The following is a 243793-nucleotide window of genomic DNA, read 5'->3' as shown; positions in this document are numbered from 1 at the left end:
GAGCAGATCAGAACACACCTTCTGAGTTCGGTTGCAAAAGGAAAAAACTGAAGAGGGAGCTATTCTCTACTCAGAAGGGGAAGAGTTCAAGATCTTAAAGTGACATCTTTCTGCAGATTCGCAGTTAGTGGGCATCAACATCTAAAGTATGAACTCCTGTGTATATGCAACAGAACTTCAGGTTGGTAAATGTTTTGATTTCATTATATTTCCAGACTGCCTTAAGGAATTGTCATATTAAGATTAAACCAGAAGAATGAACCTTTCTGTAGAAAACCATGACTTAAGTCAAAACTTTCTGACTAGTGATTTAAATTGTGATTTTAATCAATTTGATTTAAATCAAATTCACCTTGATGTAAACTGCTTTTTAAAATTCAAACGGCTTTTATCCATAAACCTACAATTTTTCTCTCATCCCAATCAAAAGAATGAAATATGGAGAAATTAGGTTCTTACCTGCTAATTTAATTTCTTTTAGCTTCTCCAGACCAGTAGAGGTTAATCTTTAGGAATGGGTATATATCCAATCATGACCAGCAGGTGGAGACTGAAAACAAAACTGTAGAATAGTATATAATATATTCCCTTCTCTATTCTCATCAGTCTGCTTAATAGCCAAGCAGAACTAAGAACTGGAAACAGAAATAAACAAGACTGAACAGGAGTAACAACTAACATACCCAAATGCTGTTGGAAAATGCAGAGGAAAAATACAAGAAGGAAAATATCCCCACAGCTCACCAGCTAAGCCAGCCGAGCCACAGCCGCTGTTCATCAATTCTCCCCGGCCCTAGAAAAATACCTGAACCCGCAGCAAAAAACAAAACTGCCCGCGCAACAGCCCCAACACAACAATAACAGACAGGTTGGGGACCTCTACTGGTCTGGAGAAGCTAAAAGAAAGTAAATTAGCAGGTAAGAACCTAATTTCTCCTTTTTTAGCACTCTCCAGACCAGTAGAGGTTAATCTTTACGAATGGGACGTACCAAAGCAGTCCCTCACATGGGCAGGACCCCCAAAGGGCCGACACCAGAACACGCTCACCAAACACCGCGTCCCGACACGTCTGAACATCTACCTGATAGTGTCTGACAAAGGAATGCAAGGAAGACCAAACCGCAGCCTTACAAATGTCCACTGGAGGCACGAGCGATAACTCAGCCCAAGAAGCTGCCTGACCCGAGTGGAATGAGCCTTGAGAAACTCCGGAATGGGCTTATGCCTCAGATGATAAGCGGAAGCAAAAGTCTCCTTGATCCAGTGCGTAATAGTAGCCTTAGAAGCGCCAACCCACCTACGAGGACCCGTCAGAAGGACAAAGAGATGATCTGATTTCCTGATCTCCTGGGTCCGCTGCACATAAGAGTGAAGGACTCGACCAACATCTAACTTGCGCAGCTGTCTTTGCTCAGAAGAGCCCTCCCGACTACCCAAGACCGGGAGGACCACAGATTGATTGACATGAAAAGAAGAAACTACTTTCGGCAGAAAAGAAGGAACAGGCTTCAAGACAACCCGCTCCCTAGAAAACTCCAAGAAGGGAGCCCTACAACAGAAAGCCTGTAGCTCAGAAACACGCCTAGTGGAAGTAATGTCCACCAAAAAGACCGCCTTCAGAGTAAGGTCCTTCAAAGAGCAGCTGCCCAACGGTTCGAAGGGCGGGTGCACCAGAACAGATAGAACCAGATTGAGATCCCAAGATGGAACAGAGGGCCGCACGGGAGGCCTGAGCAACTTGGCCACCCGCAAAAAGAGAATCACATCAGGAATGGCTGTCAAACGTTGACCTGTCACTAAACCCCGAAAGGCTGACAAGGCCGCAAGCTGAACCTGGAGAGAAGACCAAGCCAGGCCTCTATCCAGGCCATCTTGCAAGAACTCTAGGATGTTAGGCAGGGAAGCGCGAAAGGAGACCACTTTCCACGCCTGGCACCACCCCTCAATGAGACGCCAAACCCACACATAAGCCCAAGAGGTAAAAAGCCTCTGGGACCCCAAGAGTGTAGAGATCACCTTATCTGAATACCCCTTCTTACCAAGGCGACCCCTTTCAAGAGCCAAGCTGTAAGACAAAAGGGAGACGGGTCGAACATGGGAATGGGACCCTGTGTCAAGTCATCCAAGAGAGGCAGAGGAAGAGGATCCGCCACCAGATGCGTCACCAGATCTGCGTACCACGGATGTCAAGGCCAATCTGGAGCCACCAGAACCACCAGACCTGGATGGTAAACAATGCGGAGAAGAACTCTGCCCACTAATGACCACGGAGGGAACACGGACAACAGCCCCTCTGTTGGCTATAGTTGAACCAGAGCATCCAGACCCTCGCCCAGTATGTCCCTGCGACGACTGAAGAAGCAGGACACCTTGGCGTTGCCACTCGTGGCCATCAGGGGCTGACCCCAAGCCTGCACTATCAACTGAAAAGCTACGGGGCTGAGACACCACTCTCCAGGATCTAAGATTTGATGACTGAGGAAGTCCGCCTGAACATTCTCCACCCCGGCTATGTGAGAGGCCAAGAGGTCCAGAAGGTGTGATTCTGCCCAAAGCATGAGCCGAGCCACTTCCTGCGCCACCTGAGCGCTCTTGATGCCCCAATGATTGACATAAGCCACCGCTGTGGCATTGTCTGACAAGACTCTGACCGACTTGCCCATCAAAAGGGAGTGGAATGCTAACAGCGGCAAACAGACGGCTCTGGTCTCCAACACGTTGATCGACCAGGACGCCTCCTCCATGGACAAGGTGCCCTGAGCTGAGTGACCTAGACACTGAGCCCCCCAACTAAGGAGACTGGCATCCGTGAGAAGCACTGTCCACTGCAGTAGATCCAGACACACCCCCTCAACCAGATGAGAGGTCTGGAGCCAACGAAGACTGCAGTGTGCCAAGCTTCGCAGAGGGTCAGGGACATCCAAACTGTGCCTCTGGGGCAACAACCTCCGCAGCAGAGCATACTGAAGAGGACGCATGTGGGCCCACACCCACCTCACCACTTCCAGGGACGCTGCCATCGACCCCAAGACTTGGAGGAAATCCTGCGCCCGAGGACACCGGGACGCCAAAAGAAGGCAAATCTGAGATTGCAATTTGCTTACCCGGGCATCTGGAAGAAGACCTTCCCCAAGGAGGTGTCGAACAGATCCCCAAGGTACTCCAGACGCTGAGCTGGGACTAACCGACTCTTGGAAAGGTTGACCTCCCAGCCCAGCGACCGCAGACACTCCACCACCCGAGCCGTAATCCGGGTGCTCTCCTGCAACGACTTCGCCCCAATCAACCAGTCATCCAGGTAGGGGTGCACCAGAATGCCCTCCGACTGCAATGCCGCCGTGACGACCACCAACACCTTGGTGAACGTCCGGGGAGTTGTGGCCAGGCCCAAGGGAAGCGCACAGAACTGATAGTGTTGACTCAATATCGCAAAGAAAGCGCTGATGAGAGGCCCGAATGGAAACATGCAAGTAGGCTTCCGCCAGAGTGAGAGAAGTCAGGAACTCCCCCGGCTGAACCGCCACAAGGACAGACTGCAGTGTGTCCATGCAAAAAAAAGGGAATTCTGAGAGCTCTGTTGACCCCTGTTTAAACTGAGGATGGGCCCCACAAAGGAAATGGCATACCAGCCGGTGCCGCACTCCTGAGGGGACACTGGACAACCATTTTGAGATCTAGCAAGCGCTGAAGGGTCTGGCGAAAGGCTAGTGTCTCCCATGCCGCCTCACATGGAGAGGCTAGATATGATCTGGTAGAGAGTGGGCAAAATTCCAGAGCATAACGTCCCGCACCACCACCAGGACCCACCGATTGGATGTGATCTCGGCCCACTTGGGAACAAGTTGCGCAGCCGGGCACCCACTGAACCATTGTGCAGGACGGGCAGCAGGAGAACCGTGGGAGGGAGGACTCCCAGCACCCTGAAAGGACTGCATGCGCTGAGCCAACTGACTCTGGGGAAAAACCAGAAGCCTGGAAAGAAGCAGCCTCACGCTCCGGGCGAAACTTGCGAAATTCCCGCAGATGCCCCCGGGCAGTGCCACCCCGAGACGCCGGGCGGGCAGTCCTCAGGCAAATGGGCACCTTAGAGTCTGTCAGAGTCTGAACCAACTTATCTAAGTCCTCTCCAAACAAAAACGACCCCTGATAGGGAAATTTTTGGAAGATCAGTTTTGGACGTGGCAACCGCCGACCAAGCGCAAAATCACAAGGTACGGTGTGCAGCCACCAAAAGCCCCAGACTTAGCCGCACCAAGTCACAAAGAGCATCCGAGAGGAACGAGGCAGTCATCTCAATCTTCGCCACCTGCTGATCCACTAAGGACCAGTCATCAGACTCCCGATCCAGGACACGCTCAGACTAACAAAACGCGGTGCGAGCCACCAGCCCCACACAAATAGCCGCCTGGACCCCCAAGGCAGAGACATCAAAATTCTACTTAAGAAATGTCTCTAACGTACGCTCCTTAGAGATCCTAAGGGCAGAACCGCCTGCAAAAGGCACGGTATGCCACTTAGCAATCGCCGAGATCACCGCGTCCACCACTGGCGAAATTAAGGTAGCCATATCCCCCTCCAGGATGGGATACCAACGAGCCAAGGCGTGTACCAACTGAAACAGCACCCCCGGTGTATTCCACTGTGCCAGCACGAAAACCTGAAAATCCTGACGCATAGGAAGAGTGGGAAACAGGACAGACCCCCCTGAAGCAGAGAGGCCCCCATATGCGGGGTCTCCGGTGGTACAACTTCAAAAATGCAGCACCGAGACCTGCTAAATAAGATCTAAAAGCGCATCTCTCTGAATAAAAGGCGCACCACGGATGCATCTGCGCCGGAAGATGGGAAACCTGACACGCCGCTGCCAGCAGCCGTCCACTCTAGAGGATCCTGGAAGCCCGCCAAAGCGGCCAGGTCCTCATCCATGACAATATGCTCCTTCGACCACCAATTCGCAATCTAAACCCCCCGCGGGCGCTTGGATGAGGGAGAAGGAAGAGGGGACGCCAAATGAAAAGAGGGAGGCAAGCCACAGGGGGCGCGGAGAAAAACCACCCCTGAAACCCCCCAGGTGCACGTGGGACCCCCAAATGTCTGCACAAAGAAAGAAAAATTGGGGGCAAAACCCCCACTCAGGGGTCCCCAGGGATTCCCTGCCCCAGCAGAGGTCCCTGCTGAAACCTACCCCTGTGTTTGCAATACAGGGGGAAGGTCACCTGAGGTTGCAGACAAAATGGAGGGAACTGTCTGTCAAAATGGTGAAGATCCCGCCAAAAATAACCCCTCCAGGGCCTGTAACGGCTGGGAAACCTAAACTGTCCCAGACGCTAAAGCAAGCAAGCCGGCATCAGCTGTTGAAAAATCAGCTGAGAGGGAATCATTTTTCTCCTACCGTCGGCAGTTCGGGGAATCCCTCCAGAGGTAGTGAGAGCAGACCGGGCTGCCTCATTGCCTTAAGCCGGCTCATGAGGCACTAAGGCCGGGGAGCTCTGGATGCCTGCAGCCGCTGCCGACAGAGCTCCATGACAATACCGGTCCAAACTGCCGAGTTCAGGACGGCCACGAGTGCCTCGCGGCTGGACCAAAATGTGTCACACTCCCCCGGAGAAGGGCACAATTGCTCCATACGCGACCTAGCTAGAAGAAAAAGTGCCGGTTAGTGCAAAAATACAGTAAATTGACAGGGAAGCAACCCTGCAGACCGGCACTACCTCAGGATTTTTTTTTTTTACTGAACAGACTCCACAGGCTCTCAAAGCAGTAGGCCTTGCTTGATTTAGGGGGCAAAGCTGACTGCTGAGGCTCCTCTAAAAAAATGTGGGGAGGTGGAGGAAATGGGGGGGACCCCGCTCGAGACCCACCGAGTTTTACACCCCCGAGGTCAGATGGACCCCCAAACAGGGCCCACCCAAGCTCTGTCCGGCCAAAAACAGGGACTAGAAACCCCCTAAACAAATTCCAACAGTCCTACCAAGGGAGATGGGTACAGCTCACTCAACACCTGCTGGAGACTGAAAGAAGACTGATGAGAATAGAGAAGGGAATATATTATATACTATTTCAAAGTTTTGTTTTCAGTCTCCACCTGCTGGTCATGATTGGATATATACCCATTCGTAAAGATTAACCTCTACTGGTCTGGACAGTGGTAAAGAATGTTCACTTACTGAGAGAGGTCTTCTTTTCCCAGAACTCCCTCAAAAAAGATACAGCAGAATTAGAAAAGATTGAAAGGTGACCAAAATAATTAAGAGGCTGAAACTCCTCTCTTATAAAAAGCTTAAGAGGTTAGGACTCTTCAGCTTGGAAAAGAAGCTGCTGAGGCGAGACATGATAGAGGTCTACAAAATTCTGAATTAAGTAGAATATGTGAATCAATTGTTTGCTCTTTCAGAAAATACAAAGACTAGGGAACACTCAATGGAATTAGATGGTAATACTTTTTAAAAAATTGGACAAAATATTATTTTCACTTAAATAGTTACACTCAGAAACTCTTTGCTAGAGAATGTGGTAACAGCAATTAGCATATATGGTTTTAAAAAAAATATCTGGACAAGTTGCTGGAGGAAAAGTCCATAATCTGCTATTAAGATAGACATGGGGAAAGCTACTACTCATCTCTGTGATTTGATAAAATTACCAAATCATTAATCTCAGCTCTAACTTAAATTTATGCCTCTGCTGACAGTCTCTCACCAGTAGTCCCTTGTTCTTCTGTGATCTTCTCCCATCAACTCTGTTTCTACTATATATGCCATCTTCGAACAATCTTGTATTGCAAGGACAATTGTGTAGTGGTATTATTTGGAGGATGTCACTAACTTATTAACCATGTTTCTGCGACCATTCAGAGAAGGGAAGGTAGACTTCAAGACCTGTGACTAAGGGAGATGCTCTTTTATTTCTGGCCAATTCTACTATGATTAGTTATGGGGCTGGATAATCATTGTATACACATTAATTTATACCCTCTGACAATCTTCTATTTTTTTGAGCAAAATAAAATAGCTCGATATACAGTATTTACATTAACCAACTCATATAATGTTATTTTATTGTAATTTAGAGAAATAAGACTAAAAGAAAAAAAAATGTGGATATTATTATTTCTTGATCTGTACATAGTGGCATGCAAAACCTAAGACAATATCAGTTACTTAATATTGTACTATCCCCAATATAGACTTATTGGCTTGCAAATCAAGTTATCAAACAAACTGCAAAATCTCAATAATTTAACAGTGAAATGTACAGACCTATGGGAAAGTGATATTTTAAGATTCTTTTAGATTACCAGTTTGAGCAGTTCTAGACTGTCTTGAAGTTTATAAGAAACACAAGTTTCTTACCTACAAATGTAAAACAAACATGTCTTACCTGTTTTATTCAGTAAAATCTGGAGCGGCTCAAACTGTTATGTACAGAAATTTTAAACACCAATTATATCCATATTCATGTTAAATTATGAATTGTTCAGATACCAAAAACAGAGCGTAATGCTTTTTTTTCTGCCATTGACAGCATATGAACTAAACCAAGTATTTCTATATAACTACATGGCATATATAAATATGTACACAAGTCATTATTAAAATTTCTAAAAAATTAAAGTAGTTTACTATGAATACACGAATAAATCAAAGAAACTGTCATAAAAGGTCAATGCTTTTCTGGCACCTTACTTTCATTTTCTCTGATGTTTTCTAGTTACAACTTTAATAAGAACAAACAAAAATGACGACAAAAGAACTTTCATAATGTCAGGTAATTCATGTTTCTTTCCAGCTGCTTAAGGATTCCTTTAATTCCTGTCCAAGTCCATTCCTCTTGGTCTTTGGTGTCATCCACACCAATACACAAACTTGAGCTCAGTAACCTAGTTACTCAAAATTTACACTGAAAGGTAAACTAATATTTTCATAAAGTAAATATCTAGAACTAAAGATTACCATTTGCTCTTTTGGGGGTCCCCAAAATGCCAAGAAATTTATTTTAAGCTATTTGAAACATAATCCTTAATGTAATGAAATAGTCAAGTAATTTTGTGACTTCATCTGGTTGTTTAAAATCTAGGGCTCCTTTTACAAAGCAACAATAGTAATGCTGCCATGGTAAACACCAAAGCCCACAGGAATTGAATAAGCTTTGGTGCATTTACCGTGGCAGCAATGCTACCACGGCTTTGTAAAAGGGGCCCTTAGTTGGCTACTTTCACATGGATCAGTAATGGCTATTAGAAATACTCATGTACTACAGGAAACCAATGACACACTGATCTTCCATTCATAATTAAAGTAAGTTAGCAGGGCTGGTAACATAAATCAGCTATAGTGATTCAGCCCAAGAGTCTCAGGTTTAAATCTCCTTTCCAATGGAACCAATAGGTTTAAGTCCATTACAGAGATTCTTTAATATGAGCACTGGGGGGTGGAGAGAAGAGTGAAGCTAAAGGATTTGGTCAGCAAGGCAGTCAATCTGAGAAGGGTGGAAAGAGGGAGTAAATAATTTCAGTAAATAATGAACTCTCATATGGAAATAGCACGGTCCTTGTTATTACAATTGTGCTTGCACATCCTTCTCATTACTAAGAAAAATTGCAGCTTTAATAAAACTAAACCACTATAAAATCTGGCAATGCCTCTACAGCTGAAATAAAATGACAACATAAATTAAACAGTGTGTTAAATATATTCACATAATTATGATGGCTTTCAAAGTGTCCATTAAGGAAATCAAATATCAATATATGTACATGATGTATTGGCAGTAAACATTTGCACATTTTAAGTTTTCAAAAACTAGTCAATTCTTACTAACACAAATAAACTTGTACCAATCTTTAGGTGTTTTGACAGAAATCATATGCTCCACATTCATTATAATAAGGTAGTGTTTTTTTTAAAGGAGAAAACCATGAAAATATCAGTGCAAACTGCATACAGTTCTACCTTTTCAATCAAACTTGTTCACAGAAATAAATTTCCTATTAGGCAGAGGAAAAACAAAGCATTAACATTAACAAAGGAAACTTGTACACTGTTAAGTGTACTTTGCAGAGGTCAGAGATGATTTAAGAATCTGAAGTCTTAGTTTTTATAGTAGTGCCTTCTGGGAATATACTTCTTGTTGTTGACTGCCTGTTGCCTGTGGTAGGCTTGAAGAGGCTACATTATAGTTTGGCACCTGGGATACATTCGTGACAGCATTCTGATAGGCAGCTATGTCAGCGGTGTCAGCGCTGGGTGGAGGACTGTACACTGCATTCTGGTTGGTATATGTGCTTCCTGGAACAGAAATGACCACTGTACTGCTAGAAAGGAAAATGAGAATTATATTACCTTCTTGTAAAAAATGAAACTAAAACTTATCACAAGCACACCACATAGACACGATTATAAGACTTTCTTTCAATATAAGCCAACACCAAAAATAAGGCAGTTACTAACAAATAAGTACAAATCTATTAAAAAAATAATCTTTTTTCACAAACATCAGTTTCATCCTAATTAGAAAATATATTCTTAATACCACTGATTTCAGGTTCACTTTTTTCATAATGTGATCTTGCACCTTGACAAGTGGCATTTTTTGAAGCGCTTCAGAAGGTTTTCAGACAAAATTATAGCTCATAACTGAGACCCATATATCTAGCACACCCATGCAGTTAGGATGTGACTGAACAACAGGCTGAAATTCATTTGTGTACAGTTTTTGCAGATAAGAACATAAGACTAGCCTTACTGGGTCAGACAAATAGTCTATCTAGCCCAGTAGACCTTCTTCACAGTGGCCAATCCAAGTCACTAGGTACCTGGCAAAAAACCAAAAAGTATTAACATTCCATGTTACCGATCCAGGCAAGTAGTGGCTTCTCCCATGTCTGTCTCAATAACAGACTATGGACTTTTCCTCCATGAAATTATCCAAACCTTTCTTAACACCAGCTATGTTAGCTCTTACCACAACCTCTGACAAAGCGCTCCAGAGCTTAACTATTCTCCGAGTGAAAAAATATTTGCTCCTACTGATTTAAAAGTATTACTCTGTAACTTCATCAACAGTCCCCTAGTCTTTGTAATTTCTGACGGAGTAAAAAAAAAATCAATCCACCTGAACCCATTCTACACCACTCAGGATTTTGTAGACTTCAATCATATCTCACCTCAGCTATCTCTTTTCCAAGCTGAAGAGCCCTAACCTTTTTAGTCTTTCTGCACACGAGAGGAGTTCAATCTCCTTTATCATCTTGGTTGCTATTCTTTGAACCTTTTCTAGTTCTGCTATACCTTTCTTGATATAAGGCGACCTTAATACTCAAGCTGAGGTCGCACCATGAAGTGATACAAAGGCATTATAACATTCTTAGTCTTGTTAACCATCCCTTTTTTAAATAATTCCTAGCATCTTGTTTACTTTTTTGGCCGCTGCCACACATTGGGTGGAAAGTTTCATCATATTGTATACAATGATACCAGATCTTTTTTTTCTGTGCTATCCCCCAAGATGGACCCTAGCATCTGGTAACTATGATTTGTGTTATTCTTCCCAATGTGCATCACTTTGTATTCAATTTCATCTGCCATTTGAATGACCAGTCTTCCAATTTCCTATGGTCTGCCTGCAATTTTTCAAAATCTACATGCATTTTAACAACTTTGAACAGTTGGGTGTGTTAATATTCAAGTACCCTTCCCTACCCGCCTCCCCTGCATACCTTTAACAATCCCTGGTGGTCCAGCGATGAACTGGAGGTAAGGCAGAAAAAAGTAGAAGTTTTTGGCACTATCTTCCAAAAAATACAACTTCTTAGCTCTGTGGAATACTAAGAACTGATGATCCAACACTGGATGGAAAGGCACCGCACATGTGCAGTCTGGGCAGTCAAGACTTAATTTTTTTTTAAAGTGACAATACACTTTAGCACTGTCCGTAACACACTTCGTAGATGATATCACCCCCACAGGTGAGAATATACTGCCTGCTTATCCTGGGATAAAGGGGTTCTTGGAGAGCTGAAAGGATGAATGTTCAAGTGGATGGATGACAGTGTGATTGAATGGGATTATGGGGAGGGGTAGAAGGCAGGGAATATTGAGAACACTAAGCCTTCTGGGGAAGACAACATTTCCCTTAGGGCTGGCTGATCATGGTTTGGGAGGGTCAGCATGTATTTCAGGGTATGTGGGAGGGTGGAGATGGCAGGGTATTAGAAGGATGGTGAGAAGAGCTAAGCCAGGCACCGGGGGTGGGGGGGTTGAGAAAGTCCTAACCATTGACTCTTGGAATGTGAATGGATTAAGTAACTTGGGTAAATGCTAAATGGCATATAAGGCGTTGCTGAATTTTATGAAAAATCTGTAGTGGACTGATGGAGGTTAATATAAGGACTCCAGAAAAACTATACATATTTTTCTCATGCTAGTCAAACTTATACAAGGATAGATGAGTGTAGGTTCATTGAAATATGTGGGAAATAATTGGACGGGCAGAAATAGAGCATATTCAGATTATGCTCCTATGTGGATTACCTACACAAGAGGAAGGGACAAAGGGTAGGAAATAATGGAAATTGAATAAATCATTGTTGGGGGACTCTTGTATAGTTGGAGAGATTAGGTCCACAATTGCATCCTTTATGGCTTCTAATGACACCGGGGAGGTTAGTGATAGAATTTTTGGAGATGCTCTAAAAGTGGTGGTACAGGAAATCCTAGTTAAATTGGGAGCTTGTAAGAAAAGAGATAAAGTACATTTATTACTGTTATGTGAAAAACTGTTAGCTCTTGAACTTCAGCACAAAGAAATTTTAGATCCACAGATTAGAAGACAACTTCAGCAGGTATGCTCTGAATTTTATGCATTCCAATTAGAGGAAATAGATTACATGAAGTCTAAATTAAAATACTTATTTGAATATGGGAATAAGTCCAGTGCAATATTAGCTAGATTTCTTAGAGCTCAACAGATCTAGACCACTATACAAAGAATTAGGGATGCTAAAGGAAATAAATCCTACACAGACCGAGAAATACAACAATAATTTGTACATTATTATTGAGCAGCTTTATCAAAAGGGTATAGTGGGCTCCAGATTAAATATTGAAAACTTTTTACATACACTGCAACTTCCTAGGTTGATGCAAGAGGTAACTAAATGACCCAATATCATTGAGGGAGGATAAGGGAGTTATTAAAGTGTTGAAGAAGGGGAAGTCCCTGGGATTAGATGGGTACATGGGGAAATTTTATAAGGAGTTCGAGGTTGAGTTGGACCTTTCATTGGTAAGAGTGGCGAATGGAGTGAGGAAGGATGGATCCTTTCTGGTGTCCAAGGGGTGAGCAAGAATTTCAATACTTCTGAAGCCAGGAAAGGACCCCTTAGAGCAGGGGTCCCTAAGTCCCTCCTTGAGGGCCGAATCCAGTCGGGTTTTCAGGATTTCCCCAATGAATATGCATGAGATCTATGTGCATGCACTGCTTTCAATGCATATTCATTGGGGAAGTCCTGAAAACCCGACTGGATTCGGCCCTGAAAGAGGAACTTTGGGGACCCCTGCCTTAAAGTGTGAGGCCTATAGACCCATCTCACTACTAAATGTAGATGCAAAGATTATAGCCAAAGTCTTAGCTTTGCGGTTGGGAAAGGTGTTGCCGGGATTTATTCAAGGTGACCAATCTGGATTTATAAAAAGGAGGCAAATGGGGAACAATATCCATAGGACACTTCATTTACTTTGGAGCTCTCAGCAAGCCCGAGATAAGATTGTGTTGTTTGTCACTGATACTGAAAAGACATTTGACAGTGTGAGCTGGGAGTTCTTATGGGCAATTATGGATCAGATGGGACTGGGGGGAGGTTTTGTTCCTGGGTGAAAGCCTTCTATGCCTTGTTCAGAGCTTGCCTGAAGGTTAATGAATCCTATGCAGATTTTTTTCCCAATTGAGCGGTGAACTAGATAAGGGTGTCCCCTTTCACCCCTACTTTTTGCTATTTATATAGAGCCTTTGGCAACATATATTAGAGAACATCCAGATAGTCTGGGAATTCGATTGGGGGTTATGGAGAATAAGATAGCACTTTTTGCAGATGATATTTTGTTATATATGCGAGACCCAGATATGTCCATGTCGGTGTTATTGGGTTTGTTTTTTTAGTGATTCAAGGGGTTCTGACAGGATTTAAGGTTAACATGGATAAGTCCAAGCTTTTGGGAGTTACTCTTACTGAGAAGGAAAAACAGAGATTGTCTCACTCTTTTACATTTAAATAGGGTATATGATATTTGGGTATCCAACTTACTGGGGAAATGAATCATCGTATGAGTTTAATTACTCCCGTATGTCTATATCTTCAAAAATAGAATGGGCTTTGGCTTTTCTGGTAGGGGCGGATAGCAGCTTTAAAAATTAATGTCTTGCCATGCTTATTGTTTTTGTTCCAAACTTTGCCTATAAAGGTTCCTAGGAAAGTATCACAACTCTTACATGGTGAATTCCTCTGGTTTATTTGGCGGGGGAGTTCTCAGAGGTTGGCCCTGAGACTTTTGTGAAGTGTGGGGGATGAGGGAAGGAGAGTGGTTCCTAACCTGATTTGGTACTATCAAGCTGCTCCTGTCCATCTGATGTTAGGAATTCAGATAGAACAGTTTTTTACTGGCCCTTTAGCATTGAAATATTGGTTACAGGCTTCCACTTCATTGAAAGATAAAGAGGAATTATCAATCCTTTCATAAGGCATCTAGTAAAGCACTGGCACACTGTTTGGAAGAAAGGGCAGCAGATGGACGGATATCTACTTTAGCATCTATTAGAGGGAAGCTAAGATTCGAAGTGGGGTGAGCAAGATAACATTTGTAAGATGTGAACTAGGAATTAAAATGTTTCAGGATTTAATACAGGGAAATCAGATTGCAGTACTCCCACGATATTCGTGGGGGTTCCGTTCCAGGAACTCCTGTGAATTTAAAAAAAACGTGAATACAGTTTTTCACCTGTCAAAAGGCAGGAGAGGGCAACTGGAGCCCCAGCGAGTGAAGAAAATCACTTGCAGTATGCTCTGACCGCCTCTTCCTGTTACTAAAGTAAGGCTACACCAATCAGGAGCTGCTTTGCTCCTGAATGGTGTAGCCCGACTTTAGTACAGGAAGAGGCGGTTGGAGAATACTGCGAATTAGTGAGTCTGCGAACCACAAATTCACGGGGGAACACTATTCTTTTAGGGAGTTGAGGGACGTAATTTTTCTGAGGAAGAATGGAGTAAAATAATGATGATTCAGCGAGTGTATACCTGTGTACTGGTACATGAAAATGCTTACAAAGTGTTATCTACATGTTCCCTACTGTTTTGAATGTTTGCTAGAGATGTGGGATTGAGGAGGGGATGTTCTTACATATTTGATAGGACTGTTTGAAACTTCACTCGTTTTGGAGTGCAGTGACAACTTGACTTTCAACACTATTGCAAACACCAGTGCCTACCACACTACAATGCTGCCTTTTAGTCCTTTATAATAAAATAAAATTTAAATGGCAAAGTTGGCTGCTAAGGACGGGCCTGGTGGCAGCAGAGTGTCTAATCGCTGAGCACTGGAAAAGTAAGTTGTTACCTACATTGGAAGCTTGGAAAGCTAGATTACAGAAGTTATTCATTTTGGAAATTGGGGCAGCAAAACACAAGAGATGTTTTGAGAAACAACAATGGACCGTAGCTATTATCATTGACAAGCTTAAGATGAAGGCCTGAATGGGGTTATAGCAGAAAAGAAGGTATTGGGGGGGGGGGGGGGAGGGTCTAACTGTGGTAAGTAGAGTTTCCTGAAGAAATAACGGAGCATCCTGTAGGACTGACATTCATTAGCTGGGGAGTTTAATGGTGGAGGGGGAGGGGGTGGATTGGGAAGGAAGGAGGAGGCTGGGGCTCGATATGTTGGGGAGTCTGAACTTAATGCCATGTTTGGCAGCTGTGTTAACTTGGAAGCTTCAGAAATGTGTTTCATGTATTGGAATTATATATTCTACTGGTTAATTCAAACTTTAATAACAATTTAATGGGGAGAAAAAATATCTAAAAAAACATACAAACCTCTCCCCACCCCCACAAAAATAAAATTGTGAAGAAGAAAAATAGCTCTGAAAGGTAAGACAGCAAAACACATTGAAAATGGAATGAGGCATGCCACATAATTGTGGAAGCAGGAAAGCCATCACATATGAAGAAGGATATAACACTGCTGGAGAGGGTGCAGAGACGAGCGACAAAGCTAGTAAAAGGTATGGAGAACCTGAGCTACAAAGATCGCCTCAGAAAATTGGGATTATTCACCCTTGAAAAGAGAAGACTGAGAGGGGATCTGATAGAGACTTTTAAATTGCTAAAAGGGATCGACAAAATGGAGCAAGCTCACTCACCAGCAGGGGGAAAGGATGGAGAACAAGAAACAGCGTTATTCACATTGGCAAATGTAACCCAGACTCGGACCAGAGGTCATGGCCTGAAGCTGAGAGGGGACACGGCCAGGACAAACGTCAGAAAGTTCTGTTTCACACAGCGAGTGGTGAACGCCTGGAACTTTCTCCCGAAAGAGCTGGTGGAGGAAACCACCATTCTAGGATTTAAGGGAAAATTGGACGCACATCTTCTTGCAGGAGACATTGAGGGATACGAGTGACTAGTGTATTCGCCAGGGTACACCTGGCTGAGCCTCCACGTGTGCGGATCACCGGACTGGATGGACCCCAGGTCTGATCCGGTGCAGGCATTTCTTATGTTCTTATGATCAGGAGTGCTATGAAATTTCTAGAAAGCTCTGAAAAATGTTTGTGCCGCTGAAATAAGGTCATTAATATCTATGACTGATGAATTGTTGTTTTTAAGAATGAGGAGATAGGTAGAGATACATGGGGAGAGAAGGATGAGAAGAGAAATGTTGGATATGGTAGTGGAGAGGGAACAGAGGGACAGATTGAAGAAGATGCAAGGGGGAGGAATGTTGGACATAGTGATGGAGGGAGAAATGTTGGATGTGGCAGTAGAGGAGGTGGGAGAGATACCTGGATCTCTCAAGACAGATGGACAGTGTGAGAGAGGGAGACATATTGCCAATAGGGGTGGAGGAGAGAGGAAGAAAAGTTGTACTCATGGAGGGACAGAGAGAGATATTGGTTGGGGGAGGGAATGGGGAAATACAACCAGAGACTCATGAAATCACCAGACAACAAAGGTAGGAAAAATAATTTTATTTTCAATTTAGTGATCAAAATGTGTCAGTTTTATGAATTTATATCTGCTGTCTATATTTTGTTCTATATTTGTCTATTTTTCTATAGTTCTCACCGATTACATATTTTAAAGTCATTTGCTGAATATAACATTTTCTCTGTGTACAGTATGCTTTGTTTTTCAAATTTTGTGGTTACCATTATGTATTAATAAGATTATATCGTGTGTATATGAAAAAGGAAGAAATTGTGTTACAAATAGTACTATTATTATGGGGGTGGGGGTCAGGGGTGGAGCTTGGGCGGGGGTACTCGGTTGGTATCGGTTAGGCTTAGGGGAAGTTGTGAAACACTGAGCTATACCTCCCTTTGCCTTCTAATATTTCCTTTTTTTAAAGATTATCTCCTATGCTCTTTTCATTTGTAACATCTTGCTCTCTTATTTTGGACTCAAACAAGCATTGATACTTAATTGCCTATATAATTATTTTCCTGTTAAAGTTTTTATTGATGCAATTGTCTTATAAATCAGGTGTATACCTGTGTTTTTTCTTTTGGAAATTTACAAAATAAATAAAATAAAAGAATTTTCTTCATGAAGAGAAATTCTTAACTAGGTTCCTGTAGTTATGTGCCCCCCCCAACTGTGCACGTTAAGTACCAAGGAAATTAGCATTTATGCATATAAACACCCTAACAGCTATTCTATACAGACACCTGTAAGTGCAAGGGGGCATACATGTGGGCAGGTCTCCCACTTACACCAGATTTATGGCTAGTATAATTGTGGGTGAACCAAGATGTCGTTATAAAATAGGCTGTCACCACATATCATTAGACTATCTAAAAGGAGGTGCCTACTTAGAAAACTGCCCCCACAATGTACAAATTTAGTAGCTAAATATTGCCACTAAGTTACAAACATAAGAATAGTCATACTGGGTCAGACCAATGGTCAATCTAGCCCAGTATCCTCTTTCCAAGAGTGGCCAATTCAAGTCACAAGTTGTATCGCTCTTTACAGGGCAATAGTTTTGTGATTAAATATCCAAAATAATCCATTCAAATGCCAGACTTTTTTTTTTCAGAAGCACATAAACGGTTGGCACTGCCTACATAAGTGTTTTTGAATATCAAGCTAATACTATGTGAAAAGTGACTTGCTGAAAAATTATTCTTAATACCATGGACAGAGCTTAATATATAGAAGTATTTATATTACTTATTATATGAGGTTTGTGCTGGCTGTGTGGCCAGTACTGAATTTGCAGATGGTGGGACTGTTCCTTGGCTGACAGGAGGAAGTTGTTCTGGAGGAACGGAGTAATTCTGGATGTGACTCATCTGTGCATTCCCTGTAGTAACATATGTACCGCTAGCAGGCTGTCCTGGGTATACCTAAAGAACAGAAAAGATTAAAATTTAAAAAACGACTAACTAAAAAAGCTAAGCAATGTCTACCACAATGCTGACACTGTAATTCCTATTTGAAGAACAACATTACTGCAGCCTACAAATCTATCTCTAAGGATAGTTTCTCTGAACTAGCATTACAAGTATCACAAAACATTTAGCAAAGAATCACCTATGTCACTGGTTCCCAAAACATGGTATACAAATTCCAAGGGGTAAAGGAGTCATCAGCAGGGGATAATCGGCACCATTCAAAAATCCCAACGCTGAGGCTGAAAAACAGTGAGATATGTAGTGTGCACTGCTCACAGGTTCCCCATAGTAGAGGCATGGATAGGCTAAGCCTTCACAGCCTCGAATGTTGAGTGTGGCTATCTTTACTTTTGGCTGTGGCGGCCAACAGCATCCTTTTCTACTGTGTGCACAGCTACAGCAGCGGGACATCTGCATCTTGGTCAAGAGCTCATCTATGGCAGGATTGGCTGCCCATTCTGATATAAATTTACTGTTATGAAGTGGGCCAAGACACAGCAGGCCTCCAGTACAGACACCGAGTGAAAGGTACTTTCAGCAGATGAGCTCTGGGCATGGGTAAAGTTGTCCCACAATTTTTTGTGGCAAACAGAGCAGGAAAGGATGCTGTTGACTACCATAGTACAGGGGAACTGGGAAGGAGAAAAGAGAGCAGGGTAACGCTGGATGGAGGAGAAGAGAGAGAGAGGCGGGATATCTCTGGACAGAGGAGGAGAAGAGATAGAGGCAGGATAATGTTGGACAGAGGAGAAGAGCTAGAGACAGAGGCAGGATAACGCTGGATGGAGGAGAAGAGCTAGTGATAGATGTGGGATAACACTGGACGAAGAAGAGATAGAGGGGATAATGCTGGACGGAGAAGAGACAGAGAGAGGCAGAATAACGCTTGACGGAGGAGGAGACGAGAGGCGGAATAACACTGGATGGAGGAGAAAAGAGAGGCGGGATAATGCTGGACAGAGGAGGAGAAAAGAGGTGGAATAATGCTGGTCAGAGGAGGAGAAGAGAGAGAGGTGGGATTAACTGATGTGAACCGCCTAGAATTCCCTGGGTATGGTGGTATATAAAATAAAGTTATTATTTATTATTATTATAACGCTGGACAAAGAGAGAGGCAGGATAACACTAAATGGGAGAGATGAGACACAGTGAGGCAGGGTAATAGTGGGTGGGGAGAAGAGAGAGACCGAAAGAAGCAGGGTAATGCTTGATGGGGCAGAAGAGAGTAGATGCTGTACAGCAGGTGGACAGAGGGAGGGATCCTGCAAGAAAGGGGGAAAGGTACAGAGAGGAAGATACTGCAGGGTAGGGGAAAGAGAAATGGAGAGACAGAGAGGAAAATGCTATAGGGCAAGGGAATGTGAGGGCCTGGGTGAGGGTAAGATATTAAAAGCTGTAGGGAAATACAGTTTAAAAAAAAAAAAAGGGGATATTGAAAACTGGATAGTAAGAATAAATGAAATCAGAATGGATAAAAAGACAGAAAAATAGAAACAAGCTGAAAGAAAAAGATCAATGACAGAGAAGGTTATAGTAGAAATGGAGAGAAAAGAATAACCAACGGAGATCCTGAAAAGAGAACCAAGATAACACAGGAAAACAGTAACCACAGAATGGGACCAACACAATTAGAAATATTAAATGGCCAGACAACAAAAGTAGAGAAAAGAATATTAATTTTAATATAGGGTGAAATAGTGTTGTAGTATTTAGTCCAGTTTAAAGGTTAATAAATTACAATTAAAGAAAAAATAAGGTGATACTATTTCATTGGACTAATGCAATACATTTTTGGCTATTTTTCAGAGGATAAAATATCACCTTATCTTCCATTTTTAATTTGTAATGTAATGATTGGAATATTATATATGTTGTCTTTATACGAGGGGGTGCTGAAAAATTCTCAGCCCAACCAACTTCCTAAATTCTGAGTGTTATTTTGCCACTGTAGCTGAAAAGAGTGTTGTTATATTTTGTAAAGTGCCAATTTGCAGAATCGTAATGCTATGTTTTGACATTGTTTCAGATCACTGATTGAACCTTGTCAAAGAAAAGTGTGGAATTTTCAAGTGTGGAACTCCGAGCCATCATGAAGTTCCTATTCCTGCAGAAGAAAACTCCAAAGGAAATCCATGAATGTATGATGTAAACAGAGTGACAAATGCCAATCATACTCCACAGAGAAGTGGTGTGCAAACTTTCAAGGTGGAGATTTCAAGATTGAAGATGCAGCAATGTCTGGGAGACCTCAAACAATGTCAACTCCTGAAATTGTTGTCCATGTCCATGATCTGATTTTGGTAGATCGGCGAATATTGGCTAAAATAATTGCTGAGACACTACAGATATCCAGGGAACATGATGGGTGTATAATTTACGTGCAGCTGGGTATGCAGAAGCCCAGTGGGTGCCCAAATATTTGAATGCTGACAAGAAACAACGTCAAGTGGACACTTCCAAACTGATTTTGCAGCATCTTCACTAATCTGGTACCAACATTTTAGAACTATGTTACTGCTGATGAAACATGGTTATACCACTATGATCCTGAGACAAAACCATGCCATTCAATGGTGGCACTCAAGTTCTCCAAGGCTAAGGAAATTCAAGACCCAAAAGTCAGCAGAAAAGGTCATGGCCACAGTGTTTTGGGAAGGTGTTGTAATGACAGTCTGACTATCTTCAAAGGGGCCAAACAGTTAATGCAGAATACTACTGTAACTTGCTTTGTCGATTAAAGGAGGCATCGAAAGAAAAAAAGGAAGGGAAGCTGCGGAAAGGAGACGATGCACCTGCTCACAAGGCTGGCAAAATAATGAATATATTGATGCAGTTGGAGTTTCAGTGCATCCATACACCTATAACCCATTATGAGCTCATTTGGAAGAACAGAATAGAAAACAAATTAAATAACTAAATAAATACTCACCAGATCTTGCCACATCTGATTATTTTCTGTTTCCAAACCTTAAAAAGAGTTTTTAAAAAGGGTGACAATTTTTGAGTGATTCAGAGGTGATTGCAGCAGCGGAGCAGTATTTCAGTGATCAGAGTATTTTTTGGAAGGGTTAGAGAAACTTCAGACACAATGTGCCAAGTGTGTTGAACTTAGGGGTGAATGTGTGGAATAATTTAAGTTTCATGGCTCCACATTATTCCCTTCTTGGTTGGGCTGAGATCTTTTTAGCAGCCCCTGATATCTTGCACAGTAAAGGGAAGATGCATCAGTGTTTCATAGACACATTATTAATTTACTGCTGTTAAAGGTATCACCCTCCCCATCTCAAGGAGTTTAAATTGTCCCACCACGCCCCATTCCAGCCTCACCCCACATCACCCTAGCTCTGCCCCAGCTTCTCCCATCTTTAGCTTCATCAAATATCTAAGTTCCAAACCACCTATGCCATGAATTAAGGACAGCAAGAAACAAAGTGGCGAGATCCAGGGTCATGTCCTCATATGCCATTTTGAATTATATGAGACACAGCAATTCTAAAGTATAAGCTTCACTAGCAGAGGAGGACAGTGTGACCTAAAGCATGGCTACTGTTCACCTCTGCATATCTGAAATAACAAGGAAGAGAAGGAAGATCGATGGCAACAAATGTGTGCCCATCCTTGACTCAGTTCCTGGATTTTTTCAATTCTTTGAAGCCCAGGCAATTCTGGAAAACAGCAGAATTTTGTTGGTTTTACCAGAGCATCACAGGAGACCAAGAGCCCTGCTTATCAATAAACAGTTGACTCCGCTTAAGTACCTCAAGTGAATTTTAACTAAATTAAATATATATCCAATAAGCTCCAACCTAATTTCTCAAAAACAAAATAAAAAACCAGTATCAAAATGTGGTACTTAGCTCAAAATATGCCCCCTTAGTTCATCACAGAGGTTTTTCAATGTATAATCTTTTCTTGAAGAGACGCTCAGGTAAGTCCCAACTGTAGTAGATTTCTTCAGGCTCCACTAAGCCTAGTTTCAGGAAAATGTCCCTTCCTCGGGACACTTCCACCTGTCGCCAAAACCGACCTTGGGCATATTTTGAGGTAAGTACCACTTTCTGATACTGATTTTTGATTCCGTTTTTGAGAAATTAGGTTGGAGCTTATTGGATATATATTAATTTAATTTAATTAAAATTCACTTGAGGCACTTTTGTGTTAAATTTCACTACACACACGTGTATACCTATGATGGTGTGGGCGTGGCTTGGAATATAGCCTGCCGATTGGATAAATGTAAGGTGATGCATGTCGGTAACAAAAATCTTATACACGAATACAGGATGTCCGGGGCGTTACTTGGAGAGACCACCCAGGAAAGAGACAGCTGAACCTACTTGATTTTTCAGAAATGAATCTTTCCACCTCTTTCGCTAGATAAGCTCCTAGACAACTATGATTTCTTGACCCCCCTCTTACCCTTCCCCCCCTTTTCAAGGCCCCTTTTAATCCCTTCTCCTGATCCCCTTTCAACCCCTCTCTGAATGTCACCTAGAGCCTGAATAGGTATGTGCGATACATAAATAGAAGATTAAATTAGATTAGAGACTTGGGAGTGATGGTTAACAGGTCACTGAAGCCATCTGTGCAATGCACGGAAGCGGCGAAAAGAGTGAATAGGATGCTAGAAATGATTAAGAAGGGTATCACAAACAGATCGGAAAAGGTTATAATGCTGCTGCCGGGTCATGGTACGCCCTCACCTGGATTACTGCGTCTAGCACAGGTCACCGACAATGAAGAAGGACACAGTACTACTCAAAAGGGTCCAGAGAAGAGCAACTAAAATGGTTAAGGGGCTGGAGAAATTGCCATATAGTGAGAGATTAGAGAAACTGGGCCTCTTCTCCCTTGAAAAGAGAAGACTGAGAAGGGACATGATAGAAACATTCAAGATACTGAAGGGAATAGACTTAGTAGATAAAGATAGGTTGTTCACCCTGTCCAACGTAGGGAGAACGAGAGGGCTCTCTGAAGTTAAAAGGGGATAGATTCCGTACAAATATAAGGAAATTCTTCTTCACCCAGAGAGTGGTAGAAAACTGGAATGCTCTTCCGGAGACTGTTATAGGGGAAAACACTCTCCAGGGATTCAAAGTTAAACAAGTTCCTGCTGAACCGGAACGTACGCAGGTAGGGCAGGTCTCAGTTAGGGCACAGGTCTTTGACCTAAGGGCCGCCTCAGGAGTGGACTACTTCGCACAATGGACCACTGGTCTGACCCAGCAGCGGCAATTCTTATGTTCTTATGCCTAGACTTTAGCCTTGTGTGGTCATCTTTATAGCTTAACAATCACACTGAAGAATACACAACACTATTATAAATTAAGTAGTTTATATTGCTACATATTTTATTATTGCTTTTTATATATCTCCTATTTGCTCCAAACTTCTTCAGGTACAAAGATAGTAGGCACATTTATCACACAACATTACAATTTGCCTCCTATGCCTTCTCATCAGACTGTCAAGCTTCTGCAACCATTCAATCCACAGTGACGCCGTCATCCATGCGTTTTTGTTGCTTTCATATTCAACAGGCAGGTGTTTAATGTTTTTGAAGCACCGAGGATTTCGATTTTTCCCAATCACCAGTGGCTTGAGCTTTTCACTACCGTCCATATTGCAACTGAGCAGCAATGTCAATCGTTGTTTTGGCACCTTGAAGCCAACAGTTTTGCTGCATTTGAAAGCCAATGTTCCGTCAGGGATGGCACGCCAGTACAGCCCCATCTCATTGGCATTGAAAACGTCACATGGTTCATTATCCACCAATGGCCGACGACAACACTTCCATGATCCATCTTTCTACACCAAACTCATCCGTGTCTTGTTTTTCACCATGCCGTTATTAACTTTCCACCTCTCTAACTATCCGTTTGTTGCTTTGAAGTCTTTTACTTCTAGTTCTTCAGATAACTGTGCTTTCTCCATCAGCAGAGGTCCACTGATTGGCAGTTGTCAACTTCTAGCTTTAGCAAACCATCGCAGCAACAGGAAAGTGTTTTCTTTCATCTCTCCTAACTGCTGCTCTTCTTGGGATTCTATCAGACGGTTCAACACAGCAACAGAGAGAGGCCACTTTAAGACCCACCCACTGGTGCAGTCATTTGTGATAAGGAGAAAAAGTGTGCCAGGTTCTGAAGGAACTGTGTTTTCTTTCCTAACTGCTATTGTTCCTGGGGATTCAATCAGTTGATTCAACAAAGTAGCACGGAGGGACTCAGATGAGTGATGTACAATCCAAAAAGGAGTCATCTAACAAACCATGTAAAATGAACCAGCATTTATGGCTGGTGCTGCCCTAATGGTATGGAGAATGCCTCTTATGCCCAGCTTTCAGCACAGAGCCTCCACTTGTATCCAGCTCCCAGCCCACGACATCTTCTGGGAGGGCGGTCTACCTCTCTTCATTCTGCCATCTCAGAACGGGCTGGCGGAGCTGTAGCGTTTGTTTCCAGCTTTTCAGAAGAGGGAAATTGAAGCAGAGGAGTTGCTTGTGATACTGGCCCAGGCTGGCCTGGCACAATTGGGGACACGGAATTAGAAGCGGACTGAGACTGAGGTAGTGAGAATGACTGAGGTTTATTTTTTATTTCCTCTTTGCTTGTTTAATTTTGCTATTTTTTTTCCTGCTTTTCCTTTTAGGATTTTTCTTTGGGGTTCCTTGATATTGAAGTTTTCCCTACAGTTGTGCCTTTTAAGCACCTATAGATTGAACTTATTGTATTATCTTTTCCCTCTTCCTTCTCTTTATATAGGTAAATGTAAGTAATTATTTCCTTCATTGGTACTATAGTTAGATTGTGAGCCTGTTAGGACAGAAAGGAAAATTCAAAGTACCTGATTAGATTTTTGGTCATTACTTAAGTCAATTTAATTGTTTTGTAACCTGCTTTGAATCTTTTGGGAGATTTAGCGATATATAAGATACCACATTAAATTAAATTAAATTAAATGGTGGAAATGCCCCTTGATGCCAGCAATGATGGATAAATCTGTTGCAGTAACAGTAAGATGCCTGAATAACTGGGCACATGATGGAAGGATGTTGCAGGTGGTAGGAATCTGATCAGCAGACAAAACTCCTGTTGCCACATCAAAAGCAAGCAAAACACAAATGATATCATTTAATAGTACAGTAGTTCATTTAAATCCAAAAGCAGCTTCTAGAATTTTTTAAATAATTGAATTTAGTTGCCAGTTGATCTAAAGTTTTTTACATATTGATACTAGCATTTTATAGATCCTGTTCTATCTAGTTGGAATAGCTTGTTTAAGGTTAGTCTCAAGCTTTTAGAAAATGACAAGTGGACAATGTCCCTGTTCCCATCCTCACAGGTTCTGCCCTTGCCCCTGCGAGTCTCTAATAAGAAACTTATTTTGAATAAATATTAACAACAAACAATTGTGATTCTGCAAAACGTGTTTAAAAATATTATAAAAGTGGCTGATTTTTTAAAACACAGTACATGTTATTAGATGCAGTAATACAGTGAGAGAGTGAGACAACTGATTCTAATGTCAATGAGGAACAAGCAGCTGGGTACATCACTTAAGAAGAACCTTGGCATATTACCTCAAAAGTCAGCATTAAAAAAAGCTGTAACAAGCATTAGTTTTAAAAATACCCTTTCATATCATCTCTTAAATAAACATTTGGAAGAAATGTCTCCATAGTGTTAAAAAAGTCAAGAACCCTGACACCAATCATATGGTATCCACTTTGAAAGACAATGTCCTATTCAGATACTTACCGGAGAGGCAGGAACACCAGATGACTGCACATAATACTGCTGATTCTGCAGTTTTGCATACATAGAGTACATTGGGTCTTCATTCATCAACTTGGTATATAATGAAAGTGCTTCCATCAACTTAACATTCAGTTCTGAGAGTTCAGAATGCTTCCTAAAATGTTACAAAGACATTTAAATGTAAGTAAGCAATCTGTTTTAGTAACCCATTAGGTGCACAATTTCTAATCAGAAAGTGGCCAATGGGATTCAAAGTTGACACCAGGGCTCAGTCTTAGGGTTATATAACAGCATGTTTTGCAACTGAATTCTATCCTTTGCAGTGGAGTAGCAGAAACTGGTGTGGCTAGGCAGAACCCATTTCAATAGATGTTACCTCTACTCACCCTCTCCACCCAGCAGTTTAAGTTTCAAGTTTCTTTATTTTTGATATACCGTTTATCATACAGGTATCTAAATTGTTAACAATAAAATAGAATATAAACATAAAAAAAATAAAAACATATCTAAGCTAAAAGGAGGGAAACACTTCCGCATTGATGTACATGATACGAAAGGGGAAAAAAAAGGGGGAGAGGAAAATTATTAAATACATTGAGATGGAAAATAAAAATAAAGGGAGGAAAATGGAAAAAGGAAGTAGTAAATATGGGTGGGGGTTGCTTCAAAAGAAGCATTTTGATTGTCAAAGAAGTTCTGCAATAGAGGAATAATTGTCATTGAAGTCGGAGTTTACAGGGTGTAGGTGTCTTTAAAAAGGAAGGTTTTTGAGTTTAATTTTAAATTTATCTAAAGAGTTTTCTAATCGAAGATCGGCAGGAAGGGAGCTGTAACAGAGAAGATGGACTTGCGGGTAGTGTCGTAGAAGAGTTCTCGTACTGAAGGGATGTGAACAGATTGTGAACGGAATTTGAAGTTTATCAATGAAAGCTGGTTGGTGGGTGTGTTTTGTTTTGAAGGCAATAAGTAGTATTTTATAGATGAGGCGATGTGTGATGGGCAGCCAGTGTGCTTTGTGGAGAAGTGACATGATCGTATATTTTTGCATGGTAGATTAGTTTTACCGCAGTGTTTTATATTAATTGGATGCGACAAATTTCTTTCTGGGTTATGCCTTAGAAGAGAGCGTTACAGTAGTCTAGGGTCAAAATGACAAGGGAATGGATCAGTATATTAATTGAGGGAGAATTGAGAAGAGAGGAGATAGAGCGGATTAGTCGTAGTTTGTGAAAGCATTTTTTGTGTTTCAATTGTGTTTTGTGTTTAAGCAGCATCAGTATAAGCAGCAACTGTATGCCAGCTTGACAAGACAACATGCACTACCTTGCCTGCCACTGGTCCTTCATGTTTAGAAAGTGCCCACTGGTGGGAAGCTGCTACCACAGGGACCAAGAATATGCTTTCATTTTAGGCTATTGCTATGGGCCTACTTCGGGCCATTGCATGGAGAACCATCTCAAAAAGGAGGAAAGTAAAGAAAAAGGGAGCCTGAAAACAAATAAATCAATAAAGAGCAGTTGAATCTATAATTTCATACCTTGCTAAATCCTAGTGAATATCACAGCTGATAAGGCACAAAGCTCAACATCGCAAGGAAATGTGCTCAAAAATTATATGTACCCCCCCAAATGAAACATTATGCAGTATAGGGGTTAGTGTTCTTGCCAAACTTATTTTGATTGGTCATATAGTCAATCAGTGTTTACTTATGATCCCTTAATCCCTCATTAACCATGCTCATTTCTAGCCAATTCACACCCACATTTGGCCATTTTTAATATCACATCACCACAAGAAATGGTCATAGCTACACCCCCAAACATCACAGAAATGTCCCTAAGCACACCTATTGCTTTTGCATTTCAAATTGCTTATGGTGTCAACAGTAAAGCCAGTGGATTCAGACAAGTAGAACAGCAGGAGCGAAGGAACAAGTTTCTGCTGCTCCAATAGCTGGAAATTTGATCAGACCAAGGCCCATGTGTCTCACCCCATTTTGCCATTAACCTCCCTCCTATCCTGGGGGTTAGCTGCAATCTTGGTGTCATAATTGCTTTCTGGGGGCCCCTGAAACATGGGCTCCAGAAGATTGGGAAGTTTGCAGGAAATCACAAATTAAATTTCATGAACATTTTTATTTTGTTGCTGCTGCTTCAGCTACACAAACTTGTACATTACACAATTTCAACAATCCCACCAACATGAAGTTTAGCTCCCTCAAATCTCTGCCTCGGGCTCAGGAAGGATCTCTAGGTTGAAGATCTCGCTACATACTGATGAAACGCCTACAGCCATGAAAATTACCCAAGCAGATCCTCTAGGAGCTTTTGGTCTGCTATCTGATAGAGACTTGGGTTTGCAATCCTGTACACTAGCCATTAGATTGACTAGCCCTTCAACAAATAGCAATTGACAATTGAAAGGCAAATTGCTCACAGTTGCTCTAGATGCAGAATCTCCTGCCCACTGTCTAATCCACAGCATTCTATGGGCAGAGATCGCATAAACAGAGACCTTACTAAGTACTCTGAATAGATCACAGAGTGCGTCTGCCACTTAATCCACTCCCTCCAACAGAAATTGAGTGTTGACATTGTTCTCCCCTGCTGGGGCCTTCCGTAACTTTGAGTGGCATGATCGCGTATCGTAGGATGCTGCTGCTGTCTTTAATCCCAACACTGCAGTTTCAAATTGTCTCTTATGAACAAAATCCAGCCTGTGATCCTGCATGACCTTTAACATGACTCCCCTTTCAATGGGGAGGGAAGTTCGCTTGGTAACTTGCATCAGGGAATCCACCTTAGGCAAGATGAAAAGCTGTTTGGATTCGGCATCCATGGGATACAGCTTTGTCATGGCCTTCATTACCCAGAGGGGACCCCTCTGGAGTAGTCCAATAGTCCGTTGGCATCTTAGTGATGTCCGGATGCAAGGGAAAGCACTTAGTCTGAGCTTTTGTGCTGTTCATCAATGAGCACTGAGCTATAGTAGACTGGGCCTGTTCCATCTTTAATTCTGAGACTCAGTGATTACCTCACATTGCATTAAGCTTGCACACTGTCGGGCCCTCTCCCAGAACCAGGGCCGCTATCTGGTCAGTCCGCTATCTCCAAGTGGGAGGCCATATCGCCTGCAAGTGAGGACCCCGACAGAGAGTAACAGCATAGAAACCAAATTTTCTTCATCAGACTGGACCCCATCACTGGAGCATAGTTTTGCTGCAGAGCACAGGTGCTCTAAGGGGAAGAAAACCCAAGCACTACAGCTACAAAGACCCCAGAGGGGTTAAAGCAACTGCTGTAATTCAAGTACGCGTCAAATATTATATTGATAACTTCTGGGGCAAAACCCTGACCAGGATGCCTCAAGGGCTCCTGCATGTGCCCCCATGTCTCCTCCTGGGGTTTCCTGATAGTGGCATGAATGGCACAGTCGGCATTTCCCAGCTCTGACCCAGATTTCTGACCAGGGACATGAACTGTCTGGGAACCCAAACCACCAGAGGGACTAGGGGAGTCTAAGCCCATGGCTCCCACCACGCATCATGTGCTGCACTGCACATGGAACACAGACAGTCCTTGGCTAGCCATTAACTGCAAATTTGGAATAAATCCAGAATATCCTGACCTGAGGAGTCCATCTAACCCAAGGGTGTCAAAGTCCCTCCTCAACGGCCACAATCCAATTGGGTTTTCAGGATTTCCCCAATGAATATGCATGAGATCTATTAGCATAAAATGAAAGCAGTGTATGCAAATAGATCTCATGCATATTCATTGTGGAAATCCTGAAAACCCGACTGGATTATGGCCCTCGAGGAGGGACTTTGACACACCTGATCTAACCTGATTTTGAGCAAAATCGAGGTGTTTTGAGACAAAGGCTTTTATTCAAAAATTGGTAAACCCAAGATGGTCACTGTGGCAGCAATTTTGGTGCTATAAATGGACCGAGGGAGCTACCCTGGAGGTAAAAAAAAATCAGCAATTATAGGATTTTAATGGTGGAGGACCCTGGCTCTAACCCTAGGACCCCACAAAAACACTTTTGGAGACACTCCCCCTCATTTTCTTTTTTGGGCTGTCAATCCTGTACTCATTGTGCCATACTTTGTGCTGGGAGCTGCCGAGGCTGGCACTACAGCCAGCTGAAGGGGAGAACCTCTGCCTCAGGCAAATTGGAAAACTGAATTGCTTGCTTCTTCTGACTGACTCTTAGTCCCTCCAGCAGGACTGAGACCTCTCACTGTATGCGCTGAGGGAAGGAAACAGTAAGCCCTGATCCTGGAGAATAGCCACGGAGTTGTCCACCTGCGATCAAGCCCACTGCAGACAGAACCTGGGTGAGCCTACCAAGGGGACTGGTGCCCGAGCTCCCAAACTATTAGTAGAGGCTGGTCAAGTGGGTGCTCTGCAACATAGGCGTCCCCTTGACTACAGACTGTCTGTGTTCTCTTGCAGCCAGAGATGTCCTGAGACTGAGAGCCTCTGCAGCACTGAAAAGTTTCTTGACCAGTTGATAAAAACCCCGAAAAATAAAGAAATAAACATGAGCAGAACAGACAGGCTCTTACTACCTCACATGTAGACAGAATGAGTGAGGAATATAGGACAGCCCAGGGAGAAAGGAGGCTGAGTATAAAATTGCAAATTAGGCTCTCTATACACACCCTGTTGGTGAAGGTGCATAAACCCAGTGGTTCAAGACTGACGTTCCTATTGAACTAGAACAAACAAATAAAAAGAGATTACTGTATTTTTCGCTCCATAAGACGCACCCCAGATTTAGAGAAGGAAAACAAGAAAAAACCCATTCTGAACCAAATTGCATATTACTATATATCCGACACCTTTAAATTCCATCCCAGCCCACCAATCAATCATCACTTTTACATACCCCCCAGCACCTTTAAATTCCATCCCAGCTCTCCAGCACCTTTAAATTTCGTCCCAGCCCTCCAGCACCTTTAAATTCCATCCCAGCTCTCCAGCACCTTTAAATTTCGTCCCAGCCCCCCCCAATCAATCATCACCCAGCACCTTTAAATTCCATCCCAGCCCTCCAGAACCTTTAAATTTTGTCCCAGCCCCCCCCCCCCCCGGCAGTACCTTTAAATTGTGGAGGTCAGACGGCTACTTGCTGCTTGTCGGGGCCCGCGGCGCACTAATGCCTGGGCTTGCGACATGTCCTAATTGTGGCGGTCGCTGGACTGCTGTTTACCGGCACGTCAGGTCGAGCGGCGCACAAGTGCACTGCTGCATGGGCCACTTCTGAATGGCTGCCTCAGTTCTCGTGAGGACCTAGCGAGAACTGAGGCAGCCATTCAGAAGTGGTGTGCGCCCCGCAGCAGTGCACTTGTGTACCGCTGGCCCTGACATGCCGGTAAACAGTAGTCAGAAATCCAGCAACTGGCACAATTAGGACGTGTTGTGGGCCCAGGCATTACCGCGCTTGTGCGCCGCAGGCCCCGACAAGCAGCAGGCAGCCGTCCACTGACCTCCAAAATTTAAAGGTACCGCCGGGGGTAAGGGTGGCATATTCACTTCATAAGACGCACCCTTATTTCCACCCACATTTTGGGTCTTATGGAGCGAAAAATATGGTAGGTTTTTACCTTGATATCTTTTCCAGTAAATATAGATGGTATGCTGAACCAAGGGTCTTGCTCCCTCTCCTGAGAGTCCACTGCAGGAGATTCTGATTACTATTTTCAGCACCTCCACCTTCTCCCAACTTTCTGCTGCCCCCAATCAGTTAGTTAGTTTCAAAGCCAGACAGCCTTACAGGAGAGAATAAGAACAGGGAGAAGACACCCCCCCTCTGCAAAACTTTGATCTGCTCATATAAAAACATTCAGCTAACAAACGTGCCACGGAGAGGGGTAGGCATGTGACTACAAAACTGGTGGTTGTCATTGGGGATTGTAGAGAGGACAGCAGCACCAGTGGTTGGGTGGTGGCTCGAATATAAACAGAGATTCTTATTTTGGGGCAATTTTGCTTATGGGGGGGGGGTACCTTTTATTTAAGATAACCTTATAAATGTGTAATTAAAATATAAATCCCTGAAATATGTATTTTTTGAACCTTCACATTTAACTACATTTATGTCCCTAAAGAGTCTCGAAGGGGTTTGACGTTTTTGAACTCTTAGAACTTAAATTCTGGCTCAGATGCTGGAACTTAGTTTTCCTAAGATTCTTGCAAGTTTTTGTTTTTCTTCGTTCTAGCAATCCAGGATCTCAATTATTATGTGGACTTGAGTTGGATTAGCTTATGTATTTTCTTTCTTGATATAGATTGTATTATTAGTTCTTAGCTAATACTTTCTTTTCTGTACAAGATTAATTCTTGAATTTGTATGTTTAAAATTGATAAATAATAAAACAAACAAATTCAGACCCTTTCGAATTGCCCTATGGGCTTTTATAGCCCTACTCATAGACAAGATGTTGGGAAGATGTGCTGCAGCTTGTCACAGCTCCTCTCAGGGTAGCTGGAAATGGGAGAGGACCTCTGCCACCAAGAACACTGCCTCTTTTGCTACTGGTCATAGCCTCAACCTCCGGGACCAGACTCCAAATGCCATGAAGAGGGGGGAGGGGGGGTTGGATGAAAGTGCAGTCACCCTGTGTGCATGCCGAAGAAAAGCAACTGGTGCCCATACAGCCTGTGCTACCACTCCTGATCAAATCAAGGAGTGAACAAACAAAGGGGAAAACACCCGAGCTCTACATTTCAAGCAGGCTGGCTGAGCAGGTCCCCGCAGGATCCACCTGTCAGCTGCAGACCGGTCTGCTCCTCTCATGCAGGCTAGTCAGTCATTGGAGCTGAACAGGAACACAAAATCCTGCAAAAAAAAAAATCGCAAAAAACACTTGAACAACAACAAAGACAACCAAGCAGATCAAAGTTGCTCCTGCAGGCTCGCTTGCACAAGAAATAACTGACTGGGGGGCAGCAGAAGAGTAGGGAGAAGGTGATGGTGAAAACAGTAATCAGTAGCTCCTGCAATGGACTCGCGGGAGCAAGATCCTTGGTTCAGGATATCATCACTATTACACTAGAAATACCTAAATACCACTGAGTAAGATTAAAAACTGCTGGGTTTCTAGGAAACTAAGCAATCCATGTGAACATGGACAGAAGCTCGTTTATTTGTATACCTGTCAATTTCTTCCAGTTTTTCATCAATGAGTGGTCCCATTTGGTGGCAGACAGCTAGGAGAAGACAAGATTACTTATCAGTGTTTTCACAAGACAGACATTGCTCAAAATATTTATATGATTGATTTTTATGCTGCCAAAGAGCACTATTCATTTAAACCAACCAACCAACTGGAGAAAGAAAATAATTTAAAGCATGCATTTTATATATTTTGAACAATGATGTTCTTTGCATTATCTTTCTTTAATGACAGTCAATAGAGAAACACAATACAATATTCACATTAATTTTATAATCATTTTTATATTGAAACATAAGTGTGAACTATTCTGTGGTATGATTTCATATCCTTTAGGATGCCAAGTACTATTAGTTGAAAAGTATTCTGTCAGCTGCTAATTCATTTTATGTCAAATTGCAGGAAATCGCAAATTAAATGCAAGAACATTTTATTTTGTTGCTGCTTCAGCTACGCAAACTCACACATTACATAATTTCAACAATTCCACCAACATGAATTGCAGATTTAAAGATAAATAATGCACTAAGTCAATGAAACAATGAACTAACCATGCAACTACAACAGCCATATGGTACAAATGGGGAAAACATTTCTGATGTTATGATGGGCGATCATTTGGCATCTAGTGATCACCGAATGGTGTGGTTCAATATTAAGATGTGGGACGAGAGGACTTTACTCAAGTTTGAAGGCTCTAGACTTAACCTTTTCCTATCATAATAAATTTTACGTTACGCTGGTTCCAATCGTAATTAGTTTAGCAAAGTTTTGTATTATTCACCGTTATCATTTACGGCTATTGTAAACATAATGTAAATAAGTCATAAGTCTGTAAATTCAAATATTTTGTGTTCCTGGCTCTATTAGTCCATACAGACTGTTTATCCACTGTCTATGTCATTTTTGGAATGTCCCGTCATCCAGGACACACGATAGGAAAAGGTTAAAAGAACTGTCAAGATGTGGGAATACTTCATGGAGGAATTAGCTGGATGGGAACAGCTAAACAAAGTAGAACAACAGTGGGCAAAACTGAAAGGAACTATTTTAAAGGCAACAAACTTTTATGTTAGAAAAGTACATAAAGGTAAAAAGAAAAGAAAGCTGCTTTGGTTCTCAAATGTAGTAGGTGAAAAAGTAAGAGAAAAAAGGTTAGCCTTTATAAATTACAAGATGTCACAGAAATATGAGGATAGGAAAAATATGAGGAAAAGCTACAAAAAGCTGGAAAAGCTGTCAGAAAAGCAAAGATGAAAATGGAAGAAAAGCGCTGATATGGTAAAATTAGGGTGCAAAACGCTTTTTAGTAATAGGAAAAAGTGTCAAAATGGCATAGTGAGGCTCAAGGGTGATGGAGACAAATATGTAGAAATTGATAAGGATAAGACTTGAATTGCTTAACAAATATTTCTGTTCTGTGTTCATGGATAAAAGACCAGGGGTAGGACTGCACAAAGTAAACACAAATAGGACTGGATGTATGATAGAGCAAGAGAAATTCTCAGAATACTGTGTTTGTGAGGAGTTAGCTATCCTATCACCATAGGCATGTCACTACAGCACTGGTGGGGCACTCATGGAGAGCAACAGTGTGGATCATTTTGGGGGTGGTAGGATAGCAGTACCGTGTTCTTAGGTGAGGGTTAAGCGTGTGACTACAGCACTGGTGGTGGTCATTAGGGATTGAAGAGAGGACATCAGCACCGATGGTTGGGTGGTGGCTCGAATATAAATCGAGATCCTCATTTTTGGGCAATTTTGCTGGCCCAAAAATCTTGGTTTATATTTGAGTATACAGTATACTGTACTCATTTTTTGCAATGGCTGACTATTGTTGATATGGTCCAATTTAAATTGTTGATGACAGTGCCTAAATGTCTATATTAACAATCTTGTCAATATCTGAAGGACTGTATTCATTAGTATGTACCAAGGAGGTCTGTCCTCTCTGAAATTGCATGTCACTTGGTGATTCCGATGATTCAGGAGACACATCTTGAACATACTCACAGATGAAGTTACTCTGTGGCAGGCCTTGCAGCTTGAAATAGGTTGCCAACAGGACTTTGATGTCAACTAAATTTGAGTCAGTTGAAACAGTTATTGAAGCGACATTTGTTTATTTTAGACAGATGATGTAAGGCAGGGGTGTCCAACCTGCGGGCCAAGGGCCACATGTGGCCCCGTGAAGTATTTTGTGCGGCCCCGGTCAAGGGCGATGCGGTGTTTTCCTCTGCTGCTCCCGGGTGTTTACCGTCTTGCCGGCTCCCTGCTCTGTCTTGCTGCAGCATTTGCGCGGCCCTAGAAACATTTTTTTCAGCCAACGCGGCCCAGGGAAGCCAAAAAGGTTGGACACCCCTGATGTAAGGCATTATGACCTGAACTCTCTATTGTTATCTTCATTGGTTTGTTGTTTTAAAATTATGTATGTATTTTTTAGATCGCTTTGGAATAAGGCAGTTTATATATTTTTAAAAAATGAAATGAAAACAAAATAGTTAGTAGAGTGCTAAAGAGAGCTATCCTTGGGCTGACTCTTTGCGGAAGAACTGTTTGGCAAAGTTTGTCTTTTTGCAGATGATACCAAGCTCTGTAACAGGGTAGACACCCTGGACGGTGTGGATAACGTGGTGAGATCTAACTAAGCTTGAACAATGGTCTGATAATTGGCAATTAAAATTTAATTTTAAAAAATGAAGGGTCATGCACTTGGGCTGCAAAACTCCAGGAGAACGGTAAAGTATAGGAGGTGTACGAACAAAGAGCAAGGCTTGGGGGTAATTGTGTCTGAAGATCTCAGGATGGCAAAACAGGTAGAAAAAGTGATAGTCAAAGCCAGGAAGATGCTTGGAAGTATAAAGAAAGGCATGATCAGTAGGAAAAAGGAGATGCTAGTACTACTGTATAAGTCTCTGGTGAGGCCCCCATTTGGAATACTGTGTAAAATTCTGCAGACCACATCTTTTTTTTTTATTATTATAATTTTGAATACTTACAATATCCAATAACTCAAAGGAAAAAAAGGAATCTCATAAACAACACATAATCAATTATACATGTATGACAGACCACATTTTAAAAAATAAATAGGATGGAGTTGGTCTAGAAAACTGTTCCAAAACTGGTTGGTGGTCTTTGACATAAAGCATATTGGGACAGTCTTCAAGACCTTAATACGCATACTCTGGAAGAAAGATGGGAGAAAGGGGATATGATAGAGATATAACTTGAAACTTGAAATATCTCCATGAATGAAATCTTCAGAAGAGGGCATAGGATGAAGTTAAGAGGTGAAAGGCTCAGGAATAATCTAAGGAAATACTTCTTTACAGAAAGGGTGGTAGATACATGGAACAGTCTCCTGGTAGAGGTGGTTGAGACAAAGACTGTCTGAATCCAAGAAAGCATGTGGGATCTCTTAGGGCAGGGGTGTCCAATGTCGGTCCTCGAGGGCCGCAGTCCAGTCGGGTTTTCAGGATTTCCCCAATGAATATGCATGAGATCTCTTTGTATGCACTGCTTTCAATGCATATTCATTGGGGAAATCCTGAAAACCCGACTGGACTGCGGCCCTCGAGGACCGACATTGGACACCCCTGTCTTAGGGAGATAAGGAGATCATGCATGCTGTGGATGGGCAGACTGGATAGGCCATTTGCCCTTTATCTGCCATCATGTTTTTATTTAGAAACGTTACCATCATGTGTCCTGATGTGAAATGTATGCAGTCAATACTGAGATAATTGAGATCACGCCTTATTGTTTTGACAATTTTATTAGCTTTCCTAATTTCTATCATCATTTAATTGCCTGTCCTTTTTGGCCAGATGAATAGTAGTTCATCCCACTGCTATTTTTAGCACATTCTCATAAAGAATTTCTTTCCATAGAGATTCTATAGCACCTTTTGTTTCCTGCAGAACTTTTATTTTGTCTGACTCAATGCCTCACATTCACCAAAGAGCATCTGGATAAACAATAAGGCTTCAGAAATAATATTCTCTAGATAAATCAAAAATTTTGGTCACAACAACTAAATATTTTCACTGGCAAAAAGCTTTCCAAATTAAAAACCTCACCATGACTGTCAAAAGTGATGGTGGAGGTAACAGTGTGGAGCTGTTTTGTTGCATAAGGATATGGATGACCAAAATATCATTGACAAGATCATAAATTCAACTTTATATCATAACATTCTAGAGAATATTAGTTGATCTGTGAGCTGAAGCCAGCTAAAAGTGGGTTATGTAGCAAGATATGTCCAAACGAAAGTCCCAATTTAAGTCCTATTAAAGTGTGGCAAGACCAGAAGCAAGCAAACAGGCTGTCAGAGCGTTGAAGGGTGCTGTGAGAGACTACCCAAAGAAAAAGGGGCCAAATATCAAAGAAATCATAAAACAAAGTGGGATAAAGCCATCATAAGAGGTCATCATAATTGACACTGCGAAGCATAAAGCCAACACTTCTAAATCAGTCTCACATGCCTTGAGATGTGAACACACAGTTTCAGTATGTTGGATATCATAATGGATCAACTGGACTCCTGAGGAAGGCATCTTCTGCCGAAACACAGTGTTGGGTCCTTTTTTTTTTTTACATCTTTGATTATCATCCATACTTGCAAATTGTCTCACAATCGCTTCTGTAATCCACAATCAAGAATTGTTTTATAATAAACCTATGTGTGTTCACCCAGAAACAGTGGTGACATTCTGTGAGAGACTGAACAACAGTTATAGGCAACATTTAGTTGAAGTTATTGCTCTTCAAGATGATGCTAATTACTGAATGAAACGTTCATATGCTATATTTATACAAGCTTTATTACCATTAAATCTTTTCATTAATAATCAAAACATATCCTTGCACCAAGTTATTTGTCCAATAAAATCATTTCTTTCTCATATCGTGGTCTAGATTAGGATCTATTATAAATGATACAAAAATACAGACCACCCAAAGGATATCAGACTTTTTCTCTTCAATCTATATTTACTGACAAAGAGACAGCTGCATTAGATTTTATTGAACAGTACATGCTGGCCATATTAGCTGTTCCTTTTTCTCCATCATTTGTGCAACCTCCTTTTTTCACTTTTTCTCTTCAATCTAGGAGGTCAATTCTGATACATTTCTCTAAAACTAAATATATTTTTCTTTATTGCGAATAGACTATCAATCCATTAAGCCCAGTATCTTAGTCTCCAACAGCGACCCAGGTCACATGCAGGCATACCTCTTCAACTGCATTGTTCCAATCCTGAAAATAAATTTTAATACTTCAAGACAGCACTGGCCTTTCACTTCAAAAAAAAAGAAAACATATGCTCTTCAGCACAATATGTAAAAGATATGTACCTTCAAGATGAAGCAGCTCCACTGGATCTGGCTGCTCATCAGTTGGGTCTGCATTTTGTAAACTCTGTAGCAATTGATCCATTTTATCCTGAAAACAATAATGACATTAACACTTAACAATTTTAAAATAATGAGGATGCATTTGTGCTATTCAACGCAAATAAAAATACTTCATAGATAAGCATTAGAGAATGACACGGTGACGGTTTACCCGCGGCCACCGCATTTAAGCCGCGGGTCACCGCCGAAAACGGGGAAGAAAACTAGCAGTCGCTGCGGTGACGGGGACAAGGCCATTCACCGACCGCGGAAACGGTGAACAGGTTTGTCCCCGCGGGCCAATGTACCCCCTTCTAGGAACCGCTATTTACCTGTGTTTCACCGTGCTCCTCATTTGTCAGATCAACCCTTCCTGCCAATCGCAGCAGAAGGGTACCCAACCCCTCCTGCCGGTCCTCCCAATGGCCTCCCCTAAGATCGCCGGCAGGAGGGTACCCAACCCCTCCTGCTGGACCCCCCCCCCAACGAACCCTCCCACCCCGGAACCCCCTTAGTCTTACTTTCCAAGTTGGACCGGACAGCTCCTCGCTCGTCTGGCCAGCAGGCCTGCCTCCGTCCAAATGAGGCGGGCCCGCCCCTCCCCTCCCCTGCCTAACCCACAGGATCCTAGGGCCTGATTGGCCCAAGCACCTAAGGCCCCTCCTATAGCGGGAGTGGCTTTAGGTGCCTAGACCAATCAGGCCCTAGGATCCTGTGGGTTGGGCAGGGTAGGGGTGGGCCCGCCTCATTTGGACGGAGGCAAGCCTGCTGGCCATACGTGTGAGGAGCCGTCCGGTCCAACTTGGAAAGTAAGACTAAGGGGGTTCCGGGGTGGGAGGGTTCGTTGGGGGGGGTCCAGCAGGAGGGGTTGGGTACCCTCCTGCCGGCGATCTTAGGGGAGGCCATTGGGAGGACCGGCAGGAGGGGTTGGGTACCCTTCTGCTGCGATTGTCGGGAGGGCCGTTGAGGGGGTCTACAGGAGGGGTTGGGTGCCCTCCTGCCGTGATCGCTGGGGGGAGGGGAGACTTGCAGCCGTAGCCGCGGTCACTATGCTAATCACGGCAGGGAGATCTTTGCCGCGATTAGGTACAGCGGCCGCGTCTAATTACCATATAGGCTAACATTGTAAGCATTTAAAGTACATGTCGTGTTTGTTTTTGCATTGCTAGCCCCAGGGGTGGTGGAAGATTAGTGATTGAAAAACTGTATGAAAAATAACTATTTTAAATTTAGTGATCAAAATGTGTCAGTTTTGAGAATTTATATTAATTAATTTTTTCTCTGCGTGTTTTGTTTTTGTATAGTTATTAACTAATATTTAACTAAGTTTTAAAGTTTTAAAGAATGTTTCCTTTATACGTAAATAAAGAAAAGTGAATGGGATTGCAGTGGCGGTGACGGGGCGGTGAATGGGGTGGCAGTGGCGGTGACGGGGCGGTGAAGAGGATGGTGAGACGGGGACGGGGCGGTGACGGGGATGGTGAGACGGGGACGGGGCGGTGACGGGGATGGTGAGACGGGGACGGGGCGGTGACGGGGACCAATTTTTTCACCGTGTCATTCTCTAATAAGCATGACAAAATACTATACAAATTAAAAGATGGCTGTTTAATTCTAACATTCTTTAAGTTCCTCTGATGTCACAAATGATATTATGAGGGGACTTAAGAAAACAGAAAGATGCCTATTTTGGCACTATTTTATAAAAGTATACACAGGAGCCTATGTGATTATAAAATATCAATGCAAATTCAGCAGAAATTGTTCAAGGCATGGACATAACACTTACTCATGTGCAGGTGTAAATGTTAGCACATACTTGGGATGCAACTTTGCTATAACTTTATACTTGTGCATGCCAGCTTGCAACACATGTACTTTTTGGCATGACGACAAAGTTAATTACCTATAGCAGGTATTCTCTGAGGACAACAGGAATTAAACTTCACATACGTCTGATGTCACTACATGGGCAGCACTACACACCAGTTAACTTTTCTAGAAGTCTCAGAGTGGAATCACTGCACATGCACATCTGTTCCCATCTGCCACAGTCACACAGGATTTCCTCACTCCATCACAAGCTAGAAAAAATTCAATTCCTTGGTGAAGTGGCAGAGTTGAAGATGTCTCACATCACCAACTGTATGGTCAAGTCTTCTATATACATCAGTAAAACTTCTTCTCTCAACACCTTAGAAATCAGCCAACCTAGAATCAGAGCCTCTTTCAGATAAGATTCTATTGTTTAAGGTGTTTGTTCAGGTCACTGCCAGATGGTGGCTGTTGTAATTTGCTTGTGGTTCTATGAGAAAAGTGAATAAAGATATTTACAAATAATATCACACCACCTTCACTGGGAAGGGAGGTACCCTTGATAACCTGCATCACCAGGAAGTCTACTTTATTGTTCCACTGGTAAAATGCAGCATCCATTAGATAAGAGCTTTGCCTAGCTTTAATAGAGCTCAAATAATATCCCAATGTAGCCTAGCAATAAACTACTCTTCATACCCTTGACTAGCATCCAACCTGCAGATTTGGATAAGAACATTTTGAGACAGTAAACAGGCGCAGAAAATAAATGACAGGGCAGGGGTCCAGAATGACACACCTATCTACTAGAAAAGATATTAGCAAGATAAGAACCTAATCTCTTTTTCTAGTGCAATAGGTGTGTTATTCTAGATTAGCGGGACACACAAAAGCAATCTCAGAAATCTAGGGCGGTACCACTGCACCAACTCGTTACACTGAAGACCCTTGCCACCACATCCATCTGTAAAACTTGGTAAATGTACATACAGTGGATCAAGTCATCGACCTACAATCTCCTTAGGGGAGACTGCCCTAGCTTCGGCCCATGACGAAGCCACACTTCTAGTTGAATGCGCCTTTACAGAAACAGGAGACCTGTTTCCATAAACAATGTATGCTGATGAAATCGCCCTATGGATCTACTTGAAAATCGTGGCCTTGGAATTGTCAGTACAAAATGATGGTCAGATAGCTTGAACTTATTGGTGACCTCGAGATATCAGAGGAGCACCCTCTTAACATCCAAGCTCTTTAGAATCCAGTCCTTTTTCTCAGAACCTGTGGACTGGAATGATGGAACGCTGAAACCACCTTGGCAGAAATGAAGGAATGGTGTGCAAAAAGACTCCAGCTTCAGTGAGTTTAAGGAAAGGCTCCCTGCAAAAAATGAGCCTGTAGCTCCAAGACCTGTCTCGCTGAGGTAATAGCCACCACAAAAAATGTTTTTTGAGTGTCAGGTGCATCAAGGATGCTTCCCTCAGCAGCTCTTATGGAGCAAGCAGATCAGAAAAACTCCTTCAGGCTCGCATGCAGAAGGAAGAAACTGTAGGGGGCAGCAGGGGCCTCTGTGAAGTTGGAGGGATTCAGAAAAAAATCCAGAGTGGATTCCTTCTGCAAGGTTAGCGAGCACTGGGATATTACCCACTCATCTAGTATGACACACCAACTGCACTAGAATAAGCATTTATCGGTACAAAACGGAAGACCGGCAGAGGCCAATATTTGGTAGAATAATATACTAGCATGCACACTCTTCTCAACTGTTTGTCATATTTGGGGCTCCTTTTACTAAGGTGCGCTAGCATTTTTAGCGCACACAGGATATTACTGTGCGCTACTCGGCTAGAACTAACGCCAGCTCAATGCTAGCGTTAGTGTCTAGCGCGCGCGGCTATGTAGCTTAATGCTCTAACGCAGCTTCATAAAGGGAGCCATTGGTCTTTCAAATAAGAAAATGTGTACGATTTTCCACAACTAGGATAAACTAGTTAGCACAATAAACGTTTATGGGTTATTCCAATGAAATGTAAACACTTTACTTACTTCATCAATATAAACAGGCTCAGGCTCTGATTCTATAGTTTCTATTTGAATGTCGTCACTGAACTGTACTGTCTTCTTTTCCGTTTTTACTGAAACATTAAAAAATAGATAAATCTTTAACTCAGATAATTAAACTGTCACAATAGATCAGCTGAGAAATTGTGTTCACTGATAAGTTCAATAGCTGTAGTCTGGAGAACACAAACAAATGAGATTACTTGCATGTTATAATCATTCCCTTACCACAGCAAGTTACTGGAGTCATATATATGCTTTGTGTGACTGGTATTGCATGTGTCAGAGAGACATTTGTAGAAAAATCTTTAAAGAAACCCCACAAAACACACCTTTCAATGTGCCCAATCAATGACACATGTAATAACAAACCACAGCAGGAAAATGGAAAAGAATTAAAAAAAAAAAAAAAAAAAAAGAGTCAGTAATATGAATCTTCTGAGCCACTGTGATCAGAGAACACATTTTATAGGTAATTTAATTTTTCCTAATGTCAAACAACCTACATGAGAGCACATGCACATGTGACTATGAAAAGGCTGTCTAATAAAAAAAGGATAGGTTAACTATGGTACAATAGACAAAAACATAGTTAAGTGCTACTCTCAAAGAAACTTTGTATTTTGAATAGATAAAGCAGAGAAAAGAATCTACAAGACAACAGAAGCCGTAGCAGGTATATATTCTCACATGTGGGTGATGTCATCCACGGAACCTGGTACGGTTAAATTTTAAACACTGCCCATACTATGCACGTGCTGTTGTCTTCCCACCCAATGTTGGCTTGCGGGACTTGCAGTTCAGTAACAAAGCTATGAAGCCAACTAGGGGACATGGATGGGTTGTGAGAATATATACCTGCTACAGTAAGTAATATTCCTTTCTCTGAAGACAAGCAGGTATAATATTCTCACATGTTGGACTCAAAAGCTGCCAGGATTATGCCTCTAGGACAGGTGCTGTATGTTTGGAACAAGCTGCCCGGATCCCTAAGGTGGACTCTGTCTCTGGTAGTGTTCAAGGCCCAGTTAAAAGCCCACCTCTTTGAGAGTGCTTTCGACTCCTAACTCTTCTCACCTTGGGTTCTGCATCCCCAACCCTATATGTTAGATTATAAGCTCTTCTGAGCAGGGACTGCCTATAAATGTCAAAATGTACAGCGCTGCGTACGCCTTTCAGTGCTATATAAGTGATAAGTAGTAATAGTAGATGTGTGTACAAGCATCACCAATTGTTTTTCTGAATCATGGGAAGGGTGCTCAGGGAAACCATCCTGAACTTTTCTCTGACTAGATAATTGTTCAAGTCTCTTAGGTATAGGATGGGACAAAATCTCCCCATCTTTTTAGGCATGAGGAAGTACTAGAAATAAAATCCTTTCTCCTCTTCTCCTTGTGTAACAAGTTTAAATGCACAGGTCTTTAAACTAAACTAAAACTTAACTTTATATACCGGATCTTCAACCAGAGGAAGCTTGACGCGGTTAACAATAAATTTAAAAAATAAGCTAAAATACAAGAGGATTAATTTTCAAAATGTTTAGCAAATAGAAAAGTTTTTAAAGATTTACGGAAAGATTGAAAAGAGCTGGGACACCTCAAAATCAAAGGAAGTTCATTCCATAATTGGGGAAATTTAAAAGCCAGAAAAAGGCTAAATTTCTTGACTCCTTGAGTTTCTTTCCTAGAAGGGAGGGAAAGTTTAAATCATTGAGTGCCTCTCGCATATGAAAATCTATAAACATTCATAGAAGAGGAATAAGACGAACAAAAATACCATATAATATTTTGAAAATAACACAAAAACATTTAAACTGGATTCTGAGATAAACCGGGAGCCAATGGAGACTCAAAAGCAATGGAGTTACGTGGTCGAATTTGCTTTTCCCATAAATCAACTTACGCAGCGGTATTCTGAATCAATTGTAGTCTTTGGAGGCAGGTCTTTGTGATGCCAAGATAAATGGCATTACAATAATCTAGCCAATATGGTATAATTGATTGGACCAAAACAGAAAAATTACGTTGATGGAAAAGAGATCTAACCTTCCTCAGCATTCGTAAACTGAAAAAACATTTCTTAACCAGAGAGTTTATTTGATCCTTAAAGGTAGGGGAAGAGTCAAAAAGTATTCAAAAAATCTTGGAGAACTCAATTTATAGGGAGGCTCCAGAATCCAAAAGTACAGTGGAAGGAAGATAATCCAGTTTTGGGCCTAACCACAAAAGTTTAGTTTTGGCTGCATTTAACTTCATCTGGACAGACATAGCCCAAGTTTGAAGTCTGGAAATACAGTGGAACCTCGGTTTGCGAGTGTTTTGCAAGATGAGCAAAACACTCAGCAAACTTTTGCCTCGCAAACCGAGCATGTTCCGGTGTACGAGCACCTCCCCCCTGCTCTAACCGGCATCGCACCCCACCGAGCCGGCATCGCAACCCCCCTCCCCGCGAACGCCCCTCCCGTGAGAACCGCAAAGCACCCCCGTGCTGAAAGCGGCATCCGCCCGCCCTTCCTCCCAAACACGGTCCTTACCCCTTCTGCTCGTTGTAAGGGTGAATGCGAGCTCCCGCCTCTTGCCTGGGTAGGTTATAGGAATAGTCAGGGACCACTTCACAGGTCATAGACCTGATGGGCCGCCGCGGGAGCGGACCGCTGGCGTGATGGACCTCTGGTCTGACCCAGTGGAGACAACTTCTTATGTTCTTATCTGCGCATGCTCAAGGCCTTCTGGCTCACGTTCTCTCGGAGATCTCGTTCTCTCCGAGAGAACGAGAGCCAGAAAGCCTTGAGCATGCGGGAGCTCGCATTCACCCTTACAACGAGCAGAAGGGGTAAGGACCGTGTTTGGGAGGAAGGGCGAGCGGATGCCGCTTTCAGCACGGGGGTGCTTTGCAGTTCTCGCCGGGGGGGGGGCGTTCGCGGGGGGAGGGGGGCTTGCAATACCGGTTCAGGGGGTGCGATGCCGGTTAGAGCGGAGGGAGGGGGTGATGGAGCAGCGCCGGTAGCCTTTGGGGGGGGGGGTTTGGTAGAACGAATCAAAGTGAGTTTCCATTCATTCCTAAGGGGAAACTCGCTTTGATATACGAGTAACTTGATTTACGAGCATGCTTCTGGAACGAATTATGCTCGTAAACCAAGGTTCCACTGTACAGTGGTTTATTCTAAAAGTTAAATTGGTAATATTTGAGTCAATCTCGCTCAATATAAAGATGTCGACCACATAGGTAAACAGTGTTTCCCAAGCTGACAACTTGTAAGTATTCAAAGTTGTCATATAAAGATTGAACAAGATTGGGGAAAGCAGAGAGCCCTGGGGAACCCCACAAGGAGGCTGCCAGGAATTAGAAATATTACCATCAATATTAACTGAGTAAGATCGAGACAGTAAAAATTTAGAAATCCAAACAAAGACAACCTGATTAAGTCCCATATCTGAAAGTAATTGGAGCTGAATATCATGATAAACTACATCAAACGCTGTGGACAAATCAAAATGAAGCAAAATTGAACATTTATTTTGTAGTTGTAATTGTTGGATTTTAGAAAGAAGAGAGATCAATAAGGTTTCAGTACTAAAATTAGAACAAAATTCATATTGAAAAGGTTGAAGTAGTGAAAATTTCTCCAGATAATTGGTAAGTTGACCAGCTGATTCTAACAACTTTGTCAACAATGGTATATTAGCAATTGGTCGATAATGAAAGGTGATAATAGGATCTAGATCTGATTTTTTCAGAAGGGGAAGGAGTGTTATTTGCCTCATAGATTGCGTAAAGTATCCATTTTCCAGTGAGTAATTTAATAAAATGGTCAACCACATTATGACCTGAGAAGGAATATTAAGAAAAAGATATGATGGAAAAGGATCCAATGAACATTTACACTTTCTCAACTTTTCACACAATTTGGATACTTGGTATTCAGAAACTGAATCAAAAGAGCACCAATAACGATCAACTGATATCTCCAGTGTGAGATATTTTGAATAAGAGGAGAAATATCCAATATTTCCTGTAGGAAAAGATTGCATGAGAGAGATTTTTGTCTTGAAAAAAGTAGGCTAAACATAGAAATAGACGGCAGATAAGGGCCAAGGCCCATCTAGTCTGCCCACCTTAATGTCCCTCCCCTACCTTCGCCCTATGAATAGATCCCTCCCCTACCTTCGCCCTGTGAATAGATCCCATATGACGATCCCATTTGGCCTTAAAATCAGGCACTCTGCTGGCCTCGATCACATGCATTGGAAGACTATTCCAGCGATCAACCACCCTTTCTGTGAAAAAGAATTTCCTGGTGTCAGCTCGTAGTTTCCCTCCCCTAATTTTCCACAGATGCCCTCTTGTTGTCGTTGGACCCTTGAAAAGGAAGATATCTTCCTCCGTCTCTATGCGGCCCGAGAGATACTTGAACGTCTCGATCATGTCCCCCCTCTCTCTGCGCTCCTCGAGTGAGTATAGCTGCGATTTGTTTAGCCGTTCCTTGTATGGGAGATCCTTGAGTCCCGAGACCATCCGGGTGGCCATTCTCTGAACTGACTCCAGTCTCAGCACATCCTTGCGATAATGCGGCCTCCAGAATTGCACACAGTATTTCAGATGGGGCCTCACCATGGATCTATACAGCGGCATAATGACTTCCGGCTTTCGGCTGACGAAACCCCTGCGTATGCAACCTATGACTTGTCTTGCTTTGGATGAAGCTTGCTCCACTTGATTGGCAGCCTTCATGTCCTCACTGACGATCACCCCTAGGTCACGTTCTGCTTCAGTTCTTGTTAGGATCTCTCCATTTAGGGTGTAAGTCTTGCATGGATTTTGGTTGCCCAGGTGCATAACTTTGCATTTTTTGGCATTGAAGTTGAGTTGCCAGGACCTAGACCAGCGTTCCAGTAGGAGTAGGTCGTGCATCATGTTGTCGGGCATTGAAACATCATCTATTGTGCATTTGCCCACTACATTACTTAGTTTGGCGTCATCGGCGAATAATGTTATTTTACCCCGAAGCCCTTCTGCCAAGTCCCTTATAAAGATGTTGAATAGGATTGGGCCCAAGACCGAGCCCTGTGGCACTCCACTGATCACCTCCGTCATTTCAGAGGGTGTGCCGTTCACCACCACCCTTTGAAGCCTACCTCCAAGCCAGTTCCCAACCCATTTCGTCAATGTGTCACCTAATCCTATAGAACACATCTTGCTCAGCAACCTGCGGTGTGGTACGCTATCGAATGCTTTGCTAAAGTCCAGGTACACGATGTCCAGGGACTCCCCAATATCTAGCTTCCCCGTCACCCAGTCGAAGAAGCTGATCAGGTTGGATTGGCACGATCTCCCTTTTGTAAATCCATGTTGACGGGGATCCCGTAGATTCTCCTCATCCAGGATCTTATCCAATTGGTGTTTTATTAGAGTTTCCATTAGTTTGCTCACTATCGATGTTAGACTCACTGGTCTGTAGTTTGCTGTCTCCATCTTGGAGATTTTCTTGTGGAGTGGAATGACGTTAGCCGTCCTCCAGTCCGACGGGACGCTGCCTTTCCTAAGGGAGAGGTTGAAGAGCTTGGACAGTGGCTCCGCCAGGACATCACACAGCTCCCTTAGCACCCTGGGGTGTAGGTTGTCAGGCCCCATTGCCTTGTTAACCTTGAGCCTTGATAGCTCACTGTAGACACTGCTGGGCGTAAACTCGAAGTTACTAAACGGGTCAACTGAGTCAACTCTTGTCTGTAGCTGAGGGCCAAGTCCCGGTGCTTCTCGGGTGAAGACTGAGCTGAAGTATTCATTTAATAGTTGGGCTTTTTCCGAATCCTTTTCCACATAGTCTCTATCTGGTTTCCTAAGACGTACAATCCCGCCTGAGTTTTTACTTCTGTCACTGATATACCTAAAGAAGGATTTATCTCCCTTCTTGATGTTTTTTGCCCGAGACTCCTCCATGTGAAACTTAGCCTCCCTGACTGCCGTTTTGACGGCTTTTGATTTGGTCAAGTAGTCTGCTTTAGAGACCTGTTTCCCTGATTGTTTGTAAGAGATGAATGCTTTTTTCTTCTCCTTGATAAGGGCTGAGATCTCCGCAGTGAACCACTTCGGCTTATTGTTCCTTCGCCGTTTACTTACTAATTTAACATAGCGGTTTGTCGCTTTCTGTATGGTGGTTTTCAAAGTCGACCACATTTCTTCCACACTATCGGTTTCTGCTTGTCCTTGTAGCGCCTGGTGAACGAAGTCTCCCATTTCTTTGAAGTTTGTATCCTTGAATTGGAGGACCTTGGTCAGTGTGGTAGATTTAGTGAAACCTTTCCTAAGATTGAACCATACCATGTTGTGGTCACTGGAGGCCAATGTGTCACCCACCGAGACCTCTGTGACACTTTCTCCATTGATAAGTAGTAGGTCCAGTATTGCCTGATCCCTTGTTGGGTCCAACACCAGTTGCTTGAGACCAGCTCCTTTCATAGAGTTTAATAGCTTCCTGCTGCTGCCGGAAGCAGAGGTAAGTGTATCCCAATCCACATCAGGCATGTTGAAGTCACCTAACACTACTGTGTCCCCACACAAGGTGATATTTTCTATATCACTAATTATTTCCATATCCAGGTCATCATGTTGTCTTGGGGGTCTGTAAATTACGCCAAGATACAAGCATTTGTCCTTCCCTCTGGCCAAATTAACCCAAAGGGATTCCCCAGTGTACTGGACATCTGAGATTCTTGTGACCATAATGTCATCTTTAGTATATAATGCTACACCTCCCCCTATTCTGCCCTCCCTGTCCCGGCGAAGCAAGTTGTAACCCGGTAAGACCATGTCCCACCCGTGGGAGTCTGTGAGCCAGGTCTCAGATATTGCCACCACATCCAGGTCGGCATTCCTTATTTTCGTTTCTAATTCCAGGATCTTGTTTCCCAAACTGTGTGCGTTGACGTACATAGCCCTCCATGTTGTATTTTTGTTACGTCTCAGAGGGGATGTTCCTGCTTGAGCTACTTGAACATCTTTAGCATTGTTTGCATTCTCCCTAGACTCATAACTACAATGTGTACTTGTATTCTCCCTAGACTCATAACTACAATGTGTACTCCCCTTGGACCCAGAATTACAATGTGTGCTCCCTCTAGACTCAAAATTACAATGTGACCCATAATTGTCATATGAACATAACCCCGATTCGAAAGTTTTCGTACTCGCCCCTGACCCAGAATTACGGTGACTACTTTCCTCAGCCCCAAAAAAGTATTGGCAGTTTAGTTCGCCAGGTATGTTGTATGTGCCTGTACCCTCCCCCGACTTACCTAGTTTAAAGCCCTGTGAAGAAGGCGGGCTAGACGGTGTCCAAGGACATTCTTTCCTCTTCTGGTCAGGTGTAGCCTGTCGTGTCCCTGTAGTCCTTGCAAAGCTTCTCCATGGTGCAGGAACCCGAATTTCATCTCCTTGCACCATCCTCGCAGCCAGTCGTTCGCCTTCTCTATTCGATCCTCTCTGGCTCTGCCCTTACCCCTCACTGGGAGAATCGAGGAGAAGACAACTTGCGCATCCATCCTCCTCAGCTTCTCCCCCAGGGCTTTGAAGTCTTCAGATATGCTGTCCGGGGTGCTCCTGGCGGTGTCGTTGGTCCCAACGTGGATTAGAATCATGGGGAAGTGGTCTCGGGGCTTGATGAGTCTGTCAAGGCAAGTGGTTACATCCCGGATCCTGGCCCCTGGCAAACAGCAGACCTCTCTTGATTGTAGGTCTGATCTGCAAATTGGTCCCTCGGTGCCCCTCAGCAGCGAATCTCCGATGACCACTATTCTGCGCTTCTTAGGGGTGGGCCTTACTGTTGATTCCGGAGCTGGAACCGTCTGCCGAACAACTTCTTGAACAACATCTCATACTTCGCTAGAACATCAACAGAAGGAGATAAAGATTGCTCATTCTTTGAGTCAGAGTTAGTCAGAGAACGCCAGAGTTTAAAAAGAGTACTACTCTGATTATTAGATTTAGCTATTTTACATCCATAATAGGTTTTTCTTGCTTTCCTAAGTTCAAGATTATATTTTCTAATTGCAGATCTCCAATTTAAAGGGAGAAGAGTTCTTCTGTGTGCACTTCCTAGTGCTGAGCACTGAATTTGATGTTCTCAGTGATCAATATGGAGGAAATTGATGCCAGTCAAGGGTGTAATCCACCTGGATTATTTATAGAACCCACTGGTTTGAGGTTACAAAGGGGCCACATTTCCTGGAAAATATTCACCCTCCCTTAACTAGGACCAATAATTTTACTTTGGCTATGCTCTGCTGGAGCCAGTCAAAAGCTTGTTTCCTGCTTACACAGGGAAGATGGCAAGGACTTCTGGGGCTGCTACTGTCAGGGTCACGAGCATGGAGGCTGGGCCTGTTGCTGGGATCAGAAGTAGTAAATCTGTGCCTTTGAGAGTAGTAAGTAATCTTTTCACTCCCACCCAAAAACCTCTAAGAAGTGGAAGCCACAGAAGAAGTGAGCTGAAACAAGGACATGACAATACTAGTTCTCTTCATGAGGTCTGCTACCTCTTTCTTCCACCTTGTCCTCAAAAAGACTATTGACTTGGCAAGGGACATCTTCCAACTTTTCCTGACCCAGGCCTGAGATACACAGCCTTGCGAGGCTGAGCATGCTGACTTAAGGTTGAAAGTCTGGACACTACATCAAAAGAGTGAAAGCTGGTTCTAGCCAAATATTTTCTGCTCTCTTTCTGCTTATTGGTGAAGGTGTGTGGTCTGCTCCAGCAGGAAAGTGCCTTCAAACATGAGCGTACTGTTCACCAAGTAAATGCTCATGTACAACTGATAGGACTGGATGTGGGAAATGAGCACTGAGACCTGAAAAAATGCTCTCTCAAATGACTCTAGATTGTAAGCATCCCTGTCTAGGGGAGCTGAGGAATGGGTCCTCAAATTCTGACTCTTTTGAGAGTGGATTTGACCACCATGGAATGGTGCAGAAGCTGCGGCTTCTCAAAACCGGGAGCCTTCTGGAATCTTTACATAGGGTCTGCCTTCTTAGAAATAACCTGCACAGAGTGTGGGATCTCTCCACTCTTCACATGTGTATCTAAAGATGCTGTGAACAGGTACTGTCACAGCTTCCTGCAGAGGAAATTCATATTTAAGGACATTGAACATCTCGGCACCAGGCTCGTCCTTAGCCAACTTAAATGCAATGTCTTCCACCATTTCCCTAAAAAAAAAAAAAATCTACAAAAGAAATTTCCTCCAGAGGACACTTTCTTCTCTCTTGTGGTGGGGAAGATCTGAAGGTAGGCTAAGGAACCCCTCCTGCTAGAAGTTCTCTGGCTCAACTTCAGATCCCTAGAAGTGCTCAGAATCAAACTCAGGAAAATATTCCTCAAGGGATGTTTGCATTTGCCTCGGCCTACTAGATGGACATCCAGGCTCCGTGACAGCACTGAGATTACAGGTTCTCTCCTGGACTCCGGGGTCACTTCCACCCCCAATGAGCTAGAAAGAAGTACTGCATAAGTTGGTGCTAGCTCTGATGCCCAGCAAGACACTGGCGATGATGAATGTACAATAGATGTGGTGTGGATTTCCAAGTTGGGGTGGAATGGTACAATAGTTGGTATAAGCACCCTCAATGCCTCAATGTTGTGCCACTCCAAGATGCACTCCTGCTCCCTATCACAGCATCACCCATAACCACTCCTAGAGGGCAGGCATCAGTAAAGGCAGGGGCGGGGCAAAAATGGAAACAGCCTGAGAAGATGTCGGCGCCAAATCAGGGGTAACACCGGCCACTTGCGCATTCAGAGAAGAAACCATGAGTCACATATCTAGCCCTTCCTGAAGGAACAACAGTACAGACAATACAGAAGCCGTGTCTGGGTCCAGCTGCTCCTAGTGGCACCACCGGTAGAAGGCATCCCAGGCCTTGGCACATGCTGCAAACATGGCAAGTGTCTTGGCTTTCAGAAGCGTGCACACCACCAGAACCAAGTAGCCCTTCCAGCATAAAAACGAGCGCTCAAGAGCCATGCCATGAGACCAAAACGCTCCGGATCTGGTACGACAATCGGTCCTTGAGACAGGAGTCCCTGAAGAGGCTGCAGCCTCAGAGGGAAGACGCACCAGATCCACTGGTGTTAGCCCAGAGCCATCAGGATGACATGTTCCTGGTGCCTGGCCACTCATCTCAGGACTCTTCCCACCATGGGCCAAGGAAAAAACATGACCAGGAGTTTGTCCATTGACCAAGGCTGAACCAGTGCATCGATCCTGGGGCTTCCTCACTCATATCTACGGCTGAAGAATCGGAATGCTTTCTTGTTCTTTGCCATCGCCATGGGCTGCCACAAGGGTCGACAACGGTCTAAACCACCTAATGCGAGAGAGACCATTTTCCCAGGTCCAGAGTCTGTCAGCTGGGATACAGCCATGGCCAGAAGATGAGCTTCTGCCACTGGAAGAGGGTGTGCACCTCCTTCTGGAACCCGGCACTCCTGGTGCCTTCTTGCTTGTTGAAGTATGCTACTGCTGTGGCATTGTCTAAGAACACACTGACCCACTCGTTAGACAACTAGGGCCAAAACTGTTCATCACTAATCAGAGGTCTAGCCTGTTGATGGACCAATGGTGTTGCAATGGAGACCACCACTCCTGGACGTTTTCCCAAGGCCAATGACTGAGGATGCAGCCACCAGGCCATGATGCAATATGTCACTGTCGTCCAGGGAAGTTAAACTTGCAGAGGAACTTTCTGCTGAGACCAGCGAGAGAGAAGGGCGTGTTGCTAGGGGTGCATATGCATTCTCGCCCAAGGAACCACCTCTAGCGTGGCCGCCATTGAGCCCGAACCTGAAGAGAATCCCAGATGATGAAGACTGCTGTGCCAGGACAGCTTAGATTTGGTACCAAAGTTTCAGTCTGCATGCCTCTGAAAAAACACTCTGCATTTCGAATCAGACACCCAGGTATTCCAGGGATTGAACAGACTGCAACTGGCTCTTCTTCAAGTTGACATTCCAGCCCACCCTTGAAGAGTCATCAGGAAGGTCTGAACTGCTCCTTCCACTTCCTCTCTTGAGGGGGCTCTGAGGAGTCAGTTGTCCAAGCAAGGGTTGGCAAATCAACCCAATTTGTGGAGATGGGCCAACCACCACTACAACCATCACCTTGGTGAAGGTTCAGGGGCCTGTAGCTAGCCCGAAAGGGAGAGCCTTGAACTGAAAATGCTGTTCCAGGGTATTAAAACATAGGAATTGGCTGTGATCTGGACAAATTGGATAGTGGAGGTATGCCTCCGTCAAGTTGAGAGCCACCAGGAACTCCCCTGGCTGCACTGAGGCAATGACCGACCAAAGGGTCTCCATACGAAAATAAGGCACTTTGAAAGCTGCACTGATGCACTTGGAAGTCCAGGATTAGCCTCCAATCTTCTGAGCCATTCTTGGGCACAACAAAGTATATGGAGTATCTGCTGGAGTCCGAGTCTCCATCTGGTACACATTTGATTACCTGAATATCTAGCAACCTCTGCAGGGTCGCCTGGACGGTTCTCTCCGACTGGCCTGTTGGCAAGTCCATGAACCAGGCAGAGAGGGTATGGACAAACTGAAAAGGTTCTCTTTTTAACTTAAAGACGAATCTTTTAAGCTGGGGGCTCATCCGGATTTGAACCCGGGACCTCTCGCATCCCTGAAAAGGTTCTTCTTTAAGTTAAAAGGAGAACCTTTTCAGCTTATATCCCTACACAAACTCTAGCTTGTAGCCCTCTATGATAACTTCCAGAACCCATTTGTCGGTTGTGATAGCTTCCCATGCTTCCAGGAAGTCCTGTAGCCTACCTCCAATTTTGCACAGAGACCTGGTGTTATTGCAACTTCTTGGGCTGTTCACCTGGACGGAGTAAGAGCTCGGGAACTTCCTATTCCTAGAGAATCTATACTGTGGACTCTGAAAAAATCTCTGGGAAGAGGATCCAGAGGAGAAAAGATACGAATGGTGTGAACCTCAAAAGGACCCACGGGCTTGTCCATTAGAAGTCCTGGGTCTGCTGTCTGGGAGTGTCTTTGAATGGCGGTCCTGAATGCTAGCCATGAGGTCATCCAACCCCTGGCCAAACAGCATATTGCCCCTGAAAGGAACCCTGCTGAGCGTGGCTTTGGAGGCAGAATCCCCAGCCCAAAGTCTTATCTACAGGATTCTGTGAGCAGACACAGAATAAGCTGAGACTTTGCCCATTAACTGAAGTAGATCATACAAATCATCAGTCACATAGTCCACTCCCACCAGCAACAGCTTGAAGGGGAGAATCCAAAAGCGCACCACATGGGTCATGCAATTTAGAATGGCATACTCGAACTACAAAGGAGGCTACTGCAGTAGGCTGCACTGCCAGAGACTGACCTCACACTGCCTCTTGTCTTGAGCATCATGTTCAGACTGAGATCCTATTGATCCTTAAGCACTAAGCCCCCCTCACTGGGAAGTGATATGCGCTTGATCACTTGAGCCACCAGAGTCTACTTTATGCATAGCAAACATCTGCTGGAACTCCTGGTCCATAGGATATAGCTTGGACATTGCTATGGCCACTTTAAGGGAGCCCACCGGGTTCTCCCAATGCTCAGAAATCAGGACTTTCATATCTAAGTGTCATGGAAAGGCGGTAGGCCGAGAGCAGATCCCACTGAGAACAATGAATAGTAGGCTGAGGAGGGTCAATTTTGAGCTCCTTCAGAGACTCAATGAGAAGATCTGTCAGAGCAGCAGAATAGAACAGCATGTGAACTGAAAGGTCCCTGTCCTGGTCCGTAGCAGCACTCAAACCCTGAACCACTTCGTCCAGTGTTGCAACATCTCCACCCAAGGATTCTCCCTGGGAGAGAGGATAAGTGTCCAGATCATCATCTTCATGGACCCTGTCCAACCAGCAGTCGGTATCCGGGGGAGACACGGGTCTTCTTTGAGAAGGAGAGGCTGCTAGCTGACCCATAAGGCACCGCAGCACTGCCGACATAGGCTTGACAAAGAGCATAGAGGACCAAGAACCCCCTTCAAGAGGAAGGGTAGAGTGCTTTCTTTTTGCCTTGGAGCCATCAGAACCTTTACTAGGCACTGGCGCCGCATCACAGGACCCCAAGTGGGTAAAATTGTCCCTTATCTGTCCCAACAGACATTTGGCAGCATTAATGAGGTGGTCAGAGGCTGAACCCAAGGTTCCCACCTCCCCAACATGCATGGCAGAACACGTGGTGCAAGAGTGCTCTTCAGTTGCTCAACTGACACAAACTTCACATGAATTCATGTCATTGAAACCTGATGACTCCATTCCTATTGGTTAGAATAAAAAAACGAGGCTTTTTGAAGAAGTTTGAGAACTTGGATTTTAAATCAGGAAAATACAAGATGTCCGCTGCCAGGATTTCTCGCTGAAAAAATGGCTGTATGTCAACCAGAGAACCTAAAAGAAACAGTGATTTTAGGATTTCTGGGGTAAGGGAACAGGGCTACTGTGCACTGTGACAGCCCTACTCACACACCAGATGCTGGGAAGATGTGCTGCAGCCTGTCACAGCTCCTCTCAGTATAGTTAGAATTAGGAGGATCTCTACCACCAGGAAAGCTGCATCTTCTTACTCTTCAGCTGCCAGTTGGGTCCCAGTCGGTCTGAGCTTCAACCCCTGGGACCAGAATTCAAACACCGCAAAGATGGGAGAAGAAAGTTCAACCAACATAATGTGAACTCCAAAGAAACACAATTGGTGTCCATACAGCCTGGACTAGCACTCCTGATCAAGTCCAGGACTGAGCACACAGCAGGGGAAACTCCTAAGCTCCACAGTTCAAGCAGGCTGGCTGAGCACGTCCTGCAGGAAGCACCTGTCAGCAGTAGACCGAAGTCTGTCCCTCTCACGCAGGCTAGACAGTCACTGGAGCTGAACAGGAACACAATATCCCGCAAAAACTTGCAAAAGTTACATGAAAACAAAAAAGAAGACCAAGAAGATCAAAGTTGCTCCTGCAAAAGAAATAACTGACTGAGGGCAGCAGAGAGTAGGAAGGAGGAGGAGGTGCTGAAAGCAGAGATCAGTATCTCCTGCAATGAACTTGCGGGAGCAAAACCCTTTGGGTCAACATACCATCCCTATTGTACTGGAATTTGGATTTCTACATGCACAAAAGTCTCTCATGCACAGCCTCTCTAGTTATTTGTGTTTGCTTCTGCATTTGGACATAAAGAAATCAATTAGAAGACCTATGGATAAGGTCACAGCCATGGTCCTATAGCAGTCTGTGCACTTTTTAAATCCACTGGCATGCTTCTGAGACATGATGGAAAAAATAGCTGCCAAACGGCTCAATAATGACATAAATAGATTTCTTGTTTTGTTTTAAAATCCTGGCCAGGAGCTCAAGCCGAAAATGGCCATAATCCATGAAAAAGAAATAAAATTAAATGGGTCAAAATAACTAAGGACAAAAACAGAGGAGGAAAACTGGGGAAAAATACTACATTACTTATACAAACACGGGAACAAGAAAGCCAAAAATCAATGAGCAGAAAAGTGTAACTTATAGAATACTATGTCACATGCATCACCAGCATTTAGGTGCATGTACTCACACCAGCTCTATAGTTAGCTTAAGTGCTCACACCCAAAAACATATGCACGTATGTACCCAGTTACATTACCTACTTTCCTTTATAGAGTATATGCCTATGAGGTGCCCCCTGTATGCCTACATGTAGACACACAGTTCTAGAATTACTCTATATACCATGTTTCCCTGAAATAAGACCTACCCCGAAAATAAGTTCTAGTCCCTGGATTCGCCAGCAGCAGCGCTTCCCCCTCCCCCGTGCAGCCAAACCCCTACTGACTCTTCCCATCTCTCCCTCCCATCCGAATTCCGCCGACCCTCCGACTGCGAAACCTACTACCTCCCTCCACAGAGCAGCGTCAGCAATACCCTAAACATGCTGCCTCGCGGCCTTCTTCCACTGGGGCATTCCCTCTGCCACATCACTGATGATGTTATCAGCAACGTGGCACATAGAAGGCCCCGGCGGGAAAAGGCCGCGAAGCAGGTTGTTTAGAGTGCTGCCGATGGTGCTCTTTGGAGGGAGGTATGTAAGTCTCATGGTTGGCGGGGTTCGGATGGGAGGGAGAGATGGAAGGATGGGATGGTCAGTGGGTGTGGGGGGGTGCTGCTCAAGGGTTCTGCTGCAGCTGCACGGGAAGGATAGAAGCAGGGCGAGGGGTCTGCTGCATGAGGGATGGGAGGGAAAGATGCTGCATACAGTGCAAGGGCTCTGCTGCACAGGGGGAAGGGAGGGAGTGAGGGACAGAAAGATGCTGCTAAGGGAAGGCAAGATGCTGCACATGTGAGGGAGAGAAAGGAAAGAGGAAGAATTGGGATGGAGGAGAGGAAGGAAGAGATGATGAAAAAAATAAGACACTTATTTTTGGGGAAAGAATAATTTACTTAATTATTTTTATTTCTGCATTTGTTTTTACTGGAGTCATTGCTGTTATACGTATATTTGTACATTAATGATCAGCTATGAATCAGCCTTTCTGACCGTGGACATATAACATTACCAAAACACAGAATTGCAACTACAAGGAAAGTGTTTAGATTTATGATAATTTATTCTTATGACCTTTTGATTTACTTGAAGTTTTCAGGATATTTTGGTATATATACTGTATATTTTTTGTCGTATTTAAACAAACATTGCTTTCATAAACATTTGTTACTCAACTCATTTCTGGCTCAACACTAAGGTCCGCCGTTACAAAGTTAGAAGGAAACAGTCCAATTTCTTGAAGGGTTTCACCTTTCCACCAGTTTGGATCACTGAAAATTAGAAATGAAAAGTTAAATTTAAAACAAATGCTAATCATTCAACAATTGAAAATTCTATTAAATCTGCCTTTATGCACACATCTGACAACTGATAAATGCATTTCATGGAATTTTCTTACACATTTCATGGAATTTTCTTACACTCCTGGTAGAAAGTGCCTTGATGGAAATAGGGGACTTGTTTCCCAGAAAGAATGTAGGCTGACGAAATGGTCCTAAGGATCCTTCTGGATATCTGGGCCCTAGAAACGGGAGCACCCCACTTAATTGAATGAGTCAGCACAAACAAATGGTCAGAGGCAAAACTTGGGAGTGACCTCCCATCCACACAGAAGAACTCTGCATACGTCCAGAGGCTACAACAGGCGGTCCTGAGTCGAGGAACCTGTCGGCAGAAAGGCAGGCAAGCACACTGCTCAAGCAACATGAAAAGCCGAAACAATGGCCTACAGCATCAAATCCAACAGAGAAGCATCTGAAAGAAGGCCAAAGAGAGCCTAGATAAAGCTAGACAGCACCAGGCTAAGGTCTGAGGCAGGGATAGGATGGACAACCAGCCATCTGGCATGATGAACCCCCTGCAAAAATTGAGTGACAACAGGATGAACCGCCAAAGAGGAACAACTGTCTCGGATCTAAGTAAAAGAGCTCGGCAACCGGGACCCGCAGAGAAGCCACCGTAAGGCCAGTATCTTTCCCGCAGGAAGAAAGGCGAGCATCAGCGAGATCGGAGCTGAATATGGATCCACCAATACTTGAAGACCTTCCACACCGTAGCCCACACCAAGCCCCTGGACGACTTCTTAGACTTTAGAAGAGCCTCAACAACAAGGGGAAAACATCTCATATGCCCAAAGGTCGCATGCTCAAGAGCCATGCCAAAAGAGCAAAAGCCCCGGAACTGGACCCTGCGCTAAAGAATCCTAAGAAACACTCAGCCTAAAGGCTGTGACCCACACACCTTTGCAAACTAGCTGAAACCACCAGCATAATGCGGCCAAGAACCAAAATCCTCTGAAGGACACGGTCGACCAAAGGCCCAGAAGAAAATTCCTGCTGCCAAAACAGCACCAGCGTGTTGAGCCATCCTCTTCTGGTCTCAGAACTTCAATGGGTGAAGTAAAGCACCTTCCTGTATCATGAAGTGGCCATGAGATTGACGCGGGGACTCTCCCAGTGCCTCACAATCATCTGAAATGCCTGTGGGAACCAGACCCACTTGCTTGGATCCAGAGACGGTCTGCTTGCAGGTTGTCCACTCTCGTCACATGTGTAGCGACAGGAGATGACATACCGCCCAAGAAAGAGAAGGCGGGCTTCCTGAGCCAGAGGAGCATTCTTGGTCCCTCCCTGGCAACTGACAGAGGCTACTGCCATTGCATAGTTGGAGAAGACCTCAACTGCTCGATCCTCTGGAGTCTTCTGCAACCTCATCTGAGCCAAACAAATGTCCCTAAGCTCCACCAGGCAGATGGACCACCTCCTCTGTGAGGGTGCCCAACCCCTGAACAGGACAATGATTGCAATGAGCACCCCAGCCTCGAAGACTGTCATTTGCCATCACCACGATCCAAGTTTCAAATTTATTTAAAAAAATTTATACCGCTTAATCAAGTTTCTAAGCGGTGTACAATGTAAAAAAATTATATAAAAACAAGTTAAAATTAGAGGTACTAAACAAAACCAGAATAGGTTAATAAAACACATAACAAAACAAAACATATGGATTAACTTCACACAGTTGGGGAAGAAGGGCAAGAACTACAATCTTTGAGGAAAAGAACATAGTAAAAGGGGAAAAATAGGTAAGGGTATAAAGCTAGTACACCCCTGCAGAGGGATTGTGAGCGAATCCACCAGTGCATGCTTGCCCGAGCCTTTAGAGGCCATGGCAGACAAATCTGCAAGGCATCTCGGTGTGGCGCCCAGCAAGAAAATAATGCATGCATGCTGAAGAAGACACATGTGCACTCTCATTCAAGAAACCACATCCAGTGTTGCAACCATGGAGCCTAGAACTTGAAGATAATCCCATGCCAAAGGAGCTGGCTGCTCCAAAAGTGCAGAAATATGGGCACACAGTTTCTGTCTGCGAGTCTTGGACAGGTAGACACAGCCCACAGCTTTATCGAAGAGGACTCCTAAGTATGCCAATGACTGCATGGGCTACAGATGACTCTTTCTGAAGATGACAATCCAGCCCAAGTCCTCCAGCATCTGAAGCACCTGCTCCACTATGCGATGTCCCTCGTTCAACAAGGGAGCTCTGATCAACCAGTAGTCTAGATAAGGGTAAACTTGCAGACCCATCTTCCTCAGGTAAACTGCCATCACCACCTTGGTGAAGGTCCGAGGTGCTGTCACCAGCCCAAAGGGCAGGGCCAAAAACTGGTAATGCTGCTCCAGAACATGAAACCGCAGAAACTTGCGGTGGGCTGGAAATATAGGAATGTGTAAGTACGCCTCCATAAGATACAGGGAGGCCAGAAATTCCCCTGTAGCCACTCTTGCAATGACTGACTACACGTTTTCCATTCAGAAGCGGGGAATCCTGAGAGCCGCATTCACGTGCTGAAGACTCAGAATACGCCTCCAATCTTCTGAGCCTTTCACTGGCATGATAAAATATACAGAGTATCTGCCTGAGTCCGAGAGGTCGCATGACACTGGCTCTCTAGCTTGAATATTTCAGAAAGTGCTAAACAGTAGCCTAGACTCTGAGTGCCCTGTCCGGTCATATGGATGGAAAAGCCACAAACCAATCTGACAGAGGCTAGGCAAATTTCAGCTTGTATCCTGATCGAATAATGTTCAAGACCCACTGATCTGCTGTAATGCACATCCAGGCAGGCAGAAACTTCAAGAGCCGGCTCCCTATCCACAGAGGAGCATTTGTCTCCCTAGCGTCTTTCTGGCAGGGTGTGCAGGACGGGCGGCGGAAGATTGGGAACGCCTGTAGCCCATATACCAACCTCAGAAGCACTAGGAAAATATTTGCGATGTGGAATGTACATACTGTCTGGAGCCCTGAAAATTAGAACGCCCAGAACCAATACCAAATCTATGAAGACATCCAAGCCTTTGCCAAACAATAACTGCCCCTTAAAAGACAGCCTCGCTAAAGTTGCTTTGGAAGTGGAATCACCAGCCCACTGCCTGACCCAGAGCATTTGGCATGCCGAAATGGAGTATGCTGACACTTTTGCCAGCACTTTCAAAAGGTCATAAAAGGCATCCACTATATAATCTGTCCCAGCCATCAGCAGTTGAGAAGGTGGATCCACCACATCAGTCTCTAGCATGAGCAGCCGAGACAGGCGCATGCAACAAAAGACAATGTCACAGTAGCTTTGATGCCCAATTTGGCTGTTTCAAAAGGTTTCATGAGACCACATCCACGTGGCAGACCCGCATATCTTTCAACACAATTCCCTCGTCACTGGGAAGAGAGGTGTGCTTAGTCACTGGTGCCACAAAGGAATCCCCAAAAGCTGCTGACACTCCTGCGCCAGTGGATACAAGCGGGACATAGCTCTAGCTCTCTTCAAAGTACCTTCCAGAGAATCAAACTGCTCAGAGACCACTTGTTCAAAACAATGCAACCAGATGACAAGGAATTATATTTATGGACAGTTTGCCTGATATTTTTAGCAATGGCCCAAAAATGAAAAGCAAGTGGAACTGGTTTCTGAATGATAATGCTTTATTAAAAGTCTTGAGATGGTCAGAAGTGAAATCTAAAGTCTCCACATCAAATGGATGGTACAGTCTACCGTATTTTCACGCAGATAACGCGCACCCGTGTAAAACGCACACACGAGTATAGCGCGCAGAAACCACGATTTTATGTACAAAAACTTTTGTATACCGCGCACACGGGTATACCGCGCATGCAGCCCGACTGTCCTTTCGCCCGCCCCGACTCTCCTCTGGCCACCCCGACTCTCCTTTCGCCCTCCCCGACTCTCCGTGCGCTGTCCCGACTATCCGTTCACCCTCCCTGACTTTCCGTGCACTGCCCCGCCTCTCCGTGCGCTGTCCCGACACGCTAGTGGGTTTATTTTATAGCTTTTTCACTCCCTTCGGTCTGCCTGTCCCCCTTGAAGTCCTGTCCCCCCTTGCAGGTCTGCCTGTCCCCCTTGAAGGTCTGTCCCCATCCTGAAAGCCTGATGCCCCCCCCCCCCGACGTCCGATACATCCCCCCCCCGGCAGGACCACTCGCACCCCCACCCCGAAGGACCGCCGACTCCCCGACAATATCGGGCCAGAAGGGAGCCCAAACCCTCCTGGCCACGGCGACCCCCTACCCCCACCCCGCACTACATTACGGGCAGGAGGGATCCCAGGCCCTCCTGCCCTCGACGCAAACCCCCCTCCCTCCAATGACCGCCCCCCCCCAAGAACCTCCGACCACCCCCCCCAGTCGACCCGCGACCCCCCTGGCCGACCCCCACCCCCCTTCCCCGTACCTTTGGTAGTTGGCCGGACAGACGGGAGCCAAACCCGCCTGTCCGGCAGGCAGCCAACGACGGAATGAGGCCGGATTGGCCCATCCGTCCCAAAGCTCCGCCTACTGGTGGGGTCTAAGGCGCGTGGGCCAATCAGAATAGGCCCTGGAGCCTTAGGTCCCACCTGGGGGCGCGGCCTGAGGCACATGGTCGGGTTGGGCCCATGTGCCTCAGGCCGCGCCCCCAGGTGGGACCTAAGGCTCCAGGGCCTATTCTGATTGGCCCACGCGCCTTAGGCCCCACCAGTAGGCGGAGCTTTGGGACGGATGGGCCAATCCGGCCTCATTCCGTCGTTGGCTGCCTGCCGGACAGGCGGGTTTGGCTCCTGTCTGTCCGGCCAACTACCAAAGGTACGGGGAAGGGGGGTGGGGGTGTCGTGGGGGTCGGCCAGGGGGGGCGCGGGTCGGCTGGGGGGGCGGTCGGAGGTTCTTGGGGGGGGCGGTCGTTGGAGGGAGGGGGGTTTGCGTCGAGGGCAGGAGGGCCTGGGATCCCTCCTGCCTGTAATGTAGTGCGGGGTGGGGGTAGGGGGTCGCCGTGGCCAGGAGGGTTTGGGCTCCCTCCTGGCCCGATATTGTCGGGGAGTTGGGGAGTCGGCTGAGCAAGAGGGCTTGGGCTCCCTCTTGCTCCGATCGTGGATGCGGGTGCGGGTGGGAGCGCGTGCGAGCGGTCCTGCTGGGGGGGGGGTGAATCGGGCGTCGGGCGGGGTGGGAACTATGTAAAAAAAATTTTGTATACCGCGGTCACGCGTATAACGCGCGAGGGGTATGCGCGGTAGGTAAAAACGCGTATAACGCGCACGTTATATGCGTGAAAATACGGTAAATAGGAAACTTGATATAGATAACCACGGGACCCGTGGTCAAATGTTTCCAACCAATAAAGTAAACATGGTTATTGTAGGTATCTGACAGACTCGGTGTAAAAGTGATGAACTTGAGAAAACCTTTACAAACAGAAATATTATTTCTCTGAATATTTCTTTCCCCTTCTTCTATATACTGTACATTGAGGAAAAGTATGATTTTCACCTTCTTTGGCTCCCTCCTCTTTCCTTTAATCAAGTTTCAAGTTTAATATACCGACCATCAACATGTATCTGGCTGGTTTACAATGCTAAAAAAAAAATAATAATAAAAATAATGAACGTGAACTCGCAGGCCTTGAGCATGCTCAGGTGCTCAAGGCCAAGCAGACGAGTAGGCCGATCTTCAAGAGTGCCCAGATGAGGGGGGGTGCCCAATCGTGTCGGGGAGTGGGGGGGTCGGATCGTGGCGGGGGGGGGGGTGCCGGTTTGAGGCAGGGGGGGGTGCCGGATCGCAGAGGGGGATGCCGGATTGCTGGGGGGGGGGTGCTCGTAAATCGAGCCATTCTCGGTTTCCGAGGCACCGATTTTGCAAATGTTTTACTCGTCTTGCAAAACACTCGTAAACCGAGGTACCACTGTATATATATATAAATAAATAAATATAGGGAGGGAGGCGTGAACATTTTAAAGACGATAAATAAAAACTTACATGAATTTGAGGGTAATAAGGGTCACTAAATACATTATTAAAACGAAATTTAAAAGAAAGGGAGGAGGGGGGAAGGATATGACATCAGGGATAGGGTCGCATCATAAAAGCGGTTGAGATGATTTTACTGGTTTTGGGAAAGGAAGTATTTAGAGATTATGATATGCATCTTGAAAAAGAAATCTTCTCTATTCCCCCTTTGTTTTTTCACAGCAAAATAGAGATTTTTTGTTTTCAGATTATCCCCTTTAACAATCTGCAAAATCTCGTAAGCTTATAAAATCACTAAGAATTAAATCCAGCATTGCAGCTTGGAAGAATAGAACATTCATCAGCTGACTGTAGTACTAGCTACCACATGACAGCACATGTCATGTTCTACATAATAATCTATCAAGTACCTGGTTAGAAAGGATGTTTCATAATATGAGCTATCAGGACTATAGAGGTCCTTCCTGAGACAATGTCAAAAAATAGCCTCACCTGTCATCAAGTATAGTAATTAGCTCCCCAGATTTAAATGTTAGTTCATTATCTTCAGCAGCTTCAAAGTCGTAAATTGCTCTGACTTTTCGGCCTTCTGATTTGTGATTTGTTAAGAGACTAGAAGTAGTTGGATAAAGACCTGGTAGTGTTGATTGCTGTTGCTTTTGTTCTTTTAGTGACAGTTCAATAGCTATAAAATATAGAACATTAAAAAATTATATAACACACACAAAGCTGTATCTCGCTAGAAATGAAAAAAATGAGTTTTGTTTTAAGAGGAAATTTACTGAAAACAGCATATTTAATACATTAAAGGCTTCTTTTACAAAGCTGCGGAGAGATTTCTACTATGGGTCTGTGAGGTAAATGCTGATGATCATAGGAATTCTACAAATTTTGGAGCATTTACCTTGCCAACTTGCAGTAGAAACTTCTACCGCAACTTTGTAAAAGCTAGCATAAGAAAGAGTTAAAACCAACTTAACCTATGATGCAGCTTAAAGAGCAAATTAATTCACCAGAACATACTGCTTTAAAATGGCTACATAGGATGCATGTCATCTATAGTTAAAATATATGTGCATAAAGGAAAAGGTATTTTTTACTTATTACTGCTTTGCTGTTAAAATGGAATTTATTAAGATTCAACTGTTAGATTACCCATGAAAAACATCCACCCTGGTTAAGGAATTGTTATTTAACATATTGAAATGGAACAAAATGAAATACCTTCAGTACAAAAAGGTTAAAATGCTGATTAATGCATCCACTGAATAGCTTCTAGAAGTGGGTTAGATATACTGGGGGCAACTTTCAAACACCATCTTGCAAATAGTTTTTATTATGTAGGCTTTACATTGATTTTTAAAGGGAAAACATTTTCCTTTAAAAATTAACTCAGGAAAAGTACATACACAAATCTGCACTTCCTATTTGCGCTGGTACTTCTGTGATAATTTTCTCATGCTTGAAAACTTTAAAAAGGTAATAGTAATAGCAATACATCATTTTTATATACTGTCAGCAAATAGCTTCAGATAGTTCACAATAAGAAAAAACAACCTTACTGTATACACTCAAATATAAACCTTTATTTTTAGGTAAAAAATGGCCCAAAAATGGGGGTCTCAGTTTATATTAAAGTCCCCACATTGACTAGTAAGTTGCTATTCCCCCTCTCCTCCAATGACCATTGGTGCACTACTGTCTCCCCTCGCCTCCTCCCTCTGATCAGCGGCACATTGCTTCCCCCCCATCCACTCCTCTCATTCCTGGATGACTGGCACTCCTTTCATACACCTCTGTACAGCGGGAGCCAATAGGCCTTGAGCATGCGCAAAAACTCAAGGCCCCTCACTGGCTCAACACAGAGGATCACTGGCAGTGTTTAGGTGGGTAACTGCGATGCAGGTCTGAAGGTGGGCCTCTGTGTATGAAACAGAGCCAGGGGTGGGCATTTTGGTCTTGGTGTATGACTGCAATGCCAGTCATCTTTGGGGAGCGGGTGTGGAAGCTATATTCTTCTAAATCATACCATAAATGTGAAACATGAAATATACTTTGAGGAATAGGTGTGAAGATAAATTCATGCTGGTTGGGATGGAGACATAATGAATTCAGTCTTGCAAATTTTTGAGGTGAGGTAGAATTAGTACCGGTACTATTTCTTTTTTTTTTTTTTTTCATTTATAATTTTTATTCATTTTCAAATTTTACATGAAGTGTACAAATATTGAAATACAATTAATGAATACACAATATCACTTTTATATCTAATACATAATATTCTAAACATATTTTTATCCCCTCTCCCTCCCCCCACCCTTCAAGTACTTTCCAATCATACATTATATATTGTATATCATATTATAGCATATTGTGTAAAAATTATTTTCACTACCCCCCCCACTATGTGTGTCACAAAGAAGATATTGAAAAGAAGAAAAGAAGAAGAGAAATCCTACTATTCATTCATTACAATATTTTGTCAATGGCCCCCATATTTTTATAAATTTAGTATATGTCCCTCTTTGTATTGCTATTGCTCTTTCCATTTTGAATATATGACATATTGTATTCCACCAAAATGTATAATTTAGGTTTCTGTAATTCTTCCAATTGTTGGTTATATGCTGAATGGCAACCCCTGTCATGACTAATAAAAGCTTGTTATTTTCTGGTGAAATTTACCTTTTTTTTCTCATCATCATTCCAAATAACACTGTATCGTATGATATTGCTGCATGATTTTCCATCAATTTATTAATTTGTGGCCAAATTGCATTCCAAAAACTTTTAATGTAGGGACAATGATACAGTAAATGATCCAACGTCCCAGGTTCCAGATTACAGTGCCAGCATCTATTGGACTTGGAACTATCTAATTTTTGCAAACGTGTAGGGGTCCAAAAAGCTCTATGTAATAAAAAGAACCAAGTTTGTCTCATAGATGCTGACACTGTACATCTCATTCTCCAAGACCAAATTAGTGGCCATTGAGATGCATTAATTTGATGCTTAATCTCAATGCTCCAAATGTCTCTTAGACCATTTTTTGGTTTTTTATTCAAATATCCAGATATTAATTTATACCACAATGCGGCTTGATGCCCTAGGAAGCCTGCTTGAAAACATAAGAACTTTAAACTATATTGATTATTCAATGTTTTCCATTCAGGGAACCCAACCTGAATGGCCTGCTTCAATTGCAACCATTTAAAACTTTGTGTTTTACTAAGACCAAATCTATGTTGCAATTGTGAAAATTCCAGCAGTTTACCTTCTGAAATAACATCATTTAGAGATCTAATGCCTGCAATAATCCAGTTCTTCCAAAGGATTTGAGCTCCGCCAATTTTGATCTTGGAGTTTATCCATAGAGATTGATTAGTTGATTTGTTTATTGGGATAGGTGTTAATTTACTTATAAACCTCAATGTTTTCCAAGTATCCATTAATATTTTATTTTCTCTGTATCTTCTAGGTATGTTAATACTTGGAAGATGAACTAAATTTAGGGGAAACATAAGGCGCCATTCCAAATACAACCAATCTGGTGCATTATCTATAAGTTCTGGGAGGATCCAATACATACCCTGACGTAAAATATAGGCTTGATGGTACCTATAAAAATTTGGAAAATTTACCCCTCCCTCCTTAATTGATTTTTGCAAAGTTACTAAAGCTATTCTAGGTGTTTTACCAAGCCAAAGAAATTTCGTTAAAATGCTATTAAGCTTTTTATAAAAGGACCCCTGAAAATAAATAGGTATCATACTCATTTGGTAACAAATTACAGGCAACATCATCATTTTAATAGTTTGAACTCTCCCCCACCAAGAAATATGTAAAGGGTTCCATTGCTCACACAACTCCGTAACTTTTTTTAATACAAGTTTTTCATTCTCTTTTACGGTATCTTCAATTGTATTTTTAACTTGAATGCCAAGATATTTAAATCCTTCTTCTTTCCATATGAACGGAAAAGCGTCAAATAATCCTTTTACACAATGAACATTTAAAGGTATAATTTCAGATTTACTCCAATTAATTTTATAACCTGAAAATTTGCCAAACATATCAATTAATTCCAATAGACAAGATAAGGTAGACTCTGGATTCCTCAAATAAAGTAAAATGTCATCCGCATAAGCCGAAATTTTATATTCCATATCAGAATATGGAATACCCTGTATCCCCCTTGCTTGCTGTATTGCTAATAATAAGGGTTCTAATACAACATCAAATAACAAAGGAGATAAAGGACAACCTTGTCTAACTCCCCTCTGCAATTGAAAACCATCAGATATCATATTATTAATATTTAGTCTTGCAATCGGGAAGCTATACAATGTTTTTACCATTTGTATAAATCCAGAACCTATACCAAACCATTCTAAAGCTTGATACATAAAATTCCATTCAACTCTATCAAACGCTTTTTCTGCATCTAATGAAATTGTAAAGGCCGGTTCATCCATTTTTTTTGATAAATTTAACATATGAAACAATAATCTAGAATTATTAGAGGAGTGCCTTTTAGCAATAAAACCAGTCTGATGCGTGTCTATAATATGTGGGAGAGCTTTGGCTAATCTCAAAGCCAATATTTTCGCCAAAAGTTTATTATCCACATTTATTAAAGATATAGGCCTGTAGTTTGAAACCAAAGTAGGATCTTTATTTGGCTTAGGCAAAACAATTACTATTGATTCAGCCATAGTACCTTTAATGTCACCTTTTATAAGTTGTGTCTGATATAAATTTAGTAAATATGGGGAAAGGACATTTTGAAATGTTTTATAAAATTCTACTGTATATCCATCACCACCTGGAGCGGATCCAACTCTAAGAGATCTCAATGCTGTTTCTAATTCTTTTAATGATATAGGTTCATCTAAACTCCGTTTTATATGATCAGGAACCTTAGGTCCATTAATTAAATCTAAAAAATTTTTACCATCTTTTTGTCTCTCCAAATAAGGCTCGGAAGAATACAGGTCCTTATAAAATTTTAGAAATTGTTTTAAAATTATATCTGTTTGATTTGTTATTATACCATTATCATCTTTTATCCCATTTATATTAGTTCTTCTTTTTTTTGCTTTAAGATAATTTGCCAATAATCTTCCCGCCCTATTAGAATTTCCATAATACATTGCTTGCTTGGAAAACAAATCTCTTCTTATCATTTTTGAAGTTAATTCATTATATTTACCTTTTGCTTTCAAAAGAGCTTGCAAAACCTCATGTTCCCATTTACTTACCAATTTAGCTTCTAATATTTTAATTTCTTTTTCTAATTCTATATACTGCATTTTAATCTGTTTCCTAACAAAAGCTGAATATGATATGATATTACCTCTCATAGTTGTTTTAAATGCATCCCATACATTCTCAATAGATGTATCCTCCACTAAATTCATTTGAAAGAAATCATTAATTTGTGTTTTAAAATTTTCCAAAAATTTGTCATCCACAAGCAATGCATTATCAAATCTCCAAAGAGGTCTTCCATTCTCCAATTGATCCAATTGTAATTCTATCCATACTCCCGCATGATCCGAAATAATAATAGGATCTATGGAAGCTTTAATCACCTGTTGCACCTTATGTGTTGAAATAAAAATATAATCTATTCTTGAAAATGATTTATGAACCTGTGAACAAAATGAAAATTCCTGATCATTAAAATGAAGAATACGCCATATATCCTTCAAATCACATGATTGAACCAAATTATCTAAACCTAAAGATTTTATGCTTTTACCTGGTTTTTTTATCCAATAATGGATCCATTACAGCATTAAAATCTCCAGCCCCCACTAAATTAGAAGCAGCCAGTGGTAACAACATACTCTGTAACTTTTTAAAAAATTCTGATTGATTCGAATTAGGGGCATATATATTAAACAACGTCAGGGTATTATTTCCCATACTTATATCAATATGTATCCATCTTCCATGTGGATCTGAATTTATTACCTTAAAATTGGCCATACATTTTTTATTTATAAGAATTGCTACCCCTGCTTTTTTACCTGCTGCTGGAGCAAAAAAACTTTCCTTTACCCACCCACCCTTTAGTTTTTGTGATTCCTTTATATTCAGATGAGTCTCCTGCAAACAATAAACATCCGCGTTTTGCTTTTTTAAAAATGCTAATACCTTTTTCCTTTTTATTACATGATTCAGGCCATTGACATTAATAGAAAATATCTTAAAAGACATTATATATTTTAAAACTTATCATCATAATCTTTTTCCTTTCTTCCTTCATTTTTAAGATCCAAAAAATTTTTCTCAATGACACACATTTTTACCCCTAAAATATCCAACCCCTTATTAATCTTTTCCTTAATCATTTTAGTAATACCTTTAAAACCCATCTTTTTCCCACCCTTTCCCACCCAATATAATGACTGCTTAAGGACACACATTGGAACAGCAACCCCAACATCCCCCTCCCCCCTAGGCAACCAATATTAATTAATATCCCCTTTATCATTTCTTAAAATAAATTCATTAATCTTTCACAGTATATCTCTCTTCTAAACATAAAATCTTTTTTTTTTTTTTTTTTTACCATTTTCAGATAATTTTATTCTCTATCTGTTATATTAACCTTTGATAACTTTAACCATATTTTACTCCTAACATTCCATTAATGTATCTTTATCCACTCATCAATCTTTAATTTATATTTCCTCAATATTTTAGTTTATATCACAAAATTCTATCATAAACATATATTTAATATTTTTAGTGTTATTTTCCTATATCTCGTACATTCTAATCCATCAATTCTTATCATCCTTTTAATATCTAAAAACAAATATCCATATCTTCATATACTTCTTTAAAAGTTGATTATAATTTTATAATTATTATCTGTTTATATATCAACACTTTTTTTTTTTCTGAAATTTTTAATTATTAATTTTTTTTTAATTTTTCCCTCTTTTCCAATTAATGAAGCTATAATATTACAAATCAAACTTTATAATTAATCTTTTAGTCTATCTTTCTTATTTGTTTTACATTTTCATTTCCTTTACTTGCGTCTAAATGTCATATATTATTTTTGTCTATGATTAGTCCATTCTATATTCTTCTTTTTGTTATCCTTTCTTTTATTACTTTTCGTTCGTTAATTTATTAAATTAACAGATCTTTCATATTGTTTTCTTATTTATATCCTTCTTCCCTTTAGTCTCTTGAGTGTCATTAGTCATTTTATTTAATATCCTTTTTTCCATTCTGCTTTCTTCTTTTACCCATTTGTATTATTATCTGGTGCATTCTTCTTTTGTTATTTGTTCAAGTTTTTTATTACTTTCTGATCACTCTTTACTCCATTCATCCAACTTTTACTCTTCTAAAGTTTAGTCTCTTGAGTTTCCAGTCCATCTTTCTTGTCTATTTCTTCTTTATATTTTTTATTGTCTTTTTCTTTAGTTCATTTTATTTCCTGTTCTTTATTTCATATTCTTCTTTCTTCAGTATTCCAAAGTCTCATAGTTTTATATTAAAATTTTTTCCTTTTCACAATGTCCATCAAAACCAGTCTTGATATTTTCTGATCATTTCAACATTCATTATGTTAAAATGACATAGGTTCTGATTTTGAAAGAAAGGTCTTTAGCTTTTCTGGATCTTCAAAATACAAAGATTTATCTCCAGAAGATACCCTCATTTTTGCTGGGTAATACAATCCATATTTATATCCTTTTTCCTTTAATTGAGGTCTCAAGTCTAAGAATCTCTTCCTTTTGTTTGCTGTGTTTTTAGCAAAATCAGGCAAAAACCATATTTTGGATCCTTTGTAATTTAAATTTTTATCTTTCTTGGCAGCATTTAAAATTTCTATTGCTTGCTGGTATCTTAGCATTTTAAATATTAATGGTCTTGGTCTGCCTTGATTTTCCATATTTTTTAATGGGATCCTGTGCGCCCTTTCTATTTCTAATGGTTGTTTAAAATCCAATTGTAGTATTTTAGGGATTAGATTTTCTAAAAATTGTATGGCATTTTTCCCTTCCAAATTTTCTTGCATTCCAAAAAGTTTTATATTCTTTCTTCTTCCTCGGTTTTCATAATCTTCCAGCTGATTTTTCAATTGAATCAGTTCCAAACTGTCATTTTTACATCTGTTTCCTTCACATTCTAAAACCTCCATTTTAGTTTCTAAGTCAGTTGTTCTTTTATTATTTATTTCCATCTGTCTGTGGATATTTAGTATTTCTTCCTTCATTTCGGCCATATTACTCACAGTCTCTTTAAGCATTTGTTTAATTTGTCTCAGTTCCTCCATAACTTCAGCTTTGCTCAGCACATCCGACTCTTCAGCAGGAAGTGGGACCTTACTCGGTGTAAATTTGATCCTGCTTCTGCCTTTTTGCCGACATACCAGTTTCGTTTTTATTTTGTCGGGTGCTTGCCATGCTCCTCCACTTCTTTGATATTTTTTGCCGATTTTATTTTCTCCACAGTCGTTAGGACCACGAAGACTTCTGCCAGCCACAATGTCCAGTAGCTTGCCTTCGATGCCGTGCCGCACCAGCACAGAGAAAAAGCCGGTGAGGAAATAACAGATCTTTTTTTTTTTTTTTGGCTCCCTCCCCTTAGGGCCTTACTTCAGTATCGGCGAAGGTTAGTATCAGCTGGCAGTCATAAAAGTTTCAGCACCGACGGCACTGTAGAAAAAGGAAAGAAAAAACTTCCAACGGTGCAGAGGCTGGATATTCCCTCTCACACCATTAACAGAGTTGCTTCTCTACTGGACTTTCACTGTCCTTCTTCTTGTTTCTTTTTGTAGAAATATCAAAATAGTTTTTTCATCAATAAGATCTAGTTTTTTCGCCGAAATCGGCTTGAAGGGGAAACTTTTTTTTTATCAGCCGTTGCCTAGTTAAGAGGAGCGCCGCGATCACACGTCCATTTTGTGTGCGCGCTTAGCTACGCCCCCCACCGGTACTATTTCTTAAAGATGTGTTTAGATTTTGTTGTAATTAATTTTGTTAGAATCTATAATTACTACTACTATTTAAAATTTCTATAGCGCTGAAAGGCGTACGCAGTGCTGTACATTCTAACACACAATAGACAGTCACTGTTCAGAAGAGCTTACAATCTAATTTAGATAGGACATTTCAGGATTGGGGAGATTATAGTGGGTATAGGTATCTGACAGCAGTGAGTGGAAGTTAAGAGTTGAAAGCAGTTTCAACAATAGTGGGCTTTTACCTTGGATTTGAACACTGCAAGAGAAGGAGCACAACGTATTGATTCAGGAAGCCTGTTCCAGGCATATGGCGCCGCAAGAAAGACGGGACAGAGTCTGGAGTTGGTAGTGGAAGAGAAGAGTACAGATAAGAGGGGCTTGCGGAGATCACGGGGGGGAGGGGAGCACAGGGGGAGATAAGCGAAGAGAGATATCGGGGGACTTATTCGGAAATGGACAGGGAGCCAATGAAGCGACTTGAGGAGAGGGGTAATGAGAGAATAGCGGCTCTGACGGAATATGTTTCGCAGCAGCATTTTGAACGGATTGGAGAGATGGGCATGCGGGAGGCCCGAGAGAAATACGTTGCAGTAGTCTAAGCGTGAGGTGACGAGAGAGTGGACAAGGGTTTTGGTCTTGTGTTCAGACAGAAGAGGATGGATTTTGGTAATATTATAGAGGAGGACGTGACAGGATTTGGCAGTCTGTTGGATCTGAGAAGAGAAGTAGAGAAAGGAGTCAAAGATCACTCCAAGGTTGCGAGCCGACAAGACAGGGAGAAGGATAGCGTTATCCACAGAAACAGAGAACGGCGAGAGGGGGGGAGGCAGGTTTAGGCAGAAAGATATGGAGCTCAAGTTTTAGCCATATTCAGTTTGAGATGACGGCGAGACATCCAAGCGGCAATGTTGGACAGGCAGGCTGAAATTTGGGCCTGAACTCCTGCAGAGATATCTGGCGTGGAGAGGTAAATCTGGGAGTCATCAGCATAGAGGTGATATTAAAAACCATGAGAGGAGATCAGTGTACCAAGAGAGCGGGTATATAGAGAAAAGAGGAGAGGGCCCAGGACAGAGCCTTGGGGTATGCCAACAGACAGCGGGATGGCGGCAGTGGAGGATCCAACGTAACATACACTGAAGGTATGACAAGCAAGATAGGAAGAAAACCAAGAGAGAACAGAACCCTGGAATCCCAGCGAAGACAACGTGTCAATAAGGTGGTGGAGATCAACAGTGTCGAACGCAGCAGACAGATCAAGAAGAATGAGCATAGAGTAGAGTCTATTGGATTTGGCCAGGAACAGGTCGTTAGACTTTAGCAAGGGCAGTTTCCATAGAATGGAGAGGGCAAAAGGCCGATTGAAGCGGGTCAAGAGTATTATGAGAAGAAAGGAAGTCCAGGCAACGGTGGTGAACAAACAGCACATTCAAGTGGTTTGAATAGGAAGGGGAGGAGGGAGATAGGGCGGTAGTTGTAGAGGGGACGTAGAATCTAGCGAGGGCTTTTGAAGGAGGGGCCATATACTGGAAGGAAATGAAAGAAGAATAACCCAAAGTACTACACTTTTTGGAAGACCTCAGAAAAACATTTATTTACAATTACAAATATTTACAATTCCCCAATGTGCAATCTCACCTTTTGCTATATCCTCCTCTTCTTTTTTACTAGCTACTGTACCAGGGTCCTTAGTTACCAGCGCTGGACTTGCTTTTGCTTGTTCTGCAGCCTAATGAATCATAGAAAGAAAATTTATTGGCAAAGATATTTCAGTCTGTATATTGTAAGCATAAAACTACTGTCAAAGCACAAATGATATCACATTAATTTAAAACAATAATAAAGAAAACAGTTGTATATATACAGTCATGTGAAAAAATTAGGACACCCCATGAAATATTCAGTTTTTTCTTAAGAAATGTTCACATATCAATGTAAAATCTTTTTTTAAAATTTATCTCTGGAAAAGAAAGTAATGTAATTGCAGGTACACAACAAAATTTTTTCTTGATTTACTCATGAAACAAAAAATATCCACAAAAACATGTATTCTAACTGAGAAATAAATTAGGACACCCCCACATATCCTCAATCTTAAAAGTGGCTCAAATCACACACAGGTGTATCACTTCAGGTGAACATGATTAGAACATTGTTACTCAGCATTTTGTAGGAGGTTTGCTCTCCTTAAACCTCAGACATTTGGGGCTCCTTTTACAAAGGCGCGCTAGCGGTTTAACGTGTGTAATACTATGCGCTAAACCGCCAGTCGTGCTAGCCGCTACCGCCTCCTCTTGAGCAGGCGGTAGTTTTTAGGCCAGCAAGTAATGAAAAGTTGCGCTCGTTAACCCCGCTAGCGCGGCTTAATAAAAGGAGCCCTTAGTATGGTGTGCTCATGACTGCTGAGGTGAGATTGATGAGATCAAAAGAGCTGTCTGAGGCCTTCAGAAAGAAGATTGTAGAAGTTTATAAGTCTGGTAAGGGATTTAAAAAGATCTCAAAAGAATTTGACATTAGCCATTCCGCGATCTGGAAAATAGCATACAAGTGGAGGACTTTCCAAAGAGCTGTCAGCAAGCCCAGGTCTGGCTGTCCAAGCAAGTTGACCCCACAGAGCAGACCGCAAGATGCTAAAAGTAGTCTCCAAAAACCCTAAAATGTCATCACGGGACCTACAGCAGGCTCTTGCTACTAATGATGCAAAAGTGCATGCTTCTACAATGAAAGAGATGCACAAATTTAACTTGCATGGGAGGTGTGCAAGGAGGAAACCTTTGTTCTTTAAGAGAAACATCAAGGCCAGACCGAAGTTTGCCAGAGAACGTTCAACAAACATCAGGACTTCTGGAATAGTGTTCTATGGACAGTTGAGTCTAGAATTGAATTATTTGGACACCAGAAAAGAGAACATGTTTGGCATACACCAAAGAAGACAAAAGAGGCGACCTGTCATGCTCAATCTGTTTATTCACCGTTAAGATCCTTCAGCCATAAGGCTTGCCTCAGGGGTCTTGCTTCCAATGGAGTACAATTTATCACATATGTCTCTTATCTAAAAAGATGGTCATTAAGACATTTTTAGAAGCCTGATCACTCTACTGGCAACAATCTCACGCATCCACTATATATATTTTTTTATTTTTTCTGCTAGGGTTTACTTAATTTCGCTCTTTCCTCCTCCCTAATTTATCCATACTATAGACACTCATAGTTTAGACTGTGAGGACGTAGAGGGTAGTTTAATATGCCTAGATTATATGCCTTGTGGGCCCGGAGATGGATGTGCGCCTTTCAACTGAGACTGTCTTTGGGTGGCAACAAATTGGCATTGAGTGATCACCTGCGGCCTACTTCCTCTCCCATCCTGCTACTGCCTTACACTGAACTAAGCCAAACTGAACTTTTATTTTGAATCATTTTTATTTTTCCTTGCATTCTGCTTCCCATTCTATTCATCTTTTATTGTGATCTAATATTGTTTCTTTATCCCCTCACCATTCTTGGAATTTTGTTATAATTGTTTACTCAGGTACTTTAGCTAGAATGTAAGCCTTCGGGACAGATAGAGAAGTCTTAAGTACCTGTATTTTATTGTAACCACTCAGATCTATAATATGCTTAAGCAGTATATCAAATATTAATAAATATAAACAAGAGACATTGTGCTGATATTCTCCTGGTCACAAGCTGTTTGCAGAGGGATGCCATTTACAACTTTCAGCTTCTCCTCCTTCTCCAGTAGGCTGCACTGTCAACTTCAGTTTGTAACAAAGCATATGATAGTCACTATTAACAGGAGACATAAGAAGGAGGGGTATGGGTAACCTCATCGAAAATACTTTTCAGTTCTGCTCTGTAATAAACAAAAGAACAATGTTAACACCAATCTTACAAAAGCCTAGGTGGAGCAAAGAAGCTCTGTGTGCAACCAGCACTAACACATATGGAGCTCTTAAAGTCTCAACTATTTCCTTTTTTTTCTTTTTCTTAGATCTGATATACTCTTTATCATTCTGGCTGGAGAAGATCGCCAACTCCAGACCTATATCTGTCTGAGGCAGTAAGAATGCAAATTGTATACTGACAGAGCATGGCATCCAGATTACTATACCCTTTACCAGAAAGAAGATTATCTGAGTAAGAATCTAATCTTCCATTCCGGTGCAAGGTTATAGGAATCTGGACTCTAGGTGATGTACAAAAGTAGTATCTTACATCTAGGGTGGTACAGATGAGCTTGCCTGTAACACTGAGGTCCCAAAAGCAGTGTCCTCTTGTGCCGCTACACTCTCTGTAAAACTTTGTAAATGTATGGAGAGCAGACCATGTAGTTGCCCTATAAATTTTTTCAGATGGAACTGCCTGGGATTCTGCCCATGAAGGACCTACATTTCTAGTGGAAGGGGTTTCAGCAAAATTGATGACTGTTTGCCACAGCTAATGTATGCCGACAAAATCGCCATGTGAACCCATCTAGCAATAGATGCTTTGGAAGCTGGTCAGCCTTGTCTAGCTCAACTGGTTAGAACAAAAAGATGATCTGAGAGATGAAGTAGGGAATTAGAAGCTGGTAAATCTGAATTCCTTGGTAAGCAAATTAGGCAAAACACTTTTAAAACAGAGAATGGTAAAGTTTCTGGAATCCAGTGGATTACAGGACTGGAGGCAACATGGATTCACTAGCGGTAGCTTTCCTCTGGACCAACTCCATCCTTTTTATATATTTTTCAAGGTGCAGTCACCTTTTCAACTTGTTTGGTCACCTTAAGATCATCACATATTTATTATTTTTATATCATTTTGAAACTTATATCAATTATAATAACTTGTACAGAAAGAAGTTGAACATAAGAACAAATTCCATCAAAGCTGACATTGCAATAATCGGAGAAAAAAGAACAGGAAAAAAGAACATCTATATGTTTAACTTTACTCAAGTCTTACAAAGGGATCCAAGATTAACAAAATGCGAGAAAATTAAGTAAATAGTCAAAAGTATAAAGCTGTAGGGCTGAGAGCTAATGTCTAAATTAATCTAAAGAGCTAATGATGTTCTTTCTCCATACAAGATAATGCCAAGAGGTTAGTTAACTGAAAGGGTTCAAAGAAAACATACTTAATTTCACAGTGATGCACTATACACTTGCAGGGGTGCCTTAAATAGAATGTAGCCCCTAAAGCTAAAACACCTGGCTTCAAAAGAAGAAATTCACGTCGGCGCTTCTGCATCTCACGTGAAAGATCGGGAAACATCTGAATTTTAAGTCCAAGAAATTATTTTTGTCTATTTTTGAAGAATATTCTCAAAATCCATGCTTTGTCTGGCTGAAGAGCCACTGTTAAGATTAATGTCGCTGGAATTGCCATTTCTTTATCTTATGTCTCAAGTAAAGTTGATACATCTAGGATCTGCTGGTTATTAGTCATTTGACGTTGAACTTGATTTTTTGTAGCCAAGTAATAAACTTGAGAGAGTGGAGGTAAGCATTCCTCCGAGACTCCCAGTATTTCCTGTAGATATTGTTTAATCATTTCTCTAGGGGACACCCGTAGTGACCCTTTGGAAATTAATCAATCTTAGATTATTATCACGAGCTTTATTTTCCAAAGACTCAATTTTTCTCCTAAGATTTGTATTATCTTTAATTAATGTCTCTTGAATATTTTTAAAGGATACCAAGTCCTGTTCCTCTTTTCCAATAGTTACTTTAGAAGAAATCATATCATTTTTAAGTTCTTTTATCTCTTTTGTTTGTTCAGTTAGTTTCCCTTCTATGTATTGAAAATGGGGACTTATGGCTTTACCAAAGTTAGCCACAAGATCCCATATTGATTCCAGGGTCACTTCAGTGGGTTTAATTATAAGAATTTTTCCTTGCTTAGTGAAAAAATGCTCACCATCAGTAGAATCTACTTAGCACTTTCCCCTCTGGGTATCTCCTTCACTCAGCGCTGATATTGCCTCAGTCTCCATAATGGGGCTTTCCTGCCGAAATTCCCCATCTCCCAGGCTCTCCGATGTTACTGCCTCCAGGGGAGGAGACAATCCGATTGCGGGGTCTCCCCACTCTGTGGAGAGCTTGTGGTACAAGATCATCACATATAATTATACCCAAGTCCTGCTCTTCTGTGGTGCATATAAGTTCTTCACCCCCTAAACTGTACCATTCCTTTGGGTTTTTGCAGCCCAAATGCATGATCTTGCATTTCTTAGCATTAAATTTTAGTTGCCAAATTTCAGACCATTCAAAAAGCTTTGCTAGGTCTTTCTTCATGTTATTCACACCATCCGGGATGTCAGCTCTATTGCAGATTTTGGTATCATCCACAAAGAGGCAAATCTTACCTCACAGCCCTTCAACAATCTAAAAATATTAAAAAGAACAGGCACAAGAATAGAACCTTGAGGCATACCACTGGTAACATCTCTTTCCTCAGAGTGATCTCCATTGACCACTACCCTCTGTCATCTTCCTCCTAATCAGTTTCTGACCCAGTCTGTCATTCTGGGGCCCATCCCGTAGGCACTCAATTTATTAGACATTTGTGTGGAACATGTCAAAGGCTTTGCTAAAATCTAAATACAACACATCTAGCGTACTATCTCTATCCAATTCTCTAGTCACCCAGTCAAAGAAATTGATCAGATTTGTCTGCCAAGACCTACCTAGTGAATCCATGTTGCCTTCAGTCCTGTAATCCATTGGACTCCAGAAACTTCACCATTCTCTGTTTTAAAAGTGTTTCCATTAATTTGTTTACCACAGAAGTCAGGCTTACTGGCCTGTAATTCCTTACTTCTTCCTTATTTCCACTTTTGTGTAGAGAGACCACATCTGCCCTTTTCCAGTCCCCCGGTACCACTCCCGACTCTAGAGAAGCATTGAAAAGGTCAGTCAGCGGAGCCACCAGAACTTTCCTAGGTTCCTTCAGCACCCTCTGATGTACACAATCCGGGCCCATTGCTTTGACTACCTTTGATTTAGCTAGCTCCTCACAAACACAACCCTCAGAAAATCAATCAAGGTCTACCACTACTCCACCCCTATTCGTGTTTGTCTTCTGCGGTCCTGCTCCCAGCACTTCAGCCGTGAACAAAGAATAGAAATATTTGTTAAATAATTCAGCCTTTTCTTTATCAGCTTCTACTTATTTCTCCCATTCACTTTTGTGTCTCACAATGCCACTTTTGTACTTCTTTCTATCACTGATATATCTAAAAATTGTGTTGTCTCCCCGTTTTACCCTATCAGCTATTTTTTCCTCCAATTGTATCTTTGCTTTCCTGACTACTCAACCAGCCTCTCTTAACTTTTCCAAATATTTTTACCTGTCTTCCTCTTTTTGTGATCTTTTGTAGTTTATGAAAGCTAACCTCTTATTCCTTACCTTCTCAGCTACTATTTTTGAGATCCAAAGTGTTGTTCTTTTCCTCTTACTTTTACTTACTGGCCTCACAAATAGGTCGGTTACCCTTACAATTACTCCTTTCAGTTTTACCCACTGAATTTCTACTCCTATCAGACGTTCCCATTCAGACAATTTCTTGACATAATCCCCCTTCCAAAGAAAGTTAGGTGTTTTTTTTTAAGTCTAGAGCCCTTACTTTTAATATAACATAACAATCTGCTTCTATACCGCAGTACCATGAAGCTCTATGGGGTTTACAAAAACAAAGACGTTACAATAACATGAAATATCTTAATTACCCAATTACTTAATGAACAAATACGTTTTCAAGTGTCTCCTAAATACTTGAAAGGTGCTAGAAATCATGATTAAGAGATTTAGGTCTTTATCCTGATAGGACATAAGGCGATGATGGTATCTTTTGAACTTATACCCACTGACAGATGTAAAAGTAAATGTTGCGTGTGAATGCCTAGTGTGTTTACTATTGATGAATGAAAACAAGTTCATGAGATAATTTGGTGAAAGCCTGAACAAGGTTTTATAACAAATGCAGCCAAACTTGAACTGTACCTGGGCCTCTATCAGCAACCAACGCAATTCTTGAAAAAGGGGTGTAATATGATCAAACCTTTTCAACTTAAAAATAAGTCTAACTGCTGAGTTCTGAATAATATGAAATCTATGCAAATTTTTGTTTATCCGCCAAATAAACAATATTGCAGTAGTCCAATTGACTCAGAACCACGGACTGTACAAACAGTCAGAATGCAGAGGTGTCAAAATATGCTGATAGAATGTAGCTTCTACTTGGTCCTTCATAGTTAAGACTCTGATCTAGAATCTTAATAATTGAATGAATTGGGTAGACTTTCTTACTTATAGCCCTCTCTATACCAGTCTTAATATTAAGCCATACCATGCAGTGATCACTGGATGCCAGATGATCACCCACTATAACATCAGAAACATTTTCCCCGTTGCAAGCACTAAGTCCAGTGTGACCCAGTTACCAACTGCTGGACAGTTCTCCTTGTAGAGAATGCAGGATCTCCCTTCTTCTACAAGATCCCACAATAGGGATACCCCTATCAATATCCTACTATTAAATCTCTGTCCACTTCTTCTGTCTGTGAAGGAGGCCTGTATATCGCATCAATGTAAATATATTTCCCATTTCCTCTTTCCAAATTGATCCACAGCGCCTCTTCCTTGCCCTGCAGATCCTGCAACAGTATATATAATTTAATTAGATTTCAGCAAAGCCTTTGACATGGTTCCTCATAGGAGGCTCTTGAACAAACTTGACCAGCTGAAGTTACAACCCAAAGTGGTGATCTGGATTAGAAACTGGTAGACTGACAGATGTCAGAGTGTGGTGGTTAATGGAATTTGCTCAGAGGAAGGAAAGGTGAGTAGTGGAATGTCTCAAGGATCAGTGCTGGGGCCGATTCTGTTCAATATGTTTGTGAGCGATATTGCTGAAGAGTTAGAAGGAAAGGTTTGCCTTTTTGTGGATGACACCAAGATTTGTAACAAATTGGACATTCCAGAGAGAGTGGAAAACATGAAAAAGGATCTGAAAAAGTTGGAAGAATGGTCTAATGTCTGGCAACTAAAATTCACTGCAAACAAGTGCAGAGTGATGCATTTGGGGAGCAGAAATCCAAGGGAGATATATGCTGGGAGGCAAGAGACTGATATACATGGTTGGGGAGAGGGACCTTGGGGTGATAGTGTTTGAAGATCTGAAGGAAACAAAGCAGTGTGACAAGGTGGTAGCTGTAGCCAAGAGAATGCTAGGCTGTATAGAGAGAGGTATAACCAGCAGAAGAAAGAAGGTGTTGATGCCCCTGTATAGGTCATTTGTGAGGCCCCACCTGGAGTATTGTGTTCAGTTTTGGAGGCCGAACTTGGTAGGTTTGCGCCAAAAGTAGTATAAGAGGAGACTAGAAGACCTCAACATGTATACTTTAGAGGGAGACATTTAAATATTTGAACGGTATTAATATAGGATCAAATCTTTCCCAGAGAAGAGAAATTGTTAAAACTAGAGGACATACATTGAGGCTAAGGGGAGGTAGACTTATGAGTAATGTTAGGAAATTCTTTTTCATGTAGAGTGCTAGATGCCTGGAATGCCCTCTCGAGGGAAGTGGAGGAGAGGAAAATTGTGATGGAATTCAAAAAAGCGTGGGATGAGTGCAGAGGATCACTAATTAGAATATAAATGAGCAAACTTTCACAGTCTGAATCCAGCAAAGGAGATGATTTGGATAGGCTGGAGTGAGCTTCAATGGCAACTCCAGTAGTTGGAACCTAAGGACAGTACCGGGCAGACTTCTAAGGTTTATGGCCCAGAAATAACAAAGAAAAAAGACATTTTAATTTAAACATGAAATTGTAATGTATGTGAATACAGGGCAGACTGGATGGACCATTCAAGTCTTTATCTGCCATCATCTATTAGATTACTATCATATTCTGTGAATACAATTCAAAGGTAATTTACATCATGTGCAACAGGTAGCACAAAAATTAGCTTTACATCTTTGAAAAGTGCAAGGTAAATCATTTTCTTTTGATGCCAGTTTCATATTGCTTCTCTCAAGCTTTATATGCTAATCTTATGAACCAAAAGTCTTCTCATAAAACTATATATGCATCACGAGTATCTGTTAAAATTCTAGCATTGGTTGCTTAAATTAAGTGAATTTGCTTTTATACAATGTTTAGATAATATTTAGTCATAATTTAGCTATTTTAAGATGCAAATCAGACAAGTGTTCTGCTGTGAAGTTCTCTCCCAGACCAGACCACATTTTGCACAAAAGGTGCAAAATTATTTTGTCTAAGTTGAACAGATCTGTAGGTCTGTCTCCAGACTTTCAATAAAGTTTAAATAGTTGCCAAGTTAAATACAGTGGTACCTTGGATTACGAGCATAATCCGTTCCAGGAGCATGCTCGTAAGCCAAAGCGAGTTTCCCCATAGGAAATAATGGAAACTCGCTTTGATACGTTCCCCCCCCCCCCACGAGAACCGGCACTGCTCCCCCCGAAGGCCCCCCCTGCGATCCGGCACCCTCCCCCCGGCGATGCGGCACCTCCCCCTGCGATTGGGCACCCCCCGCCGCTTCTTACCGTCATCTGGGCACCGGCATGTCCTGTGCTTGGTACCGGTGCCCGAAGATCGGCCTCCTCTTCTGCTGGGCCTTGAGCATCTGCGCATGCTCAAGGCCTGCGAGTTCACGTGAACTCGCAGGCCTTGAGCATGTGCAGATGCTCAAGGCCCAGCAGAAGAGGAGGCCCATCTTCGGGCACCGGCACCAAGCACAGGACATGGCGGTGCCCAGATGACGGTAAGAAGTAGCAGGGGGGTGCCGGATCGCTGGGGGGAGGGTGCCGGATCGCGCGGGGGGGGGGGGGGGGCGCTCGTAAATCAAGCCACGCTCGGTTTCCGAGGTGCCGATTTTGCAAATGTTTTGCTCATCTTGCAAAACGGTGCACTCGTAAACCGAGGTACCACTGTATTAGAAACTGACCTTGCTGCATAGGACAGTCAGAAATACAAATGGGCAGTGGCCTACCCCAAACTTTGACGGCATCAAGAAAAGGAGTCAACAGTTAAGGAGGGGAATGTGCTTTTATGGCAACCCATGACAGAAATGATGGTAGTGCATTGGCAGAGGATATGGCTGTACGGCATCCCCTGATGAGATGATAGGAGTGCATTAGTATTATACAGTTTATGCCCAGGCAGGGCAGACATTGTGCTTCATCTAGTAACGTGAAAAATAGTGGGAGCTATGGGCTCCTTTTACAAAGCTGCGGTAGCAGCTTCAGCGTGCGCGACTTTTCATCATGCGCTAACCCTCGCGCTAGCCAAAAACTACCGCCTGCTCAAGAGGAGGCGGTAACGGCTAGCGCCGCTGGCGGTTTAGCGCGCCCTATTACATGCATTAAACTGCTACCGCGCCTTCGTATAAGGAGCCCTATGTGATTTGAAAGGCTAGGCACCCTACCCTGAAATGACCTAGATAGAATATTTACAAGGATTCATATAATTGAATTATACTGTAAATTGCATTCATGTATGTAATTGCAAGACACTGTAAACTGTATTTAACCTAAGTAGTACAATGCTGGGGCCATAATAAATCCATTCTTCTTCTTAGACGATTTGTTATGTGTTGATATTGTGGTATGAGGATGAAAGAATGTCAAGGTGCCACCTGCCCAGTTTGTGAAGCTTCTAAAGGTAAATTCAAGGGTAAATAAATTATTACTAAAATATATGGAATTATTTTGGCAAGTAGGTCAACAAAGTTTCTAGCCAATGACAGCTTTACAAATTTAATGTGATTTTTAAACTATTTGGATCTATAGTGACAATATGACTAAGAAATTAGGGTCTTGCTCTGTTGGAATTCATTGTGAAGACAGTAGTCACCAGAAAACTTAATGCAGGAAGGCTAGTCTGAGAATGAGATGGATCTACTGTTTGCAAAAATCAGTAGACTAGAAGGCAGAGTTTCATCTTCTGATATTACATTATGCTAGTTAAGTGCCATCGACTCGTGTTTGAATCCTAGCAACTTGAATTACAGATCTAAAAAAAAAGATTGGCTTTGTGCTAGTCTGGTAAGGTCCTCCAGCTTCATCCTCATGGTTATTTTCAACATGTCCAGCCATATGATTGCAGGTTGCCCTCTTCACCTGGTTCCTTCAATCTTCCCAAACAATATCCTTCTCCAATGATTTTTCTCTTCTGACAGTGTGACCAAAATAAGACAGTCCTAACGTCATCATTTGGGCTTCGAGTGACATAGCTGGTTTGATCTCTTCCTGAAACAATTTGTTAGTTCTTCTGGCAGTCTACAGCACGCATAAAATCCTTCTCCATCACCAAAGCTCAAAAAAATGTGTTGGGCAAGTATGAATTTATGTAAAAGTCATATGCTGATCCATTTTTAGTTCATGTTACTGCAGTAAAGGGTGCTCTGAGAGCAGTAACCATGGATCTTGCTAGGAAGATTTCTTACAGAAATTAAACCGGGCCAGAAATTTGTCTTGAGTTTTTAATATCAACTTCCATAGCAAGTTCAGGTGCTAGTGGTACTTTATCAGAATATGAAGAAGAAACTTCAAATAAATTTGAAGAGATTGACTAACATGAGTTTAATTGCTCTTGAGTATAATCTGATGAAATCTGGAAAAGTAAGCAGAAGAGATTGTGTTGGTTATGGCCAAAAAACTTGAGAACACAAAAAACTTTGAAGACAAAATTTGCTTACACCATGGAAGTTGAAACAGAGGATCTGCACAAAATGTTCTGATCTGGATGAAATAATTAAAAAAAACCATGATGAATACAATTGCTAAGTCCTCTAAAAACAGGAAGATTCAGATACTGAAAATGGTACAAACTGCCGAAGAATCTGGAATATTGAAACATATAGTTAAGAAAGTTCTACAGTTACAGAAAACTACTGGTTTCATGGCTGAGACCAAATGCAGTAAAGGTAAAAAAAAAAAAAAAAACAACCCAATAATCTGAAGTGTTGTCTAACTTGGCTGAATTTTATTAGGATGATATTTCCCGAATCTGGCCTGCAAAGACTATAATGATATATGGTGAACGCATCCATAAGTAGAAAGGACTGATCCTAGTGAATCTTCATGAACTATACGGAATATTTAAAAAAGACGACAAGCCAAATATATAAGACTGGAATTTCTAAATTCTATGAATTTCGAATTTGGTGTATTACTGTTGGTGCTAAAGAAGCTCATTCAATATGTGTTTATCAGATTCACCAAAATGTCAAACAACTGTTGTCAACCATCAGTGAAGCAAAGAGACTACAAATCTCTGATGTCTTCAGTCATATCTGATATAGAATCATGAGACTGTGTGATTCATCGGTGCTAGAAATGTCCAGGCAAAGCAGCTCTCCACAGTTATCTACTTCAAGGTGCAAAATGCTTCGACTTGAAAGGTGATAAAATCTCATTTAAGCAATGGGGCCACACAGATCGAATAACAAAATGCACAAGAAAAGAGTTTGTTGAGAACTTCATCAACATAGTCTGCAACCAGATCGATGATGATCAATTGAGCGTCACTACATGGATGCTGCTCAGCTGCTTTTCTCAAGAGCAGTAAAGACATTTTGAAAGCAGATACAGCTTTAATTTTGCTAGACTTGAGAACTACTCATTTGTTGTCCAGGATTCTGTTGAGAAAACAAGAAAGCAGCACCATCATCCCATTGCTATTTACCACATGTCAATTGAAGTCCCAGAATGCATTTCCATGTGTGTCATCACTGACTGTCTGCAGCACAATACTGTGTATGTGCATATGTGGGCGCATATGCCTGTGTGCGTGCATATGAGTGCACGCATGTATGCATATGGGTGTGAGTATGTATGCATTTCAGGAGGCATTTATTTAGTATCTGAAAGAGGTGCTATCTAATATTACACACATTAAATACCTCAGTGATGGTGCTGCAGCTCAGTACAAGAACTTTACGAATCTGTACATGTACCAAGATAATTTTAACTTGTCAATAGAATGGCACTTTTTCACCACAAGTCACAGAAACCACTTATGTGAAGGAATTGGTGGCAGGAATTGCCACAAGAAATCTACAACATGCCACCAGTCAACATATTTTGACTCTTGATGATCTGTTCAACTGGGCAAACAAAAGTATAATGAACATAGAATTACTTTTTGTTTCTTCTGATGTTGATTCTGCTCGTGAAATATTGGAAAACAATTACGAAAACACCACCTGGCACAAGACACCACAAAAGCTTCATCCCACTCTACAAGAGTGAACTCAAAATTGGCAGAATATCTGCAGATGATGCAGCAACAGTGAAAAAAATGAGTGGCATTTCTGTACAACACCTCAAATGAGGTCAAAATGTTGCTGTTGTTTATGACCAGGACTGGTATTTGGGAACGTTCTCAAAAATCCAGATATATTGGTTAACTTTATGCAACTGAGGGGTCCTGCACAGCCATTTTCCTGGCCAAAGCCACAGAGATGAGTGCTGTGTACCTGGTATCCATGTGCTCATGACTGTTGATGTTCTAACTGCAACCGGTCATCAGTACCATCTGAACAAGGGAAGTAAAGAAACAAAATGTGAACTTTACACGGCTTTTAAAGCTGACATTTTAAATGACTCTTACTGGACTCTTGAACTGATGCAGCTGCTCGTGTCTGTTAAAACAAATCTATCTGCAAAGATGTTGATGACGGTAATTGCTCAGAATTTGGAATATTTGCCATTAGCTTTGTTATGGATAGCTTGGAAGAAGCAAAGCGAAATTGGCATCAAATGAAAGGGTTCTTCTTGCACTGTCTAATGATGGAAAGCTAAGTTTTGTACTACCTGTTTCTCATGATGAAAAATGTATTTATTTATTGAAAAACTTAACATACCGCCTAGAATCACAGCAGTTTCCAAATAAACATACATAGATCAAAAACAAAAATAATACAAATCATTCTTCAAAACAATATCAACACATGTGAAAACAAAACCTACAAATTCTTCAATAACGTATTAAAATATTACAAAAATGCCCAAACAATGTTAGGAAAGACAGATCAAAAGTATGCGTCTACAAACAGCCCTCAAAAGTACTCATTGAACATGACAATTTTCAGTGAAACATATCAGGAAAACTATAGATTCCAGATGGACACAATTAACACATATTGCTCATTTTAACCGGTGTTACTAACAAATAAATATGAAAGCTTTCCCTTTAATAACTTAGCATAGTAGTTTGCTGAACATGCCATTTTGTTATGCAAGATCACATAAAATCCCATTTTCAACAATTAATTTCTCAGAAATCATTTGCCCAGCTCAAAACGGGTTGCAGTTTCTGAATCTACACAAACTTCTAAATAAGTAGTGAAAATTTCACAACTGTAGGACACTTAATGACAGTTATTAGACCTAAAATGTACCAAAATTTTCTGTTGGCTTTCAACTGTGCCAACACCTATTCCCTCCTTCGCTGGCTAAAAAAGTCACTATCTGAAAACCACTGAAGCTAGAAGTCTGAAATTTTGCAGTTTCTCATCTTATATATTGGTCTCCATTTTGGTAGATTATTATCACTTTCTAAAATGGTAAGGTGTGAGTGAAAGTTTCCAAATTTTGGATGAATTGACATGGAATGACCCAGATGTTAAAATAATCTAATCCTCCCAAGATCACCAACTGTAAAACTGTCTGAAATCCCTTTCCTCAAGAAACTCACACAATTTGTGTATCAATCACAATTTATATAACGCAGTATGAAGAGAGTTACCATATTTTATACATATAATATGCACAAACTGTAAGTCTACATAAAATAAAATAAGAAAAAACACCCCTACACATATATGAACATTCTCTCCAACCTTTGGCAGTGATGACTGAGGCAACAATTCATGAGGTACTGTCCAAATCCAAACCAATATGCAGAATGAATAAAGTGAATACCACATTTTTCTACTCAGTAGGAAAGTTTTATATCTAGTCTCTGTTCTTTCTGAAGTAAGGTATAGATGTATTTCATCATACAAAACTGGCAGGAAGCAAGCTTGGTAGAGGCTAGAACAATAGAATATTTTCTTTCCCAAATGGTCTAGAAGTTTCTGGTTCTCTCTTAGAAGGGCACTGGAATGTTCTTGGAATTTTTTAGCTTTTCTCATGGCTGATTCAACTACCACCATTGTGAAATAGTTGAATTTTGTTGAATACAGGTACAGGATGGACTTTAAGGTCTTACCTTTTAGGCATACTGTAGGTTATATGGAAGGTGTAGGCTAATATTGAATTAATCTATAGAACTATCATCTCTGATAGACTTGAGCAACCCAAAAGCATCTGCCAGTGGCCTCTGCCTCATCTTGTAGTGAGAAAGATACGATATTTTCTTTGCCATCTTATGTATGAATTTGGGACAGAAGATGTTCTCATATAGCCATGGAGTATTTCACAGGAGACAGATGTGTTTGAAGGGATACATCTGGACAGGTACAGATGGACAGTCATAAGGTATATGCTTATGACTGTGGTTCCATGAAATCTTCCATAACAGGCTGGGAATGCACTGAGCAAGAAAACAGAGGAGAGAAGGAACTGTATTTTTGACTTCAAATCTCACAAAGTTAGAGAGACAAATTGCTGAATCCCAGCAAGTGTGGCGTAGTGGTTAGTTACAGCCTCAGAACCGAGGTTGTGTGTTCAAACCCCGTGTTGCTCCTTGTGACCCAGGGCAAGTCACTTAATTCTCTACTGCCCCAAGTACATTAGATAGATTGTGAGCTCACCGGGACAGATAGGGAAAAATGCTTGAAGTATCTGTATGTAAACCACATTGAGTTTGGTTGTAACACTACAAAAAGGCGGTATACAAGTCCCAGTCCCTTTCCCTCTTTGCAACAGAGTAAACTCTGACCTGAGAAGACAAATAAATATCTTCATGAGCAACTCCTGAGAGAGGCAAGAAAACTAACAAGGATGAATCATCAGTCATTGTGACCAGTACTGGAATTGAATTTAAGTTAAAGCTTATTAAAATTTATTATACCGCATATACCAAACAAATGATCTTGGCAGTCTGCAATTTCTAAAGCTATAAAAACAATAAAAAAAAGAAGAAAGGAACGCCAGCATAAAATAGGATAATATACCTTTGTTAGAGAATGGAGATGTAACATTAATATCATGGCTTTAAAATTGCCAAGAGCAACCTTAAAAACTCTTATGAATCTTGGCAAATGAGGGAGCACTACTCATTTGTCAAGATTCACAGGAGTTTTTGAGGTTGCTTTCCTATTGGAAATTTTTTTCATTCAATTGTTTAAAATTGCCAAGACATGATATTGTTACATCTCCATTCTCCGCCACTATCCAACTAAGAGTCAAGCACTCAAATCAATTACAACAGATCATTCATTCACCACACTCCAGAACAATCCCACTACCAAGTGCACCCTCCTCCTCAGGTTTTATCAGCTAACTGAACGAAATGTGTCTTCAGCAATGATGTGAGTTTAGAAAAGGACTATTCATTGCTTATATGTATTAGTCTATCATTCCACAACCTAGGGAAATAAAGTGAGGTATGCCTAGAAGACACAAGATGGGCTTATTTTAAGGTAGAAGAGAACCAAATAGCACAGTTACTTACCGTAACAGGTGTTATCCAGGGACAGCAGGCAGATATTCTTGACTGATGGGTGACGGCACCGACGGAGCCCCGGTACGGACAATTTTAGAGTGATTGCACTCTAAGAACTTGGAAAGTTCTGGTAGGCCGCACCGCGCACGCGCGAGTGCCTTCCCGCCCGACAGAGGCGCGCGGTCCCCAGTTATGATAAGCCAGCTAAGAAGCCAACCCGGGGAGGTGGGAGGGACGCAAGAATATCTGCCTGCTGTCCCTGGATAACACCTGTTACGGTAAGTAACTGTGCTTTATCCCAGGACAAGCAGGCAGCATATTCTTGACTGATGGGTGACCTCCAAGCTAACAAAAAGAGGGATGGAGGGAAGGTTGGCCATTAGGAAAACAAATTTTGCAGAACAGATTGGCCGAAGTGTCCATCCCGTCTGGAAAAAGCATCCAGACAATAATGAGATGTAAAAGTATGAACTGAGGACCAAGTAGCAGCCTTGCAGATTTCCTCAATAGGAGTAGAACGGAGGAAAGCTACAGATGCTGCCATAGCTCGGACTCTATGGGCCGTGACAGAACCTTCCAGTGTCAGTCCGGTCTGAGCATAACAGAATGAAATGCACGCTGCCAGCCAATTAGACAACGTACGTTTAGCAACAGGACGTCCCAATTTATTTGGATCAAAGGACAGAAAGAGTTGGGGAGATGATCTGTGGGGCTTAGTACGCTCTAAATAGTAAGCTAGAGCCCTCTTACAGTCCAAAGTATGTAGAGCCTGTTCTCCAGAATGCGAGTGAGGTTTCGGAAAGAAGACAGGGAGAACAATGGATTGGTTGAAATGAAATTCAGAGACAACCTTAGGGAGAAACTTTGGATGTGTACGCAGAACCACCTTGTCATGATGGAAGATTGTAAAAGGTGGATCCGCAACTAGTGCATGTAGCTCACTGACCCTCCTGGCAGAGGTAAGAGCAATAAGGAAAAGTACCTTCCAAGTGAGGAACTTGAAAGAAGCTGTAGCCAAGGGTTCAAATGGAGGTTTCATTAAAGCGGAAAGAACTACATTGAGATCCCAGATAACAGGAGGGGCTTTAAGAGGTGGTTTCACATTAAAAAGACCCCGCATGAACCTGGACACCAAGGGATGAGCTGAGAGGATTTTTCCATGGACTGGCTCATGAAAAGCCGCAATAGCACTGAGGTGGACTCTGATTGAAGTGGATTTGAGACCAAAGTCTGACAGTGAAAGAAGATAGTCCAATAAGGTCTCCACTGCAAGGGAAGTGGGATCATGATGATGAAGAAGACACCAGGAAGAAAAACGTGTCCACTTCTGATGGTAACATTGCAGAGTGGCCGGCTTCCTGGAGGCATTCAGAATTGAACAAACAGGCTGAGACAAAAGCGAATCACTCGAAGTCAGCCCGAGAGATACCAAGCTGTCAGGTGCAGAGACTGGAGGTTGGGATGTAGAAGGGTTTCCTGATGCTGTGTAAGCAGAGAAGGAAACAGTGGAAGAAGAAAAGGTTCCTTGGAACTGAGTTGAAGTAGAAGGGAGAACCAATGTTGCCTGGGCCACCTCGGAGCAATCAGAATCATGGTGGCTCGTTCCCTCTTGAGCTTGAACAAGGTCCTCAACATGAGAGGCAGAGGAGGGAAAGCATACAGGAACAGATCTGACCAATCTAGGAGAAACGCATCCGCTGCCAGACGGTGAGGCGAGTAGAGTCTGGAGCAGAAGTGGGGCAGCTGATGATTGTGAGGAGCTGCAAAGAGGTCTATCTGAGGAGTGCCCCATTGAGCGAAGATGGACTGTAGAGTTACAGGATCGAGTGTCCACTCGTGAGGTTGGAGAATTCTGCTGAGTTTGTCTGCTAAGGAATTCTTTTCTCCCTGAATGTAAATCGCTTTCAGGAATAGATGATGATTTATGGCCCAAGTCCAGATTTTCTGGGCTTCCTGGCACAAGAGGCGAGAACCCGTTCCACCTTGCTTGTTGATGTAGTACATCGCCACCTGATTGTCTGTGCACAGGAGGAGACTTTGAGGGAAGAGAAGATGTTGGAAAGCCTTGAGGGCATAAAACATCGCTCTGAGTTCCAGGAAATTGATGTGATGCTTCTTTTCCTGGGCTGTCCAAAGGCCTTGAGTTTGGAACTCGTTCAAATGAGCTCCCCAAGCATACGGGGAGGCATCGGTTGTGATGACTAGTTGATGAGGAGGTAGATGGAACAGAAGACCTCTGGATAGATTTGAGGATACCAACCACCATTGTAGAGACTGACGAAGAGATGATGTCACAGATATGTGACGTGAGCAAGGATCTGTCGCTTGGGACCACTGGGTAGCAAGGGTCCATTGAGGTGTGCGCAGGTGAAGACGTGCCAGAGGGGTGACATGCACTGTTGAAGCCATGTGTCCCAATAGTATCATCATTTGTTTGGCAGAGATGGAAGTTTGAGGAAGAACCTGTTGACACAAAACTTGAAGAGTGTGGAGCCGGTTGGATGGCAGGAATGCTCTCATGAGGATCGTGTCCAGTACCGCTCCAATGAATTGAAGCCTCTGAGTTGGGATGAGATGAGATTTGGGAAAATTGATCTCGAACCCCAGAATCTGTAAGAACAAGATGGTTTGATTGGTGGCCAGTAGCACTGTTTGAGGAGAATTGGCCTTTATCAACCAATCGTCCAGGTAAGGGAAAACTTGCAGATGATGTGAACGAAGGAAAGCAGCCACCACAATCAGACATTTGGTGAACACTCTTGGAGATGAAGCAAGTCCGAAGGGGAGAACTTTGTATTGGTAATGACAGTGATTGATCATGAAGCGGAGATACTGTCTGGAGGCTAGATGGATGGGAATATGAGTGTAAGCCTCCTTGAGGTCGAGGGAGCATAGCCATTCGCCCTGATTGAGAAGAGGATAAAGAGTTGCTAAAGAAAGCATCTTGAATTTCTCCTTGACCAAGCATTTGTTGAGATCTCGAAGATCTAAAATGGGCCTGAGATCTCCTGTTTTCTTTGGAACTAGAAAGTAACGGGAGTAAAATCCCTGTCCTTTCTGGTCTAGAGGAACTTCTTCTATGGCGTTTAGAAGAAGGAGGGATTGAACCTCTTGTATCAGGAGAGAGGATTGATGAGTGTTCAAAGCAGACTCTTTTGGTAGACTTTGATCGGGAGGAGCCTGGAAGTTGAGAGAGTAGCCATGGCGGATGATGTTGAGGACCCATTGGTCGGATGTAATGATCTCCCAACGGCTGAGATAATGGGTCAGGCGCCCTCCTATCGGTTGGGGAAGATGGGCAGATGGTGTAATATTGGCTATGCTCAGGAGAAACACGTCAAAAGGGTTGAGTAGACTTTTGAGGTGGTGGAGGTTTCTGTTGTTGTTGCGCCTGCCTCTGAGGTTGACGTTGTTGTTGCTGTCGTTGACGTCTAGGCTGTTGAGTAGCCTGAGGCAAGGGGCGAGCAGCATAGCGGCGTTGGTAGGCCGATTGTTGACGGAAAGGCCTAGTAGGGGGAGTCTTCTTTTTATTCTTTAGGAGAGTATCCCAACGTGTCTCATGCGCCGATAGCTTCTGTGTGGTGGAATCCATGGAATCACCAAACAGCTCATCCCCTAAGCAAGGTGCATTTGCTAGACGGTCCTGGTGGTTTACCTCCAGTTCTGAGACCCTGAGCCATGCCAACCTGCGCATAGCCACTGACATAGCCGTGGCTCTAGAAGTCAATTCAAAGGTGTCATAAATTGATCTTACTAGAAACTTCCTCAACTGGAGAAGAGAGGAGGTACAGGTGTTAAAAGTAGATTTTTTGCGATCAGGCAGATATTTCTCAAAGGTAGAAATTGTTTGGATTAAATGCTTTAAATAAAATGAGAAATGAAAAGCATAATTTCCTGATCTGTTGGCTAGCATGGCGTTTTGATATAACCGCTTGCCAAATTTGTCCATTGATTTTCCTTCTCTGCCAGGAGGGACTGAGGCATACACATTAGCTCCCGCTGATTTCTTTAAAGTGGATTCCACTAAAAGAGACTCATGCGGGAGTTGGGGTTTATCAAACCCAGGAATAGGTATCACCCTGTATAAAGAGTCCAGTTTTCGAGGGGCTCCAGGGACAGTCAGGGGAGTCTCAAGATTTTTATAAAACTTTTCTCTCAATATATCATGGAGAGGAAGTTTAAGAAATTCCCTTGGAGGCTGGTCAAAGTCCAATGCATCAAGAAATGCCTTAGATTTCTTTGACTCAGCCTCCAAGGGAATAGACAAGGATTCACACATTTCCTTTAAAAAAGAAGGAAAAGATGTGGAATCTGGATGAGAAGAGGGATTGGTAACAAGGCGTTCCTCCTCATCAGAAGAGCATTCACCTTCAGATAGAAAGGGCTCTTCAGAATCACCCCACAAATCAGGATCCCTAACCTGAGAGCCATGGTGTCGAGACTCTGGTGTGGAGGGTTCCAGGTGTCGGGTTTTATGGGTGGACTTGCCCGACCTCATGGATACGGTACCAGGCGATGCAACCTGTTGTGCTGGTACCGAGGTTTGTACCGCCTGGTGGTGAGATTTAGGCTCTGGAGCTAAAACCGGCATCGAAGTCGATGAGGTGGTAAGACCCGGTACCGACAAAGTGGATGCCGATAAAAGAGGGCGTTCCACTATCGGTACCGGTGGCTCAGACCGTACCGGAACTGGAAGGTTCTGGGGCAAAAGAGCAGGCAGTAGCTGTTGGAGTTGCTCTCTCAGCTGTACCTGCAGAACGGCGGCAATACGCTCGTCCAGTGAAGGCACCGGTACCGCTTTTTTCTTTTGCGGTACCTTGGGTGCCGCTCGACACTCCGACGAAGAACCCGATGTCGAGGGGCTAACTTCAATCGGAGCGGAGCGCTTCCGTGGGTGCCTCGAGGTCGGCAGGATTGGACTCACTGCAGTAGAGACCGGAGGACGCTCCAGCGGGGAAGGCTTCTTAGCCGGCTTACCTGCTGGATGCGACGCCGGTGCGGTATCGCGCGGTGTCGATGAAGTCAGTGCCGATTGAGATGTAATCGATGTCGGTGCCGGTACGTTGGAATCGGACATCTCGGCACCGAAAAGCAACCGCTGCTGGATTTGGCGGTTTTTAAGAGTTCGTTTTTTCAAAGTTGCACAGCGGGTGCAAGTGGACGCTTGATGGTCGGGACCAAGACACTGCAGACACCAGTTATGCGGGTCTGTCAGCGAGATTGGCCTAGCGCACCGCTGGCACTTTTTAAACCCGGGCTGAGGGGGCATGAAAGTAAAGACAGCCTCTGCCAAATCGAAAGCCGAGGCTTCGATTGTGGCAACAGGCCCCGCCGGGGCGAAACGAAAAATGAAAGAAAAACAATTAAGTTTTTTTTTTTTTTTTTTTAGAAAAGAAAAAGAAAGAAAGAAATAAAGAAACCTTTATTAAAGCAAAGGTTTACGCGAGCGGGAAGATCGAAAAAATTTTCCTCAACAGCCGTTGAGAAAACGCGTCTTCTTAGCTCCGCGGAAACTAAGAAACTGGGGACCGCGCGCCTCTGTCGGGCGGGAAGGCACTCGCGCGTGCGCGGTGCGGCCTACCAGAACTTTCCAAGTTCTTAGAGTGCAATCACTCTAAAATTGTCCGTACCGGGGCTCCGTCGGTGCCGTCACCCATCAGTCAAGAATATGCTGCCTGCTTGTCCTGGGATAAAGTTAGAATCCAGGGAGCGCAAGGTGCGGAAGGGTACATAAGGGATTTTTTGGAAGACAAGAAAGAAAAGTGAGACCTAAATAATAAGCCTTATGAGTAAGCATTAATAATTTTTTTAAAAAAGTAGTGTATTGGGAACCAATGTACCATATATACCTGAATATAAACCAAGATTTTTGGGCCAAAAATGGGGGGTCTCGGTTTATATTTGGGTCAGCGCTAACCCGCCCCCTCCCGAACCTGTTGCAGGCCTGCCATGAGACCTGGTGGTCCAGCAGTGGCCGGGACAGGAGGGATCCTTCCTGCCTCCTGTCCCAGCCAAATGTAAGAATTTCTACCTCCCTCCCGCCTCCCCTGCATATCTTTAGTATTCCTGGTGGTCCAGCGGTGAATAGCAGCAGGCGTGACTTTCCTTCGCTCCTGCCCATGTAGAGACGCTAGCTCAGTGTTCTTCAACCTTTTTACACCTATGGACTGGCAGAAATAAAATAATTATTTTGTGGACCGGCAGTTGAAGAACACTGGACTAAGTCTTGGGCCAGACCCCGCCCATCTCTACCCAATCTCCACCCCAGACCCCGTCCCCATAATAGTACTAATTGTAACACTAGTTTTTCCATTCATTTTTCACAAATACACAATATAATCTTATTAACAACACATAATGAATAACCACAAAATTAAACTACACAAAGCACACTGACAGCAGATGTAAATTCGCAAAATTGACATAATTCAATCACTAAATTCAAAAATAAAATCATTCTCCTTACCTTTGTTGTTTTCCTCCCTCCATGCTATGCTTTACCTACTGGCCTGCTCCCGCCTGGCCAGTTTATGCCACCCCCGGTGTTATCTTCAGGCTGGCTCCCTCTTCCTCACTGATTCAGTGTACAAAGCTGTGGGCAGCGGCTCCTTGCACGTCCCATGCCTCATCTGGAAGCCTTCCCTCTGACATTGCAACGTCAGAGAAAAGGCTTCCGGTTCAGGCGCAGGACACGCATAGGAGCCACTGCCCGTGGCTTTGTGCACTGAATCAGTGAGGAAGAGGGAGCTGGCTTGAAGATAAAGCCGCATCAATTGCACCGTGGACCGGCAGTTGAAGAACACAGTTTTAGGCCTGATGCACGTGCTGGCACTGTGGACCGGCACTGGTCCACGGACCAGTGGTTGAAGAACACCGTGCTAGCTGATTGACTGCCATGAACTCACATGTTTTATATTTCTTTAGTAAACAATGGACAGATGAGGGCTAATTAACTTGCATTACAATCCAGCACTAAGACAGTGGGGTCAGAGAGCTTCTTTGATTCATTCTTTAAGAGTACATATCATATGATTTTGTGTATTTCCCAATACAGTACATATTTTCTATTTCCCTTAGTATATTTTAGTTCTTTATAAGCTGTTTAAGAGTTTATTATTTTCTTTACAGAAATATATCTAAATCCTATATAATAAAAGGCTAGCCGCACATGCGCACTCCTATTTGCGTGCTTCCGTGATCAGTAGATCTGTGGTTGCAGGAGTGCGCATGAGCGCTTAGACGTTACCAGCCGCCGATTGCCTCCACAAGCCGGGACCGCAACTAGCCGCCGATCTCCGTTCCTCCGGGGGGGGGGGGGAGGGTTGGGAGGAGAGGGATCGCAGCCGCTCAGCGCCCCCACCGAGGAGCCCAGCAACTTTCCGCTGCCTGGGACTCGAGTCCTTTGCCGCACCCCCCCTTCCCTTCCCGCGGGCCAGACTGGCGATTTAAGCAGCGTGTGCAGCAGTCTTCACAAGCTGCTTCGGGCCCTTCTACTGCCCTTATTTGCTCTGCCGTGTCTCTGATGATGTCATCAGGGACGTGCCAGAGTAAATCAGGGCAGTAGAAGGACCCGAAGCAGCGTGTGAAGACTGCTGCACACGCTGCTTGAATCGCTATGTGTAGTCGGGCCCGCGGGAAGGGAAGTGGGGGGCGGCAAAGGACTCGGGACCGCGTTTGTAGTCATGACCGCGGGAAGGGAAAGGGGGGTAGAGGAAACACTAAAGCAAAAAGTTCTTGAAGATAGAAAGTGAGGTGAATAGGACAACTCCAAAAAATGAGTGCTCCCTGCTGGAACCCTTGAAAAAGCCAGTGTTGGCGAAACGGGTCCCGTCGGGCATTATAGCATCGGAGCAAGATTATTCAAATAAAGAAATGTGAAGAATGACACAAGTTGGTCTGTCATCTTTGTTCAACAATTTTTATTGATTTCTACCAATTTGGATTTTCAATCCTGTTAAGTGAGGATCTTGCATTGTTTGGGGTAGAGGAAACACTAATGCTGCTGCACAGGGAATTGGTGTGGGGGGAGGGAATGCTGCTTTGGACAGACAGACAAGAGGGAGGAAGGGAGACAGAAAGAAAAGAAGAAAGACACAGGGGCAGGTGCACAGGGAACTGGTGTGGGGGGAGGGAAATGGAGGGGGAGGGAATGCTGCTTCGGACAGACAGACAGAGGGAGGAAGGGAGACAGAAAGAAAAGAAGAAAAACACAGGGGCAGGGAGATACACAGAAAGACAGACAAAGGGGGCCAGGGACAGAGACAGACAGAAAGAAAGACAGCGGGAGTCGCGTCAGGAGGGGTGTGGGATGCGGCAGAGGGAACTTTTCCAATGGGTGCAACTGGGCGGGAACCTCTGATCAGGGGCAGAGCAAGGTAAGTGTAACATAGGGATAAGAAGGAGGAGGATAAAAAGGAAAGGACACCTACTGCTGGACAGGGGGAGAAGGAAAGAGGTGCTGATGGACAGGGGGGAGGTAAAACAAAGGGAGAAGGGATGCTGCTGTATAAGGAGAGCAGTGAAGGGATGGTGGTGGACACAGGGGAGGTAAAAGGAAGGGACAATGGACAGGGGGAGCAGGCAAGGGGTGGTGATGGACAGCCAAGGAAAAAGAAAGACAGAAAGCAAGAAAGCGGCTAAGGAGAGAGAGAGAAAGAAATAAAGACAGACACACACACATATATTCTAGCACCCGTTAATGTAACGGGCTATAAGACTAGTATTTCTATAATTTGATACTTTCTTTATAATGTGTTTTAGAAAAGCATTGTTTCAAAGCTCAGGAATGTCTTTGTCTAGATCAGTGTTCTTCAACCACCGGTCCATGGACCAGTGCCGGTCCACAGAAATTTCCTGCCGGTCCACAGGGCCAGCACGTGCATCAGGCCCAAAACAGTGTTCTTCAACCGCCGGTCCACGGTGCGATCAATGCGGCATTATCTTCGAGCCAGCTCCCTCTTCCTAACTGATTCAGTGCACAAAGCCACGGGCAGTGGCTCCTACGGGCATCATGCGCCTGAACCGGAAGCCTTCTCTCCGACGTTGCAACGTCAGAAGGAAAGCTTCCAGATGAGGCACGGGATGTGCAAGGTGCAATTAGTACTATTATGGGGGTGGGGTCTGGGGTGGAGATTGGGTAGAGAAGGACATGGTTTGGCCCCTGACTTAGCCCCGTGTTCTTCAACCGCCGGTCCACGGACCGATGCCGGTCCACAGAATAATTCTTTTATTTCTGCCGGTCCATAGGTGTAAAAGGTTGAAAAACACTGGTCTAGATCACGCGTAGGAATAGTCCTGCCTTCTGTATGCCTTATATGGAAATGCTCTAACCAAGGACTGGAGAGATGACGTACCACAGCTATTTTGATAGCATATAAGAGGGTGTCCAGCCTTTGCACTTGCAGATTTTTCTCCACAGAGACATGAAGTAAAGTCTTGTTGTGAGAACTTTGTCCCTCCACAAATATAAAATATATTTTTGTAGAATTTAATTATGGAAATAGCTGCAGTTATTACTAATTGCCATTTTAATAGAAATTGAATAAATATTTAATTGAAAATGTATACAGTTGTGTGAGTTATTGATTTAAAGCAGCCATGTTGAGTGGAGATGCCAAATCCCGCACTCAGTAAGTGTTCTGGTGGCTTGAGACCACTGGGTGGAGTGTCCACTAAGGTTCCCTGAGATGTAGACTTGCAAATTGGGTCACATAAACAGTAGATGCCATGTTGCGAGAAGATATAGCATTTGACATGTAGTTATGCTCCAGAGACAGAAGACTTTGTGACAGATCCGGAGTAGTGTGGAACCTTTGCTGTGGTAGAAAGGCATGAGCCTGAATTGTGTCCAAAAGTGCACCAATGTACTCTTTGAGTGGGTTGGAGATGGGATTTCTCGTAAATGACTGCAAATCAAGAAGCTCTAAGAGACACACTGTTGAATTCATGGCTTGTTGATATTGATGAGACATTGAAGCCTTGATCAACCAGTCATCCAGATAAGGGAACACGTGGAAACCGCATGAGCGGAGGGTTGCAGCCACTACCACTAAACATTTTGTGAATACTCTGGGTGCCGAAGCTAGTCCAAATGGAAGCACCTTGTACTGAAGTTGCGTGTTCCCATTCAAAAGCAAAGATATTTCATGTGAGCTGGGAGGATGGGAATGTATGTGTAGGCTTCTTTGAGATCCAAAGAGCAGAGCCAGTTGTTCTTCTCCAACAGTGCTAATAGGGTTCCCAGAAAGGCCCTAGAATTCCCAGAGAGACCATAAAGATGGTGGAGTATTTCTTGGACACTCGAATTCACATAGACTTAGAAGATACATTGGTCATGCAATTCTCATGTTTTTTAATTTTTTGTATAGCTTCCTCTATACCAGTGGTCTCAAACTCAAACCCTTTGCAGGGCCACATTTTGGATTTGTAGGTAGGGGAGGGCCTCAGAAAAAATAGTTAATGTCTTATTAAAGAAATGACAATTTTGCATGAGGTAAAACTATTTATGGTTTATAAATCTTTCCTTTTGGCTAAGTCTTAATAATAATATTGTAATTTATAGCTAAAGAGACACATGATCAAGAAACTGTTTTATTTTACTTTTGTGATTATGATAAACATCCGAAGGCCTCAAAATAGTACCTGGCGGGCCGCATATGGCCCCCCAGGCTGCGAGTTTGAGACCACTGCTCTATACAGTCTCCAAACAGGTTGTCTCCTATGCAGGGAATGTTGGAAAGGCAATCCTGCACATTGGTATCATAGTCAGAGATTCTAAGCCATGCCTGTCGACGCATGGCAACGGATACTGCTGATATTCGAGAGACTATGTCAAAACCACCATGTATTTCCTTTTCTCCATGAGGTCATTGGAGATATGTCAGTAAAAGCTTAGATGTTCTGAGGGAATATATTGTTTAGAGAAAAACATTTTCGGCTCAGAGAGAGAAAGACATTTTCTGAACAAGAGATTTCATGTAAAATGTTTGTGTTTATTAAAATTTGATATCCTGCTGAAGCTTACAACAGTTCTTAGAAATAAAAATAAAAGAAACTCCATGAAGATTATTTTTTTTCCCATTGCACCTTCGATACTTACTGCATATGCACATAATGTGATGCCTAGATCTGTATTGCATAGTTGTTTAATTCACTCTCTTTGTCAGGCGTGGCGCCAAGATCTTTTTTGTACCGCTCTTCTACTGATTGTGGGTAATCAAGCTTTTAGTCCTGGTCTGGACCATGTTGTGTTTAAATGCTGGCCTTATACAGGCCTTCAATATCTAGATCAAGTGGTTGTGGATGATGGTTCACTCAGTTCCTTTCAGAAACTTCAGGCAGATTGGTCCCTTAGCCCCACAAATTATTATGCTTACCTACAGTTGGCACGTTATTTTGCTTCTTTGCCTGCTGGTGTGATATCTAAAGGTTTTAAAAACACACTTTTTGTTTTTTCACTGATGACTGATGGGACTGGCTTTCGGTCTCCCAGTATCGGAAGCTATTAGAAAAGCTTCAGTGGCGTCAGGATTATCAGATAATCTTAGACCAGTGGTGGAGAGATTTGGGCGATGGGCTCCGGCTCACTTCCCTGATATCTATTGTTGCTTTGGCTATACACACACACACACACAGTTCACAGTACAGAACTCCAGGAATATCACTTTTGTACAATACACTGCGCTTATATTTCACAGAAGCAAGCTTTTCATTTTGGGAGAATCTCTGTATACATTTATGTCTTAAATGTCAAGAGGGGGATAATTCATTTGGGCATGGACTCTGGTTATGCTCGAAAATTCAGACTTTTTGGCAGGCAGTGCAGACTTATCTACATACTTTATTTGACCATAACTTCCCATTTCATCTGGAGGGTATGGTGTTTCTTTCAGTGGGATTCCTGAATGGTCACTCTCAGGGGGTGGGGGGGAGGAGGGATCTGCTTTTGAGTAAAAGCTATATTCTAGGAGGAAAAGTATATCCTCAGCCACTGGTTATAAGACTCTCCACCCTCCATTTGGTATTGGAGGAACAAGTTTCATGTCTTAATGTTGTGGGAATCTACTCTAGGACAGCGTTTCTTAACCTTTTCAAGCCAAGTACCCCCTAAGACTAACAAATATCAAACGAGTATCTCCGCTCAAACTCCGCCTAAAACTTCTCCCCAGACACCACCCCATAATAATAATACTAATTGTAATGCAATTTCTTCCATCCATTTTTCATATAGACACAATATAATCTTATTAATACATAATGGTAACCACAAACACAAAGCACACTGTATGCAGAGAAAATGTTAATTACAGTATTTATATTCAGGATTTTTTCAAAAGATGTCAAAGCAGATAACTTTAAAATATGCAATGTCACCTAAGTAAAAACTATAGAAAAATAGACAACTATAGTGCAAAATATAGACAGCAGATATAAATTCTCAAAACTGACACATTTTGATCACTAAATTGAAAATAAAATCATTTTTCCTACCATTATTGTCATGAGTCTCTGGCTGCACTTCCTTCTAACTGTGCATCCAATCTTTCTTTCTGCCTCCTGCATGCTTCCTCTCCTCCAGACCTCATTCCATTCCCCAACCAACATCTTTCTCTGTCCCTCCAACTTTTCTTCCTCTCTCATCCCCAGATCATTTTTCAGCACGGCCCACCAGCCCTATGCCATTTCCCCATCTATCATTCCTCTCCAACACCATGCCACATTTCTCCTTCTATCACTATGCTTAACATTCCTCCCCCCTTGCATCCCCTTCAATCTATCCCTCTGTTCCCTCTCCACAACCATATCCAACATTTCTACTTCTCATCCTTCTATTTCCCATGCATCTCACTCCTCTCTATGCCCAATTTTCCTCTTCCTTTCCCCATATGCACCATCTCTTTCCCTCTCACTCACACACTCAGGCCCAACAACTGTCCCTTTCTATTCCCTCCCTCCCTCCATTCTTCCTATGTCCCAAATTAGTGCCCCCTTCCTCCCTCCTTCCTATGTCCCAAGTTAGTGCCCCCTTCTTCCCTGACACACCGAAGCCTACCTACCTCCCTTCCACACCGAAGCCTGCCTACCCGCCGCCTGTTCCTCCTTTCCGCCGCAACTCCAGGAAGGGAAGGGCCAGGCGCATGCAGCGTTTGCACGCCGTCGGCCCACAAGCTTTCCCCCGACGTCATCGATTGGCTGGCCCGGACCTTCTCTCCAACGTCAGAATTGAGATCAGAGAAGGCTTGTGGGCTGGCAGTGTGCAATCGCTGCACGTGCCTGGCCCTTCCCTTCCCGGAGTTGTGGCAGCAGGCGGCGAGCAGTGGTGGCGGGCGGGGAGCGGGCATCCCGCATACCCCCAACATACCTGCACACCCCCTAGTGCAGACATGGGCAACCTACGGCCCGCGGGTCATATCCGGCCCATTTATTATTTTGGGATTTAAAAAAATTCTTTATTCATTTTTAAAACTACAGTTGTGCACAATAATTAGTACATCTACATAGAATATTAAAATTAAATCACAATAAACTTACATGAATTAATGACAAAAAATTATTTCCCCCCACCCTTTCATCAGATTCTGATTGGCTGCCGTGGCTGAAAGTCCCCTGCAGCAAAAATGTTTTTTTCAGCGATGGAAGGTAACAAAGGCAGAAATTGATTCATGATTTCCAGATGGAAACGCTATAAGGACTCTTCTGGCATGGATAGAAGGAGGAAGACATACAGGTGAGGAAATCCCCGTTACTAGCTGTAATTTTTTTAAGTAGAAAGGGGGACGAGGAGGGAGTTAAAAGAAGTGGCAGACTGAGGGTGGAACTAAATAAAGGGGAAGAGTTTATGGTACTGGAAACGGAGGAGGAGGGATAATGGATGGAAGGAAGGAGGGGGGGAAAAAGGGATGGTGAGCAGTGATTACATTACATTAGTGATTTCTATTCCGCCAATACCTTGCGGTTCAAGGTGGATTACAAAAGAAGTTATCTGGCCATTTCCAGAAGAATTGAAGAGTAGAGCAAGTTGCTTCAGAGAATTGGGATGAGTCTTGCGGTGTTAGTTTGTCTTCAAGGACGTCTTAAATAGGATGGTTTTTATTTGTTTTCTAAACGATTTGTAATCTGGAGTCATTATCAGTTTCAAGTTTATTAATTTTTAATATGCCGACCATCAATAAACTGGAGAGTTGGTAGTCTAGTTTTGCTGCTTGTGTAGCTAGAAGGCCATCGTACAGTTTTTTTTCATTTGACGCCTCAGATTGGGGGTTGCATGAACGGTTTGTGAGTTCTCCTGTGTCTGGTTGAGGTAGTTTGGATTAGGCGGTTGTTTAGGTAGGCAGGCTATCTCCATTTATGGTTTTAAATAGTAGGCAGTAGAATTTGAATTTGAATTGTACTCTTGCTTGTACTGGGAGCCAGTATGAATCGAGGTATGCCGCCGTGATGTGGTCTTGTTTCCTCAGTGAATAGATAAGTCTTAGCGCTGTGTTTTGAACTGTTTGTAGTTGTTTTATCATGGTTGTGGGGCATGGGAGAGTATGTTGCAGTAGTCTAAAAGACCTAGGACTAGGGACTAGATCAAGAGCTGAAATTGTGTTCTGTCGAAGAATTTTTCTAACTTGCCTTAAGTTTCTCATGACTGCAAATGATTTTGTATTGTTTTGTTGATTTGTGGTTGTATGGTACATCATTTGTATTGTTTTGTTGATTTGTGGTTGCATGGTACATCATTTGTCTATTGTCATTCCTAGAAGTTTTATAGTGGGTTGTATGGGGTATGTGATTGAGTTTATTACTAGATTTGTAATAGAATTGACGTCGGGGAGCGGAATGCTGGTCAGCACGACGCTTCTGCAGGGAGAGCTTGGGGTGGCGGTGGCTTGGGGGCCTGTTCCCTGATGGCGGTGGCAAACCTAGTGGCTTGGGGGAGGGCAGGGAGAAAGAAAAAAGGGGGCAGGCAGGGAGACACAGAAAGAAAGGAAACAGAAAGAAAGGGGGAACAAGGAGACAGAAAGAAAGGGGGCATGGAGAGAGAGAGAAAGAAAGGGAGGCAGGGAGACAAAGAAAGTAGTGGGCAGGGAGAAAGAAAGAAAAAGTTGGGGAGAGAATGAGGTCTGAAGGAGGGAAGAAAGAAGGGAAGAAATATTGGATGCACAGTCAGAAGAAGAAAGTGCAACCTGAGAATCATGAAATCACCAGACAACAAAGGTAGGAAAAATTATTTTATTTTCAATTTAGTGATCAAAATGTCTCCGTTTTGAGAATTTATATCTGCCGTCTATATTTTGCACTATGGCTCCCTTTTACTAAACCGCAATAGCATTCAGCACAGCTCCCTGCGCTAAAAAATGCTATCGCGGTTTAGTAAAAAGGGAGGGGGTATATTTGTCTATTTTTGTATGGTTACTACTGAGGTGACATTGCATCTGCCTTGACCTCTTTGAAAAAAACCCGGAATATGAATGTTAACATTTTCTCTACCTTTCAGTTGCTTTGTGTTTTTTAAAATTTTTTTATTGTTGGTAGATCATTTTGACTTGGTCATTTTAAAAGTAGCTCGCAAGCCCAAAAAGTGTGGGCACCCCTGCTCTACACATATGGAGCTTGGATGATCCCTTGGATGTAAGCACTGACTCAGACTAATGGACCTGAACCAAGAAATTCCATTCAGGATATAAGCTTGCTCTGAAGTTTTATGTTTACATTACATTAGTGATTTCTATTCCGCCATTACCTTGCGGTTCAAGGCGGATTACATAAAAATTGTCATGAAATTAGGTAATACATAATGGGTAATTTGAACATTTTAGATTTGATAAAGAGTAGATAGTATAGTAGGTGAAGGTTATAGTAGGTTTAGTATGGTGCACCCCTTTTTACACAGGAAGTTTCTGCAGGCCACCGCATAAAGGGACAAAGGCAACATCTAAGAAAGATGATCTGCTAGACTGCACAGTCAACCAACTTCAATGCTAAACAGGTTTTCTTCATTTTCAGTAGCCACTCTTCTGCTTCCTAATGCACTCAGTCAAAAAAAGGTCCCGTTTTCTAGTCCTCAGGGAAATGAGTGCACACTCACAGCAGTCTTCCTGCTGGAGAGCATTTTCTGGCTATTTTGCATTTATAGGTTGGGCAGGCCCTGAAGCCTGGCTTAGTTTGCATCATTTTTTTAAGGAGCCAACAAAAAAACAATTATAAAAAAATATATGAACGGGTGCTGAAAAGTTCACAACTCAACCAAGAAGAGAATGATATAGATATGGTTCAATCAGTGATCTGAAACAATGTGAACACATAGAATTTTGTTTATGCAAATTGAAACTTAACAAAATAAGATAACACAAAATAATGCTCAAAATTTAGGAAGTTGGTTGGTTGGGCTGAGAACTTTTCAGCACCCCTCATACTAAGGAGGATAATGAAAACAGTGCGGATAAAACACAAAATGATAACTAGTAACTAGTGTTCTCTATAATCAGCAGGATTATTCAAACACACGAGTGATATCCTCCAATTGCACCATTTCTCTTATCTCAGAGGGTGCCAAATATGTTTAATTTTTTAATAGAATTAAAGTTGTAGAACTGTGTTAACTTGTAATGAATACTTTTACATTCTAAAAGTATATTATATTTTGCTACAGCTTGGTATGGATATGGGCATATTGATTTATGTCATTATACATACCTGTGAACCAATGGCTGGAAACATAACACCTTGCTCCTTAAGATTTTTTATCATAGCTGATATTAGACTAAGCTGAGGATCATTCTTGAAGTCATCTCCCCATTCCACCATGAGGGCTTTTAGCTTTTCACAAACTTTTGGATGACCCTAAAGAAAGATAAAAGAATTTAGATTAACAAGCCACTGACATGATCTGTTTCTTTTTACAGATATCTTATGTTAACAAAAATACTCAGAATCAAAATACTAAACATAGTAATACAATGCACATTCCTGCCAGCTCATCACTAGCAAGATCCAACATGCAATATCAGATATTAGAAACTGCAGTATTTCTGCCTACCAATCAACAAGGCATTCATTACTTGACAATAGCAAATCAATAGCAAACTAATGGCTTGCCGATATTGTTCTAGTTTCTATAAATAGAGCTCTTGGCCGAATATCTCGTTGAAAATGAGGACACCTTAACTTTCAACATGATAAAAGGGGATTCAAAAACAGAAATTAAAAAGTATCAGGGGAAAAAAAATATGGGGACTGTAAATGCACCAAAATAGTTAAATTTACCTTTTTGTCAGTTTTCATAAAATGCTAAATCAATTAAGCTGTGTGTGGAAAATGTGCTGTATGTTTTCTTAGGCTTCTGTGGCTAGCATCATGATTTTTGCAGTTTTCTGGATTTTGCCATGTCTGGGTAGGCAGAACCAAGGTTTCAGCTATCATGTTGTAGCTTTGACCAACGTACGCTATGACCAATGGACTTTCCCACCAAAATTCAAATTGGTGACCTACAGACTTTCCTGCTTCATTCCCCTCAGCCAATAAGGTTTGGGAACCCACTATATATAAAATGTATATATAGGTAGAACCGAGGTTTCAGCCATCATTCATCTCAAGCCCCAGCCAATCAAGTTTGAGGATCCACTATATATAAAGGTAGTCCCTGGCTTTCAAATGGGTTCCGTTTTTAAACCATTCTTAAGTTGAATTTGCATGTAACTCAGATCCTAGTATTCTTCCTACCTCCATGAGGCCCCTCTTACATCCCTTTCCTTCCATTCCACTGTTCTCTCTATCACCACATCCAACATTTCTCCCTCTCATCTCTCTCTTCTCCATTCATCTCTACCTCACTCTTCTACCACCATGTTCAATAATTCTCTCTCCCTCCCTGTGCCCAACAATTCTCCTCTTTCTTCATTTTCCCATGTACATGAGGGGTGTGTTGGACCATCAAAGGTTTAACGAGGACCCCCGTTCATAAGTGTGAGTCCGACAAATCTGCGGCTGCTTTCTTGTTCTTTGCCATTGCCATGAGGTCAAACGTTGGTCTGCCCCAGTGGTTGACAATGGTTTGAAAAGCCTGAGGAGAGAGAGACCACTCTCCCAAGTCCAGAGTTTCTTTGCTGAGGTAGTTTGCCTGCAAGTTTTGTACTCTGGTGATGTAGGCCACTGAAATGGCCAGAAGATGAGCTTTCACCCAACAGAAGAGAGCCTTCACTACCTTCTGGAGCCTGACACTCCTTGAGCCTCCTCGCCTGTTGATGTAAGCCACTACCGTGGTGTTGTCCGAAAACACTCCGACTGCCTTGTTCATCAGCCAGGGCTAAAACTACCTCAGTACTAGGCAGATGGCTCGGAGCTCCAGCCTGTTGATGGACCAACGGCGTGGAAATGGAGACCACCACCCCTGTACTAGACAGTCCTCGCAATGCACTCCCCAGCCTGAGGCTGGCATCCATTGTCAGCGTGGTTCAAGAGTCAATCTGAAGAAGCATCGCTGAAGACAAAGACTGTGAATGGAGCTACCAGACCATGCTGCAGCGGGCAGCTGTCATACAAGGCAGAAGAGCATGCAGAGAGTCCCTCTGCGGGGACCAGCGAAACAGAAGGGAGTGCTGCAGGGGGTGCATATGCGCTCTTGCCCAGGTACCACTTCTATTGTTGCAGCCATCGAAACTAGAACTTGAAGATAGTCCCAGACCAACGGAGTATGTTGTGCCAGGACAGCTGAGATTTGGCTCCAAAGCTTCTGTTTGCGTGCCTATGGCCTTTCTCCATATCGAATCGGACACCCAGGTACTCCAGCGACTGAACAGGCTGCAACTGGCTCTTTTTCAAGACACTGTAGATTGTCATGACGGTCTGACCCACTCTTTCCGCTTCATCCCTTTAGGATGCTTTGCTGCACCAGACATCCAAGTAGGGGTGGACAAGCCAACCCAATTTGCGAAGGTGTGCCACCACCATTACCATCAACTTGGTGAAGGTCCATGGAGCTGTGGCAAGGCTAAAGGGCAGAGCCGTGAACTGAAAATGCTGTTCCAGGACATGAAAACAAAGGAAATGCCTATGATCTGCAAAGATAGGAATGTGTAGGTATGCCTCCATCAGGTCAAAGCTGCCAGAACTCCCTTGGCTGTACCGAGGCAATGACCAAGTGGTAAGAGCGGATAACGTAGCTGGTTTTAAGAAAGGTTTGGACAATTTCCTGGAAGAAAAAGTCCATAGTCTGTTATTGAGAAAGACATGGGGGAAGCCACTGCTTGCCCTGGATCGGTAGCATGGAATGTTGCTACTCCTTGGGTTTGTCTAGGTACTAGGGGCCTGGATTGGCTACCGTGAGAATAGGCTACTGGGCTTGATGGACCACTGGCCTGACCCAGTAAAGCTATTTTTATGTTCTTATATCCTAAATGTTTCCATATGAAAACAATAGTGTTATACATGCACAAATATCTTCTATATATCAGTGCTCCAACCTGGACCATATATGCTTATATATTTTCTAAAGGAAGCCTCAGCCCCACCACTCCACCGCATAAGTACTACCTTACTGCGAGAAGCTTTATATGGCGCCTCATCATTGGCCGTCCTTGTTGGAGCACTGATATATAGAAGATATTTGTGCATTGAGAAATATTCATCTGGACATTTAAATAAGTCAGGCCATTGAAGATCATACTGTATAGTCCATATGAAAACAAGGCACTTTGAGAGCCGTGTTGACGTACTTGAGGTCCAGAATCGGTCTCCACTCCTCGGAGCCTTTCTTAGGCATGATGAAGTATAGCACAGTTACTTACCGTAACAGGTGTTATCCAGGGACAGCAGGCAGATATTTGCACTGATGGGTGACGTCACCGACGGAGCCCCGGTACAGACATTTGAAAAGTGAATTGCAACTTTAAGCTTAGAAAGTTCGCAATTAGCCCGCACCACGCTTGCGCGACTGCCTTCCCGCCCAGAGGAGTGCGGTCCCTCAGTTAAGATAAGCCAGCTAAGAAGCCAACCAGGAGAGGTGGGTGGGTTGTGAGAACATCTGCCTGCTGTCCCTGGATAACACCTGTTACGGTAAGTAACTGTGCTTTATCCCAGGACAAGCAGGCATTCTCACTGATGGCCTTCAAGAAAACAAATTTTGCAAAACTGACTGGCCGTAGTACCCATCCCGTCTGAAAAAAATTTCCAGATAGTAATGTGAAGTGAAGATATGAACTGAGGACCAGGTGGCAGCTTTGCAGATTTACTCAATGGGAGTAGATCTGCAGAAAGCTACAGAAGCTGCCATAGCTCGGACTTTGTGAGCAATGACACGACTCTCCAGAATCAGTCCGGTCTGAGTACAGCAGAATGCGATACAGGCAGCCAACCAGTTGGAAATTGTCCTTTTGGTTACAGGATGACCCAACTTGTTAGGATCAAATGAGATGAAGAGTTAGAGAGATGTTCTATGAGGCTTTGTTCGATCTATGTAGTAGGCCAAAGCACGTTTACAGTCCAAAGTGTGCAGCGCCATTTCTCCTGGATGAGAATAAGGCTTAGGGAAAAAAACTGGAAGAACAATGGACTGATTGAGATGAATGTCCGTAACTTCTTTCGGTAGATGTGTGCGTAGAACATAACATAACATCATACTTAAAAACCACATAACCAAAAGTTCAATGCAGTGAACAAAAGATTAAAAATAACATAACCTAAGGATGATTTAAATTAGTTGGCTAAATTATTTTGAAAAGATGAGTTTTTAATTGAGTTCTAACATGCTTGTAAGAGCAAGCACTACGCAACAGTGGCCTAAATTCCCTGTCATAGAAAGCAGCCTGAAATGCTAGTGTATGTAGAACCACTTTATCATGGTGAAAAAACTGTGAAAGGTGGATCTGCGACCAACGCTTGTAGTTCACTGACCCTCCTGGCAGAAGTAAGGGAAATGAGAAAAACTACTTTCCAGGTGAGAAATTTGAGATGAGCTGTTGCCATTGGTTCAAATGGTGGTTTCATCAACCTGGAAAGAACCACATTAAGGTCCCAGATGACAGGTGGAGGCTTGAGAGGTGGTTTACCATTGAAAAGCCCTTTCATGAATCTGGAGACTAATGGATGAGCAGTGAGAGGCTTTCCCTCAACTGGCATGTGAAAAGCTGAAATAGCACTGAGATGGACTCTGATTAACAGAGGCTGTACCATGCAACCTCAAATCAACAAAGTAATAAAAGCATCATTCATTACTATGAGAAACTTAAGACAAATCCGAAAATTCTTTGACAAGAAACAATTCCAACTTTTGATACAATCTCTTATCCTTTGACTAATTGACTACTGCAAAATACTATACCTCCCTTGCCCAGAGACCATGATAAAGCAATTACAAACAATACAAAATACAGCCTTAAGACTCATCTACTCATTGAAAAAATATGACCACATCACAGAAGCATACCACGACTCACACTGGCTCCCAATACAAGCAAGAATACACTTCAATTCTACTGCCTACTTTTCAAAGCTATTAATGGAGAAAGCCCATCCTACTGTAACAACCGACTAACTCAATCCACCTCAACCAGACACAGGAGAACCTACTCACTATTCACATACCCACCGACCAAAAATGTCAAACGAAGAAAACTATATGACAATTTAATGGCCTCCAAAGCAGCAAAACTAGACAGGCAAATCACCAATCTGCTGTCCTCGACCACAGACTACAAAACCTTCAAAAAGAAACTAAAACCCTACTCTTCAAAAAATACATAAAACCTATTTAACACAACCAGTTCCTTCCCAATCTCCACCCACCACACCCACTACCCCTTTCAAATCTAAAATGTTTCTAATTACCCAACATGTATCGCCTCAAGTTCCTGACAATTCTTATATAACTCCTATGTAATTTCTATGACAATTCTTATGTAAAGTTACAATTCTTGTAACTCCTGATAAATCTTATGTAATCCGCCTTGAACTGCAAGGTATTGGCGGAATAGAAATCACTAATGTAATGTAATGTAATAGATGTGGACTTAAGACCAGTATCAGAGAGATGAAGGAGATAATCCAGCACCAATTCCAATGACAAGGAAGCTGGATCCTGATGATGATGACAGAGAAGAAAACCAAGTCCACTTTTGTTGATAACACTGTTGAGTGGCCGGTTTCCTGGAAGCGTCAATAATAGTGCGGTCAGGATGAGAGAGATGCAATGATGTCAGCACGAGAGATACCAAACTGTCAGGTATAACAACTGCAGGTTGGGATGAAGAAGAGCTCCTTGATTCTGTGTAAGTAGAGTAGGAAATATTGGAAAAAGTATGGGTTTCCTGGTGCTGTGTTGAAGCAGAAGGGAGAACCACTGTTGTCTAGGCCACTGAGGAGCTATGAGTATCATGGTGGCTGACTCCTGCTTGAGTCTGAAAAGAGTTTTCAGGATGAGAGGAGTGGGAGGAAACATATAGAGGAACAGTTGTGTGCAATCTGCTTCCAGGCGGAGAGGAGAGTAAAGCCCAGAGCAGAAGCGGGGCAGTTTGTGGTTGTGGGGAGCTGCAAATAAGTCCACCTGAGTGCCCCATTGTGCATAGATGGACTGAAAAGTTGTCGAGCTGAATGTCCATTCGTGAAGCTGGAGAATTCTGCTGAGGTTGTCTGCCAAGGAAGTCTGTTTGCCCTGTATGTAGACTGCTCTCAGAAAAAGGCTGCGGTTGGTCGTCCAAAACCAAATCTTTTGAGCCTCTTGACAAAGGGGAAGAGAGCCCATGCTTGTTGGTGTAGTACATTGCTACTTGATTGTCCATGCGAAAGAGGAGAACTTGGCCAGTCAGGAGATGTTGAAAAGCTTTTAGTGCATAATACATCGCTCTGAGCTCCAGCAAATTGATGTGAAATTTGCATTCTTCGGAAGTCCAATAACCCTGCGTTTGAAGGCCGCTCATGTGTGCTCCCCATGCGTAGGTAGAAGCATTTATCGTGAGTACCTGGTGACATGGAGGAAGATGGTAAAGAAGATCTCTGGATAGATTGGAAGAGGTCATCCATCAGTGGAGCGACTACAGAAGAGATGAGGTTACAGAGATATGCTATGAAAGCGAATCTGTCACCTGACACCACTGAGAAGCTAGGGCCTACTGAGGTCTGCGAAGATGCAATCTGGCTAGTGGGGTGACATGAACCAATGTGGCCTAGGAGAACCATCATGCGTCTTGCAGAGATGGTTTGTAGCTGAAACATCTGTTGACAGAGATGAAGCAAGGCAGCTAGGCGATCTGGAAGAAGAAACGCCCTCATGAGAGTAGTATCCAGAATAGCCCCGATGAACTGAAGACGTTGAGTTGGTTGGAGGTTGGACTTTGGGAAACTGATTTCGAAGCCCAAGGCTTGAAGGAAAGAAATGGTGTAAGTCGTCGCCAGGGTCACCTCCTGAGAAGATGAAGCCTTGATCAACCAGTCGTCCAGATAAGGAAACGCCTGAAGACCCTGGGATCGGAGGGCTGCTGCCACTACAATCAAGCACTTCATGAAGATTCTGGAAGAAGATTCCAGGCCGAATGGAAGAACTTTGTATTGGTAGTAATGACGACTGATTTGAAGGCAAAGGTATTTTCTGGAAGCCGGATGAATTGGTATATGCATGTAGGCTTCCTTGAGGTCCAGAGAGCATAGCCATTCGTTCTGAGCCAATAGGGGATAAAGGAGGGTGAGAGAGAGCATTCAAAACTTCTCTTTGACAAGATATTTGTTGAGAGCTCGGAGATCCAGGATGGGTCGCAGACCTCCTGTATTTTTGAGGACCAAGAAATATTGGAATAAAAGCCTTGGTCGTGTTGAGAGGGAGGAACTTCCTCGATGGCACTGAGGAGGAGAAATTGAACTTCCTGGAGTAGAAGAGAGGACTGCGTCAGATTTAAAGCAGACTCATTTGGAGGATAGTCCAGAGGAAGGGTATGAAAATGAAGAATATACCCTTGACGAATGATGTTGAGGACCCAAAAATCCAACGTAATGAGCTCCCAGCGATTGATGTAAATCTGAAGACATCCCCCTATGGGTTGAGGCAAAGAAAGTAGCAGAGGAATGCTGGCTATGCTCTGAAGGAGCATGTCAAAAGGCTGTGCAGGTTTCTGAGGAGCAGTCGGTTGTTTAGGTTGTTGACGTGGCTGTTGTCATTGTCGACGAGGCTGTATAGGTGCCTGAGGAGTAGCTTTCACAATATATCTGCATTGGTAAGAGGAAGCAGGCTTAAAAGGCCGAGCAGGTGGAGGCTTCTTTTTGGGCTTAACCAACACATCCCTTCTGGTCTCATTTGGGTGGCAGTGTCAGTGGAGGCTCCAAAGAGATCATCACCAAGGCATGGAGCATTAGCCAAACGGTCTTGGTGGCTAACGTCAAGGTCTGAAACACATAAGCATGCCAGACGTCTCATAGCCACCGAAATAGCTGCTGCTCGAGATGAGAGTTCGAAAGTATCATAAACAGATCTCACCATGTACTTCGAAATTGTAGAGAGGTAGAGACCAGCAATTGAAATTTTTTGGATTTAGTTGAAGGCAGATATTGCTGAAGCAATGAAATTTGTTTTAGAAGATACTACATATAACAGGAAAAGAAAAATGTATAATTGGATGCTCTGTTTGCCAACATTGAGTTTTGGTACAAACATCTACCAAACTTGTCCATTGTCCTACCCTCTCTACCAGGAGGAACTGACGAGTACACACTTGCTCCAAAAGATTTCTTCAAAGTGGATTCAACCACGAGAGACTCATGGGGCAATTGAAGCTTAGCAAAGCCAGGCAAGGGTACCACCTTATAAAGAGATTTCAAACGTTTAGGAGCCACTGGCACAGAGAGAGGAGTCTCGAGGTTTTCATAGAAAGTTTCCCTCAGAATGGCATGGAGTGGAAGCTTTAGCAAAAAAAACTCGGATATGGTGAACTCCACTAATAATCACAAAAACACTTTCACCAAAAGGAATAAATAAAGATATAGTAAATAGAAAACACAAGCAGAAACCAATCTTAACGGAGGAAAAAGCCTCAGACAGGGGCCCGCCCACCTCCACAATGGTGGAATAGCGGTGTTTGGGCGATCACTTCACTGGCATAAAACCTCCTATTTTGATGGTATTAGCAATGTGTTTGAAAATTGCTTTCAAAGTTGAGTGATATAGAAGAAGATAATGACTTAACTTTCTCCTTTAGGGATCGGTACACCAGGTCCGATCACACTAGAAACACAAAACACTCAAATCAAAATTAAACTTAAAAGCCGGTATGTATTATAACTATATACATTGTAAAACCGGCTGCATACCTCTCATCCGGACGCCGCTCGCGTCTCAAAAGATCCAAAGATGGCGGCATGACTAGCAAACCAGATTAAATCATGTCGGTGCTATGACGTGCACATACGTCAACACCGGAAATAACAAACCGGCTAAAAATGCCGGTAGTGATTGTTTCAAAATTTTCAATTTCTTCAAAAAATAAATAATACATATAAATGATGCAGAAAAGGCGGTATTTTCATGAATAAAAACCTATTGGGAGTTCCAGAAAAATAATGTGTGTCTTCTAATTGATCTTCTATTTCTTTTACTTTTTATATGTTTTTATAATCTTTTTGTATATATTTTTGATGATATTTCTTTATTATATGTATTTTTATATTTTTATATAGATATCTAAATGAGTAATAGAAACCAGATTTCAGAAACTAAAAAGCTAAAAGGCTAGAAAACAATATTCCAATCGGATCTAACATTTAGTCCAACGGGTTCCTCGCTGTTTAGCCTATGAATCCAAAATTGCTCTGCTTGTAGCAGGTGTTGAAGTCTGAAAGTCGAATTATCAGCAATGTGGTCAATTGCGCAACAACGTAGTTCAAAAAATGTATGACTATGTTCCAAACAATGTGTCACCATGGGAGCCTGTAACCTATTGTTGCGAAGGCAGCTCTTGTGTTCTATAACACGTGTTTTGAATGGACGTGTGGTTTGTCCTACATAAAGTTTAGGACAAGGACATATGAACACATATACAACAAAGGAAGAAGTGCAGGTGGTCAGATGTCTTAACTTAAAAGTTTGCCCTGTGCACGGATGTACAAAAATATCATTTAGTTCCAAGGTGACCTGACAAATGGAACATTTATCACACTTATAATGACCAGATGTAAACTCCCGGGGACTAGTGTCTTTATTTAGGTCTGAAGGACTTAAAAGTTCTTTGAAGTTCTTTTGCCTTGTAAATGCTATTCTGAAATGAGTATCAATGAAAGCAGAATGTAGTGCCATGATTTCCCAGTGTCGCCTGAGTATTCTGGTAACTTGATTTATACCTGGTGAATATTGTAAAATACATGTCACTAGATTATCTTCGCTGTTCTTATTTCTTGGAGTGAACAATAAGTCCCTATTAAGAAACTTGGCTCTTTTGTAAGCTTTTCTCAAAATTTGCGTAGGATAGCCCCTTCTTTTCAATCTCCCGTATAGTTGTTTACTTTCTGCTTTGTAATCATTTATATCGGAGCACAGACGGCGGTACCGAAAAAATTGAGAGGTAGGTAGACTCCATTTCAAAGGGCCTGGATGATTGCTGGAAAAATCTAGAAACGTATTCCTATCCGTGGCCTTCCTGAATACTGTCGTGCTGATGGTATTGTCTTCTCTGGTAACCAAGATGTCCAAAAATAGGAGGTTTTATGCCAGTGAAGTGATCTCCCGAACACCGCTATTCCACCATTGTGGAGGTGGGCGGGCCCCTGTATGAGGCTTTTTCCTCCGTTAAGATTGGTTTCTGCTTGTGTTTTACTATTTACTATACCTTTATTTATTCCTTTTGGTGAAAGTGTTTTTGTGATTATTAATGGAGTGGAAGCTTTAACAGTTCCTTAGGAGGAAGATCATAATCAAGTGTGTCCAAGTACTCCTTGCTGTATTTGGAATCAGCCTCCAAAGAAACATCCAGATCATGTGCCATTTGTCACAAAAAATCTGTAAAAAGGAGAAGAAGCTCTGGTAGGTGAATGTCTAGGTGACCCAGAAGCAGAAGAGTTCACATCGGTAGTAGATGGCATCAGGCTCAGTATCCCCCAATAAATCTGAATCTCTGAAATGATGGGATCGGTGTCGAAGGCTCAGTGTCAAGGTCTCCAAATATTTAGATCTACTAGAGACTTTACCCAACTCTGCCAGAATAGCCTTTCGAGATGTGGTGGAGGAGGATTGGTGCCAAAGTGGAATGCTCAAGTCCTGGGTTGAGGATGTCCACACCGGTGGAGTAGCAGTAAGACGATAGGTTGGTGCCCTGAGCAACTCAGACCAGACCGGCTCCTGGAGAGTCAGTGCTGTGCTTGCTAAAAAGTGAGCTGACGCCAAGAGGGTAAAATGCTCTCCTAACACCTCTTGAAGCAGATTATCAATTTTCTGCTTCTTTTTGGCTGGTACGGATAGCTGGTCAACATGGTCCAGGAATGATGAGGTCAAAGAGGAGACACTCACTGAGATCGGAGCTGTGTATTTATGGGACTTACACGAGGTCGTCCTGCATCCCAGAAGGGTTAGTGGAAGGCTTCTTAGCTGGCTTACCCAGAGTGAATTGTGACATCGGAGTAAAAGTTGGTGGATCCACTCTCGGTGTCGTCTTGGTCGGTGCGGACAGTGTCGGGGATGAATTGGGCTCTGTTTCCATTGTAGCACCAAATAGTTGTTTTTGTTGAAGTAACCGATTTTTGAGTGTGTGCTTCTGAAGGGACGAGCAGCGGGAGCAGGAGTTGGCACGGTGCTCAGGTCCCAGACACTGCAAGCACCAGCGGTGAGGATCGGTGACAGAAATGGCCCGAGCACAGCGACCGCACTTTTTGAAACCCTGCGGCGGGCGGGACATGGATGGGAAGACAGCCATTGTCAAATCGAACTCTATGGCGCAAAGAGTCCATAGGCCCCGCTGGGCCAAAGCCCACGACGGCAAAGTGAAAAAGAAAAAAAAGAGTTCTTTTTTTTACTCGATACAGATAGAAAATAAAAAACAAAAGAACTGTGACAAAAAAGTCACAATCCACGAGAGCGGGAAGGCAAGTGAGAGCAAAAAATTCAACAGGTGTTGAGAAACACATCTTTCTAGCTCTGCAGAAACTAGAAAACTGAGGGACCGCATGCCTCCGTCTAGTGGGAAGGCACTCACGCATGCACGGTGTAGGCTAATCGCAAACTTTCTAAACTTAAAGTTGCAATTCACTTTTCAAGTGTCCATACCGGGGCTCCGTCGGTGACATCACTCATCAGTGAGAATATGCTACCTGCTTATCCTGGGATAAACAAGGTTACATCAAAATATAGCCACAAAAACAGCAAATTCAGATATCCCCCACCTCCACACCCAAACTGCCTTGTGGGCTACGACATACCTACTCACAGACCAGACGCTGGGAAGAAGTGCTGCAGCCTGCCTTAGCTCCTCTAAGGGTAACTAGAAACCAGAGAGGATCTCTGCCACTAGGAAAGTGGCCTCTTCTGAATCTTTGGCTGCCAGTCTGGCCTCTGCCAGACTGAGCCTCAACTCCTGAGATCAGGATACAAATGCCATGAGGAGGGGGAAGGAAAATGTAGCCGACACTGTGTACGCTAAGAAGAAATGCAATTGGTGTCCGTATAACCTGAGCTAGCATTCCTGATCAAGTCAAGGAGTGAGCAAACAGTAGGGGAAAACCCTGAGCTCCACAGTTCAAGCAGTCTGGCTGAGCAGGCCCCCTCAGGATCCACCTGTCATCTGCAGACCAAAGTCTGCTCCTCTCACGCAGGCTATGCAGTCACTGGAGCTTTACTGAAGAATGAGGTCCCATGCAAAAAAACCAAAAAAGAAGACCAAACAGATCAAAGTTGCTCCTGCAGGCTCGCTTACAGAAGAAATAACTGACTGGTGGCAGCAGACAGGAGGAAGAAGAAGGAGGCTGAAAAGAGTGATCAGTTATTTCCTGCAACGGACTAGTGGGAGCAAATTGAAAACCCTTGGTTCAACATACCATCCCTATTGCACTGGAACACCTATTAAAGGTATGCAACTCTACTTCACAGAATCTCCCAAAATATAGCGGAATTAGAAAAATGTAAAGAGAAGGACAACCAAAATAATTAAGGTGATAGAACTTTCATAGGAGGAAAAGGTTAGGGCTCTTCAACTTGGAGATGAGCTAAAAAGAAATATGATAGAGGTCTATAAAATCCTGAGTAAAGTACAAAGACTAAGGGATATACAGTGGAACCTTGGTTTACGAGCATAATTCGTTCCAGAAGCATGCTCGTAAACCAATTTACTCATATATCAAAGTGAGTTTCCCCATAGAAAGTAAGGGAAACTCGCTTGATTTGTTCCATCTCCCATCCCCCCCCCAGCGGCGCTGCTCCATCCCACCCCACCGACAAAAGATTCACCACCCCCGAGACCACCGGTGCGCTTCTAAATCTCCCCCCCCCCCGCAAACTAGCATCGCACCCCTCACGAGCGAATGCCCGCCCCCCCCCCCATGCAAACTGGCATCCCCCGCCCACCCAAACTGCAAGCTTGCCCTCCAATGTGGCACCAGCACGCAGCACCAAGCCACAGGAGGTGCTGGTGCCAGTGCCCGAAGATTGTGCCTCTCCTCCGACTGGGCCTTGAGCATCTGTGCATGATAAGGAATTGTGCATTTTGAGAGTAAGGGTGAGAAGAAAAACTGCAAGATTTCCACTAAGTTTGGATGAACAAGAAAAATTTAAAGCTAATTCAACAAATTAATCCATACAATGAATGATTCTACAAATAAAATTTTCACACAAAAAAGGAGCACCTCAAGGTCTTACCTTATTTAATACATTGCTTACTTCACTAGCAAAATCTCTGGAACAAACTTCTAAATGAAATATTTTGCCACAATTTGATACACATGCTCCCAGAAGCTGCAACAACAAAATAAAACTGGGTTTAAAAAATATGTTAATCATGGACATTATGATTTTGGACACAAAATTGAGATTAGGTTCTTACCTTGGTAATATATTTTCCAGTAGAAAGGGATGTTATGCTGAACCATAGGGTTATCCACCTATACTCATGAGTATACTGCAGAAGATGCCAATCATGGCTTTTGAACTCCTCCTCCTTCTCCACGGTCTCTGCTGCCCTCTTCAGTTCATATCAAAACTGGCGACAGCCCTACTGAGGAAGACAGGAGGATGGGGGGATAGCAGTATCCTCCTGTGCTTCTATGTCTACCCTCTAGAATTTGGGGAAGGAATGAAGGGAGGACCAGGTTCCTGATCTACAAATCTCCTTGGGTGTAATTACCTGAGCTTCCATCCAAGTGGAAGCTACTCCTCTTGTCGAATGTGCCTTCAACAGAAGATATCACTCTACAAATCATCTAGAGATAGTGGCCTTGGAAACGGGTCTGCCTCATCTCGTCTGATTGGTTAATATGAAAAAAATGATCTGAGAGATGAAACTCAGTCACCTCCAGGAACTCAAGAAAACTCACCAGATGTCTAAAACCTTTAAAGCCTTGTCTTTCTTCTTGGACCCTGTAGGATGAAAAGCTGGCGGTCTAACCTCTTGGTTGATATGAAATGTCGAGACGACTTTCGGTAAGAAGTAGAGAACCTTACGCGAGATCACGCCCGCTTCCGTGATCCTGAAAAACGGCTCTCTGCACGAAAGTACCTGCAATTCTAAGACTGTTCTGGTAGAAGTAATTGCTACTAGGAAGACTGCCTTGACTGACAGATCCATGAGAAAGGCTTCCTCTAAGCACTCATATGGAGCCCTGCCGAGTTCTTCTAAAACTATATTGAGATTCCAGGATGGAAACAGATCTTGGATCAGCAACCTTAGTCTCAGGGCACCTTTCAAGAATCTAACTATGACCAGATGGGCCACTAGCGAAGCTCTCTTCTCTTGGTCCCAGAAGCATGAGAGCCCTGCTACTTATACCTTAAAGGACACAATTATCAATCCTCTGTCAAAGCCCTCTTGGGAGAAATGCCAGCATCTCCAATGTCTTAGCATATGCTGAAATCATCATGCTTTTTGGCTCTAAGGAGAGTAGTAATGACTACTAAATGTCCTTTCTGAACTAGTGCTGTGCACTCAAGAGTCATGCTGTAAGACCAAAGCATCCCAGACCTTCAAGGCCAATCAGACCCTGCAAGAGCAAGTCTGAGTGAATCTGGAGTCTGAGGCTTTACGCCTTCTGCAGGTGTACGACATCCACGTACCACGGGCACCTGGGCCAATCTGGTGCTACTATAACTACAGGATTTACAGGGTGATCTGCTATTCGGCGGACCACCCGGTCCATCACAGGTCAGGATGGGAACACACACAGCAGCCCAGTCTCTGATCATGCACTGCACTTCCAGGTTCGCATCTTTGGATAAAATTGCTTTTTTTCTGCACTTGTTTTATATAGTAAATTCTTTGTATCGGGGGAAGACTTACTTCAGGTACAGCAGATGAAAATGTTCAATTAGATGTTTCCGCTATTCTGCAGTCTTCTGATATTGAAATTCAGGGAAGAGCAACTTTATTGGTCTCGTTGGTATTCCTTCAGGATAAAGAGATGTTGCTGAAATTATATTACAATTTAAAGCAGATTTCCTATTTGGGGGAAAGGGTATATATATTTCCTGATGTTTCGAGGTGGACGCAATCCAGAAGGAAAGAATTTCTGTTATATAGATCAAAGGTGATTGCTTTGGGGGCAAGTTTTCAGTTGTGATTTCCTTGTAAATGTTTTATTTCCTATCAGGGAAGTAAATATATATTTTTTGAACCTACCCAATTAGATTTTTTCCTTGAAGGTAAAGGTATCTCTACACAGTCCGAATGATACAGGTTAATAATGCGGTTAATTTTATTTTGGATAGGTAAGATCCGACTGCTCTATTTCTCAAAGTTTTCAGTTTCCTTTGTATATTTCCCCTTTCCCGAGGGGTTTTACTTTCATCTTGTCTCTTCTCCTCAAGTTGTGGACTGTATTATATGATTTATATGGATGTTTAAATTTCAATTCTTAGTATGTAATATGACTGAGAGAACAATATATTTCTGTATTTCTTTAAACATCTTGTATAGGATGCATTAAAATGATAAATAAATAAATTAAAAAAAAAAAAATTGCTTTTTTGTTCTTTATAGTTGAACAACCACATCAACTCACAATGGCCTGGAACGTTTTCAGGTCTAATGTCTGTCTGCTGAGATAATGTCCCAAGTCTGTCTGCTAAGATAATCCGCTCGAACATTGTAAATTTATCCACATCTTTCTTTATATATATATCCAACATCATTAGAGATTGTAAAGCATCCATATCTGTTGCCATTCCCACTTTACATAAGAACAGCTTTACTGGGTCAGACCAATGGTCCATCAAGACCAGTAGCCCGTTCTCATGGTGGCCAATCCAGGTCACTAGTACCTAGCCAAAATCCAAACTGTAGCAATATTCCATGCTACCGACACAGAGAAAGCAGTGGCTTCCCCCATGTCTTCCTCAATAACAAGACTATGGACTTTTCCTCCAGGAACTTGTCCAAACCTTTCTTAAAACCAGCTATGCTATCTGCTCTTACCACATCCTCTGGTAATGCGTTCCAAAGCTTAACTATAAATTTCCTCCAATTGGTTTTAAAAGTATTTCCCTGTAACTAGTGTCCCCTAGTCTTTGTAAATTTTGACAGAGTGAAAAATCGATCCACTTGTAACCGTTCTACTCCACTCAAGATTTTGTAGACTTCAATTATATCTCCCCTCAGTCTTCTTTTTTCCAAGCTGCATCTGGTAGTGCTTTATAAATAATAAATTGTAGTAGTAGTAGGTGAGTTTCTGCCCAACAGAACAATGCTTTTGTCTCTTGCTGGAGTGGAGTAATCCTGGTCCTTCCCTGTCTACTGGCATAGGCCACCTCCAGCAAAGATTGCAGTCGTTGCAGTGCTAGTTGAACAGCTCGCAGTTCCAGCCTGTTGATCCACTGAGACAGAGTCCATCATCCGTGAACTGGGTGACCCACTGCAACAGAAGCTGGCATCCGTTGTTAGGATGACCCAGGAATCGATCTGAAGCAGGGCTCCCTTTGATAGAGACTATGGGTGGAGCCACCAGCTCATGATGCTTCTGGCTGCCATTATCAAAGGGAGTGGAAATTGCAAGGAGTCTCTCTGAGGCGACCAGCAAGATGAGTCCTGGCGGGGGCACGCATATGTGCCTTCACCCAGGGCACTACCTCTTTTAGTGGCCGCCGTTGGCCCAAGGACCTGAAAGTAATGCCATGCAGTAGGCGCTAGCTTGGCCAACAGGTCTGTAATTTGACTACAAAGTTTCTGTTTGCATGCTTCAAGTTTCAAGTTCAATAAAAATTTGATATACGACCTTCTGCCATGTTGAATAAGACCTTAAGATATTCCAAGGATTGTGCCAGAACTAGATGGCTCTTTTGAAAGTTCACAACCCAGTCCAGACTTTGTAATGTCTCCACAACCGCCACTACAGTACTCCCTTCGAAATTTGCAGGGGTTCTGTTTTAGGAACCCCCGCGAATTTTGAAAAACCACAAATACGGTTAAAAGGCAGGAGAGGGCAGCTGGGGTGCCAACAGGTGCAAAATCGCTCAAGGCAGGAGTGGGCAGCTGGGGCGCCGGTGGGTGCAAAAATCACTCGCTTTATGCTTCGACTGCCTCTTCCTGCTTTGACACACAACTCCTGATTGGTGTAGCCTGAATTTAGTGCAGAAAGAGGCGGTCAGAGAATACCACGAATTAGTGAGTCCACGATTCGCAAATTTGCAGGGGAACACTGTACTGCTTTTTTTCTGTTCAAGATGGTGCTCTGATAAGCCAAATGTCTAAGTACGGGTGCACTTGCCAACTCACTCTGCGGAGATGAGCGGCCACTACCACCATAACTTTGATGAGCGTTTGAGACACCATTTCCAGCCCAAAGGGAAGTGCTCAGAATTGGTAGTGATTCTCCAACACATGGAATCTCATAAACATTGTGCTCAAAAAAGAATGCGATATGAAGTAAGCTTCCATCAAATCCAGGGTGGTCAGAAATTTCCCTGGTTCTACCACTGTGATGACAGACCAAATGGTCTACATGTGCAACCAAGGAACTCTCAGGGCCACATTAATCGTGTTTGAGATCCAGGATAGGTCTCCTCTTCTCTGAGCCTTTCTTGGGCATGACAAAGTATATTGAGTATTTGCCTGATCTTGAGTCTTTAAAGAACTGGTTCTATGGCTTGAATAGCTAGCAACCTTCATTACACTGTCCAGACTTTTTCTACCTCAGGTCTAGGTGCCACGGAAAAGACATGGATTGTGCCCAGACCCTGCTCAGAAGCGAATTCTGGGAGGATGAAGTTAGTGGAGGTCTCCCTGGGCTCTGTGACTGGGAACCTCATGTCTAGGTGCCACGGATAAGGCGTGGGTTGAGCCCAGACCCTGTTCAGAAGAGAACACTGGGAGGACAGGGTTTATGGAGAGTCTATCTTTAATTCTCGAAGGGAGAGGAGTATGGAGGAGTGTGTGGCGCAGTGGTTGAAGCTACAGCCTCAGCACCCTGGGGTTCTGGGTTCAATTCCCACGCTGCTCCTTGTGACCCTGGACAAGTCACTCAGTCTTCCATAGCCCCAGGTACGTTACATAGATCGAGAGCCCACCAGGACAGAGAGGGAAAATGCTTGAGTACCCGATTGTAAAAACCACTTAGATAACCTTGATAGGCAGTATATAAAAAACATAATAAACTTGAAACTTCACTTGGTAATGATCTCCAGTAATGCAGAGGACTTAAAGAATCAGTGAATGGAGGGATCCTCTCCCTGGCCTACGGCCGATATTGCCTCCTGACCTTCTATATGAAAGGCTGTTTCTCCCACCAGGAAGCCTCCCTCACTGTGGGACAATAAAGGGATTACATCTGACCCCCTCATCCACCAATTCTCTGTCCAAAGAGTCCAGAACAGCTTCCACTCTCATGGAAGAAATGCTCCAAGTATCCAGAGAGGCCTGTGCACTGGGCTGCTCAGCAGCAGATCTTGTGCATAAGCCTGCCAGATGAGATTAATGAACCCTAGGGTAAAGATCTAAGTGGGCAACTCTCCTTCCCTCTTAATATGGAGTAATCATATTTTCTTGGACTATGAAGCATCTACACCCTTATAGTAAGCAGGACCACTGTCCCAGGGCTCCAGGAGGTGTCCCCCCCTCCCCCAACAGGACCATTTACCATTCTTCAGAAAAATGCAGAGGGGGCTAAGCCTGAAGCTCCCACTCCTCGCAACACGTGGTGCAAGAGTGCTTTTCAGCTACTTCAGCTACCCATCCTGCACAAATAAGACATGATATTGAGGTATTATGATCTTAGGACTCCATTCCTGGCAATTTTGAGGCAAAATGAGGTGTTTGGGAGAAGTTGGAGGACTCAGAAAAAAATCTGGAAATCCAAGATGGCCACAACGGCAGCATTCTGGCACCAAAAAACAGCTTCTAAACACTTCAAGGCTATCCAAAAAAATGCAAAAACTAGGATTTTAGAGGAGGGGGACCAAAGACCTAACTGCAGAAACAGAAACCCCCCCACTTTTTAAGACCCCCACATGCTAGGGAAATGGTGAGCAGCCTGCTTCAGCTCACTTAAAGTATAGTTGCATCTGAAGGGATTCTCTGTCTCAAGCAGTGTTCTCCCCAGGGCCTTAAAGCTGGGCGCTGCGCCCGGCTGATTTAGATGATGTCAGGTCAAAAGCGCGCCGGGACAAAGGCGCGCCCAGACAATTGAGCGCAGCGCGGAGGCGCGCGCCGCTCAAAATGAATGTTTTTAGGGCTCTGACGGGGGTGTGTGGGGGGAACCCCCCCACTTTACTTAATAGACATCGCGCCGCGTTGTGGGGGGTGTGGAGTGTTGTAACCCCCCACATTTTACTGAAAACTTCACTTTTTCCCTGTTTTTAGGGAAAAAGTTAAGTTTACAGTAAAATGTGGAGGGTTACAACCCCCCAAATCCCCCATAACGCCAGCGCGATGTCTATTAAGTAAAGTGGGGGGGTTCCCCAACAAAACCCCCCGTCGGAGCCCCTAAAAACAGTAATTTTGAGCGGCGCGCGCCTCCGCGCTGCATTCAATTGTCTGGGCGCGCCTTTGTCTTTCGCGCCGTTGTCTATGAACCGATTTAGATGACCGCCCAGCTAATCCTGCTCCTGCTGCTGCCGCCGATGCTCCTTCCCAGGCTGACTCGCCACCGAAAATTTTGTTTGACGCCTGCCTTTTTTTTTTTTTTTGCCAGCATGCTTTTACTTACTTCGGGCCTTCCTCTTTGCCGGGACCTGCCTACTTTCTGTTTCCGCGAAGGCAGGACCCGGCAGCGAGGAAGGCCCGAAGCTAGTAAAAGCAGCAAGTTGTAAGCTTCCCTCCGGGGCTCTATCGTGTGCATGCTGGCTTCCCTTCTCTTCCCTCCGAAACCGGAAGTAGCGTCCCGGGGGGGGGGGGGGGGGGGAAGAGAATGGAAGCCAGCACGCATACGATAGAGCCCCGGAGGGAAGCTTACAACTTGCTGCTTTTACTTGCTTCGCGGAAACAGAAAGTAGGCAGGTCCCGGCAACGAGGAAGGCCCGAAGCAAGTAAAAGCAGCAAGTGTAGTGGTATACCATTTGAGAAAAACAAACGCACGGACATCGGACCCTATTCTGCTTGCTCTTTTAAAGCTCCGATCCAAGCAACCTTGGTGTCTATTGTGGAAGATAAAGTGGTCAGCCAGGAAGAATAAAATCAAGAAAGTTCAAGTTTAGTCAAGCTGTGATTTGAACTTTATAGGCATTTGTTTTTCATCCTTTAACTGGCAGGCAGAAGGATGCTCCATTTATTAATCTTGCAAAGTCTGATACAGGAAAAGCTAGAAGTGCATCAGGATTTAAGGAGCTTGGGGTGTGCAAATCCACTTAATGCAGAAATTACAGTAAAACGAAATCACTTTTCTATTTCACTGCAGCTCTATGAGGTTCTTTTGCACTTAGCTATAGTCAAATGATGGATAGGAATATGTTTATTTCATTTAAGTTAAGGGAAAACAATATTTTTTCTGAGTATCCTTTAAATAATGGTTCACAAATTAATTCAGCCTGTTTTAAGGCTGGGTTTTGTTTTTCACATTATTGCTTCTGTTTTTATAATCCTTAAAAAAAATAAGGGGCAATTCTCCAAGTGGGTTCTTCCTCGTAGGCACCCTGAGACTGTACAGGGAACGCCTATTCTATAGCAGTGAATGGGCTCCCAGGTTCCAATACAGAATGGTAGCATATAGCCTTAGATTCAGGCGCCTTACAGTTAAAGCAGCCATAGAGCATGTCCACTTGGGGGAGAAATGATTTTATTTTCAGTTTAGTGATCAAAATGTGTCTGTTTTGAGAATTTATATCTGCTGTCTATATTTTGCACTATGACCCCCTTTTACTAAATCGCAATAACGGTTTTTAGCACAGGGAGCCTATGAGCATCGAGAGCAGTGCAGGGCATTCAGCGCATCTCCCTGCGCTAAAAACCGCTATTGCGATTTAGTAAAAAGGGAGGGGGTATATTTGTCTATTTTTGTATAGTTGTTCCTGAGGTGACATTGTATAAAATCATCTAACTTGACCTCTTTGAAAACCTGCGGAATATATATGATAATTAACATTTTCTCTGCGTACACTGTGCTTTGTGGGTTTTTTTTTTAAATTTTATTGTTGGTAGATCATTTTGACTTGGTCATTTTAAAAGTAGCTCGCAAGCCCAAAAAGTGTGGGCACCCTTGCTGTAGAGCCATTTCTTGTATGACTGGATCAGTTATATTTATCTTTTTTTTTTTTTTAGTTGTTTAAATTCATGCAGAAATAAATGGCTAGATTGAACCTAATGACTTCATTAACGCCTTTCCCTTTTTTTAGCCTCTATACCATTTGAAAGAGGGCAAAAACTTCTTAAATTTAGTAAAAATATTTAGTAAAAAAGTGTCAAACCTTAAAAAAGGAAGTCATATTGAGCATTGGAAAATAATAATAATAATTAACTAATAAAAATAGTACACATTTAAGGCTCCTTTTACTAAGTTACAATAGTGGTTTTAGCGTGCGCTTAGTGCGCGGAGAATTGCCACATGTGCTAGATGCTAACGCCAGCATTGAGCTGGCGTTAGTTTTCCCACATAGCACAGGGGTTTGCGCGCGCTAAAAATGCTAGCGCACCTTAGTAAAAGAGGGGGTTAATTTTCCCCACCACCAAATTTCCCCATCCCGCCCCACCCGGCTACTTTTTCATGTCACCCGGCTGGAAAAAATTTCTGGGGAGAACACTGGTCTCAAGCCATCGGTTAGCTGTCACGCCGAGATCTTCGGGCTGTCAGATGGACCTTATGTCAGAGTAATCCTCTACCACCCACCCTCCCGGACTGAACATGAAGTATGCCACAGAAAAAAGGGGAAGGCAAAGTTGCAGCCGGCACCCTGAGTACCCCGAAGGACTGTTATTAATGCCTAACAGCTGGCGCTCAAGCTCCTGACCAAGTCAAGGAAGAAAGCAAGTGCCGAGGACCCAGAACCGTGAGCTCCACAAATTTTAAGCAGGCTAACCATACAGGTCCACGAAGGATATACATACCAGCTGCTGACTTAAACATAGAGCATTCCCTTTAAGCAGCGATCTATGACAAACAAAAATGCACGAAAAGCCAAAAAAACACCGCAAAACAATAAAGAAATAAACAGAGCAGATCAGAGAGACATTGTCATACTTGCTTGCAGAAGGAAGAACTGAAGGGGGCAGCAGAGACCGTGAAGAAAGAGAAGGAGTTTAAAAGCTGTGATTAATATCTTCTGCAGTATGCTTGCGAGCACTCATGGATAAGCTCATGGTTCAAGATACTATCCCTACTGTACTGAGATATGACTTACAGTGAGTGCTTGCATAGCAACATGAGGGTCCTTATGGTTCACTCTCTTCATAATAGAGCGAAGACAGTCTTTTGGCCTAAGAAAAAAAACACCATAAAAACATATTTAAAAGGTTATGCCTTAAACATACCATCCATTTTCTATCTGTTTTGGAAATAAACTCATCTCACCCCTATTACTGTCAATTCACTTAAGCTTCTGCAAAAAGTTAAGAGTGAGGCAGGAAAAAACTAGCAACTGCTCCAGACATAAAGATACAACTTAAAACAAGTGACCTAAATTGGCCATTATTGGAAACCGGATAATGGACCTCTTTTTATATAATATGCCAAGTTTTTATATAATATGCCAAGGAAAATCGTGGGGATTCTAATATACGTCCCACATTATAAACTATTAAAACAGGCTAGTCATCACTGTGTTGGAACTGAAATTCACTAATAATGAAATTCACTAATGATGAAAGAAGCCCATTTTTTATTTGAATTTATGTACCACCACTGAGAGAGAGGATTGTATTAGTGTCAAATAATAAGCAGCCTATAAAAACTACAAGGGTTAGAATAAATCTAACGCCACAAGAACCACCTCAACTTTCTGTATCAACCTTCTCTACTCTCTAATTTTGCTGGAAATGGCCAGATTTCTCCTTGTGTAATCTGCCTTGAACTGCAAGGTAATGGCGGAATAGAAATCACTAAATGTAATGTAATGTAATATTCATTTTTCTTTGAACTATGTAGGATGGATCTGTCTTACAGAAACCTTATTGCTATCACACTTAACACACTCCTCTAGAGGAGACAGAAGAGATGATAGATGTAGAAATATAGAAAAACTTAAAAATATGAAGGCAGATAAAGACTATATGGACTATCTAGTCTGCCTATCCATGTCATCTATTATCCTTTCTTCTCCCTTAGATAGCTAATGTTCTTATCCCATGCCTTATTGAATTCAGAGAGACATCGTCATACTTGACCGAACGCCCTGGGACTGTAGCACGGACAGAAGGGGGCCTTTTCTCTTCCGTAGCGCATAGCACGTTCGTAGGGAACCTGGTGCTAAATCATTCGTAGATGACCTGATGGACTTTAAGTCTCCCAGTTCATAACTAATAATAGCAGTAAAGCTACATTTGAGATAAGCACACTGGATAGTATGAAATATTTAAACTAATCTCTGTCCTAAGAAAATGAATGTTGAGCAAAAGGACATCGTTTTAAACCATTAAGAATGATGTGATTATATATATATATAAACTAAAAAGTAAAAAATAATAATAACAAAATCAATAAAGGTATTTGGGACTTAACACCCACAGTTCCCCACTATAAAAATATGGTTATACGGTGGAAGTGGTGTAACTGAGGCCTTAAAGAACATATGTGATAAAGCTAAAAAGTATATGTCTGACTCGGAGGGAGATTGTGTATTATTGAATTCAGATACATTTCTTATCTCTACCACCTCCACTTGGAGGCCATTCCATATATTCACCACCATTTTAGTGAAAAAATATTTTCTAAGGTTACTTCTGAACAAGGTAGATAAAAATAAGTGATTTTTTTTTTAATAACAAAATCAGATTTTTAAAATTTAAATTGGATTAAAAAAAAATAAAATGCTTTTGAGGAAAAAAAATCTATCTAAAGATAGTTTTGTATTTAAGACAATAATTTTTGGACCATATGAAATATATGAATTTGTTTTAAAATTATGTAGCATTATGTAGCATTTTAAAATTATGAAGCATTATGTAAAATTATACATTGTATAATTTTTTTTGGTAAATGAATTCCATTATTCTAGTCATAACATTATGGGCAATTTTTCTGTCTAGAACAGGGGTCTGCAACCTTTAAGACATAAAGAGCCACTTGGACCCGTTTTCGAAAAGAAAAAAAAACTTGGAGCCGCAAAACCATTATAAAACAAATCTAACACTGCATATATTGTTTCTTATCTTAATGCTATATACAGGATCACTAAATTGAAAATAAAATCATTTTTCCTACCTTTGCTATTTGGTGATTTCATGAGTCTCTGGTTGCACTTTCTTCTTCTGACTGTGCATCCAATCTTTCTTCCTTTCTTTCAGCCTCCTGTATGTTTCCTCTCCTCCAGACCTCATTCTCTCCCCCAACTTTTTCTTTCTGTCTCCCTGTTCCCCCTTCTTTCTGTCTCCGTGCCGTCCCCCAAGCCACTCGGTTTGCTGCCACCGCAATCGGGGAACAGCCCCCAAGCCACCGCCGTCCCAAGCTTTCCCTGCAGAAGTGTTGCGCTGACCAGCATTCCGCTCCCTGACGTCAATTCTGATGTAGGAGAGGAAGTTCCGGGCCAACAAGGCATTTCTCCTCATTCCATCCAGCCTGAGCCCCATCTCTCCTTGATCCAGCATTTCCCTTCTGTGTCTGTCAGAATTACCATTCCACCTATTTTCCAGCATCCCCCTTCTTTGTGTCCATCTCACCTATATCCCTATCTCACCACTTTTTCAGAATCTTCATTTGTCTCTGTCCTTGTCTTTACCCCATGTTCACCATTTGCCCTTTCAATGTCTTTATCTCCCCCCCACACACACACTTTTTCAGTATTCTATGTCTCTATTTCACCTCCTCTTCATGTTCCCTCTGTATCTCTATCCTTATTCAGTAGGTCCTGCTTACCCTTTCTCTTCTTTGTGTCACTATCTCCATTTTCAGCTTTCCCCCCCTTTTCCTTTGTTACTGCACCCTGTAGCTAGAATCTTTCCACCCTCCCTCCACTCAGGCCCAGCCCAGTATGAAATATTTCCTTTTGTTTCCCTCCCCTCTCTCTTTCTCTCTCTCTTCTGCTCCCTCACCCACGAGTCCTGCATCTGGCCCTCTCCCTTCTACCTGCACCTGGCAACACCCCCCTGCTCCGCGGCTCTCTTCAGCAACTTGTCAGCAGCGGTGATCAAGACAAGCTGCCGACATCGAGGCCTTCCCTCTACGAGTCCCGCCTTTGTGGAAAAAGGAAGTTGAAACAAGCGGGACTCGCAGAGGGTAGGCCCCGACGTCAGAAGCTTGTGTCGATCGCTGCTGCTGAGTTGCCGAAGAGAGCCGCGGAGCAGGGGATGTGGCCGGAAGCAGGTAGAAGGGAGAGGGAGATAGGAAGGCTGTAGATCTCCGGAGCATGACACCGACCCCGGCCAGGATGATTTCTTTTTCAGACGTGCACCTTACAAGTCCGGCGTCGCGGCGGGAAATAGCCATGCTGAGAAGTGAGCTCAGCACTACACAGATGAAAGCCTTGCTTGCTGATTGGTCCGGCGGCACGGCGGGGCGGGGCCGCCGGACCAATCAGCAAGCAAGGCTTTCATCTGTGTGTGCTGAGCTCACTGCTCAGCATGGCTATTTCCCGCCGCGACGCCGGACTTGTAAACTGCATTCCTGCGTGACACACTACCGGAGCCGCAGCAGAGGTGGAAAAGAGCCGCATGCGGCTCTGGAGCCGCGGGTTGCCGACCCCCGGTCTAGAAGATATCACAAATGCTTAGTTTTGTATTTCTCAAAATTGTGAATTTGTCTGCAGAGGTAACATGCCTCTGCACAGCAAAAATGTTATAAATTATACAGAGTTGAGAAAAAGTCTGTAGCCACATTGTTCCTTTGCAAATTGATGTACACAGAATCAATCCCTTACTTCTTTAAGTGATAAGTAACTATAGGCACAAGGAACTAAGGGCTCCTTTTACAAAAGGTGCGCTAGAGATTTTAGCGCATGCACAAGATTAGCACGTGCTAGCTGAAAAAATTACCGCCTGCTTATAAGGAGGCAGTAGCGGCTAGCACTTTGTAAAAGGTCCTAAGTCCTAAGTGTGAGGAAGGAGGGGCAAGCAGTAAAAATGAACATGAAGCTTTTGGAGCAGAATACTCCACAAGTCTTGGAATCTTTGTGTGTATAGCCTGAGGTTTATCATATCATTCTGTCCTTGAAGGAGAAAAACCTATAATAGTAGCAGGTCATAAAAGAGACCCAGTTTGGGAATATTTTAATAAAGTTCCTCTACCTATGATAAATCACGTGGACCGGATGGTCTACACTCCAGGATACTGAAAGAACTCAAATATGAAATTGTCCATCTGCTGTTAAAGATCTGTAACCTTTTGCTAAAATCATCTGTAGTACTGTACCTGAAGACTGACCAATGTAATACTGATTTCTAAAAATGTTTCCAGGGTGATCTGGGAAATTACAGACTGGTAAGCCTGACTTCACTATTGGGCAAAATAATGTAAATCAGTTTAAAGAATAAAATTATGGAACACAAACATGGTTTAACGGGACAGCGTCAACATGTATTTTTTATTTTAACCGGTGCTACTAACAGATAAAATATGGAAATTTTTCCTTTTTATATCTTTGACACAGTGGTTTGCTGAAAGCAGCATTTTGTTAAGTAAGATTAATAAAAGTCCATTTTTGACAGTATCTCAGATACCATGTATTCCAGCTTAAAATGGGTTGCCGATTCTGAATTTACACTGCGCATCCAAATGCCAGCCCTGTCCTTCTGAGTGTGTTGTCTTTATTTATATCTGTCAGTCTATCTCCCTGCTCCCTGCCTGTATGTTTCTCATGCCCCTTCTACCACCTACCTGTCTTTCACTCCCACCTACCTGTCTTTCAGTGTGTGTGTCTCTATTTCTGTCTGTCTGTCAATGTCCATGCCCACTGCCTGTCTATCATGCCTCTTCTCCCACCTACCTTTTTCTTTTTTAATCACGTTGTATTGTATACAGTGGAAAAGGCAACCGGCGCACAGTAACCGCCGCAGGATACAGGAAACCACCACGCGCGCACTGATAGCAAACCTTCATGCACACACACACCGAACGTGTGCATGCATCGCATGCATTAACATTTCTCTGCCACGGAGGCAGGGATCACGGAGGTAGGAGTGTGCATGTGTGCTTAGGGTTTTATTACACACACACACACACACATATATATATATATATATATATATATATATATATATATATATATATACACACACACTAGTGTTAAAGCCCGATACATTAACGGGTGCTAGAAAGCAGCCCCGTTTCCCTCTCCCTCTCCAGTTCCTCCCTGGAGCTGTCTGCCTCCTAGTACACCCCTCCCCCAAAGCACCCCCTTTCCCTCTCCCCCTCCAGTTCCTCCCTGACTATGTTTTTGTGGCCCCCTTCTTTCTTCCCTCCCCCAAGCAAAGCTGTCTGTCTCCCAGCACACCCCTCCCCCAAAGCAGCCCCTTTCCCTCTCCCCCTCCAGTTCCTCCCTGACTGTCTCTCCGTGGCCCTCCTTCTGTCTTCCCGCCCCCCCCAAGCAAAGCAGATGTCTGCCTCGCAGCACACCCCTCCCCCAAAGCAACCCCTTTTCCCTCCCATCCCGCGGTGTGGCCAGCTCCCTTAGTCCCTTGCCGCCCCCTTCCCGTGGTCCCGACAAACGTCCTTACTCCAGCAGGGGCCGCAGCACTCTAAACATGCTGCTTCGCGGCCTTCTACTGGCCTGATTTGCTCTGCCGTGTCGGGCAGAGCAAATCAAGGCAGTAGCAGGCCACGAAGCAGCGTGTTTAGAGTGCTGCAGCCCCTGCTGGAGTAAGGACGTTTGTCAGGACCGCAGGGCGGGAAGAGAAGAGGAGCGGCGGCAAGGGACTAAGGGAGCCGAAGGTATGGTCGGATGGGAGGCTGAACATGTGTTCGGGTGTGCCGGGGAGAGGAGCGAAGACGCCGACGCCGACCTTTAGTTCTGACCGAAGTTAGTTTTTAAGTTGTAAGCTGCGGCAGCGGCTTCTCTCACGATCCCTGCCTGCGTCGGAAGCCTTCTCCGACGCAGGTGCGGCTTGTGAGAGGAGCCGCCACCGCGGTTTAGAACTTAAAACTAACTTCGGTCAGAACATTACCTTGGGTTCCGCGATCGGGTCCTGTTTGGTCTGTCACTGCCTGGAGGAGCTGAAGAGCAGGGAGTCCTGTGTACAGATTCTCTGCCGGCCAGAGAGAGAGATTTGCGCGCATGCGCACTCCTACTGGTGCCCTACAGTGCACGGAAAACAGTGTTTTCTTTTTAAAGATACCTTTAGTTGACCACACGATTCTTAATAATGTTCGAAAGGTTACACTCACCTATAAGTGTCCACAATTTATTTCTTTCTATTTATTATTTCTATGTTCCCAACTTCCTATTGTATTTACCTTAATTGTTTTTTTTTATAACAATTGTATTTCTCCCTCCCTTCCTATTGTTTCCTGGGGCTCCATAGTCCCAACTACCCTATATGTACTTGTCAATTTGTCAAGTATGTCTTATTTGTCAAATCCCTAGTAGATTTGTTATCTTGGTCCGCTATAGTCAGTTTGTCAAAATATTTATCTTATTTTTTAAATATTTTGTAAATCGCTTTGCATATTTGAATAAGCGTTTAATCAAAAACTGGAATAAACTTGGAAACTTGGATGGAGAGCGCATGCGCGGCTAGCGTATGTATGTATATATATATATATATATATATATATATATATATATATATATCTAATATAATAAAATGCTAGGCCGCGCATGCGCACTCAAAAGTCGTGTTCCCTGATCCGTCGCGGAAACACGAGTGCGCATGCGCGTGTTTTACGTCACCACAGCCTCCCTGCTCTCCACCTCGCGCGCGCCGCTGCTTAAATCTGAAGTTGGTTGTTGGGGAGAGAGGCGCTCGCTCGCCCCATGCCCCATCACACTCCCCATCCGCTACAAAGGACTCCAGGACGCCCTCGGCTGTCGGTTAAAGGCCCGCGCGGCGGTGCAGCTGCCAGGAGGAGTCGGTTTCCGTGTAAGGCAGATCGTTATCGTCACACCCATCCCCCCCGGTGCACACGAACCCCCTCACGCGGTCTACCCTTACTCCCTTGCCGCCGCCCCTTCCCGAGGTCCCGACAAACCTCTTGCCTCTAGCAGCAGCCGCAGCACTCTACACATGCTGCTTCGTGGCTTTCTACTGCCCTGATTTGTTCCACCGCATCCCTGATGACATCATCAGAGACGCGGCAGACCAAATCAGGGCAGTTGAAGGCCGCGAAGCAGCGTGTGTAGAGTGCTGCGGCTGCTGCTAGAGGCAAGAGGTTTGTCGGGACCGCGGGAAGGGGGAGGCGGCATATACTGTATAATACAGAGTAAGATTATTTGTATTCTGTAGTTGTCTTCCAACTATTGGCCATACAAAGTTATGTTAATTGATCCTAGAACAAGTTTGCTCATATTCCTGTAAATCTGTTCAGTAAAATAATGTTTTTCTCTTCCCTATGGTGAACACATTCTACCTTGCCATTGCTGCAGTGTGCATACTGCTCCTTTTCTGATTCAGTTTCCATAAGCATAAGGAGGTCATTTTTGAAATTTATGTGGCATCTCAACAAAGAAATAGTCTTATATTCCATTTAATGATGATGAGGGGCAGGGGAGGGTATTTTCCCTATCTGTCCTGGTGGCCTTACAATCTATGAATATATTCATGTAAACCGTTCTGAGCTCCCTTGGGAGAACGGCATAGAAAATTTAATAAATAAATTTTAAAAAAACTAATGTATCTGGGGCAATGGGGGGTTAAGTGACTTATCCAGGGTCATAAGGGCCAGCATGGGATTTGAACCCACAACCTTAGGGTGCTGAGGCTATAGCTCTAACCACTCACTCGGCCCAGGGGGAGAGGGAAAGGGGTCTGCTTTGGGGGGAGGGGTGTGCTGGGGACCAGACAGAAAACATGCTTTGCTCTAGGAGGGGGGGAACAGAAGGGGGCCATGGAGCAGGCAGCCATGGCATAACAGGGGGCCAGGGGGAGAGGGAAAAGGGCCTGCTTTGGGGGGATGGGTGTGCTGGGGTAGGCAGCAATCATGCTTTGCTCTGGGAGGGGGGAACAGAAAGGGGGCCACAGAGCAGGTAGGCAGGGCAAAACAGGGGGCCAGGGAGAGAGGAAAAAGGGGCTGCTTAGGAGGAGGGGTATGCTAAAAAAACAAACAGACAGACAGCAGCCAAGGAGAGAGAGAGAGAAAGAAAGACAGACACACACATCTATTCTAGCACCCGTTAATGTAACGGGCTTAAAGATGTGGCAGAACAAATCAGGGCAGTAGAAAGCCCCGAAACAGCGTGTGTAGAGTGCTGCACACACTGCTTGAATCGGCGTTTGGAGTCGGGGCCGCGAAGAAAGTAGCAGCTGGAGTCTTTTTTCGGCGCTTCCCTTCCCGCCCCTTGAGGTGTCGCCGCAGCTCCTTCTCCGACGCTGGTGCGGCTCGTGAGAGGAGCCGACAGGAGAGCAGGATGTTCAGTGCTGGGGTCCAGTCCTTCCGGCGAGTGTAGGTAGGTGCTGGGGATTCACATATGCGCACTCCTGCGGCCACAGACCTATTGATCACGGAACACACAGATAGGAGTGCGCATGCGCGGCTAGCGTTTTATTATATAGGATGCATATATATATATATATATATATATACACAGTGGTACCTTGGATTACGAGCATAATCCATTCCAGGAGCATGCTCGTAATCCAAAATGCTCGTTTATCAAAGCGAGTTTCCCCATAGGAAATAATGGAATGGAAACTCGCTTTGATACGTTCCCACCCCCCGAGGCCAGCGGCGCTGCTCTATTCCCCCCCCCCACGAGAACCGACATTGCTCCCCCGAAGGCCCCCCCTGCGATCTGGCACCCTCCCCCCCGCAATTTGGCATTCCCCCCCCCACCCCCGCGATTGGGCACCCCCTCGCCGCGATTGGGCACCCCCTCACTGCTTCTTACTGTCATCTGGACACCGGCATGTCCTGTGCGTTGGTGCCGGTGCCCGAAGATTGGCCTCCCCTTCTTGCTGGGCCTTGAGTATCTGCGCATGCTCAAGGCCTGCGAGTTCACATTCTCTCTAAGATCTCCGAGAACGGTGCCCAGATGATAGTAAGAAGCGGCGGGGGGTGCCCAATCGCGGCAGGGGGGGTGCTGGATCGTGGAGTGCGCCGCTCGCAAATCGAGGCACGCTCGGTTTCCGAGGCGCTGATTTTGCGAATGTTTTGCTCGTCTTGCAAAACACTCGCAAACCGGTGCACTCGTAAGCTGACACACTCAGGATCAAAATCACACAAAAAGCAGTTTGTCTGAAAGTATTTCTTCTTTTACTCATCCAAGACATAAAGGTCGGTACTCCATACACCAGGATGAAAATGGCAGAAGGCAAACACTCCAGCAAAACAAAAATGCAAAATTGGAAACAAAATAAAACCGTTCAAAAATAAACTCCAAACTGCAGCTGAGGCCTAATCTCCTCAGTGCTAGCACTTCCTGCTCCCAAACAGAATTGTCCAACATTCCAAATATAAAGTTCTTTGTATCAGTTCTCACACTTTACAGTCCTTAACAGAACAAAACCTCCGGCAGCAAATATGGTACTGCCGGGAAAAAGGAGAGTGTCTTAGGTTTTGCTAAGAAAAAACCACTAGTAATGGCTTTCACAAATTCCCGCCCTGGGTGACAGCAAAACCTCTCCCCAGAGATACTTCCAGCTTTACAGAAAAACAAAAGATTCTGAGCTCAAATCACTAGCTCTAAAGTTCCGCAGTTTCAAAAGCAAATAGTTTCTTGAAAAACAAAACTTACTGTTTGCAGCTGGTAATCAAGCCAACCTCCATGTCCTCAGGTAAGTTTCCACCAACTTCAGGAAAGCTTTCTTGGACTTCCATCGGCAGTTCCGTGTCCAGCAAAGACAATTCCTTGGCTTGTCCAGTCTCCTCCACCTCCATAAGTGTAGGCCTATCGCACCTGCTTGACCCAGGGAGATCCTCAGTGAGAACCAGTTTAAACCTTCTCCCTAGCCGGCCTGCCTGTCTGTTCTCCACTGTGGGTTTTTGTATCCTAGGGGCACGCCCTAAACTAGCTGTGTCAGCAGGACTCAAAGTGGCTCTTGGGCTCCTCCGGTGGCGACCTGAATACTGATCGCCTAATTCCCTTTCTGAAAGATCAGGCTCCCTCTGGTGGTTAACAGGAAAATTGACAGGTTCAGGAACCGAAGGAACTTTACTCACTCCATTCCTAGCTTTCTTTTGTACCCTGCCTTCAGACCTGACCGGGACTTTGGCGGGTACGATGCCAAAATGGTCACAATATATAAATATATATATATATATATATATATATATACAGACACACACTAGTTTTTTAGCCCATTACATTAATGGGTGTTAAAATAGATGTGTAGACTTAGGCATTTCTTTCTTTCTGTATGTCTGTCTTTCTTTCTCTCTCCTTGCCCCCTTTCTTTCTGTCTGTCTCTCTCCCTGTCCCCTTCTCTGTCTGTCTTTCTTTCTCTCTCCCCCTGTTTGTCTTTCTTTCTGTCTCTCTCCCTGCCCCCTGCCTGTATGTCTTTCTTTCTGTCTCTCTCCCTGCCCACGGTGAAGAGAAGAAGCGCCGTAAACAGGCTGTTTCCGGCCAGCTCTGGCAGGACCTTTCTTCTGCTGCGAGACCAGTCTGGGGCCAATAAGATCACAAGTCCTGGATGCGATCCTAAGTATTGCCCGGCCCACCATGGGCCAAGGTGGGCCAACATAAAGGAGTACTTGACTGAACCAACATGGTTCTTCTCTTCAACTGAAGAAGTGCTTCACTTTTGAGTTTTTGGCAGAAGCCATCAAATCTATTACTGGACTGTCCCAGTGACACAATGAGATTGAATGCCCTTTGGGAAAGAGACCATTCCCCTGGGTCTAGGAACTGCTAAACTGATAAAGTTGGCATGAACATTTTCCACTTCTGACACATGGGCAGCGGAAAGATCCTGCAGATGGACTTCCGCCCAGACGTAAGGGAGTGCTTCTGGTGCTTGCTTGTCTGGTGACACACACTACTGCTGAGGCATTGTCAGAGAACACACTTATTGCCGATCTCTCTAGAACCTTTACTAGAGTTCTCAATGCTAGCTGAATGGCTTGGAGCTCCAATTTATGGACCACCCCTTCTGATGGTGAGTCCACTGGCCCTGAATTGAGTGGTCCCTGCAATGGGCTCACCATCCGAATAGGCTGGCATCAGTCGTGGGAGTCACCTACTCCGTGATTTGGAGAGGCATGCCTTCGACAAGGATTCTCCTTGAAGCCACCAGCATAAGCTGTTCTTTGCTGTCCCTGTCCATGGGAGCTGCATCTGAAGAAAATGATGCTGAAGTGACCACAGAGATAGAAGAGCATCGTGGAAAGGCTGTGTCCTGGCACAGGAAACAACCTCCATGGAGGCTGCCATGGAAACCAACACCTGAAGGTAATGCCAAGCAGTAAGAATCGGCATCACAGACTGAAACTGACTTAATACCTCTCTGGAAAAATGAGCGCTTTAAAATCCAGAATTCAACTGTGGAGTGGAATGAATGGAAAAAATGTAACATATGGTTGGTTCAGGACCTTAAGAAAGACAAGGCATGGATGCCTTTTTCAGAGTTGGCCTCAACCAAAGGCCTTTCTAGTTCTCAACACTATAGGTGGCTACAACTGATGCACTGCATCAAACAATCTATGCCTCTCGCTCTCTCCACGACTTCTGTTGCTGGTTTACAATCTCAACTTCATACATTGTCTGCAACATCTTGTAGGGCGTCCATATGGTACAAGCACTTACAATGGTATTCTTTCAAGGGACCTCAGGAGTTAGAAATCAAATGGCAATACCATCTAAACTTGCCTTCCGATGCTATAGACTGGACGGACTTATGGTTGAATTTTAACAAATCCATACACTCTGCAACACTGCTACAATCTATTTTAGTATTATCCAATAAAATAGATGCGAGAGCCTCTTCATTATGTTGGTCATGCTCGAAACAGCTGGGGACTCTAGAACATCTCATTTTTTCATGCCCACTTGTACAATCATACTGGGACAAGGTTTGGTCCACCATATGCTCCATCCTAAATATCAGTGACAAATTCTCTATCCAGATAGTCATTATAATGTCCCAAGCCTTGACGGAACTGCTGACTAAGGATGAAGTTCATCTCTTCACCATAATGATATCGTTAGCTATTCAAATGTTACTATATTGCTGGAAAGATCTTTCCAAGGTAGACTTCCATATGTGGTGGAATGCACTATGCCTAACCGGCAAATATGAAAAAGTGTACGCTGAAAAGTCAAACTCTTTATCTCACTTCTTTGCTATATGGAAACCATTACATGACTACATTGAAGCTTAACCTTTTGTATTCTTCACATTGTTATGTTTTATGTCACACTTATCGCAGGTTTTATATATTTCTTCATAATTCTGGTACCTGTGCATGTCTGGAAAAGCGGGATCTTTATGTACTACAAATTGTTTATGTAACACATGTTTCAGTTTTTTCTTGTACTTTTAAAAAAAAAACCAATAAAACTTGTTTGACCTTTAAAAAAAAAGAATCGGCATCACTAAGAGATCAAAGATTTGTTGCTTGAGTTTTTGTTTGCATGGCTTGGGAAGAAAAATGTGGCGCTGAGCTGTGTCAAAGGAATGCCCAGATACTCCAAACTCTGGGTCGGTTCTAGATGGCTCTTCTTGAAGTTGACTATCCAGCCTAACCGCTGGAGTAGATTCAATACCTGTTGCACTGCTTTCTCACACTCTGGTTTGGACAAAACTCTGATTTGCCAATCATCCAGATAGGGGTGTACTTGGTTCCTTATCTTTCGGAGAAAAGCTGCAACCACCACCATTACCTAGGTGAAAGTGCGGGGAGCAGTTGCCAATCTGAACGGAAGAGCCGCAAATTGGAAATGTTCCTAAAACCTCAGATATTTCTTATGGCCCAGAAAGATAGAAATATGCAGATATGCCTCTGCCAGATCCAAAGAGGCAAGAAACTCCCCCAAGGCCACCACCGCAATAACCGAATGGGCCATTTCCATATGGAAATGCAGGATTCTTAGAAATGCATAGACAACCTTGAGATCCAAGATGGACCCTCCTGTCTACTATGACTTTCTTGGGCATAATGATAAATTGGTTATCTAGCTGAGCCAGATTTGTTGTCAAGGACAGATTCTATGGCCTAAATATCTAAGAACCTTTGAAGTGTAACTTGGACCTTGGCCTCTTTTTCAAGGCGTCCAGCTGGAGAATTGAGGAACCAATCCGCAGAACAACAAAACTCGTTCTTGTGACCTATTTGGATGATATCCAGCACACATATTGGTCCGAGGAAATTTTCTCCCACGCCATCCGAAATGCTGACAGCCTCCCTCCAATGTGTGGAGGTGCGGTCACCAACTTGGCATCATTGGGACTTTTTGGAGGGCGGGTTGACGTAAGACCCTGAGGGCTTTTGGCATCTGTGGTTGCTAAATCACTGTCTGTAACCCTGGAAGGATCTCTGGATGTAGGAACTCAGGTTGTACTGGCGAGAACAGCAGGAGGGACGAAAATTACCTCTACTCATCTTGGGGGTCAGCACAGCTTGTTCTCTGGCATAGACTTAGGGCAGTGATCCATCACACAGGCCATGAGATTGGCTAGGCCCTTACCAAAAAGCATCTGCCCCTTAAAAGACAGTATGCTTAAGGTTGCCTTGGATGCAGAGTCGCCCGCCCACTGCCTGATCCAGAGCATTCTGCGAGCAGAGACTATATGCCGATATCTTGCTCGTGACCCTGATAAAGCCATACAGGGTGTAACCACTTAATCCACCCCTTCTAGCAACAGCTGAGGGCAGATGTCCTCCTCTGCAGAGGGCTCCCATCTCAATCTAGTGTGACAGGCCTGTGCAGCAAATGAAGTTGCCGCCACCGCTTTAATTCCCAGAGCTAGAGCTTCAAATTGTCTCTTCAAAACTATGTCCACCTTACGATCTTGCGCATCTTTCAGCATAACTTCTCCCTAACTCAGGAGAGCCGGGTGCTTGGTAACCTGAGTCACCGCAGAGTTTTCTTTTGGCTGATTAAACAGCTGCAAGAACTCAGGTGCCATTGGTTAGAGTCTAGACATAGCTTTTACAATTCTTAAAGATCCTTCCGGGGTCTCTCACTGCTCATTAACAAAGGCAGTAATGTCCAGATGTGCTGGAAAAAATTCTGGGGAGAAGTCTTGTGCAGGGGAGATAAATGAACTCTGCAAAACCTCCAACTGGGCGCAACATGGGCTACTCTCGAGACTCCAGCCACTCCCTAGCATGCACTGTGGCAAGTGGTACATGGTTGCTCCTCCACCGGTCATCTGGCGCAAACGTCACATGAAATAGTGTCAACTCACCCTGAGGAGTGCATCCCTGTAAATTTTTGTAAAAATTGAGGCTTTGAGGCAGATAGAGGATTCAGGAAAAAAAAAAGATTGCTTAAAATCCAAGATGGCCACTGCCAGAAAAATCACATCATAAACAGCCCATGGAGACTTAAAAAAAAAAAAAAGAAACCACTGAAATAGGGGTTTTAGAGGTGAGGAACCTGAACCCTGACCCCAGAAAAATGAGGTTTTTGACACCTCCCCCCCTGATTTTCCCATAGGAAATAATGGGGCTGCACTTACAGTTTAGTAAAAGTGCCTGCCTGTTAGCTTTCCTTGAGATGGAAAGGACTTTCTGCCTCAAAAACTTCACATGACACCGCCAAAATCAGGAAATCTTTATGCTGCGAGGCACACCAACCCCATCCAAGACCTCCACCCTCACAGAACCTCAAAGCATGACTTGGGGCAGGGGGTAAAATACACAAACGGCTCCCTAAAACCCCAAGGGTTCTTACTCAGGGCATCCACAGCCTACACTCAAATTTCTGAAAAATTTAGAAGGTAAACTGGCGCCCAGGGGAATGGACCCCGAGCCCTTAAGTAGCACACAGCAGGCTGGCTCCACAGGTCCACCCAAAGGTTTGCTCTACAAGCTGCAGTCCGACTCTGCTGAACCTGCATCCTTTCCCAGATAGAGCATCCCCAAATATGGGATCTCAGGGCACCAAAGAAAAAAAAACAACAACTTATAACCAAAAACAAAAAAATTTAAGCACAAAAAATCAGAAACACCTCTGCACAGTTTGATTGCAAAAGGAAAAACTGAAGGGGGCACTATACTCCACTGACAATGTGGGAGGTACTGAAAGTTGTAACACACTTCTGTAAAACCCGGCTCATGGGAATGGATTGACCACCTAACATACGGACTCCTGAGTAGATATAACAGAATTCACGATAAGCTCCTAACTATTCTTTTTTTATTGATGAACAGTTTACTCTCTCTCATATTCTTTGAATTTTGTGCTAATTAGTGAAGTTTAATACGAAGATGGTCATCTATAAAATTGAAAGTATAATCAATTTCTTTGTTTGGAAGAATTATTTATAAAACCCTATTTGACTGGGTCATATAGATAAATATCAGATGTAATTAATCTCTTTCATAAGGCCCTGGTAACAAAGAAATTAATCTCGCAGAGAAAAATTACTGTTCTTAAATTTCATACTTACTCCAGAATAAAGAGTGAAACTTTTTAAATTCATGAGCATATTTAAAATTGAGGAGAATGGGAGTTATAGGAAGATGAAGCAAAATTCCTCATTTTCATTACATCAACCCTGTTTACATTACATTTTCATTACATTATCCCGTTTAATATTGGTTTCAATTACTTGAGAGAGCCATCAAAAATGGAATGGGGAATAAATATTTTCATTATAGGCTCAAGAAGAAAGATTCAATCTCATTCATCTATAACTAGTCTTTAAGCCCGTTACATTAACGGGTGCTAGAATAGATGTGTCTGTCTGTGTTTCTTTAGCTCTCTCTCCTTGGCCGCTGTCTGTATCCTTCTGTCTCCCCTCCCCTCCCGAGCAAAGCTGTCTGCCCCCAGCACACACCTCCCCCCCCCAAAGCAGCCCTCTTTCCCTCTCCCTAACTGTCTCTCCATGGCCCTCTTCTGTCTCCGCCCCCCCAGAGCAAAGCTGTCTGTCCCCAGCACACCTCCCACCAAAGCAGCCCCCTTTCCCTTTCCCTATCTCTCCATGGCCCCTTCTGTCTCCCCCCAGCACACCCCTCCCCCCAAAGCAGCCCCCTTTCCCTCTCCCTGTCTCTCCATGGCCCCTTCTGTCTTCCCCCCAGAGCAAAGCTGTTTGCCCCAAGCACACCCCTCCCCCCAAAGCAGCCCCCTTTCCCTCTCCCTGTCTCTCCAGGGCCCCTTCTGTCTTCCCCCCAGAGCAAAGCTATCTGTCCCCAGCACACCTCCCCCCCAAAGCAGCCCCCTTGCCCTCTCCCTATCCATGGCCTCTTCTGTCTCCCCCAGCACACCCCTTTCCCTTTCTCGCTTCCCCTGGCTCCTGGTATTGATCCCCTTCTTACCTGCTCCTCTTCAAAGCAGCCTGCGATCGTAGTGGCCGGCTTTAGCGAACCTAGCAGGCCGCTCTCCAACTCAGTAGCACGTTCCCTCTGATGCGATCCCGTGCATCAGAGGGAGCGTGCTACTGAGGTTGGAGAGTGGCCTGCGAGGTTCTTTAAAGCCGGCCACGATCGCAGGCTGCTCTGAAGAGGAGGATCAGTGGCGGCTGCGGCGAGTGAGGGCGGGAGGTGACGTAGCGAGGACGCGGGCAGGGAGAGAGCACAGTCACGCGAGTGAGAGGCAGCAGCGAGTGAGGGCGGGCGGTGACGTGCCGAGGACGTGGGCAGGGAGAGAGCACAGTCGCGCGCCTCCAGCCCCTGCAAGCGCCGTGAGGTGTCAAATAGAATACTGCCACAGAAGCACACCTCACGGCGCCAGGAATCACAAATTTTCAAGAGCGCATGTGCGCTCTAGGGTTTTATTATTATAGATAACTAAACCTGCTGATAATTGGACGGGCAGTACATATAATATTCAAGGGATATACCATCAGCTTCTTATGAGACAATCTAATCTAATCTGAGATGTATGAGTCGCGCTATGCCTAATTAGGTTCAAGGCGACTTACAGTACAATTTAAAGAAATACAATTTTGTACAGTACAAGGATGCTATAGGAGATAAATTACAAAACAGTTTGAAAGGTGGTACAATACAAAGGAGGTGAACGAAGGAGAAATTAGTCAGATAACTTGTGGCTTAAAATGGAGAGTCTTAGACGTCATCACTGTAGGGTGGGAATACTCAGCACACGCTAAATCTTAGAGAACCGAGGTGGATGTTTGAGCTCCAAACTATGGCCTCAAATAGCCTGAATGAAACCTCTGATTAGATGGCTCAAATTGACAGCTGATTCTGTTGTAGACTGTGGGTAGAAGCTGGGTCCCTTTAAAATAAATTACACTTTCTAGTTGGTTGCTGGGTGTTACAGCACCGGGATGATGCATTGTGGGAGGTATATTTTAGCGCTGCCAAAGAACGCCGCGGCTATCTTTGATCACCAGCGGCTGATTTGAACAGGCGAAGTTTAACTTTAAGGTAGGCCATTTTATGAGAACTGGCTCCTTATAAAGAGTGATAAATTATTTATTTATTTAAATGAATTTATTTAAATGAACAAATTTTTATACTCTGCATTTTTGGTAGTTCCCCCCGACCTTGATAAAGTCATGCAAAATGCATCAGGAAGAGGAATAACCTGCTATAAAGCTGTTACTAACTTATTGATTACAAAATCAAATAACAGAAAAATCAATTGGTAATAAATGTTATAAGTATTAATGATTTATGAAGAATTATGAAGAATAACACCACTAGGAGCTTTACTACTCTGGTGGAGGCCTGAACTCCCTCATAGTATAAGCATTTGTTTAAGTATAAAAGAAAAGAAATAAAAAATTTCAATGAATAGTGATTTCAGCGCTATTTTGGACATTATTGTGAAATTATTCTAAATAGAAGAAAGAATCATTAGAAGAGTACTGAATGTAATAAGCATTTCCAAAGGGCACACCAGCAGATTCACTTATAAGGGTATCGATGAAAAAGCATACTAGTTAAGATCGCTTCCCGATATACAGTACACAAAATGAAGTAAAGGCATCTCAAATACCCAAAGCACTGCAATACTTCATTAAGGTTTTTAACAAGTTTGGGCACACATTTATTTCAATGCTGGCTTCTTGCTCATGTAGCTAAAGAGAACATGTAATGCAGCTCATGTCACTTGCTACATGACAATGATTTTTGGAACATGTCAAGGGTTTCTAATATGCGGTAAACCATCTCCATCTCATTCTTTAAGGAGAGAGGGTAGAATCAGAGTATGAATGGGTACAACCACTGATCATTAAGGCTTGCATTGAAGAATGCTGGTGTAGAAGGACTGAGGTTGAAACAAGATACTAAAGAATGACACAGGATTGTTTCCTGTAGTTTTCTGCGGGAACGGTGATGAATTTTATCACCTTGTTATTCTCTACAGAATACTACAAGGAATGCAGAGAAGTATACATTATACTGCATTACTTCTACCTGAATACATTTTCACTTTATTCTATTACTATTAAATAAGAGACTGAACTAGTGAACCATTAGAGCAGATCCTTAATGGCTTAATTCCATTTTCACAAACAACATGAGATGAGGATTCATACCTCTGTTTTACTCTTCTTACTTTCATTTTCATTCACTCACCCTGTGCGTGATTGCCCAACTTTATCACACAGATCCAAAATAAGACCCCAGTCCTCAGCAGTGTTCATTTCGCTGGTTGCTTTCTCTGAGAAAATAAAAAGAAGCTATTAAAATAAGGACAACACCAAAAATTTTAAAACATATACATCTCTAACACTTTTCTTAAGTCTGATTTTGAATATATTAGCTTTTCGTGTTAATTGATTTACAAACAGATCAAAACATTTACAGTAAATTATATTTTTTTCCATAAGAAATTGTAAATATCTTAGCAAACAAAATTAAAAACCAAGAGATGAATTTCTCATGCATAACCAATATATGTTTTCTAAATAAAGTTAGTCATATAGAAAGACTTTTTCCGATTAGGGTTATTTACCAATAGTTTTCACTTACCCCTCTTTTACGAAACTACAATAGCAGTTTCTAGCGCGGAGAGCCGCACTAAATGGCCTGTGCTGCTCCCAACGCTCATAGGAACTCAATGAGCATTGGGAGCAGCGCGGGTCATTCAGCGCGGCTCTCCGCACTAGAAACTGCTATCGCAGTTTCGAAAAAGGAGGCCTTAATGTTGTTAAATGTACATTATATGCTTAAAGAGCTATGAGCAAATAAGGTGAAATTTTGTCATACCCTGAATGGAGAAATTACCACTTCTTTCCTTGTAATTTTCGTTTCCTTAGTCAGTGTCACTGTTCTAAACCAGTGATTGTTATCCCTTCCTACCAGAAGATGAAGGTACAGTGAACTGAATTCAGCCAGAGACATTACCAGCTATATTGTGTGGTGTTCCTTGGAACAATTCAGTATGCATCTGCCCAAGCAGCAGAAAATCCCTTTTTTGGTAGAACACCCAGCCCCATCAACCAATGCAGCGGCAACGATAAATAAGTGAGCAAAAACACCATAAAGTATGGAACTCACTACTCTGCAAATACCAGGGAAAAGTCATGTCATGGGAACCCCATATGGCTGCCAACTACTTTGAATCAGAAAAGACAGAGCATACCCAGGACCCCATGCCAAGGTCTTTCAAGGATGGGATTTCAAAACAGTGATACTAACTAAAGCAAAGAAAATCATCAGGTAAGGAATAATTTCTCCTTTCTTATCACCAGCTTACACTATTCCAAAGCACACCCAATGAGCAGGGAAAGGACAAGGTTCCCTGAATGACCGTTCTGACAAAATCCAAACAGACCCCGGCCTGAACATCCAACCTGTAGAGCCTATCAAAAGAATGGAGCAAAGACCATGTTGCCACCCTGAAAATCTCCTTAGGTGAAACAGCCCTGTCCACTTCCCAGGATGCTGCCTGGGCCCTGGTCAAGTGGGTCTTTAATACTCGAGGCACAGGACAACCCAAAATGATGTAGGCTGACTCGACAGCCACAAAATCTAGAAAATACAACCATGTAACCCCCCTACTTTGAAATGCCCATTGGTTGCCAATTAATCTAAGAATCTCTTACAAAATCTCATTAATAACATTTAAAACAATTCATTCTGGATTGCCCCAATTTATTGATAAATATCTTGTTCTATATGAGCCACCCCGCAGTCTTAGATCGTCTGATCATAAATTGCTGACGGTCCCCTCCCTTCGTATAATAGGTGCCAAAAGACAACATTTTCTCAGTCGTAGCCCCACAACTTTGGAATACTTTACCAGCTCTCGTAAGAGAAGAAACTAACCTTGAACGTTTCAAGGGCCTACTCAAGAGTCATTTATTTAAAGAAGCTTTTAACATTTGATGTAAAAATTTACAGTATCCTTTTAACTCCCTTAAGGAATTATGCAGCAATGACCCCTTTCCTTTCTAACCCTATTTCCTTTTGTTTCCCTTCTGTCTGTCTCATTTGTCCCCTTTTAATATGCCAAGTATTAGTTGATGTTTCTTTCTAACTGTTTTCTTTCTGTACGTGTTAATGGCATTTTTATTATGTTCATGCTCTGTTTTTTTCTTTTACTTTTATATTGTAAGCTCGCTTAGAAATTGGATAAGCGATCAAATAAAATTTTAATAAAACCTTAAACCCTTAATACACCTTGCAACAGATGCATTAGAGGCCACCTGACCCTTCAGAGGGCCATAAAAGAGCAGAAAGGGATAATATGAGAGACAAAACTCTTTTGTCTCCTTCAGGTACCAGAATAATCCACTTTGTGAAGCCTCCAGTTGGCAGGAGAAGAACCCCCTGCCCCAAAGGCGGGCAAACATACCTCCTGATTCACACGGAATTGAGACACCACCTTTGGCAGAAAGAATGGAACCGTACATACACAAGGACACTGAATCCTCTGCAAAGGACAGATACAGTTTCTGGCACAATAGGGCCTGAATTTCCAAGACCCTCCAAGCAGAGGTGATTGCTACCAGAAATGCTGTCTTAACTGTGATGTCCTTGGCAGAAGCATGCAAGGGCATGTATGGAGCCTCCAACAATGCCCAAAGATCCAAACTGAGGTCCCACGAAGGAAAAGAAGAACAAAGCAGAGGATGAAAGTACGTCACTTCCTTCAAGGATTGAGCCACCTCCCTATGCAGAACCAGAGAGATGCTCTTCACCGTCCCTCGAAAGCCGAAAAGAGCCACCACCTGGACCCTTATGGAGCTCAAGTCCCTGCTGCAAGAACCCACACAATGTTAGAAATCTGACCCTTCCACGAATACAGGACCTGTTCTCGCACCAGGATTTAAAAACCCAGACGACCCTGACATAAGCCAGGAACATGAAGGTTTTCCTAGACAACAGCAGGATAGAAACCACTATGGGAGAAAAAGCACACTTCTTTAAGTGCCACTTTTCAATGGCCACACTGTAAGCCAAAAGGGATCCAGTTCCTCCATATCTACCTGCTCCTGCTGAAGGAGTCTCCAAACCCTGGGCAAAGGAAGAAGGTTGTCTACCAACTAGGGCCAATCCGGTGCCATCAACAAGACCAAATGAGGGTGACACGTAATCTTGTACAACACTCGAACCACCAGAAGGCATAGAGGAAGCAAAGAGCAGCTCCGATACCAGCCAAGGCTGCCAGCTTCTCTCCATCAACTGAAAAAGCTCTCCACCTTCACATTGGCTTGAAAAATCATCAAGTCAAACTGAGGGGGCCCCCAGCAGTCCACTATAAGCTGAAAAGCCTGCTGCCGCAGCTCCTACTCTCCTGGATCCTAAAGAAATCAACTGAGAATGTCTGATTGTACATTGTTCTTACCTACAATATGGACCACTGATAATGCCGGCGGAGGCTTGCTGTTCTCCAGAGCCACTGCCCAACTCCAGGTCCCATCCCTGCCTGTTGATACATGCCACCACCATCATATTGTCTGACCGCTTTCCCTTTCAGGAGTGGCTGAACTCCAGCATAGCCAACTGAACCACCCAGGTCTCCAAGTAGTTGATGGACCAGGAGTCCTGTGCTACATGCACTAGGCAATGAGCTCTCAAGCCAAGGAGCCTCATATCTATGGTGACCAGCACCTGCTGAAAAGGATCCAGATGGACCCCCCTCCCTCAATAGGTTCACTGGACTGTCTCATCAGGTCAGGCCAAGCCTGGCCAGGGGCAAAAGCGGAAGCTGAAATCCTGAGAGGGCAGAGCTGGGATAACAGGGTCTGCTGCAAAAGATGAATATGAGCTCTCACCCAAGGCACCACCTCCACAGATGTTGCCATGAAGCCCAGGAGCAGCAAGTGTCTCAGACCATGGGCCATGAAAGCTCGCACAACTAAAGTTTGTGCCTGTAGTTTCTACGCTCCCGGCACATGTCAAAACAAATCTCCCAGGTACTCCAGAACCTAAGACAGAAGCAGATGGCTCTTGGGACAATTCATGAACCAACCCAGGGACTCAAAAAGGGAGATGACCTAATCGATGGCCTGACTAGGCTCTGCTCCAAATCAACCAGCTGTCCAGGCATGGGTGAACCTGAACACCCTGGCACCCAAGATGTGCTGCCACAAACCCATCACCATGAAAAAAAAGGTGCATGGCATTGTAGCCAGGTCAAAGGGCAAGCCCTGAAACTGAAAATGCTTGCCAGCACACAGAAACACAGATAACCTTATTGTGAATCATCACAGGAGATATATATATAAGCCTCTGTGAGGTCTAGAGAAGTCAGGAACTCCCTCAGTTGCACTGAAGTTATTATCGAGTGCAACATGCCATGCTGGCAATGGTTCCATCAGGTGTAGGAGCAAGTGAGGATCACTCCTGCCTCCACTGCACCACCAATGCTTTAAGGGGGTAAGTGGTCTGGGTAGGGAACCTCAGGCAGAAGCTGCTCCAGAGTTTCAGTTTCAGCCAAAAATAAATATACACTTGTACAAAATTGAACAAAGACTAAATCAAGATGTCAGGTTAGTTTCAGCGCCAAAACCAAAATTCAATTGGTCTCTAATTTGGGGTCACTTAGGTGCATGCATTGTACCGGCTGAAGAAAAGCCTGGTTTACCCACCTCCTAAGGTTGATTTCCTAGGAAAAAAAAAAAAAATCACTGCCCATTTAGATCTGGTCCCTTTACAAAGGATAATAACGACAACCACTGGGAGAGGAAGCAAAAATAACCTTGAACACCTTTATGCTTTACAAAAACAAAACAAAAAAAACACGAGATAAAAAAGGGGGTGAGGAGGAAACCACCACCCAGCCAGGTGTTGCAAACAAACTACAAAATAAAGCGCAGATGAAAGTTCAAGAATAAAAATTCCAAAGTTTAATTAGGACCAGGACAGGCAAAGCCCCCCTCGCCCCTCTTCCTATCTGCTCTGATTTATTTTGGTCATGGGTTGGTTTTTTTTTTTTTTGGGGGGGGGTTGAGCTAGAGAACAGACCATGTCACTCACTGCTACTCCTGCAGCTGCCAAACGTCAACAGGCATAAAGCAACAAGAGAGACGAGCACGTGCAGCCCTCAGAGTCAGAAGAGTGTACGTGTCCGTATTCTCCATGGACAGGCCCTTCTCCCCTCTGCTCCCTTCAGCTTTCATGCCCGTTACAGTTGATCCGCTTTTGTTGTTTTTTATTTGGTTTTCTTTTGCTGTCACCGAGTTCCCAGGAAAGGGGGGGGGTAGGGTTAGGTGCAGAGCTGCCATAAGGTCTGGTCTCAGCTGGAATGCAGGCCAGTGCATGAGAGAGAGCTTGGTTAGCACAGGGGGGAGGGAGGTACAACAAAGCTTGTTAGACAGCTTTCTGCCTCAGGGGAGGGAGAAAAGCAGAGGTTGCAAGGCACAGGAAGAGTTAACCCCAGGGACGTACGGAGGTGTGTGCAGAGACAGAGAGCCATGCACCTGGGAGGGAGGATGAGCAGCTGGGGATCGCCCTCCGAGATGTAGCCATTGTGTCCCTCCTTCCTCTCTGGCTGTTCATACAGGAGGCAAACGGAAAAAGATGTCTGCTAATAGGGCCGGCTCTACCTTTAGTTAGTGGCGGAGTAAGGAAGGAATTTATCAAACGTCCTTGTCCGGTCTGTGTATGCACAGTTTGTAGAGATGCCGCGTCACTCTAATTTAGAAGCTGAAACGGGCCGTAGTTTGCCCATGTCTGGCCTAAGTGCTGCAGTACTTCGGAATCGGCCAGGCCGATTTTTTTTAAAAAGCAAATAGATTTGAATCGATTTACCCAAAGTGAATCAGTGAATCAATTTGAATCGGAAATCGGGCAGCACTAGTTCTGACATACCTCCGGGCTACTTAAAGTAGCAGCAGCATCGGTGGTGGCCAGCCAACAGAGGCAGTGTTCTAAACAGGCCTGCTCCGCCAGAGCCTTCCCTCTGCCGTATCACTGATGACACGGCAACAAGAAGCCCTGGCAGGGCAGGCCGCAAGCTGTCTGTTCAGAGCGCTGCTTCTGCCAGCCAGCCTCCACCACCACTGTTGCTGCTTTAGGAGGCCCACAAGTATGTCAGGTCTCACGATGTACGGTGGGGGGGGGGAAGAGTCGGTCGAGAAGTGCTGCACAGGGAGGATAGGAAGGATGGAAGGCTGCTGCACAGGGTGATGGGAGAGAAAGCTGATGCACGTGAGGGGGGGAGAGAGGAAGAGTTGTTGGACATGGGGTGGAGGACATGAAGCGAGAGATGCAACAAAGAGGTAGGAGGGAGAAATCCTGCATAAGATAGAGGGGAGGGAGACATCTTTATAGAAGAGAAAGAAATATTGGACATAGGGTGGAGGGCAGGGAGATATGGTGCACAGGGAGAGAGAAAAATGTTGCACATGATAATGGAGGAGAGGAAGGGAGATATGCTGTATCGAGGGGAATAGAGAGGTTTGACCTAGGGCACAAAGCAGCGAGACAGAGAGATGGTAGACAGTGAGAAAGAAACAGAAATGTTGTATATGGCAGCAGAAGGGAAGGTACAGAGGTGAAAAATGGATGGTGAGCACAGAGAAAGAAAATGTCAAATAGGGAGGAGACTCTAGCGAGTGAGTTAATAGAAGACAAATAGAAACCAAAGCCTGGAACCAACATAATTTAATAAAATGACCAAAGAGCGAAAAAAAAAAAAAAATTATTTCTATTTTGTGATTACGATATTGTGTATCCTGCCAGAGCTGGTGTTAGACAGCAAGCGTGAGCTAGGACCTAACAGAAAGTCTTTTTTGTTTATTTTGTTTACACTAGAGTACTGAGGTGGGGGAGGGGTTGGAGAGGGCAAAGGGGAGTGAGGTGGGCGAAGAGGCTACAAAATAAACCTGGCAGGAAGTTTTGGAAAAAAAAAAAAAAAGGCTCAATTGTGAAGGAAAAGCAAATTGATTCAATAGGCCAAATCGAATCTAATTTTTTTTTTCCCTGAATTGAGCAGCACCACCTTTTACTAAGCTGTGGTAAGCACTAGCATGTGTCTACGGTAGCTCAAAAGGGTTACTGCGGGATACAATGAGGCACACCAAAGTAATTTTGCAATATGTATGCATAAACTACACACTAAAAAATCATTTTTATTTTACTGCAGAGGGGAGATGTCTGGAGATTTAGAGTGAGCATATTTGTACTAACTGGTTACTACAGGCTTAGTACATGAGCCCTTACCATCTACAAAGCATGTGTTCCATAAGTACTCAATCCCCAATGACAAGGTTAGTGAATGGCCATTTTCCAATTGTGCTAAAAATTGCCTAAGTGTGCATTTCCCCCACAGCTTAGTAAAAAAGAGCCGAAATCTTTTTGGCAAGTACTACTATAAAACTTCAAATGTTTACTAACCCCCCCCCCCTTTTAGAAAACCACAAAAACAGTTTTTAGTGTCGGCCGGTGCACTGCTCTCAATACTCATAGGAACTCTATCAGCATACTAAAAACAGTGCTAAAAACTGATTTTGTGGTTTTGTAAAAGGGGGCAGGGTAAAATTTTTAACAAATCTAAAAAATGTTATGCCTTAGATCTAGCTTATTTCCTTCATCTCTACATCTGAATATTACTTCATACTTACATGTTCTTTGGCTCATCACAGAAAACATGTGATAGTAAATCATACTACTGAAAAGGAAGAAACGTGAAAGATCACCTGGGCTAAAATGTTTTCAACTGATTCAGCACGAACAGCAAACACATGTGCACAAATAATACAGCTAAATTTGAAGGGGTTCAGCAAATTGTATGATTTATATGATCTTTGTATTTTATTCCACTTCCTAGAAATCTGAAGAACTGACTCGCTGACCTTTTGCTTCCACATAAGCAGAAAATGAGAGTAAAACCTTAGAATCTTTCCAAACAGATTAACTCAATTACATCAGCCAATATAAATAATTATTCAGGCAAGTGCTTATGGCATTAATGTTTCTAATACATAGACAGCTTGCACTACTAACAGATCAGGGAGCTCAGAACGCAATTATTTCACGCTTTCTACTGCCAAACGCATTATTGCTATTAGGAGACAAATACTTAGGCTCGATCAGCATCTGACTTACATTGCCAGCTTTATCATGAAGTAGCCTTCAGTTCATGCTAGTTGGAGAGTAAGGCCGATAGACTAAGCTAATTTCTTCTAATAATTATAGAAAGTTAATTTAAACCCACCGAAAACTACCTGTTGTGAGGTTACTTATAAATTAAGATACACATTTTTAAGTGGCGCAAATAAGTTTTTGTTGTTTACAAACAGCCAGAGAAGTAAAACGCCCTGTATTAGCGATGGTCTGGGACCTTTGTTCGAGTGATGCTCATGTTTTGGTGGCATGCGCGCATGCGCAGCTCTGGCCGGGAATGAAGTGGCGCCAGTGACTCCACTTTGGGACCTGTTTTAACGGGAGCGGAGGCGGTGTTGGAACTCAAGAGTCAGACTTGAACTTACCCACATCCTGGTCAAAAGGATTGGACGTAAAGAGCGGCATCTCTGGCGAGGCCCCGGCCCCCTCAGGAGGGCCTGGCACGGAGGGCAGATGCAGGGCGGGGGTGCTAAGAGCTCCCTCCCGCCCGCTCGCTACACAACAGCAACGGCGGCGGGATCTCCAGGGGCCTGCGGGCACCAACGAGCATGCCGGGAAACGGGGCTGCCTTTCCCAGTGCCCGATTCCCGACGTTCCGCTCTTACAAAACAAAGAACAGGGCAAGGAGCGGGAGAAGGGAACGCAACTGATGTCTCAAAATCGGTTCTTAGTTATTAAGCCCGCCCTGTTCTGTTATATGACACTATTCAGAGTTCTTGCAACAAGACGATATGTAGGTGGAGATCACATGCTGTTTATGTTCCTCTCTCGCGAAGGTCCTCTAGTTAGTCAGGTGGCTGGACCACATGATGTTGAGGGGGCTGAGTTAACTGACTAAGCCCGAGAGTAAGGGTAGACGTGGGTCTGTAATCTGTATTTGGTGTCTAGCTGGAGTCAGTGGGCTAATTTCTCCTCTCTTTTAGTTATTTGGGTTGGGCTAGCTGCTGTGTCACCCAATTTGTCCGTTCAGCATCAGCCCAACATTGAGATGTTCGTATTCGTTCTTTCATGTTTGACGGAGGAGGTGCGTCCCGTTCTTTCAGGCTTTTTTTAAAAAATGGGACTGACCTCATGTCCCTGCTGTGTGGAGGGAAAAATAGCCATTTGAAATTTTAACAGAATGGGGCCACATTTAGTGGTAGGTAAAAACCTGTTGGAGGGGGGGGGGGGGGAAAGAAGTGTTTGAAGAGGACCAGAATCGATCAGAGGTTCCAAATAAATTAGTGCCCCTCCCCCTCGAAAAATATGGGAGAAGCAGTTCAACCAGCGGATCTTTTCCAGATAAGCCCTGCCAAAAAGTTAACCCCCGCCACAGTTTTAGCTAACACCATGCTAAGTGAATACTTGGGGAAAGTGATATACCTTGAACCCCCCTGAGTCATTATTCAAATCATGTGAATAATTTCCTCGGAGGGCTTCAATAGTTTAATAATTTATAAGGTGGCGTGGCTTAAGTTTTCGCCCGTGCACTTTTTGCATTAGTGGCGGGGCTTATCTGGAAAAGACCCCAACCAGCATACATTCATGGTAATATGACAGACTCCATGATGAGATATAATCCGCTTGTAAGATTAACTTATGCCAGTCTGGAGAATTGCTAAAGAAAACTCAGATTTAGGTTATTCCATACAAATAGACCTGGACTTTAGAATGGCAGCAAGATCCATCCAACAAGGAGAATCCCAGTGTATCTGAACTACAGTGGTACCTTGGTTTACGAGCATAATTCATTCCAGAAGCATGCTGGAGTCTTGGCAAGCTGTGACACCTTCTGAAGGACAAACAAAAGTGAAGTGGTGGTTACATTCCAGAAGCTGCAGCGCCGTCTCTAGAAAACGCCCCCCCCCCCCCATTCCAAACACATTAATTCTCTTCCATTTTTGTTCCCATTATAAAAAATACTGATAAGTTCCCAGAAAAAAAAATACATTAAAATAAGAAGTGAAAACAAAGGCCCATACAGATGAGAACATAACATAAGAATAGCCTAACTGGGTCAGACCAATGGTCCATCATGCCCAGTAGCCCATTCTCATGGTAGCTAATCCAGGTCACTAGTACCTGGTCAAAACCCAAAGTGTAGCAACATTCCATGCTACCGATCCAGGGCAAGCAGACACTTCCCCCATGTCTTAATAACAGACTATGGACTTTTCCTCCAGTAATTTGTCCAAATCTTTCTTAAAACCAGCTACACTATCTGCTTTTACCATAACTTCTGGCCACTTCATTTTTAAGTTTAGATCTTTCCTTTCAAACAGAGACCTTGCTAGATGTCAAATACAGCACAAGGTAACTTCACATGGACTTAGCTGTGCAGGAAATGTGAATCTCCTCATACACCCACCATATAGTGCAAAAATGTGCAAAGGTCTGTTTTTTTCTTTCGATCACTACATAGCCTAATGCCACACAAGCAGCGCTGTTACAAACATATTCTGAAGGTCAATGCTAAGGTTAACAAAGTTTCCTTCCTTGGACTACAAGGAGATACTGACAAACCACTGGAAGAGATCCCAAAACAACTACCCAGGCACAACACACAAAGACCCACTCAGTGTGTGAACCAGTTGAGTGGAGTGGACTAACTGGGGGGTGGAAATGGGCCCGGAGTTTGCTCAGCAGAATTTCCCAGACCACCTCTTCCTCTCAACACATTGACACGCTGCCACCACCACCACCACTAGGAACACCTCACCGGGTAGGCCATCAATGCTTATAAACTTTATAAAACACATTATTATATTTTCTTATAAAGCACATATTTTAACTGAACTCTCTGACATCCTCAGTCTTGCCATTCACAAATATAGAAGGAAGAAAAGTTCCCGTTTCCTGCTGTCTCATGTCCCTGGCCTATACAATATTTTTCTTCTGTAGACCCTTCAAAAGTGTGACCAAATCCTCGTTTCACTTGCATTATAAAGTACTGAGGATGCCATCTCTCCCCAATCCCATGTCCTAAAATCTAAGACAGTAGCGCAAACTAGTGCTGCCCGATTCAGGAAAAAAAAATTTTTTTGATTCGATTCAGCCTATTGAATTGGTTTTTCGATTCGATTTTCCTGCCCAATTGGATTTTTTTTTTTTCAAACATCCTGGTGGGTTTATTTTATAGCTTTTTCACCCCCTTTGGCTTCTCCTAACCACACTGGCGCTGTGGTGTAAATAAAATAAAGAAACAAAAAGGACTTTCCTGTTAAATCCTAGCTCACGTTTGCGGTCATAACACCAGCTCTGGCAGGATACACATTTCAAATCTGACATATTGTAATCACAAAACAGAAAATAAAATTAGTTTTTCTACCTTTTGTTGTCTGGTTATTTTTCAAATCTTGTTGGTCCAAGGCTCTGGTTGTCTTCTGATAACTTGCTTGCCAGGGTCTTCTTTCTTCTTTCTGCATGCTAACCATCCATCTGCAATCTCTGTCCTCCTCTTCCATTTCCCTTCCCTCACCAGGAGGTCTGGCATCTTTCCTTTTTTCATCTCCCTCCACAGATCCACCTTTTTTTAACTACCATTTCCTCCAGCATCTCTCCCTCCTTCCCCACCACCCCAGGGTCCACCATCTCTCCCTTTCTTTTCCCAACTACCCTCCTATCCAGTATCTCTATCCCCCCCCTCCACACCATCCCTTGTGTCCAACTTCTCTCCCTTTCTGTTCCTTCCCTCCGTAAAACCTATGGTCCATCATCTCTCTCCCTCTCCTCTATTTTCAGACCCATTATTTCTTCCCACCCAAAGTCCGGCATATGTGTGTCTCTTTAAACCCCCCCTTCCCTCCGTGTACTTCTACACCTGGGCCCCCTTCCCTGAAGGCTTGTCCCCCCCTTAAAGGTCTGCATTCCACCCCTGAAGGCCTGTCCCCCCCGAAGGCCTATTCCCCCCCCCCCTTGAAGGCCTGCCTGTCTGTCCCCCTTGAAGGCCTGTCCCTCCCCCCTTGAAGGCCTGTCCCTCCCTTGAAGGCCTGCCTGTCCCCCTTGAAGGCATGTCCCCCCTGAAGGCCTGCCTACCCGCCCCACCCTGAAGGCCTAATGCCCCGCCCCACCCCGAAGGATCGCTCGCCCCCCCACCCGAAGGACCGCTCATCCCCCTGGCTTCCCCACACCACCTACAGTAGAGAAGCAGCCCGCAGCAAGATCGCGATGCCAGCGATCCCTGCTCTGCTTCGGCTCTGCTTCCGCCGCCGCGGTCCCACCTCTCCTCTGACGTTACAAGTACCTGGCAAAACCCCAAATAGTAGCAGCATTCATTATATGCTACCGTCCCATGTTTGTCTCAACAGCAGACTATGGACTTTTCCTCCAAACTTTTTTTAAAACCAGCTACATTAACTGCTCTTACCAGATCCTCTGGCAACGCGTCCAGAGCATAACTATTCTCTGAGTAAAAAAAATATTTCCTCCTATTGATTTTAAAAGTATTACTCTGCAACTTCATCAAGTGTCCCTATTCTTTGTAAATCTTGATACAATTTAAAAAAAAAAAAATCGATCCACTTGTACCCATTCTACACCACTCAGGATTTTCTAGACTTCAATCATAGCTGTCTCTTTTCCAAGCTGAAAAGCCCTAACTTTTTTAGTCTTTCCTCATGTGAGAGGAGTTCCATCCCCTTTATCATCTTGGTCGCTTTTTGTCAAACTTTTTCTAGTGACGTTATATCTTTTTTGAGATATGGAGACCAGAACGGAATGCAGTACTCAAGATGAGGTCGCACCTTTGAACGATACAGAGGCTTTATAACATTCTTAGTCTTGTTAACCATCCCTTTTCTAATAATTCCTAGCATCTGCTGCCACACATTGGGTGGAAGGCTTCAGCGTATTGTCTACAATGATGCCCAGATCCTTTTCTTGAGCACTGACCCCCAAGGTGATCCCTAACATCCGATAACTATGATTTGGATTATTCTTCCCAATGTGCATCACTTTGCATTTGTCCACATTGAATTTCATCTGCCATTTGGACTTCCAATTTCCTAAGGTCTTCCTGCAATTTTTCAATCCGAATGCATTTTAACAAATTTGAACAGTTTAGTGTCATTCTTATGGGCTTTGTAAAAGGGGCCCTTAATTTTTTTGTCTCTCAGTATCCAGTTTTGGGTCCCCAATTGTGAAGCATAATATGTTAATATTTGTTTGTATTATTATTATTATTTACCATAATAGTTACTATTTTTTGTTTTTCTTTACGAGTATTATTATTTGGTATTTTATGATTGTAAATTTGCATAAATAGGACCTTAAAAAAAAAAAGTTATCTAGAGAAGTTATCTAGGTAGTGGACTGAATATTGCCACTAGTCATTGCTATTCAATTCTGATTCAGTGCCACTCACTATCTGGATATCTGTAATTCTTTTAATCATCATGGTAATGTTTTATTTTGTCCTTACCATTAGCTCTAAAGGTAATTCCTAAGTTATAAGGTAGCTGCTCTTCCATCATTGGACCATTCGGGTCTTTATCTGCCATCATTTATTATGTTATATTACTTTGATCAAGCCTCTCAGAGGAGAGGGAAGGATGGCCAGAAAAAGAACTGTATACGTTGTAGATAGTTAAAGTAGGGATTCATTCACACCAAAGATAACAAGTACAGGACAGTTGACAAAATCATAAATAAACGGAGAAAAATAAACCTCAATTGTGGGTCGCCGGGACTACACAAGTACCCAAAGCTCACCACCTCATCACGGGTTTATGAAAAAACTCCGTACAATTATAAGTTACTTTCATACTTCAACATCTCTTTAGAAGAATAGTTTTCAAAAAATTCTCAAAGGATTTAAATTTCAACGTCCTACAGTTTTCTATAAACTGTCCATTTTGAGAGAAGCAGGCCTCCCGTTATGCAGCTGAAAGCGTGGAGATAACCTTGTGTAAACGAATCCCCTGAAGTAGCCTGCTTTCAGGCGAAATAGAAGATCTTTTCTATCGGGACGAAGATGTTTCTTCAGATGAGTGTTTAACTCTCTTATATACGCTATTATGCAGGTTTTACAGCCACGTTACTAAACCCTGTTTTGAATTTATCTACAGCTGGAGCTGATTGCCATAAATATAGTTAGTTTGGGACTGTTTCACTTAATTATAGAAAACTGTAGGACGTTGAAATTTAAATCCTTTGAGAATTTTTTGAAAACTATTCTTCTAAAGAGATGTTGAAGTATGAAAGTAACTTATAATTGTACGGAGTTTTTTCGTAAACCCGTGATGAGGTGGTGAGCTTTGGGTACTTGTGTAGTCCCGGCGACCCACAATTGAGGTTTATTTTTCTCCGTTTATTTATGATTTTGTCAACTGTCCTGTACTTGTTATCTTTGGTGTGAATGAATCCCTACTTTAACTATCTACAACGTATATATTTACAAAATTTTGTTCTTCACGGAATACGATTGTACCTTTATTATATTCAGAAAAAGAACTGCACAGGAAAGCAGAGTTGCTTAAGGCTCCAGGATGCTACTGTTATCCATAGCAACTTTTGACATCCTCCCCCCCCCCCCAGCCCCTTATTTCGAGAATACATCCTGATATATCTTCTAACAATCGAGAAGATGGACATTGAGGTTATAATGCCATTTAGCCTCATGTGCTATAGAGTGAAGGCAGCTATTCTTTTTCTCTGGGAAATAGATCACACTGGAAATGAATGCTTTCTATCTTAGGTGTTCACCGATAGCACATGGAGAAAGAGTTCTCAGAACATTTATGATGAATGCTTGTACAATTCTAGTGAGGATTTGGTTAATTTAACTGAACGGAGAGTCTCCAGTTGATTAGACAACATATAAAGTATGGGGAAAAATGTCAGTTAAAACTACTGTACAATCAAGCTGAAGTCGGGTGAAATCACAAATCATCCTAAAATATGACATGCTTCTGGTGGAAGGTCAAGCAGCAGTGGCTCTCTGATTAAAAAGCTTGAACCGTGGCTGGAATGAGTTAGTTCTTCCTACTCTTCCCTTAGCTTTGAAAATTATTAGGATTCTTGAAGTAAACACTACTTACATGTAGAGCTGCAAGTTAAATCACAGTTAACCCTTTGATTAAAGCATTAATTGTGATTTAAAAAATTAATAGTGGTTAAGAAAATGAATCCTGTTGCAGCATCTCCTGTCTCCTCCAAACATCTTTTCTGATCTCTCTTCCACTCCCAGCCCCTGTCCTTGGTATGATCTAGCATCTTTCCTCCCAGCCGCAATTCAGCATCATCAACCCCTCATGCCAAACTACCTTAAAGATGGTATTCTCTTGCTCTACGGCAGAGGCAGCATTACCCATTTGCTGCCTGCAGCCCGGTCTAAAGCTTTCCCAGGCAGAAACAGGAAGTTATGTCAGGGGGGCGTGACAGGCCAGAGGGAAAGTTTCACAGCAGGCCGTTGCCAGGGATGATTAGAATACCACCTTTAAGGTAGACCAGCTGGGGGAAAGAGGCAGATACCAAATTGTAGGTAGAGAGAGGGAAATGAGCTGTTGTCCTGTGAACTGGAGGAGTCACCAGTAGAATCTATGGTCAAGGGGATGATCTGGGGGGTGAGAGGGAGATTATTAGTCCTTTAAGGAAGGAAAAGAGGATGGGATTTGATATATTGCTTTTCTGTGGCTACAGTCAAAACAGTTCACATATTAAACAGGTACTTATAATACCAGGGCCACAAGAACTGCATCGGAAATAGTTAAAATGCCTATATTTGTGTGATTAATTGCAATTAAAAATATTAAGCAAAATACAGCTCAACTTACTTGGTACCGGTATATAAGAGGTCATGACGATGAGAAGAAAATAGTAAGTCAAAAGAGACATTATACTTGTTGGGAAGCGACAAAGAATATATGCCTGTTTTTTGTACATATGGTAGGTCAGCATAAATAGTCAGAGGTTCACCAGTCACTCCAACTGGATATAGAACAATAAATAAACTGTACCTGAAATGACAAGATTTCTAAAATTATTTATAGCTGAAAAACTCCAAGCAAACCTCATATGTTGTGTATGCTTCTTTTGGATATATATCTTAATGCAGTTGTCCAGTTCAGACTGGATGTCCTGCCTTCATCTGAAACTAAATATGTCCAAGACTGAGCTGCCCCTCTTTCCTCCTAAACTCTCTGCTCCTCCTCCTCCTTTCTCCATCTCTGTAAATAATACAGTCAAACCTTGGTTTGCGAGTAACGTGGTTTGCGAGTGTTTTGCAAGACGAGCAAAACATTCTCGCAAATCTTGTCTCGCAAACCGAGCATTGACTCGATTTGCAAGCACCCCTCCCGAGAACCGGCATCGCTCCTTCCCCCCGCCCCCCTCCCCATGCAAACCGGCACCCCCCTGTGTGAACCGGCACCCCTGCCCGAACAGCATTCAGTCTTACATCTGGCACCGGCACGCAGCCCATAGGACGTGCCGGTGCCGGTGAAAGAAGTTCCTGCCTCTTGCCTGGGCCTTGAGCATCTGCGTATGCTCAAGGCCTTCTGGTTCTCGCTCTCTCTGAAATTCTCAGAGATCTCCAAGAATCTTGGAGAGAGCGAGAACCAGAAGGCCTTGAGCATGCGCAGATGCTCAAGGCCCAGGCAAAAGGCAGGAACGTCTTTCACCGGCACCGGCACGTCCTGTGGGCTGTGTGCCGGTGCCAGATGGGGGTAAGACTGAATGCTGTTTGGGCGGGGGGTGCTGGTTCGCGAGCGGGGGGGGAGCGATGCCGGTTCTCGGGGGAGCGGGGGATGGAGCAGCACCGCTGGCCTCGGGGAGTGGGGGTGGGTGGGAACGTATCAAGCGAGTTTCCCTTACTTCCTATGGGGAAACTTGTTTTGATATACGAGTAATTTGATTAACGAGCATGCTTCTTGAATGAATTATGCTCGTAAACTAAGATTCCACTGTACTGTCATTGTTCCAGTCTCCTCTGCTCGCAACCTTGGAGGTGTCTTTGATTCTGACCTCTCATTTTCTACGTATATTCAACAAGCTGTTAAGACCTGTCACTTCTATCTCTTCAGTATCACCAAAATTCACCCCTTCCTCTCTGAGCACATTACCTGGAACCTTGTCCAAGCTCCCATAACTTCATGCTTAGATTATTGCAAATTCCGCATGGAGGAGTCTCTAGCGAAGAACATCCAGAAAGGAGATAAATTCTTCTTCAGGTATATCAGTGACAGAAATAAGAACTCAGGCACGATAGTACGTCTTAGGAAACCAGACGGAGACTATGTAGAAGCGGACTCAGAAAAAGCTCAACTGTTAAATGAATACTTCTGCTCAGTCTTCACCCGCGAGGCGCCAGGACTCGGCCCTCAGTTACAGACAAGGGTTGACGCAGATGACCCGTTTAGTAATTTCGAGTTTACACCCAGCGGTGTCTGCTGCGAGCTGTCAAAGCTTAAGGTTAACAAGGCAATGGGGCCTGACAACCTACACCCCAGGGTGCTCAGGGAGTTGTGTGATGTCTTGGCGGAACCGCTATCCGCACTCTTCAATCTCTCCCTTAGTACGGGTAACGTTCCTCAGATAAGTCGCTCTTAGTGTTACCCTTCCCTTCCACTGCCAATTCCAGACTTCTTTCCTTTCATCTAGCTGCCCCCTATGCCTGGAATAAAGTACCCGAGTTTATCCCTCAAGTCCCTTCCCTTGTTTAAAAGCAGACTGAAAACCCTACTCCTCAACCCTCCAACCCAGCCAGCTGATTAACCGTTCCCCGTAACTGTATCCATGACATCTTGTTTGTCTGTCTTTCCTGTTTAAATGGTAAGCTCTTTCAAGCAGGGACTGTATTCTTACTCTTTGTGACTCTGTACAGCACTGTGTGCATCAGGTAGCGCTATAGAAATAATTAATAGTAGTAGTAGATGGTGCTTCTTCATTGGTTTGATTCTAATATAGCTGATGGGGAACTAAGTTTTTGTAAGTTATTTTTTACAGCTGCTAGGCTGGTTTTGACCACTGGTTGGAAGTGGCTGGAGCAGCCGGACTGGCATTTGGTGGTGGATAAGTTACATAATTCGTACATTATACATAAATTACGGCTTCTAAACATGGCACATTGAATTCCCAGGAGAGCCCTACTGAGAAAAGGAAAAGTTCCTAAACCTAAGGTAGCGGTGTGGGAAAGTTAAGGGGAAGGGGAAACTTTTGAAACCACTAAGAATGCCCGTTTGTCTCTTGAAGCAGAGGGCAGAATCCACCGGAGAGCTTATTTCAATGTAAAGAGCACATCTGCATGCCATTGTCGGAGACTGCTAGAAACCTTGCTAAATCATCAAAGAAAAAAGGGGGTTTGGGGGGATAATAAATCATGTATTTAAAACACTTTTTTTACACATGTGGAGGGGCATAATTGAAAGGAACGTCTAAGTCCGTTTTTGTCTAAGTCACAAGTCATCCAAAGTAAAAAAAAAAAAAAAAACAGCGTAGGATACATTTTCAAAAAATACGTCCAAAAAATATTTGTTTTCGAAAATTGTCTAGTTATACATCCAGCCGCCTGATCATCCAGATCGCTAAATCGTCCATCTTTATACCATATTTTCGTCCAACTTTTCGGCCAAGTCCAAAACACCTAGAAACAGACTTTTTGGGCATGGGAGGGGTCTGCAAAGTGATGGACAGGATACCCACACAGGGAACCTAAACAGTGGACTACCTTACAGGGCACTGCTGTGAACTTCACAAAAAGGGTGCCACGTAATCATCTAACTACAGCTCCTTTATAGGTAATGGTGAGCTCCCCAACCACCTCCAGAATCTCCTAGACCCACCTATCTACCACCCCAATAGCCCTTGTGGCTGCAGGAGCCACTTATTGGGCAGTACAAAAGGGTTGGGGTTTTTTAGGGGAGTGCACATGTTTCACCATCAATGCAGTCATTACAGTGGCTTATGGGCATGGGTCCTCCTCTCCATGGGTCCCTAACCCACTCCCAAGACCACTTAAGATGCCTCTGTGCAGCATGACTAGGCTTTCCTACACCAGGCTGCCAGGTGCTGATGTTCTGGAGGCAGAATTTAAAAGTTGTGATAACGATTTTATTGGGGGGTGGGGGGGTCAGTGATCACTGGGGTAGTGTGTGGGGGTCTGTACTATGTGTATGCAGTGCTTATCTGGTCACTTTAGGTTGGTTTTTGTGACTTGGACCATGCTTTAAAATCAGTGGTCTCAAACTCAAACCCTTTGTAGGTACCTGGAGGGCCTCAGAAAAAAATAGTTAATGTCTTATTAAAGAAATGACAATTTTGCATGAGGTAAAACTCTTTATAGTTTATCAATCTTTCCTTTTGGCTGTCTTAATAATAATATTGTAATTTATAGCTAAAGAGACACATGATCAAGAAACTGTTTTATTTTACTTTTGTGATTATGCTAAACATACTGAGGGCCTTAAAATAGTACCCAGCAGACTGCATGTGGCCCCCGGGCCACGAGTTTGAGACCACTGCTTTAAATGGTCTAAGTCACAACGTCCAAGTTTCGTCTATGCTGTGTTGTAAAACATTCGGTTTTACATGCAGTACGACTAAGTCTAAGCCAGCCCACGTCCAACCCAATTCATGCCCTCGACACTCCTCCTGAAACGTCCCGTTTAGCTCTGGTCGTTCAGCAGCACTATGAAGGCCTAGATCGTTTATAAATACGTCCAAAACCCGGTATTATTATTGGCACTTTGCTGTATTTTGACAATGTTCATCCAGGTGCCTACTTAGGCCGTTTTTTGGACATTTTTCACATTCGATTATGAGCCCCTTAGTGTCACAATCTGAATATTTAAAGAACAAATAATTGATTTACTATCCAAAAAAAGCCCCTTTTTCCTTTGGTGATGTATTTTTGTGGGTTGCTAAAGACAGAGATAATCCGCCGCTAAAATGCGTGCAGACTAAACTGCCGTAAAACAGTTTAGCGACGGCGTTAATGCTTTGAGAATCTTGCTCTCAGTCTTTTCCTTCCATGGGAGGTTTTAGCATCCTCACCTTGCCCTTCTTTCCTACTGGCCTCCAGCTGCTCACCATACATACTCCCCAGTTCCTGCCTCTGCTTCCCTTTTGTTATGGATTCTTCTCTTCCTCCCCCTCTTCTCTCCTGCAGTGGCTCTTCTGCACTTTGTTCTGCTGCTTTCCTGCTAATGACTGTGGTTCATGTTAGGGTCCTGGAGGTAGGATGCTTTCAGGACCCTAAAATGTTTACTGTCTTTTGGCATACAAACATAATTAAGATTGATTGCGATACATCCAGATTCATTTATCCTGCCTGGGTTCCATTCTTCCCGTGTTTAATTCTCATCTCAATCTAAACTAACCACTGTAATGACAATTTTTGGGTCCAGGGTTATACTCGTACACCACTGCTCCTTCAGAGCCCAATATATTTCCATTCTCAGTTTAACCACTAGGTGTCACCATTCCACTTTTGTCTGTGGCTCTCTTCTGCACATGAGACTTGAAAGTTATTTCTTATCCTGTTACTATTTTTTATTCTTGAATTATTTTTTAGGGCTGCATTTTGATTAAAATTGGTATTCGTAATTAATCATGCAATGTTATGTATTTATTCCCCCCCTCCCCCACCCTGCACCTCCTTGTGACTCTGAGCAATGGAGAATTAAGGGCTAGATACACTAGAGATAGTGACTCAATCGCTGTTGGCCGATTCTCTGGCTCAGGGGAGATATGATAGAGACCTTCAAGATCATGAGGGGCATAGAGAGGGTGGATAGGGACAGATTCTTCAGGCTGAAGGGGACAACAGGTACAAGGGGGCATTCGGAGAAACTGAAGGGAGATAGGTTCAAAACAAATGCAAGGAAGTTTTTTTTCAAACAAAGGGTCATGGACACTTGGAATGCGCTACCAGAGGAAGTGATCAGGCAGAGTACGGTACAAGGATTCAAACAGGGATTGGATGGATTCCTGAGGGATAAAGGGATCGTGGGATACTGAGAGAGGTGCTGGGATGTAACACAGGTATAGAAAGCTAATCAGGTAATAAGTATAGAAACCCAACCAGGTCGTGCATGTGCAAGACCGGAGGATTAGGACTTCGATGGGAAGATAGGACTCAATGGGAAGCCAAGGTGGCAAGGGGGCCCCTTCTGGTGATTCAGACAGGTCATGACCTGTTTGGGCCGCCGCGGGAGCGGACTGCTGGGCAGGATGGACCTATGGTCTGACCCGGCGGAGGCACTGCTTATGTTCTTATGAAGTGAGCGATTGACACATGCGCAGAGCCCTAACAGTAGTGACAGGGGAAGCAGCCTCCTTTCACTGCTGTCAGGGCTTCTGCTTTTTTTTTAAATGGAACAGATATTCAGTGTGTCTTAAACACGCACCATCTGTCCCATTAAAAAAGCCCCCCCCTCCGCACTAGCTCGAGCCACCGTCCCCCTTCTGAACCCCAAAAAGATGGCAGGAGGGAAGCCTTCTCCTTCCTGTCAGGAAAGACCTCCCCTCTCCCCTCCCCCCAATAGCTGTGATTAAAGGAAATCAATAACAAACTAAGTAAAGTTCACGATTGGCTAAATTCCAATAAACTTTCACTAAGCATCTCAAAAACTAATACTCTTCTGTTCCCCGGTAAAGAGGGAGCTAAATTAATCTCCCCAATTATCATCGACAACATACCACTCATAACAACTTCAACTATAAAAATCTTAGGGGTCCTTATAGATAACAAGCTTACTTTCCGACCGCAAATAAGTGCTCTGGTTAAAAACTGTTTTTACAAACTAAGAATGATTCGATCATTGACCCCTTTTCTTGATATTAGTTCTCTCAACATTTTGATTCATTCACTCATAATTTCAAAAATAGATTATTGTAATTCGCTTTTAAAAGGTATATATCACAAAGATTTGAAACGTCTGCAACTAATTCAAAATACGGCAATCAAGATAATCTCCAGAGCAACAAAGTATGACCACGTTACTCCTCTGTTAAAAGATGCCCACTGGTTACCTATCTCACATAGGATAACTTACAAAATCGCCCTTTTAACATTTAAAACTATGCAGACTAATTCCCCAGCTTTTATTGATCGAATATTGATTCCTTATGATCCACCAAGATCTTTAAGATCCATAACCCAATCCAATTTAAATATCCCCTCCTTAAAAATAATTGGTACACGCCGAACCTCTATCTTCTCTGTAACTGCTCCTACGATTTGGAATGCTCTTCCGCTTTATCTAAAAACAGAAAATAATTTAAAAACGTTTAAAAGTAGCTTAAAATGTTTCCTTTTTAAAGATGCTTTTAATTGAAGTTGTTATTTCTTAATTTTTTTTTTTTTTCTCTTCTTCTCTTTCTTTTCTCTTTTCTTTCCTTCTTTTTTCTCCATCAAGTCATGCCCTTTTGTTCTCTCCCTTAATGTTTCTCTCATTTCCTTTTTAAAGATGCTTTTAATTGAAGTTGTTATTTCTTAATTTTTTATTTTTTTTTTCTCTTCTTCTCTTTCTTTTCTCTTTTCTTTCCTTCTTTTTTCTCCATCAAGTCCTGCCCTTTTGTTCTTTCCCTTAATGTTTCTCTCATTTACTATAATTATTGTATTTCCTCCCTCTTTCCTTCATGTATCTTTTGTTAGTGCGTCCTTATTTAAACTAGTACGTGTTGTAGTTCGTCTAACAGTTTTGTATTTTCATTTTTTTAAAAAGTTTGTTTTAATGGTAATTCTGTTTGTTGCAATGTTATTTTATCTAGTGTTTTGTACAACGCTTTGCAGAATCGATAAAGCGTTTAATCAAGAAACTAATTAAACAGTAAACAAACAATAAACAATAAGATAGAAATGTTAGAGAATAGCGCACGAAATATGAACTTGCGTTTTTTTGAATTTTCCATAGGTATCTCTGGTTAGAAATGTTGTTTTTGTTTTTAGGTTACTGCGCTTAAGTAATCAAGGATCTCAACTATAATGTGGACTTGAGAAGGAGTAGGTTATATTTTTTCTTTCTTTAGATATAGAATTCCTTGCTATTTGCTGTAAGCTAAAACTTTCTTTTCTGTACAAGAGGGGAGGAAAGATGGTGCACTTGGGGGGAGAAATGAGAAAGGAAGAATTGTTGTGGTGGAGGAGAGGAAGGGAGAAATAAAGCAGAGGTAGAAAGGGGTGAGGGAGAAATCCTTCATATGGTGCAGGGGAGGGAGACATCCACAGAGAAGAGAGAAGGAGAAATATTGAACATAGAATGAAGGGCAGGGAGAGAAGGTGCATGGGGAGAGAGAAAGAAATGTTGCACATCATAATTGAGGGGAGGAAGGGAAAGATACTGCATGGAGGGGGATAGAGAGGTTTGACCCAGGGCACAAGGCAATGTGAGAGTGAGAGAGAGAGAGAGAGAGAGAGAGAGAAGACAGTGGGAAATAAACAAATGTTGGATATGACAGTGGAAGGTAGAAAAAAATAATTTTATTTTATATTTTGTGATTACAGTATGTCAGATTTAAAATGTGTATCCTGACAGCGCTGGTGTTAGACAGTGAGCATGAACTAAGACCTAACAGAGAGAGAAAACGTATTTTTATTTTATTTTGTTTACACCACAGCACCAGCATGGGGTTGGAGAGGGCAAAGAGGGTGGAAAGACTACAAAATAAACCTGCCAGGACATTTGAAAAAAACACCCAATTGGGAGGAAAAGTAAATCAAATTTAAAAAGCGATTCAATAGACTGATTCGAATCAAAAAAGTTTTCCCTGAATCAGGCAGCACCGCTCTCCACAAAAGTGGAAGTAAGGAAGAAGTAGGGAATTACATGGCAGTAAGTCTGACTTCTGTGGTAAGCAAATTGATGGAAACACTTTTAAAACAGTGAATGGTAAAGTTTCTGGAATCCGGTGGATTACAGAACCAGAGGCAACATGGATTCACTAGAAGTATATCATGTCAGACAAATCTGATCAATTTTTTTGACTGGGTGACCAGAGAATTGTATAGATGGAATGCACTAGATGTGATGCATTTTGATTTTGGCAAAGCCTTTGATGTTGAATAAATGAACTGAGTGCCTGGGGATGAGTCCCAATCCCAAAGTGACTGGCTGGGTCATGAACTGGTTGAGTGGAAGGCGACAAAGGGTAGTGGTCAATGGAGATTGCTCTGAGGAAAGGGATGTTACCAATGGTGTGCCTCAAGGTTCTGTTCGTGGGCCTGTTCTTTTTAACATTTTTATGAATGATATTGCTGAATGGCTGTAAAGTAAGATTTGCCTCTTTGCAGATGATACCAAAATCTGTAATAGAGTGGCACTCCGGATGGTGCATGCCATTGTCGGAGACTGCTAGAAACCTTGCTAAAGACAGAGATAATCCGCCACTAGATTGCTAGATGACGAAGATTGAAGAATGGCAGCTAAAATTTAATGTTAAGAAATGCAAGGGCATGCATTTGGGCTGCAAAAACCCAAGGGAACGGTACAGTTTAGAGGGTGAAGAACTTATGTGCACGACAGAAGAGCAGGACTTGGGTGTGATTGTATGTGATGATCTTAAGGTGGCCAAACAGGTTGAAAAGGTGACAGCGAAAGCTAGAAGGATGCTAGGGTGCATAAGGAGAGGTATGACTAAGGTGACCATACGTCCCGCTTTGAATGGGACCGTCCCGTTTGTAGATCCCCTGCCCTGTTATCCCCATGCACAGCTTCAGGATGCCGAAATCAAGTTTATTAGAAATTTGATAAATCGCTTATTCATAATTTACTAAGCGAATTACAATAAAATCCAAAGTAAACATACAACATGCAATTTAAAAATTTAGTCAAAAAAAAAGGGTTGGATGAACAGACATACTGTCAAAACTGAATACGAAGGGAGTAAGGGGGTAAAGTTACAAAAATTAATAATTTTGAAGAACGAAAAGAGCTATAGAGGGAAAAAACATAAGGAGGGGTATCCATTTTTCTTTCTTTTGTTTTTTAATTTTATTTTTTTTTAGTAGGGAGTCTATTGCACTGTACATATTCCATTTAGAGGTTAAAAGCATCTTTGAACAGAAAGGTTTTTAAAGTTATTTTTAAAATGGCTAATGTCTTTTTCATCTCTTATATATTGGGGTAGGGAGTTCCAAACTTGGGGGGCCACTATTGAAAACATATCATGTCATCTAGTGCCAATAACTTTTAAGGAAGGGACTGCCAGTAGTCCTTGGGCCGTAGAACGAAGAGAGTGGGATGTGTTATACGGAATAAGCATCCTATTTATAAATTGCGGTTCGCTAGTGGATAGGGTTTTAAATACTAGGAGCAAAATTTTAAAGGTAATGCGGTGGTTAATGGGAAGCCAATGTGAATCGACCAAGAAAGGAGTTACATGATCATATTTTTTACCGTTGTGAATAAGTTTGACGGCAATATTTTTAATTATCTGTAGACGTTTCTTTTCTTTTTGAGTAATGTTTAATAGTAACGAATTACAATAGTCAAGCTTGGCAATGACAAGTGAGTGCATAAGAATATTCAGGGATTTTGGTTCCAGAAACTTGGAAATAGAACGAATCATGCATAATCGATAAAAACAAAATTTAATAGTATTACTTACGTACTCATGGTAAGAGAAATTATCATCGATAATAACCCCAAGTATTTTTAATGATGAGACTAAATCGATATGAATATTGTTAATGGTGAATGGAATGCTCAGCTTTATCCCTTGTTTCCATGGGAAGAGTAGGGCCTTTGTTTTTTGAATATTTAGTGATAATCTGTTAGAGTTAAGCCAATTTTTGATTATCTCTAGTTTTTGGTTAATCTGATATATCTCTTCTGGATTTTCTGGATTTAAAGGATGAGATAGTTGAATATCATCTGCGTAAGTATAGGTAGTAAAGCCTGTAGATTGGCATAGACTTAGTAAGGGTGAAAGAAAAATATTGAACAGTAACGGAGACAGTATAGAACCTTGGGGAATACCGTAATTAAGAGAAAAATATTTTGAAATTGTGTTATTGAAGTGTACCATGTATTGTCTATCAGAAATGTCCCGTTTTCAGATGTGCCTGGGGACAATGGGACAGGTGATTGCTTCCCCTCCCTCCCTCCCTGCCACGCCAAAGCCAGCCTGCCTATCTGCCTCCCTCCCTCCAGCGCTGAAGCCTTCCCCCCCCCCCAGACCGGCCCCCACTGCTGCTTCCTGCTAGCCGAAGCCTGGCCTACCACTGCTTCCTGCCAGCCGAAGCCTGGCCTACCACAGCTTCCTGCCAGCCGAAGCCTGGCCTACCAATCGCTGCCTAGCTGGCCCAGAACTCCTCTCCAACATCAGAATTAACGTTGGGAAGGTTTGTGGGCTGGCGCATAGACCTTCCTTTTCTATAGTTGTGGCGAGCGGCAGCGGGGGCGACGGACTGGCTTCGGTGCTGGAGGGAGGCAGACAGACAAGCTGGCTTTAGCGTGGAAGGGAGGGAGGTAGGCTGGCTGGCTGGATTTGCAGGAGAGGGTGAGACATAGGATGGAAGGCAGTGAGGGGGGCATAGGAAGGAGCACTGAGGGCACTAAGGACATAGGAAGGAGGCACTGGGGGCACAAAGGACACAGGAAGGGGCACTAGGACATAGGAAAGGGCTCTAAGGACATGGAAAGGAGGCACTGGGGGCACTAAGGACATGGGAAGGGGCACTAAAGACATAGGAAGGAGGCACTGGGGGCACTAAGGACATGGGAAGGGGCACTAAAGACATAGGAAGGAGGCACTGGGGCACTAAAGACATGGGAAGGGGCACTAAAGACAAAGGAAGGAGGCACTGGGGGCACTAAGGACATGGGAAGGGGCACTAAAGACACAGTAAGGGGCACTAAGGACATAGGAAGTAGGCACTGGGGGCACTAAGGACATGGGAAGGAGGCACTGGGGCACTAAGGGCATGGGAAGGAGGCACTGGGGCACTAAGGACATAGGCAGGAGGCACTGGGGGCACTAAAGACAGGAAGGGGCACTAAGGACATGGGAAGGAGGCACTGGGGAAACTAAGGACATAGGAAGGGGCACTAAAGACATAGGAAAGAGGCACTGGGGGCACTAGGACATGGGAAGGGGCACTAAAGACATAGGAAGGAACTCTGGGGGGCACTAAGAAGATGGGAAGGGGCACTAAGGATATAGGAAGGAGCACTAAAGACATAGGAAGGAGGCACTGGGGGCACTAAAGACACAGGAAGGGGTACTAAGGGCATAGAAAGTAGACACTGGGGGCACTAAGGACATAGGAAAGAAGAAAGGAGGGAATAGAAAGGGACAATTGTTGGGCCTGAGTGCAGAAAGAAAGGATGCACAGTCAGAAGGAAACGCAACCAGAGACTCATGAAATCACCAGACAGCAAAGGTAGGAAAAATGATTTTATTTTCAATTTAGTGATCAAAATGTGTCAGTTTTGAGAATTTATATCTGCTGTCTATATTTTGCTCTATATTTGTCTATTTTTCTATAGTTACTGAGGTGACATTGCATATTTTAAAGTCATCTGCCTTGACATCTTTGAAAACCCCCCAAATATAAATGATAATTAACATTTTCTTTGCGTATAGTGTGCTTTATGTTTTTTTTTTTTAATTTTATGGTTACCATTATGAATTACCGTAATAAGATATTATATGTACATGAAAAATGAATGGAAGAAATTGGGGGCGGGGCTAGGGCGGGATTGGGGGGTGAGCAAGGGACATCGACGCCTCTTTGAAAGCGTAGGTTTGATAATAATAACACATGCAAAATGACACCAGCGCAAGGTTTTCAAAAATTATAACCAAGATTTATTGAATTATTGTTTCTATTTTTCCATTATGAGATCAAAAGAATCAAGCATAATTGCTTAACAGTTGCGCTAATGGGAGATCGTTATAGTTGCCAAATGCTGGCCTTCAAATAACGGTCTCGTCTCAATAGCTCCAGATTTTCTATTATATGCTGTTGGCTTTTCATGACATCATCATCATAACAACCAATAACAATTCTATGGGTGGTCTTAAAAGTTGGACAAAGACAAATTCCTCCACGTTTAAAAGTTAGACAGTTTTAGAACAGTACATTTGTTTGCTTATAGTCGTTTCTGAATATAAATATTAAGAGAAATTATTTGTTAAAAAGATGCTGAAAAGTTTTAAGCCTTGGAGGAAAATAAAAGAATCTGACAGGTTCAAATGATATAGTCTTAGCCTACAGGAGGAGGAGGGGCTGGTCTCCCCCCCTCTCCCTGAACTGACAGCTTCATGTTACACCGACACAATGCTAAGCGTGGGCTTCCAATGCCCCCCTTCCTATGCTTGAGACTGGAACAGCAGTCTCTGACTCTAATTACTTCCAGATGTTGTTGTAGGATTTCTTTAGGTTGCAAAAATATATAAATATGTTTTTTCAAAACTCAGTCCTTTGTTCAACACACAGTCATACATAAATCACTCCAGGGGCCCTCATTCATTCATAACTCGGCCATTCATACTTAATGCATTTTATATCTTAGTTTAGGACATGTTATCTTCCTAGCCAGTCTAAAGCAAGCACATGTGGTATTAATTAACCCCACGATGCTGGGAACAAAGACCTGGACACACAAAATGGCTTCCGAAGGACAGAAAATATAGCAAAGACAGAGAACCAAGATGGATTCCATGTAACCCCCATGATTCCTTCCATGATCTAGCATAGCATCAAAGTACATAAAAAGAACACCATTCTTTCCCTTATTTTAATCTTTAGTGTGTTTTTCTGGCTTTAGTTACATATTATTCAGATTTTTATTCACCCTTTTTTCGTATGCTTCTATTTGGGCGTGGTCCTTAACTAACACATAATTATCTAACTAGAATTACCCAGAATCATACGAAAAACAGGCGCTTTTGTAGAAAAACTCCACAAAAAATACTGCGCTATCATGGTCTGACATCCATTCCATTACCGTCCCATACACATCACCCCCTGCTGGCCACGAGCCACTACTCCTCAGGGGGCGGGACTGATAATTAATAGAGGTCCCAGTTTGATGAAAAAAATAAATGGTCACATTAGGTATGCAAATATATTAGGCAATAGTACGCTACTTTTCTAAGGTTAATATCAGATATCAAAAATACAAGCAACTTTAGATAGTTTCAATTCTATTCCACTTAAGACCTCAGCGATGCAGACTGTGAGTAGGTTCATTCACAGTGTTATTAGCACCAGCATCTTCATCGGTCTGTTTTTTATATATATAATTTTTCTATTCCTATATAGTTTAGTTTGAATCAAGTACTCATCTCTTTAATGAAGCATAGCAGAGGTTTTTCGTTCCAACATAGACTATGTTTCTCCCAAAGGGCTTTATTAAGGTATTTCCCCTTAGTTATGCCGACACCATGAGTGCTTTATCGTTAGTCTGCTGAAGAAGACTAATGATAAAGCACTCATGGTGCCGGCTTAACTAAGGGGAAATACCTTGATAAAGCCCTTTGGGCAAAACATAGTCTATGTTGGAACGAAGAACCCCTGCTATGCTTCATTAAAGAGATGAGTACTTGATTCAAACTAAACTATATAGGAATAGAAAAATTATATATATAAAAAACAGACCGATGAAGATGCTGGTGCTAATAACACTGTGAATGAACCTACTCACAGTCTGCATCGCTGAGGTCTTAAATGGAATAGAATTGAAACTATCTAAGGTTGCTTGTATTTTTGATATCACATTAGGTATGACCAGTAGGTAAAAGGAGATATTGATGTCCCTGTATAAGACTCTGGTGAGACCTCATTTAGAATATTGTGTACAATTCTGGAGACTGCACCTTCAAAAAGATATAAAAAAGGATGGAGTTGGTCCAGAGGAAGGCTACTAAAGTGGTGTGTGGTCTTTGTCATAAGGTGTATGGGGACAGACCTTAAGATCTCAATATGTATACTTTGGAGGAAAGGCCGGAGAGGGGAGAAATGATAGAGATGTTTAAATACCTACGTGGCGTAAATGCACATGATTTGAGTCTCTTTCATTTGAAAGTAAGCTCTGGAACAAGAGGGTATAGGATGAAGCTAAGAGGTGATAGGTTCAGAAATAATCTAAGGAAATACTTTTTTTTACAAAAAGGATGGTAGACGCGTGGAACAAATGGTAGAGACGGAGACTGTGTCTGAATTCAAGAGATCGTGGGATAGGCACATGGGATCTCTTAGAGAGAGGAATAGATAATAGTTACTGTGGATGGGCAGACTGGATGGGCCATTTGGCCTTTATCTGCCATCATGTGTATATGTTTCAAAATTTTCCAATATACTGAGTAAGAAGACAACTCAGAAACAATTGATGATAAAGAGTTCAATAAAGGAGGACCAGCATAAGGAAAAACCCATCAGTGCAATTAAAATCATGTTGCATATCACATTATTTTTAATGCAATATGGTTTTAATTCTGTAACTGCTGGTAATTATGTTCTGAATGGTTCTTGTGCATCATGTGCAGTGTCCTAACATTGGTCTGTTAAAGTGCAGCATTTAAATCTGTTATTAAACTAAATACTTAGAAAATGGGAACACTTGAAAATTATAGCAAATTCTTGCAAAACATTAATGAAACTAAAACTGTGCTATCCTTTTTGGGCCGAAACAGTACAATGACAAAAGTGGGGGTTTTTTCCCCCAATTACTCTGCAAGCAGTAGACACTTTACTGGTCACAAATTTGACTCATAATTTTATCATCTTTGTACGCTTATCATGTAGTGGATAATTCTAAAAGGGTGCTACATTAGGTGCCAAAAATCTGTGGGCTAAAAAAGAATTCTCTAAAGCCATCTGGGCATTTAGATTCCATTGTAGAATGCAGCACAAGTAGGCACTTGTTTGCTGATGTTTAAACACTATCACACCGAGTAAAAGGGAGGTGTAAAAGCTAGTGCCTAAATATCGGCATGCACAACTTAGAGCATCCTATTAAGTTGAGTGTAAATATGTTTCTTGTCCATGTGCACAGTGCACCAGGGGTATCAAAGTCCCTCCTCGAGGGCCGCAATCCAGCCAGATTTTCAGGATTTCCCCCAGTGAATATGCATGAGATCTATTAGCATACAACGAAAGCTGTGCATGCAAATAGATCTCATACATATTCATTGTGGAAATCCTGAAAACCCGCCTGGATTGCGGCCCTCGAGGAGGGACTTTGACACCCCTGCAGTACACGCTAAGGGCCAGATTCAGTAAATGGGACTCAAAATTCAGCACAGAGACAAATCAGTGCCAAAATGTATTCTGTAATGGACGTTCCAGGATCCTTGATAAAATAGTGTGTAGCCCAGGGATACATGCTCAACTTTGGGCATGAGGCGTTACACCAGCTGAAACCAGGTGTAGATCCTGTGCACAAGTTGGGTGAGGAGCCACATTATTCTATAACACTGCATGCATTTTAAGGGAGCACCCTGGCCTGCCCATGCTCCTCCCTTGGTGACCCCTCCTTTGCTGTTTCTCCCAGAAACATTTATGTGCCATTCTTTAAACAGGCCACCTCAGTATTATCCCCGAGTATGCTGCTGTTAACACACAGTTAAAAGAATTATTATCTTAATCTCTCGTGATTTAAATCAGCCTCAGAAACATCACTCCACCGCCAAGTATATATCTGTTTCCTGCGGTAAGTTTTATGTGTCAAGATCTTCACCGGCCTATCATATTATTTAAATTGATTAATGAATTTTTGATTTTTTATCTTCTATTGCTAAGTAATTCATATAGCTTTCAAATCTTTACGCAACAAATTAATTTATATGGTTTTTCACATGGATACGCTTTGCACTTATCTCAATCAGTGTGACCAGGGAGGACTGGATCGACATGTTTTGCCGAAGCTTTATCAAGGATACCCCCTCCCCTCCCCCGCCAAAACAATAAAAGTCAGTGTATAACTATTTAATTCTAGCTTTTTCTAGGTTCTCTCACTTATTTTTAAGATCAAAAACCCCAAAACCTAATCTGTTCGCTTACCAGGGTCACCGCTGTCATCTGACTCCCATTAACTTCACAGAGCAAGATGGCAGCGGTGTCCTGCGTGCTCATTAATATTCAGAATCTTTCAACCAGCTAATAAGCCCCGACAGCATGTTGTTTTGCATGGATTTTCCATTTGTGCCTCATTTTATGGTACTTTGGCCCCGATTCTATAAATGATGCCTGAAACGTAGGCGCTGAGAAGAAGGGCAGCACAAAGCACAGACGTCAGTCATAAGTTAGGCACCATTTATGGAATCGCACCTAGTGGCACCTAAAGTGGACACAGACACCTTAAACTTAGGCGCACCCTTTTTAGGCCAGGGTTTTCTTGGCCTAAATAAGTGTGCCTAAGTTAGATGCCTGCTGGCACCTAAGTCCAAAATAGGCGCCTACATACCAAACACACCCATGATCCACTCCCTAACAATGCCTACTTTCTAGTAGGCGCCTTGGACTAGGTGGCTACCATCCAGTTAACTGCAATCTAAGCCAATTACGAGGTGCTAATTGTTCATTGTTGGCACCGATTAAGCTTTTTAAATAATTAAGTTAGGCACCTAGATCGGCTAGGTACGCTGATCTAGGCACCTAACCTCCGGCATCTTTTATAGAATCTGGGCCTTTGTGTCCATTAGATTGCTTTTATCGCACTGAAACTTCATCGCAGAAGTAGTAGCTAATGCATAGTACCATATATAGGTAGTCCCCGGGTTTAGAACGAGCTACATTTTTAAAGCTGTTCTTAAGTCAGATTTGTATGTAAATCAGAGCATGTAGTTTTTAAGATTCTTGCTGCTTACCTTTGCTCCCAGCGAACAAAAGGGTCAACTGTCCCTATGGTATATAAAAATAAAGTTATTATTATTATTCCCTCTAAAGTACAGCATGCACAACCACACACTGTTCTTAATGTGGCCATGCATCGTTCCTGAATCTGCCGCAGGAAGTCTATGCCACTGGAAATACTGCTCAATGAAATCAAATGAAGCTGCGACTGTGTTTGTAAGTACGAATTGTACTTAAGCCAAGCGTCTATAACTCGTGGACTGCCTGTATAGAATTTCCCACTTAAGCGCCGCTTTATAGAATAGTGCTGAAATGCAATTAGGCCCATAACTGCGGTTTAACACCGTTCAGGCACACAGCTTCCATTAAGCGCCAAACGTTGTGTGCCGAGCTGCCGCCTAACTCATGGCGCAGTACATAGAATTAGGGAGATACTATGTTTCGTTATATTTGTCCATGCTTAAGGTGGATCTCCAGTCAACTGCATTTCCTCTGTTTGAGTGCTTCTCTACCCTCTCCTGGAGGCCCACCCAGCCAGTCTTGTTTTCAGGATTACTGCAGTGAATAAGCGTCAAATTTAAATCATGGAACAGATTTCTAATATATACAGATTTATCTTAAGAAACGGACTGGTTAAATGGGCCTCCAGAAGAGGGATTGGGAAGTATTGCTCTGTTAAATACACGTGCACTTCCGATGCATGAATATACTCCTGTGTTTGTTTCTTTTTCAATCAAGTGTTTCCACAGCTCTACTTTCATATACTGCAGCAGAGAAGGAAAGCGCTTCATGGAGAAGTGGTTGTGGAGAAGGACAGTTACCCCAGCATATGTATCCGTGGGGCTTTTTACAAGAGCATGGAAAAAGAAAAAAAAGAAGCAAAAGCCGCCCTAGCTATGATCACGGTGATCTTTTTCTAAAAAGTCCAAGGTTTATATGATGGAACATGAATAAACGATTTATGAAATGTCATTAGATATTACTGTTTTGTAGAAACTTTACTCTACCATTGCCTTAATTTTCTTTAGAGCTATTTTTTCCCTCATTCTGCCTCTTCAATATTATTATTGTTCAGCCTAGCTAAAGATCCAGAGCTTGAAAAGGGTCACTACATTGCTTTGCATTACAAGTTACCTCTGTCTGAGGAACTGGAGAGCACTTGAACTCTGGTGCACTGCACGGGGGAACTAATATTCTAATAAATGGGTCTTTCACTATTATGCTGATTCAAAGCTTGCATAGAGATGATATTTGCCTTTATTCATCAAGTTTCTCCCAGCCTTTGCCCGTGGGAAAATCTTTGATAAATCAGGCCTCCTATGTGCAGCCGTGTGTCTGAGACTTATTCTGTACAAAAGGCTGACTCTTTCTTTTCTTTTTTCTTGCCATAGAAAGGGCTTTGAACAGGTTATCTATCTGTAGCCTGTCTTTTAGGAAAATCAGATAATAAATTGCACATTTTCAAAGCTCACTGACCTATCAAAAATGCTTTAATGATAACAGGAAGATGCTCTACATCAGTAGTTCTTAAACCTGTCCTAGGGGACCCCCAGCCAGTTAGGTTTTCAAGATTTCTCTAATGCATGTTGTAGCCACACTGCAGCCCTAGGCTGGAACTCAGCAGTGCTCTCTGTAGCCACCAACATAAAAAGTGCAGCATGTGACCCGGACTAGAGTCACCCTGCAGGTTTTTTAAAGGAACTGGAATTAAAATCATAGACACGGCTGTAGAATGGCAATGTGAAAAATTTACTGTTCAAAATAAAGTCATAATGTTCCACAAATCAGAATGGCTCAAAGCCTAACAAACAGATGAATGTCCAGAACAAAAAAAATTGGCCAGAGGAAAAACTCTGGCAGCTCTCAGGATTTCTCACTTTTCCCAAAGTTTCTTTTCCACCTAAGTCTGCTCCCAAGCAGAGCTCAGGTAAGTGCAGTTCATAACACTCCAAACAGTTCCTACAAAAATTATGTTTTTAACTTTCAGTCTTCCTGGTCCAAAACTATAAACCAAAAAGAAACCTCCAGCCTAACAAAATATCCTGGCTGGGTACAGAGGAGTAGTCTAAGTTTGCCTTTCCAAAAAGCGCACACACAGCTTTCAAAACTCCCTCCCGGGTGTCAGCAAACTTCTCCCCCCAACTCTCTCTGAGTTTCACAAGCAAAAACACAGTCCAGAAAGATGACTGGGAGCAGGTAAAAGAACCCAGTCACAAAAATTAGTAACACACAAAACTCACAATCTTTGCTTAGTCCAAGCTGATTGTTACTCCCACCTCCATTGGTTCCAGAAACTCACACAGCTCCTCAGCAGGCAGCTCTCCTTGAAGTTCCATGGGAGTTTCTTCATCTGCTACTGGTAATTCTGGAGGTGTTCCAGCTTCCTCTACCTCCATGGGTGCACAGCCATTACTCCTGCTTGAGCCAGGGAGGTCCACGGGGGAAAGAGCCCTCAGCTCTCTCCCTATCCTGCCTAACAGTTTGTTCCAGACTGCTGGCCTTTCTAGGGGAGGGACACACCCTGATCTACCTGAGTCAGTCTTCTCTTTGGCTCCTCCCGTGGTGGCCTAGATAATAGGACCATGGCTTGCTTACAGGTCCTGCTTCTCTCTTGCTCCCCTAGTGATCAATAGGTAAACCACAGGGACCACAGCAGGCACGGAGCCTGACTGGTCACAATATTCATTAAGGATGTTTGCATGCCTGCTACCTACTTTATAGGCAAATCTAGCTCATGCATATTCATTAGGTAAATCTTGAAAACCCAACTGGCTTGGGGTCCCCCAGGACAGGTTTAAGAACCATTGCTCTACATTATTGAAGAAAAGTCTTTGTTAATAGTTTAGGCTGAGGTTGCAACAATTCATTTTCTTAGTGACACATTTTTAAATCAGGTTTAGGAACATATGGTTTTCAGCATTTTTAATCTTTTGGTAATCAGTTCAAGATTACTCAACCAGTTTAGGGCCCCTTTTATCAAACTGCACTAGAGGTTTTTAGTGTGAGCCAGCATGGTAAATGCTCCAATGCTCATAGAATGCAGATGAACACTTACCTGGCTGGCCCACGCTAAAAACCTCCAGCACAGCTTGATAAAAAAAGGGGGGGGAGGTATTGTACTGTTAAGATTGTGTTACATCTATGGTGTAGAGCAATGGTCTCAAACCCTTTTTCAGGCCCACATTTTGGATTTGTAGTACCTGGAGGCAGTGGCGTACCTAGGATATGTGGCACCCGGGGCCCATCATTTTTTGACACCCCCCCCATGTAAAAAAATATTTTTTGTAATGACCATGAAATGGAATAAATGGTCAGAATAGAAACAGGCAGTGAAAATTTTCTTATATTCCAAACATAACATAACATAAATTATGTCTGAATTGTCATGACATCAGAAGTACATATGGAGTAGTTGCAGGTGATGCTTGGGACAGTTCTGATTGTGTTAGTTCGGTTTTATGTGTTTTTTGAATAGAAGGGTTTTTATTTCTTTTTGAAGGTTTTGCAGTATGTGGTCGATGTCAATTGGTTGTAGGGTTGGGGGTCGAGTGTTGCAGCTCGAATGGCTAGGAGGTTGTCGAACAGTTTTTTTCTTTTGACGTTTTTGGTTGGAGGGTGTGTGAATGGTGCGTGAGTTCTCCTATGTCTGTTTGAAGTGGATTGAATTATTTAGCTGAAGAAATTAGTTACCCCCTCATCCCACACACATTAATTCTCTTCCATTTTTGTTCCCATTATAAAAAACACTGATAAGTTCCCAGAAAAAAAATACATTAAAATAAGAAGTGAAAACAAAGGCCCCTACAGATGAGAACATAACATAAGAATAGCCTAACTGGGTCAGACCAATGGTCCATCATGCCCAGTAGCCCATTCTCATGGTAGCCAATCCAGGACACTAATACCTGGTCAAAACCCAAAGAGTAGCAACATTCCATGCTACCGATCCAGGGCAAGCAGACACTTCCCCCATGTCTTAATAACAGATTATGGACTTTTCCTCCAGGAATTTGTCCAAATCTTTCTTAAAACCAGCTACACTATCTGCTTTTACCATAACTTCTGGCCACTTCATTTTTAAGTTTAGATCTTTCCTTTCAAACAGAGACCTTGCTAGATGTCAAATACAGCACAAGGTAACTTCACATGGACTTAGCTGTGCAGGAAATGTGAATCTCCTCATACACCCACCATATAGTGCAAAAATGTGCAAAGGTCTGTTTTTTTCTTTCGATCACTACATAGCCTAATGCCACACAAGCAGCGCTGTTACAAACATATTCTGTAGGTCAATGCTAAGGATAACAAAGTTTCCTTCCTTGGACCAGAAGGAGATACTGATAAACCACTGGAAGAGATCCCAACACAACACCCAAAGACCCACTCAGTGTGTGAACCAATTGAGTGGAGTGGACTAACTGGGGGGTGGAAATGGGCCCGGAGTTTGCTCAGCAGAATTTCCCAGACCACCTCTTCCTCTCAACACATTGACACGCTGCCACCACCACCACTAGAAACACCTCACTGGGTAGGCCAGCTATGCTATAAACTTTATAAAACACATTATTATATTTTCTTATAAAGCACATATTTTAACTGAACTCTCTGACATCCTCAGCCTTTCCATTCACAAAAATAGAAGGAAGAAAAGTTCCCATTTCCTGCTGTTTCATGTCCCCGGCCTATACAATATTTTTTTTCTGCAGACCCTTCAAAAGTCTGACCAAATCCTCGTTTCACTTGCATTATAAAGTACTGAGGATGCCATCTCTCCCCAATCCCAGGTCCTAAAGTCTAAGACAGTAGCGCAAACTAATGCTGCCAGATTCAGGAAAAAAAATTTCGATTCGATTCAGCCTATTGAATTGGTTTTTCAATTCGATTTTCCTGCCCAGTTGGGTGATTTTTTTCAAAACTCCTGGTGGGTTTTATAGCTTTTTCACCCCCTTTGGCTTCTCCTAACCACACTGGCGCTGTGGTGTAAATAAAATAAAGAAACAAAAAGGACTTTTCCTCTCTCTGTTAAATCCTAGCTCACGTTTGCAGTCCAACACCAGCTCTGTCAGGATACACATTTCAAATCTGACATATTATAATCACAAAACAGAAAATAAAATTACTTTTTCTACCTTTTGTTGTCTGGTTATATTTCAAATTTTGTTGGTCCAAGGCTCTGGTTTTCTTCTGATAACTTGCTTGCCAGGGTCTCCATCTTTCTTCTTTCTGCGTGCTAACCATCCATCTGCCAACTCTGTCCTCCCTTTCCATTTCCCTTCCCTCCCCAGGAAGTCTGGTATCTTTCCTTTTTTTCATCTCCCTCCACAGATCCACCTTTTCTTAACTACCCTTTCATCCGGCATCTCTCCCTCCTTCCCCACCACCCCAGAGTCCACCATCTCTTCCTTTCTTTTCCCAATTACCCTCCTATCCAGTATCTCTATCCCTCCTCCACACCATCCCTTGTGTCCAATTTCTCTCCCTTTCAGTTCCTTCCCTCCCTAAATCTCATGGTCCATCATTTCTCTCCCTCTCCTCTATTTTCAGACCCATTATTTCTTCATCCCCCCCCAAAGTTTGGCATATGCACGTCTCTTTGAACACCCCCTTCCCTCCGTGTACTTCTAAACCAGGGTCCCCCCCAAAGGCCTGTCCCCCCCTTAAAGGTCTGCCTGTCCCCCCTTGAAGGCCTGCACCCCCCTTGAAGGCCTGTCCCACCCCCTTGTAGGCCTGTCCCCCCCTTGAAGGCCTGTCCCTCCCCCTTGTAGGCCTGTCCCCCCACCTTGAAGACCTGCCTGCCTGTCCCCCCCTTGAAGGCCTGTCCCCCCCCTTGAAGGTCTGCACCCCCCCCAAAGGCCTGCACCCCCCTGAAGGCCTGTCCCCCCCCTTGAAGGCCTGTCCCACCCCCTTGTAGGCCTGTCCCCCCCCTTGTAGGCCTGCCTGCCTGTCCCCCCCTTGAAGGCCTGTCCCCCCCTTGAAGGCCTGCACCCCCCCTGAAGGCCTGCACCCCCCCTGAAGGCCTGTCCCACCCCCTTGTAGGCCTGCCCACCCCCTTGTAGACCTGTCCCCCATTGTAGACCTGTCCCCCCTTGAAGGCCTGCCTGCCCCCCCTTGAAGGCCTGTCCCTTCCCCTTGAAGGTCTGCACACCCCCCGAAGGCCTGTCCCCCCCCCCCTTGAAGGCCTGCCTGCCTGTCACCCCCCTCCCCCTTGAATGCCTGCCTGCCCACCCGCCCCACCCTGAAGGACCCGCTCGCCCCCCTGGCCTCCCCGCACCACCTATGAAGCAGCACTACCTATGCTCCCGGCCTTGCCGTTCAGTCCCCACCACCCCCGAAGGACCGCTCGCCCCACTGACCTTCCTGCACCACCTATGAAGCAGCTGCAGCAGGATCGCGACGTCAGCTATCCCTGCGCTGCTTAGGCACTGCTTCCTGCGCCGCGTTCCCGCCCCTCCTCTGACGTCAGAGGAGGGGCGGGACCGCGGCGCAGGAAGCAGCGCACAAGCAGCTCAGGGATAGCTGACCTCGCGATCCTGCTGCTTGCTGCTTCACAGGTGGTGCAGGAAGGTCAGTGGGGCGAGCGGTCCTTCGGGGGTGTGGGGGGACTGAACGGCAAGGCCGGGAGCACCCCTTCAGGGCTGGCACCCGGGGCGGACCGCCCCTCCCGCCCCCCCCTTGGTACGCCACTGCCTGGAGGGCCTCAGAAAAAAATAGTTAATGTCTTATTAAAGAAATGACAATTTTGCATGAGGTAAAACTCTTTATAGTTTATAAATCTTTCCTTTTGGCTAAGTCTTAATAATAATATTGTCATTTATAGCTAAAGAGACATATAATCAAGAAACTGTTTTATTTTACTTTTGTGATTATGATAAACATACTGAGGGCCTCAAAATAGTACCTGGCGGGCCGAATGTGGCCCCCAGGCCACGACTTTGAGACCACTGGTGTAAAGGTTAATTTTATGATGAAACATCAATTTCTATAGTGCTAATCAGGATTTAATTTGTAGATGAAAAGAAAGTGGAACTGTGTAGCTGGGAGAGGCTTGAGTGGGCCAGGAGCAATAGAAGTGGGACTGGATTAGGAGCAGTGAATGCTCTCTGCTCAAAGCTTATCATCTCCCTTCCTCTTCCCTGCAGGCTGCTTGGAAGGGAGGGGATAGAGTAGATTGCTCTTGCTGCATTAGAGTCTGAAAAAGAGTGGTAACAGTGGCGTAGTAAAAAGGGGAGGGGCAGGGTGCACCCCGCCATGGATGCCATCTTGGTGGGGGCACTGGCAACCCATCCTCCATTCCGCCCTCCCACTCCTTCCCTTGTACCTCTCTAACGTTCACGGCGTGAGCAGCAACCCCAACCTGCCGCTTGTGCCAGCGTCGGCTCTTCCTCTCATGCATTAGGCTGCTTTTTTTTTTGTTATATATAAAAGAACTCCCAAATCCAGCATTGATAGTGTGCAAATGCCAACATAACTGAACATCTGCCCTAATAAAATGTATAAATGTATGTGCAAATAGAAAATAAACATGCATGTTGCAGCCCCGCTCCTGCTCCAGCCATACGATGCCCCTGGGAATGTATATATGCAGGTGGCATAAATGTAGGTGCATACTTTCTGTGCACATAATGTAGACATGCATATATACAGATGCAAAATTTTATAAATCCCTTTTCTGGGTGCAAAAACAGGCTTTACATAGGTTTCTGTAAGAGAACAATTCTTTCTAGGACCATAATATCTTTGTATGCACTTGTAGTAAAATGCTAGTGTGTCCTATTTGATTTGATTTGATTTGATTTCTTATATATTTGCAGAAAGCCAATAGATGTATTGCATTTTTTAAGGCAAGAATAACTAGATATTCCAAGTTTTGTTTTTAGGTCATGTGATCTAATTTATTTGAACCATAAAAGAAAAGGGTACATTTTCATGACTGAAACCATACGACCTGTCGCTTCTATCTCTTCAATATCACCAAAATTTGCCCCTTCCTCTCTGAGCACACTACCCGGACCCTTGTCCAAACTCTTGTAACCTCATGCTTAGATTACTGCAATCTACTCCTAACTGGTATCCCTTAGTGTCACCTCTCCTCCTTGCAATCTGTGCAAAACTCTGCTGCGCGGCTCATCTACCAACCTCGCTACGCTCAAGTCATCCATCTCCTTAAGTCACTTCACTGGCTCCCTATCTGCCATCGCATACAGTTCAAGATCTTATTGCTGACCTACAAGTGTGTTTATTCTGCTGCTCCTCAATATCTCTCCTCGCTTCTCTCTCCTTATACCTCTCCCAGAGAACTCCGTTCCTCAGATAAGTCACTCTTAATGTTACCCTTCTCCGCCACTGCCAATTCCAGACTTCGTTCCTTTCATCTAGCTGCCCCCATGCCTGGAATAAATTACCTGAGTTTGTCCGTCAAGCCCCTTCCCTTCCCTTGTATAAAAGCAGACTGAAAACCCACCTTTTTGATATAGCTTTCAATCCTTAACTCTACTCCTCTGCCCTCCAACTCAGCCAGCTGATTAACCGTTCCCCTTATCTATATCCATAACATCCTGTTTGTCTGTCTTGCCTGTTAAGTATGTAAGCTCTTTCGAGCAGGGACTGTTTTCTTACTCTCTGTGTCTCTGTACAGTGCTACGTGCGTCTGGTAGCACTATAGAAATAATTAATAGTAGTAGTAACCAGATTTATTGCAATGCTGGTGCAGTGTAATGGTCATGGAATTAAGACAGCGTCAGATCAATATTCAGCCACCAAAATCAGCAATATTTTTTTTTTTTAAGTTGGCTTTGGCAGTTTAAAAATATCCAGATATTGTCCAATACTGAATGTCCAAATGAGGTGGTCCACATTGGCATGGATAACTTTTAACAGCCTTCTCTGATCTAAGTTAACCAGACAGGTTATCTGGCTAGTAGCCTGAAAATTGTGGAAGCGCTGTGGCTCTGCCCATGTTCTGGCCCAGCAATGTCTACATCGTGCAAAGGTGGTCTGTAAGGACACTGCTGAATAACCTGATCAGCCACACTTGTCTGGGTAGCAGACACTGTTATCTGGATATGTGCTTTGTATACAGTCCCAAAAGGTTCAGGCAGCAAAATCACATCAGATTCTACCATCAGTGATAACTTTTTTCACATGGAAAACAGCATGTAATTAAGAAGGCAGATTCCTTTGATTTAATTAATTTCCTTATACATTGAGGGAAAATGTTTCTGATAGACCTTTTATCAAGGTGCGGTATGGGTTTAACGCGCAGAATACCGCGCGTTAAACCGCCTGCCGCGCTAGTCGCTAACGCCTCCATTGATGAGGCGTTAGTATTTTGGCTTGCCGCAGGGGTTAGCGCGTGATGAAATGTCCGCCACGCTAACCCTCGTAGCGCACCTTGATAAAAGGAGCCCTAAGTAAAGGTACTCATTAGCTTTTTACAAATTGTTTCCACATTTCCTTTGCAGCAGGCATTATTTAGTATTCTTTCATGAATTTATCTCAATGCAGGCTTGAGTATTTTGAAAGCCCTTGGGGTCCTATTTTTGCAAAACATTTATACATCTCTTACACACAAACACAAGTTAGAGACACGACGAAAGCACTATTCAACACTTCATAAAGCCTACAATTGTTCTCATTAATTAGACCTCACTTGCTGTGTCCCATAGGGAGTATAAAGACCTGTTTTCAGCACACATTTCAGGAGGAAGAATGGTATTTTGCAGTAAGATTTTTAGATGATTAAATAAGTTCTACAGAATAAGGCAGAGGGGCAGAATTTTCAAAGGCATGAAAACTTTCCACAGGTGCAGCTAAATTATGTATGTGTTCCATAGCCCTCATGTTTCTAACCATGCAAAAAAGATGCATATCTACGGGAGAGGAAAATCATGTAAGGACCTTTGATTTTCAAAATTATTTGTTTACTTAGCAACCACTGATACTGCCTAAACTAATAATGGTTGCAAGCTACACAGACATGTAACACTTTAAGGCGAGTAACTTTATAACAGGGTGCCTAGAAAGGAAATGGAACATTGGTATTTATGCTGTGCTTACTTTACATTGTCGATGAGGGTAATTCTATAAAGGTGCTCCTAATTTTAGATGCCAAGAAGGCATCCATGTGCAGCTGATTCTATAAAGGTAAGTAGATACCTACTTTTGTAGAATACCAGCATAGCAGGGTGAATGCCAATCCACCAGTTCTGAATGGGTCACAAAAAAAAAATCACTAGAGTTTTACAAATAGGTGAAGTGGGAAATTATAAATATAATACTACAAATGACTCCACTTGTGTGAAGCTGAGAGTCTACTCAAATGGAAGAAAAGCCTCAGGTTTTATCGGCAGAGCCCAAGCTCAAACCACTACCACCATCATTGGCAAAAACTTCCACAGAGTGACGGTCCGCTATTGAGGTTTAAAAATTGTTAAGGACTGAGATTTTATGCAGCTAAATCAACTGTAATTGTATAAAGCAGTCTGATATGTTGTCGACGTTTCACGGCACTAATCCATTTCTTCAGGGCTTATCGACCTCACTTTGATTCTCACAGAGCTGTAAAAGTAATTAAATAATGTATATCACTTTATATCCGCTTATGCGCTAAACCTAAACCTCAGCGTCTCAGTTTTCAAAAGGGAGAATAGCCAGCCATGCCCCTCCACGTCAGCACCATGGGAAGTGTTGGCCTCTCCTTATTGGATGACAAGCACAATCTGTGCTCAATGGGCGTGTTTACCCTACTAGCGGCGAAAAATAGAAAATACTGTACTTTGCATCTTATATAGAGTTGAAGGGAGACTACAAATTAACAGAAATACACTCCCCCCTCCGAAGCTGCAGTTTCAGCATCCGCAGATTCGGTTATTCGTGGATTTTTATTTTTTTTTAATACATTTTAATTTTTTGGGCTATTTTAAGCCCTGCAAGCCCCCCCCCCCCCTTAAGCCTTACCTGGTGGTCTAGCAGGTTTTCAGGGCAGGAGCGATCTTCCCATACTCCTGCCCCGTGCAGATCGCTCATAGGAAACGGCTGCCTTGAGCTTCCGTAGTCTCTCGAGACTACGATGGGAGCTCAAGGCAGCCATTTCCTATGAGCGATCTGCAGAGAATTGCCCCCTATACTATAAGTATAAAATGCTGGGCTCTGATTTAGGAGTCACCATCCAGAAAGAGATCTTGGAGTCATTATGGATAATACATTGACATTTTTAGATTCAAACAGTTTTTATTGATGCAAATACCATCAAATACAATAAATACAGCATTAAAAGACATCAATATGCATCAATTAATAAACATAATAAAAGACAAATTCCAATATCAATAAACCCCCACTTATCTATATTAGTTTGAACCTTTACCATCCCTCTCCATACCCACCCCTACCCACCCAATAGTACTCTCTACCCCTACCCACCCAATAGTACTTTCTACATAATGATATTCTCATAAATAAAGAAATCTAACTTAAAATCTCATTACAGCCCTTAGGGTACAAAACTTGCAAATAAATACAGCATCAAAAGACATCAATAATGCATCAATTATTATTATACATAAAAAAAACAACCCACTTATCTATATGAATTTGAACCTTAACCATCCCTCTCCACACCCACCCCTTCTTATCCAATAGTACTCTCTACCCAATGTTACTCTCTTCATTTAACTTAATAAAAGCCCAATTAAGAAATCCAACTTAAAATCGCATTACGACCCTTAGGATGCAAATCTTGCAAATATGAGTCCCAAATTTGTATAAATAACATTTTTTGTTTTCTTACCATTCCTGCATCTCTAGCTTCCCAAATGGCCAACTGATGTAATTGGTTCTGCCAATGCCAAAACCTCGGAGGATCAGGGATCGTCCAATATTGTAATATACATTTTCTAGTCAAGAGACTCATTTTTCTACACAACACCCTATTTCCTTTTGGTAAATGGGCAAGAGCTTCTTGCAAATCTAAAATAAAGAAAGAAGGAGAACAGCGCAATGATCTTCCAATTATTTTTGACATATAATTTATTATTCGCTTCCAGAAGTGCTGAATTATGGGACAAAACCAAAATGCATGACCTAATGTATGACTTTCCTTCCCACATTTATGACACAAAGGAGTAGGAAGACCTCCACTATAAAACAATTGCGTTCGTGTGTAATAGGCACGTAATGTAACCCTATAATATGTTTCTCTTAACCATGAACAAGATGTCACCCCAGGTGTCGCTCTTAAAGTATGAGCAACATCCCACTGTCTCAAATTAAGTTGTAATTCATTCTCCCATTTATCCCTAATTTTCTGATAGTTCTTGTCTGGTTGTAATTTTTGCAAAATAGAATGAATATAAGACACCTTCTGAGCAAAGAACTCTCTCAATCTAACACCCAAATGCATACCCAACTGCACTCTGTCAAGAGATCTCACATAATGTTCCACTTGTATGCATGCAAATTGCGCTCCCCAAGTTTCTCCCACCTTATTCAGTACGATTCAATAGTTCCCCCTCATTTCCCAGTATGTGTTCCAATCTTAAAATTCCTCTTGCACCCCATAATCTATATTCCCTAGAATCTCTACCCGGAAGAAAAGCCGGATTACCCTGCAAAGGCAAGAGATTAGTAACCATTGGATTTCCTCCCAATAATTGCACAAACCAATGCCATACTGTCTGTAAAGTATTAAATACAACCCTTGAACAAATAAAGGATGGTAACGCATTTCACGCACTATGTAGTAACGCAAATATATCATAAGGAGCTAAAAACTCCTGTTCCATCTGAAGTGGAGTATAAATGCTTGTCACATTTACCCAATCACCCAAATGACGAAGTAAACACGCATAATTATAAATCTGCATATCCGGCAAGCCCAACCCCCCTCTATTCCAATTACCTAGCAAATAGGTCATCTTTAATTTAGGTTTCTTAGCAGCCCAACAGAAATGAGTAATTTTTTTTATAAAAGATCTTTAAATCCCTCTTGAGTAAACATAATGGTAAAGTTTGTAACATATACAACCATTTAGGAAAGATAAATAACTTAACCAAGCAGATGCGACCCATTAAAGAAAGGGGCAACCCCTGCCAGGTATCTAACAAAATCTCCATATTCTGTTGAAGCCTATCCACATTAAAACAATATAATTGAGAAGTCGACATATGCTGCAGCTACTAAAAAAGCAATTGGGCCCGGATTCTGTAAATGGTGACGTTATCGTCGGCCACCTTAGAAATGGCTGCTGATCGCACGTCAATCCTGACTTGGTGCAGTTTACAGAATTGCAGCTACGTGAAAGGTAGGTGCTGTAAATGTGGGCTAGGGTTTTTACGGTGCCTACCTTTCACAAGAATTGTGTTCCACGGAGGCGCCTCACGATGCTTAATGCTACTTACAGCATTAACCATGTTAGGTGTCATAAGGCGCTTCTGTAGGTGTGATAACGGCACTCTTTTTGGAGGTGCCCTTAGACGCCTCTTTTTTTTCCTCATGGCGTTTTAATTGGCGCTGTCAATTGGTGCACTGATTAAACCAATTAAGCTAGGCAGCAGTAGGGCGCCCTTCTTAGAATCAGGCCCATAGAGTGTACAGGATTATCCAAAAAGGAATAGAGAACTAAAATATAACATCACACCTCTGTATAGGTCTCTGATGTGACCACACCTTCGGTACTATGCAACAAGCGACTACAAATCATTTCGAAAGGAAATCAAAACCCGGCTATTCAAAAAACACATCCAGCTATCCTAACTCTCCCCATGTCCTTCCCCCCCCTCAAAATAACTCCCCCTCAAATTGATACTCATCTTGCATTTTCTCCTCAAAGTTTCAACTACGAAACCAGCCCTTAAATTGTTATAATTCTATAACCGGCCAGTTAATAGAAATCACTAATGTAATGTAATGTAATTTCTACTCATATTGTAATTTCTCCTCTGCTCGCTTCCCATCTTGTAACCTCTCCTCTAAGACTCAACTATGTAACCAGCCCCTAGTGTGTAATTTTTCCTGGAAATGTCCAGTTTTCTTCTGTTGTAATCCGCCTAGAACTACAAGGTACAGGCGGAATAGAAGTCACTAATGTAATGTAATGTTTTCCCATCTCTTAGAAAGCTTCAGAGAAGGTCAGTAAAAAATGATAAAGGGAATGTACAGTTAGATTTTGAGCCCTCCAGGGACAGGGAAATACTTAGAGGCATGGTTAGGCAGACTAGATAGGCCATACGGTCTATCTGCCTTCATTTTGCTCTGTTTCTATCAAAATTAATAATAGGGCTGCAGAATTTTCTATTAGAAATGTTCAGAAAGATCATGAAAATGTATCAATTTTCTTACTCTTTCTAATAGATAAGGCAGCAGAGCAGGCAATAGCTTCAAGCTGTCACTAAATTAGTGCACTTCACAGTGCTTTCTCTATCACATCACACCACCAGAATGATGAGGATAGATATCCTGGTGGTGTGCAGCAGCCGTTGCCGATTGTACAGTATGGAATCTATTCTAGTTTTCCTGACATAAGAGAACATTAAGGCTCTAGTTCATTCTAGCATGAAAGCTCTTATAATCTCAGGGAAACAAATTTTCAGAGCAGCTTGTACTGATAAAAAGCACTCTGCCTGCTTTAACCAGCTGCCTGTAAAGTAACTTCCCCTTAAGTCACCCCTTTAAGTCAAAGGAGGAAAAGAACATGCATCAATAGCATTTTCAATCTATAAACCTACTTTTCCAGCAAAAAATCTGTCCTCAGAAAACAAACACAAGTGGTGTTTTTAAGATGAAAATACAAGGCCTGATATTCAGCTGGCAGTGATCAGCATTTTTCTGGCCATTGCTGGTGTTAAGGCCAGGCCATGTCTGAGTTTCGGCATTGAAATTCCAGGTTTGCAGAGCCAGCCGACACATAGGGCTCCTGTTACGAAGATACGCTAAGGTTTTTAGCGCATGCACAAAATCTACCGTCTGCTGAAAAGGAGGCGGTAGCGGCAAGCGTGCTCGAGAATTTAACGCGCGCTATTGCACATGTTAAGGCCCTAGCACACCCTCGTAAAAGGAGCCCATAGCTAATTAAGTGTGATATTTGCAGTTACAGGGAAATACTGAGGAATTTTTTTTTCAATGAGAGAATAGTTATGTTAAGAGTGGATAGAATCAGAGGATACTCAACTGACCAGCCTGCCAGCAGTGCTATCGTTTAAAGCAAAGCACGACCGTAGGGTAGGAAGGGATGCCAGAGGGGAAGCCATGGGGGGGAGGGAAGGAGGAGGGAGAGAGAGGCTGACTGCGGGAATGCCGTGAGAAGAGCTCCTGTTCCTAAGGCACTACCGCAGAATGGTCTATCATTCCCATTGCTTTCCTGGGGGGTTTTCCAATTTTTTGGGGGGGAGGGGGTATGGCCCCCAAACCCCTTTCCCCCCCCCCCCATTCCAATGCCAATGGCTTTAATAAATATTGGAAATAAATAAACATAATAGATACACAAATAAAATATCTCTTACTGAAGTTTATAGTTTGGATGTACTTGTTGGAAAACACAGGCCATGTGAATCATAACATTTGAGGAACTTTGTGGAATGCTATAACTGAAATATCTTGAATTTATAATGCAATACAATACTGCATTTATATTCCGTGAATTTCCACTCAAGTGATTTAATGGAGATTACAAAAGATTAACTAGATAAAAACTGGGGAAAATACATGATCCAATTATACAAGTTATTCTAAGATTATTTTTTAAAGATATCTATTAAACAAATGGATTTTTAATTTCTTCCTAAATTTCCCATAATTTGTTTCTAATCCAACTGCTGTTGTTAGTGAGTTCCAAGGTATAGCTGTCTGATAAGAAAATAACACCCCCCTCCCCCCCATGCCTTTGCAAAGCCACATTAGGCTTTTTTATCACCGGCCGCAGCGGTGTATGAGCATCGGAGCTAGTACCACCATGGTCAGCGATAAAAAAGTCTAACACAGCTTCATAAAAGGGGGCCTAACTTTCCAGATTTTTATTACTATTATATTGCTTCACTAGCTAAATATGGTGCTTACTGGCTCACTGACTCCTCTCCCCAAGATCCTCCTGCCTGGTTTGAAATGGAGTGCTTTTTATGTGTGCCTTTACACACCTCCTGCCTACTAACGGTGTCAGTACCTAGACACTTGAGAAGGTACTCTTTGTTGAGTTCAACGCAACATGCTCTTCATCTTCTAGATAAATTGGCTGAGATCTCAGTTTATGATAGTCCACTCATGTCCCTTTGGAATAATTCCAAAATCCAAAACCATGGCAAATCCCTCTCATGGAAACGATGGCAGCGGGCGGGTCTATAGTTTGCCCATCAATTGTCTACTCTCACTTCATTTGTTCCTTTTAATGTAATTTGCTCTACATACTCGCTACCTCCTTCTGTTTATTCACAATGGCTCTCACTCACTGGAGTACTGTCTTCTGTGCATATACTTTTGACTTCATGACTTCCATTCATACTATTCGTCATTGGTCTGTACTGACTCTACTAAAAGGCAAGGCAATATCTTTTTTTTATAGTATTTTAAGAGATCACTTCTTCACTTTTTCACCCCACTCTATGAAACACTGGGACACTATACGCACTACTCCGCGAGCGGAGGCAGAAGAGAGCAGCCGGTGGGAAAAGCCGGAGGAGCTTTTTCTTTTTTCTTGTTCCCTTTCAGCAGGGTCAGCGGCGGCAGAGAGGAGCGGGTAGCGGCGAGAGGAAGCTCCGCCCACCCCCTCCACGTCATCAGCGTCATCGCCCTGACTCCCCCTTAACAGGAAGGGAGCCAGGGCGAAAGAGACCACTGCAAGAGACCGCGAGCGGAGGCAGGAGAGAGCAGCCGGTGGGAGAAGCCGGAGGAGCTTTTTCTTTTTTCTTGTTCCCTTTCAGCAGGGTCAGCGGCGGCAGAGAGGAGCGGGTAGCGGCGAGAGGAAGCTCCGCCCACCCCCTCCACGTCATCAGCGTCATCGCCCTGACTCCCCCTTAACAGGAAGGGAGCCAGGGCGAAAGAGACCACTGCAAGAGACCGCGAGCGGAGGCAGGAGAGAGCAGCCGGTGGGAGAAGCCGGAGGAGCTTTTTCTTTTTTCTTGTTCCCTTTCAGCAGGGTCAGCGGCGGCAGAGAGGAGCGGGTAGCGGCGAGAGGAAGCTCCGCCCACCCCCTCCACGTCATCAGCGTCATCGCCCTGACTCCCCCTTAACAGGAAGGGAGCCAGGGCGAAAGAGACCACTGCAAGAGACCGCGAGCGGAGGCAGGAGAGAGCAGCCGGTGGGAGAAGCCGGAGGAGCTTTTTCTTTTTTCTTGTTCCCTTTCAGCAGGGTCAGCGGCGGCAGAGAGGAGCGGGTAGCGGCGAGAGGAAGCTCCGCCCACCCCCTCCACGTCATCAGCGTCATCGCCCTGACTCCCCCTTAACAGGAAGGGAGCCAACGGCTCGCGGCCGTTCGGCGCGCAGCGAAGGCGAGCGGCAAAGGCGCTCGCCTTAGCGAGCGCCTTTGCGAAGGGCCTTGAGAAGGGCCTTGAGAAGGGCCTTGAGAAGGGACGAGCAAAGACAGCCAAGGACTCCAGAACACCAGGTAAGGAAGAAGCGAGCACGCATGTAGGGAGAGCACACGCACAAGAAAACACACAATAAGACACACACAAGACAGGGAAGGATAAAGAAGCAGCAGGCTTCGGGGACAAGAAAGAGGCCCAAGGGAGGACAACAGACCCACCAAGACAAAAGCAGCAGAAGAAGTAGACAGGAAAGAACCAAGCACAGGAGAGAGCACAGCGCCCGCATACATAAAGACATAAGACAAGGGAGAGGACATCTAGTGGAAAGAACCAAGCACAGGAGAGAGCACAGCGCCCGCACACATACAGACATAAGACAAGGGAGAGGACATCTAGTGGACTCCGAAGAAAGAGAAATGGAAGCAGCAGGAACCCGGAGGAGCTTCCCAGTGTACTGCACAGAGTGTCATATGTATGACTACCTTCCCTCGGGAAGGCAGGCATACATATGCAGTCGGTGTCAGGAACTGGAAAGCCTGAAGAAGGAAGTTGGTCGACTGCAGTGCAGGGTTCAAGAGCTGGAGGGACTCCACATCTCAGAAGCACCTTTCGAGACAACTGAAGAACCTGCAGGAGAAAGCCACATCAAGGAGCAAGTAAGGGAGCTCGAAAGATTCATCGAGGAGGCCTACAGGCAGGCAGAAGAGCAGGATCATCAGCAGCGCTGGAGCGAGGAAGCTACGGCTACACAAGATGGAGGACATGGGCCAACAGATGGAAGACAGGGGCCAACGGACGCCGAGGACGAAGGATCACATGGAACATTCGTGCAAGCAGAGAGGGCGAAGACTGGCGGGTACCCTGGAAGAGAAGGACTGAACCACACCGAGGATACAGATTTGAGACCAGTGAGGAAGCTGAAGAAGGAGAAATCTGCAGTCGTCGTGGGAGACTCAATCCTGAGAGAAGTGGACAGTCACGTAGCAGGAGGGAGAGAGGATCGGCTAGTGACCTGTCTCCCAGGAGCAAGAACGAAGGACATCTCCGATAGAATCGAGAGGATCCTGGATGGCGCGGAAACAGAAGAGACAGCAGTGATAATCCACGTGGGAACAAACGATGTCAACAGGAGAAATTACAGCAGGACTACCCTAATTGAACAGTTCAAGATCCTAGGAAGGAAACTGAAGCTGAGGACACAGAAGATAGCATTCTCAGAGATTCTGCCAGTACCGAGGGCAGACGTGAAGAGGCAGACCGAGCTACAAGCAATAAACGCTTGGTTGAGGAGATGGTGCGAAGAAGAAGGATTCCTTTTTGTAAGAAACTGGACAACTTTTTTGGGGAAGAACAAGCTCTTCAGGAGGGACGGACTACACCTGAGCAAGGCAGGAACGAGACTGCTAGCAAACAACGTCAAGAGAGGAATTGAGCAGGCTTTAAACTGAGAAGAAGGGGAAAGCCGATAATCGACCTGACGTCGACAGTTCGGACAAGAGTATCCAAAGAAGATACTGAGCGGGAAAAATGCTGGGAACAGGCAAGAGACGAACAACAGAAGCTGTTGACCAACAAAAAGGGCAAACAGATAAACTTAGAGGAACAGGAGAGATCAGGAAATCAGGTTGCAGACGAAAAAGATACACCAAAACATGAGGAAGAAAAGAACAGAAAAGATACACCAAAAAATGAGGAAGAAAGGAACAGAAATGAGGGACTGGCAGCCCAACTAGGGGAAGGTAAGAGAAGCAAAACACATGTAAAACCAGCAGAGAAAAGAAAAGACCAGGACTTAAATTGCTTGTACGCTAATGCAAGGAGCCTAAAGACCAAAATGGGAGAATTAGAAGCCATAGCCAAAAAAGAAAACCTAGACATCATTGGAATCACGGAAACATGGTGGAATGAGGATAACCAGTGGGACGTAGTGCTGCCAGGGTACAAACTCTATAGAAGAGACAGGACCCACAAGAAGGGTGGAGGAATAGCACTATACATAAAAGACACCATTCCCTCGTCCGGAGTGGATATAGAACCAAAGGCGGAAGGACTGGAGTCATTATGGGTCAAATTACCAGGAAAAAGTGGCCTTGACATAAGATTGGGTCTATACTATCGTCCACCGGGACAAACGGAAGCAAACGACAAAGATCTGGCAGCAGAACTGAGGCGGGAAGGCAACAACAGGAATGTGACAGTAATGGGAGATTTTAACTACCCCGGGATTAACTGGAATATTGGAAACTCAAACTGTGCGAGGGAAACAGAATTCCTAGAGGCTGTGAGGGACTGCTTTATGGATCAGCTTGTCAAGGAACCAACAAGAGGATATGCCACTCTTGACCTAATCCTCAACGGAATAGGGGGACCTGCAAAAGAAGTGGAAGTAGTAGGACCACTAGGAAACAGCGATCACAACATGATCCAGTACAAATTAGGAGTAAGTACAGCAAAAGGGAAGAGAACCACAGTGACAACGTTCAACTTCAAGAAAGGGAACTATGATGCTATGAGAGCAATGGTTAAAAAAAAACTTAGAAACAGCTCAAGGAAAACAGAAACGGTAGAGCAAGCCTGGTCTCTATTCAAGGGCACAGTGCAAGAAGCACAACATATGTACATCCCCAGATTTAGAAAAGGGTGCAAAAAAAACCGAACAAAAAACCCCGCATGGATAAACGACGAGGTGAAGAAAGCGATAGGAGACAAGAAAAAATCATTCCGGAAATGGAAAAAGGACCAAACTGGGGAAAACTGGAATGAACACAGGAAACGCCAAAGAGAATGTCATCAAGTGGTTAGGAGAGCAAAAAGAGAATACGAAGAGAAACTGGCCAGGGAAGCAAAAAACTTCAAATCATTCTTCAGATATGTTAAGGGGAAGAAACCAGCGAGGGAGGAAGTAGGACCGTTGGATGATGGAGACAAAAAGGGAGTGATAAAGGAGCAAAAAGAGGTAGCCGACAGGTTAAACAAGTTCTTCTCGTCAGTCTTCACAAGCGAGGACACATCCAGTGTACCGGAACCCGACGTGATCTTCCATGGTGACCAAGAAGAAAAACTGTCAGCAATAGAGGTGAGCCATGAGGATGTCCTCCAACAGATAGATAGATTGAAAAGCGACAAATCACCAGGCCCGGACGGAATCCACCCTAGGGTACTAAAAGAACTAAGAAACGAGATAGCGGGAATACTCCAAAGAGTTTGCAACCTATCCTTGAAAACTGGAGAGATTCCGGAGGACTGGAAGATAGCAAATGTTACACCTATCTTTAAAAAGGGGTCAAGAGGAGACCCGGGAAACTATAGGCCGGTAAGTTTGACATCGGTTCCAGGCAAGATGGTAGAAGCACCGATAAAGGACAGCATCTGTGAGCACATCGAAAAAAATGGGCTGATGAAAGCGAGCCAACATGGCTTCTGCAAGGGAAGATCGTGCCAAACAAACTTACTGCACTTCTTTGAGGGGGTAAACAGCCAGTTGGACAAAGGGGAACCTTTAGACATCATTTACCTTGACTTCCAAAAGGCCTTTGACAAGGTACCCCATGAGCGGCTGCTTAGGAAGCTGTGGAACCACGGGGTGGAAGGGGACGTATACAGATGGATCAAACACTGGTTGGCAGGCAGGAGACAGAGGGTTGGAGTGAAGGGTCACTACTCGGGCTGGAGGAAAGTCACGAGCGGAGTTCCGCAGGGGTCTGTACTTGGACCGCTGCTGTTCAATATATTTATAAATGACCTGGAAACGGGGACGAAATGTGAAGTTATAAAATTTGCGGACGACACTAAACTCTGTAGAAGGGTTAGAACTACGGAAGAGTGTGAGGATCTACAAAGGGACCTAAACAAACTGGAGGAGTGGGCGAATAAATGGCAGATGAAATTCAATGTAGGGAAATGCAAGGTCATGCATATAGGGAGAAAAAACCCGATGTTCAGCTACCAAATGGGGGGATTAGTATTAGAGGGAAGTAACCTTGAAAGAGATTTGGGTGTACTGGTGGATACAACAATGAAGTCAACGGCGCAATGCGCAGCAGCCGCGAAGAAGGCAAACAGAATGTTGGGTATTATTAAAAATGGTATTATGACCAGAACAAAAGAAGTCATCCTGCCGTTGTATCGGGCAATGGTGCGCCCGCACCTGGAGTACTGTGTTCAGTATTGGTCACCGTACCTCAAGAAGGATATGGCAATACTTGAGAGTGTCCAGAGGAGAGCGACATGAATGATTAAGGGCATGGAAAACCTTTCATACACTGAAAGACTGGAGAGGCTAGAGCTCTTCTCCTTGGAAAAGCGGAGACTCAGAGGAGACATGATAGAAACCTACAAGATCATGAAGGGCATAGAGAAAGTAGAGAGAGATAGATTCTTCAAAATTTCAAAACATAAAAGAACAAGAGGGCATTCGGAAAAATTGGTAGGGGATAGATTCAAAACAAATGCTAGGAAGTTTTTCTTTACTCAACGGGTGGTGGATACCTGGAATGCGCTTCCAGAGGACGTAATAGGGCAGAGTACGGTAATGGGGTTTAAGAAAGGATTGGACAATTTTCTGTTGAAAAAGGGGATAGAGGGGTATAGATAGAGGATTGCTGCACAGGTCCTGGACCTGTTGGGCCGCCGCGTGAGCGGACTGCTGGGCGCGATGGACCTCGGGTCTGACCCAGCAGAGGCATTGCTTATGTTCTTATGATTGGGAACTTTTTTGGTCTTCAACAAATCGCCCGCTTTTATCTTCTAGAGTCTCACAATCAATGTTCTTTATTATGTGGCATGCAGTATGGACCCCATTTCGCATGTGGAAAGCCAACTTAAAACAAGACTCTGTTTGCTGGAACTGTCTAAAAGATGTGGGAACTCTTGATCATATGCTTTTTCACTGTACTCTGGTCCGCTCCTTTTGGACTCGCATTTGGAACACCATACAATCTATTACTAACTGCTCGGTAGAGATCTCTATGGACATTGTAATCCTTCGCTCTCAACATCCCTGTTTTGCACAATCAAATTGTCCTCCTAAACTCATCGATACCATGTTTGTTACTGCTCTCATGCACATTCTGAAAAATTGGAAATCATCTTCGCTACTAGACTATACTTTTTGGTGGAACTCTTTGTGTATGTATCATAGATTTGAATCCTATGCATATGAGAAGAAAATTGCATTCAGAACCTCCATAAACTTGAATCGTAACAAATCACCTTGTTCATTCCTGGATACCTATGTACGCTCTGCTTCTTAGACACTCCTGTCTTCCCTTCCTTTCTTTTCTTTTCTTCTTTCTTTTCTTTCCTTTTCTCTTTTCTTTTCTCTTCTTGCTCTCCCTCACTTCTTTCTTATATATTCTTCACATGCAGTTCTAATATTTGGAACCTTTCTTATTGTTTTGTTCATCTACAATTGAATATAGATTTGCAGGTTCTTTATACAGAAAGCTTTATTTTGATTTTATGTATTTGAACTGCTTCCTGTATTTTCTAAAAAATACTCAATAAAAATTATTGAATTAAAAAAAAAAAAAAAAAAGGGGGCCTAAATTATTATGGGGTCCTTTTACTAAGCTGAGGTGAAAACTAATGCGTGTTTTCTTCGAGTTAAAAAGGCACTGCCCCGAGATGCCCTTAGGAATTCCATGGTAGTTTTGGGATCAGTGCACACTTCCTCCACATGAAAAATAATCTTTATTTTTTAGTTCTTATACAATACTGGGTTTCAAAAAGGGACTGGATGACTTCCTGAAAGCGAAGGGGATTGCAGGGTATAGATAGAAGGTTACTCTACAGGACAAAAGCGAAAAGCATATGTGAGTAGGGTAGGAGCACTATCAGGTCCTGGACCTGAGGGGCCGCCGCGTGAGCGGACTGCCGGGCACGATGGACCTCCGGTCTGACCCAACAGAGGCAAGTCTTATGTTCTTATGTTCTAGTTCAGTGGTGTGATTGGCGTGGAGAATAGCTGTGCCCTGTGCTAATCAATTACTACAGCTACATTGCTGTGTGTTAACTGAATAGCGTGTAATTAGCAAAGCAGCCCTTACCACCTAGAAAATAGGTGGCAGTAGGGGCTCATGCACTAATGGCCATGTGCTAATTTAGGGACCCCCACTTTTTAATGCAGCTTTGTAAAAGGGTCTCTGTGAATCCATTTGCATGACACTTATAGTTCAGTTCCTATGGGATGTGTCACATTTGTCACATCCAAAATCTCTACTGCAGCTTTGTAAAAGGGACCCATTATTTATAGTTTATTTTTTATAACCCACCTTTTCTCAAGGTGAGGTACAAATCATATACATAACAAATGAAACAGAGACTATACACAGTGTCACCAATTTAGCGTGTGCTATTCCGCACATTAAGTCCCTAACGCACCTTAGTAAAAGGAGCCATCTGTGGCTCTAGTGACATCTGGAAAAATCTCTGATCTGCCACCACAAAATAGGTAATCCTTTTGTGGTTCATTTCTAGTCCCAATATGTGTATCCTTGGCTCTTGTGTCTCAGAGCCTGAGGTCTGTGCAAGAGGAAAGAATAAACCAGACACATACATATATACATATACATATGGCTAAAGCTTTAGGGAAGCTGTCTCACAGCTGCAAAGTCTAGCAGCCTTGCTTGATTGACTTCTGAATTCATTTCTCAGCTCCAGCTTTTATTAGCAATAATCATCATGACAGCACATTTCATTAATTCCATTCCATGATAACAAATTTGGTAAGCAGTATACGCCTTTCTTTTTTTACACATTGCTTGTAACATTTACAGCACACCTTATCTTCTTTGGCTAGACTACAAACATATTTCCTCCCTTATCCCTTTCACTCATAAAGGATACCAGAAGAGTGGCACCCTCTGAAAATTGGCCTTTGGAAGCTTCTAAAGATTTAGGGGGGGTCTTTTAATAGAGCATGTTATCTGCAGCAGGACCCATGGAAATAAAATGGGTCCTATGGCAGATAGGAACTAGTCTTTAGTAAAATATCCTCTTGGTCAAGTTGAAAAATTCTAAAGGACCAAGTGTATCAGTCCCACCCTCATCCTGAGTAGCCTGTACAACATCTTTTGGCAAATAAGTGGAAATCATTACATTACATTAGTGATTTCTATTCCGCCGTTACCTTGCAGTTTAAGGCGGATTACATAAGGATATATCTGGCCATTTCCAGAGGAATTTGAGAATAGAGAGGTTGGTTCAAAGAGATGAGGTGGTTCTTGTGGCGTTAGATTGTTTTAGAGAATAGTGATGGTGTTAGGTTGATTTCAAGGAATTGTTGGGTAACAGGGTTTTTTTGAATAGTATGGTTTTTATTTCTTTTCTGAATGTTCTGTAGCCTGAGGTCGTTATCAGCAAAGTGGAGAGTTGGTGGTCCAATCTCGCTGTTTGTGTGGCCAGGAGGCCATCATACAGTTTTTTCCATTTGACTTCTCTAATTGGGGGGTATGTGAATGGAGAGTGGGTTCTCCTTTGTCTGGTTGAGGTGGTTTGGATTAGGCGGTTGTTCGGGTAGGTTGGGCTGTCGCCATTCATGGTTTTAAATAGTAGACAGTAGAACTTGAATTGTATTCTTGCTTGTATTGGTAGCCAGTGTGAGTGGAGGTATGCCTCGGTGATGTGGTCGTGTTTCCTCAGTGAGTAGATGAGTCTCAGAGCTGTGTTTTGGACTGTTTGTAGTTGTTTAATCATGGTTGCGGGGCAGGGGAGATAGAGAATGTTGCAATAGTCTAGAAGACCCAGCACTAGGGCCTGGACTAAGATCTGGAATTGTGTTTTGAAGAATTTTCGCACTTGTCTTAAGTTTCTCATGATTGCGAATGATTTCAGTATTGTTTATTGATTTGTGGTTGCATGGTACAGAACCTGTCGATTATCATTCCCAGTAGTTTTAGATTGGGTTGCATGGGGGAATGTGGTTGAGTTAATTACTAGGTCTGTTATGGACGGCGTCTTATCATTTTCGAGGAGAATGAATTTTGTTTTGTCAGGGTATAGTTTCAGTTTGTGGTCTTTCATCCATGTTGTTATTGTTTATAATGTTTTGTGTAGAGTGTCTTTCATGGAGGGTTTTGGTTGATCAAAAGAGAGAAGAATGGTGATGTCGTCTGCATAGCTGTAGGAGGTTTTGTTCAGATTCTGATAACATGAATACTTCCTTGAGAGGTTGCCTAAACAGTATTTGTGGTGACAGTAAAAAAGAACATACAGGGAAATTCAAAATTCACAAATTCTTTTTCTTGATTCTCCATGGCTTCTAACTGCCTATGTAGAACCAGGCTATCCTTAATGCTAGCATTCTGTGATAGAATCTGGGTACCAGATGCCATTATACTTTAGAATGGGTTCTCATCACCTGGCATCAAAGTTCTAATTGGAGGTGCCCATTTATAGAATTGTCCCCTTAAGAACCAAGAAAATGCAGCAAAAGGATTCTGAAAATACATACCATAAGGGGTGCCACAGGCTTAATTAAAATGACTTTTTAAGTACACCTTGATAAGCTGCCTATAGATTTTATATCCACGGACTTAGAAAGAAGCTCTCGTTGGCATGATGCAATTTCTATGGCAAACATTAGCAATTATATTCCAGATACCCAGATATAGGAATGAAATTTGTCACTGTCATGGCATGTACAACACTAACCAATTTGGAAATATTGCTCCTGAAAGAAAGAGTGTTCTCTATTGTGTACTCTTAACTATCTGTCTGTACAAATGTAATTTCTTTCCTGTTTCTTAATGGAGTTCCTTTCTTACATTTTAATCCAGCGATTGTAAACCACATTGAACCTTGCATTGGAAAAGGCAATATATTAAGAAAGAATAAACATAAATAGTTGTGGAAGTATGACATGCAGGTCTCAGAGTCTATCTGAGTCCAGACTTCATTCAAACTCAACTATGCTACTAGCCTTGACCATATTTTCTGCCATCAAAGTCCATAGCCTAATGCTTTGCTGACTATAAAATTTTTTTTTAGTAAATTTAGATTTAAATCTATTACTTGATAGTTTTATGGAATGTACTCTAGTTATCTCATTTTTATAAAGTAGGAAAATGTCCCCTGATTAGCAAAATAACCTCTTGTGAAGTTTGCCTAGAATGGCATATTGAGGACAAAGGATAATATTTTGCAAATCAGGTAAAGCTGAATTAATAAACTGTGTAAGCAAATCCAAAGCTAGACTTGGCATATTTCTAAGTAAGCATTAGGTCTTCTTTGGGATCCTGCCAGGTATTGTGAACTGGCCTAGACACTTTTGAAAGCAGAATACTAAGGGCTCCTTTTACAAAGGCGTGCTAGCTGCTACCGCCTCCTTTTAAGCAGGCGGTAATTTTTTGGCTAGCATGCGCTATAGCGCGCGCTAATCTTGTATGTGCGCTAAAAACGCTAGCACACCTTAGTAAAAGGAGCCCTAAGCTTAACCTTTGGTTTAACCCAGTATAACATTTTTTATAAAATATTTTTTACTACTATGTATTTGGTTGTGCTGTATATTTATACTGTTGTATATTAATTTATGGGCATGATTCTATTGTTTGAAATTTCTCTATTATTTTGAACTTTAGGTGAGTTTTTCTGCTATCCCAATAAGTGCTGCTGACCAGGATATTCAGCAGTACCATTTGTCCAGAGAGTGGTACTGAATATCCAGTATTTTTTTTGACTGCTAAAGATCTAATTGAAAAAAGAAACTCACTATTTACAGAGGCTGAATATTGAGCTGAACAATTTTAATTGTTAGGACAGACTCCTCTGGCTAGCCTAGTTTAAACGTGAAAATGAGCCCTCATTTTGTATATTTCTAGCAGCCTTCTAGTCCTCCAACTCTTTCTGCAACAGCTGAATTTAGACAGTTGCCTCTGTCTCTTGTGACAACAGAGATTTATAGGAGCCATGAATATTTAACTTTTCTGTCACTGACTCTCTGCTAAGTTTCTAGATCATTTTCATCTACCACTGTCAAACCTCTGAAGCCACTATTTTAAACCAAAGTAAGTTAAAAAATTAAATCTCAGTAAGGCCCATATTCTACAAATGGAACCTTAAGTTAGTAAGGTAGATGCCCTACTGGTGCCTAACTTAAGTGGAAACAGCCATTTAAACAGGATTAAAATCTATTTTTTTAAATTTAGGCACCTACTGGTGCCTAGAAAAACAGCGCTTTTATTGTGGCAACTGAGGCAGTGGCGTAGTAAGGGTAGGAGGTGCCCACCCTGCACCCCCTGTGCCCCCACTCCTTCTGTGACCCCCCCTGCTCCTTCCCACCCCCCATTCCATACTTGTGTTCTCCCTCCCTCTGTACCTCTTAATCTTCACCAGCGTGAGTGGCTTCTGCAGCATGCTCCTCGCGCCAGTGTTGGATTTCCCTCTGTTGTCACTTCCTGGCCCCATGACCTGGAATTGATTCAGAGGGAAATCAGGCTGGCGCGAGCAAGAGGCAGAAGTTGCTTGCACTAGCAAAGATAATGCAGAGGTATGGTGTGGGGGGAGGGATGGTGTGAAGGTGGCGTGGTGTCACATGGTAGGGTGGAGAGGAACCAGCACCCCCACTGACTTGGCACCTAGGATGGTCCACACCCCCTTACTATGCCACTGTATGGAGGCACTTTATGATGCCTAATACCACTGTTGATGCGTCTAACACTGGAAGTCATGTTAAGCATTATAAAACGCCTTTGTAGCCACAATTCACATGAAAGATAGGTGCCAGAAATGTAGGCCTGGTCTACATTTCTAGTGCCTACCTTTCACGAAGCTACAATTCTAGAAATGGTACTGTTGTGTGGTTGACACGTGATCAGCAGCCATTTTTTAGGCAGCTACCACTGCCAGTGCCATTTATAGTATCCGGCACTATATTTATATAAGTTGTCAAATACTCACAGATTCTATTTTCAGTTGGTCAGGTTGTAATCAATCCATGCACATTCTTATTCTAATCTTTACAGATGTTAACTACCTCGATGCTATATTTTATTGTGACTAGTAGACTGACATAGTTAATTTAATAATTTTATTAGAATTTAAATTAAGATGTCAAGAATGTTGACGTTGAAGCTCTAAGAAGATGTTAACAGCTTGGGGACACCTGTGATTGATTGGAAAGTTATGAGGTGACTCTGACATCTGGTGTTTTAATAAAATGAGATGGCAAAGCCAGTCCTAAGCATGATCTGATTTATGTACATCATTAGAACATCTTCTCCCCAATTGAGAGGCTATTAAAAATGATGGAAAAGCAGAAGATTCAATCAAGAGAAAGATATTTCTTCCAGTGCAACACCCAAAATGGAATGCTAAGAGTTCTATTATGGTTCTCAAAGAATCCCCTGTCTCTGGAAGACCTCTCACAGCAGCTCTTCTGGACTGATTTAAAGGGGGGGGGGGGGGGAGAGAATCAGTCCTGCCCTATTTACATGTAAGTGCTGCTTGTTCTTTGATGATTCACACTGCAACTAATGTGTCAATAGGGCCCTTTTGAACTTTTGTCTTAAATCAATCACTGTGGTTTGATTGACAGATAACTGAACACGATGTTTATCCTGATACCTAAATGAAAACTCCTAAAATGGTTCTTTGTAAAGGCTACTCTCTCTAGTAACAAATACTTTAAACTAGCTATTCACAAAGGGGTGAATTCTATAAGAAGCACCCAAAAGATCCAATATAGGGGATTACAAAAACATGTAGGATGGGCTGGGAAAGACATCAATGGGAACTCCACTAACTTGGAACATGAGGATGTTACTGGCCAGACTTTACAGTAGATATCCTGCAAACAACGGGATGGTTGGATAGGCTGGAGTGAGCTTGGCAACTTCAGAAATATCAAAGAAGAGACAAATTAATTTAATCAAGTATTTTTAATGAGAATAACTCTCTTCCTATCTATTTGAGAGAAGAACGCAACCTCGATAAATTTAAGACTAATTTAAAAACTTTTCTTTTTAAAGATGCTTTTGATTAATAGTTATCTTTCTTGGATTTATTTATTGAGTTGATTATGATTATGGAATTTTACATCCCCTACCTTGTGTTTTTTCCCTGACTATTCTATCTTTAATATTTTGTAGTTCAATTCCCTTTTTCCCCTTTTTTATCTTGTCTGTTAAGTTTGTTAATAGTCCTGTTTGATCTTAAGTTTATGTTAAGTATTGTATTACTCCTCAATACTGTAATTTTATTGTTTATTATTTATGTCCATCGCTTTGAACTGTGATTAAGCGATTAATCAAAAACACTAATAAACTTGAAACTTGAATGGGCAGACTGGATGGACCGTTCAGGTCTTTATCTGCCGCCATTTACTATGTTTCACAACCACTTCCTTACCATATGTCAGTGAGCCATGTCTAGAAGCCAGCTCCTGTGGCTAAGACTACTTAAGTGTTCTCTCTGGTACTCTTTTCCTGAGAGTTGAGAATGGGGTGTATAATGCATAGGAACATGGAAAAATAAGGGGGCTGGCCTCGACAATAGCACAGAAGAGCAGCAAAGAGGCAAGAGAGATGTCTAAACCAACCGATAGTTACATTTATTTGAACCAATATACATATAAAATTATAAATATATAAATGAACATGGATATATAAAACATATGTAGCAGGTATTAAAAGTCCTAGGTCTTTAAAAAAGCCATTCAAAGTCCCAGATGAATGGGATCCTAGGAAGTCCCAACCAGGATCCGGGTTTCGGCAAACAAAGTTGCCTTCTTCAGGGGACAACATGTGATGATGTAATCAATCCTGCTGCAAAGCATACAACCCCAGAGGAAAAGAAACAAATGCATTTCTTCCTGAACAGACAGCAGATGTAAATCAATCACTAAATAAAAAAAATAAAATCATTCCCCCTACCATTGTCTCCCTCCCTCCATGCTGTGCCTTGCCTTCGGGCCTGCCCCCCGGTGTTATCTTCGGACCGGCTCCCTCTTCCTCAGTGCTGCAGTCACAAAGCCATGGACATCGGCTCCTCGCACATTCCGCGCCTCATCCTGGAAGCCTTCCCTCTGACGTTGCAACATTAGAGTGAAGGCTTCCAGTTCAGGCGCAGGACGTGCATAGGAGCCTCTGCCCACGGTTTTGTGCACTGCAACACTGAGGAAGAGGGAGCTGGCCCGGACAATGTCGCATCAATCACACTGTGGACCAGCAGCTGAAGAGCACTGTCTGGGGCCCGATGCCCGGCAGGAAATTTCTGCGGACTGGCAGTTGAAGAACACTGCGATATACAGTATACATAAGGGTGCATTGGGAAAATTGTGTTTTTGAAGACATTGTACCTTGGACAGTGTCACACATCAGGAATCCTAAAGTGAATAATCATATTATTATTATATTTGTGCTCCTACTCATGGCTTGCAAGCTAGATATTCTCCATTGATCACTGCAGTCCTCCAGTATCTAGTCTTTATTGGCAGCTTTGTTTAGGGTCTGGCTATGCTCCAGTTTCAATAGGCCTGCAATGCCACTCACATGCCTTCAATCACATAAGTGTCAAGTGCACCACCCCCAGAGACCAGCCCTAGGGATAAAGGCTCACTCTACTCCCAAGTTGTTTCCACATAATAGCGTCATGGCACGGCATTGTATGTCTGGTTTCGCAGTCATCTTCTGGATCAGGTGAAATTTTCACTTAACCCAGCATTTTAGCCAAATCATAAGAATAAAAGTGGAGCTTGCCAATTCTATCGCAAAGGGATGAAACATTCTATATGGAATACTAATTCCCAGTACATGATTTTCCAAGGAAAATATCTCACTATGAATGTTTGGCTTCAATGCTTTAGTTACAACAAACACTATTAGCAATAATAAATGGGTATATAAGATACAATAATTCAATATTCTGATAAAATTATATGCAACATACTTATTATAAGAACACCTCTAACTGGCCTGGTAGGGTACCAGGATCCAAGCGAAATAAACCTTGAAAAAGAGAAAATAGGAAAAAGAAAGAAAAAAAAAAAAAAAGAGAGAGAAACCACTTTGTGTATGGAGCGTGGCAACATGTGACAATATAAATGTATTTAAAGTGGTATTGGTTTAAGAAAAGATAAACAATACTCATGCACTTAAATGTGCTCAATAGGACATTCAGAAAATATACCTTTTGATGTTTTTTACAAAAAAATTATGTCACTTAAGAGAAACCATAAACACGTACTGATTGTGATACCAAAATAACATGTCAGAGGAGGGGCGGGACCGCAGCAGAGGAAACAGCTCAAAGCACTGCAGTGCAAAGAGCTGTAACTGTGATCTTCGGCTGAAGCTTTAAGGTAAACGGTTCGGGGTGGCCAGGGGGAACACGGAGGCCTTCCCGGGGGGGGGGGGGGTGCAGTCTTTCAGGGGGGCAGTCCTTTGGGGAAGCCAGTCCTTCGGGGGGGCCAGTCCTTCAGGGGGTGGGACAGGCCTTGCGGAGGTGCAGGCCTTCAAGGGGTGAACAGGCCTTTAACGGGGAACAGGCCTTTAAGGGGGGAACAGGCCTTCAAAGGGGGACAGGCAGGCCTGGAGGGGCAGTCCTTCAGGGCGGCAGTCCTTCAGGGGGTGGGACAGGCCTTGGGGGTGCAGGCCTTCAAGGGGTGAACAGGCCTTAAACGGGGAACAGGCCTTTAAGGGGGGGGGACAGGCCTTCAAAGGGAGGACAGGCAGGCCTGGGGGGGCCATCCTTCAGGGGGTGGTACAGGCCTTGGGAGGGGTGCAGGCCTTCAAGGGGGGAACAGGCCTTTAAGGGGGGACAGGCCAGGGATGGTGGCATAGGCCTTCAGGGAGGACAGGCAGGCCTTCAAGGTGGGGGGGGGGACAGACCTTCAGGGATGGGGGACAGGCCTTCAGGGGGGACAGACCTTCAGGGGAGGGGGGCCCTGGTGTAGAAGTACACAGAGGGAGGGAAGGGAGGTTCAAAGAGATGTGCAAATGCCAGATTTTGGGGGGGAAGAAATAATGGGTCTAAAAATAGAGAAGAGGGAGAGAGATGATGGACAATGGGATTTAGGGAGGGAAGGACCAGAAAGGGAGAGAAGTTGGACACAAGGGATGGTGTGGAGGGCGGATAGAGATACTGGATAGGAGGGTAGCTGGGAAAAGAAAGGGAGAGATGGTGGACCCTAGGGTGGTGGGGAAGGAGGGAGAGATGCTGGATGAAAGGGTAGTTAAGAAAAGGTGGATCTATGGATGGAGACAAAAAAAAAGAAAGATGCCAGACCTCCGGGGGAGGGAAGGGAAACAGAAGGGGAGGACAGATATGGCAGATGGATAGTTAGAACGGAGAAAGAAGAAGACCCTGGCAAGCAAGTTATTAGAAGACAACCAGAGCCTGGGACAAACAAGATTTGAATAATGACCAGACAACAAAAGGTAGAAAAACTAATTTTATTTTCCGTTTTGTAATTACAATATGTCACATTTGAAACATATATCCTGCCAGAGCTGGTGTTAGACCGCAAACGTGAGCTAGGATTTAACAGAGAGAGGAAAAGTCTTTTTTATTTGTTTATTTTGTTTACACCACAGCGCCAGTGTGGTTAGGAGAAGGCAAAGGATGTGAAGAGGCTATAAAATAAACCCACCAGGATGTTTGAAAAAAAACACCCAATTGGGCAGGAAAATTGAATCAAAAAAACAATTCAGTAGGCTGAATCGAATCAAAATTTTTTTTCCTGAATCGGGCAGCACTAGTAGTTGCCCAGTTCTGGATGTTTCCCCATTGCATGCAGGGATTTGTAGTTCTAATTTGCCAGTTATACTCCTTAGGGAAGGCAGAACTAACTACAAGACCCTGCATGTAGTGGACTAAACCATGGACTAAATCAGACCTGACAAATTTGAAGCTGTAGTTGTATTTTTAATTTAATTCAAAATCATCATTTAAATCCTACTTTTCTTCACATTAATTCAAAGTGGGTTACAAAAAAGCACCTAAAGCAATAATATGAATATAGAATCAATTTAGGAGGGAAGTTACTAATGTGTGTTAAGACAATGATACATGATACTTGCCCCTTAATGCATTTTAAATGTCAATAATGTGTGATACATTTACCATAATGCACATTAATATAGTTTAGTGCAGGTCACCTAATAATGGAGTCCTTTTAGTAAGCTGCTGTACAAATTGGCCATATGGCTAGATTCACTAGCCTGCCTCTCCATGCCCGATCCATGGCCGATCCGTGGCAGGCCGACCAATTAACCAAGGCTCAGCATACAAATGGGGGCGACCACACAAATCTCTAGTGAATGATCCTGAAGCATGCACAGACCATCTGTAGATGATCTGCGCATGCTTACGGAGCTGCAAGCTGCTTTTTTTCTGTTATTTTACTACTACTTCATGAGCCCATCAGGCAAGAGGAGTAGAAGCAGCAAGGGAGAAAAGCAGTTTTAGAAGCAAAAACGAGCAGAGGAGGGAGACAGAGGAGAGCAGGAGGCTAGGGGCTGGGCGAGAGTTAGCTCCGCCCACCCCCACCGCGTCAGAGGAGTCAGCACCCGAACCCCCCATAAAAGGGGGCGGAGCCAACGGCGCACAGCCGTTAGGCGCGCGCTCGCCTTAGCGAGAGCGCCTTTGCGAAGGGCCTCAAGAAGGGCCAAGTCACTACACCCAAGAGCACAGGGAAGGACTGAAAGGTGAGGAAGTGGCAAGCAGCGCAGAAGAGACGAACACACAAGCAGCAGTAAGGTAAGGAAGAGAAAAGACAACACACACAAGAAAGCAGCAAGGCAAGAAGCAGATACAGAAGGAACAACCACACACAAGCAAAAGTTAGGCAAGGTTGTGCAAAGGCACCAGGCACAGAAAGAACAATCACACAAACAAAAGTAAGGAAAGGTAGAGCGTAGGCAGTCCATACAAAGGCAGAAGGCAGTAAAGCAAGAAGCAGGTGCAGAAGGAAGCAGGCACCGAAGGAACACGTAAACTTATCTGTTTTCTTAAAGTAGTAACCCCGATGGAAGCAGAAGGTAACCAGAAGATGAGCTTTCCAGTGTTCTGCGTGGACTGTCATATGTATGACTACCTCCCCTCGGGGAGACAGTCATACGTATGCAGTCGGTGTCAGGAGCTGAAAAGCTTGAAGAAAGAAGTCAAGCGACTTGAGGACAAGATACAGGAGCTAGAAGGACTTTACACCACGGAGGACCCTACCAGGGCATTTGAAGACTTCAGGAGTGAGAAACACATCGAGAAGGAAGTCAGGGAACTCGAGGAATTCATTGAGGAAGCATACAGGAGGAGGGTGGAAGAGAACGAACTCCAGATGAGAGATGATGCAACACCAACTTGGAAGGGGGAGCAAGAAGCAGATGACCTCAAAGAAGACACCCACAGAAGAATACCACACGAGGGGGAAGAATTGGCTAGTCGATGCCCAGAAGAAGAGAGAGCTAAGCACACCGAGGACATTGACCTGAGACCGATAAGAAAATTGAAGAAGGGAAAGTCAGCGATCCTGGTGGGAGACTCGATATTGAGGCATGTAGACAGCCACATAGCAGGAGGAAGAGAGGATCGACTGGTGACCTGCCTCCCAGGAGCGAGAACCAAGGACATCGTGGACAAAATTGAGAAGGTCTTGGAAGGAGCAGAGACGGAAGAGACCGCAGTAATGATCCACATCGGGACGAATGATGTCAGCAGGAGAGACTACAGAAGAGGCACGCTGATAGAACAGTTCAAGATTCTAGGAAGGAAACTGAAGATGAGGACCCAGAAGATAGCATTCTCAGAGATCCTACCGGTACCGAGGGCAGATGTGAAAAGGCAGGAAGAACTACAATCAATAAATGCATGGATGAGGAGATGGTGTGAGGAAGAAGGGTTCCACTTCGTGAGGAACTGGACAACGTTCTGGGGCAAGAGCAAGCTCTACAGGAGAGATGGACTGCACCTGAGCGTGGCGGGAACAAGACTTCTAGCAAACAACGTCAAGAGAGGAATAGAACAGGCTTTAAACTAAGAGAAAGGGGAAAGCCGACAGTCGACCTAGCGTCGATGATTCGGAAGAAGGTATCCCGTGAAGATACTAAGGGGAAAAAAGGCAGGGAAGAAACAAGAGACAAATTACAGGAGTCAACTAACCCAGAAGAGGAGGTTAGAAAGATTGTAGCAAAAGAGAAGACACCAAAGACTGAAGCACAGGGAAAAGAAATGAAGACGACAAAATGCCAGGATCTAAACTGCATATATACTAATGCAAGGAGTTTAAGAAACAAAATGGGGGAGCTAGAAGCCATGGCCAATGCAGAGGACATAGACATCATTGGAATCTCTGAAACGTGGTGGAATGAGGAAAACAAATGGGATACAGCACTGCCGGGGTACAAGCTCTATCGCCGGGATAGGTCAGGTCAGAAAGGAGGAGGAATAGCCCTATACGTAAAAGAAAGCATACAATCGACAAGAATGGACACAGCGGAGATGATCAACAAACTGGAATCGCTATGGGTTAAAATACCGGGTAGGAAAGGGCATGAAATAAAGATGGGCCTATACTATCGTCCACCCGGGCAAACCGGAGATAGCGATAAAGAAATGGATGCCGAGATGAAGCGAGAATGCAAAAGTGGTTACACAGTTGTTATGGGAGACTTCAACTATCCTGGGATAGACTGGAGTCTTGGAAGCTCAAGATGCGCTAGGGAGACAGAATTCCTGGAGGCTATACAAGATTGCTTCATGGAGCAGCTTGTTAGAGAACCGACGAGAGGAAATGCCACTCTGGATTTAATCCTAAATGGACTAAGGGGACCTGCAAAGGAAGTGGAAGTAGTGGGACCGTTGGGAAACAGTGATCATAATATGATCAAGTTCAAGGTTGAAGTAGGCATACCGAACGGAAAGAGAACCATAGTGACATCTTTCAACTTCAGGAAAGGAAACTATGAAGCAATGAGGGAAATGGTAAGGAAGAAACTTAGGAACACTTCCAAAAAATGGCAAACAGTAGAACATGCCTGGTCTTTTTTCAAAGACACAGTGAGCGAGGCACAAAATCTGCACATCCCCAGATTCAGAAAGGGGTGCAAAAAGGGTCGAACAAAAGACCCAGTATGGATGACTAAAATAGTGAAGGAAGCGATAGGCAATAAGAAAAATTCATTCAGGGAATGGAAAAAGGACAAAACTGAAGGGAACCAGAAGGAGCACAGGAAGTATCAAAAAGAATGTCACCGTGTGGTTCGAAAAGCCAAAAGAGAGTATGAAGAGAGGCTAGCCAGGGAGGCACGAAATTTCAAACCGTTCTTCAGATATGTTAAAGGGAAACAGCCAGCTAGGGAGGAGGTAGGACCGCTGGACGAAGGAGACAGGAAGGGAGCGGTGAAGGAGGAGAAAGAAGTCGCAGAAAGACTCAACATGTTCTTCTCGTCTGTATTTACAAACGAAGACACAACCAACATACCGGAACCTGAACAAATATTCAATGGAAATCAAGCAGAAAAATTAACATCCATGGAAGTGAGCCTTGATGATGTACACAGGCAGATAGAAAAACTTAAAACTGACAAATCCCCGGGTCCGGACGGAATCCATCCCAGGGTTCTGAAGGAATTAAAGGAGGAGATAGCGGAACTACTGCAGCAAATTTGCAACCTATCCTTGAAAACAGGCATGATCCCGGAGGATTGGAAGATAGCCAATGTCACGCCCATCTTTAAAAAGGGATCAAGAGGTGACCCGGGAAACTACAGACCAGTGAGTTTGACTTCGGTTCCGGGGAAACTGACGGAAGCACTGATTAAAGAACACATCGATGAACATCTGGAAAGAAACGAACTTTTGAAAACAACCCAACATGGTTTCTGCAGGGGGAGATCGTGCCTAACGAACTTATTGCACTTCTTCGAAGGAATTAACAAACGGATGGACAGAGGAGACCCCATAGACATCATATACCTTGATTTCCAAAAAGCCTTTGACAAGGTGCCTCACGAACGTCTACTCCGGAAACTGAAGAACCATGGAGTGGACGGAGACGTACATAGATGGATCAGAAACTGGTTGGCGGGTAGGAAACAGAGGGTAGGGGTGAAGGGCCACTACTCGGACTGGATGGGGGTCACGAGTGGTGTTCCGCAGGGCTCAGTGCTCGGGCCGCTGTTATTTAATATATTCATAAATGATCTAGAAACAGGCACGAAGTGTGAGATAATAAAATTTGCGGACGATACAAAACTATTTAGTGGAGCTGGGACTAAAGAGGAATGCGAAGAATTGCAAAGGGACTTGAACAAATTGGGGGAATGGGCGGCGAGATGGCAGATGAAGTTCAATGTTGAGAAATGTAAAGTATTGCATGTTGGAAACAGAAACCCGAGGTACAACTATACGATGGGAGGGATATTATTGAATGAGAGCAACCAAGAAAGGGACTTGGGGGTAATGGTGGACATGACAATGAAGCCGACGGCACAGTGCGCAACAGCCGCTAAGAAAGCAAATAGAATGCTAGGCATAATCAAGAAGGGTATTACAACAAGGACAAAAGAAGTTATCCTGCCATTGTATCGGGCGATGGTGCGCCCGCATCTGGAATACTGCGTCCAATATTGGTCTCCGTACCTTAGGAAGGATATGGCGTTACTCGAGAGGGTTCAGAGGAGAGCGACACGCTTGATAAAAGGGATGGAAAACCTCTCATACGCTGAGAGATTGGAGAAACTGGGTCTCTTTTCCCTGGAGAAGAGGAGACTTAGAGGGGATATGATAGAGACTTATAAGATCATGAAGGGCATAGAGAGAGTAGAGAAGGACAGATTCTTCAAACTTTCGAAAAATAAAAGAACAAGAGGACACTTGGAAAAGTTGAAAGGGGACAGATTTAAAACGAATGCTAGGAAGTTCTTCTTTACCCAACGAGTGGTGGACACCTGGAATGCGCTTCCAGAGGGAGTAATAGGGCAGAGTACAGTACAGGGGTTTAAGAAAGGATTGGACAATTTCCTGCTGGAAAAGGGGATAGAGGGGTATAAATAGAGGATTACTGCACAGGTCCTGGACCTGTTGGGCCGCCGCGTGAGCGGACTGCTGGGCATGATGGACCTCAGGTCTGACCCAGCAGAGGCATTGCTTATGTTCTTATGTTATGTTCTTATGTTAAACCCGGACTCACACTGCGGGGAAAGGAAAGGAGAGTTGGAGCGGCGAGCCGGGCCGCAGGGAAGCGAGGGGAGAGTCGGTGCTGAAAAGGACAGGAGAAGTCGGCAGAGAGCAGGAAAGGTCGTGAGTGACTGGTCCTCACCAGTCGCTTCTTTTTTGATCGGCCAGCCCAGTCGGTGTTCCTTGAAAAGTACAGTGAATCACGTCTTTCCTACTTTGCATGCCGTGTACCCTCATTTGCATGCACGGATCGGAATAGGATCGGCCACGAGGTTAGTTAATCGGGTTGGGGTCGCAAAGGGGTTGCAAATCGATCGGTACATGATCAGTTTGCTTAGTGAATCTAGCTCAAGGTATGCCCATGCATGGGTGTTTCCCATGCACTAAGATTCCCCTCTCCCTCCACACCACCCATTGGGCTCAACTTCCCTTCCTCCCTCCATCCCATTGTCCACCATCTCTCTCCTTCTCCTCTGTTTTCAGACCCATTATTTCTTCCCCTTTACCTCCCCTCCCCACCCTCAGTCCAGCATATGCCCCTCTCTATGGCCCTTCCCCCTCCATCCCTCCCTCCCTCTGTGTACTTCTAATAGCTACACCAGGGGACCTCCTGAAGTCTGGCATATTTCATCCTTCTCTCCACTGTCTTCCCCCTGGATTCCCGGTCTCACTTTAAAAACTAATTACGGCCTGCAGAGGATCGCTGGTGCTGTAGCAATTTTAGCATGCTGCTGGTGGCCTCTGCTGCAGACCTGCCCCTCTTCTGACGCCATGTCCTGCTTTGGTCTGAGATGGACTGTGACAGAGGGAATGTGTAGTGGAGGCTGATGGCAACCTGCAAGAATTGCTACAGCACTGGTGATCCTCTGCAGGCTGAAATTAGTTTTTAAAGTGAGACTGGGAAGCTAGGGGAAAGTTGGACAATAGTGGAGAGAAAGGGCAAACATGCCGGCCTTTGGGGAGCCCCTTAAAGCTGCGGGGCCAAGGGTAATGTGTCATATAAGGTCCCCAAAATATTGGGGGTGCTCAGGCCCCTATGCAGTACTTCCCGATCGATTCCCCCCCCCACCCCCCACACACACACACACACTGTGAGCTCTGAAATCGGGCCTCCTAATGCAGGAGCAGCAGCAGCAGTGAACGGCCAGCAAGAGGCAGCACTTAGGACAGGCTTTTCACTGCCAGAGTGCTGCCGCTCCTGCTTTAGGAGGCCTGAAGGTATGCGGGGAAGAGGGTTGGTCAGCGAGCCTGATTTTTTTTTTTTAAGAAAACGATTCACCGAAGTGAATCAGTGAATCGATTTGAATCGGCGAATCGGGCAGCACCAGTTTACACATAGGTATTGGAGGCATATGCCATCAGGCATTACTGCTTCCTTCTGGATCTCCCTAATCCAACTCTGGCCTCACCTTTTATACTTACTGGCAGTTGTTGTCTCGCATTCTCTCAACTCTAGTACTGTAGAAAGGCTACTATGAGATAGATGATTTTTCAGTCAGCTGAAATCTTTGAGTTTTCAGTCCTAGTAGCAGATCCCTTCCCTGAAGGGAACACACTACTAGGATATTAGGGAATGGAAGAGTGACCTAGTACTTAGAATAGTAGCCTCAGGAATAGATGCACTAAACATAGCTGCTAAGACTGTTGGCCAATATTTTGAGACTGAGTTGCTGTTGGCCAATATTTTGGCCAATTGTGGAACCACGATTGATGTTCCAACAAGTTTCCATGCAAATGATTTGCACACAGGTTCACCGTATTTCCATCCTACCAGTCACTCTGAGAGCAACTTTGACACATGCACAGAGCCGGTTTGGCAAAGCCCAAAAAGTTGAGTGGCATGTGCTACACAGGCACAATATCTGCCTCGTTAAAAAAAAAATGCTGCCCCCCCCAGCTGATGCTGGTCCTCCCGATGACCCACCTCGGAACCAGAATGGAGACAGGAGGGATGCCCACTCCCTCCTGCCACCATGAACCCCCCTCCCCATGCCAGCCAAAATTGGTAGGTGGGTGCCCACTCCCACCCATGATCCCCTGGCAAGCACCCCCCTGATCTGACCCACCTCCACTCCCCCGGTCTCCTTCCTAAAAAAATTCAGCAGGAGAGATGTCCATTCTCTCCTGCCACCAGATGCCAACAGATGCACGTTCCCTCTGCCGCAGATGCCCCCGGCTACCCCAAAGCCCCCTCCACACCCCCATACCTCCCCCATACCTGGAAATTAGGTTGATAGCAGGAAGGATACCCGCCCCTCCAAAATGGCAGGCCTTCCTGGTGCATCTAGGGATGCACCGGGAGGGACCTAAGGCCCTGAATGGCTCAGATGCCTTACGCTCCTCTCTCTGTATCCATGATTGGCTCAGACACCTAAGGCCCCTCTGCTGGGGGTTTAGTGATGATTGTTAGACTATCGGCTTTAGTGTATCTAGCCCTCAGTACCCTGAGGTTGTGAGTTCAATCACTGCAGCTCTTTGTGCTTCTGAGCAAGTCACTTAACACTTCATTGTCTATGTAAACTACTTTGATTGTATATAAACCACACAGAAAAAGCCGTATATCAAGTTCCATTCCCCTTCTCTGTCCTATTGCCTTTCCTGGACAGATGTTTTCTCACCGCTCCTCTTCCTATTTCTCTCAGTCTCGGGGCAATGTTTCCAAATGGGTTATTGTTGCATTTCTCTTCTGAAGGCAGTATGGTGGCCTGATTCCCTGTTCCAAATCTGCTTGGAAAGCAGTGCAGCCTCTGTGCAGTTTATGTCACTGTTTCCCTCACTCCTTCTCTCCCTTTGAGAACTGGCTGTCTTTTTAGTCAGCTCCCCTCATGTTTACTGGTGCCGTGGTCAGGAAGCAGGAGCTAAAGAGAAGGCCATTCCCATGGAACATAAAAACATAAGAAGTTGCCTCCGCTGAGGCAGACCAGAGGTCCATCTCGCCCAGCGGTCCACTCTCACGGCGGTCCATCAGGCCCACTGCCTAAACAGTGGTCTCTGACTAATTTTATAATTTACCTCTAATCCTATCCCTATAACCTTACCTCTACTCCTATCTGTACCCCTCAATCCCTTTGTCCTCCAGGGACTTGTATTTATATTCTCTCAGTTTTCCTCCAAAGGGGTGTTTCCTCCTCTTGCTGTTGCTCAGGCATGAGGGTTAGCCCTTGCTCTGGAAACGGTAAGACCTTTTCAAGTCAAAAGGTCACTCTTCTATCATTGCTAGAGACAATAAAGATCACTGCCAAGCTACTTCTAAAAGGCAGAATCTGCACGTGTTTCAAATGTACATATGTGATCATGTTTAAATGTATGCTTCAGCATCTCTATATTTTGAGTGTACTTGTGTGCCGATGCTCAGTTTTACATGTTAAATGTACAGCGCTGTATATGCCTTTCAGTGCTATATAAATGATAAATAGTAGTACAGTAGTACGGTTTTACTTCAGCTTATGTGTATTCTGCATGTATCTGAGTGCCAGTGACCAGTTTGTAATATGGCCACGGTCCGGGCTGTGGATGCTATAGGAAGCACTGGTCCGGCTGGAAGTCAGAGACTCAGCAGCGCAGCAAAGACCTGCGCTTAAATGTTTAATTTTGTTTATTGCTCTCTAAATATTTAATGACTCCATTTAGTTGACTTCTTTTGTTTATTTTGTGCATGATGTGTGTTGTGTCCTGATACGCACGTCAGATGAGATTAGAGTAATGAGCTGTAAAAGCAGTAGACTGTGAGTGGGTGTGTGGCCGTGAGAGATAGGAGACTGAAGAGTGAGGGGAAGGAGAGCAGAACAGAGATGGTGCACATGCCAAAAGATTTCACGGGCTCTGATGCAGTCAAATGTTTATGGTTAGTATAGAAGCTAGTGCAACGTTTGCATGTAACATTCTGCTGACCTGTAGGTGCATGACGCAGGAAGGGGTTCAGTGCAGGCATCATCGAGCACAAACTCTGCTTATATTTGCATGGTAATGCGCTCTGCATATTCTAATCACGTGGTAATGCTGGGAATTGCTAGGAAAGGAATGGAAAATAAAATGATTCATCAGTTAAGACCTTTTCTCTCCTTGTCAAATCTGGTCAAGGTAGTTCATGCTTTAATCACCAGACGCTTAGATATTGCAGTTCTTGGAGTGACAAGAAATGGTCTAAAAAGGCTGCAATTAGTCCAAAATGCTGCAGCTTGGTTGATTACAGACAGGAAAAAGTTTGTATCACGTAACTCCTAATTTTGAAGGAAATACATTGGTTCCCAGTTGGTACAAGAATCTCTTTTAAGACATTCCGCTTGATATTCAGCGCTATTTAACCAGCCAGGAACAGTTCCTGGCTGGTTAAATAGTGTTTAGCCAGTTAACCACCATTATTCAATGGGAGATCATCAGCTATCTCTGCTGAGTATTCGTGCTTAGCAGCTAAAACTTAGCTGGTTATATTGCACGATAGCCACCAATATTGAGTACTGACTGGCCAAGTTTAGAAGCCAAATCAGGCCACGCAAATAGCAGCTCTGTCTTTGGTCGCTATAAACTAAACTGGCCAGCATTCAATATTGACTTAGCCAACTAAGTTTAGGCAGGCCCAAATAAACCAGATATTCAATGTCTGTCACCAGAAACAGCCTGGGCTTGAATATCTTTGCTGAGCGCCAACCACTGGCGTTAGCCGGCCTCTCTCCTGTGGTCTAAATGTCAGCCCCATTATGTTTGGTTTAAAAGGCTTTTTATATGAAGTCCCCTATCTTTCATCTAAGTTAGCAAATTATTCCCCCCCCCCCTTTTATGAAGCCACATTAGGCTTTTTTATCACCGTCTGCAGCAGTATTACCTCCGACGCTCATAGAATTCCTTTGAGCATCAGAATACCACTACAGTTGGCAATAAAAAAAGCTGTTTTCCCCAAATTCTATATTTGGGCATGCCGCTAACATGCACACATAATTTAATTGGCTAATGACCGGTTAATCATCAATAACTGGTTGTGAATAACCAATTATTGAAGTTAATTGGAACCAATTAGCATTGGTACACGCACGTGGCTGCATGCTATTCTGTTAACTCTGGGCGCCTAAGTCTCATAATGTGCAACTCAAAAGGGGGCATGGTCAAAGGAGAGGTATGGGTGGGTCATGGGTATTCCAAAAAGTTATGTGCAGTGTTATACAGTAGAATAATGGGTCTCTGTGCCCAATTTGGGCACCAGGGTTTATACCATGTTTCAGCAGCTATTAGTGCGAAGTCATAAAAAAAATTAGTGTGTGAGCCTCTACTGCTTCCAATTTTGTAGGTGGTAAGGGCCTCCACACTAATCCTCTACTAATCATAGAAACATGACGGCAGATAAAGGCCTAATGGCCCATCAAGTCTGCCCTTCCCCAACATCCATTATCTTCTCTTCTCCCTAAGACATCCCACATGCCTGTCCCAGGCTATCTCAAATTCTGATACATTCTTCGTCTCCACCACCTCTACCGGGAGACTATTCAACGAATCTACCACCTTTTCTGTAAAGAGGCATAGGAGTAATGTAAGAAAATACTTATCACCTCTTAACTTCATCCTATGCCCTCTCCTTCCGGAATTTTCCTTAATTTGGAAAAGACTCACCTTCTGTACATTTTTTAAAAAATAATTTATATTCCACATATCCTAGAATTCTATGGGGTTTATAAATTATTCAGGTACTCAAGCATTTTTCCCTAACTGTCCCGGTGGACTCCCACTCTTTTTAATGTACCTGGGGCAATGGGGATTAAGTGACTTGCCCAGGGTCACAAGGAGCATTGCAGGATTTGAACCCACAACCTCAGGGTGCTAAGGCTGTAACTCTAACCATTGCACCATACACTCCCACATTAATGCCATGGAGATATTTAAACATCTTTATCATATCCCCTCTCTCCCATCTTTCTTCCAGAGTACTGTATACATTTTAAGTTCTTCGAGTCTGCCCCCATATGATTTATGACAAAGGCCACTAGTCAACTTTGTAGCATCCTATTTATATCTTTTTGACGGTGCGGTCTACAAAATTGCACCAAATGGGGCCTCACCAAGGACAATGGTAATGCCTCATACACTAACTGATTACCACTGTCACATCCATTGTCTGTCCCAGATACGGCCTCTTGCAGAAAGATAAGAAACCATAGCATACCATACTGATTCTTGTATCCCACAAATGTCGACTAGGAATCATGGCAGCTTACATAATATTAGAAATGACACAGAGGTATAGTCTACATACACATGAATACATTATAACAGGTCATGCACTGAGGAGAATAGATGTGTTTTCAGTGCCTTCCTGAATTGGAAGTATGTGGGAAGTCGTCGTAAGCTGCTCGGGAGTTCATTCCAGACTTTGGGAATTCAAAGGTGGTCTCGAAGAGAGCTTTTCTCCGGATCTAGCGTGGGGAGGGGAGTGGTAGCTTCCAGCATTGAATTGTCCTCGAGCCATTGAAGGACTGTAAGACCAGGATAGCAGAAGTGAGTCCAGCGGAGTTCTCTCTCTATATATGGCTTTATGGACCATACATGCAATTTTGAACTGAACCCTGCTTTTGCATGCAAAAGTGCCCATTTACTACGGGACGCCAAAGCGCATCCCGCAGTAAGTGGCTTTAAGCTGAAGTAACCACATGCTAGCGCATACATTAGTTTAGTAAAAGGGCGCCCTTGTGTCATACACACATAAACATTGTCTGTCAGGTGTATTAGGACAGGAGAAAGGCTAAGAACCACTTCTTCAACTAATTACAATGGAAATTTCATAGGGGGTAATCAGTTAGTATATCAGGCATTATCTTTGTCCTTGGTGAGGCCCTATAATACCTAAGTTACATTGTTGTGCTATGTAGGCATTGCCAGAATTTGTTTCCTCTCTTAAATTCCCATATACACAAATATTTCTTGACACTTTAACGAATGCACAGAAGTAAGTAGCATGATGGAGCAGCAGTTACAATTTTAACCACCTTATAGGACGGACCAGATGTGCCATGTCATATTTTATCTGCCACATTACGATGTTACAACCCCGAAGGCAGCTGTTCTCTGTGCCACACAAATCTTTACTGTAATATTTCATTAGTTCAAAAACAAAACGACAAGAAGAAACCCGTAACAATATAGTGTTAAGGGAAAAGCACGAATGTCTGAGGACTATGAGCTTGTTAGATGAGCTACCAAGGCCCTAATTAGTGAAATATCCAGAAATAGAATTCTTTTTTTTTTTTTTAATAAATCTTTATTGATTTTCAAATTTTGACAGTTCAATACAATTAATTGTACATAAACACTGCATAAAATGCACTATTAAATACACAATTAATACATAAAACAAGCATTTTCTCCCCCTCCTCCCAATTATTAATACAAGAAGACATATTATGTGATTACAATATTATAAATAAGTAATTTTAATAATCAAAATACATATCCCTCCCTTCCCCCCCCCCCCATCCCCACCCCTGGATGTGTAAGGAAATCTAATAAAAAGAGAGATACATGACAATATCCTGGGGTAACTACAACCTTAATCTAATAAACTAATAATATCCAGAGTACGATTGCACTTAAATTTGGGCCTCCCTTCTGGCTACAATAAGACGTCACCACTAAGTCAATAAGATAGATTTGTTCTTCAGATGGTTTGTGATACTGTTATTAATCTTCCTGGGCAGAGTCTGCTCATAGATTTCTTTCTGTCTTGTCTTACAGCCGAGACTGAGGTCCCACATGAAGTCACCTCATTAAGTGATTCCTTACTAGTCTCAGTATTGTTCATGCCATAGAATACTATTGATGCCTTTTTCTTTCCTGTTATAATTGTGTTATGGTATCATTATCTTTCCGTGCTGATGAGTACAATTCCTCCCTGTGGAGATTCTCTGGCTGCTTCCTACCGTTTCAAATCTTCCAGTAATCGACACCAGTGAGCATCATCACAACTTGTGAAAATGAGTTAGCAATTTGACGCTTCGATATCTTCTCTCTTTCATGAGCATCCCTTTTTCCCCACCCCATTTTGAACTGAGATGCCATGCTAATGAATTTCCCAATATTTCATGAGCTGATGATGGACTATTTTGAAGAACAAGACAGTATATTAGTTACTGCATTCCTACTAACTTCCCTAGTGCTCATTTTTTTCTCTCTAGAAGGAGAATGACAGATACAGAAAATGATGGGAAGGTTGAGCTCATGATTGTTATCTGAAAGAGTATCTAACAGTGTATATGTATACAGTAAATAGTAAGGCCCGGATTCTATAAACGGTGCCATAAGGGGCTGCTGTCTTAAAAATGGCCACCAATCACCTGTCAATCATGCGACGGCACAGTTTATAGAGTCACGGCTTTGGGAAAGGTAGGCACTGGAACCTACCAGCGCCTAAGTTAAGGCACCGTTTATAGAATATGGGAGTAAATGCATATTTCTGTCTGTGTGGGTACTGATAAATTTTCAAACAAAAGTATGTTAGTACTTCCACTTTGAACATTACTTCAGGGCAATTTATAAATACATTTAGCCTGTACTTTAATACAAAAATTTCCTAGCTTTTTAAAACACACAAACTTTATACAGTAGGGGGCAATTCTATAAAGAATGCCAAAAATTAGGTACCAGGATGAAACACACTAAGGGGGAAATTCTAAAACCGGCATTTAAGTTAATTGAAGAACGCCATTAGAAGTGGCAAAAATGGCATGATTGAAGCTATTAAAGCATTGATCGAATTCATCCTAACTCACAACTATTTCCGCTTTAACAATTATATCAGTGGCCTGGTAAGGGGGAAGCGGGAGAGAAGACACCATCTTGTGAGGGCGCAGGCACCCGTGCTCCTCTCTGCCCCACTGCTTCCTCCCCACCCCCCGCTGCTATGCATGCGTGCCGCTTCCTTGTCTTCGTACCTCTGTAATGTTCCTGGCACGAGCAGCAACCCCCAATCTGCTGTCGCCCCAGAGTTGGCTCTTCCTCTGACTTCACTTCCTGGACCCGCACCTAGGAAGTGATGTCGGAGGTAGAGCCAACACTGGCGCGACAGCAACATGGGTCCTGCTAGGAATGTTACAGAGGTACGGGGGAAGGGAAGTGGCGTGCACAGCAGGAGGGGACAGGGAAGGAGTGTGTGGAGGTAGGGAGCAGAGAAGAGGGCAGGGGAGGGGTACCACCACCCCAGGCACCTGTCACCCTCGCTACGCCACTGAATGACATCTATCTGCAAATCATGGGCACTGCTATAGGCTCCAGGATGGCACTACAATATGCAAACCTCTTCATGGCAGAACTAGAGGAGACATTTCTAAATACATAAAATACATATGAGACAAAACCCCTGAAATGCTACCGGTATATTGATGACATTTTTATGATTTGGACTGAGGGAGAAGAGACTCTCAAACAATTCTGCAACTCTTTCAATACATACTACCCTGCAATCAAATTCAAAATTGACTACTCCCCAGAAAAAGTCAATTTTCTAGACACTGCAGTCTCTATCAACAATGGTTACATACAAACATCTATCTACAGGAAACCTACGGACAGATGCAGCTACCTCCACAACTCCAGCTTCCACCTCTCACATATAGAAAGATCTGTTATTCACAGCCAAGTCACATGATACCACTGTATCTGCTCTGACCCATGAGACAGAGACAAACACGTAGAAACTCTGATTGAATCCTTCAAACAAAAAGGATACAACCCTAAAATAATCTCCAAGAATATTGCCTCATCCCTTAAAACACCCAGAGAAAACCTATTGCGTTACAAGGACAAGAAAACAACAGAAAGGACCCACTTGGTAGTGACATACAATCCAGAGCTGGAAAAACTAAGAAAAATTTTAAGAGATCTATAACCGCTACTCAGAAGATGAATTATTAAAATAAATATTCCCAGCTCCATCTGTGCCGGCCTTCCGTCAGCCACCTAATCTGAAACAGAAACTAATAAGAGGCAAACTCCCTACACAAACCCACAAAGAAGAGAATGGCACACATCCTTGCAGTGTGGCAAGCTGCAAACTGGGTGAGCACATCTCAAAGGATCCTTTGGTCACATTCAGCATAAGGAGATCCTTCACATGATCATCTGCCAATGTGGTATATGTCATTCAATGCAAAAAGTGCAAAGAAGGGTGCTACATTGGTGATACAGGCCAGATGCTAAAGACTAGGATCAATTTACACAGATATCATATTAAAAATTATAATGCCAACCAGGATGTCACTTCTGTCAGGCAGCACTTTGGAAAAACTGATCTCTGTTCCAATGATTTCATAGTGAGAATACTGAAAAGAAATTTTTAACACAATCCAAGAATGTAAGACTTTTGAAATCAAATGATAAAATATTTTGATACCCACCGAACAGGAATATTGTTGCAGTCCCTTACAATTCAAGCTTGTATAGAAAGAGAGGCATAGTCCAAGGTAAGTATTTCTGAGAGGAGAGGAACAGAGGACATATTTATCTCTAAGAGGAAAGGAGAGGACATATCTTGAGGAGAGGAGTGAAGACAGGATATTTATCTGTGTAAGTACACATTATTTTGCTCTGAACTTTGCTAATTTGGAGGATAAAAGCTAAACTGTAGGTTCCTTTATAAAGATAGTTTTAGATCTTGAAAGAGCAAGCTTTACTTAGTTGACATTTAGCTTTTTGGACACCTCTGAAATGATCTAAAATAGATGTTAGCAAGCAGAACTTTTGTTGGACTTGCAGGTCAGCGATTGGTACATATGATTTTTTTTTCATGTCTGTTGGTTAAAACATACGAGGGTATCTGTGAGACTTTCCTTATCAGAACCATTAACTTTTAAAATAGTCATATTTGGGGCACTTGGTTTAGATAGTGCCGTAGATACTTATAAAGCACAGTTCTTGAAAAACTTACTAATGATAACTGTTAAATCTATATTAATCAATTGGAAAGATTTCTCTAAACCTATGGAGCCTTTCGAAAAGAAATCAAGACCGCTCTATTCAATAGATTTATTCCCCAGCCAGATAACCCCCCTGTCCTAAAACCTCTCTCTTTATGCTGATACTACACTTCTTCACAAATGTATTCTGTTCTTCTCTTGACTATTCAGTGTCTTCCTCACCACCTGTATTCTGTAACTCGCTGACCATCCAACCCCTTTGATGTAAAATGCTTAAGATTATACTGTAACCTATTTGTAACCTGTAAACACTGATTACTCAGTGACTTCCTACCTGTTCTCACCTTGTAATTCGCTGACTGTACAGCTGTCTTTCACTGTAAACCGCCTAGAAGTCGCAAGCTTATGGTGGTATAGAAAAAATAAAGTTATTATTATTATTATTAAATTGGATTATAACATCTGGTGGAAAATGCTGTGTTTGTATGCTAAATATGAAAAATATTTTGCTATTTGTTGTGGTAATTTGGGTAAATTTAGAAAAGTATGGGAATCTGTTAGTAGGTATGATAATTAATTATGGCATGTTTGTAATTAATTATGGCAAGTTTTGTTCTACTTGATGGGGGATAACGTTAGCAAAAGGGAACAGCCTTGAAAAAGCCTGAGCAGCAAAACATGTCGGCAATGTCCATAGCCAACCAAGTTCTGATGAAAAGATAACTTTCAAATAATAAAAAATTTTTTTTAATAGATGCTTACATTTTAAATTATTAAAGATAAAAGATACTGATGTTTAAAAGAAAAAAAGAAAGGATAAAAGATTTAAAAAATTGATCAATGACAATTTCTGCAGTCTTCTAAACAAAGTATAGTAGATCACCGTGCAAGACTCCGATGATCCCCGCCCCACAAAAAGGTGATATCTATACTGTAATGAATGGTTGTAGATCACACATTACTGAGCAGGGTTGTTAATTTCAGGGTGAGCTAAATAAATTTAGCCTTGTAGAAAGAAATGTTTGTAATATATTCATATATTAATCTGATTGTGTTATAATTTGAGGGTAAATGTAACTTCCCAGGACTAATTATAAGTTCTTATTATAAATATTTTTATATTTGTATACTTTTAGGTTTGATGTTATTTGTGTTGGTTTTTGGATTTGTATGTTTACCTTACAAGACTTTGAGCGAATAGGGTATGGACATTTTAGGTTAGGTAGGGAAAACTTTCAGGTCATGGACCTGGAGGGCCGCCGCAGGAGCGGACTGCCGGGCACGATGGACCCCTGGTCTGACCCAGCAGAGGCAATGCTTATGTTCTTATGTTTGTTTAAAATTTCAATAAATTTGGAAAAAAAAAGATCTTAAAAGAGCAAGCTCTAAAAAAGGTCTTAAAAGAGCAAGCTTTACTTAGCTAGTTTCCATAGAGTAAAAGTCTGCTATAGTTTTTAAACTTGATCTTTTCGCTAGATCTGACTTAGTCTCTAGCTCACTTCCTTTAGTTATAGTCTTAATTTTAATAGTCAATTATCCTACTTAGGACAACAGGTGAACAAGTTATTACAAATTCTTATTACTTGCTAAGACTCAAACACTAAATAAAGTATACAAATTATCTTAAACTAAACTAAACTAAACCTTATGTTTATATACCGCATCATCTCCACGGATGTGGAGCTTGGCACGGTTTACAAGAACTTAAAATATAGGAAGAGAAGGCTCTCTATACCAGTCTAGCATACCCAGTACCTTAATAGGATTTAAGTAAGCAGCTCAATAAGATGAAGACAGTAAGAGGGGAGCTATCCAGTCTTTTGCACTGAGTGTCACATATATGATTATCTCCCAATTGGCAAGAAATTATATGAGTGTGCTAGCTGCAAAGAACTCCTGGCTCTCAGAGAATGAGTCCATTCCCTTGAGGCTAGAGTTGCAGACATGGAGGAGCTGAAGGAGACAGAGAGATACATAGAGGAGACCTTCTTTACAACAATCCATGCATTGTAAAGAAGTCCCACCTCCAGTCTGGCAGTCCCTGTGCTGCCTTGAAGGAAGATTTCCTAAAAGGAGAACATCACCCTGGTGATGCAGGAAATGATCCTGTAGCCAGGACCTGCCCACCAGGAAATGCAGATACAATATCCTCTTGCACCAAGGATCTATCTCCAGGGGCTTCTGGCCAAGAAGGACGGAGTTAGGACAGCCATTGTAGTAGGAGACTCAATCAGGTATGTAGATAGCTGGGTGGCTGGTAGGCATGATGATAGCCTGGTCACTTACCTGCTTGGTGCAAAGGTGACAGACCTCAGGCGTCAAATAGATAAGATATTAGACAGTACTGGAGAGGAGCCGGCTGTCTTGGTACATGTAGGTACTAATGACATAGGAAAATATGGGAGGGAGCTCTCTAATAGGCTTTTCTATAAAAATGTTATGAAGAGATAGATGCCAATGTCTATAGATTGATTTATCTGAGTGGATTTGTTGTACACAAACCAATCGATCTTCATGCATATGTGGTTTATGCTCAACAAATAATTTATAGTTGGCAAGCAAAGCCTGGCACTAAGCTACTTTGACTGCTGTTAAGAGATATCCTCATGTAATAAATCGTGATGCTAGATCTCTAGTTTGTTTTGAACAAATGCGCCATAGACTCAAAAATAGATTTAAAAAAGAAGACCTAGTTACAGCTGTCAGAGTGCTTGTTATTTTGGCAGTTTACAATCTGTTGATATTCTGCTATTCCAAACTTCTCCTTCAGTAAGTTAAGTAAATTAGAGCCATTAAAAAAAAAAAAAATCTAGAAATAAAACCCACACATTTGCAAAATTTCTAGGCCCTATGTGTGTGTGATTATTTTTATTTCATTTGGCTCTTAGGAGCATTTCACAGTTCAGTTTTATATAATATACCACAAATTGCAAAGTACCTAAGTAGTTTACAAAGAACAGGTGAACACATGCTAAGAGCCTTGGTTACAATCAATATCATATTTCAAATAGGGGATAAGGGAATGGATGTCAAACTACAATTTTGAAACATAATAGAAGGAGGGAGTGGAAACAATACACTAGACAGTGCAAAGGAGGCTTGCACTTGGATCACAGCGAGGCAGTCAGAGAGGAGGCCTATGTGGAATAAGAATGTCATAATTAATTATTTTTTTTTTTATTATTATTTATTTATAGTTTTTCACAAATTGTTTAACAACAATCTAAAGAAATTAACAATTGAAAAAGAAAATGATTATATTAAATTATGTATAATAATTCCACATATATGACCAATCAGAGTCCACATATTGAAGAGAGAGAGTCCATCACCTCCAAGGGAAGTTGGGTCTAAAAGAAAGGAAAAAAAACTCATACGAGTTACAGATTACAGAGTACGGTTGGATTAACCATCTGCCTGGATAGAGGACTGTATGGAAGGATCTGGAGCTCTAAATTCCGTCTTACCCTCTAAAAAGAAATTTAACTGGTCCGGATCATAAAATATATATCTGACATTCTGATAGGTAAGACAGCATTTGCAGGGAAAACGTAACTGAAAGGTTGCTCCCATATTCAAGGTTAACTGTCGATATGCCAGGAATTTCTTCCGTCTGGCTTGCGTCAATTTGGATACATCAGGAAATATTGAAACTTTGGATCCGTGAAATTCCGCATTCTCAGTCCTATAGAATAAACGGAGAACTGCCTCTTTATCTTGGAGAAAAACAAAGGTTACCAATAAAGTTGCTCTAACAGTTATTTCTTCTTGAATTGATGTTTCCAGCATACCAGTGAGATCCAAGTCTCCTGATACAATCCCTTTGCCTTTCTCTTCTTTGGGAATATTCAAATAGTATAACTTTTGAAGCGGTGGCATATTATTTTCAGGAAATTTCAACACTGATTGTAAAAAGGAGTTGAATAAATCTCTTGGAGTTTGAAGTTTAGATACCGGAAAGTTCAACAGTCTAAGATTTAAGTTTCTATTTGCATTTTCCAAATTTTCCATTTTTCTAACCAGCAAAGACTTTTCCTTTAAATGTAAATTCATAGAAGCCTTTATTTCTGACACTGATTTTTCCAAGTTGTCCGTTCTATTGGACTGCTTTTGGAGTTTCTCTTCCAAAGTTTTAACTTGTAAATTAGTATTCTGTGTTGAAGAAAAAAGTTGAGAGCATACCTTATGTATTGACTCAAGTCCACTCCAAATCGCTTCCATATCGATGACTTCAGGTTTTACCAGAGGAGGGGGGGGGCAATGATGTTCCGGGGAATACCCCATTAGCTCGCTGCTCCTCTGTCCCTGCATCCTCACCAGCAACTGCTCCTCCGTTCTCCATTGTCGACTGCAAAAGAGTCGGCAAGCCGTGAATAACTTCCGGGGTCAGGGGTAAGTTCAGCAGCGTCAACGGAGAACTCGTCTCCGGCACCTCCTGCGCTGCCGACGGCGTCCCCGACATCCTCCCGGGCCGCGGAGGAGCTCCAGGACCCACAGGGCTAAGCGAAATTTCGCTCTCCAAGACCGAGGTCTGCCCCCCTCGGTCAGCGGATGCACCCGATCCAGCCGGTGTGGCATATGCTGTAATTGCCACCTGTCTCGCCGTTGAAATACCAGATAAGGCTGGAAGAACGCCTCTCTGTTTGCCCCTACGCTTGGGCATAGTTAAGGTAAAAACTTCTTAAATAAGAGAAAATCGCCAAACCAAGCAGGAGCAGCTTTCAAGGGTGACTTACTCCGACGCCATCTTGGATCTCTCCATAATTAATTATTGATAGTGTATATATTAATTAGCACAATAGTTACTAAAGCTGGCCTTTACAAAGCCTCGGTAGAGGCTTTTACCATGGGCCGGTGAAGTAATTGCTCCAATGCACATAGAATTCCTGAGAGTGTCAGAATATTTACCTCCAAAGTAATAAATAGCCTACTCTATAAAAGAGGGGTCATAACATAAAAACTGGAAGAAAGAGACCTACTCTCAATTCTTGAGCGATCAGTTGGCACTCCCGGACAACAGTCCATCTTATTAGATGGTTTTTGGCGGCTTCTGAGATAAGTCCTTGTAGATGGTAGTTTAAGTTTATTGGACATATGTCATTTCCTGCTTTCACAAGGCTCATTAAGCAGTGATCTTTGCACTTTTATGTGCTTTTTGAAATTCTGGAACGTTGTGATTTTGCACTTGACACTTTGGGCACTTTATTATTACTATTATCAATTTTTTGCAATTCATATTTAATAGATTTTTATATATATACAAAAAAGCTTATTGAGCTAGAGCTAGAGGATGGGATTATATGATGTTTGTGAATAATCTTGCAGGCACTCTAGGGTGCTGTATGCTTGACTAGCCCTGGTGAACTTCTGACTTTTTTGTCAAAAAGTTCCCATGAACTGATTGCCTCCCTCTGCTATTTATTAAATTTTCAGAACCCATTGGTGTTTCTAACTAGTATTAATTAAGTAGTGCAAACTTGAAAGCCCATAGGTTCAAGACAGTTCCAAGAATTGAGAGTAGGTCTCTTTCTTCCAGAATATTTACCTCACCATCCCGCGGTAGAAACCTCTATCTCAGCTTTGTAAAAAGGAGCTCTAAGTCCCCATTGTATGTTAAAATACCTTCTGTTACATAATATTCATGGTTATATATGTTTGACATAAAATCTTATATTGAGCAACTGAATGAGTGGAGCATGTGGAGATTTGGGGGGAGGGGATTCTATAAATGGCGCCAAGATTTCTGTGCCAAAAAAAAATGATGTGAGCACACCGGGCTGGATGCCATTTATAGGAGTTCAATTCAGTTTATTTAATATACTGCAACTATAAAACAAAGTTAAATGTAAGCGGTTTACAGAATAAAATGGGGGGGGGGGGCAGGAGCAAACTCAAGAAATACATAAACCAAAACAAATAACAATGCAGGACTTACAGAAATGAAAGAAGGTGCAGGAGAGGTTACAATATATATTAAGGACTTACAAAAGGGAGATGCCAAAGATAACTAGATGGAGAGAAATAGATCTAGGGGAAGAGAAATCAGGTTTGGAAAAAGTAATGAGGCACAGACCAAAGCAAGGCTATGAGTTATGAGGTGGAGAAGTGGCCTAGTGATTAAAGCAGCTGTTTCTGTACCCTGAGGTTAAATAGTTGTCATAGACTTATTTTTGTTGGATGAGATTAAACACAACTGCAAGGGAGGCAACGCAGTTATCATGGGCGACTTCAACTATCCGGGTATAGACTGGAACTTAGGCACCTCCGGCTGCGCTAGAGAGACCAAGTTCTTGGATGCTGTAAGCGATTGCTTCATGGAACAACTTGTCAAGGAAAATACAAGAGGAAACTCAATTCTGGGCTTAATTCTAAATGGACTGCGAGGATCGGCACAAGGTGTAGAAATAGAAGGGATGCTGGGAAACACTGATCATAATATGAACCGCTTCGACTTGGACATAGGGGCAAAACAGCAGTCCAGCACCATGGCCACAGCACTGAACTTCCGAAAAGGGAATTACGAAGGGATGAGACGCATGGTGGGGAAGAAAATTAAGAAGAGGATGAACACTGTAAAAACCCTTTTTAAGGATACAGTCACTGCGGCACAAAATCTATATATACCACGTATCAACGAGGGATCAAAAAAGGACAAAGAACCAGCGTGGCTCACTGTAGAGGTTAAGGAAGCGATTTGAGACAAAAAAAACTTCATTTAAGGAATGGAAAAGGTCAAAAACTGACGAAACCTGGAATAAGCACAAACAACATCAACGCAGGTGCCATAAAGTGGTAAAAGGGGCCAAAAGAGACTACGAGGAAAAAATAGCCAAGGAGGCAAAAAACTTCAAGCCGTTCTTTCGATATATTAAGGGGAAATGACCTGTGAAGGAAGCAGTGGGACCGTTGGATGACCAAGGAATAAAGGGAGCGCTAAAGGAGGACAAAGCAATTGCCGACAGACTGAACACATTTTTTGCGTCTGTATGTACCGAAGAGAATATACACAGCATACCAGAACCCATCAGGCTATATGCTAGAAGCAAAAATGGGAAACTGACAGGGTTAACAGTCAGTCTAGAAGAGGTATGCAGGCAGATTGATAGGCTTAAGAGCGATAAATCCCCAGGACTGGACGGCATCCAACCGAAGGTCATCAAGGAACTGAAGGGGACTATAGCTGAACTACTTCAGCTAATAGTCAATCTGTCGATTAAATCGGGAAAGATTCCAGAGGACTGGAAGGTGGCGAATGTTACGCCAATCTCCAAAAAAGGTTCGAAGGGAGACCCGGGAAACTACAGACCGGTGAGTCTGACATTGGTACCGGGAAAATGGTAGAGGGGCTGATAAAGGACCGCATCATTGATCACCTTGACGGACATGGTCTGATGAAGACCAGCCAGCACAATTTCTGCAAAGGCAGATCTTGTTTGACAAACTTGCTGCACTTCTTCGAGGGCATAAAGCAGATAGACAAGGGCGACCCGGTTGACATTGTATATCTAGATTTTCAGAAGGCATCTGACAGGTTCCACATGAACAACTACTTTGGAAAATTGCGAGCCATGGCATCGAGGGTGAAATACTCACGTTGATTAAAAACTGGCCAGAGCATAGGAAACAGAGAGCGGGGGTAAATGGACAATACTCGGACTGGAAGAACGTCACCAGTGGGGTGCTGCAGGGCTCAGTGCTTGGACCCATGCTCTTCAACATCTGTATAAACGATCTGGACATTGGTATGATAAGTGAGGTGATTAAATTTGCGGTTGATACAAAGTTATTCAGAGTAGTGAAGACACAGGGGGATAGCAAAGATCTGCAAAGTGACATAATCAGGCTCGAGGAATGGGCATCAACATGGCAAATGAGGTTCAACGTGGATAAGTGTAAGGTGATGCATGTTGGTAAGAAAAAGCTCATGCACGAATACAGGATGTCTGGGGCGGTACTTGGAGAGACCTCTCAGGAAAGAGACTTGGGAGTTCTGATTGATAAGTCAATGAAACTGTCCATGCAATGTGCGATGGCGGCGAAAAGGGCGAACAGAATGCTAGGAATGATAAAGAAGGGATCACGAACAGATCGGAGAAGGTTATCATGCCGTTGTACCGGGCCATGGTGCGCCCTCACCTGGAGTACTGTGTCCAGCAATGGTACTACTCGAGAGGGTCCAGAGAAGAGTGACTAAGATGGTTTAGGGGCTGGAGGAGTTGCTGTATAGTGAAAGATTAGAGAAACTGGGCCTCTTCTCCCTTGAGCAGAGGAGATTGAGAGGGGACATGATTGAAACATTCAAGGTCCTGAAGGGAATAGACTTAGTAGATAATGACAGGTTGTTCACCCTCTCCAAGATAGGGAGAACGAGAGGGCACTCTCTAAAATCGAAAGGGGATAGATTCCACATGAACGTAAGGAAGGTCTTCACCCAGAGAGTGGTAGAAAACTGGAACGCTCTTCCGGAGACAGTCATAGGGGAAAACACCCTCCAGGGATTCAAGACAAAATTAGACAAGTTCCTGCTGAACCGGAACGTATGCAGGTAGGGCTAGTCTCAGGGCGCTATTCTTTGACCAGAGGGCTGCCGCGCGAGCAGACTGCTGGGCACGATGGACCACTGGTCTGACCCAGCAGCGGCAATTCTTATGTTCTTATTCTGTGGGTGTGATCAGAGTAATATTGTAGGCCTTCGCCTTCCTGTCCCAGGTGGTGCAAGCCATGTTGTAAAAAAATTATACAATTCCACATCGGACATTGATTCTGGCAACCCAACTATCATATATATTTGAATATAAACCAAGAATTATGGGCCAAAAAAATGGCCCAAAAATGGGGGTCTTGATTTATATTTGTGTTTGCACCCCCCCCCCCTCCGGAACTGTTGCAGGCCTCTCCCAGGCCTGTTATAAGCCCTGGTGGTCCAGCAGTAAGCCGGGACAGGAGGCGAGAGGGAGGTGGGATGTTTCAGAGTCAGTCGAGACAGGAGACGGGAGGGATCCCTCCTGTGCTGACTGACTCTGAAACATCCCACCTCTCTCCCGCCTTCCAGACCTCTAGAAAGCCTATTTTGAAAGCCCTGGTGGTCCAGGGTGAACTGGGACAGGAGCGATCTTCCTACTCTCCTGTCCCTTGCAGAGCCACTATCTAAAATGGCTGCCACAAGTTCCCATGGAAAAGTCGTGAGAACATGGGAACTCGTGAGGTTGCCATGGGAACTTGTGGCAGTCATTTTAGATAGTGGCTCTATACGGGGCTAGAGCGTAGGAAGATTGCTCACTCCTGGACCTCCAGGGCATTGAAGGTAGGTTTTCTAGAGGTCTGAAAGGTAAGAGAGAGGCTGGAAGGCGATGGGATGTTACAGAGTCGGCTGGGACAGGAGGCGAGAGGAATCCCTCCTGTCCTGGCTCACTGCTGGACTACCAGGACTTACAGCAGGCAAGGAGAGAGGCCTGCAAGGCATCAGGGGAGGGAGGAGGCACATGGTGCAGAGCCTGGCAGGACCAGGAGGGAAAGGGGCTTGGTATAGATCCTGGCAGGGCAGGGCACTTGAATATAAACCCTCAGTTTATATTTGAGTTAATCTCCCCCCCCCCCCTTTTTAGTAGAAAAAAAGTTACCTCGGTTTATATTTGGATTGGTTTATATTCAAGTATACAGTATATGGTACTTGCAAATTGTTTCTTCTATTGTGGTTTTCCGGCTTCTCCACCTTTTCATAGAGCTGTGTGGCCTCTTTTTTTGCAACTCACTGAGCCTTTTCCTTGTGCTCAGCAACTCTTGCCTCCACCTCCCTTACATCTCGTATGAGAGTTAAATTTTTTGTTGATCTCATCTACTGCGGATTGTTAAGACAGTCTTCAAGGGCCGCTGTTACTTTGCACAACATTTCCTGGGCCCTTTTCCCGTCATGGGTCCATCCACCATCTTGACCTTGAACGTTCTTGCTTTGTCTCAGGTGTGTTTTGGAGTTTTTGTTGACATACTGACCACTGTGTGCAGTTATCCGGCATAACTGACTCCCCAGTGATGCAAAGCATGCGAACCACTAAGACAGAGGGCACAAGTCATCCAAGAAACAGCACAAATATGCTGAGTTTTACAGATTTCCACTGGAGCCCATGGTCTCCACTGCTGAATAGGAGGTGAGCATCACATGATCCCAGACTTTTCTTTTTAAGAATTTCTCCACACACTTTTTAAACATGGCTATGCTAACTACTTTTACCATTTGATCCAGCAATGAAATCCAGAGCTTAATTACACATTTAGGGTCAGATTCTATCATTGGCATAAGAACATAAGAATAGCTTTACTGGGTCAGACCATCTTGCCCAGTAGCCTGTCTTCATGGTTGCTTTTCCAGTTGACTAGTACCTGGCAAAAAAAACAAATAGTAGCAACATTCCATGCTACTGATCCAGGGCAAGCAGTGGCTTCCCCCATGTCTGTCGCAATACCAGACTGGATTTTTTTCTCCTGAAAGTTGTCCAAACCTTTCTTAAAACCAGCTACGTTAACTGTTCTTACCACAACCTCTAGCAATGCGTTTTAAATTTGGGTGCCCCACCAAAAAATGCACACTTATGTGCTATTCTATAAATGGCATTCCACCATTTATAGCAGGGGTGCCCAATAGGTCGATCGCGATCGACGGGTAGCTCGCCAAGGCAAAGTGAGTCGATTACCCAGGACTCACTTTGCCTTGGCGATCTATCGGGCAGATCAGTCTTCCTCTCCCCGACGTCAATTCTGCCGTCGGAGAGGAAGTTTGGGCCAGCCAATCGCTGCCTGGCTGGGCGGAACTTCCTCTCCGAAGGCAGAATTGACGTCGGGGAGAGGAATGCTGGTCGGCCCGAAGCAGGGAGAGCATGGGACAGCGTAGGCGTCGGCTTTGGGGCCTGTTGTCCATTGGTGGCGGTTTGGGTCCTGTTCCCCGATGGCAGCGGCAGTGGCAGTGGCTTGGGGAAGGGCAGGGAGAAAGAAAGAAAGAAAGGGGGCAGGCAGGAAGACAGAAGGAAAGAAGAGAAACAGAAAAAAAGAAAGGGAGCATGAAGAGAGAAAGAAAGAAAGGTCAGGGAGAGAGGAAGAAAAAGTTGGGGGAGGGAATGAGGTGTGGAGGAGAGGAAGCATACAGGCTGAAAGAAAGATTGGATGCACAGTCAGAAGAAGAAAGTGCAACCAGAGACTCATGAAATCACCAGACAAGGTAGAAAAATGATTTTATTTTAAATTTAGTGATCAAAATGGGTCTGAATTGATATCTGCTGTCTATATTTTACAATATGGTCCCCTTTTACTAAACCGCAATAGTGGTTTTTAGCGCAGGGAGCCTATGAGCGTTGAGAGCAGCGCTGGGCATTCAGCGCAGCTCCCTGCACTAAAAACTGCTATTGTGGTTTAGTAAAAAGGGAGAGGGTGGGTATTTGTCTATTTTTGTATGGTTGTTACTGAGGTGACAGTGCATAGAGTCATCTGCTTTGACCTCTTTGAAAAAACCCCGGAATAGGAATGATAATTAACAATTCTATGCGTACAGTGTGCGTTGTGTTTTTTTAAAATTTTATTGTTGGTAGATCATTTTGACTTGGTCATTTTAAAAGTAGCTTGCGAGTCAAAAAAGTGTGGGCACCCCTGATTTATAGGATAGCATGTAGTGCTGGAATTCATGACTAATTTTTGGATGCAAGGATTTATACCAACTCAAACCTGGTATTCTGTAATACTGCGCACAAAGTCTAGAAATGTCTCTGAGCTGCCCATGCTTCTTCCATGGCCACACCCCCTTTTCAGTTGCACACTAAGATTTACATATGCATCTTTATCTTTAGCACTTAGCAAGAAGCGTAAATCCCAAAATTTTGCCAATTAGCATCAATAATTGATTATTAGCACCCAATTATTGGTGTGAATTGGCTCATTACTCAAATTGCATGCACAACTTTAAGAGTACAATTTTGAGTGCCATATATAGAACCTGGGTGGCTAGTGAATGAATATTTGCTCTGAGTGCTCTAAATGTACGACGTACCTAGTAACTTCATCTCGTGCCCCCTAGTCTTTGTACTTGTTGGAACAGCAAACCATTTATTCGTGTTTACCCATTGCACTCCACTTAGTATTTTATAGACCTCTCTCATATTTCCATTTAACCATCTCTTCTTGAAGCTGGAGTCCTAACTTCTGTAGCCTTACCTTATATGAGAATTATTCCATCCTCTTTCTTATTTTGGTTGCCCTTCTATCTTTTCTAATTCTGGCAAATATCTTTTTTTGAGTTGGAGCAATCAGAATTGCACACAATACTCAAGGTGTGGTCACACTGTGCAGCAAAACAGAGGCATTATAATATTATTTGTTTTATTCTTTAGTTATTTCTTAATAATTCCTAGCATTCTGTTGGGGGGGGGGGGTTGGGGGACCACTACTTGATGACACCTAAATCCTTTTCCTGGGTGGTGACTCCTAACTTGGAACCTAGAATCATGTAGTTATAATCTTCTGACAAGATGATAAAACATTCATTTGCTGATTACAAATTATCCTTTATGATCTCTGTCTGATTGCATTTGCCATCCTATTACATTACATTACATTAATGACTTCTATTCCACCTGTACCTTGCAGTTCTAAGCGGATTACATCAAAAAGATAACTGGACATTTCCAGGAAGAGGAATACAAGTAAAGGCGTTAGGTCTAAAACTATCTTGAAGGGAGGATACTAAGAGGGAGAGAGAGGGGAAAAGAATGGGGTTTAGGACATTTGGATGAATTTCTTGAATAGTATGGTTTTGATTTCTTTTCGGTCAGTTGAAGCTGTCAGGTTGGTGATGGAGGGGTCCAATTTAGCTCCATATGTTGCTAGTAAGTTGTCGTACATCTTTTTGTGCTTAGTTCCTTTAAAAGGGGGGTAGGAGAAAGGGGACTGGGTTCTCCTCTGTCTGGATGAGAGGTTCCTATTTAGGCGATTGTTTAGGTGGGAGGGTGCCGTTCCCTACTGGATTTCTGGACATTTTCCCCCAAAACGTTCAAAATCGGATTTTTAAATGTCATATTGAAAATGCCCCTCCACATATCAGTCAGAAGTCATTGTTGTAGCGGGTGTTTGGCAGATTAGACAATTGAGATATCAAGATTGGTTGCCTTTTCTGTTTTAGTGGATAAATATAAGCTACCCAATCAACATCATTATAGGTGGATTCAGCTTCTACATTGTATAAAATCTGCTCATTTACAAAATAAGGTTCAAGATGTACAAACCAGATTTTGTGTCACTTAGCTCTTTAGTGAGCTGTAGAGGTGCAGCTGCTAAGTGGTATAAACGTTTAAAGTTAAATGTGTGTGTGGGCGACCTAAAGGGACTCGGGGGACTTGGAAATTTGACTTAAATATTAAATTGGATGAAACCCAGTGGAAAATTGTTTGGCAATCAGCTATGTCATCATTACATTCAGCAAGCCTAATGCAATCATCCTTCATTCTCATGCATAAGGCATTTTGGACTCCAGTTAAAATTATCTAAAGGGAAATTTTGTTGGAGTTGTAAAGTTGGAATTGGGTACTATAGAACATATGTTATTTAAATGTCCATTTGTTGAGTCGCATTGGAGTATCATTTGGTTAACAGTGTCAAATTTATTTTCTATAACAGAACCACTAACTTATTCGATAATTATTCTGGGAGAATTTGGGCTTAAATCTGGTTTAAACACCTATAAAAAAAACAATTACTTAAGAATTTATTAGTGACAGCTATCAAAACAATTTTATCTAACTG

At 43.1% G+C, this 243793-nt stretch overlaps 1 protein-coding gene across 5 annotated transcripts; it reads right to left on the bottom strand.

Annotated features, from left to right (window-relative positions):
* Positions 1 to 7026: 7026 nt before the first annotated feature.
* STAM (signal transducing adaptor molecule) lies at positions 7027 to 156588 on the bottom strand. 5 transcript variants are annotated; one of them, XM_033931284.1, is made up of 14 exons: positions 156146 to 156584; positions 147840 to 147924; positions 129286 to 129361; positions 120172 to 120267; positions 107055 to 107201; positions 74391 to 74481; positions 64247 to 64439; positions 57638 to 57732; positions 41873 to 41961; positions 37973 to 38060; positions 32591 to 32645; positions 25426 to 25579; positions 17445 to 17620; positions 7027 to 9311 (listed from the first exon to the last, which is right to left on the bottom strand). In XM_033931284.1, the coding sequence occupies exons 1-14, from the start codon at positions 156183 to 156185 to the stop codon at positions 9098 to 9100; spliced, it is 1599 nt and encodes a 532-aa protein (XP_033787175.1). In that variant the 5' UTR covers positions 156186 to 156584; the 3' UTR covers positions 7027 to 9097. The 5 variants fall into 5 exon arrangements, with proteins under 5 accessions (XP_033787175.1, XP_033787174.1, XP_033787176.1 ...); XM_033931283.1 differs by having other exon boundaries at positions 7027 to 9314; positions 156146 to 156580; XM_033931285.1 differs by lacking the exon at positions 156146 to 156584 and adding an exon at positions 155763 to 156034 and having other exon boundaries at positions 7027 to 9314.
* Between the last annotated feature and the right edge of the window lie 87205 nt (positions 156589 to 243793).

Source organism: Geotrypetes seraphini, chromosome 2 (assembly GCF_902459505.1).
Source record: "Geotrypetes seraphini chromosome 2, aGeoSer1.1, whole genome shotgun sequence".
Taxonomy (NCBI): Eukaryota; Metazoa; Chordata; class Amphibia; order Gymnophiona; family Dermophiidae; genus Geotrypetes; species Geotrypetes seraphini.
This window is presented reverse-complemented; position numbering and strand designations above follow the sequence as displayed.

Bases quoted from the DNA above. Each gene is read 5' to 3' on its own strand.
- STAM (XM_033931283.1), bottom strand. From the start codon at position 156,185: ATGCCGCTCTTTACGTCCAATCCTTTTGACCAGGATGTGG. The intron at 120,268-129,285 runs GTAAGTCATATC...TTGTTGTTGCAG, and splicing joins TTGCTATGCAAGCACTCACT to CTTCTGGGAGCATGTGTATC. The intron at 57,733-64,246 runs GTGAGGCTATTT...TCTAATTTTCAG, and splicing joins ATTACTATACTTGATGACAG to TGATCCAAACTGGTGGAAAG.